Here is a 283,176-nt window from a genome sequence, read left to right on the forward strand (position 1 = left end):
CAGTACTTCGGACATAGATATCCTCTGGTATGCTGTACCTGCAACATAGTTGCAAGCAACATAGGTTCCGAAATGTTATATTAGATTTATTTCTTTGTTTCAAGTTTTCAAATCCTCACAGAACCGGGTCATCATGGAAAGATTAAACAAAGAAATAGAAAAAAAATACGGCTGGTTGTGCGAAGTCGCCCCAGAGGGAGTGGAGAGAGAGAAGGAGAGGGAATAAGACCGTGTTTTCACTTTGTAAGTTACTCAGCATTTTTTTGACTGAAAGAAATAACTACAAATCCCTATCTATACCTTTCTGATAGAGAATATAATCTTTGAGGATGAGTAACAGCTTGAATGTAGTGGTCTGTCTCCTCAGGCACCGAAGGTGGCTCGTCAAAGAAGACCAATTATTGACTCCAGTCCCACACCCCTCAGACTGACATTTCTGCATCGCTACTTTCCAGAAAATGAAGAAAGGGAGGGAGATGGGGACAGAGACAAAGAGAGGGAGAGGGATTGGGCGAGGGAGAGGGAGAGGAAGAAAGAGGAAAAAAGAAAGACTGCTTCGTAAGCACCCTCACCAGCCCTTGTGGCTGCTGTCAAAATGCCACCAACTTCATCACTTTGACAAGCTAATAATTAGCGTTGGTTTCTTTCCACCAAGTTTTTTCTTATGTGGGTCGGGAATCTCAAGCTAAGAGAAGTGATAGTTTGCAGGGTTTTTAAATTATTATTACTGAAGAGAGAGGAAGGACTTTCCAATGGAATATGGGTGCCAAAGGCATGTGTATATAGTCAACGTGACCAAGACTCAATGATGATTTGGGGGAGAAGTTCTTGGCAATTATTTTCTTTTCTTTTCTTTTCTTTTCTTTTATTTCATTTAATTTCATTTATTTTATTTTATTTTATTTTATTTATTTTATTTTATTTTATTTTATTTTATTTTATTTTATTGAGAGGGGGAGAGGGGCAAAGGGACAGGGAGAGAGAATCCCAAGCAGGCTCCACACTCAGCATGGAGCCCGATGCAGGGCTCAATCTCACAACCGTGAGATCGTGACCTGAACCAAAATCAGGAGTCAGACGTTTAACTGACTGAGCCACCCAGGTGCCCTGTGATTATTTCAAGATTACCAATATTCGTATCGGCAGAGCTTTAAACTTACATGTCACAGTCACATACCTTGTCCCATTTAGATTCCGTAAGTACCTTTGATTAAGTTTTCACTTGGGGTGACTTTAGCTGACATAACAGATGATCCAATTCAGAGTTAATAAAGAGAAGTTGGAAATTTCTTTAGCACGCGTGAAAAGGAATCTAGAGAAAGGCTTCTCTCTGCCATCCACGTTGTAAAATTGTTCCTAAGGCTGGTAGGATGGCCAATAGCGGCTAGTGGCCGCCAGTCAGCATCTTGTTTCTGACTAGGGTACAGAGCGGCTAGCTTTGTGCAGCAGAATTTTTCTATGTGCAAGGATGGTGATTTCCCTGAAGCTTCCAGTAATCTTCTCCTCATATCTCACTGGCACAGAATGGCTTCGGCATGCACCTGTCTGAACTAACATGGCCCAGGAGGTCAACACCTTAGATTAACATAGAAAACAATCAGCTGGGTTATAACAGACATTGAGACCTCAACTATAATGGTTTTGTATGGATCATTTTCTACATTGGGGGTTGGCAGACAATAGTCCTTGGAACAAATCTGGCTGAGTGCCTGTTTTTGTAAATAAAGTTTTATTGGAACACAGCCATGCTTCTTTGCTTGTATTTACAGCTGCTTTCATGCTACAAAAGTAGGGTTGAATAGTTGGGACAGAGACTGTGTGGGCTATGAAACCTAAAATATTTACTATCTGGCCCTTAATAGGACCTTTGTTGACCCTTGCTCTTGAAGAAGAAAGTGGAGTTAAAGTTAGAAGAACTGTCCGAGGTCAAGGAGCTAACAAGAGGCAGAGGCTAGCTTCTAACCCATATGCCCAATCTCTCACCACCACCAGCTCCTCGGAGAGAATTGCTTGGGATAGACTTGCATTTTTTGTGATGTGTGCTATGTGGCCTTTTATACACAGCAACACTGATGACATAGGCCCAATGAAATAAGTGTGTTTATGATGACTAATGCAATTCTCAGAGACAATGAATGAGTTCACAGGCTACTAGATAGAGGAATAGTTTGGAGCACAAGAAAATTGAAGGGATATTTCATAATCCCATCATACTCATCTTGACACCCCACTTAAAAATACAGAAACAGCAACTGAAATAGAATGCAAAATTTTCAGTGACCGTGGGTTAAAATGATCGATTTTCAAAAAATAACTTCACATGGATGAGATGTTGCTGTGTATTTTTGATGAGTTTTATTCAGAGGAAGTTTTAAAATGAAGGAAAAACAGTGAAATGACTGAACAGAGTATTCCTAAGACACACCTATGATGGCTATTTTCCCTTTATTATTCCTTCAATGTCCTCTCTTCACCTTCCTCTCTGATTTTCCATAGTAACCAATCTCCAAGATGGCTCCCAGTCAACTTCACCTTCGGGCATTTGTGCTTTTTGTGTAGTTTCCATCTATAGTATATAAGGTCTGGGCACTGTGACCAAGAGAATATGGCCAGAGTGGCAGTGTGCAGCTCTAAAGCCTTGTCACAGAGGGCACTGCAACATCTACCTTGCTTTCCTGCATTGCTTGTTCTGGGGGAGGACTCTGTCACTGTGCCGGGAGGATGCTCAAGCAGCCCGGTGGGGAGGCCCCCATGGAGGGGAACTGGAGCCCCCCACCAATAGTCACACTGACTAGCCAGCCATGTGAGCGAACACCTTGGAAGCAGACCCACCTCGGTCAGACCTTCAGATGATGGCAACCTTAGGAGATGCTCAGCCAGAACCTCCCTGCCCACCCACAGAAAGCATGGGAGATCATAAACGCATGTTGCTATTTTAAGTTGTGAAGTTTGGGGATAATTCGCAAAGCTGCAGAAGATAACTAATATACATTTCTTCCATATTAGGTCAAAAGAGTGGTGGTGGATTGGGTAAACAGGTCAGAATGAAGGAGTAATCATGAAACAAAGGACAAAGAAGGAGGCAAGTAAGAAATCAAATGAAATAAAAAGAAGTATGTCCAGATTTATTGTGTGACTTTCTTTTTCTTTTCTTTCTTTCTTTCTTTCTTTCTTTCTTTCTTTCTTTCTTTCTTTCTTTCTTTCGTAATCTCTACACCCATCATGGGGCTCAAACTCACAATCCTGAGATCAAGAGTTGCATGCTCTACCGACTGAGCCAGCCAGGTGCCCCCAGGAGAAGATATGTCCAGATTTATCAGACAGGTACAAGTTCACTATTAGGGTAACAACACTAGGTATTTTATGGAGCATTTAGTTGTGTCAAGCACTGTGGTGGAATCAGTAAGTATGCTTCCTCTAGGGGACCATGGGTTCTGATTCCTTGAGTTAGAAAATTTGCATCTTAGCATAAGGGAAGAGGAAAAGGGGTGGAATGGTACACAGGAGGGATAAAAAATCTGGAATATAGAGAACACTGAAAAGAAGGCTGCACAAAAATTATATTTATATGGAACTTGAAAAACTTGGTGGGGAAATGTCAAAAATGTCTATGTGTGTGTTATAGATATAAAACAGATACCCTTCCCCTTTCGCCTATTTCATTAGGCTCCCCACCCATTCAGTAATTACCTGTTCTGGGTACTGAGCTGTCACTGTTCTGGACACTAGGAGTCACACTGCATAAAACACAGCTGCGGAGCTTGTATTCTGGGAGGATTTCCTCTTTTTCAGCAGACGGCACCACCAAATACCCCGTCATCCTACAGAAACTGGGGAGTTGTCCTAACCCTCTCTTCCAACCTCCACAAGGAGCCCCCAAATCTGATGAGTACTTCCTGCTGCCCTCTGTCCCCACAGTGGCTGCCTCACCCGAATGGTCATTATTGTCTCCTGGTGGGTCAGTTTCCTAGGCCTCCACAGCAGACTACCACAAGGACTTGGGTGGCTTAGAGCAAATGAAGTTTTTTGTCTCCCAGTTCTGGGGGTTAGAAGTCCCAGATCAAGGTAGTGGCAGGGGTGTGCTCCCTCTGAAGGCTCTAGGCCTCTCTTCCATCCTCTGGCAGTCCCTTGGCCCATGACAGCATAACTCCAATCTTCACATGGCATTCTCCCTGTGTGCAGGTCTGCTTCCCTTTGATTCTTCCAGGTTGAGTTGGACTTAGAGGAAACTCTGTCTCCTTTTGTTTCCTGCAGGTAAGTACCTACCTACTTATTCCCGAGTAGGAAAATTGTTCACTTGTTCTGTTTCTTAAACCTGTGAGTCCCTTGATGCAGGAACTGTGCCTCCTTTGGTCCTCTAGTGCTGAGTATCATATCAATTATAAGTAGTCAATACAAAAATAAGTATCCAATACAAAAATACTTAAAACACAAGTATTAAGTATGTGTTTGTGGAATTCGCTTTACTGTCTTTTCTTACAATTATGCCTCTTGTAGAGAGTGAGAAGACAATGATGGTAGTCCAAAGGGTCCCCCATTCCTGCTTATAGTTTTGTGAGAGAATGCACTCATCTGGAGTCTTGCTAATATGGATCTAATGGTTTGTATATATTCATAAGCTCCTAACTCTCCTTGTAGGGGAACATTACAAACTAAAGGAATGACAGCCAGATAATGGTTTGTTTAAAAGGGCACTGTCTATTTTCCCATCTTTTCACTTCCATGAGGCTGTCTTGCTTCCTAGCAGGGGAACCTAAGGAATAGATATCTCTAATCTAAGGGCTTGACTCTTCAGCCACCAACCTAAAAGTGTCATCTTTGCGGGAGTTTCCCAGAACACAGCCACCACCATTCATTTTCATCTGAGCTTCTTGTAACTGAACTCCACACCTCTCTCAACTGGAATTTCACAGGAAATTTTCTTCCCTCTTGGTTCCTGTGAATCTCCTCTGTTCTCTTTCTACACCTCTGTTCCTTTTCTGGCATGTTCTCTCTTCCCCATAAATATGGTGCTCCCCAAGGATGGCAAGTAGCTCTTTCCAAAGATGCCCACTGCTTGATATTTATCTCATTCCGTTTTCCCTTCTTGTGTTGTGATTGATGCTCTCCCACTGAGAACTGGGGTCTAGGATCCCTCCCCTTGAAACTGCACAGGGGCTGGTGACTGCCCTGATCAATGGCACATGCCCAAACCACTTTTAAATGACTCCCAAGTGGAGTCCACCTCTCTCCCTCTTCTCTCCCTTTCTTTCTCTCTGCTTGACTTGGAGCCAAGCCACCATATTTGAAAGCACTCAGGCTACATGTGGAGGCCACACACAGGCATTCCAGCTAAAGTCTCCGTTGACAGCCAGCACCACCCCTCAGACATGGGGATGAATGAGTGTTCAGATGACTTCAGCCTGAACCCTTGAAGCTTCCAGTTGAGGGCCAGAAGTCCTGGAGCAGAAAGGAGCCATCCCTACTGGGCTTGGTCTGAATTCCTGACCCACAGAAAGTTGTGAGAATTAATAGTGATTGTTATTTTAAGTCACTACGTTGGAGGGTAATTTATCACATTTCAATAGATCTCTAATATGCCAAGAATCTCTTTTCTTTTTTGTTCTTTCCATGGGTGATTTCATTCACTTGGCTGATGTCCAGTTATCTCTCCTACCACCAATTCTCATGTCTTTGTAAGTGTCTCCCCCACCATGATTTCTTCCAGTTCCAGCTTCTTCTCCATGTTCAGTGTTGTACTTTCAGCTGCCTGCTGGGCACCTTTCTCTCTCTGGGTATTCCTCAGACTCGCTCTTTCACAGAAAGACACTTCGCATCTTTCTCCTCAAGTTCATGTCTCTTCTGTTCCCTCTTTCTGTTCTTGGAAGCACCAGCCTTCCCATCTAGAAACTTTAATCATCACTGATGTCTTCTTCCTTGTCTGTCCTACCCAACCAGTTGCTAAGTGTTGCATTGGGTCTGTTGGTATGTTTTGGCTACAAGTAATACAAAAGCCAACTGAACATGGTATAGCAATCTGGGCCCAACCAGAAGACAGAAACAGGCATGTTTAATATAGAAAATTATTAGCTATGACAAGAGAGCAACTACAAGGTATGAAGAAAGTCTATAGAGTACACTAGGGCTGAGGGAGAGGACCCAAGGAAGGGCAGCCTTGAGAGGGGTTCAGATCTCATCAGAGAGGGTAGGATTCAGGTCATTGAAGAGTAGAGAAGTTCTCTGGGTTGGCCAGGCTGGTGCTGATCTGCAGTTGCAATAGGTCCCCCTTTGAAATGTGGTGGGGAGGGTAGCACATGATCAGCAACCAGTGGCATGGATGTTCTGGAAAGGATGGGAGAAGCTTGTCCCCTCGCCCAGTGCCGCTCCAGAGTTCATTCTACTCAGAAACCTTAACATTGTGCTCGCTTTCTTTCTTTCTTTCTTTCTTTCTTTCTTTCTTTCTTTCTCCTTTTTTAATTTCCTTTTTTAATTTTTAAAATTTACATCCAAATTAGTTAGCATCTAGTGCAACAATGATTTCAGGAGTAGATTCCTTAGTGCCCCTACCCATTTAGCCCATCCCCCTCCCAGCAACCCTGTTTATTCTCCATATTTATGAGTCTCTTCTGTTTTGTCCCCCTCCCTGTTTTTATATTATTTTTGTTTCCCTTCCCTCATGTTCACCTGTTTTGTCTCTTAAAGTCCTCATATGAATGAAGTCATATGATTTTTGTCTTTCTCTAATTTCACTTAGCATAATACACTCCAGTTCCATCCATGTAGTTACAAATGGCAAGATTTCATTCTTTTTGATTGCTGAGTAATACTCCATTGTATATATATATATATACCACACCTTCTTTATCCATTCGTCCATCAATGGACCTTTGGGCTCTTTCCATACTTTGGCTGTTGTCCATAGAGCTGCTATAAACATGGGGGTGCATGTGCCCCTTCGAAACAGCACACCTGTATCCCTTGGATAAATGCCTAGTAGTGCAATTGCTGGGTCGTAGGGTAGTTCTATTTTTAGTTTTTTGAGGAACCCCTGGACTTTTCCAGAGTGGCTGCACCAGCTTGCATTTCCACATGCTCACTTTAAAAGGAACTTCTTTAAAAAAATTCTTTTATCACAGAACATATATTAGAGAGTGCATTTGGAGCTGAGAGGCAATAAATTATTAACTAACACACATGGCTTGAGCAAATTTATTTATTGTGTCACAAAGTAAATGATGAGATACTGGTCAGTTCCAGGGTTTCCTTGAAGTGGTCAATAATGTCATCAAAGCCCCTGATGTTTTCCATCTTTCTCCCGCTGTGTTGGCCATATATTCCCTCCAGGTAAAGCTACAGGTGCCTTATACAGAAAGTACTCCATCCAGCAAAAAAAGGGGGTGGTGAATTTCCTCCTTTGCTTCATTTTTTATTGGGGAGGAAAACATCTTGCAGAAGGTTCTAGGAGACTTATCACCAATCTCCATTGTCAGGATTGGATCTTAGGCTCTCCCTCTGGTGGCAAGAATGGCTGGGATGCATGGTATTTAGCCTCAGTGGAAGGTGGGCTTTGCCAGCAGGGAAGGGAATGCCTACAGGAAGACAGCAACTCTACCTGCCTCACACCTCCTCCCCCACTCTCCCTCCCCCTGGATAGTCTTAAGGAACCTAGGTGCCCTGATTAGTGACAAGTCCTGAGTTCTACTTTTGGCCAGGTGTTAACCAGTTCTTGCCAAAGGACAAAAGGGTTCCTGCTGTCCCTTTCGTCACCTTAATTTTGATGCTTTTATTGAAGTCAGTAAAACCAGATGGATTTCTTGAAGAGTTAAATGTGAACCTCTCTCTTTCAGGCTCCAAATATCTCACTGAGGAGGCAGTTTCTGAGTTAAAATCGTGGACTTTTGTACCAGATCATACAACTCACATTGAAGTTCTGTCTCTTACTAATTGCATGACCTTGGGCAAGGTATTTAATTTTTTATGCCTGAATTGCTCATATTTTTTTTTAGTTTTTTTTGATGTTTATTTTTGAGGCAGAGAGAGAGAGAGAGAGAGAGAGAATTTGAAGCAGGCTCCAGGCTCCGAGCTGTCAGCACAGAGCCCGACGCGGGGCTCAAACTCACGAACCACGAGATCATGACCTGAGCCGAAGTCGGACGCTCAACTGACTGAGGCACCCAGGCACCCCATTGGGAAGGATTATATTTTATAAGGCCAGGGTCTAGCACAATCCTTGGCCAAAGTAGTTTCTCTCTATTCCCATGTGGTTTTCGCTCAAGCAAAAGGTCTTGCTCATTATACAGCTTCTGTCTTTTTCCACCTGTGCCTTGTTCTTGTTCTCCTCCGTCTGCAATGCCCTTTCTCTATGTCCACTCTCCGGGCCGCCCGTACCACCTGCCGCCACCAGCTTCCTTCCAGGCTCATCTCAGAAGCAATCGCTTCCCTGATGGGACCTCTTTCCCAACTTATGCTTGAAAAATGTCAAGCTTCCAGAAAAACTGAAAAAATAGTACAGAGCACTGATACCCCCTTCATCTACGTGAAGCAACTGTTAATATGTTGGACATCTCGTCTCTATCTATATACATATATCTTTTCCTTTTGGAGCCATGTGAAAGTTGCTGACATCATGAGACTCTAGCATGTAGTTTAGCATGCATGATATGTTCAGCATGTGTCACGTAAGAACAAGGACATTCTTCTACAAAATGACAATATCATTATCTCACCCCCCAAAATTTAGCATTGATTCCTTAATACTATTTACCATACAATTTTTTTTTTCTAGGAAAACAGATTACTTTGTTTATTGTTGTAGGGATCAGGAAACACCCAATAGAAATGACAACATAACTTGAGGATCTCGTAGTACAATTTTGCCCTTTCCTGGGTATTCAGAAAAGTTTCTGGAATTTTGTTGCATGCTTCTGCCTGAGTTTCAGAGAGACCTCTGAGCACCATCAGTTTGATAACTTGTGGTTTATGTTCCAAAGGGGCCCCCACTGGCTTTACCTGCAGCTACTACTCTTTCAGACACCAAGCAGGGAAACCCACAGCAGTAGCATATGTTTTCCCATGGTCTGTCAGCTGAACTTGTGTTTCCAAAGCCAGGCCAAGTGTCAGGTGCAAGAAGATTGAGGCTTCATGATGGTGTCGTGTTTGGAACACCTGGATTCCAAGCCTGAATCTGTCCTGTTAGTTGCAAGGTGTATGTGTGTTCTAAGACTGCTGTGACAAACAAAACCTCAACGGAGTATATTTTTAAAGATGTCATTGGCTTTAGTCAATGATTCAGGAATTGCGTAGCATCTCTTCTAGCAGACAGAATGGAGTTCTGAGTACAAGATGGAAGACTTTTATAGACAGAAGGAAGGAGGGGGAGTTATACTAGCAAAGAGGGAGTTACCTAGAGGGAAGTCATACTGGCAACAAGTAGGTTGGTGGTGTCAGTCAAGGTCACTTTCCTTCGGGGGGAGACGGGAGACGGCAGGGGTCTCTCAAGCAGAGTACCTCACTCGTGTTGACCTGGTGATTCCTGACTGACTGGTTTAAGATTCCATTTCTGGGAGAGGCTCAGATTGTAATTAAGTCTCAGTTTGGTGGCATGGAGCTCAGCCCAAGTGATTCCATTTTGGGCCTGCTGTCTTGTTTTTAACACAAAGTACCACAAAATGAAACAACAGAAATGCGTTGTCTTATAGTTCTGCAGGCTAGAAGCCCAAAATCAAGGCGTCAGCAGGGCCGTGCTCTCTCTGAAGGTTCTAGGGGAGAATGTGTTCCTTGTCTTTCTCCCAGCTTCTGGTGGTGCCACCAATTCCTGGTGTCGTTTGTTGTAGATGCTTCACTCCTCCATTTTTATGTGGTCTTCTTCCCCTCTGCGTGTCTCCATGTCTCTACTCTGCTTCTTTTTCTTTCCTTTTCTTTCTTTCTTTCTTTCTTTCTTTCTTTCTTTCTTTCTTTCTTTCCTTTCTTTCGCTCTCCTTTTCTTTTCTTTCTTTCTTTCTTTCTTTCTTTCTTTCTTTCTTTCTTATTCTTAGATTTTTGGGAGAGTGCAAGTGGGGGAGGAGCAGAGAGAGGGGGACAGAGGTAGCGAACCAGGCTCTGCTGACAGGCTGGCAGCAGCGAGCCCGATGCGGGGCTTGAACTCAGGAACTGCGGTATCATGACCTGAGCTGAAGTTGGACCCTCAACTGACTGAGTCACCCTGGTGCCCCTCTACTCCACTTCTTATAAGGATGCCAGTCTTAATGGATTGAGCCCACCCTACTCCGTTCTGATCTAAGGTCAACTAACTACATCTGCAAGGACTCTATTTTTATTTTATTTTTTTATAAAAATTTTTTTTTCAACGTTTATTTATTTTTGGGACAGAGAGAGACAGAGTATGAACGGGGGAGGGGCAGAGAGAGAGGGAGACACAGAATCGGAAACAGGCTCCAGGCTCTGAGCCATCAGCCCAGAGCCCGACGCGGGGCTCGAACTCGCGGACCGCGAGATCGTGACCTGGCTGAAGTCGGACGCTTAACCGACTGCGCCACCCAGGCGCCCCAAGGACTCTATTTTTAAATAAGGTCACATTCTGGAGTAATGGGGCTTAGGACTTCAACATATTTTTTCAGGGGACATAATTCAACTCATAACATGGGGTCTTGAGCTAACACCTTGGAGTTTCCATTTCCTCAAAGGTTTGCTGCTTAAACGAAATACAGGAGAATTATGCTCTATCCATTTGACTTTAGAGTTTCTAATATAAAATTTACGTTCAAGCTTTGCCAATTATCCTCAAGTGTCCCTTATGCTTTCCTTTTTTGGGGTCCAGTCTCCAATTAAGGGTCATGTATTGCATTTTGTTGTCTTGCCTCTTTATTCTCCTTTAATTCAGCACAGTGGTTCTCAAACCTTCATGTGTATGAGAATCTCCTGGAGAGGAATTATATGGGGGCCCATCAGCAAAGATTTTGAGTCAGTAGGTCAGAGTGGGGCCCGTGAATTGGCATTTCTAACAAGCGGGAAGGTGATGTCCAAACTGCTGGTCCAAGGACCACACTTTTGTGAACCATTGATGTAGAATGGATATTGGAAAACTTTTCCATAGGGGGCCAGTTGGTAGAATAGGCTTTGTGGGCTCTGTTGCAACTGCTCGATGCTATTGTAGGCAAGAGCAGCCATAAACAGTATATAAACAAATGGGTATGGCTATATTCCAATAAAACTTTGTTTACGGAAGAGATCTCTGGACAGATTTGGCCCTCGGCTGTCATTCATAATCCTGATCTGGAATAGTAGTATGACTTTTTTGGAGGGGGTTGTCTTTCAGAGCTTTGACATTTTTTAATTGTCTAGTTCAGTTTTCTTACAGAATGTTCCACAATCTGGAGTCAATTGTTGCATTTTGATTAGATTTAAATTAAACATCTTAAGGGGCGCCTGGGTGGCTCAGTCGGTTAAGGGTCCAATTCTTGGTTTCGGCTCAGGTCATGATGTTGCGGTTTTGTGAGTTTGAGCCCTGTGTCAGGCTCTGTGCTGGCAGCACGGAGCCTGCTTGGGATTCTCTCTCTCTGCCCCTCCCCTACTCGCACTGTCTCTCTCTCTCTCAAAATAAATAAACAAACTTAAAACAAATTAAACACCTTGATAAGAATATCAAATAAGTGATATTGTTTACTATCAGGGAAAATTATGGAAGACCTTGAAATGGACCAAAAATAATATTGAGCAACTTCAGTGGAAGGCTAGGCATCATCTAAAGCACGCTGCTGGACTTATCTGATTCTATAAGGGGTTTTGTGCCTTTCATTGTCATTGAGCTATTTCACAACTTGGAAGATTGTAGAATACCGATGGTAATATCTATGATTCTTGTCTTTAGAAATGCACACTGTGTCCATTGAATGTGCAACTGGTTTTTGCCTTATGGACATTGAACAATCCTCCACCCATTGGGCAACTTAACTTCAGCATTTCTTTTTTTAATATTTTTTTTTCAACATTTATTTATTTTTGGGACAGAGAGAGACAGAGCATGAACGGGGGAGGGGCAGAGAGAGAGGGAGACACAGAATCTGAAACAGGCTCCAGGCTCCGAGCCATCAGCCCAGAGCCCGACGCGGGGCTCGAACCCGCGGACCGCGAGATCGTGACCTGGCTGAAGCCGGCCGCTTAACCGACTGCGCCACCCAGGCGCCCCTTCAGCATTTCTGACAGCCTATCTATGCGTTGGACTCTCTTTGGATTCTCCTTTGAGCCAGTTGTAACACGCTATGAGTTCTCATGTTAATTAATGATTTAAATAATATCTTTGACACATGTTCATTTTATATCTGCATCTGAGTGATAATTATACTGTCTTTTAAATATCACCCTTTAGCAGTATTTTTCATCGCATCACTTTAGGACACAGAAAATGTTAGTTTCTCCAAATGTTGGTGACACTCATTTCAATCACTCGATTAAGGTGGTTCTATCAGATCTTTCCACTGTAAAGATAAGCTTTCCTTTTATTAGGGAAATACACTTTGAGGGTGATATTTTGAGACAAAGTGAATATTCCAGTTGTAATAATTTTTCACCTGATGGTTTTAGTATCCCCTGAAGATCTTTGCCTATATTGATTATAACACTGGAGTTGCAAAATATGAGCCCTTTCTAGATGCCCACAGTTGGATATCTGAGCTCTCCCAGATATCCACTGGAGCGTTGAGCCACTGCGACACTTTCCTTTCTTGGGTTATGTTACTCTTCCAATAGTATGGTGACTAAATCACAGATTCTGGCACCCTCTGACCTGGCTCAAACCCAGGCCTTCTCTTACTAGCTGCATGACTGGCAGTTATTTAATCTCTCTGCCTCAGTCTCCTCATCTGTAAAATGGGTGCAATAAAAGTACCTTAGAAATAGGATTTCGTTGGGATTAATGAGCTAAGTCAAAACACCAAAATGCTACTTCACACACAGTTACCCGCTTAATAAATGTTAGCTGTTATCGGGTCATGATTATTTGTATGTGTTTGAATCCCAGCGTTGCCACTTACCCAAAAGTGTTTTTGGATAAGTTACTTAACATCTTTATGCGTCTATTCCTCATGTACAACAAGGTGCCAATGTCACAATTTCCAGATTCATGCTTAAGTGCTAGCTAGCAGTGTTTGGCATGGAGTAAGCATTAAAGGAAAGACGAACGTCACCACTGTGGTTAGTCTGTAGCTTTTATTTTAAAGCTTTAAGAGAAGGTCAGTTTTTTTAAGTTCAAATCTTCAGATTTCTTATTTTCACTGTGCACAGCTCAGAGCCATTCACAGTATGGGTTCAACAGATTACTTGAATAGAGGAATTAATAAAGTCTTGTTAAGTGGCACTCGCTTCAGTTACACTTTTGCGTCCTTCATATTCTTCGGGCCCATATTTGTGCTGCCTTCCTTAATGTAGGAAGCCCATGCTGGGGCAAAACATTGCCGGGGAAGGTCGTGTAACTCGCTCTGCCGGACAAACGCTGGAACCCCACGCAGGGTTCCGCGATCTGGCTCCGCAGAGCGGAAAAGTGCGTTTCCACTCAAGGATCCGAAGCAACGCTGCCGAGCTATGGCATTTACGGCTGGGCACGAAAAGTCTGAGCCCTCTTACTTTCCCCTCCCCGGCCGTCGGTGGAGGTTGGGGTGCGGTAACTCCAAGTTGGGGAGCCCGCACAACGCGACCCAGAGTGTGCGCAGGGAGTGAAGCGAGGCCCGGGTCACCGGCCCCCGCCGCCACCGGGACGCAGGCCCAAGCCACGCACCTGCGCCCCGCGCCCCGCCGCGCCGCTTCCTGCCCCGCGCGTGCCGCGCTCACGTGACCGGGCCTGGGCGGAGCCGGGGCGGGCGGGGATCACCTGAACAAGGGAGTCATGTGAGCGGGGCGGGGGAGGGGGCGGTGCCGGGCGCGGTCACGTGACGCGGTTCCGGGGCCGCCGCCGCCGCCGCCGAGCCCAGCCGAGCCGAGCCGTGCGCCCCTCGGGCTCCCGCTCCGCTCCCGCTCGTCTCGCGCGTCTCTCCGTCTCCACCTCAGTCTCCGCCCTGGCGGCGCGACCATGTCCCGGGCGCGGCCCCCGGCAGCCGCGCGCCGCTAGCCCCGCGCTCGCCGCGCAGCCAGGGCCGGGCGCGATGGGGGCCGCCGCCGGCCGGAGCGCCCACCTGGGGCCCGCGCCCGCCGGCTGCCCGCTGCTCTCCCTGCTCCTGCTGCAGCTGCTGCTGCTGCTGCTCGTCTTGGCCCCGGGAGCCGCGCGGGCCCAGGGCGCCGAGTTCCCCGAGCTGTGCAGGTGGGTGGCCCGCCCGGGCGCAGGCTTCGCTCGAGGTGCCCGGGGCGCGCAGCGGGGCTGGTGTGTGTGTGGGGGGGGGGGGGGGGAGGGCTGGGGCGCTCTGCGGACGGGCTGGGCTCCCCGAGTCTCCTTTAGCCCGGGTTTGGGTTCCCTCGTCCCCGAGGGAAAGTTGCCCGCATAGTGGCGAAGGATGAGAGACCGAGGGGTCGCGCGGGCGGGGGGCGCGGGGTACTCGCCGTCCTGGCACTGGCCCAGGGTGGGGGGGGGGGGCCGCTGTCTCGCCACTTGTGGCTGTCACTAAGTCCGGGCGGCTTTGTGTGCGAGCAGCCGGCCGCCCCGACTCAACCGGGTGACACGCTGCGGGCGCCCTCCGCCCAGCGCCTGCCCTCTCACAGCGGTGCGCCTGCGAAAGTTGGAGGACGCAGGAACTACAGCTTTGCTTTGTTCCCGCTGCACGTTTTTCTCAAAGTTCCACCAGCGGGACTTTGGAGAGGCCCCTTAGTGTGGAAGGACACCCACACGAATGGCCTTACTGGGGTGGGAGGGGTTGGTTTCATTTGCTGATTGATTTCCTGCTTGTAGGTTTTCCATGTTCTCTTTAAAGTAGCTTTTCTGCAGAAGGTGACTTTTTTTTTTTTTTTTGATCGAGGGAATGGAGGGTGGTCATCCTGTATTGGCTTTCAAGACTTTACCCTTCACTTCTCCGAGCCTAACTTCCTGTCTAGTTGCTCACATGATGTCATTGTCTCTAGGGTGGATTATTCTAGTGGAGTCTTTTGCTCTGGGAATCATGATTGTATAATCACTAGACCCGTCGAGGGCTGTTAGTGCCCTGTGCTGGTTAGGACAGGAGTCCTGGGGGTGGGGAGCTGCCCGTTAGGAGGATTTTCTGACCAACCTTTTCTGAGCTGTTTAGGATGACAGAAAATCCAACTTTTATTGATTTTTTAAACTTTGGTAAAAAGGGAGCAGGATGAAGAGCTCAGAAAGACCAGCAAACAGTCAAAGAGCTCCCACTGGCACTAGGAGGTTCCTTCTCAGAATGAGTTGAACCTGCTTTGAACTGAACTTTGAGTTTGTGGTGTGGTTTATGGGATTCTGGTTTTTCCCCTGTGTCAGAGACGGTCTCATTCGTACCTCTGAGGTTAGAGCTTGTTCTAAGGAGAGTGAGGCTGAGCTCACAACAGGAATTCTGTGCAAGGGCCATGTTCTTTATTTCTCTTCCCTTTTTTTTGTGGGGTGGGGGGACAGTCGGATGGAGGGTTCACTGCACATTCATTTTTAGGCAGGCTGCCTCCTCACATACATATTACACCGTAATGAGCATGGTGCATGGTACACACAAAAGGGGGGCAGCTTCTTCAAGGTCAGGCTGCAGCTTGCGTTTAAAGAAGGTTTTGGAATAATGGCTGCTGTGAGCAGCCCTCTCCATAGGAAATTAACTCAGCTGGGCTAGTGGTATTGAAGTCTTGGACTTGTTAGCAAATTGGAATTTATCTTGTAAGAGCTGAGGTTAAAGTTGGCTTCAAGCGCAGACCCATACATAGTGGCTGAGGCAAGGGGCCCTTAGTTTCGCATTACGTTAGTCCTCACAGCCTCATCTGCGAGTGGAACATGGCCTCTGGGTCCAGTAGGCAATGGCCTTTGTATCTTTAACTTAGCAAATGCTAGAGAGTGCTCTTGGGTGATGTGTGCTGTTAGTGTGATAAATGTGTCCTCTGCAGTCTCAGAATGCCTTTAAAGTTGGCGTGTTTACTTTTTCTGCCAGAGTTCTGTAGGACAGCAAATCTCCCAGTTAATTCAGGGGTGTGCTTGCACACATTTCTTTTCCCTGTTACCGCTCTGTGGTTTTGCGTTGAGACTTCTCCAGAGCCCTGCATAATCTCAGCTTTAAACTCCATATTCTGCCAAATGAAAATGTTCCTATTTGTTCCTGTTTTAAATGAATATCTTGGCTTAAATGCTTGTTACAACTTTTGGGTGTGTGTGTGTGTGTGTGTGTGTGTGTGTAAAATCTGTGTATTTTTATGAGATAACACTGGCTAAAAGTTCCTTGACTCTAGCGTATATTTGAAGAGTACGAATGGGAGCTGATAATTTGTTTTTAATGTCTTTATTTTTGAGAGGGAGAGTGCTAGCAGGGGAGGGGCAGAGAGAGGACAGAGGATCTGAAGCGGGCTCTGTGCTGGCAGCAGAGAGCCCAACGCGGGGCTCCAATCCACAAGCTTTGAGATCATGACCTGAGCTGAAGTCGGACGCTTAACCGACTGAGCCACCCGGGTGCCCCAGAGCTGATGATTTTTTTAATCCAGTATGAAAAGTTCTGCTAAGTATCACCAAAGCAGAGTGTGTTCAACTGCCTTTTTATTCCACCTCTGGGTGTCCATTGGCTGAAATGTGAATAACCCACCCAGATCTCCAGTAGGGAGTATGAAAACTAGACCGCTCCAAGTATTACTCTTTGCGTAGCTTGGTCAAGTGATAGCAGACCCTAGGTAGACGTCCCCAGTAGACTCAAGGATTACATTCCAAGTATTTGTAAATTGCTTGTTCGCAACACAGAACACAGTTTTCCATTGGAAATTGTCTTGTTCGCGGTGGCTTGGTGCCTAGGGCAGTCCCCAGACACCCGCCATCCACGCCACAGGTGGGGAGTGCCCAGACACTGTACAGCTTTAACTAGAGCCCTGCAGTAAATTCTCATCATCTCGAAATAATAGAGTCGGATCCTGGGAAGCAACTTCTGTGAAGCCCAGCTCTCTAGAACCAGAGAAGGCACTTTTCATCTGCAGTCCCTTAGAACCAACACGAGGGAGGTCGAGTCTGCTTCAGGGCTGCCTGCAGGTCACCTGGTGAGGCCCCCAGGGTGAGGGCAGAGCTTGGGGCCAGCCGCGGCCCTGCTCTCTCCTGGGGTAAGGCGGTGGCAGGGGTCCCGTCCCTGGTGCAGTTAGTTACCGGGAGGGATGCCGGCAACACAGAGAGCTATTTCAGCAGGGTCTTTAACTGCATCTGTGCACCTGGGGGACAGAACTGGTCTCTGTGAGTTGTGCACTGGAAAACAGGGACGAAAAAGGCGATGTTCCCGAAGTGTGTCTGGCTCTACGCAGTGCTCAATGTGCTTCTCGTTAGAGCAAGTCAGTCGTGTGTTTTCTAAGACTCGAGAGCATTGCCGTGCCGGGTGAGTCCTGTGCTGTGGAAGAAGTTGGTGATTTTTAGTCACTCAGCTGTTTTTTTGGGAGGCAGTGTGCTAGCAGAAAGAAGGCATTTCCCGAGGCCGGTGTGAGTGGCTGTGGGTCTGGCCATGTACAGAGGTCCTGAGGAAGGAGGAGTGTTAATGCCGGTGAGGAATGTTTGGAGGTCAGTAGGGCTGGAACAGTGAGAACAAGGGGGGGTAGGGCAGAAGCCAGGCCTCGCAGAGTCGCCAGAAGTCACCCAAAGTGACCAAAATGCTCTCTGCTCGTCAGTAGCTTTACTCATCGCTGTGGGATTTACACTTGGTAAAATGCCGTCTTGCATCGTAGGTAGTAGGTGAGTTTCCTGTTTGTTTAGGTGTTAACATCCTTAGTAAGTGAGGTCTTAATAGTTTGTACTAGTTATAAAATAATGCATTGGGCTGCATGATTTAAGTAAAATACTTTATAATTTATTCAGAACAAGTTTCCTCCCAGTTGTTTGGGTACAAACGCTGGAAAGTTTTTATTATATCAAGAACAAGAGAATAACGAGGCCAGCCGGGAGTTGGGGTTGGTTTGGTTGCTGTCTCTAAGGAGATTTTTTTTTTTTTCCCTGCGATTTTTCTGAAGGAACAATGCTTATATGCTTAATTTGGGCCACATGTTAAACCTGGACCGCATGCATTTGTGTGTGTACATTTCTTGCAACAATAAGTGTGGGGAGAAGCCCAAGATGGTTAAATTATGGGTGCATTAGACCTCATGCATTGATTCTTAGAGCAGCGTCCTGACAGATTCCCAGGAAATGAATTCCTGATTGGATTTCCCACCTTTTATCAGTGTTTCATAGAAAGAGTTTTAAAAGATGGGGCTGAGAAAAATGATTCAGATGTTCTCATCTGTATTTTGATCTTGGCATGTAAAACTGTATTGAGCTGGGCAGATGATTCAGTAGGGTATCAGAACTGGGACTTTGCGGCAGAAAGTACCTCATTACTTTGCTGGTTACTTCTTTTTTTGTTTTCTTCCTTTTTGTTGTCCTAGCCACAGAGGTCTGTCTCTTGGTAATGCCCCCACTGGCCAGTGATGGTGTATGCGAAGGTGGAATACCTGTGGCCCCTTTGTGCCTTCCTCATAGCTGACTCATGACCAGTGAGGGACAGAGGCCTGGACTTATGCTGATTGTGTCTCCTCATGTTTGATCCTTGCAAGGTGACGCAGGATTCAGTTATTTTCCAGTAATTTCTTAAGCAGAGGGAAAATTAGGAGGAGCCAGAGCCGGAATGGAGACATCACAAATGGAGCGGCGCATCGGAATCCTAGAAGTTTGTGCTGGCCGCGACTGCTCTCCCTAGGGAGGCAGCAACCATGCACACCCTTCTCTCCTTATTCTTGTTAATTTTAAATAGTGTAATCTTAGTTTTGATTTTTCTCTTTGGTTTAGGAAAAATCTAGGTGTTAACCAGTTTTTGGCTAGTATGAATACAGCTGTTGAGTATTTGCAAACGAGTCCTTGTGGACTTGTGCATTCATTTTTCTCTTGAGTAGATACACAGGCGTGGAATTGTTCAACGTATGGTGTTTCACTCTGAGAGCTGTCAAGCTGTATTCAGAAGTGAGTGTCCATTTTGCATTCCCACAAGCCACGCGTGAGAGTTCCAGTTCAGTGTCCTGGTCAACACTTGATCTTACCAGTTTTAGTTTTAGTCATTCTAGTGGGTTTGCAGTGTATCTCAGTGTGGTTTTAATTTCCGTGTCCCCGATTCATGGTGTCGGATATCTTTCCTCGTATTTATTGGAATGTCTAATGATGTTGAACATCTTCCTTGTGTTTATTGACCATTTGGACGGTCTTCAGCAATGTCTCTTTATTAAAACCAGTCTTTTGTCACCACCCTCCCCCCTGACAAAGTTTTGTGTGTGTGGGTGGGTGGGGGGGCAGTGGTCATCTTAATGAGTTTTAAGAGCTCTTTATGTATTCTGAGTACAAGTCCTTAGGTATGTGTACTGTGTACTATGAATATTTTTTCCAGTCTTTGGCTTACCTTTTCATTTTCTTAATGTACACTTTGTCAACAGATATTTTTTCATTTTGATGAACTTCAATTTATCTTTTTTGTTTGCTAATTTATTTTTATTTTTTAATTCTATTTTTTATTTTTTTAAATTTACACCCAAATTAGTTAGCATATAGTGCGACAATGATTTCAGGAGTAGATTCCTTAGTGCCTCTTACCCATTTAGCCCATCCCGCCTCTCACAACGCCTCCCGTAACCCTCAGTTTGTTCTCCATATTTATGAGTCTCTTCTGTTCTGTTCCCCTCCCTGTTTTTATATTATTTTTGTTTCCCTTCCCTTATGTTCATCTGTTTTGTCTCTTAAAGTCCTCATATGAGTGAAGTCATATGATATTTGTCTTTCTCTAATTGACTAATTTCACTTAGCATAATACCCTCCAGTTCCATCCATGTAGTTGCAAATGACAAGATTTCATTCTTTTTGATCGCTGAGTAATACTCCATTGTGTGTGTGTGTGTGTGTGTGTGTGTGTGTGTGTGTGTGTATGTATATATATACCACATCTTCTTTATCCATTCATCCATCGATGGACCTTTGGGCTCTTTCCGTACTTTGGCTGTTGTTGATAGTGCTGCTATAAGCATGGGGGTGCATGTGCCCCTTTGAAACAGCACCCCTGTATCCCTTGGATAAATGCCTAGTAGTGCAGTTGCTGGGTGGTAGGATAGTTCTATTTTTAGTTTTTTGAGGCACCTCCAGACTCGTTTCCAGAGCGGCTGCACCAGCTTGCATTCCCATTATCTTTTTTTTTTTTTTTTTAATGGTTTGTGTTTTTTGTTTTTTTTTTGCAGCTTAAGAAATCTTTACTTGCCCTAAAGTTTCGCAGCCTTAACTGTATTGATGTTTAGGCTGGGTAATTCTCTGTCATGGGGGTTCTTGTACATTATAGGATGTTACATAGCATCCCTGACCTCTACTCGCTAGATGCCAGGAGGGACCCCTCTCCCTCCCCCGCCCTCCCAGTTATGACAGACAACATATCTTCAGACATTTTAAATGGCTGCTGGTGGCCAAAATTACTTCCAGTTGAGAACCATTGGTCTACTCAAAGGTCAAACAGATTTTCTCTTATGGTTGTCTGGAAGTTTTATAGTTTTAACTTCTATGTTTAGCCCTAGGATCAGTTTTTTTTGGGGGGGGGTTAATTTTTATGTATGATGTGAGGAGAAGGTGAACGTTTATTTCTTCCATGAATACATCTAGTTCTGTTTGCTAGTATTTTATATAGGATGCTTATAGCTGTGTTTTAGTGAGATTGGACTGTAATTTTCTTTGCCATGCTGTTCTTGGCTGAGTTTAGCATCGAGAGCATGTTTGCTTTGTGGAAAGAGCTAGGAAGCTTTTAGTATTTTATATGTTGTGGAGCAGTTTTGTGTAAGATGGGCATGTTCTCTTACTTAAATTTTGGTAGAACTCACCAGTAAAGCTCTCTGGGTCTGGTGTCTTTGAGGAGGTAGAGTACAGTGGGGGAGGAGTTTTGATTATGGTTTCAGTTTTATCCTCTTTATTTAGCTAGTTAGATTTGCAACTTTTTCTTGAGCCAGTTGACCGAAACTCCATATTTTCTAGGAAGTTGTCATGTTAATTTCACATTCGTATATAAAAACGTAGCATGCTACCTCCTAGTTTTGACAATAACCCTTTGTATTTCTAGGTAAGTTAAAAAATATTCTGATTTTATTTAAAAAAATTTTTTTTTTCCAACATTTATTTATTTTGGGGACAGAGAGACAGAGCATGAACGGGGGAGGGGCAGAGAGAGAGGGAGACACAGAATCGGAAACAGGCTCCAGGCTCTGAGCCATCAGCCCAGAGCCTGACGCGGGGCTCGAACTCACGGACCGCGAGATCGTGACCTGGCTGAAGTCGGACGCTTAACCGACTGCGCCACCCAGGCGCCCCTATTCTGATTTTAATTGTGCACTTTTTTCTTCATACTTACTAAAGATTTGTTTACCCTTTTCAGTCTTTAAAAGAACTACTGTTTTACATTCACCGTCTCTCTCACCATTTATTTTCAATTTTATTAATTTCTGCTCTCTATTGGTAATTTCATTGAAAAGCTTAGATCTTTTATTTTAAATCATTTTACGTAACATGAGATGAATTTAAAGCTATATGTTTCTTTGTTCTGAGGACTGTACCACTCAGAGGTTTGTTACATAGTTTTTTTTTATCCTTAAATTTTAAATATTTTCTTTCAGGACGCAAAAGTTTAACTATTTCAACTTCCGGGACCCACTAATTTTTTAGAATCTTTTTTCCCCTAGGTAAATGGCTCCCTCCCCCTTCCCGCCCTGCCTCCCCCTTCCCCTCCCTGTCCCCCCCTCCCTTCCCCACTGTGGCCAGTAAACGTGGTGGAATTTAGTGACATTTCCCCTGTGGCCTAGCACCTAGTCAAGTTGGGAGTGTTCTGTGTGTTTGGAACAACTCTTCTCCCTTTGGGTCAAAGTGTCTTTTATTGTGCTGTTCAGCTTTTCTTTATTGTAACTTACTCTTTGTCTTGCTCCACTGGTCTTTTATACTTTGTATCTGGCTACTGCGATGAACAGAGTTCCAGAAGAATGTCTTGCTACCTGTCTCCCAGTTTAGCCAATCTGTTGCTCATAGGTTCTTCAACTTTTTAATTTTTTAATTCTTCGTTTTCACAAGGTCTCCAGTTGATATGTATCCAGAGCTGCCTGTGACCCCACCTGTCTTCACGGCCGTGCAGCTTTCATCATTTCTGGGAAGATGGGTTGGAAAGTTGTGCTCTCCTTGCTCTGTCACTTCTCCTTCCTTGGGCCCTGGGTCTTCTGCTGGAGTTTGCCCTCTCGTTTTCATGGCGGTGCCCTTCTGATGACTGGTGATTCTTGACTGTGGTCTTTGCAGTACGTCTCCTTTGGGACATTTGTTGCTTGTCCTAGTGCAGCTGTGCAGGGTAGGGCTGGCAGCAGTTGTTGGATCTTGGCTCTGAGTGGTTTGGGGGGAGCTTGGGGGATGGGCAGGGCGGGCCTCTGGCTGCTGTATCTCCCTGTCTGCTCTTCAAATCTCGGGAATTTCTGCCTTCCCAGGTATCCCCCCCCCCCCCCCCCCCCTTAGCCTGCCAGGAGATAGCTGATAAACCCTGTGTTCACTGCATTTGGCCAAGTGCAGTGTGTTCTCCTAGGAGCTGGATTACGGAGTTGGCTGTGGCAGATCTCTTTTCTCTGGATCTCAGTTTCCTTTGCAAGAGAGGGCCGTTCGTTCTGGAAGTGGCCATCCTGGTTTGGAAATTGGACTCCTCTCTTTACTAGTTATAAGGTCTCAGGCCAGTCACTGATCCTTACAGACCTTGATTTCCTTTTGTGCCAAATCAGGGTGCTGGACGAGTTTTCGGGGCTGGTTTGAGAATTAGAGAATTTCAGTGCCTGCCCCCTCCTCAGTGTTCAGAAACGGTGGCGGCGGTGATTACGTTTTGTCTGTTTAACGTTGCATTGTCTCCGTGATGTTTTTAGCCTCTTACTCTGCACCCCCCCCTCACCCCCCCACCCGCCCCGGGTTCTCCGTTAGTGCCGTGGGGTTTCTGCCTCAACCAGAGAGCGTCTCTTCTGTAGCCGATTTCCACAGTGGCGCTCCACTGAAGAGTCCTTTTGAGAAAGAAATGTTTCCATCCTTTGAAGAAGTTGAAAAATCATCAGACTGTGTGATTCTCGGGGTCCATTTTGCATCCAGAATTCTGTGGTTGTGAAGTATGCATCCTTCAGGATTCCTTCAGTTGTGAGTTGGGGAAAAGCCCAACTCAGATTCCCTCGGACAAGGAGAAGCTTGATGATAGGAGGTGTGGGCTTTGGGCCGATGCAGATGCCATATGGCCTGCGGGCCCGGGTCCTCCCCTGCCGTTTCCTTGGCTGGTCTGCCTTCCCTGGGGGTGGCCGCAGCCCTGCAGAACCGGCCTCCCCGGCCATCTCCTGGAGGGGTGAGAGGCCCAGCTGACTCCCGCCCGCCCGGGGGGTGGGGGGGGTTGGGGGGGTGTCAGCGGTCCGGAGCGGCTGGTCCTCACCCCTCCCCCGGCTCCCCCTGCAGGGGGAGTGGGCCCTGGGTCCCAGGCTGTGTGCTGTAGGTGGGGGCGGGGAGCCAGACGGCGGGCCGGGGTGGGGGAGGTGAGAGCACTTCCTGAAGTCCACTGTGCTGTACAGCTGGAAAAACGGCTGCTGCTGGCTGGGTCCTTGAGGTGCCCCGAGCCGTGTGTCATCTGCCTATTTTCGTCCTTGTGTTAGTGGGTGCGGGGGGCCACGGTGGCGGAAATGCCAGTCGCTCTCCTTCCTGCGAGCACAGAACCTACCCTTCAGATCAGCCAGAAATCTTTGGTGGGATTTTCCTGTTCACTTTTGTGTGCTTTTAGATCCCCTGGGGCAGCTGTGCCCTCGAGTAGACAGAGGGAGGGAGGGCGGCCTGCTTGGGCGGAGGGAGCAGATTCTTCTGAGTATTTCGGCTCACGGCGAGCGAGGGGACCTGTGGAAATTAGGCTGTGACCGTATCAACCTTAGTTTTGGTGCAGGGTATGGACGGAGAGATTACGAAATGTGGGAGGGGTGACAAGTGGCCTTTGAGATGTGGTTGCCGGTGGGCGGCCTGGGAGGAAGGTTGAGGAGGTGTCTTTTCAATCGGAGCCTTCGTGCTTGGGTGCCGTAAATACTCTCCGCACGCACGTGTGTGTGTGTGTGTGTGTGTGGTGCTAACCTGTGCGCGTGGAGAGCCCACTGAGGCGTAGACGGGCCCGGCGGATTTGGACCGGGTGTGAATTTCATTTGTTGGCGTCAGACGTCAGCTTCGCTCTGAAACCAGCTCCGCCTTGTACACCGATGCCTTGTCCTGGAAACAGTCTGCCCCCAAGACTTCCTGCTCTTCGCCCCCTGTCTGAAAACAGAAAACCAAACCACCAGAATGGAAGTCCTGAAGAAGTGAGTTCCTACGAGTGACAAGGGTGCGTCTCCACTGAGTCACCCTCGTGGTTCCTCCGACCCTCCTCCACCTGCCGCCTGCCCTGCCGCAGATGTTTACTCACCGCAGGCACAGTGGGAAGCCAGTGTGGCTTCTCTTTTCTGTCTTCTAGAGTTGGCCCTTTGGTTGACACTGGGGGAGGGATGAGCCACGGGTGGGGCCGTTTCCAAGAGGCTGTGCAAGCGGAGAGCACGGAGGAAGTGCCTTGAGCGGGGGACCCCGTGTCAGGTGCTCTGGAGGGGAGCACGGCTGACGTGGCTAGGGCGTGGCAGAGGGGCCGTTGGGGCCAGAGCAGCATGAGTGCCGGAGGGAGCAGGAGAGGACTGGAAGGAAGAAGTAGCTGGGGACCGGGTCCCATAGGCCCTTGTAGCGAGGGACGGGGTTGGGGGGGGCGGGCTGGGAGGATTTTGAGCCCGGGAGTGACGTAGGGGGTGGCCAAAAGGGGGAAGCTGGGATTTTTGATAGACCAGGTTAGAAGTTATAGCAGGTCGGATGGGGGTTGTAGCAAAGGGTGTAGTGAGAAGTGGTGGGAGTTGGATATTTTGAAGGTGGGGCTGATGATGGCTTCGGGATGCGAGGAGAGAGAGAGAGAGGTTCGGTCTGTGCAGTTGGAAGTTGTGTTGCGGTGGAGTTGTGGAGTTGTGTTGCGGGGAAGACGGGGTGTTCGGCTTGGCCGTGTCGCTGTGGGGATGCCCCCTGGCATCCAGGGTGGAGCTCAAGTGGACCCCCGAGCTGTGCCTTCGGGGTGAGGGCAGTCCCTCGGGCTGGGGCTGTCTGTTTGGGGGCCACTGCGTATCAGGAGCACTGTATCGGGAGCACTGGAGCGAGTACTTAGGCAGTGGTGGAGGCGGAGTCTGAGGTACAGATGCTGGGGGACCTGCCGGGGAGGCTGACGAAGAGATGCCAGGGGCCTGGGACGGGAACCAAGAGAGCGCGATGTCCCGGAAGGCCAGGGAAGACCGGGCTGGACGAAGGAAGTGGTCAGGCGTGTCAGGTGGGAGCACCGACTACCACAAAGGCGGAAAAGTGACCGTTGGCTTTGGCAGCACAGAGAGAGGTCTTTGGTGGTGACGATGGAGGTGTTGGTGAAAGCCCGATTGGCTTTGAGGGAATGTGAGAGCACAGGACACGGGGACAGTAGGTCTGGAGTTTGCTGTAAAGGGATCAGAGCGGTGGCTGGTGGCTGCTCTGGCTTGTGGGATCAAGGGAGAGTGTCGTAAAAAGTGGGGTGTAGCGGTGCCTGGGTGGCTCCGTCGGTCGAGTGTCTGACTTCTGCTCAGGTCATGATGTCACGGTGTGTGGGTTTGAGCCCCGCATCGGGCTCCCTGCTGTCAGCTCAGAGCCTGGAGCCTGCTTCGGATTCTGTGTCTCTCTTTCTCTCTCTCTGCCCCTCCCTGACTCATGCTCTGTCTCTCTCTGTCTCTCAAAAATAAATAAACATAAAAAATTTTTTTAAAAAAGTGGGGTGTAGCACGGTAGGTTTGTACGCTGAAGGGAGTGGTCCAGCATGGAGAGGAAGGTTGGTGACCCAGGGTGAAGGGAGAGAAGGAAGGAGAAGACAGAGGAAGCAAAACTCGGGGTGCTGTCCCCAAGTAGGGGACGAGTCTGGTGGCCAGGGTGCCGTGAAGCATGGGCCTTAGTGAGGTGAGGGAAGGCACAATGTGTGAGGACCATGCAGGTAAGCCATCAAGGTAGACTTGATGGAGACATGGGAGTTTCTATCTTAACTTCTACAGCGAACTAAGAAGCACGATCTCTGCCGAGGGTAGCAGTTAAGCAAACAGCGGCCTTTTCTCTTCAGGTCACATTCACGTTGGTGACGCTTTTACTGTGGCCCTGTGGCGGAGGTGGCCTGTGCTCCGAGGCTGGACAGGCCTCTTTGGAGGGCTGGCTCAGCCACTTCCTGAGCTGGTGACAGGAGGCAAGGTCATGGACCTCAAAGGGCCATCGTGCTGTGTCTGCAGGGGGCACAGCACGGACAGGGGGCCTGTACGGATTGGGTGAAGTTGGGTGATGGTGTTTGCAGACCGGTCAGCAGAAGTGTGGGCCACAGACTTGCCCTTGTTCTTCTAAGAGCTCGTAAGGCCGAGATGAGCTAGCGTTGACCTACTTAAGTGATCTCACGGAGGCGATGCCCACCCCGGCACTGACTGAGCGCCCTGTGTGTGTGTGGTTCCTTTTCCCGGTCGGGTGTTAGGTCCTGCTGAGCTGTGTGTGTCAGTCTGACGTTGGAGCCTGGCATCTTCAAAGCAGCGCCTTTTCTCCCGTGTGAACCTCGCCGGCCTAGTGAAGAATGCCCGACAGTGGCCTCACTGCCGTCCCGCAGCTGAGTTGACTGCCCGGCACCCAGGAGGGCAGATCGCCCCTGTGGTTGGGGCTCGGAAGAATGGCACGGGGTCTGGGAGGGTTTTCTGGGACACCGGTGACAGCTTACCAGGGGGCGGGACATTTGGGTTTGAATTCTATGCCGTGCGCTGGTGGGTTGACTTTAAAAGCAGTCAAATTCAGATATCTGTATAATGAGGGAGGTTTAGCCCATAATCCAAGCCTCCTTTATGCATAGGAGCAACAAAGTATTCGAGCATCCAGGTGATTACTCTGATTTTTAAAGAAGTCCTCACAGAGCAGGGTTGAGGGTTGAAATACAGGCCCGCATCCTGCTACCATATGGAGTGGACCTGAGCAAAAAGGCCACAGGCGCAGCAGAGGAAAGACCGGCCGTCCTTTCTGGTAGCTTCGTGTTGCGAAGGGGCCCCTGCCAGTTTATTGAGAATCCCACACCTTGCACTGCCCTGGAACCTCCTTAGGAAGACTGTGTCCCGTCCTGTCCTTTGCCCCTGCTGCTCTGCCAGAGTTTCAGATGCATCAGTCTTCTCTTCTGGTGGCAGCTGGTGGCTCCATGGCCTTAACGTGAGTAGGCCCATAGTGGCTGTCCTGTCCTGAGAGATCCTGGGAGGCAGCAGAGGGGTGTGTGTGTGTGTGTGTGTGTGTGTGCGCGCGCGCGCGCCTTAAGGCCCCCACCCCCACCCCCCAGTCTCTGTCTTCAGCTCTGCCAGCTCTGTGGAGATGGCCCAAGACCAGGGCCTGCCCCTCTCACTTCCTGGCCAGTGTTACGTGACATTCCTTTAGGAGGGCTCCAAGCCAAAGTACCTTTTTTTGTAAACTCCATTTTTAAAGCTGCCCGAAGCCTTCTATTGACCAGATGAAAGCCTTAAATCTTAGTCTCTCAAAAGTTGTACGTTCCTAGTCATGATTTTCCTCACGGTGACTTTGTGTGGCAGCTGAGTTTTGCAGATGAGGAAGTTGGGGCTTCAGAGATCAAGCATGTCCCACACAGCTGGGCAGGGTGGGGCGGGAGTCGGAGCCAGGTCTGTGGGCTCTCTCCACTCGCCCTGGCACCTTTCCAAGTGCAGCTCACCTCCCTCCCTATTTCACATGACCTCTGTTAGTCACTCGTGGCGCTGTTTTAAAGCTCTGCCCCCCCCCCCCCCCCAGCCCATCCCGTGGCGCCTTAGGCTCTGGTGCCGTCTCAGGGCCTTGCTTCCAGCCGGGTGCCTCTCTAGCCAGCTGGCTTCTCGCTCCCAGACCCTGCGGAACTACCTGGGAAAACCAAAAGCTGACGTCTGGCACTTTCTTGCCTTTTTTTTTTTTTTTTTTTTGGTGCAGGCCTCATATCTTTATCCACAGCTTTGTGGGTTTGTTAGAATAGGAAGTGAAGTACTTCCTATATAAGCTTTTGCCATGCTGTGTCAAACTCATGTGTCCCCTGGCCTTCAGACCGGGGTGCAGATTTATCGTGCCAAATCAGATTCTTCTCCCTTGGTGTCAGCCGCAGAGAGCTGTCGACAACAGTGGTTACAGCAAGCTCTTGTCCTTCTCCTGCAAATGTCCATTTTGGAAACCCTGCCTCCTTCCGCGCCCTCCTTTTTCCCTGCATCCTCCCCGCCCCCTTCTTAAATTTAGGAGACCGTTCCAGATTTTTGAAGGTTAGCGAGCTGGATATACGAGCTGAGAAACTATCTGGTAATGATAAGGGGCAGAAGTGAGCCAAACGATTTCCGGAATATTCTGCAAGAGGACTTGGATGCAGGCCAAAAGTAGGAAAATCTTTTTTTGATGTTCAGGTTGGAAAGACTTTCCCCCTCGTCCCCCAGATTTTAGATCTGCTGCTCACTCTAGATTCAGAGAAACATTCCTCAAGCCAGTTATTGTGTGCTGTGAATTTAGAACGTATATTACTGAGCTTTGTTGTTCTTTTTTAAAAAAGAAACCAAATTATAGATTTGCACATGCTTATTAATTTTATTACTGATTCCATCATACCTGTATACTGCTTTTTATACCAATAATTAATTGTAGACCAGTAATAAAAAGTTTAATGGCTACATGACCATTACCATAACCCTGACTCATCGAGCGTGAGGGAACGAAGGTATATTTCAGGAGTGTGGCTGTGTGGCACTACGTGTGAAGAGTTGGTGAGGGTTCATGGACCTGTTTTGTGTTGGAGGGAAGGAACTCAGTTTCCTGAGATTTTTTGTTTTCTTTAAGACATTGGGCATAGCCTACATTTTATTTATTTAATAAATTTTTTTTTTTAATGTTTGTTTATTTTTGAAAGAGAGGGAGACAGAGTGTGAACAGGGGAGGGGCAGAGAGAGAGGAAGACACAGAATCCGAAACAGGCTCCAGGCTCCGAGCTGTCAGCACAGAGCCCGACGCGGGGCTCGAACTCACGGACCGTGAGAGATTATGACCTGAGCCGAATTCGGACGGTTTACCGACTGAGCCACCCAGGCGCCACATATCCTACATTTCGTAACTGAATTTTATGTACTTGATTTTAAAATGTTAGTTGTTTTAAAAAACGTAAGGACCCCAAATTCCGTTTTGCAAGATACCACGGTTTTGCAGGTATTCAGTGATGACAGATGTGAAAACTTACTTGTCCCAGTAAGATGCCAAGTTCAAATAGTTTAAGCCTACTGTCCAGGTGTACCTCTGTGGCTTTTCCTTTTGAATTTTCTTTCTTCTGGACAGACCTCAGTCAGTGGAGATGGTTCTGCGTTTCTTCATGAAGCTTTCTGAGCTCCAGGCGATTGTGTTTGGCCAGCTGGATTTGCTTCTTCGTCGCTGCCCCTAGATTGGTTTATTCTTGACCAGGACGGGCCCTGCGTGTGGCATTTGCTGGAGTGTTATTGGGAAAGTGGAAATGCCTTCCTGCTTCTGGCTTGGTTGACAGTATGCTACTTGTGTGCCTCCTTCTCACTGGTAATCTGCCAACACCTTTCAGGATATTATGAAATTCAAACCAAATGAGATTAAAATGGAGCCTCTGTCCACCGAACAGACACGTGGCCTGACTGTGGTCGTCCAGGACACTTTCAGCAGGGGCGGTGGGATTGCAGTCAGGGGCAGCAGTTTTGAGCTTTCTTTAAGGGAAGGGCTTGGCCTGTGTGCTCGGTTTTTATGGTGAAATTGTCCATGTTCGCGGCACATTTCAGGAGCAGGATCCACTTTAAAATCAGAGCTGTCCAAAGTCATTTGCCTTGTGTGTGACTTCTGCCCCCTCCGCCATTCCCTGCTGGATATGAAGGAGTGATTGTAGGATATTGCCGAGTTCCTGGTGACACCTTGAGACTCTTGGTTGGGGTTTCAAAGGGCAGCTCTCCGCTGAGCCAAGTACATGTTTTAAAGGAGAGTGAGTGTGAGATGCGTCTCCTTCTCAGTGGCGTCCTCACCCAGCTTGGATACGCAGGGGGGCGAGGGCAGCTGTGGGTAGGGGGCTCAGGGATCGATGCCCTTTCCTCAGGAACCACCGGGTGAGTGAGGAAAGAGGTTTCAGAAGGCGCCTTTGGGGTTCGGCGGTTCAGACTGTGCAGAAGAGCAGCGGAAGCGGACGGGGGTCGAGAGCAGAAGTGCAAACCCTGGGGGGAGCTCGAGTTCGGCAAGCGCACGGTCTGTGGGCCACCGTGGCTGGGGCAGCCTGGGTCTTCCACGGGCTCACTGTGGCTTCGCTCAGTCTTGGAGCCCACGCAGTATGGACGGAATGTGTCGTTTCGGAGGCATTTATTGCGACAGGACTTCAACTAAAGTTTTGTGGAATATTTTGTCAGTTTCAGTGTTGTAATTGAAACTATTTTCTGCGAAGTTAAAAACGCTTTTGAAAATTGAAACGAAATGAAGCAGTTCGCTGGAGTGGTTAAGCACTTGCCCTCGGAGCTCAGGTAGACCAGGCACATTTCATGGCTCTGTGGCTCTGGGCGGGGGACTTGGTCCTCTGAGCCTTGGGATCTTTGGCTCCCAGGCCAGGGTGCTCGGGACCGTGGGAGGACGGTGGCTTTGCTGGGAGAGGCGTGCAGAGCCACCGCCCTGGTCCCCCATGGCTTTGTTCCCGGCGGCCCTGGGCCTGCTCATCATCGTTCTGGGAGGGGAGGCTGTGACCACCATGAGGAGCCATGCGGCTGGGGACACCTACCAAGAGCCAGCGTTGCATGGTGGGCACTGCCAGTCATGCTGGCGTCACAGCTGTGGATCGAGAGGACTTACTGTGCCTACGTGCGTATCTAGAGTCGTCAGGTTTGCATGGAAATGAATTTGGATTTTTGGAGAGTGGGAGGGGGACGTCGGCTGACTACGTTTCACGCTCTGGAAAGTGAGGTAGAACGGCAAGGGTCTTGCTTGCTTTTGCTAACTTTTCAAAGCCAAGGTTCTCGCACAGAAGACGTGTCCAGAAGAGCAGTTCTCACTGGGAATCGGCTGCGTCCTCTCCTCTGAGGATGTTGGCCGAGTGTCGCAAGGCTGGGACAGCGGGCAGGGCTGCTGGTGCTGTTTCCCATTGACCAACTGCTTCCTTGGGCCTTTGTGGTTCTCCCTTGTTACACCTCCTTGTGCCCCGTCCTTTCCCTCGGGGTGGGGGTGGGGGTGGGGGTGGTGGATAGGGTAGAAGCCACAGTGACCTGGAAGACTTGATGCAGATTGGGGTGTTAGAGATTCAAGGAGACGCCCACAGGCTTTCAGACCTGTCTCGTTGCGGGAGATGTTTGTATAGCAGACGTATTCAAGATGTGCGCGCAAGTGTATGTGTGTGTGTAGACTGCATTTCCGCTCAGCTTGCAAATATTTTCTTCCAGACGCTTGGTAGTGTAGATTAGAAACATGCCGTGGCCATTCCGTCATTTTTAAGTGGCGTGGCCAAGGAGTCTTCGAACCTGGGTGTTTCAGGTTGGGTTTGTGAGTGTCACTGAAGGTGCCAGCCTGGAGGGGCTGCCCTGTGGTAGGTGGCTCTGGCAACCCCCAGAAAGAAGCCAGCGCCCAAGAACTTTCATAGGGTCCTCATTGCCCCTCACTCCCACAGCCACTTACCATTTTGATAAATCTTGACAGAGCAAATAGGAAATGCAAATGGAGAAAAGAAATAAAATTGGACAGAGCAACCATTTTCTTGCTAGGGACACTGATTTCCAGAAAATGAAGACAATCTTCCCCATTTTGCTTCCCCCCCCCCATCTCTTTTCTGCTCCCTAAACACACACTTTTTACAACTACCTTATTTAAATATCACCTCTGCAAAACCAGCAGCGGAATTCTGTTTTTAAGAAAAGCGTAGCATTTTAGGCGCTGTGTGGATTGCTTTAGAGTTGATTCCTACTAGTTGATTCATTCTAAAATGATACCTTTATGTACCTTGCTCATATACTCAGGATTGTGAAACACTTTCATGATACCACTATTAAGGTGTTAGATTTGATGTGTTAGTATCCCAGAAAAACATGGCCGTTGCTCTTGAATAAGAGATTAACATTTTTTAAAAATCAACTGTAATTAATAGAAAAGTTTTGCTAATACTCTGCAAAATAAAAACACTAGCTTAAAATTTTAAGGAAAGATCCATAGTGTCTTTGAGTGGCCTTCCTTTGTTTCAAGTACTAGATCAAAACGACATTGTTTACTCTGCAAAGCAAAGCCCCGGTGTAGCCAGCCTCCCCATGTCCTTGACCTTACCTGCTGCTTGCTCTGCTTACCGGTCTCCCTCCAGCCTCTTTGCCCTCTTCCCTTTTCTGTCGGGGTGCTAAATTCATTCCCTCCTCGGGGCCTAGCAGTGGTCCATCTGCCGGATATTCTTCCCACCATATATCTTCCCCTGAGTTGCTCCTTTTTGTTGTTCGGGTCCCAGGAAAACACTATCTCAAGACTTTCCAGGCTCAAGTACGCCCTTGGTCATTTCCTATCCCACGCTGGTTTGTTTTGTCATTGCACTTGGCGTACCAGCGTGTGAAATGGCTTACCTGTTCATTTTATTTTTGTTTACTGTGTATTTGTTTACCCGTTTATGTTCTGTCCTCCCCTGGAGGGCAGGGGGCTTTTGGTCTCTGATCATCGCTGCACCCCTCAGTGCCTCTGCAGTGAGTACTTAAGAAATATTTGTGAAGCAAATGAATAAAGAAAGGCTAGTGAAGGTCAAAGGAAACAGGCCTTTATTGATGACGTTCTCATGCCTGGTCATACTTGGGTTATTTTCTCTTGTCTTTAGCCCTCATGACTTTAGGAGATAACTCTAAGGGGTTACTGATAAAGACGCTGAGTTCAAAATTGGTGGATGCCAGAGGGAAGGGGGTGCCTGGGGGCGTAGATAACTTGGGTGGAGGAGAGAGGGAGGAAAAGGTTTCCAGTTACGGAATGAACAAGGCACGGGGATAAAAGGCACAGCACAGGGAATAAAGTCCACGGTATTGTAACAGGTTGTATGGTGGCCGATGGTAACTTCACTTGTGAGCACAGCCTGAGGAAGAGAGAGAATGAATTACCATGTTGCACACTTGAAACTAATTAACATTGTGTGTCAACTAAGCTTGAAAACATAAAAATACAAAATAAAAACAAGAAGCTTAGTTCAATGGTAACTGCTTCTGAGCCTGGCCTTACCTCCCGCCCGCCCGGCCTGTTTTTCAGGTTTCCAGTAGCTGGCTGTCAGAACCTCTAGGGGAGCACTCTGGGGTGTTCCTGTCCCTTTGCTTCTTGGCACGGAAGTTCTGGTCAGTCCCCACACCTAGGTTCGGGAGAATGCTTGGTTCGTTGCCTGCCACCACCCCGCTCTTGGGGCTCGTCTGTTACTGGACAGGGCTGCTGGAGGGCGGGGGGGGGGGGGGGGAGGAGAGGGGGCCCACATCCCTGCAGGGGAGGGCCATGTTGCCTGCTGGGTTGTGGAGTCTTTGTCCTGAGGCCCGGCGGAAGGGGGCTCTGGGAAGTGCATCGCCACTTCTGTGAGCGAGTGCCTTCTGTCATCAAGGTGCTGCTTTGGGGAGATCAGCTCTGGCTACACCTCAGTGGTCTCAGGGTTCAGTGACCTCCAGGTGTCCCCCCTCCCCCACCCCAACAACTCCTAAGCCTTCTCTCCAGCGACTGTTGAATTAATACAGTATCTTTGCATTTTGCAAGGAACTTTTTCGTTGCTTTCCTCATTTCCTGTCTTTAGCCTTGCTGAGGAAATGACCCCTGTTTTACAAAAACGACAAAACATTCTCCCCAGGAAGAGTAGAGAATGGAGAATAATTGCTTTGACAGAACGGACAAGCCATCATTTTGTCCCACGTATGCAGATTGACTCCTTAACAAGTACTCGGTGTTTACTTGGCAGAGGTTTGAACGGAGAGTGTTTTAATGCCTGTGAAATGCTTGATGTAGTGGGTCCAGCTTAAGTAAAGTTTGTCTGATTTTGAAGCCAATAGTTGATTCATTGCACCACTTTGTCTTGTCCCTTTGGATGTGAACTGTAGCCGTAAAAGGTAAAACCCGAGACTGTCTTTCATGCCATCGCTAGTGTTTGTATAGAATAACCAAAGTTTAAACCAATTCTTTGGCTCTTCAGCATTCCAGTGCTGACTGGAAAGGTTGCGATCTTATATTCAACATGATTCTGGGGCAGTTACTTATGTGAGTTGATGCTGTTTAATGGTAGAGTTTTAAGTATTTTGATGATGGTCAGTCTTGTGGCAGCTTCAGGGCGGACTGAACCAGCGCGAGGTGGTATTTAGTGGTTTCTGCCCTGGCTTCTGTTCAACTTAACATAGTTTGACTTTAGTATTTTTTGGCTGACGAAAGTGTGTCTTTTAGGTTGTGGCAGTCTTAAGTAAATGTGGCTTGCATGTGAAGCCAGGGAGAAGCTTAATTATTGGCAGATCAGTGACAGTGACAAATTGTTTTTCTTCCTTTCTAGTTATACATGGGAAGCTGTTGATACCAAAAATAACATGCTTTATAAGATCAGCATCTGTGGAAATCTGGATATTGCCCAGTGTGGGCAAGCAAGTGCTGTTTGTATGTACGACTCCAAGACAAGCAGCTATCACTCTGTGGGTAAGTAGAAAGTTCTCCTTACTTTACTGGTTGTGTGGGATCCCAGTTTTGCAAAAATGACTATGTACATAGAGCTGTCTACACGTATGCTTATATTTTTATCTTTTATAATAAAGTGGTAACAATTTCAGATGTCCAGTGTGAGATCAGATTAGCTTACTTCCATCTAGTGGATACTGTTGGCCAATCACGGAGAATTGTGCACATTTGTATCTATTGATACAGAAGGATGTTTCTTACATGGCTCTGCCTTCTTACGTTTTTCTTAAACCCCATCTTTACTTTCTCCCTGCTTCACACTTACTTCTTCCAGCTGGTGCCCAGCCCCTGACCCGCTTCTACCCTTCCGGTTGTCCGTATTCACATGGGACAAGAGGTGGTCACCAGTTTTCAGCTTATATTAAAAATTAAATAGTCCTGAGAACCACCAATCCAGGAGAAAGGAGTGCAGACTTTTCTTTCCCAGGACTCATTTCATTTCCCCAAATGCCCTCCTCTGGGGTTAGGATCCCTTTCTTACTGGTGAGGATGAGGGGCCCAAGGTGGCCAACAGCAGCCGCCCTACCAAGGAACAGCATGGAACAGCAAAGGGTGGGGGGGAGGGGTAGGGGGGGTGGGGAGGGTTAAAGGAAGAGACGCAGGGCAGAGCTAAACATGGCAGCCCTTTCTCTTGGTTGGTCCACGGATGTCCGTAGTGACCTCCGACCAACACAGTTTGAACAGTGCAGTGTGACCGTGAAGGACCGTCATGAAACGAAGGCCTGCATGTGACTGGGGACAGGGTGGTCGCTGGGAGAGGGCACTCAGGTGTTTACAGTTGGGAGGGTCAGCTTGCCGTGGTAGCTCTGTCTGTCATTTTTAACGAAAACGCCTAAACACAGTTAAAAGGGCTTTTTAGAAAGTAATGGTTAGAGTGATAAGAGTAAGGTCTGTGAGGTCTGCTGGTGGAGGCAGCTTCTCTTAGTTTCCTTCTCTTCCGACGGGGCCACTGTCTAGATTGAAAACACTGGTAAGAGGGGGTTGAGGCTCAGGACGGAGGTCTGAGAAAGCGCCATGTTATTCTGAAGTCGTGGGTTGGACAAATTGTATTTTCTCATAGATTTAAAAACTGGCAAACGACATGGCCAACTTCCTGCTGTTCTGTTTTGATGCTTCATGAAGGAGGGCACTAGTGGGCCTGTTGGTCAGTGTTACTCAGGTTTCCAGAAAAAGGAAAGGTAGTTTTCCTCTTGACTTCACTATAATATTTGACTACAGTGTTTCCGACTGATGAAATACAGTGCAGCGGATGGATGTTGGATACAGACAAGTAAATCGCTAGAGGTATGATTTGTGAAGTTAGGTTGGCTGGACAGAATTTGACAATGACCAAGTTGAGTTGGCTTTGAAAACCAGGCGGGAGAGTCGATCTTTGCTGAGATGTTGGTAGTGGATCCATCATAGATTCTGTGTGACAGTAATGGGGGAGGTGATCTGATAAAATGCATTTTTAGGAAGCTGGGCCTAATGGAATAGGAGAGGTTGGTTAAAGGGGAGAAGCCAGAGGTAACTAGATGACTCGAAAGCCAAGTTACAGGTTGATTAAGATACAAACTAGCAGTTTCTGGTCTCATTTTACTCCCAGACACACACGACAGATACTTTCCCCTGAACTTCACACTCCCAGAAGGAGAGGACATACGCTGGATAATGGAGACTTTCAGCATCGCCCTGTCCTTCACCTCAAGAAAGCAAAGTAGTAAAAGCGGGTGCAAATGACTTTCACACTAGCACAGAGATAATCTTGAGTCAGATCTAGTTCTGCTAATTTGTATTATATAATAGAAATAACCGACTGTGTTATTATAAATTTGGTTTTGGGGCACCTGGGTGGCTCAGTCAGTTGAGTGTCCGACTTCTCAAGTCATGATCTCATGGTTCATGGGTTCAAGCCCCACGTTGTGCTCTTTGCTGACAGCTCAGAGCCTGGAGCCTGCTTCCGATTCTCTGTCTCCTTTTTTCTCTCTGGCCCTCCCCCACTCACACTCTGTCTCTCTCAAAAATAAATGTGAAAAAAACTTTTAAAAAATTTGGTTTCATAACTAAATAATAACTAAATTTGTTATGCGCTTATGTGCCAGGCATTATGTTTTTAAGTAAAATATCTTCTTTAGCTCTTTCAGCAACTTTTTGAAGTAGGTGGCTCCATTTCCCTGATTTTATAAATGAAGAAACTGAAGCACAAAATAGATACAGGAGCTTGTCAGAGGTGAATGCTGACAGGCAAGCTCCAGAGCCCGTGTCCTTATTTGAGGCCGTGTTGCTCTGTGAGTTATAGGGTCACATCGGACGGTTCGAGAGGTAATATGCGGAACCACGGTGGGAAGTCTGAACTCCCGGCTCTGAGAGGGCAGCTGAGAAACTAACTCCCCATGAACTTGTTAGAAAGGAAAAAAAAATGTGACTTCTGAAAACAGCTACAAAAACTGGAGCTCCCAATAGGTAGGAGAACAGAAAAGCTAGGAAAGCAATAGATCAAAATATATATGAGAAGTTAATGTATAACCAAAAGTTTGGGTGTAATTTAGCAATTTATCTGTTAGGAAACAGCTTTAGACCTCTCCTTCGTACCCTATAACGGAAATTACAGATCAGTTAAAATAAAATGATTAGAACATCGGGAAGAAATGTAGCAAAATAGATATATAATCTAGGGGTGGTAGGAGCTTCTCTTAGTAAATGATTAGAAAAACACACAGCCTGGGGCACCTGGGTGGCTCAGTCACCGAGGTGACTCTTGGTGTCCTGTCCGACTCTTGGTATTGGCTCAGGTCATGATTTCACAGTTTGTGAGATCAAGCCCCATGTCAGGCTCTGCACTGATAGTGCAGAGCCCGCTTGGGATTCTCTCTCTCCCTCTCTCTGCCCCTCCCTGCCTCAAAATAAGTAAATAAACTTAAAAAAAGGTCAGGGGCGGGGGCGGGGTGCAGGCGAAGGACCAAGAACCCAAGGAAAAATGGCAGTCTGAAGACTGGCGGTTTACAATAGAAGAAATCCAAGACGCTCAGTACAACTTCATTCGTAAGCCAGGTATAAATGCAAATCAAAGCAATAATGAAATCTCATTTTTCTTCTATCAAATGTGCAGAAGTTTAAACGGGAAGATGGTGGTTCTGTAACCCTTTGGGAAGGTAATCATCGATGTGCGTTAGTGCCCACAAAGGCCGTTTCTGTTCTTAGAAATGGATAGTAAGACCTCAACTTTGGTTTAAACAACACTACATCAGTTTTGATTTAAAAAATCTTGAATTAGTTCTTTCTTAGGCAAACGGTACTGCTACGTATATAAATCTAGCAGAGTTCAGCAGCCATTTTTAGGGGACCCATGAACAACATTTGGTTCTGTTTACGACCTAGTTGAACCACCTTCACCACAATTTAAAACGACGTATACGTTTCACCTATTTGATTTCCTTTTAAAGTACTTCAGATGTCTGATCTGAAAGTTAGAACTTAGTAACAATAATTATAAATTTAATAGTTGAAACTTCTCATAAGCCTGAAATTCTCTTAGAATTTCTAAGTTCTAGTACTGTGTCACCCGTCTCAATCAGTTGCGACTCAGTTGTAACCTGTGGGTTGGAGTCATAACATTGAACATTGCAAGTAGGTAGAAATACTATGCTCACATTCCTCCTGACATCCCAAATGTTAATTCTTTGGCCTTGATTGAGTTAATCTTTCTGAGGGCTAAAAAACTATGTATATCTACTTCAGGAAACCTGTTAGCACATGTAGCTGAAGTAACATACCCACCAGGGAAGGGTGGTAATTGTGGTTACTTACCGTCAAAGCCTCGGATTCTGACCGGCTTCTTGCTGGTGACCTGGGTAGGACACAGTGAATCCGGTTGTAGTTGCCGCATCAAGTGACTTCCTTTACTCTCAGGAGGCTGGCCCCTGACTTCAGATGCTAGTTGGATGGTTTGATTCTTGTGCGCACTGGGGGAAATCTATGACAGTCATTCAGGTTGATCGCTGCACTGAATTTTGCATCTCTGACTCCTAAGATGTGAAAATCTCTTTTCCTCTTAAGCCCTGTATTCTTTCCTTTTAAAAAAAAAAACATATGATTCTACTGGATATTTAAGATGATATCTGGGAGAGTTTTAGATAGAACTCCTGTTTCTGTCTTACGGCCTCTCCTGAGAGTCTGGCAATAATATCTGTTAGACTTCAAAACCCAGATTCCCATAACCTACTTTTGTAAATCTTAACCAGTAGAGGAATTAGTACTGTATACAGATTTTTTGTACAATTTTTTTTTTTTTTGTAGCATTGTTAACTGTGGCAAATGTGCTGGCCCACCCTAACTATATGGGGATAGTTGAACAAGTTGTATATTTTATTCTGATTTACTTGGTTAAGTCACATCTGAAAAGATATATGTATAAATTATATTTTGAAACAGCCAACACTTAATATTCATTTATTTATTTGTAACAAATACTTGAATGACTCAGTCACTAAAACAGACAAAAATCCCTTTTCTTGTGGAGCTTACATACTAGTAGTTGAGTGGGAGACAAACACAAACACTGGCTAGGTAGCGTATTAGAGTATGATGGATGTAAAAAAGAAAAGGAGGGACAGTCAGGAGTGCTGGAGGTCTCGGGAGTGTGTGTGTTCAAGAATATTAAACGGGGTAAGTGTCGCTGAGAAGGTGACATTTAAGCAAAGACTTGGAGCTGAGGGAGTCAGGTGGCTCTGGGGGAGCAGCCAGTGCAAGGGACGGAGGGGGGAGTATTAGAGAGGGGAGGGTAATTGGTGGTAGCAAGAATAGAAATCTCTTTTGAAGAGTGTTAATACAAAGAGGGGCAGAAAAATGAGGCAGCAGCTGGAGGGAAAAATTGGGCAGCTAGGAGGATTCTTCGTTTGGTGAAAGGACACGTGAATAGTACACGTTGAAGGACACGACACGATAAAGAAGGGAAAGTGGGTAACGGGGGAAGCCTTGCTGGAGCACATTGGTGACTAGCACGGGGAGGGCTGTCTGCCTGTCTGACAGGCCCTGATCGAGGTGTTGGGGAGGCCCGGTGGCCGTGCGGTGGGCCCTGAGGCTGCCTGCGAAGTTGGGACCGCTGGGGCTTGCGGCCTCAGCGAGGCCGAGTTGCGAGCTCGGCTGGGCTCGGCCGGGGGCGCCGAGGGTTGCAGGCGAGGCCTGGTAGGCCTGGAGCGCGGCCTGGTCTGGCGGGCTCTGGTGAGCGCGGCCTGGCGCGCAGGGTCTGCAGGACCCGGCGCGGCCTGGCCTGTAGAGCGTGGCCTGGTCTGGCGGGTACGGGCGAGCGTGGCCTGGCGGGCCTGGCGCGCAGGGTCTGCAGGACCCGGCGCGGCCTGGCCTGTAGAGCGTGGCCTGGTCTGGCGGGTACGGGCGAGCGTGGCCTGGCGGGCCCCCTGGTGCGCAGGGTCGGGAGGACCGGACGCGGCCTGGCCGGTAGAGCGTGGCCTGGTCTGGCGGGTCCGGGTGAGTGCGGCCTGGTCTGGCGGGCCCGGGCGAGCGCGGCCTGGAGGGCCCGGCCTGGAGAGCGCTGTCTGGCGGACCCAGCGCGTGGTCTGGCGGACCCGGCGCGGTCTGGGGGACCTGGCCTGGAGACCGAGGTCTGGCAGACTCGCCACGGCCTGGCGGGCCCGGCAAGCACGGTTTGGTCTGGCGGGCCCAGGCGAGCGCGGCCTGGTCTGGCGGGCCCGGCCTGGGGACCGCGGTCTGGCGGGCCTGGCGCGCGCAGCCTGGTCTGGAGGACCCGGCCTGGAGAGCGCGGCCTGGAGGACCCGGCGCGGTCTAGTCTGGTGGGGCCTCGCCAGCGCGGTCTGGTCTGGTGGGCCCGGGCGAGCTCGGCCTGGTCTGGCGGACCTGGCCTGGAGAGCGCGGTCTGGAGGACCCGGCGCGGTCTGGCGGGCCCTGGTGAGCGTGGCCTGGCGGGCCTGGTACGCAGGGTCTGTAGGACCCGGCGCGGCCTGGCCTGGAGAGCGCGGCCTGGTCTGGCGGACCCGGCTTGGAGAGCGCCGTCTGGTGGGCCTGGCGCGCGTGGCCTGGTTTGGAGGACCCGGCCTGGAGACCGTGGTCTGGAGGACCTGGCGCGCGCGGCCCGGCGCGGTCCGGAGGACCCGGCGCGATCTGGCGGGCCCGGCGAGCGCGGCCTGGTCTGGCGGGCCCAGCGAGCGCGGCCTGGTCTGGCGGACCCGGCTTGGAGAGCGCGGTCTGGAGGACCTGGCGCGCGCGGTCTGGCGGGCCTGGCGCGGTCCGGCGGGCCCAGCGCGCGGTCTGGAGGACCCAGCGCGCGGTCTGGCGGGCCCAGCGCGCGGTCTGGCGGACCCAGCGCGGTCTGGCGGACCCGGCCTGGAGAGCGCGGTCTGGAGGACCCGGCGCGGCCTGGCGGGCCCGGGCGAGCGCGGCCTGGTCTGGCGGGCCCGGCCTGGAGACCGCGGTCTGGCGGGCCTGGCGCGCGCAGCCTGGTCTGGAGGACCCGGCCTGGAGAGCGCGGCCTGGAGGACCCGGCGCGGTCTGGTCTGGTGGGGCCCCGCCAGTGCGGTCTGGTCTGGCGGACCCGGCCTGGAGAGCGTGGTCTGGCGGGCCCGGCGCGCGGTCTGGAGGACCCGGCGCGGTCTGGCGGGCCCGGCGAGCGCGGCCCAGCCCATTTGGCGCCGTCCTCGGGAGCTGGCCGTGGGCCTGGCGTGCTGGCCGCGGCCCCGCAGTCCTCACCCGGCTCTCGTCCGGGGAGGACGGCCAGGCTGGCCGGTTGCCGCGGTTGTCTGCCGCGGTTCGCTGCGGCCTCTCCCCGAGTGCCCCGGTTGGCAGCCGGTCCCGGCCACCGGGTGGAGTGGGCAGAGGAAGAAGGCGAGGTGGACAGGCGGGTGCGATGCTGATGGGGGCCTGGCGCTTAGGGATGCTGGTGCCCAGTGCCGCGGCGGCAGAGGTTGGCTGGATCCCTCCCAGCCCGAGGCCAGGGCCCTCCGCGTTTCCTTTTCAGGGCGGACCCAGCTGTTATGAAGAGCCCCCGGGAGCTCTGGGCACAGGGCCGGAAGGGGCCGCTGTGTGGGGGGACAGGAGGCGCGGGGGAGGGTCTTCAAGGTGGGGGGGGCTGCGGCCTGTGAGCGCCCCCTTCTGGCCACAGCGCTTGCCGCTTCCTGTGGTCCTTGCCCGCCCTCCGTGTCTCCTGGAGCGCAGCGCTGCAGGGGCGCGTCGAAGCCCCGCCCCGTCTCCCGGCCCTAGGCCCGCCTGCCGTAGGCGGGGCTTACGGGCGCTGTCCACGGGGCGCTGTCCTCGGTCCCGGAGACTCCTCTGGGCTTGTGTGCTCTTTTGGTCGAGGAAAAAGATTTTCGGACGGATCCCGGGAATTTTAGGGGAGAGAGCGATTCAGGTGGACCTTTGCACAAAGACAGGCGGGCAGGCAGTCAGGAGAAAGAACCAATGTACTGTGAGCCTGGTGCTCTGGGGGCAGCTCTGAAATCCATTATCCTCTCTCCACTGGCATCTTAATTTTGACCCCTCCCCCTCCTCTTCCTCCTTTATTTCTTTTCACAAAAAGATATCAGGTATTTGTATCGAAATGGACCAGTTATAATCCTGAGTTTATGATACGCAGTCATAACTAATCCGTGGGCTAACCTTTTTCTGTTTTTTAATTAATTAATTAATTAATTAATTTCTGTTTTGGATAATGTAATGAACCCCATCTCTAACAGAATCTAGGAACCTGAGAATAACCACTGTCTCTGTGTTTTCCTCACCACCCCTCCCCCCCGCCACCGTTTCCCTTCCCTGGGAGTAATAATTAGCCTATATTTAATTTTTTCTTCCTTTTCTTTGTCTCTGTGTCTCTGCCTCTCAAAAGTGTGTGTGTGTGTGTGTGTGTGTGTGTACGTGCCCAATATTTTTAACTCTATACAAAGCATAGATCATGCTATATGTAATTTGGGGGGCCTTAAAGTGGTAACAACAATATTATGTTTCTAAAGATGGAGCGTATTGCTATCTTTCACCATGGTTTGTTCCTACTAACACTTTTGTGATATTATGTGGCTCTCCCAAAGGTAAGTTATCCATGGTTCTATTGATGGGCATTTGGGTTGTTTCCACGGTTTTGCTAGTGTGAGGAACATGAGATGGTCTTTCATTTGTTTCTTGTTCTACGTATATGTGTATGGTTTTCTTCTGTGTATATACGTAAGAGTTGAATATGTAGGTCACAGGATACACGGATATTAGGACATAATGCCATGCGGAGGCAACAAAGGCATGCTAGGCCATCTCTTTTCCAACACTTGGTATTCAACTTTTGTCAATGGGATGGTTGTAATCAGTATGCCATGTGTTCTCAATATGTAATTCCTTGATCAGTAGGGGTGTTGTACATCTCTTCGTGTATTTACTGACATGGTTTTCTTCCCTTTGATCATATCTGGTTCATTTTATATTGGGTTATTTATTGCATGTGACCTATTCTACCTTTCTAGAAGCTTTAGAATTTTTACGTTTGATATTAAAATTTACCATGACATGACTAGGTGTCGGTCTTTCCTCATTGTCTTCTTTTTGTATGTTCTTTCAGTTAGAGGTTATTTTGTTTCATTTTCTAGGATTATAAAATTTTTTTCCTTTCCTTTTTTTTTTTTGGGGGGGGGTGTGTGTGAATGTATATATTTTTGATGCCAATTCTTTGCCAGTTTGCCAGTTCTGTGTATCTCCCAGTTTAAAACTTGTTTCTGTTTTCCTTAAGCTATTTTTTTTGGTGAATGTAAACTTTTAAATTTACTAAGTCAAATATATTGACATTTTAGAGTTAATGCTTTTGAGTCTTAAATATTTTTCCTACATTAAGATCTAAAAGGTAATTATGTTTTCTACCAAGAGTTCTATCTAAAGTTTGGTGTTTGATGTTATTTAATTCCTTTAGAGTTGATTTTCATGTACAGTGGTAGGTAGGGATCCAGTTTTTATCTTTTTTCCATTTTGTTTTCAGTTCCATTTATTGAAAGTCTCTTCTTTGCCCACTGATCTATTACTCTGTCACATATCAAGGTTTGATTCAACACATATCTGTCTGTGCTCTTTGTCCTAATCTGCTTATACCAATTATCAGTATTTGGTATGGAATAGACATTTTATTCTGGATTATTACAGTAATATACCAGGAAAACTGAAATGTAATCACTCCACTTTTTGGCCATTCTAAAGAATTTTGATTTTTGAGGCTGGCACTTGTGTTGAACACTGGGTGTTCTGTGTAAGTAATGAACCACTAAATTCTACTCCTGAACCCAATGTTACACTATACATTAACTAGCTAGAATTTAAATAAAAATTTGAAAGAAAAAAATTTTGTTTTGATAGTATATATGATGGGAATTTATTGAAGAACTTGAGCAGTTGAGTTATATGTATATTCTGACTTATGTTTTTGGAGATTGTATCTGTCGAGGTGGATGGGGAGGGAGGATGGTGAGGGTCAGGAGTGGAGCAAGGGGACCAGTTCTATGCTGCTGCCAGAGTGTAGGTGAGGGATGGTAGTGATTTTAGTAGCAGCAGTAGTAGAGGTGGAGAGTAGCGGATGGATTTGAGATGGAGGGAAAACCATTAGAGTTTTCCAACTTATTCAATGTGATAGATGAGAGAAAGTTGGGACTCATGTAATGTGTTTGGGTCTTGAACAGCTGGGTGGATGGAGATGCCATTCCTCAGCTGGAGAATTCTGGGGAAGGGACAGCCTGTAAGTTTATGAATTTTCAGATGAATTATGGTACCACTTTTAATTTGTCTATGCTCGGAAATGGCTTTATGGTCATGAATGTTTTATAGCTTGTTCATGCGCTTTCCTTTCCAAATAGGTGATTCTTCTTTGAAAACTGCAACCAGATCTCTTCTGGAATTCAATACAACAGAGACCTGTAAGCAAAACACAAATCACAAAATCCAGACTAGCATCACCTTCTTATGTGGGAAAACTTTGGTGAGTCCGCACAGTCACTTTATAATGTTCTTTCCTTTTGTTAAAAATGTTTGTCTGTTGGACATTCTTACTACAGTGTCATTCCGGGAAGAATAAGTGAGCAAAATTAAAAACACAAACTGAAAACCCCAACCAAAACGCCATCGCCATTAAGAACCAATACATAAACAAACCCTAGCCTGTAGTTACAACTTTTAAGTGAAACTTGACCTACATCCTGTATAAAACTACAATTCAAGGTGATTAGCATGTTTAAACTCGAAACACTGCTGAACATTTACATTGCAGGCATAATTTTTTTTCTAAAACTTATTTTCATAGCATTTTATTATGGTAGTTTTTAGGGCAATGCACTTTTTTTTTTTAAAAAAAGGTTTTTGTTTTCTCATTTACATTAAATTGGAGAGGCCAACATCTATCTAGGAGAAGCCTTGGCCAGCAGACAATGGCCACTAATATCACTTTTTCAAGTATTGCTAGTATCGAAAGGGGACATAAATAATTATTTAAAGCATGATGTTTGTTCTTATCCTCTGTATATTGCATGCGAGTTTTTGCTGTTAATCTCTAGTGTTCAGAAAGGGACTGTCAGTGAATAATTGCTAGCTTTTAGGAGAAGCAATTTATTTTTTATTTTTATTATTTATTTATTTTTTAAAATGAAAGTTATTGTCAAATTGGTTTCTATACAACACCCAGTACTCATCCTAGGAGAAGCAGTTTATATACAAGTCTTATGAATGTTCTCTGATCAGAGTAAGAATGCAAGTATTTAGAAAAATAAGGTTGAGTGAAACTCAATGTGGGTATCAGTTTGCTTTAAAGTATCATTTTAGAATTTGGTGCTGTGACTTCCTGCATCTTCAGACCTATAATGTCTCCTCTGAAGAACTTTAAAAATAGAACTTACATTGTTAATTTTGGACCAGCCTGTCAGTTGCACTGTTGTCTATGTTGAAACCTTGGAAAAAGATCTGTTTGCAGTGATATGAAATATGGAGGTCTGTGCTACAGAATAAGCTAGCTGCTGCTTTAATTTTAACTAACTTCCCTCAAGAATTCTGCGTTCACCGTACAAGAACCAGAATTGCGAAGAACTCCCTAGATTTGCATGTGGGCGTATGGAGGTAAATTCAGTATCGCGTATCACCCAGCAGCGCTGTGGTTGGCCATTTTGGAGTCCACCTTGGTTGCAGTCTGTTAGGAGGGGCTGCCCTTGAGTGTGGGGTGTCTGAAGCGAGGCTGGTGTGTGAACTCAGTCGGGTCCAGATGGGCGTCCGTCCTCAGCTTACAGGAAGTATGAGGTCACATTTTCTGGCTTTGATTTTGTTGGCATTTGGTTAAGAGAACATTTGGAGTTTGAGAGTGGAAGGGCTCTGAGGATTGCATCCCATGAGTTTACTGTGCTTTGCATAGTTGGGGCAGTAGAACAGTTTTGGACCGATTATACCAAAATTCCAGCATGATTTCATGAAGCTTTTGTCTCATAATTTTTGCGTTTGGGAACTTCTTGATGACCTTGATTAACTAAAACAGTTGTGTCCTCCCTCCTCCCCCTCTTCTTTCTGCTTTCAAATTTTCATTAGCCTTTACTGTTTCTAACTTTAAGAGAGAAAAAAAAAACCCTTACATCATGCAGTATCGTAACTTATTTTTAATTTTTTTAAAAATAGGGAACTCCTGAATTTGTAACTGCGACAGACTGTGTGCATTACTTCGAGTGGAGGACCACTGCAGCCTGCAAGAAAGACATATTTAAAGCTAATAAAGAGGTAACGAGGGGGCTCAAGGTCACGTGCTTGACATTCTGGGACCTTTAAGAGTTGAAATATTGGCGCAAACCTTTTGGGGTCAAAATCTTTTTTAGTTTTCAGATTCCATTTGAGCAAAGATAACCGTATGATTTAATTGTTAAAATGAGGCTGGGTGGTTCTTATTTTTAGAACAGGGCATTTAAAACATCACAGGATATGATTAGAAATGGACTGGCTCAGCATCTACTCAGTTGGTTAGTTAGTTCTTGGTTTCTGGTGCTGCGCAACTTGGTGACTAACGTGGTTGAGCTTGTGTTCAGCGGATTCCCTCTTCCTACCGGCCCCATCTCTCCCCCACCGTGGGGCGGCTTCTGGACGCTTTCCGAGTCCAGGCCAGGCGTTCCTAGCCCCTCAGTTCTCTGCCAGTTCACCTCAGAGACTTAGATGGCTCCTGTCGCTCCCTCCACTCTTTTCCTGGTGTTTGCTCAAGTCATTTTTGGTGATTAATGAAGCATCCTCTCCCTGAGCCCAGAGACTCTGAAGCTGGCTCCGCTGAGAGCAGACAGCACTCCCCTGCTGCTCCTCCCCTCTCACCATCCCGCGTCTGAAAGGTGGTGTCCTGTGCTCACCTAGACGACAGCCTTCGTGGGTTGTTACTCTCACGTGTCTCCGTTAGTTGTGTGTCCCAAAGGATTCGGTTCACAGACTCTCTCAGGTTCTAGGAACTGACAGATGGGGGGCCATCTGTTATTTTCCGTGATGGCCTAAGATAGTGCCGTTGAAGGAGGGTGAAAAGGGAGATGTTTGTTTTTTGAAAATAAAGCCAAATTAAGTTAAAGAGAATAAGTTATCAGTGGTCTTTCAAATATGGCAGTCTTTAAAAGAAAAGACAGTCTGATAGGAAAGTGGCAGAGGGAAAATGTTGCCTCCCAGAGAGGAGCGTAAGGAATACTCAACGAGAAAGCAGTTTCCATTGTGGAAAGAATGAATGCCTAAGAAAATGACACTGACATTGAGGAGACCGGGTCACATTTAAACCTCAAATTTTAACACTTAGGTTAAGCTCTTTGCCAGTATATATCGGTGAATGGCGGGAAAAACATCTCAGGGACACAGAGACACATGCCTCCTGCTCTTTTTGGGGCCTCAGACCTCTCTGGGCCCCACACATGTCCTCTGGGGCTCTGGTTTTCCAGCCTGAAAGTGCTGCCCATTTTTCCAGTGTTACCTGTGCATCCTGTTACCTCGCCTTGCTGAGCTGACAGTTGTGTCTCCCACCACCTGGGGAAAAATCGCTTCTCAAAATAAATACATAAATAGCAACCTATTTTCTGTTTTCTTCATGGTACAGGTCAGAAGTCACAGGCTGCAGACCCTGGACCAACTCCTGCCCCCTGGCCTGTGTTTGTGCAGCCCCAGAACTAAGAACAGGTTTTACATTTTTATAGGATTAAAAAAAAAAAAAAAAAAAAAGCAAAGAACAACAGAGACCTATGTGACTTACGGAGCTTAAAATAACGTGCTCTGTCGCCCTTTATGGGAAATTGAGTGGGCCCCTGTTCTAAATTAGATTTTGGTATGTTAAGGGAGAGGTATAGCCCTCTTTTTTTTCTCAAAATGGTGACATTTCATTTCTCTTGGAAGCTGACGTAAAGATCATGAGCACCATACAGTTTGTCCTCAGTGATACTCTCTTTAGGTCTGGTTGGTAGCTGGGGCTTTATTCGTTCAGTTTTCATTTATCGACGCCCTGTCATGGGCCAAGAAGTAGGAATTTCATTAAATTTTGAAAGGGTTCTTGCTTTCAGAGAACCCATAGACCTATGGTGCGGAGGGCATGTCTTCATTCACGACCCGGGTTCATCCTGCCTCAGGTACAGGTAAACTGAGGCAGGAAGCATGGAAGAGGACGGTGGCCGCCAAAAAACAGTGCCGTTGCTGTTAGTAAATCATAATCAAGTAGATTTCCTCTTCTCTGTTTTTGGTAAGATTTGATTACACCTTACGGGCTGTGGTATCACTTCAAAAACTAGTAGATGTTTCATGTAAACAAACCAACCAGATTTGGTTTTCACATTTCATTTCTGCTGTCAGTTTTGCTTTGTCAAGTTTAGAAGAATTTGGTGGGCAAATATCATGGAGTTCCAGACACTGGCTCTACAGGCTGGCGGAATAATGCTTGTCTAGTGGATCCTGGTTGGTTTTTTTTTTTTAAGATAATTTCTTTAAAATATCGCGGACGGACGTCCCCTTACCGTGGCACTCTTGGGAACACAGGAAATTCAGAACTGGCATGCCAGTGTTCTTACCAGAGTTACATAAATACAGCTAATATACGTATGGTGCTAACAAGGTTGATTCACTGTGTGGTGTTTGAAGCTGGCAAGCGACCTCCTTCCCGGCGGCTACATTCCTGCTCTTATGAATGTCTCCATTGCTCTGCTCAGTGGAGCAGGAAGTGGGGAGGACTTTCCCCAGGAGCCTTCACTGTTTTTCCGATGCACGCTCCAATTCTGTGGGGCGCTGTGTTAGGCGTGTCTTCTGTTCCTTCCTGGAGTAGCGAGCCGGCCAGAAGTTGCTAAAACTGCCTTGAGCTGGGTGTCTGTGGACCTCGCTTCCTGGAATCTCTCGAGTCTGTTGGTGAAACCAAGCTAGTTTGGAACTACGAGTTCTTTCACACATGGCCCCGGCTTTCCTTCCCGCCATGTTCCAGGCTGCTCCCTTCGTTCCCAGGCCTTCCTTTGGTCACTAGAGAGGTGCTCCCTGTCTCCCGTTCCCACCCACTCACCAGCCGGCTCGCTCCCTGCTCGAGTTCTGTTTCTGTGTTAACCTGCCGGAGGATGACGGGCTGTCGGTTTGTAGGATTCTGGACACCGTGGTCGCTCTTGCGGGAACCTAGTCACTGTCTGCAGCAGTACCTTTCTTTTTGGCCGCTTTTGTGCAGGATGCAGTGTTAGGCTTGGCATCTGGCCTGCCGACCCTGCTGCTGGCTTGGTGTGCCTGTGTCCCCGGAGCGGAGGCGCCGGCCCCCTCAGTCATCAGAGAGACCCCCGATCAATGCTGTGGGCGTTGGGGGAGTTCGTTTTCGGGGTCTGGCTGAAGGGAATTCTTGTGTCCCTTGAGGTTGTTTGATTTGATCCATTAGATCTCCCTGAATCTCTGAGAACAGGACTGGGAAAAAGGGTTAGTAGGTCAGAGTATTGCTGCGGGTTTGATAGCGTCTTTCTAAGAATAATTTTTTAGCTAAATAGTAAGCAGTTAGTTTTTGTTATATAGATCTGCCTGTGAATAGCTTCAGTCTTTTTTTCAGTCAATTTGAGGAAAACCATCCTTTGAGAGTGATGTAGCAGATGCGTTTGAAATGATCACCGAGGGGCACCTAGGTGGCTCAGTTGGTTGAGCATCCAACTTAGGCTTAGGTCATAATCTTGTGGTTCGTTGAGTTCTAGGCCTGCACTGGGCTCACTGCTTTCAGCTTGGAGCCTGCTTCAGATTCTGTGTTTCCCTCTCCCTCTGCCCCTCTCCCTCCCCGCCCCCTCCCAGAAATAAACGTTAGAAAAATGATTGCCAAGAATGTGAATTTTTGGGCATTCTTTGGCAGGGCGATTAAAGGGGTATTTCCGTAAAGACGACGTGGCGGTACATGATGTCAGTTAGATGACCAGGGCCTGTTTTATTCTTGGGCGCATCTCTGGGCTTGAATGCTCTGCCTTCAGAAATAGGTAGACCTTGTAAAGCGCAGGGTCTTCTAGTGGGTTCCTTGAAATTTTAAAAATAAGAGGCCATTAGTTCCTAGAGATGAGCGAGAGGGCCTAGGTTAGAATCCAGGAAGCGTTGGATTAGATGCGCAGAGGAGGAACGTGTCTTCATACATTCCTGAACAGGTGTTTCGGGAGGCCCCGTTAGGTTCCAGGAGTCATCCTAAGCCTCCCGCTTAGGACCACAGCAGTGACAGAGTCCCTGTCTTCAGGGAGCTTCCTCTCTCGTGGGAGAAAGCTGGCGAGTCAGCAGATGGCAGTGCCCGGAAATACACGTTAGCATTAGGAAGAAAAAGGAAGCGGAGGCTTCTGGCAGCATGCTGCTGGGATTGGGCAGTAGTGAGGGAAAGTCGGTGGTGCTAAATGTACAGCCGCTGAAGCTCTTGTCGACCTTTGCTCTGTTCCTCTTGTTGCCTGGGACCCCGACAGTGGAGACGAGACATTGGCCACAGGCCCCACCCAGCCAGTGGTGGAAGAAGCCGTGTGTCCAAGACCGCTTCTCTTCCTCTCTTCTAGGTGCCGTGCTATGTTTTTGATGGAGAGTTCAAGAAGCACGATTTAAATCCGCTGATCAAGATTAGCGGAGGTTACTTGGTGGATGACTCTGACCCGGACACTTCCCTGTTCATCAACGTTTGTAGAGACATAGGTAGGTTTGGGGGGGGGGGTGGCAAAGGATTTCTCAGAAGGCTTCGGTATCTTTGCGCTTCTGCCGTTCTTCCTAGTTGGAATATCCGTGTCACTGAGTAGGCCCCCTGAGGAACCTACCGGAAAGATGTTGTGCATAACCTCACCCCCGGGGCTCCCAGTCAGTTCTGATTCCGTTGCAGATCTTGTCCAGACTGTTGGTCCATCCCAGTGTGTTCTCTCTGCCAGACGTGTTGGTTCCAGGATTCTCCCATAGCTGACTTCCAGGGAGATGGTGGGGAGGGCGGATAGGGTGGGCGTGCCGGGCGCCCCGAGACCTGCTGGAGCAGGATGAGTCAGCCTTCCTGGGAGGGCTGTGGGGAGGAGGGTCTCTAGCCAGCTGTGTGTACCCCAGTCTGTCGGCTTTGTGTTGCAGGCTGGGCAAAAGGGACAGACGGACAGCCAAGTGACCTGGGGAACTTGCTCGTGACGCGTATCTTAGCCCAAGCCAGCTTCTTGCCCGGCTTTCTCTACAGGTGCCAGAAGCGCTGTGAGAAGCGTGGGTGTCTTTGCTCAGTTAACTGAAGGCTGTAAATGGCCTTTATCTAAATGGGGCCCTGAGAACTGTTACTAATAAACCTTTGTTCTGTCAGCAATTTCTAAACTCCAGCTCTGTGCGTTCTTCAGGGGCGAGGAGGTGTTAGTCCCGAAGGCCGAGACTTGTCTCCCTGCTATGCCAGCAGTAGTTGTGCCCCCGTAAATCTTGCTGGTAATTAGCTAATAAAATTAAGATCGTTTTTAGTGTTTTAAGTTCCTGTTTCTCACATAGTACGTGGGACTTTGGCCTTAGGAAAGCTCGGGACAAAATTTTTAGTTTGAGAGAGAGAGAGAGCACGTGCGTGTATGGTGGAGGGGCAGAGAGAGGAGGAGAGAGAGAACCCCAGGCAGGCTCCGCACTGTCAGCACGGAGCCCGGTGTGGGACCCGATCCCACAAACTGAGATCCTGACTTGAGTTGAAACCAATAGTCTTCTGCTTAACTTGACTGAGCCACCACTCAGGTGCTCCTACGTTCGGGAAAAAATTTAAAAATAAACTCCGAACATGAGGGTGTGGCTGGGTGGTCGGTACGTGAGTTTACAGTTATTCTTTGAATTGTACAAATACGTTATATACCATTTTGATTTTTTTTTAAGTTTATTTTGAAAGAGAGAGAGGGAGGGGGAGGAGGAGCAGAGAGAGAGGGAGAGAGAAAGAATTCAGCACTGTCAGCACAGAGCCGATGTGAGGGATCGAACTCACAAACCACAAGATCATGACCGGAGCCGAAATTAAAGAGTTGGACGCTTAACCAGCTGATCCTCCCAGGTGCCCCCCCATTTTGATTATTTTCAAACAGTTTTAAAAAGTGAGTATACCACATACGTGGTTCACTAGAAGTGACTAGTGATAATTTTAGATTTTTTTATGTCAGGCTCTTTACATCATTCTTTTGTTCTCTGAAGACAGCTTTTAATGTTCTTTTGGAATAAGCCAGATAGACAGAGTCTTTGTCTTAAATGGATCTGTAACTCAAATTTGATTATAAAGCTGACGAGCCTTGCAGATTATTGAATTCTGAAATAATATGCCATCTTAGTTTAGAAAACATTTAGATTCCTGGTCTTTTTATCATTTTAAGGATTCTCTGAATTCGGTAGAGGTATTCTTATGAAAGGGATTTTTTTTGTTTTTTTTTGTTTTTTTTTTTAAAGTTGGCTCCCCACTGGCGGTGGAGCCCAGTGTGGGTCTTGAGCTCATGACCCTGAGATCAAGATCTGAGCTGAGATCAAGAGTCGGACACTTACTGACTGAGCCACCCAGGTGCCCCAAAAGTTGGTTTTTCTTTTTGATTACTGGCAGTTTGAATTGGCCTTCAGTGACTTTGACTCACAGTAGTTTTTTGAATTAAAAATTTAAAAATGAAAAAAAAAAATTGATTTGCCAGTTATTGTCCAGACGCCCTCCATCCCCAGGAAGTTGCCCTGGGCCCCAAGCCTTGTTTGACAGTGACCCTGAAAAGCTCATGAGCAGCTGTAGCTTTGCTCCTGTGTGCCTGCCTGTGCACACTCAGGGTACCTGCGTCCCATCTTGCCTTCAGTAGACCAGCGGGTCTGCTGATGCGGGGTGGGCAGGGAGCCCGCCACACCACGGGGACTTGACGTGGACTAAAACCGTCCCCTCGCGAGGTTTCACGGTACAGCCTGACGATGCGCTTACCTTTTCCTCAGCCGCCGCCACCTCCCGTCACGCTGGAGAAGAAGGGGCAAGGGCCCCCCTCTGGTTGATCAGGCTTTAGTTAAAGACCAGGCTGGGCCTTACTTACTCCTTCACGGGGGAAATTTGAACCCCTGTCCTGTGCTAGGCACTGAGTCCTAGCCTTGGATGGAGCTTATGGTCAGGGGCACGTGTGAGGTAAGCATGTAAACCCGATGCCGTGTGAGATGCCCGTGGCGGTGAAGGAAAAGCTGTAGGATGGGAAAGGGTGGTGGCAGTAGCCGCTGAAGTCTGGGCGGTGTTCTAGGTACATCGGGGCGTTTTTTAATCCTCCCCAGACCTGTGGGAGATGCCCCAGCAGTTGGACAGTTGTGTGATGAGAGCAAAGTTACAGAGACAGCAAGTGGTGGATCTAAGAGTTGAACCAGAACTGTCTGTAGGTTCTTTCCACCAGTGTCCTCATCTTCCCACTGGTCCTTGGGGTGTCTGCATTTTCTGCATTGTTTGTAGCTTGGAGGAGGGGATGACGCTGCAGTCGGTGTGTCTTTAGGAAAGGGTGGGGGTGGGAGGGTGTTCCTTAAGTACAGATTACACAATAGTCCCCATTCCTCGGGCACCTCTTCCCTGCCAGGTGCAGCGTGAGCGCCTTCCCTGCACGTCCCGGCAGCCATGCCGGGCAGGCGATGCTGTTCTCACTCCACGTGTCCAGAGTGGTCAGTGGCGCGCCCACGGTCTCCGGACGGGGTTCGGTCCTAGCTCTTTTTTGTTTCCAGACCTCTACTACTTTATGTTACTTTGGGGATTTTCAAAAATTTGATAATTTTTTTTTTAAAGGGACCCTGTGCCTAAGGTTAAGCGTGATCGTCAGTCCTGACGCACAGCCTGATTCAGCGTCACGTGTGATGTTTTACAGACTCCCTACGGGACTCAAGTCCACAGTTGCGTGGCTGTCCCCGTGGCACTGCTGCCTGCCTGGTGAGGGGGGACCGGGCGTTTGATGTCGGCCAGCCCAAGGAGGGCCTGAAGCTCGTGAGCAAGGACAGGTGAGTGTGCTCTCGGTGCTCGTAACCCCCGCAGGTCCCTGTGAGATTGCTACTTCGTGTGTGCTCGTAGAGCCGTTGGTCATGGCTGTGCATCAACACAGGCTGGTCTGCTTGCCGATTTTCTGGTCATTTGTCTCTGTGGTCGTTCAAAACATGTATCACGATGCGGCACACATCCACACGTGTATTCAGTTCACGAAATAACCCCTACCTTAACGCATGTTCTGATGTTCCGGTATCCTCCATGTCACATCACTCGTGACGTTGCTTTTGCAACCACAGTCCTCTGTTCCCCAGAGAGGAGGTTTGCTGGTGTCCTTGTAGGGTGCGGAGCTTGCTTCCTGACCGGGGTGCGGCGAGCACCCTAGTTCCCGTGGGGGGTGGTTTGTTTCTCGTAAGAAGCCGTGCTTTCTGCACGTGGGCTTCTACTGCCCTCGAGCCTTGAATTAGCAGAGAGAGGCTTTTCTCCAGTGTGTCCCACATGACCACGGCTTAGATCACGTCTTGGCTTCCAGGGGCCTTTGGTAGATGGCTCATCGTGGCTGTTCTAGCATGGAACTGATGGTACGTCAGGGCGGGTGCTTCTGTCCACAGAAAATGTCGGAGCATCACCTAAGTTTAAGAACATTTGGGAGGTTTCTGTACATGTGTCTGTGTTAGTTTGCCAGGGCTGCCATGACAGCGTGCCGTAGGCTGGCTTCAACCACAGAAACCGGTTTCCTTTCAGTTCTGGAGGCTGGGAGATCCAAGGTACAGGGAAGCCGGGTTTCTTCTGAGACCTTTCTCCTTGACTCGTAGACGGCCGCCTTCTCCCTGTGTCCTCACCTGGTCGTTTCCTCTTTGTGTCCGTGTTCTGGTCTCTCCTTCTGATACTGACACCAGTCATGTCTGATTAGCTCCTCACATCCCCCCTGTGGCCTCGTTGTAACTTACTCACCCCGTCTTCAAATACAGTCACATGCCAAGGCACTGGGGGGTTAGGGCTTCAGCATATGAATTTTAGAGGGACACAGTTCAGCCCGTCCCGTTGTCCTGACAGGTGGGTGACTCCTCATGCAGGAGAGGGGACTTTGTAAAACGCGGGCATTGAATGAAAGCTGGAGCTTTTCAGAGAAGAGGAAGGTCATCTGTTTTCGGGTGTTCTGTGACCGTCAGCCCTGGAGCCGCGGGCACATCCCGCGGGGAGGCCAGCACACAGACCGGTGGCCCAGGCTCGCCTGGCCACGGGAGGGCAGGACGGCTGCGGCACTTGGCCGTCTTCAGGTTAGAGGAGAAGAGACCTTGGCCTGCACTGACAAGCCGCTGTGTAGAGAAGTGGTCGTGCAGCCTCGTGGACAGAGATGCACTCGGCCGCTCCGCTGTGTTTGTTTTGTTTTCTCAGATCGTTTATAGTCTCGTCTTGTTTGTCTTACTCAAGCGGCTTTTTTTAGTATTTAAATTTACACGTCAGTCGTTTTATTTATTTTTAAAAAGAGAACAGTATTCACTGAAGTTTACTTAAGTAAAACAGTTTTTTAGAATGGAGATTGGAGTTATTTTGCGCTGCGGTTTCCTTTATATTTCGGTGTTTCTTCTGTTCCCCCCCTCCCCCAAAGGAGTGTGCTGAATACTCAGGGAAGCAGATTAATGTGAATCTAATTCATACTTTCACAACCCTCTTTTCCAAACGTGTGTCGTCCAGGCTTGTCCTGAGTTACATGAAAGAAGAGGCCGGGGAGCTAGACTTCTGTGATGGTCACAGCCCGGCGGTGACGATCACGTTTGTCTGCCCGTCGGAGCGCAGAGAGGTGAGTGGCTTGCCTCGGAGGGCTTCCTGGCAGCGCGCGTCAGTGGGGACCGGCCGAGCGAGCACATCTCGGGGCGGGCCAGGGCGGCGGGTCCGGGGGCAGGAGACGGCCGGCCGGGAAAAGATGCATCAGTGGAGTATCCGGGAAGACGCGCCTGTGGGGACAGACCCTCGTCTGCACGTGCGAGGGTCTCAGGGGGACAGCGGCTTGGTGTTCGCTTTTTCTTGACAGCCTGGAGGGGCCTGTGCGTATGTCAACGTAGGATGGCGTGTTGATGTAGGGAGGCGTCTTGTTCTAGTTTGTGTGAGATGATTTTAAGCGGCTCGTGGAGAGATTTCTTAAGTTTATATAGCAGCGCTGATTGGAACGCGTATTTGAAAGGCCATATGTATAGTCTCAAACCTGTGACTCCCTGGCTATTATTTGTTAGGCTGAGACAAGGTGAAAGTAGCTAATTGGTTTGCAGAAACAGTCAAGGCATGAGAACAGATGCTCTGCAGACGTGGTGGAGGCCGTGCAGGCCAGAGGCTGGAGTTGCGGGGCTAAGGAGGTAGGAGACTCGTGGCCAGAAGGAAGGTTCTTATTCCTAGGGCCTCGCAGCGAAGCCTTCCGCCCCCTCCTCCCCCACTCTCGCGCGGCCGATGACCCCGTCATCCGGTCCTCAATTCTGGCACACTCGTAAACTCCTTGAGGGTAGGGCCCGCGTCTGCTTGTCCTTGGGCCCGTGCCCGGTGGCGTTGCACGCGTCCGTTGCTGTTCAAGTGTCCTAGCAGGTGCGGGGTGCTGATGGAGGGAGATAGCCCCCGGGGAGGAAGGGTAGGGCTTTCCTCTCATTTATTTCTGTCTCCTCATAATAGAATGAAGGGGGAGGAGCTGAATTCTTTCGCGAGGGGACCGTACTTCCCCCCTCCCCACAAACGAACGTGGAATTTGGTCTGGTTTCGGGCTGGCAGCCGGCCCGTTTTGTGTGTGTGGGATTTGGAGACAAAAGTGGAGTCCGGGCCAGCTTTCCATTTTGTGTCCCCAGACTTCCAGGGCCACGTGGTGTCAGCTTGGGAGAGCCCTGCCTGGCCGGCAGCGGACCTTGGTGCTGGAGGCGAACGCTGGGGAATAGTGTGTGCGCTTTCCACTGGCGCCTACGGGTGTGAAGTGGAGTCTAAGCTGGCAGGGGTCTTCGTGGTTCCCCTTCCTGCTGGGGCTTTCAGTGAGAAACGGTTCCCTCCACCATAGCGAAGGGAAGCGGGAGTGTCCCTCCTTTCTTCTCCGTGGATACGGATACGTGCCTCCGTGGATACGAGGCACTCCGTGGCCTTCGGAAAGGAGGCCAATTTGTTATTAGTGGAGGGAGAGTCCGTTCCCGGCCGCACCGTTCACCGCACAGAACCGGGTGACATTTGACACCTTTGCTCTTGAAGGTCTCTTTAAGTGTTTACGCGGGCTCATGGAATGTACCTAGGAGCTGGACTTTTAGTAAATGTTCACCCTGTCCTATGGATCTTTAAAAAAAAAAAAAAGGCTTTACTGAGTTTTGCTTAGCATAAAATTAACCTGTTTCAAGGACAGCGTAATGGCTATTAGCACATTAACAGAATTGTGCAGTCTCTGGCACAGTGGGACGTGAGGACATCTCCGTCATCCCAGAAGAAAGCCTGGGCCTGGCGGGTGTTCAGTCCCCATTCCTCCCCCAGCCCTGGCAGCCGCTAGTCGACTTTCTGCCTCCGTGATTGGCCCTTTCTGCGCCTGTCCGATGCGCGAACCTTGCACGCTGGGGCCTTTTGCGTCGTCTTCGTTCACTTAGCCCTTGGCACCCCGTCACGAGTGTCCGGCTTCCCCAGGCCAGGTGGTGGGAGCCTCGATTTTGAGTCGGACGGGCAGAGCTGGACTCACAGCTCTCTGCGTCTGATGGAGTTGCGACCCGCGTGTGTAGCCCCAGCCCTTCGCGCGGTGCCTGGCACGTGACAGGCGCTCGGGAAACGTTCGTGGGGTGGTGTTGCCTGGAAGGAGCATGGCAGCCTTCCGCGTCACTCCAGAGAGAGCGGCTGAGGTTACGCTTGTGAAAGCGGCTCTTGGGCTGCAAAGTGGCAGACTTCAGGCTTGTGGGGGTGATGCCCTGGCCTCCCCCCGGGGACGGGAGCCGACTCGTGTGCAGGTGAGGTGTGCCCAAGACCCCTTTGACAACCTGAGGGCAGGGGTCACGGATCGTCTGCCCAGACATGCGCATCCACGGCGGTTTCCGCTCAGCTCGGGGGTTCCTCTGGCCTGCTCCTTTCATCTCCGATCGAGAGGAGCGAACAGACCGCATGCCTTCGTAAGTCACGGCCGCCTGTGGAGGTTGTGGCTGTCAGGCGACCTTGAGTCCGGGGCGGTCGCAGTGGCCGAACCTTGAGCGTGCCTCTGAGAGGGACAAGAATGGTAGCAGGTAGACAGTTATCACTCGCCAAGTGATCGAACTGTTCGGAAACAGTAACAGAAGAGTGTAGAAACCCAACACCATAACATACGTTTGGGTTTTTGAGAAGCATAGAAAGTTGACATGTAAAAACGTTAATTTTGCTCTTTTCAAACCGTTCCTGATAGGGCACCATTCCCAAGCTCACAGCAAAATCCAATTGCCGCTACGAAGTCGAGTGGGTCACTGAGTACGCATGCCACAGAGATTATCTGGAAAGCAGAACGTGTTCCCTGAGCAGCGAGCAGCACGAGGTCACCGTCGACCTCCAGCCACTCAGACAGGACAGAGGTGAGGGTGCTCTGAAGAGAAGCCGGAGGGGCACGGTGAGCCGAGCGGCCGGGGTGGCCTCCGCCGCCGGGGTGGGTGTGTGAGGAAGGGATGAGGCCTGCCTCGGGTAGCGCCCCCGCTTTCTGGCACCTGCTCACGTAACAGCGTCTCTCCTCCTCTCGTCCCCTTTCCTTAGCTTCATCCTCCTCTTACTACGCTTCCGACGGCAAGGAATACATGTTTTACTTGAACGTCTGTGGAGAAGTTGAATTGTCTTTCTGTAGTAAGAAAGAAGCTGCCGTTTGCCAAGTGAAAAAGTCCGAATCCAGTCAAGTCAAAGTAGCAGGAAAATACCAGAATCAGACCCTCCGGTGTGTAAACAGCCTTCACGTCATTTTCGAGTGCATTGTGTCTATTCTTGTGAGACTGGGCTGACTCGCCTTATCTTCTTCCTCCTTCCATTTTCTGTAAAGTACACACAGGCCCGTTAAGCCAGCATTCCTTCCCGTTTGACTTAGGAGAGCTGCCATCTGTCAGCGATCCTGGCTTTCCAATACGGCCGTTTCTGTTAATGCTGTTCGATTTATCGTGTGTTGTTTGTAAGGGACCACCCTGTCGGAGAGGCACTGAATTTGGTTACCGTGGCTCTGGCCTTTGCATTTTACAACGCGTGTTTCTGAGGAGTTCTGATTTTTCTCTGGCAGCTCGAGAATCTGTAATGCCGTTAGCATTAGTAAAAGTTTGAAACCACTAAGAAAATGCATTCAGTACGATTCCCGTGGCCCTTAACTTGGTAGTTACCTTCACAAAAGCATTACGAAAATGTAGCTCTCTGCAAAGAAGTATGGTCAAGGGTCCCTCAGGTAAGACTGTGCCGTGGCAGTCGCTAGACAAACCGTGTGCTCCTTGGGCCTTACTTATTTTGTACAAAATCCGAAACAAGAGTGGAAGAGTTTTCATGCTCACAGCAAAACCTTCAGTGCTTTCTTCCAGCCAGCTATTACTTTGAAGTGAGAGGACAGGCCCATACATTTGGAACTCATTTCCTTTAGATGTTTTTTTTCCCAGCTGCCCGGAGAGCTGGCTGTTCTGTCAGGACTGATTTGTTGATGGTATGCAGAAGGCTGAACGTGGAAACGTGTAACAATTCAGGTTTCTTTCTTGGTTCTACCAAACCTGTGTGTGTTTCTCGCAAACCTCTAGATACTCCGATGGAGACCTCACCTTGATATATTTTGGAGGTGACGAATGCAGCTCAGGCTTCCAGCGGATGACTGTCATAAACTTTGAGTGCAATAAAACTGCAGGTGAGTGCCGGGGGCGGGGGCGGGGGCGGGGGGTCGTCCTTGCTCGTCGTAGTGCCTGGGACATATGTGTTCTTGGGAGCCGAATGCCGAACGGACCAGCCAGGCGTTCTCCTTCGGACGTGGCCACCGCTGGTCCCCGGACTGGGGTTTTCTGTTGTAGCGGGCAGGAGTACCCCTTCCATCCCATGCCGCCAGTGACACGCACATCCTGTTTCCATTTTCCTCTGCTCTCTGTTTGTTTTGGGAATGGGCCCAGCACGGGGCTTGCTGGGAAGGCGTTTCTGTCCTGACTTCTGGCTCGCACCGAAGCGTGTGCAGGTCTGGCAGGGGTGGGTCTGCTTACCACCCTCGGGGGGGTTGTCACAAAGGGCTCTTCCCTTGGGAAGTCAGATTCAAGACGACCCTTCCTGCAAATAGTGGCTCTGCGGTAGAGGCTGGATGTGGGGGTGGCGAAAGGTCCCAGGGCGAGTTTAAACAGAATGTCTGGTTTTCCTGAGAGGTTAGGATGAGCTTTCTTGAAGTCACAATGGCACTGGCATTTCAAAAAGTTGTGCTCCTGTCGGTTTTTTTTTTTTAAATTAAAAAAAATGTTATTTTCCATTTTTTAAAAATGTGTATTTTGGAGAGAGCGAGTGAGAGCAAGAGAGCGCGCCCACGCAAGTGGGTGAGGGACAGACAGGGGACAGAGGATCCGAAACGGACTCCGTGCTGACAGCAGCAAGCCCGATGTGGGGCTCGAACTCATGAACTGCGAGATCATGACTTGAGCTGAAGTCAGATGCTCAACCGACCGAACCACCCAGGCGCCCCCCAAAATGTGCCTATTTTTGAGAGAGAGGGTGCGCACAAGGGAGGGGCAGAGAGAGAAGGGAACAGGGGATCCAAAATGGGCTCTGCACTGACAGCAGAGAGCCTGATGTGGGGCTCAAACTCACAAACTGTGAGATCATGACACGAGCTGATGTCAGATGCTTAACTGACTGAGCCACTGAGGCGCCCCTCTGCTGTCTATATCTTGGAGATCTTGGACATGGTTTGCATCTGTAGGGAGTTGATGGGATGCCATCACCATCGAAGAGCCATCCTATCCATTGACCTCCGGGCTGTGACCCAGGTGCACGCAGGCAGACTGAGCCCCCGCACAGAGCTCTCATTCTGGACCTGGCCTGGTTCCAGTCGGCTTACAGCCTCAGAAGCTCTCGAGGCCGTTCCACCCCCAAGGGTCTTTCTGGCTCTTTGTTCTGTTTGTTTTGTGTGTTTCTATGGCAGAGTTGTGACCGTTGGTCACGAGGCAGGCTCCTGTGTGATTCAGCAAGGGCTCTGGGAGAGGCAGCTGTGCCCGACATAAATTGTGCTCCAGAAGCTTGTGTCTGCAATGGTGATGGAGGTCGGCGGGGAGACTGTGATCGGCACTAGGCTCTCGCAGGCCGCCGCGGGCGCAGCGGAGAGGGAGCCCGGGGTAGAGCAGATGGGAAGGCTTCAAATCAAAGTGCCACCCTGTCCCCTCGCCGCGAACTCTCTTGTCTTCCCGTGCCCCTCGGTCTCGCCCAGGAATCTCTTTGCTGTCCCTTTTGAGAACTTCCATATTCAAGTGGATTTGTTCAACACACGTTTCGTCCTTACATATGTCTAGACCCCGCGAGGCCTGCGGTGCCGTGATGGCCACACATTTGCCTGGCGTTGAGGCTGGAAATGCAGCGGGAGCGAGCACGGTGCCCATAGTACAGGTCGTGTAGGCTGGACCTGGGCCGCGTGCACGCACTGTGCCCGAGACCTCGTCAGAGCCGCCTGGGGTGCGGGCAGCTGTGAGGATCAGGGCGGCTAGGGAGAGAGGAGGCACTGCTTGGTGAGCCCCACAGGGTGCACAGGAGGAGTCAGCCGGGCGCAGCAGTAGGGTGGCCGTGGGGACCAGAGAGAGAGGGAGCAGCTCTGCTGAGGGCTGGATGTGGGTAGGTGTAAGCAGGTCAGAGCTGCCGCCTCAGAACACCGCTACAGATGACCCCAGAGAGGAGAGTGAGAAGCTCCTATGTCCTGCAGAGGAGTTGGGTTTTCTCCAGAAGTCAGCATGGAGTCCCAAGGACCGGAGGTGCGGGGTGGACGAGCCTGGTTTGGGTGTGGCCTGTGGGTACGTCTCCCGTGTGGTTTGAATGCCCCGCTGCTCTCGCCGGATTCCCGACTTCCTTCCATCGTCCTCACCTCTCCCCAGATTCTGGTCTTTCTTCCATCGTCTTTACCTCTTCCAAGCTCTTAGGACCTGTCTCTGAAGTCCAGCCCTCCTTACTCTGTGTCCCAGGGCCTGGAAACACATCCTGTTTCTTCCTCCGTGTCCCCAGGCCCGCAGGCCTCCAGGGCGCCCGCCCTCCCCGGCTGGCCGACTCCAGTAGTCCCAGCCTCCCTCCGACCTTGTTCTGTTCTGGGCTTTTTATAAACGACTTGGCTGAGATCTTTATGCGCGCACTGATGTCACTTGGGTGTGCTGGGAGGAGAGTCGTGATCTGAAAAGATCCCAGCAGGTGAGGAGGATATTGAGAAGGGCACGTAGTCTGGAGCTGCTGGGGAGGGACTCACGCCCGAGCGCCAGTGCCCCAACGAGTCGGGCTCGAAAAGAATACTAGTGGCCGTTTTCTCCTCTTCTGTCTTCTTCTCCTATTTTCTTCACTTCCAAATGTGAAAGTAGAAAGAATATTGCAGTGAGAACTCATACAGTCGCCACTTTTTGTAGAGCAGTTGCTAACATTTTGCCAAATTTGCTTTGTGCGCTGCTGATGGATCCTAGCATGCCACCCACCGCCCTCCCTTCGCGTGACCTCACGGCCTTTATCAGAGCCGACAGGGTCGACGGAGATGCCCTGATGCCCAAAACCCAGTGTCTTACGAGCCTGTGTTGGTTAGGCTGGTGGTGGAAAGACCAGAGGGGGAGATGCCAGATGTTTTGTGAGGGGTTTTGAGTCTGTTCTCGTGCTGGAGTTGGATTATAAAGTATTTCCGATTCCTTTCAGCTCTGTGATTCGGTGCTTCAAACTTCAGAGCAAACTGTGGACTGTATGGTTACTTCGTTATTGCTTCATTCAAATTTAAATGTAGAATTTTCAGAGAAAAATTCCTTTGTGGATTTTATTTGGATAAATGTCACATCATTTTTGCATGCGAATGGGTGTTAATGGGTTACGTCTTACAATGTGGTTTCTGGTTTAACTGGGATCTCCAAGAATCGTTTATGCTCATGACACATGGGTGCATAAATTTATTCTTTTACCCTCTATGTGTGTACGCTCACACACACGCATACGCACAACCATTTGTTTTAGTAACTTACATCTCGTTTGCTGCAGTGTGCTCCTTATTACCAGTGATCTTGTCAGGTAAGAACATTACATCTTTTTTTTCGAGGGGCAATATCTTGGAATAGCTACTCGCGAATTTAACTGACTCATTACAGTAAAGGTGTATTTTCTTCCGTTCAGAGCAGGTCATCGGAGGGGCTGGATGTGGGACTCTGCTCCACACGGTCGTCTTGTGTCTCCCATCCGGTTGTTGCTGTCTGTACACTTGGCCTTGAAGGACTCTGCAGAATGGGAGCAGCATTTGTTATGGGCGAGAACTAAGTGGCATGGCCCGACCTCAGAAGCAAGGGGGGGCTGGGAAATGTAGCTCAGTTGTGCACCTGGGAGGAAAACTAAGCCAGTTTGGTGAGCAGGTAGCTTTGTCTTTGCGATAGTGTGATGTGAAATGGTGCTGCAGGCAGAGCACAACTCGGCACCGCTGGAGAAATCCACTTTCCCTTGAGCTGGGGAGTCGCAGCTTCCTGTTCTTCTGAAATTCACTGAGTAATTAATAAGAATACAGGTACGATGCAGGCCGGTGGTCGTGTCAAACTGACTCTCCCTCGTTATTAGTAAGTTTCAGAGGCAGAACCAGCTCCAGAGTAGGGATGGATACCGGAACCATTCCTAGTATTATTTAACGATTTGTAAACTTACCTGGTAAAAGAGAAATGTGGGAAACACGAATCTTTTCCAGACAGTGAAATACAAATCCCGTAGGAGTAAGCTGTGCGGCAGTCTTGTGGGTGGGGTGAAGAGACAAAGGAGTTTCACTGCTGGGTGGGCCGCACAATGGAGGGAGGGAGGGAGGGCACCGTGGTGCTGACTAGAGGGGGTGGGCTCCTCGTCGAAAGGGAAGCTGGGAGCGCTGCTGCTTAAAAAGAATGGCTTAAAGTGTGTACGTTTCAAAGAGAAGGAAAAAAAAAAAACCCACAGGAGTGTGGGGAAGTATTGCCTTGTGGTTATGGTTATGAGCCTGGCTCTGGGGCCAGACTGTCTGGGTTTGAATCCTGGCTCCTCTGCTTTCTAGCTATGAAACCATAGGCAAATTATTTAGCCCCCCCTTAACCTGTAGAAACGGGGCTACAACCGTACCTGTGCCACAGGGTTTCAGGATTAAACATGCCGACGTATATAAAGTACTTAACCCGGAACTTGTTTTCTGCAGCCATCCCCCCGTAGCACTTAAACGCTCAGTGCCTGGCTCAGATTGTGCTCAGTACAGGTTAGCTGCTCCTGCTGGTATTATAATTATAATGTTTATAATAGTGAAGATTTAAGAGAAATTGCAATCAAAACATCATTTGCCCTTGGTACAAAATATTATTTCCCTTTCCTTTAGAACATTGTGCACTTCAGGGCACCCCAAACCTCAAGAAAGGCACATCATGTAGGAGGTCCAGAGGAAGATTATTAAACCATCAAGGGGTGGAAAACAGAGCTCTGTGCCAGCGGTTGACCAGCCTGGAAAGGCGAGGGGATAGTATTTCTAGTAAGGGAAAAATTACCAAAGTTCACCGAATCCCAGGCTACGTGGATCAGAGAAGTGGCCCACGGAGAGCTGGCTTTCAGACCGGAGCTGACCTGTCGGAGCTCCCTGGAGCTGTGGGGACCAGAGCACCGGTTAGGGTAGGGTGTTGGAGGCATACACATGTGATGGGGGCCTGAAGGCCGAGGATACTGGGGCCGTCTGGACGCGTGCCTCTGAGCCGTGAGGCTGCGTAGGCCTTGCACGCTTCCGTGGGGCGGCTGTCCGTTGTGACTCTTTCCTTTCGGTCTAGGGCTGGATCGCAGGGAACTCCCCCTGCCCGAAACCACATCAGAAAGCCAGTGGTGCTCGTAGAGCCCGCAGGATGTTCATGAGCCCGTTGGGGGCTGACCACAGCCCGTGCGCAGCAAGCCCTGCCTGGTGGCTTACATGGTCCTCATCAGCACCCCTTTCATGTCCTTGGTGAATGTGCTGTCAACAGCCTACCGGCCCGTTGAGGGGTTGATGATGGAAACTCCAGAGAAGCCTCTCGAATCTCCGGCGCCTCTGATGTCTGGGCTTGGGGACTGGAGTTTAACTGCCCAGCTGGTGCTGGTGTCCTTGTCGGCTGACATCCCTAGGTTTTGGTCACGTAATCGGGTGGCTTTTCTTCCTTCTCCAATGGCACAGGTAATGACGGGAAAGGAGCGCCCATCTTCACTGGGGAGGTAGACTGCACCTACTTCTTCACGTGGGACACCAAGTACGCCTGCATCAAGGAGAAGGAGGACCTCCTCTGCAGTGTGACCGAGGACAAGAAGCGCTATGACCTGTCTGCGCTGGCTCGGCACTCAGGTAGGGCTCCCGTGCGCCCTGGAGGCCAGTCCGCGCGCTGGCGGGGGCGTTCTCTCGACTCTTAACCGTGAACGCATTCCGAGAGGCTCCTACTGTTTTCTTCAATGGTCAACTAATCGTGTCCTGGCCTTTCTCCCCTTCTCGCGCAGCGGCACGAATTGTTAGACGTGACGCTGAACGAATGAGGAGGCAGACGGTCTCAGCTCGAGGTTGGCATTGCTCCTCCAGTTGGGAGAGTTGAGGCAGAACCGCCAAGGGCCAGGCCTTGTGCTTTGTGATTAGAACGTCTTTTATTTTAGATTTCTATTCTCGTTGCTAAGGAAGTAGATGTTGAAAGTTGCCATCTCACGTGCACGCGTCTGTGTCTGCGTGTGGTGCTGGACGTTAATGCAACGCAGTGATGCTCTCATAGCAGATGCACACTGTGTTCACGCAGAGCAAGTACAAGGTTGTGTGTCGATTATGTCTCTGGAAAAAAAATAAAAGCAGAATTTAGAGTCTTAAGGCAGCCTTCAAGTAGGTAGTGTTTCCGGCTCGCACCTGGACTGTCGGGCTTGCGGGCTTGAACACCACGTGTGAGGGCCGGTGGGGCCGGGGTCAGCTGTACTTTGACCATGCTTTCCTGTCTCTACAGTGGGGTCGGCAATCCCCATCCACCCTCAGATGCTCTTGTAAGGCTGAAGGGAGAAAGGGTGCGGGAGCCTGTGGATGCCATGTCTCTTGCTCCATCAGTGTGATGAGCTTTGTCACCGAGCCCTGGCTTCACCGTAAACACCGGCCAAGATGGGTGTTACGAGTCTGCACAGCAGGTGTTGTTGAGCGTTGGTTACGTGGCAGGTGCCAGACAGGGTCCTGGGGTCACAGGAGCAAACCTGGTGAGCATGCCCCAGGCCTGCCTCAGGCCTTGTAGCTTCCCATAACTTCCCAGAGGGCCGGGAGATTGAGGACTAAGAATGGGGGTTCCCATCAGGGAGACGGAATCCAGTGGGGACATTTTTAGTTTTACCCTTTTAGCAGCCCTGGAATTCAGTATCTGTAGAAGCGAACAGCATAGAGAGAATACCTAACGGAGAGAGAACGGCTTGCCTCAAGTCCCAGAATCGCCCATGCAGTAGGAGCGATGACTCATGTGTTCTGAGTCCCCATCTGGTTTGGGCAGTATAATATTAGAAAAAGGGATTCCTCTCTTGTGGAGTGCTGGAGAGCTTCTTTTTGAACACGAGATGTCTATAAATGTTCAGTGTCGGCGCGTTTGCCTCGGAAGCAAATGTCCTTTGTGCGTTAGTAGCTCGGCACCCGTTAAGCTGGGAAGGGTGCCATGGGGAAGTTCTGGTGCGTGTGTGTTCGGGAAGAGACAGGCTTTGTGCGGCGGAAGGAGAGCATCCAGCTGTGTGTACGTGAGCGGTTTGCCTGCCTCCTCGGGCCTCACTTGTGTTGCGGTAAACTGAGCGGTGCTGTTAGATCCCTCTGTTCAGCCTTGTTGTTGTGTGCGGGATGCACATGGGGCCAGGGGCCTGTGCGGGACGCAGAGATACGTGCAGTCTGTCCCCCAGCGTGGGCCGCCACGCGGGCTCTCCTGGGACACGGGTATTTCTGGGGGGGGGGGTTCGTGCAGACCGCTAAGGATTGCCTCGAGCAAGAGCCGAGCTCCTTCCTTGCCGGCTTCAAACTGTCCTCCCGTCTTCTGGCTTGTCAGCCCACTTCGCTCCCTGTGTCCTTGTCCTCATTTATGTTTGTGCAAGCATCTGTGGGTTCTTCTGGGTTGTCGACAGCGGCACATAGAGCTTCAGAGTGTGTTACTTCCGACGGGCGGTGGGCTTCCCCCTCTGAACCCCGGTGTCTGTACGCCCTTCACACGCAGCTCTCCTTCACCCCTTTGGTGGCTGTTCTGGGAACACCGTCGGTTTGTGGTCTTGCTCTCGGCACTCACGTGTGCTCCCTTGACCTTCCGTGGAGTCCTGATCCTGCTCATAAAGGAGCGCATCACGAGCTGTTTGAGCTCAGGGACCTCGGTGTCCTGTGATCTCCCAGAAGGCAAGCATGCCCCACGCTCGGTCCGCTGGTGTGGGAGACGTGGCAGCTTTCTTGAGCCTTCCTGGCGGTCGGAGGAGGGCACGTTACCAGTGGCATGGCGTTCTGCCTTCCAAGGCACGGTCTGCCGTCCTGATTTGCTTTTTTTTTTTTTTTTTTTGTGTTTGTTTATTTTTGAGAGAGAGAGAGAGAGGGAGACAGACCAGAATGTGAGTTGGGGAGGGACAGAGCGAGAGGGAGACACAGAATCTGAAACAGGCTCCAGGCTCTGAGCTATCACCGCAGAGCTTGATGCGGGGCTTGAACCCACAAACCCTGAGATCACGACCTGAGCCAAAGTCGGACGCCCAACCGACTGAGCCACCCAGGTGCCCCTGCTCTTCCGTTTCTGATTTCACACTCTCTGCCTACTTCTGTTGAGCCTGCTCTTCCGAGGAGGTTTGTTTCCGTCACATTAAGTGAGAAGCCTGAGAATCTCGGTGAGTCTCTGTGTCTCCGTCTGCCCGCGTCCAGAAACATGAGTTTCATGTCCGGTGAGCTTTGGGCCTTTTCCTTTGGCTTAATCACCATTTACGGTGTGACTTTTAGCCTTTGGCTAAAAGCAGATTCTTTTTTTTCTTTTTAAATTACAGAACTGGAACGGAATTGGGAAGCCGTGGATGGCAGCCAGAGAGAAACAGACAAGAAGCATTTCTTCATCAACATCTGCCACAAAGTGCTGCAGGAAGGCCAGGCCAGAGGCTGTCCCGAGGATGCGGCCGTGTGCTCTGTGGGTGAGTGTGCCCAGAGCAGGGGTCGCGGTGGCGGTTTCCCTGCAGGCGTGTGGAGCTCGGCGGCATCCAGTTAGGAAATCTTCCTGTGGTTTATGCGGATCTCCTCTGTCTCAGTTCAGCGTCCACAGGGTGATAAAAAGAGGTGATGATCCAAATGTAGGTAACTGCTCGTTGGGCTCTGGCAGCTACAGCACTTCCGTGTCCTGACGTCGGAAGGCCAGGGCCTCCTGATGTCGGCTAACAGAAGGAACCACGCCGGGAGTTACTGGATTATCTCTTCACTCTGCAGCTTGAAGAGTAACCTTGCCAGTACTTGTGTAAAACTGATTTTGAGGCTTTTTTTTTTATTTAACAGCTTGACTGCCTGTAATTGTTAATAAGTTAGGCCTTAAGGCAAGTGAGCTCTCATTGTTCTCTTCATATGAGCACTTGTATCCCCGAGGGTTCTTTTTGCAGTAGTTTTGTTGGTCCTCCGGCTTTCCCGAGGAGACTTCTCAGTGTGATACAGATCTTCAGCATGTTTGTTGTCCCTTAAGACTCGCCCCGAAGATGAGAGGCAGGGAGAGGGATCAAAATCTGTTACTAACCTTCGACAAGGAATTGTGAACTCGGGTCGGGTGTTCGGGATTGCCCCAGTTTCCAGAATTGGTGATGTGTCCTTGGGAGCAGGTCCGGGTGTGCCCCTGCTTAAGAAGGACGGGGGATGGGGCGCCTGGGTGGCTCAGTCGGTTAAGCGTCCGACTTCGGCTCAGGTCACGATCTCACGGTCTGTGAGTTCGAGCCCCGCGTCGGGCTCTGTGCTGACAGCTCAGAGCCTGGAGCCTGCTTCCGATTCTGTGTCTCCCTCTCTCTCTGCCCCTCCCCTGCTCATGCTCTGTCTCAAAAATAAATAAAAACATTAAAAAAAAAAAAAAAAAAAAGAAGGACGGGGGACAATTTCAGTGCTTCCTAGTCAAAGTCAACTGAACCAGGAACGAAATAGTCCCCTGCCTGGCTTGCTGAACGGGTTCAGTTAGTTTCCGCTTTGGTCATGGGACAGACTCTAGTCTCTTGGCTGTGCTTCCAAAAGGCCTTGTGTCTCGGGGGGAGCCGAGGCCCTGAAAATAGGGGAACGGTGTTGCTTCATTGGATGGTGTGACACGAGAGCTTGCTGTCCTCCTTGCCTGCCCCTGGAGGACGTTGTTTATCGATGCTGCACTTTTCCTACTCAGCCCGGAGGTGGCCTTGGCATCCCCCGTGTGGCTGCCATTGCCTGGCCAAACCTGTCACTCAAGAAAAACCCACCGACCATGGGGCCAGGTTATGCGGTTGGGGAATGGACCACGGCGCACCTGCTGGTGGTTCCTGGCTGATTTTTATATACCTCTTCATCACATGTCCTGTTTTTTTTTTTTTTTCCCGTTTCTCTTTTCCAGATAAGAGTGGATTTAAAAATCTAGGCAAATTTATTTCTTCTCCCACAAAAGAGAAAGGAAACATTCAACTCTCGTATTCAGACGGTGATGATTGTGGCCATAAGAAAATAACAACCAACATAACACTTGTGTGCAAGCCAGGTAAAGCATTTTAAAAAATGGGAAAAGGCGGGATGTTTTAGTGGCTTTTGCCACAGGTGTGCCTGCGTTCTTTGTTTCTCTTGGGCCGCTGCCAAGAGGGGAGGTAGAAAGGGGTTGTGCTGAGCGTTTCAGGTTCTAGAACCTCTAGTGGTGGTCTCTTGGATTTGATCCCCCACCCCCACCCCAAACCAGTCCAGAAATGGAGAAACCATACGGTGTCGAGAGAGTTGTGTTGCAGCGTTCCAAATGAGTTATGGGTCTCGGCTCAGCTTCCTCTTCCTGAGGACTGATACCGAGAGTCGCCATGTTGGCTGTTGACCTTCTTCCATAGGCGGGGGACCGTACGGGGTTTAAAAGTGTTGTCCAGGATCTCACATCTAAATACAATGCTCTCCTTCGCCCGCCTGTATTTATAGGTTTACATTGTTTTTACGGGGTCAAATCTATATGTAGTCATGCGTTTTTGGAAAATGTTCCTCAAAACATGTATTTTGTGAATGCTCTTCTGTGTCTCACGGTTTATATTACTAATTTTTAGGGACTCCCTCGTTGATAATGGTTTGGTCTTACTATTTTTAAGCATTTCCCCTATTGTTGGGTTAATTGCATGTTTCCAGTGTGGGTGATGGTGCTGTTGTGTATCCCTGTCTACCTCCTGCTGCAATATTTTCTTTGGATAAATGCCCAGCTGTGGGATAAGGTCAAGGGCTAGGACTATTTTTTGGTTTTGAGTGTTTTTTAAATTGTGGTAGAATATACATAATGTGAAATTTAGCATTTTTAAGAAACTATAGTAAAATACATGATGTGAAATTCAACTTTTTTAAAGTTAAAAAAATTTTTTTTAACGTTTATTTATTTTTTGAGAGAGAGAGAGAGAGAGAGAGTGCATGAGCGCGTGTGAGTGGGGGAGGGGCAGAGAGAGAGACACACACAGAATCTGAAGCAGGCTCCAGGCTCTAAGCTGTCAGCACAGAGCCTGACGTGGGGCTTGAACTCATGAGCTGTGAGAGCATGACCTGAGCTGAAGTTGGACGCTGAACCAATGGAGCCGCCCAGGCACCTGTTAACATTTATTAAAGTGTATATAGTCCAGTGGCATGGAGGACATTCAGTGTTGTGCAGCCATCACCATTGTCCGTCTCCAGAACGTTCTCATCTTCTTGAGTGAACTCTGCCCCCGCTGGACACTAATGCCCCCCCTCCTGCCCCAGCCCTTGGTAACCCCCCTTCTTTCTGCCTCTGTAGGTTTGACCGCTCTCAGGACCTCAAGGAAGCAGAATCACAGTGTTCGTGGGACTGTTTTTAGACTAGGAATGATTAGCGATATCATTCTTCTTCCTCGTTGACAGGTGATCTAGAAAGCGCTCCGGTGTTGACAACCTCTGGGGATGGCGGCTGCTTCTATGAGTTTGAGTGGCACACAGCTGCTGCCTGTGTACTGTCCAAGACAGAGGGCGAGAACTGCACGGTCTTTGATTCCCAGGCAGGTGCGTGTGCCCACGTAATACCTTTGGTGGTTTGGTGTCACCTGGAACCGCTTAGGTTTTGTTTGTTTGTTTTTTAACTTAAATATTTTCTTTTCTTTTTTTTTTAAAGTTTATTTTTGAGAGAGAGAGAGAGAGAGAGAGACAGAATGTGAGTGGAGGAGGGGCAGAGAGAGAGGAAGACGCAGAATCCGAAGCAGGCTCTGGGCTCTGAGCTGTCAGCACAGAGCCCGATGCGGGGCTCGAACCCACAGACCGTGAGATCATGACCTGAGCCAAAGTCAGACGCTCAACCGCCTGAGCCACCCAGGCGCCCCTTCCTTAAATATTTCCTAGGAAAGTTTTAGAGATAACCTGCTTCAGGATTACATTAATGCTGAAAATTTTGAAAATTAGACATTTGAGGTTGAGATCGTGAAAAACCTACCTCTTAAATCATGGTGCAGGTAGGTTTGCCGAATGCAAAACTTGAAGATCCCAAGAAAAGAACCGTGTTTGTGAAGGCTTTTTGCAGAAGTTTAGTGACCCAGAAACCTACCTTAGACTTTTCAAGAAGGTCACACTGTGTTGTGGTCATACAGCTTTGAACACACTGGTGGTTTATTCAGCCAACATTTGAGGCCAGCCAGGGGCTTCAAATTGGGTTTTTAGGTTAATGCAGTAAAAGGGGCTTGGTGGTGGTGAATCCCTGTGCAGGGGAAATGTCCGTAGGTGCAGCTCTGGTGGCCTGGAGGGGAAAGCATCTTTTCTGCCATTTTGCATCTCCCTGCCCTCATCAGATGGTTCCTGGGGAGACTTTCTTTGAAGCTGCGGGCTTGGGGCCCAACTTGGGGCTCCTGTGGTCCAACTGACCTTCTTTTTTTTTAAATTTTTTTTTTTTTTAACGTTTATTTATTTTTGAGACAGAGGGAGAGTGCGAGCAGGGGAGGGGCAGAGAGAGAGGGAGACACAGAATCTGAAACAGGCTCCAGGCTCTGAGCTGTCAGCACAGAGGGGCTCAAACCCATGAACCGTGAGATCGTGACTTGAGCCGAAGTCGGACGCTTAACCGACTGAGCCACCCAGGCGCCCCCCAGCTGACCTTCTTGACTGTGGTCCAACTGACCTTACATATTGGCATTGTTTTTACTCTTCCTTAGGGTTTTCTTTTGATTTATCACCTCTCACGAAGAAAAATGGTGCCTATAAAGTTGAGACCGAGAAGTACGACTTCTACATAAATGTTTGTGGTGCGGTGTCTGTGAGTTTCTGCCAGCCGGACTCCGGAGCCTGTCAAGTTTCAAAAAGGCAAGTGTAACTATTTTTAGTTACGGGTTTTCCTTAGGTATCTTGCGCTAACAAATATTCAGGGACAGGTGTGTTCTCTACTGACATCATTGCTCTGCAAGGAACAGTAAACACTGAGAAGCCCTGGCCTAAAAACCTAAACACCAGAGGATGCTAGGAGGTTGAGATCCTGGATAAGGAGGAGCAGGCCACACCCTTGGAATTTACATAATTCCTTCTGAGTCGCTTGCATTTCTGGGTTGTGAGATAGTTAGCACACGGTTCTCCGTTGGGCGTGGTATCGGTTCAGGTGAGGCGTCGTACGTTAAACCAAGCGTGCTGAGCGTGGCCCTGGGTCCTGGCGTGGGGGTGGGGCTGCCCTCTGCCCCACCGCAGACCCTGGTGATCTGCAGCCCTGGAGCATGGACATTGCCCCCACCACACTGCTCGGTGGCCGTTTCGCCCGTGTCCCAGCACTGCAGTGCTTCTGGCCTTGGTATCCTTTCTGAGAGACGTTTGTTTGCTTGTTTTAGTGATAACAAGGCTTGGAACTTGGGACTGAGTAATGCTAAACTTTCCTATTACAACGGGATGATCCAGTTGAACTACAGAGACGGCACACCCTATAACAACGAAAAGCATACACCAAGAGCCACGTTGATCACCTTCCTTTGTGACCGGGACGCGGGAGTCGGTCTCCCTGAATATCAGGTAGGAACTGTGCGGTGTGTGGGCGAGCCGAGAGGGAGAGAGTGGCAGTCCCGTCGAGGTGGGGGAAAGGAAGATGGTGGGTGGGACAGGGCTGCTGACTTTCCTGGAGTGGGATGAGGCTCTAACCACAGGTGAGGTGTGAGCTCTGGGCTTTCCTGGGGATAAACCATCACATCGTCTGGCTCCCTGATGCCTACACAGGAGCCTATCGTGGGCCCTTTATTTAGACGCAGAGCTATTATTAGTCTGGTGTCCTGGCCAAATCATCATCTCCTGTGATTTTAATTAATCCTTTTAGATTTGCCAGGGTACGTAGGCAGTATTCATTTTCTGAGCTGTTTATTCGTTCAGTGGGCTGTATACCTCAATGGTAACCCACCACCCGGTTGGCTTTGGGGACAAAACTCGTATCAAAAATCAGCCCTCAGTGCCACTTAGCAGAGGGTAGATTTCCATCTTAATTTATTCCTGGGAGATCTTCATGTCAGTAAGACAGACGTAGATGGACAAAGTAGACCGTCTTTCCTATAGTTCTTACCGACGGAAAATGCCTGTCATTTTGTAAATGCTGGCTTTAATAACATTCCCTTTTTTCTTTGCCATCCCATGTCTCTCCCTGTCATGTGACCAGGAGGAAGACAACTCTACCTACAACTTCCGGTGGTACACCAGTTACGCCTGCCCGGAGGAGCCCCTGGAGTGTGTGGTGACCGACCCCTCTACGCTGGAGCAGTATGATCTCTCCAGGTGAGGCCAGGGTCAGCCTGGCCTTGGCCTTGGCCCTGGCCCGGGTCCAGCGTAGTGCTAAGCTGGCTTAGGCTTTGCTGGTGAGCACGTAGCTGAGTTGGTAACGGGGAGTCAAGTAGGTTGTGGGGGTGCAGGACCAAGATGGAGAGTTTTAAACAGAAAGAATTCTAACAGTGGTGTGGTAGGCTTTGTGACATCCACTGCTCCTTGCCACAGCAAAGCCTCAGTCTTCAGCTGCATGGTTTGAAACAGGGATTGTCAGTACAGAGGTGCGGGGGAAGGGGGCAGTGCACGGTCTGCTGAATACTGACTTCAGTGAAAGTCGAGATACTCGTGGGTGTTATGAGTCACGGTGAGCTAAATTCCATAGTTTGAATGGCAGGGCATGTTTCATTCTGTGTGTCCTCAACCACTTAGAAATGAATCGTCAGGCTGAAATCCGTTAGCATTAAAAGCGTGCATTTTGCTTTGAAATTTTAGCCTGGCAAAATCCGAAGGTGGTCGTGGAGGAAACTGGTACGCCATGGACAACGCGGGCGAGCGCAGCACGTGGCGGAAATACTACATCAATGTGTGTCGACCCCTGAACCCGGTGCCGGGCTGTGATCGATATGCGTCGGCTTGCCAGATGAAATACAAGAACGATCAGGTGAGCCTGCCCTCCCCAGTAGTGTCGTTTTCCCCGCCGCCCCCAGCACATGACTCAGTGGGCGGAGGTGGTTATTTTGGGACTTCCAGATCAAAGTAGGCCTGGCTGCTGAAGTGAAGCCCTGTGAGCAGGAGTGGGGCCCCAGCATAAACTCATCCGCCCCCCCCCCCCCAACCGATGTGGTTGTGCTTGAGTCATTGTTCAGATTTAGAACTGCACGAAATGCCCAGTGCTGGTGACCTCTGATCTCCATACAGGGCAGAGGACGCTCCTAATGGTATGTCCAGCCTGACTTCAAAAGTGTCTTTGAGGCCAGTAGATGTCTGTAAAGAATAGTTTTGCTTCCAAAAGCTCACGAGGGGGAAGCCGGCTTGGGAGAGCTGCCGTGGCCGAACAGATCCACGCGTGAGCTCTCACTTGGGGCGCCAGGCTGTGCTGCATCATCGATTGAATGCAGTTACTGCCAGAGTTTCAGTACGTTTCCCTGTGCTCCTCGGACATGGCGAATCTTGAAATAAAGATGTACGTGTGCTTCCTTAAAAAGAGCACGTCGGGAATGGGCTTTTCCTGGCACATGTTACGTGGCCGCTTGGAGGGGTTTTCCAGGAAGCTGGTGAGCGCACTCTGGTGGTCGAGAGTGAAGTTCCCTGCTGTGTTCACACGTGTGCATACGTGTGTGCGCGCTTTGTTGGAGCAGTGACTTCAGGGGGTAGTCGGTCCTCCTCGTTCGCGGGTTCTGTATTTGAGATTCGCTCACTTGCCTGCACGGATTTGTGGCCCACACTCAAATCTGGCCGTGCTTCTGGTCATCCATGGACATGTCCACCGTCTCCTGTTGGCTCTCCTGCTGGGACAACAGTGGAGCGGAGACAGGAGGGGCGGGGGCCGGTGGGAAGGGCAGCGCCAGAAGCTCCTGGTTCTGGGCCAGGTGGACAAAGGTTGAGTCCTGCCTTGGATGCCTGTTAGCCGGGCAGCCTCAGACAAGTCACTCAGCACGTCTGAACCTCCTTTCCCTTTTTGTAAAATGAGGAAAATAGAACCTGCCAGCATGAGTTGTTTTCGGGATTTGAGACCGTCATCTCTGTGGGATGTGTGTACCTGAAGGCGCGTGATCCCTTTGGAGTGATGGTTCAGCGTCTGTGGTGACTTTACAGACACGAGAATCACATGTACCAGCAGTGAAGTCCTGTGTTCTCTTTGGAGGGGAAAGCCCAATAGACGCGTTTGTTTGCAGGGTTCCTTTTCTGAGACTGTCTCCATCGGCAACTTGGGGGTCGCAAAGACGGGCCCCATGGTGGAGGACAGCGGCAGCCTCCTTTTAGAGTACGTGAACGGCTCAGCGTGCACCACCAGCGACGGGAGGCTCACCACCTACACCACCAGGATCCATCTCGTCTGTTCCCGGGGCAGCCTGGTAAGGCGCTGTGTGTTGCCCACGGTCTTGGTTCTTTTGGGTCTTTTGTGACTGAGAACCAGCTGACGTGTCTCTTGTGGAGATGAGCGAGTCTCGAGTGGAGTTTTCTCTCTGGCTTGTGTGGACTCCATTCTGTCCCTTACTTCTTGTCAGCTGGTGATCTGAGAATCCTGGCGGCAGAAAGGGTCTTTGAGACAATTTCACCCAAACCCCAGCATTCATAGATGAGGAAGCTGGGGCACGATGCCGCTCTGATTCACAGATAAATGATGAAGATTATATGTGTGAAACGTGGGCAATCAAGGATAAAAAATTAAGGCTAGGAAGTAGAGAAAGTGATAGAGATTGCTTTTGGCCCTGAGTTCCTTAGCCAGGGTAGAATAGAAGAGAAACCCCAAATAAAGATGCTTATGTACCGTCCCAATTGTTTTTCTAAAAAAAAAAAGTTGGTAAAAAATGTATAACATAATTGGGGCGCCTGGGTGGCTCAGTCGGTGGAGCGTCCGACTTTGGCTCAGGTTCAAGAGTTCAAGCCCTGCATCAGGCTCCATGCTCACAGCTTGGAGCCTGCAGCCTGCTTTGGATTCTGTGTCTCCCTCTCTCTCTGCCTCTCCCCCACTCATGTTCTCTCTCTGTCTCAAAAATAAAGATAAACATTAAGAAAAAATTGAAAGCGTATAACATAAAAGGTACCATTTAAACCACCTTTAGGTATACAGTTCAGTGGCATTAGATACATGCACGATGTTATGCACCGTCCCTGGCACTCCTTTCCAGAACGTGGCTATCCCAAATCCAATTGCTTTTTTACCTGGAGTTTTACATTTATATCTGGGTCACGTGCTTTTTGAGTAATTATTCAAAGTCTTAGGTGAATGCACAGTGGAGGTAATAGAATTCATGTTTGTTATCAAATAACTTAAAGGGTCAGGTACACATTTGAAGGGTCTGTTCCAGCTTCCTGTAGTTTCTTTGGAACGAACGGCAAAATGTGTTCAGTCCTCAGCAGTCTGTTGGACTTTGTCACATACATTCCAGTTGCCTCGCAGACCCCAAGTTCTCAGTGTCATTTGCCAACACGTGATTTTTTTCCAAGAGACGATTTCTTCAGAGGTCAAGGAGGGGTCTCTGATAAGGGGATGAAATCCCTAGCTGGACGGGCATGGGCCCACGTCGTGCAAGGTGTTCCATGACTGAACTGTAAGCGTGCTCCTTGAGTAGCCCGGGGATGGGTTGGCTGTTTCCTTCCTCAGTCTCAGGAAGAACTCCTGGCTGCCCAGCCCAGCCCTCACCACCTCCTGGGCATGTCTGTGTCCCCTCCTTGGAGCCTTGCCCACCTCCCCTTCTCACTGCGGTTTCTTGTTCCCACGGAGATACTGGACTGTTCCAGAAGGTTCTCTGGGATCCTTAGTTTTTCAGCTTCCCTGTGACACCTCATGCGGGCAGCGTTCTGCAGTCTTCAGAGCAGCTTCGCGTCGTCACTGTATCTCTGAGTACTTGTGTGGGGCTTGGTACACACGGTGGGCCCCAGACACCATGAACAGAGGTCGTGTCGCAGAGTTCTGCAAGCCACAGAACTTTCAGAACTTTCACCGTTAAAGCAGCACCTTTTCACAACCACAGTGTAGGGCAGAAGGCACAGATTTTTTTTTTTTTTAAGGATTTTTAAAACTTCATTTATTTTGAGAGAGGGGGTGGGGCAGGGAGAGAATCCCAAGCAAGCTCCACACTGTCAGCACAGAGCCTGAGGCGGGGCTCGAACCCACCAACTGTGAGATCTAGAGTCAGACGCTTAATGCCTGAGCCACCCAGGCGCCCCAGGACAGATGTGTTTTTATCTTACTATTAGAGATGCTGAGGCTGAGGGGGGCGGGGAGGGGGGGCACTTCCAGGCCAGAGGGTGCTTGGTGGGTAAGGTGTGGGCTCGCCATCAGGTGCCCAATGTGTCCTCCTGTGAGCCTGGGCAGGTGTCCTGACTCTCTGTGCCTCTGTTTGCTCACCTGTGTATAGATGGTAGGTGATTACAGAACCTGGTTCCCAGGTCATTATGAGGCTCGGTTGAGAAATGCTAATAAAAACAGCACAGTGGTAAATGCTCTCTCAGCACAAGCTGCTGTTCCCTGTAACGAGGCAGAGCTCCCACAGGAGGCGGTGCGGCGCATGTTTGGGCAACATTTCACTGAAACACACCCAGGACAGTGCACACATTGTAAGTTACCGGCAGCCGGTGAACCCTCACGCGTTGAGCAGGACTTTGCAGCCAGACCCCACACGGTGGCAGTGCTCACAGCGCCCGCGAGGCTCCCTGTGACCCTTCCAGGCTCCTCTGTACCCTCGGTCCCCAGTTCTGAGCTTCTGTCAGTAAAATCTCCCACGCCGGGGTCTTTTGTGTCTTTCTTACGTTCCATACTCTTGGCGTGGAGTGTTTTTCAACAGCGTGGACTTAAACCCAGATCTGGACCCCAATTCTGCCATTCACTGCCACGTGACCTCGGGTAAACTTCTTGACATCTGAGCACGAGAGGTAGTATGTCCTTAGTGGGAATAATAGGACATTAAATTGTAATTAGGGAGTGCGCACTGAGCACCTAGTCTGTCGCTGACGCATAATTAAACTAAGTTCAGTAGACTTTAGCGCTTTGTATGTGCTAGGCTAGTAGTCCCTTGGTGAGATCGAGTTCCATCTCCTTATACTGACTGTTACTCTGCATTTAACCTTTCAGAATACCCACCCCATATTTTCTCTCAGTTGGGAGTGTGTGGTTAGTTTCCTGTGGAACACAGAAGCCGCCTGTCCCATCCAAATCATGACAGACACAAAACAGGTATGTGTGCTGTCCCGGGTTGTCTCGCTGCCCTGCTCCTGGATATGCGCCCCCCGGTGCCCCCGCTCTGCGCCCACCCCTTCCCTCGTGCTTCCAAACCTGTTCCTGGCTTCTCCATTTCCCGCGCCTTGGCATCAGGCATCTGGGCGTCCCCCCGCATTGCTCTCCCGGAGACCCCGGCTCGCAGATGCTGGGCTGAGAACCAGACCCTGGGCTTTACTCCCCTATTACTATAGATTCCTTCCTTTTTCTCCATTGCCCTGTCCTTTCTGTGTTGTGGTGGCACCCTAGCGGGCTCTGGGGGTTCTCCATCACCGTAGAGATGTGGGGGCTTGTCACTGCAGCACCTAAAACGTGCCAGTGCCCTGTCATCTGCGGGATCTGGCCTGTTTCAATGTGATGCTCACGGTTTTCAAGCTCCGATCCTGGCCCTGTTACTGCCGTTGCTTCTACGTGCCTGTTGCCGTCCTGGCTTATCCTGCTCTTTGGCCTTGGCCTGTGTTCTTGCCCTTGGGTGGGCCCCCCCCGCCCCGCAGAGCCGTGAGCTGGTGACCTGTTGTTTTCACGGCGCTGGCTGTGTTCCTTGTGCTCAGTCTTCCTCCTTTCCCTCTCCTTCTAAAAGCTCTGCTTTCACAGTAGAGCCCAGGCCCACCTAAACGAAGGTTCCCACAGGGTCCTGGGCCTGTGGTGCCGGGGAAGGGTAGGGATGGCGGGATGCTGCCCTGCATCCTCGGTCATGCTCTCTGGGGTTGGGACCCCTGATGCTTCCCCTGAACTGCCGGACTGTGCAGAAGAAAGATGTGGGGGGAGGGTAAGGTTTATGACGTCTCCTAGAGGAGAAGGGATGGTGAGGTACCTCATCATGCCTCCTGTTATCATGGTCTTTAAGTGAATGCCTGAAATAGAAAAAGGAACACTTAAACCAACTTTCTAAAGTTTTTCTTTTTCTTTTTTTAAATTATTTATGGGTTACGTATGGTTTCTAACTAACTTTTCCCTTGAGGGTCAGCGGTGGTCTCCTTATTTAGGTAAATATCGTAGCCTTGAGAGCTTTCAGGTAAGTTTAATATTTGTCAGCCTGGTATCACACCTGGGCAGACCGCAGGGGCCTTATCTGAAGGGGCTGGTGCGGATGGATGTATGGGGCCGCTTTTCTGACAGGGGTTTCAGGTCAGTGGAGAAGCACATGTTTTGTGAGGTCCATACACACAGGTTTGCGAGGGCACTCCATATTGGCCGTGTTCTTGTGGGATTGGTTTGAATGTATCTCTTCCCCTGTTGTTTCTGCAGGCCTGTTCTATAAGGGACCCGAACAGTGGGTTTGTGTTTGATCTTAACCCATTGAACAATACCCAAGGATACGTGCTCTTAGGCATTGGAAAGACTTTTGTGGTAAGAGTTACATGATGAATTTCTAGTTTGCTTTGAAACAAGGAGAACGTGCGTGTAAGTCATCTGCCGCTGGTGCATGCTGGTGGCAGGTGTCTTTAGGAATGGTCCAGGGCAGTGTGGTGGCAGCTGTTACCCAGGAAGAGGTGAAAGAATCCAGATTTGAGGGGAGAGGGAGGTAAAACTTCCACTCACTGCTGTAGTACAGACATGAGGGTGACATTTTTCAGAAAAGAAATTCTTAATCTGTTGCTGTGTGTCTAGAGCAGTGGTCCTGGGCCAGCAGCATTGGCGTCACCCCGGAATTTGTTAGAAATATAAATTCTTGTGGGGTGGGTTCATCAGTTTCTTTTGACCAGCTGCCAGGTGATTCTGATGCCCACTGGAGTCAGAACCACCAGTCAGGAGGAAATGGTACTTACATTACCCTATAAAAGGGAAACAACCTGGGGTGGCTGTGTTCTGGATTCTTCTGAGAGCACTTCCTTCAGTGATAGCCTGATATTCTGTCCGGAGCAGCAAGGTGGAAAACCCCCACGTAATGCTGTTCTGTTACGAACTAAGCATTGCTGGAAAGAAAGAACACACGCGTATGTGTATATATATATACACGCATATATGTATATGTATGTGTGTATATACGTGTGTATATATGTTAGCTTGTGTATATGTATATATGTACATAGATACATTTGTTTAAATTTTTGCAGCACAGCCACATGGGAAGGAGAGAATACCCTTTGAGAACAGGAAGTTGGGATAAGAATGTCTTACGTGAATTTGACACAGAGGGGAATTTGTCGGTGTAGAAGAGCATACAGCTTGTCCCACAGGCTGGGGGGGATACCCGAACAGGGTTTGTCCCTCAGCAGCACTTTGGCTGGTCATCTACCCACCCCCAGGCCCCAAACTGCTGCTATAGGGTTCGGTTAATAATAGGTTTATAATAGGTGCGAGTGTATATGGCCACCTGTAAGTGTGAGAAGCAGACAAGAACGTTGTCGACCCACATAGAGGACACGCTGGAAGATAGTAACCCTTATAAAGAACACACTAGAAGCAGCCCAGAGAGCCTCTGCCTTGTGTGCGCTAGCAGGGGCATTGGGTGGTGCCAGCTGTGTCTGGGCTCCTGGGTGCCACCAGGAGAACCATCTGCTTAGGCCAGCGCCACCCACCAGCCGCCTACCCGGCTTTGTCCCCTTGCCACCCGGTCCTCCCGGGCTCGGTGGCCCCCGGATATGCCCAGCGGCCTCCCCACGCTGCTGAAGCTGCCGACATCTCCGAGGGTGCCTGAACACCCCCGATCAGAGGGGCCTACAGATGCAGGCCCACAGGACAGCCGGTGCCCACAGCCTGGCAGAGCAAGCCCAAGCTTCTCTCAGCTCTGTGGTTCACTTGCAGGCAAGTCCACAGAAAGGAAAGGGAACCTACATCCAAATTTCGTTAACCACGGCCTCCCGCGCACGGCCCGCACGGCTGCTGAGCACCTGCGTTGGCTGTAGTCCCGATGGGCCGTTTCCCGAGTAGGAAGCTTTGGTCTTTTAAGAAAAGCTGACCTTGATTTTGTGCACGTTGTCCGTGAACACTTAACAGATGTAGAGAAGTCTTTCCTTTCTGCGTCTTCGTACCACAGAACATATTTAGCTTCATTTGCATGATAGAATGATACCGGTGTCTTTAGGAAGTACAGGGGATGTTTGCTCCTGGTTCCTTGTAACTGACATTTCAACTCTACACAGTTTCTCTACTATTGAAAATGGTGTCATAGTCTGCTCTACGTATATGTTCCCTCTTGTAGATGGGGCATTGTTCTATGTAATGCATCTTCGGCATTTAGAGATATGGGGCTGTGTAAATAAATATGTGTTTATTATTCCCTAGAAGCAGTTTATGTGTGTTGCCATTTGGATTTTGAATTTTGCATTGTGTACTAACTTCTGGATTTAAGTGCCCAAACGTGTAAATTGGTAACTTGAATACTAACTAGTTAGCCTCTCAGGGTTTGAGTTGCTAGGGCTCTTGTTTGTGCTGAGTTACATGGCCTGTGTTAACGCATGTGGCTCTTGCTGTCCGGCCTGCAGTTCAACGTGTGTGGCACAATGCCAGCCTGTGGCACCTTCGATGGAAAACCAGCCTCTGGCTGTGAGGCGGAAACCGAGACAAAAGACCTGAAGAATCTGAAGCCAGAAAGGCAGGTTGGACTCGAGAAAACCCTCCAGCTGTCTACCGAGGGCTTTATAACTCTGACCTACAAGGGGCCTATTTACCCTTCCACAGGTGAGCTCAGAACCAGGTTATTTTGCCACTAACGCGTGTCCTGGTGGCTCTGTGCGTGTCTGTGAACCTCCTGAGCGTGTAGGGTACGCGACCATGCAGCACTCCCCTGCCCTCCAGCCTCTGGGCCATGGCATCGCACACACGAGTCCTCTGTGCTCTGCCAGGCCCCTCGCGTGTGATCCTGTTAAGTGTCGGGACCACACTATTGACGGTCCCTGTGCCTGTCCTTCCCCCAGGCTCCTAACGTTAGGCCCCTTGGCGGTTCTGGGATGTAAAGCCGTGTGACCTCAGGCTTGTCGTGTAGCCTCTTTGGTTCGGTCTCCTCCTGTCTCAGATGGGGATGATGACATTACCTGCCACCTCTGTGGATGGCTGCAGGAGATGACGTGCTGGTGGCTGTGGGGTCTTCACCCATTGCGGCCGCTGAGCCTGCACGCTTCCTCGGTCCCCCTCGCTGCAGGAGCCCTTTGGTGGTCGTCCTGTTTTTTCCCTCGCCCACCCTCCACCCCCGAGCGCTCTGTGTTCGACAGAGTGATGGTTCAAGTGTTTAGATCGTGCCATTCCCAGCCACTTGCACCCGGACTAGAGGCCAGTGCTGTCACAGAGGCTGCGGGACGGGATTCCCCCTTCTTGCTCAGTCCTGCCGACCTCCTGCTTCTGAAACCATTGAGACTCCCTCTCACCCACCCTCCCCTCCTGAGCTTCTGTCTCTGCTCTTGCCCCTGCCCAAGGTGCTCCCCCCTTAAGATGGCCCTGGGGTCCCTTTCTTCACCTTCTTCGGGTATCAGCTCAGGTGTCCCTTTCCCAGTGAGGCCAGCCCCCTCCTTAAAACCCCCACCACCTGGGGGTCTCTCATGTCTGGGCCTGCTGCATTTTCCTTCCATCAACTTCCCGCCGTCTGGCGAGCCCTAGACTGCATTCCACGTGCTTCGTGTTGGGGCCGCCGGGCTGGAGTGTAAGCTCCTAGGAGGGCAGGGATCGCTTCTGGTTCTTTCACTCCTGCGTGTGGAAGGAACTTAGCGAGTGGTGTTGAATAAGCCGGTGATGTTAGCTAGCGTTGGGGTTGAGGAAAGGATGTTGCATGTGCATATTTTCTAGAATATGAGACCGCAGGACTGTCAGGCTCACCCTGTAAACCCATTGTCGTGTGGGTCACTGTGGCAGTGAACACGGCCACTCTGTAGTTGACATCAGCTCCCTTGAGACAGACCCAGTGCTGTGATGTCATCATTTTAGAGGGTGGCTGTGAGGTTTGTTCCCAGTGGGGGCATTGTCCTGTTGCTCTGTTTCTTAAAACCTGGCCTCCCTTGTTCCCCAGGGACTGCTGATGCTTTTATCATCCGCTTTGTTTGCAACGATGATGCCTACCCAGGAATCCCCAAGTTCCTGCATCAGGACATTGACTCTGGCCGGGGAATCCGAGATACTTTCTTTGAGTTTGAGACCGCACTGGCCTGTGTCCCTTCTCCAGTGGATTGCCAGGTCACGGGTAAGGCCGAGAGGACCAGGATCAAGGGTGTGTGTATGTGTGCGTAAGTGTAATCACGTGTGCGTGTGTGGTGTGTTTTATAGGCAGCATGTTTGTGTTCTGTGCTTCTTTGATACCCACACTTGCGGTGTTTCTCTGAAAGAGAATCTGGGTTATATAATTAAGAGTTTTAAGCTACGTTTTGTAATCAGAAGCTGCTCAAGAACAGAAAAAAACGCAGGGGAAGAAAGTAAAATACATTCAGAGCTTCTTACTTGAGGACCTAAAAGGCATTAAAGCTCTGTGAGCTGAGCAGTGTCCCCAGGACGCCTGGTGCTTGCGGGGTCCCTGCACCTCCACGTCAGTGGTACTTTGTTGTGAAGGGCAGTTCCGAGGGCCAGAGCCAGTGTATGTGTCTGTGGGAAAAGCCTTGTAGCTTCCTGGGCCCTTCTGATTCCTTAGTGACGACGTCAAGTTCGTGCATCATTGGTCTTCAGTGTGCCGGTGTGCTAACGCTGGCAAGAGAGCAGGGGTAGCTCGTGTGTTTCCGTGTATTTCAGACCTCGCTGGAAACGAGTACGATCTGAGCGGCTTAAGCCAAGTCAGGAAGCCCTGGGCGGCTGTAGACACCTCCGCGGATGGGAGAAAGAGAACTTTCTATTTGAGCGTTTGCACTCCCCTCCCTTATATTCCTGAATGTCATGGTGAGTAGTGAGCATTTGACTCGAGTCGCATCTGCCTTCCTGCTGTCCCCCGCCCCAGACGGACGAACTCCCGGCTCTTTCAGGCAGCGCAGTGGGGTCTTGCCTGGTATCAGAAGACAACAGCCAGAACCTGGGCGTGGTACAGATCAGCCCTCAGGCCGCAGCCAACGGGTCTCTGAGTATCGTCTACGTCAATGGCGACAGGTGTGGGAACCAGCGCTTCTCGACCAGGATAATGTTCGAGTGTGCTCAGACTTCGGTGCGTGAGCTCGTCAGTGAGGACTGGGCCTGCTTGTCAGTGGCTCCATTTCCTGTTTCCCTTCACCCTCTGAACCTTCTCTCTGATTTCACCCTTGGCTGTGTTTTCATGGGTTGTAGGCCTTCAGTAGCATTTGACTAGAACATACTGTTTTTTTCTGGGTCTTAACACGTTTAATAAGGCTCATGTATTTTTCTCACGGAGATTGAAGGTTGGGTATTGTGGCTATCTTTGGCTTAAAAAAAAGATAAAAACAGAAGTTGTTGGTTTCTGTTATAGGGATCACCAACATTTCAGCTTCTGGATGATTGTGAGTACGTGTTCGTCTGGAGAACGGTGGAAGCCTGTCCTGTCGTCAGAGTGGAAGGTAAGACCTGGGACCCGGCTCACTGATGCTGCAAAGGGATGAAGGGGCAGACATTCCAACCAGCATCTGGGTACAAAACTCCGTAGTGATGGCCACACGCACGGTCGTGAGATGCTTGTTAGTAGGTGGATAATTTCTTATCCTAGAGTTGTTTTTTACTCCACTGCCTTGCCACCTTCACCAGGGACATCTTCCCTCACCTACTCGGAGTGACGGCTTACTGGCTTCTCACCTGTGAGAACCGTAACTTGAGGTTTTGTGTGGTTAAGTGGACCTTCACCCTGTGACCCAGGCTTTTCTAGAACGCTGTTTGACAGGCAGTTTGTGTAATGTTACAAGCATGATGGGATGATGTGGAAATGGCATTTAATGCTTATTTTAAGACCGTATTCACGTGATTAAAAATTGTAAGACTTTTTGCCCGAGAGAGTGAGTGCGTGTGGAACTGCAGTGGTCCTTCGCTTCCCGTGTGTTCTTGAAGGAGACAACTGTGAGGTGAAGGACCCGAGACATGGCAACTTGTACGACCTGAAGCCTCTGGCCGTCAATGACACGGTCGTGAGTGCTGGGGAGTACACCTATTATTTCCGGGTCTGTGGAAAGCTGTCCTCAGACGTCTGCTCCACGGATGACAAGTCCAAGGTGATCTCATCGTGTCAGGAAAAGCGGGGAGCCCTGGGATTTCACAAAGTGGCAGGTACCGTGGGTTTTTCTTACGCTTTTGTGCAAGAATGGAATCGCATATTAAGGTTCATGCTGAAGGTTTCTTCTTTCCAGAGTAGGAAGAAAGCTGCCTTTGGGTGAAATATTCACGTTTCTGATTTCACTTGATTTTCTTTTTTTTTTTTTTAAATTTTTTTTTTTCAACGTTTATTTATTTTTGGGACAGAGAGAGGCAGAGCATGAACAGGGGAGGGGCAGAGAGAGAGGGAGACACAGAATCGGAAACAGGCTCCAGGCTCTGAGCCATCAGCCCAGAGCCTGACGCGGGGCTCGAACTCACGGACCGCGAGATCGTGACCTGGCTGAAGTTGGACGCTTAACCGACTGTGCCACCCAGGCGCCCCTCACTTGATTTTCTTAAGCAGAATGCATCGTGGCAGATGTCGCTAGAGCTTATTTTGTTCTTACTTAGCAATTCCAGCTATCGATTCTTTATTGCAACCCAGGGGCACGCTGAAGTAGCCAGTACTTTCTAGAATCAAGTTAGCGGAGATGCATTTAGTATAGGGTGTGGCTATAGCTTACAGGGTAGGCCGTTGGTCATGATGCCGTCTCAGCAGCTGGGCAAGTAATACTAGTTTGAGAACTTTTAAAAATTTTTTTCAACGTTTATTTATTTTTGGGACAGAGAGAGACACAGCATGAACGGGGGAGGGGCAGAGAGAGAGGGAGACACAGAATCGGAAACAGGCTCCAGGCTCTGAGCCATCAGCCCAGAGCCCGACGCGGGGCTCGAACTCCCGGACCGCGAGATCGTGACCTGGCTGAAGTCGGACGCTTAACCGACTGAGCCACCCAGGTGCTCGAGAACTTTTAAATAGGAGTAGCTGGGCGCCTGGGTGGCTCAGTCGGTTGAATGTCCGACTTCAGATCATGGTGTCACTTGTGAGTTCAAGCCCCACATAGGGCTCTGTTCTGTCAGCCTCTTCATATCCTCTGTCACCCCCTCTCTGCCTCTCCTCTGCTTACACGCCCGCTCTCTCTCAAATCATAAAAAAAAGAAGAAGTATGCGACGTGGTGGTGAGTGCGTGGGCAGCCCCTAGGGCCATCCTCTTAGTGATGAGAGCCTGTGCTGCTTGTGCCCACCATGAGACCAGAACACTGTAACCGTGGACAAGAGGAGGCCGGGTTTTATTCCTCCTGCGGGGCAGTGGGGCAGGGAGTAGGCTCCGGTGCTGGGAGGCCAGACACACGTGCTCTTGTGGCGATTTATTTGGGGGACGTGACGTGGCTGGGAGACTTTGGGCCCCGAACCTTGTTTTAATCTGGTCATTTCCGAACAGGCCTCCTCACTCAGAAGCTGACTTACGAGAATGGCTTGTTGAAAATGAACTACACCGGGGGGGACACTTGCCACAAGGTGTACCAGCGCTCCACAACCATCTTCTTCTACTGCGACCGTAGCACGCAGAGGGTGAGTGTGGTCACGGCCCACGGGCGTGGCTGCCCCGCTCTTTGAGAGATGCCTCCGCTCCGGCGTTTCAGAGGCCCCTGGTCAGCTGACCGCAAATGCAGTAGTTATGGAAGATGGGTCGAAACCTTGATCAGCGTGTATGGATTTTAACGGACATCACCTCCTTTACTATTTCCATTCTGAAGATTCAAAGTGCGATAAACTACGTGAAGTGTCCCACGTGACATATATGTCGCTCTTCCCTTTTCCAGCCGGTATTTCTCAGGGAGACCTCGGATTGCTCCTACGTGTTCGAGTGGCGAACGCAATATGCCTGCGCACCTTTTGACGTGACCGAGTGTTCATTCAAGTAAGTCCGTGTGTCTCTTGACTCCTTTGGACAGGCTGGTGAACTGCGCGCAGTTTTAACAGTTCATGGTCGGGACAGGGTGTTGGCTTAGGTGGTTTCTCCAAGCCTTCATTTCTTCATATTCAAACAAGTACTTGATCAGGTTAACTCCTGAACCCTTCACAGCTTTGGGTTTCAGTGATCATTTTGTGCTGAGATGCGTACAGGGAAGTGGTTGCGATTGGAACAGAAGAAAAACCTTGCGTGATTCACAGTGTGAGTGGAATAGAGTGAGCGGGACGTCACCTGGCCTGTGCTCCACCCTGGCACGCTGCTTGTGTGGCGGGGAGAAGGCGTGGAGAGGACAAGGGCGGAGGTGCAGAGGCCGGGGCGTCGGAGACAGTCAGGGGTGCCCAGACAGCAGGTTCTCAGGGGCTGTCAGTGGCTCTTTTGATCTCTGTCGCCTGTGGCTCCTGGGACTGGGTGACTGGCAGCTCCTGAGGTGAAGGAGAGGCCTCTACTGTGTGTGCATTTCAGCGGTTGCCCTTGGAGCTATTGCAAAATAGGCATCTTGTGTCCCGTCCCTGGAGGTTTCATCTGTGGTTCTCAACGGTTGGGGGACGTACTGTCACTTCTGCTCTGTGATGATCCACCTGAAAAGGGTCACAGACTTACAGCATCCAGCCCTAGGGGAAAGTGTAGTCATTTCCATGTTTTCCTTCCCTGTTTTGTTGTGTTCTCTCCTTTTATCTGGGTAAAGTGACAACTTTTTAAGTTTTAGTAATGTGGGAAAGCATACATTCAGTAATATGTGTTTAGCAACTTTGAATCAGAATTTGTTTTGTAATGTTACCTTTTCCAGCTAATGTTTCTTAAGCATTTTCACATGAAACAAATGCATTTCTCGTTTCTTTTTTTTTTTTTAATTTTTTTTTTTTTTTAATGCTTATTTATTTTTGAGACAGAGAGAGACAGAGCATGAACGGGGGAGGGGCAGAGAGAGAGGGAGACACAGAATCGGAAGCAGGCTCCAGGCTCCGAGCCATCAGCCCAGAGCCCGACGCGGGTCTTGAACTCACGGACCGCGAGATCGTGACCTGAGCTGAAGTCGGACGCCCAACCGACTGAGCCACCCAGGCGCCCCTGCATTTCTCATTTCTAATGGGCGTGAACTATCCTTCTGATAGGCCTAATTCATTCAGCTATTCTCTTTGTGCCACTGGAGACTGTTTGCTGCTTTCTGAGATTTGTGTACAAAGAGTCTTATTTTTGTGCATGAAACCTTTCCCACCAAATATATTTATGCTCAGTTTTTATTTTTATTATTTTTTTGTTTATTTCGAAAGAGCGAGAGTGCATGAGCGTGGGAGGGGCAGAGAGAGAGAATCCCAGGCAGGCTCTGTGTTGTTAGTGCAGAGCCCAACGCGGGGCTTGGTGCCACGCACCGTGAGATCGTGGCCTGAGCTGAAACCAAGAGCCAGACACTCAACCAGCTGAGCCACCCAGCTGCCCCAATGCACAGTTTTTAAGAGAATTAATGAAATCAAAGGGAAATGGAATCGCCGGTTAAAATGGAAGTTTATACGTGCATATTGTAATGCATTTATAGGAGCGCAAACGTGTGTAAAGGAGGTCACCTTGTCAATAAGGTTTTCTCTGACCGTGCCATCTAAAACCTCAGTCTTTCTCTGCCACCGGCCCCAAACCTCACATCGCCCTTCCCTGCCTCACTTTTCTCTTCGGCTTTAATTGCCATCTGATATATTGTGTACTTAAAAAAAATTTTTTTTTCATTCTGTTTATCGTGTTTTCCTTCTACTGGTCATTTCTGTGTCACAAGACAGGTGGTTTTCATCCATTTTGCTCAGTACAGTACCCTCAGTTTTAGCACCTGTCTTGTGAACGAATGAATGAATGCTTCCATTCTCTTATCTCCTGAGTCCTCGTCAAGTGCCATCTGTGACCGCGTCTCTGTCTTCACCCAGACCTGGTGTGTCCCAGGGACAGAGCGTGTGTCTTGCTCACCATTAACACCTCACCGGTGTGGGGCTGGCCCTCAGTAACGGTTCTATTTGGGATTTGTGTAGTAAGTAAACGTTCAGCCCGAGAAGCGTCGACACCAGTTCATTTTTATCTCAGTGGCCGTTGGTCTCCTCGGGGTCCAACAGCAGGCAGCTGGCCCCGAGGGAGCTCTGAGTGGCCGGCTCTTTGCTCTTGTCCTCTCACTGGCTTGAGCGTGGGGAGCACTTCTCAGGCTTGGTCTCTGCTCTTTTCTGGGTGAATACAGACTTTTGCTGAATGAGGTGGTGGGAGAGGTCCAGGGTGAAGTTCCGTCCCGGGGTGAGATCGGAGTCCTGGGACGTCAGCCATAGACTGCACCTTGGATCCTTGGTCCTTCCCAGACCGAGTGCTCAGTGCGCACCCTGAATACACGCGAGCCTAATGGCAGTGCTCTCTTCCCTCCAGAGACGCGGCTGGCAACACCTTCGACCTCTCGTCGCTGGCAAGGTACAGTGACAACTGGGAAGCCGTCACGAGGACAGGGGCCACTGAGCACTACCTCATCAACGTTTGCAAGTCTCTGTCTCCCCAGGCTGGCTCGGGTGAGAGAGGACTCTTGGTGGGCTGTTGGCCTGTGGTCAGTTTGGGGGAAGATCAAGTGGGAGCAGGAATCTTTGAAAGTGCATCCCCCCCTTGACATCACGCGAGTGCTTTGGCCATGGGGTGGCAGGAGGAATTATTTAAGGGCTAATGACTGATCCCTGGGATGGTCCAGGATAAATCAGCATTGGAGACTCTGCTGGGAACACTGTAATTTTGTTTGATCGTGAAGGGTTAGAGGTAGGTGGAGATGGTCATGGTGGCGGATATTTCCTAGTGGGGTAGGAGACACAGGGTGTGAAACAGAGATCGGGTGTGTGCTTTCTGTGTTTCTTGAGAGGAATGTGGGTGGGTGGTCCTTACATCTAAGGCCATGGGTCCCCTTCTCACTTTGTGTGGCTCCCAGTCCAGGAAGTGGGACTAGTTCTTTACCTGGGCAGATGGCACAGACGTTTTGGGGACCGGGAAATTGGCAGAGTTCTTGGTAACTCTTAAAGATGGTATATGAGTGCCGGCTGTCAAAAATGTTCTGTTGGCTTCATGTAGGTAGTTCAGCTGCATCGTATTTGGGGTTCAGAAATAATTTAGGCTGTTGAACCTTGGAATCTCCCTGCACCCCATGCCTCCGCCATTCCATCTATGGTAAAACAGCATTTAACTGAGAAGTCCTGTGATATCACTGTCGTGCCACTTACGTGAAAGAGAAAGAGCTATTCTGGACTCGCCGTTGGCATCAAATACGTGGCGTGTCTGACGTTACCTGCCTGATAAATTCTAGACGGGAGAATCACGGGAGGTAACTCTTACCTGTGTCTTGTCTCACAGAGCCATGCCCTCCGGAAGCGGCCGTGTGTCTCCTGGGCAGCTCCAAGCCCGTGAACCTCGGCCGGGTGAGGGACGGGCCACAGTGGAAAGACGGCAGCACCATCCTGAAGTACGTTGATGGGGACTCGTGTCCAGACCAGATTCGGAAGAAGTCGACCACCATCCGATTCACCTGCAGTGAGAGCCAAGTCGTAAGTGACACGGCTTTCTCAGTCCCTGGTGCTCTGCGGGCAGCGTGAATCCAAGGGCCAGTGAGACTGTCTTGTTGCCCTTGGGATGTGAGCAGAGGGCCCAGGCTGCCCCCGCACAACAGCCCTGCCCCAGCCCTGCGGCTCGTGGGGCACCTCTCTTCTCTGGCTTCTGGCATGCCTGACCTGGCATTTCTAGTTTCAGAGTTGGTTGGTTCTGTTTAAAATTTTTTTTTTTCAACGTTTATATTTATTTTTGGGACAGAGAGAGACAGAGCATGAACGGGGGAGGGGCAGAGAGAGAGGGAGACACAGAATCGGAAACAGGCTCCAGGCTCTGAGCCATCAGCCCAGAGCCTGACGCGGGGCTCGAACTCCCGGACCGCGAGATCGTGACCTGGCTGAAGTCGGACGCTTAACCGACTGCGCCACCCAGGCGCCCCTGTTGGTTCTGTTTAAAGTGTGGTTCCCCAAAGGTTCCCCAAAGGCTGTGGAGAAAACTAGTATTCGAGAGCCCGCCCTGTGTCTTCACGGACGTGGCTCGGGAGAAGCAGAAGGTTGGACAAACTCTGTTCAGGGCAGCTCGCCCGCTTCCTGCCTGTGCAACTTGCTTGATTACTTAACCATCCTAAGCTGGTTACCCATTAATAATGTGGGCTATTCCCATCTTGCCAAACCGAAGTGAGCTGGAGGAGGTAAGAGGGTGCCACGCGTCGTTGCCGGGGTGCGGTAGGGGCACGGCAGAGGGGGGCCGGCCTCGTTTCTGCCGACCGTGCCCGTCTCCGACGGGCTGCTGTGTGTAGGTAAGCAGATGTGGGCTGAATGAACGGTTTCTCGGGACTGTTTTTCGCCACGGGAACGTCTCCACTCGTGAGCTCAAGATGAAGCCCCGTGTGCTGTTGTGTGAGACTAGGGTTGTAGATAGTTTAGGAATACGGACAGGCGGGACCAGCACACTCCGTGTTAGGACAGGGCGCCCGCTCTCTTAGCTGTTTGGCCGGCAGCGATAGGAGGAGCCCAGGGAGCCCCAGGAGCCAGAGGTCGGCCCTCTTAAGGGAGCAGCAGCCGAGGCTTCCTCCTCAGGAAACTAGGCATGTGAGCCACTGGGGCTGGACCCCCGGGCCCCGATAGATACTCTCAGCTCCGTAACCGGGCAGAGGCTCAGGGCAGAGAAGAGAGCCGATGGACGCGGGGTGGGGACGCGGGGGTGGCCCGCGAGGGGCTGTGCGCGCGGTGGCCCAGGCCGTGCCCTGTGCTGCAGGTGGGCTGTGGCCAGGCGGCAGAAGCGTTGGGATGCGCGGAGGGTCGGTAGAATAAATGGCTCGTTCTTTGGCGGGCTTTTTTGCCTCCAGTAGCAGATTTTGAGGTCCTTTCTTTTTCACAACGTTATCAGCCATTTACTCTTCCCTGACGCACCGGAGCCCAGGCCTCCTCGCCCGCCGGGGCCTCCGCCCCTCCTTCCCAGCCCGAGCTGTGGGGAAGTGTCCGTGGGCGCCCTAGCAGATTTCCAGCCCTGGGTCCGTCTCACCTGTTCTGCACGTGTTAAGCCCCCGGTGAAACGCCAGGAACGGGTCTCCACCCTTGGCTTTCCGAAATGTGCCCTCACCCCACGCAGACGCTGCCGCGCGTCCTGCGTGGTGCTGCGGAGAAGCTGCTGCTTGGCGTAGGGTGACGTCCTGTAGAAAACCTGCCCTGTTGGCAACGCTCTGTCCTTTGCTCGCAGAACTCCAGGCCCATGTTCATCAGCGCGGTGGAGGACTGTGAGTACACCTTCTCCTGGCCCACAGCCGCCGCCTGTCCTGTGAGGAGCAATGTGCACGACAACTGCCAGGTCACCAACCCTGCCACAGGTGAGGGACGCCGCCCGTCGGCCACCCGCCCCCACAGGGAGGGACGCCGCCCGTCAGCCACCCGCCCCCACAGGGAGGGACGCCGCCCGTCGGTCACCCGCCCCCACAGGGAGGGACGCCGCCTGTCGGTCACCTACCTCCACAGGGAGGGACACCGCCAGTCACCAACCCCCCACAGGGAGGGACGCCGCCCGTCAGTCACTTGCCCCCACAGGGAGGGACGCCGCCTGTCAGTCACCTACCTCCACAGGGAGGGACACCGCCAGTCACCAACCCCCCACAGGGAGGGACGCTGCCCGTCAGTCACTTGCCCCCACAGGGAGAGACACCACCAGTCACCAACCCCCCCACAGGGAGGGACGCCACCTGTCAGTCACCTACCCCACAGGGAGGGACACCACCCGTCAGTCACCTACCCCACAGGGAGGGACACTGCCCGTCAGTCACCTACCCCCATAGGGAGGGACACCGCCAGTCACCAACCCCCCCACAGGGAGGGATGCCGCTTGTCACCTACCCCCATCGGGAGGGACACCACCCGTCAGTCACCTGCCCCCACAGGGAGGGATACCGCCCATCAGTCACCTGCCCCCACAGGGAGGGACGCCGCCCGTCGGCCACCCGCCCCCACAGGGAGGGACGCCGCCCGTCGGTCACCTGCCCACACAGGGAGGGATGCCACGCTGCCCGTCGGTCACCTACCCCCACAGGGAGGGACGCCACCCGTCGGTCACCTACCCCCACAGGGAGGGACGCTGCCCGTCAGTCACCTACCCCACAGGGAGGGACACCGCCCGTCAGTCACCTACCCCCACAGGGAGGGATGCCGCTTGTCACCTACCCCCATCGGGAGGGACACCACCCGTCAGTCACCTACCCCCACAGGGAGGGACACCACCCGTCAGTCACCTACCCCACAGGGAGGGATGCTGACAGTCACCCACCCCCACAATGAGGGACACTGCCAGTCACCAGTGCCCCATAGTGGGGGACCCAACCTGAAGCCGGGGAGCCAGACAGCCTTGGGCAGCCGCATTCTGTCGTGTGCGTACCCGTTGGCGTCTGGGCCCCCCCCCTGGGTCTACTCAGAGCTCTCCTTCGGTGAGGAGATCAGCCCCTCTCCCTGAGAGCCATGCTGCGGTCCGTGACTCCTGTTTCCCAGGGTGCCAGTCACACCAGCTGTAGGCTTGCGGATTTGTCAGAGTCAGTCTCCTTGTTAACCTTCCAGTGGCAACGTGGGGACAGCTAGGAGACCTCGACTGAATGTCCGTGCCTGGGCCCCAGAGAGGTGTGGGTTCATTGGCAGCGGGAGGGGTGCCATCAGGTCCCCCCGCATCCCACCACAACCCTACTGGCTGCTGTGGCCCAGCCCGGGGGGAGGAGGGGGAGGCTGTGGAGCCGCTATCTTCCGGGTCAAGAGGAGCCATCCCATAAACTTGGGGACTGCAGCCTCATGATCTAGCCTAGCTGGCCAGGGGCACTTTTAGGGCCACGTCTGTGATTGAGGAGGGGGGCGGAGGGGACTCCTGGAGAGACGTCAGAAGCCCTGATGGCCACCGTGATATGTGTGTGAGGATGCTGGCAGCGGGCCTCCTGAGTCCACGCGACCTGGCGTCACTGCGTCCGTCCCCTCTCTCCCTCGTAGGACATCTGTTTGACCTGAGCTCTTTAAGTGGCAAATCCGGGTACACGGCCGCATACAGCGAGAAGGGGCTCGTGTACATCAGCGTGTGCGGGGAGAACGAGAACTGCTCTCCTGGCGTGGGTAAGTGCCGCGGCCTCCCGCTGTGGCCCGGCTGTCCCTGCCCGGAGGTTGTCCCGACCTCCGCACTCCTGTGCCGGAAGAGAAGAGTAGATCCGAAGGTCGATCACCTTCTCTGCCGTAACAGTCCGCTCACGTGGGGGAAACGTGTGGCCACGTGACAACATGTGAGAGACGTGACACCTGTCGAAACCACATTGGACGCTCAGAATTCTGAGCGTTAGCTCCGATTTAAGCATCTGCATTTGCAGAAAGCGGTCCTCGGAAGGCCGGTCATCTGAATCCCTAATGGTGTGTTTTTCCTCCCCCTCTGCGTCCGGTGCAGGGGCCTGCTTTGGGCAGACCAGGATCAGCGTGGGCAAGGCGAACAAGAGGCTGACGTACGTGGACCAGGTCTTACAGCTGGTGTACGAGGACGGGTCGCCGTGTCCGTCCAAATCCGGCCTCACCTACAAGAGCGTCATCAGCTTCGTGTGCAGGCCTGAGGCCGGGCCCACCAACCGGCCCATGCTTATCTCTCTCGACAAGCAGACGTGCACGCTCTTCTTTTCCTGGCACACGCCTCTGGCCTGCGAGCAGGTGGTGAGTCTGGGGCTGGGCGCGTGTGGCCTCTGAGAAGTGCCTGCCTGACGCCTGGGGCTGCCCGCAGCCCGGGGGACCCCGGTTCTGTCACGAGTTCCACTGTAGCTCACCGACCCCCGGCCCCCCTCCCACCCGTGGGTACCCAGCATCTTTTATCCAGCCGTGGTCGTCGTGACAGTGAACGGTTGAAGGTGCCCAGTGTTCTATAACCGAGAATTCGGGGACATCGATCCATCTTCCATGCTTTTTTCTGTTCAGTTTTTAAATTCCTGTGGGTAACTGAGTGGAGATTAGGAGAATGCCACTGTAGACTCCAGCGAGGTCTTCCCTGTGTGACAGACGGAATGCTCCGTGAGGAACGGAAGCTCCATTATTGACCTGTCCCCACTCATCCACCGAACGGGGGGCTACGAGGCGTATGATGAGAGCGAGGACGACACCTCTGACACCGGCCCCGATTTCTACATCAACATCTGCCAGCCTCTGAACCCCATGCACGGGGTGCCTTGTCCTGCCGGGGCAGCTGTGTGCAAGGTTCCCGTTGACGGTGCCCCCATAGTGAGTATGGGAAACTCAAGGTGGAGACCAGCTTTGCGAGAGTTTTAACCGTAACTGCCGCGTCGTGTTTCTTGCGTTCAGTGGAGGGTTATGCACAAAGAATGGAGAGATGAGCTGGGGCTGTGTGTGTTCTGGGACCAGCAGGGGAAGGGTGATGTCAGGATTTGGGCACTGAGCTGGCAGCTGCTGACCGCGGCCAGAGAGTCTCTGAGCTGTGGAAGACAGCGTGAACATGGGGATACACGGGCTGCTCGTATCGTGTTCGGAGTCTCCGGGTTGACCCTGGTCCAGAAACTTTTATGTAAAGTGGCAAGAAAGAACATGGAGAAGGCGTGGCTTCTTTCTTTGAAGTGCACGTCTTCTGTGAAGAACATGCTTATGACCTGTGAGTGCTTTTTTTGGAAAATGAATTATTCAGGGCAAGAGCAGATTTGCTAATTTCTGGATACCACCCTGCCTTGAAAGTTTTGGTCTCAAACTAGCCCTTTTTAGTATTGCTTTGGCTTTTTAAAAATTACTTGCATGAATTATCTTCAGGTTTTATCAAATCCTTGCTACCTTTTTTGGTGCTTATTTTTGAGAGAGAGCAAGTGGGGGATGGGCAGAGAGACAGGGAGACAGAGAATCCCAAGCAGGCTCCGTGCTGTCAGCACAGAGCCCGACACGGGGCTCAAACTCACCAACTGTGAGATCATGACCTGAGCCAAAATCAAGAGTCGAACACTCAACTGACTGAGCCACCCAGGAGCCCTTATTGCTACATTTTTTTTTTTTTTTATTTGAGATGCATCTCAAAAGGGTCAATTTCTATTTTTTTTTTTTTTCAACGTTTATTTTTGGGACAGAGAGAGACAGAGCATGAACGGGGGAGGGGCAGAGAGAGAGGGAGACACAGAATCAGAAGCAGGCTCCAGGCTCTGAGCCATCAGCCCAGAGCCTGACGCGGGGCTCGAACTCACGGACCGCAACATGGTGACCTGGCTGAAGTCGGACGCTTAACCGACTGCGCCACCCAGGCGCCCCAAAAGGGTCAATTTCTATACTTTTATCTGTATGCTTTACGTAGTCTTGTTGTAAGATACATAAATGTCCTTTTAAAAATGGATGGTATCTGCAGCATTTGGGAAGAAATGTCGGGAGCGGGTGGGAGAAATTGGCCGTGATACGAATTTAACACAAAGTCCGTAGCTCTGTGAGAAACGTTGGGCCTGGTGAACCAAATCTTAGATCGGTACAGATCGGTACCCTTGTGTGAATCACTTTCTGAGAGGTCGGATCTGCTGTGTTTTCCTGCTTGGCTACCCTTTTTCAGATACTAAAAATTGTAGTAAGTTCTCTACGTGGAGCAGGAGTTGTGGCCTGAATGTGCTCCATGGTGGTGAACGAGAGCATCGCGGCTCGCTCACACATTCATCACGCACACACACACCGTTCCTGGCTGTTCAGCTTTCCTTCGTTCATGTGTTTATTTGCTCAGAACTATTTATTGAGCAGCCAGTGTGTGTCAGATGCTGTGCTAAGCAGTATCGTGTCATGAGGCACACTCCTGTGCCCTCCCTGAGGATGTACTGAGGGGCACTGCCGAGGAAACGGGCAATCCCAGTGCAGTGGTGGGCATGAGATGAGCCAGCTGGGGGCAGAGATGTGGGTTTCTGCCTTACACCATCAGGTGATAGAAGACGGTGCAGCATTCTTGATTTGACTGGAGAGAGAAATTCTTGTTGCCTGGAGTCTTTGAAAATTGACCGTGATTAGAAGTAGAATTGTTGTGGGGCACCTGCGTGGCTCCGTTGCTTGGGTGTCTGACTTCAGCTCAGGTCATGTCGTGATTCGTGGGTTCGAGCCCCACATCGGGCTGTGTGCGGACAGCTCGGAACTTGGAGCCTGCTTTGAAGTCTGTGTCTCCCTCTCTCTCCGTCCCTCCCCTGCTGGCACTGTCTTTCTCTTTCTCTCTCAAAAATAAAACATTAAAAAAAAAAAAAAAGAAGAAATAGAATCATGTTATAAACTATAGGATGGAAACTGATAACCGCTGGCCAACTGAAGTTTCTGCCAAGCAGCTTATTATCAAGACTTGTCAAGTGAGTTGCCGTTAACCGAGTTTCTTTAGATGCTACTCGGTTTCAAAACAGATGAGCTTGTATATTTGCAGTTCTGTATTAGCTCTTATTCCGCTAACACGGGGAACAATTTCCTGAAATGTTGTTTGCTTTTTTTTCTTTGCTTAGGATATTGGTCGAGTCACAGGACCTCCGATACTCAACCCCATAGCTAATGAAGTTTACTTGAATTTTGAAAGTAGTACTCCCTGCCTAGCAGACAAGCATTTCAACTACACCTCCCTGATCGCATTTCACTGTAAGAGAGGCGTGAGCATGGTAAGTGTGCACCTGTTCACAATTTGGGCGCTGAAGCTTGGACCAGTGCACCAGAGCTGTGAGTCCCGAAAGCGTGCTGCAGAGCTAAGGACGTCCCTACTGAAAATGGGTGCTGTCATAGGTTAGTCAGTGGTGCCTTGAATAATTTAAAACCGTTAATTTAACAGTGAGTAAGCCCATCCTGAATGAACGGGGCAGACTGCCCAGTGAGCTCACTGTGATGTAAAAACATGAAGTGCATGTGAGCCGAGGTGTGGCATTCAGCTTGGCCCACCAGCGTGTAAAAGTGTCAGCTTCTTTTTCCTTCTTAAAAACTGTAACATTAGTGATTTTGTTCTCATTGGGACGTCAGACTTTTAGTGGCTGTAATCATTCAGGACGCGACCCCAAATTTAGAAGTTAGCAAACATAAGATCTCCGGAATCACAACAGCTGTAACAGAGTTGTAGGTGTTACTTCTAAGGAGGTTATTGATTTGTTTTACATGCATTTAAAAATGAGACTGGCTTTCACCCCGAGTACCATTTTGTTGCACAGGGTTTTTGCATATATTTACCCTTGACTTCTACCTGCGAATAGGAGATAAATGGATGGATCATGGCTCCATCATAGTGACTCAGAGCTGCCTGACTCCCGCAGCCCTGCAGTGGCCGCTGGGACCCCCGCCTTCTGCTCAGGTGGAGAGCTCTTTGCTGTAGGCAGCCCGGCCTCACAGCCCCTTATCTGTGCTTCTGAAGTCTGTAGAGCTCAGAAAACTCCCAATCCTCTCACGTGAGGGGGGGAGGCTACTTGTGGTATTTGTCCACATAAGGAGAATATTCATACATTTTGCTGCAGAAATATTCATGTGCTTGATTCTAGTACTCTGTGTGTATGTGTGGGGGTAGGTAATAGAAACAAAGGTCTCAAATCACTTTTTAACGTCTTGAACCCCATGAATTATAAAGCTCATCTGCCCCGAGGAGCTCAGGTAATGGATTATGGTTCTGGAATGCGTCTTGTAAATTCAGTAGGATACCTTTCTGATTTCTCAGCCTGTCGCAGGTTTGTAAGGGAAAGAGAGCTTTGGCTGCCACATAGGTATTTTGACAGCGGTAGGAAGTGACGTGGCCGGGGCCTGATGCCTGATGAGGAGGGACAGTGTGGTAACTGAGAGGGAAGAAGCAAACCTTGCCGCCTGGGCCGTCTCCATGTGGTGCCGCAAAGCACTGCGGGGCCCTGGGACACGTCACTGTTCACAGATTGTCCCTCGACTGTCAGGGTAATCTGAGTTCTCAAGGCAGGGCGGAGCTCTGATCAACAAAGTCTTCTTATCTCTTCATACTGTGTGCGTTACGAGGGCGTGTGGGCGTGTCTCAACAGGCACCCGCCGCGAAGGCAGTGTGGCTTACTCTGTAGGAAGGCTTCCAGTTTTGGTATTTCATTCTTCCGAGGGGATTGGTCTTTTGAAGATCCACCTCTCCTGAGGAGCCCTGGTTATCTCACACGCCACGTAGAGAATGTGTGACGGCTAAGTGCTGAAGCTGAATGCACGTGGTCCAGCGCACACACGGGGGTCTCTCCGATTCTCAGAGCAGCAGCGGGTTGAAAGTGAGCAGTGTTTACTGGGTTTTAGAAACAAGGCATCTCACACGAAATGTGCATTCGATTTTGGAAAGATCTTTAAGAGATTTTCTTCCCCTGTGGTTTTTATCTTTCACGGGAATATTTTCTCCACTTATGTTCATAGAAAAACAGATGCTCGGCAGCAACTAAAACCGAGATTCCTGACCAGCTGCCCCATCTGTGTTTTTGTGGCTGTTGCTGAGTGAGGGAAGGCATAGACACGTCAGTTCAGGACATTTGGCCTGTGGAAAGTCGGGCCGAGTTGCGTGTGGCCCTCATGATGAAAACTGTCAGTTGCTACACACGGAGCAGAGACCCTGCTCGTGAGCGAACTGGAGCGCCTCCCGGCCTCCTCTGCGCAGGCAGGGTCTGTTTCACACCCTCCTCTGCCGTGACATCGGAAGAACTGCTAGTGGGGACACGGAGACTGTCTCCAAGTGTGGGGCGACTGGAGGTCGCGAGGGGGCCTGGGTGTGTGGGCACGGCTGCCCGGTGGTGCTGTGAGGGCAGAGTCGTGGTCCCTTGCAGCTGGTGGTGGCGACTGTCCCTCCCCCCGGAGCGAAGCCCCTGTGGGCCACCGAGAGCACCCAGTGGCCTCACAGCCGCGTCTGCGGCTGGGGTGGGGGGCAGGGGTGGCGCCTGCAGCCCCCGGAAGCAGGAGTCTCTCTCTGGCGTTGGCTGGGGCACAGAGCCGTGTGGGGGATGCTGTACTTAACTCTCGTGGCTTTCCTTTTGAACAGGGAGTTCCCATGCTGCTGAGGACCAGTGACTGTGACTTTGTGTTTGGGTGGGAGACCCCACTGGTCTGTCCCGACGAAGTGCGGGTGGACGGCTGCTCCCTGACGGACGAGCAGCTGCATTATAGCTTCAACCTGTCCAGCCTTTCCAAGGTCCCCTTCAAGGTGAGGCGGCTCAGCCAGAGCCCGGCGGCCCTGGGGACACGGCGGCCGGGGTTCTTTCTGACAGCCACTTGTGTTTTAAGTAACAGGACACCTGTGACCACCGAGGCACAGTGTGTTGGGGGACGGGGGTGGGTAGTGGGCTCAGCGCCACTCGTGGATGCACAGGATTAGCCTGTCGGGGATTCCGGATCGTGTAGCGAACCAGTCATGGCTAACGCTTGAGTTGTGCTCCATGGTTCAGAGTTTCATTCCTTACGGCTTTGTCAAGATGAAAGGACACAACGGAGATCAGGAGGCTGCTTGGGGATGGGCGTGTGACCACGTGCCCCATAAGGGCCAGGGCCGGTGCCAGGTGTAGCGTACCTGGCAGAGGCCACGTGGAATTTCCCTCGTGTCTCCCTGCAACCTGGCTTCAAGATAAAGAGGCAGCTATTTCACTGATTGCAGAGGTAATGGACGGAGGGAGCTAGGTTTTAGATGGATTTGTGTGGGTGGGGGAGGGGTTGGCTTATCTTACTCTTGGCCTGTGTGTCGTGGGCCTGATGTTGACGAGGCCATGGGCATCTTGGATCACTGGTGTTTGGAGGACCGTGCATCTCTAGGCCTGTGATCTAGATGTTACCGAGTCATACACTGCCGACCATGCCGACCAAATCCCAGCGCCTCCTAGGCGATGGATGGTCGCTGGTGAGCAGTGAGCCCAGGGCCCTGGCTCCTGTGATGGAGACCTTGCGCAGGTGTGACAGGTGTGCAGGTGGGGGCCAGGCAGGGAAGGCAAGATACATATTTAATTATGCCGTGTCCACTTAGTGACCATCAACTCAGTCCTCACCATTCCCGCGTTGCGGGCAGGGAGCTGGGGCTTCGGGAAGGGGATGAACAGCCCCGCAGTCTTGCGGATGGCTCCCTGCCAGAGGCCCGGCTGCGGAGCACAGCCAGCCGTGTGTGGGAGGAGGAGGAAGGCTGGGCCTGGGAGTGGAGGGAGATGTGGGTCCTTCCAGTGGCTGGAGGGAAACATCCAGACAGCGGGTAAGGCATCGCCCTGTGCGGGGAGGTCAGGATTGGAGAGAAGGAAGGTTAGCACTGAGGCACCCATGCAGAGCCCACAGGCAGCCCCTGCTTTCCTGCACGAGTGCACCTCCCCGCAGCGATGGCTCCTCTCTGTCTTGAGAGCCACTGACAGCCACACGTGGTGTTGTCTGTCCAGGTGACTCGGGACTCACGCACCTACAGCGTGGGGGTATGCACTGCGGCGGCGGGCCCGGAGCAAGGAGGCTGTAAGGACGGAGGTGTCTGCCTGCTCTCTGGGACCAAGGGGGCATCTTTTGGACGGCTGGCGTCGATGAGACTGGATTATAGGCACCAGGACGAAGCTGTCATTTTAAGTTACGCCAATGGAGATAATTGTCCTCCAGGTAAATCTTCGTAGCGGGATGCATTTGACGGTCCTGGGAGATGTGGTGTTAGACCTGGCAGCAGGAGGAAACTGAGGCACGAAGCTCCAGATGCTGTGAATGCTGACCCCTGGCCCGGACCACGCAGTGTTCCACGCGGGCAGCCCTGGGTGTGAACGCTTGGGCTCTGAACACACTCTGGCCTGCGAGCCGCTTGTCACCTTGTGGTCCTCATGTTGGTTTAGGGTGACTGCTCCCGTCAGAGATCCTTTTGAGCGTCCCCAGGTGATCGCGCCCAGCGAGGAGAGCGGAGCCGAGGTCGTGCCGGTCATCAGGGTCTCACAGGTATTCTTTGTTCCAGAAACCGAGGAAGGTGACCCCTGTGTGTTCCCCTTCATATTCAACGGGAAGAGCTACGACGAGTGTGTTCTGGAGGGCAGGGCGAGGCTCTGGTGCTCCACCACCGCGGACTACGACAGAGACCACGAGTGGGGCTTCTGCAGACACTGTACGTAGCGGAGCACGCGTCTGGGCCCAGGCTGCCCTGTAGCCAGTGTCCTTCCCAGGCTCGCGTCGTGCCTGCGCCTTTGTGGGTGTCCAAGTTAATGCAGAAATTTTGTTGCGTGTAGTTTTTCCACATCGGGCCTATTTCCCATAGAAAAAGGACATGTCTCGTTGCTCCGGGGGCGTGTTACATGACCGTGCATGTGGACCTCAGTAGAGCACAGTTGACGTGCAGGTGTCAGGGGGCCAGCGAGGCCTGCTCTCTCCAGGGATCTGTGTCCGTGGACCGGGTCTCAGCACTGATGATGCACATTCGTGCTTATTAGAATCCCACTTGTCACAAGTCTGCAGGGTGGCAGTAATCAGAAAGGGTGGGGGCGGGGGGCAGAGATCCTCCACTGGCTGTCTGCTGGGGGTGGGGGCAGGCTCAGGACAGGGGCGGGGGGTTCAGCATGAGCCGGACATCACGGCCTTGCTCTGGCGACGCTTGGAGACAAGGGATGTGGGAACCCTGCTCACGTGTGTGGCACAGATGTGAGCTCTCAAAGGAAGTGATGAGAAAATGCATAAAAAATCAGTTGTGAGTGATCAGGGACAAGATGCTACAAAGAGAGCGTTAAGTGTTAAATTCACAAGGGGACTGATACAGTTTTGTTTGGAGGCTTGTTGCGACAGGATCTTTCTCCTGGTCTGTTGGATGACACATTTTTAGGTGATTAGAGGTATCTTGTTGCTGTTTTAATTTGTTGTTCTCACCCATGTGTGATCGAATGTGGAGCGTCCGTCTACGGGGAATTGAGCTCGGGCCGCGGGGTCACGAAGCCCAGGAAGGGACCCTGTGCCCTGAGGGGTCTTGGTCTGTTTCAGGTTAGGATCTGGGTGAACGGAACAGGACGGGCTCTGCCCCTGGCGTGTGGGCAGCGGCCGGCCAACGCAGCTGAGGGGGAGGGAGGGGAGGAGCCCGTGCGGGACCAGGCCACGGTCTGATTTTTCCCGCATGCTGCGCCCCCAGCAAACAGCCACCGGACGTCCGCGATCATCTTCAAGTGTGACGAGGACGCTGATATCGGGAGGCCACAAGTCTTCAGTGAAGTTCGTGGCTGTGAGGTGACATTTGAATGGAAGACGAAAGTTGTGTGCCCCCCAAAGAAGATGGAGTGCAAGTTCATCCAGAAGCACAAAACCTATGACTTAAGGCTGCTGTCCTCGCTCACCGGCTCCTGGTTCTTTGTCCACGAAGGAGTCTCGTGAGTACCCGCCACCTCTTGTCAGCCGTGACCTTCTCTCAGGCCTGATGGCGATGGGCACATGGCAGTCCACCTTTGTGTCCCCCCAGAGCTGGGGCTGTCATGGAAATCCGGTGCTTGTGGTGGCTTGAATGCCCCTGGGCTCTAGGGAGCAGCCCACTGGTGTCTGGCCTAGTGGGCGTGGCTGCTTTGGAAGGCAGAGGAGGACAGAAAGGGAGCCTTTGGAACCAGAAGCTGGCGATCAGCAGTTGGCCGGACACAGGGTCTCGATTGGCATCATGTTTGGAAGGGGCTTCTGTCTGCTGCTGGGTGTGTGTGTGTTGGGGGGGGGGGGGGCGGGGGTGCATTGATTTTCTCAACTCCTTGGCACGAACCCCTTGGGCTGTGTGGTTCGGGGTTCGTGCGCTGTGGTGGCTGCTCTGTGCACGGCTCCCACTCTGCCCGGCACCCCCAGATCAGGAAGTCCTCAGCCTGGGGCGGGGGCGTGGACTTGGGCCACAGCTGGTCCCCACCCAAAAGCCCTTCTAAACCGCACCGTCTCAGGGTCCACCCCCACTGGCCTGGTTGACGCGCTCCCATTTTCAGTAACCGGATAGTCTCTGTCTCAGTGCCGTCTTCAGAGGTGCTCTGGCATACCTGGTTGTCACAACGATTACCGTTTCTGAAAGTGACGGACGGAGCTGCACCCCAGTGTGCCAGGGCAGACTAACCTTGCACCCCTCCCCCATCCCTTTGTGTTGTTCTACAGGTACTATATAAATCTGTGCCAGAAAATCTATAAAGGGCCCCTCGACTGCTCGGACCGAGCCAGCATCTGCAAAAAGAGTGCGTCTGGTGTCGTCCAGGTCTTGGGGCTCGTTCACACGCAGAAGCTGGACGTCATAGGTAAGGCCCTGGGTCCTTGTGCATGGTTACAGGTGTCTCATCAGAATTGGGAAGGAAAAGGCATCCTCATAGGCCAGGAGGCTCAGCACGGGCTTCAGTTGAAACTGCCAGATAGAATTCCCAATGGTTGTCCAGCGTTCCAGTAACTCCTGGAACATAAGAGTAAGCACCGCTTCGCATTCTCTGAGGTGGCACGTCCTGGCGGGTGTGTTCAAGAGGGTTCGGCTCTCTTGCGAACGTCCTTCCCCACCCAAGAGGGTCACAGTGGTTAAGGTTCTGCTGAATCCCTGCTCCAGCTCTGGGCTGAGCACAGAGTCTGCATAAACACGTGCAAGCATTTATTCGGGAGAGCTGAATGGTTACACAAGAACTTGGCAAAGATAATTCAGGGGTACGTTTTTGTAATATCTTAACAGTTTAGAAAAATAGTAACAAATAATAATAATGAACCTTTTTTTAATAGCGTTTTTAGAAAATTCATCTTGCAACTGGTTGTTTAGTGAAAGATTCTATCTTTCGTTATTTAAAAGAGGAAGGTAGCTGGGGTGCCTGGGTGGCTCAGTGGGTTAAGCGTCCGACTTCGGCTCAGGTCGCCAACTTCGGCTCAGGTCATGATCTTGTGGTTTGTGAATTCGAGCCCTGCTTTGGGCTCTGACAGCTCAGAGCCTGGAGACTGCTTCGGATTCTGTGTCTCCCTCTCCCTCCGTCCCTCCCCTGCTCACGCTCTGACTCTCTCATTGACTTTCAATAATAAATAAACATTAAAAAAAAAAATTTAAAAGAGGAAGGTAGGGCCATCTGGGTGGCTCAGTTGGTCAAGCATCCGACTCTTGATTTCAGCTCAGGTATGACCTCACAGTTGTGGGTTTGTGGGGATTGGGCCCCACGTGGGGGGCCCTGTGCTGAAAATGCAGAGTCTCCTTGGGACTCTCTCTCTCTCTCTCTCTCTCTCTCTCTGCTCCTCCCCCACGGGTGCACGTGTGTGTTCTCTAAATAAATCAATATTTAAATAAAAATAAAAGGAGAAGGTAGATTTTTCTTAGGTAGATACAGTTGGGGTCAGTTGGGGTGTATTAGGGGGACCAGTGAAGAAAAATACCTTTATCTTGTTGGACTAGAGAGGGGTCCCCGGGTTGTCCTGATTAAATCACAGGGTGACCCGAGTTTGTGTGAGCTGTTGAAAAAGAGGCAGGGAATTCTGCGGGAGCCACTGTGAGTCTTAGAAGCAAACCAGATTCTGCAGGTTGGTGGAGTCCCCCGGAGTGGCCAGCCGTCCCATGACTCACTGCTGTTTCCCCATGGCTCCCTAAGGGGGCTGAGGGTGGCTCATTGCTCTGCGGTCTCGCGGTTGTATGCAGATATCAGAGCAGCCTTCGCCTGAGTTTCCCGCAGCTGGCTGACAGGTTTGAATAGTTAAGCCCTCACTGAAGGTTCAGCTAGTAGATGTGTCCTGGTCCCCAGCCCGCCAGGTAAGACCTTCCCTTTTGGTCCCAACAGGATAGCTGTCGAAGGGCAGACACAGTGATTGCCACCCTCATTTAGGGGCTGCACCCATCTGGGGCGGGGAGATGGGCCATCTGTCCCAGGAGCTAACAGTTACCTACAACTGTGCTGTCTGCAGGTGTAGTTCTCAGCAGCTTTGTGGGGTTGGGGTTAGAGTTCGTGTCATCAGTCGGGCAATGAGGTGTGGGAGGTCTAGTGTACCGCCCAGTAGTGTGGGGTGTCTATAGTAAGATGTGCATTTGTTTGGCCTCATGCTCAGCAGTTTAAGAATGTCTCTTCAAGGGGCGCCTGGGCAGCTCAGTCGTCTAAGCATCTGACTCTTGATTTCAGCTCAGGTCAAGATCCCAGGGTTGTAGGATCGAGCCCTGTGTTGATCTCTGTGCTGAGCGTGGAACCTGCTTAGGGCTCGGTCACTCGCTCTCTCCACCGCCCCCACCCCCACCCCGCTTGCGTGTGTGTGTGTGTGTACTCTCACGTTTTTTTTTTCCCTCTCTCTCTCAAATAAAAAAATTAAGAAAGAAAAAAAGAATTTCTCTTTAAAGAAAGAATTTCTCTTTCTTCCAAAATTTTACACAGGAGCCCACTATTTAGCACAGAAGCTCAGTGTTTAATACAAGTCCATCCAGTAACAGCTCTGAATCGGGCAGGGCTGAGGGCCCTGGGCTTTCGGCCGAGCGGTTGGGCCGCTGCGTGTGGAAGAGCGGCGGGGGGGGGAAGCTGGTGCCGAGGCCCACGTTTCCTCCGTGTCCCCTGCCTCGCGTGGGTGAGGGTCCGGGGCTACAGCGTGTGTGGTGCCCCTGTGAGGGCCCCGCCCTGTGTCCCTGAGCCACAGTCTGCCTGCCGAGCCAGGCTGGGCTCGGGCGCCACCCCGAGCTGCACTGGGCAGCCACACGTGGTAGCTGGCAGCAGCATGGGACTTGAACTGGCGGCCACGCTGGCTTCTGTGTGACTGGCAGCTGAATGCAAGCGCTCGCTTTCCTCTTAGACCCTGCTCGTCAAGGTCTCGTCACTTTCTTTATCCGCGATCCTTTCAGCAGTTGAAAGATTGGACACAGAGCCGGAAGACCCGAGAAGAACAGAGTTGTTCTGGGTCTGGTTTTCCTCGTTGTGCTTGTCGGTCCGGCACCTGCCCCGTTACCACTGGGGTGTTGAGACGGGGGGATGTGTCGGGAGGGCACCTAGAACAACCCTGCAGTGGTACAGAACTGGAGCAGTGGCGAACACTGCCCCTGGGGTCCTGCTCTGTGAGCACGTGGCGCCGGGCACTCGGCTGCTCGTTGGAAGGTGTTCCCGTGGCGCAGGTGAGGAGACAGGCTCAGAGGCTCAGCAGCCCGGAGTCAGGCAGCCAGTGAGCAGGAAGGCTAGGGTTTGGACCCAGGTCTTCTGTAGCCACACAAGGTGTGTTGTGAGCCGGGAGGCGGTCACCGAGCCTAGCAGAGCTGGGAACCCGGGGTGGAGGACTCAGGAGTCTTCAGAGAGCCGGACGTTTGTTCTTTATAACCAGGAACGACGTCACTTTCGTTATTTGTGTGTTTCAGGTGACAAAGTCATCGTAACTTATTCAAAAGGTTATCAGTGTGGGGAGAATAAGACCGCCTCTGCCGTCATCGAGTTGACCTGTGCAAAGACAGTGGGCAGACCTTCGTTCAAGAGGTGAGAGAGAGGGTCGGGGCCTCACGGGGGAGCTGTGCAGAGAGTGCACTGGGGGCCCATCAGCATCTTTCCCCATGGTTTTCACTTGCAGGCGTGCAAACGTGCGTGCAGGGAGAGGGTGTTCGGGTGGCCACGGTGGGGAGGGGGCTGTTCGATGTCCTGTAGCGTGCAGGGCTGTTCTGCACCAGGAGGGATTTCCCGGAAAGGGGGCTGGGGCACACGGTCACTTGACTAAAGCCACAAGGTAAGGTGGCATCCGGCCTCCACCCTGAGCATCATCATAGGACCAGAGGGGCAGCTATTGGCGCCACCTTAAGTCCAGCTGTCTGGGTGGCCTGTCTGAGATCCCCAGGCAGGTGGGGCTGGCATAGGGGATTCTCTTGGATGACACTAGAATTTTCCAGGCAACTCTGCAACTAGCATTAGGAGGAGTTGGCCAACAGAGGGAGCGTATGAGCTGCTGTTTGTGAACAAATGATTCTTCCGGAAGCTGGGCTTGAAAAAGGCAGGACCTAGGAATCGTACGAGGATTGAATCAACGTAGGAGTTGAAAAAGCTTGCAAAGTAAAGTTCAGAAATTTACGAGCAAATTTTTCCAGTTTTTGGATGTTGCACAGTTTCTGAATTTAACAACACCAAAAAAACGTGCTGAACGGTGCCCAACATTATCACGTTGCCAAAGGGCCACACAACATCTTCCTCACTAGGCTGGTGTTCCCGGATCTTTCCTGTGAGGCTGCTGAGAAAAGTCCTGCGAGCCTCGCTAGCCCAGAGCTGCCTGCGCCCATCGTGGGGGCGGCGAGGGCTCGGTGGCGGGGTGCTTCTGCAGGGACCCAGGGCTCAGGACTGACCGGAGCCCTGAAAGCCAGTGAGCCTCTTCCCGGCACGAGAGGCCTGGTGTCGCAGCCGCCCCCGCGTGTGGCTGGGCGTGACCGCAGCCCGTGCTCCCTCCTTCCAGGTTCGACTTGGACAGTTGCACTTACTACTTCAGCTGGGACTCTCGGGCTGCCTGTGCCGTGAAGCCCCAGGAGGTGCGGATGGTGAACGGGACCATCACCAACCCTAGAAATGGCAAGAGCTTCAGCCTCGGAGATATTTATTTTAAGTAAGTGAAACATTTTCCTTTTGAGCACTGAACTGTATTCAAAATTAAACCAATTTAGATCTTTCCCGGTGCGGGTTGGGGGGGGAGTGGAGGAGGGGAGCCGCAAGATAAATGGGCCTGTGTGTGTTAGTTACTGTTTCTAGGTAGATGTCCTATTTTGCTTAAAACTGGGGGACAGCATTACTCAACTATGAAGTTTTAACACCAAAGATGGTGAATTCTGTTGAGTGTAAAAGTAAAGTCACCCCTTCTCCTTCACTTCATGATAAGCCCAGGGGCAAAGCGGAAACCCGAAAGAGTTTTTGATCAGGAATCCCTGGGCTTACTGGTTTGTGAAAATAGAGTGTCCCAGCAGTGTCCCCGGAGCCGTTCCTGAGGTCAGGTGGCCGTATGTGCTGGCTGCACCCGCGGCAAGCGAAGCAGGTGTGCTGTGGGAACAGCGCATTTTGAGGAGGGCGCACCGGTGCTCAGAGCTCGGGGCGGGAGGCAAGTTGGTGCCCTCGGGGGTCTCCGTGGGCTCCCAGGCTGGCCAGGGTGGAGAAGGGCAGTGTCCTGCGGCCCTGTGCTTGTTCACAGGTGTCTGGGTCTCTAGTAAATGGGTTCCTTGAAGGACCGGAGCCATTGCTGTCTTTTCCATTTCTTCAGGCTGTTCAGTGCCTCTGGGGACATGAGGACAAATGGGGACAAGTACCTGTATGAAATCCAGCTTTCCTCCATCACGAGCTCCAAAAACCCAGCGTGCTCTGGGGCCAACATCTGCCAGGTTAAACCAAATGACCGACACTTCAGCAGGAAAGTTGGAACTTCTGATAAAACCAAATACTACGTTCAAGGTAATTGCTTTCCATTAACGTTCCGTGTCCCGCTTCCTTGGAAGGGCCTTACGCTTTCCCCGAACTAACGCCCTTCCGTTGAAATGCCACATTCTAAAGCAGAAGCCCCGGTCTGATTCTGTGTCTTGATACGTGTTCATCAAGGTGGATCGAACAGGTGTAAGATGAACGTTTCGCTGTAGGTAAAATTCACCTTAGACTTGGTCTGCGCCAGGGGGTGTGAGGTGGGGGTGTGGAAGGTGAAGTGTGCGCATCCAGAACTGCCTTTGATGCGGTTTTAGTCGTGTTCTTTACTTCACAATTTCAGATGCTATTACACAAGGATGAGAAATTTTACATTTGTCAGAAGGATGAAAAGAAAGGATAAACACTCTTTAAAAGGTCAAGTGCATGTTTCCGCGCTCGGACGCTGAGCGCACGCGTCACCGCACCTGGCCGTGCCCGACGGGCAAGGCAGAGGTACCCGTCACGTCAGCCTGATTTGCTTTCGTGATTCCACACCAAGGAGCAGTAACCCCCGCGGTTCTCTTTTCTAGCAATTCTGGGTTGGATTTACTCGTACCTGTGCGCGTCGTGCGCATTTACTTATTCGGGGTTAATTAAACCCCTTTTAGACCTTGTCGCTTTCTGCATTCACCAGCCCTAGAAAGTAAGTTTAGTTTTAAGACCGCTTGTTGCGTTGCATGAAGAAGTGCAGATTGAATCTCTTCCCGAGTCTTCATTCATTTGAGACGGCAAGAGTAGGAAGCTGCCACGGGCTCCCCCATCAGCTCGTGGACATGGGCCCGCGTGCCGGCCTCATGGGACGGTCCGTTCAGGCCTTGCCTCAGCCAGTTATGCGTGAGAACACGTGGGGCCTCCCGAGCCCAGCCCGCATCGGCCGGGGCTCAGGGCTCCCTGTGTGTGGACGTGACCGCCTCGCACACGGAACTCGGTGGCTCTCCAGCGGTGGCTCGCTGTGAAGTTTGAGCCACCTGCAAAGTTTGGGGAGGGCAGCGTCCGCACAAGGCTCCCTCACCTCTGACACCAAGTGGGAGTTTTGGGGGGCTTCCCCGCCACCCTCAGGTCCGGTCCTTCGCTGGGACTCAGAACTCACTGAGAGCTGTTACTGCCACCGTTAAGGATGACAATTGGCGGAGGGGAGAAGCATGTAGGGTGACATCCAGGAGGGAGCCAGATGCTTCCGTCGTCCTCTCCCTGTAGAATCGGGCTGTGACCGTACGCACGGAGTGTCGCCAACCGGGGAAGCTCGCGTCTCCGTGTCCAGGGGTTTTATTGCGGTTCCGTCACAGAGGCTTGTTTGGTTGGCCCGCCGGTTGCTCGGTTCCCCATCTGGTCCATTTCGGTCTCCGGATGAGCGGGTACCATGTGGCCAGTCGCCATTCTGAATCCGACTGTGAACTGAGGACAAAGGCCGCACCTCTCCTGGGGTCAAGGTTCAAGTCTTTCCTGCTCCCGGACTTCAGGCGGGGGGCCCTGTAAGGAGTGTGAGGTGGCCTGTGAGAACGCGCACATGTGAGACCTTTGAAGAAGGCCCTTTACGTGAGATCCTAAGTCCGTGCGGGAGTTTTACAGACCACGAGGACATTATTGAAACGTCGATGGTAACGTGTGGTTGTGTCGTACTTCCTTTTTGACAGACGGGGATCTAGATGTGGTGTTTGCCTCGTCCTCTAAGTGCGGAAAAGACAAGACGAAGTCTGTGTCTTCCACCATCTTCTTCCACTGCGACCCTCTGGTGAAGGACGGGATCCCCGAGTTCAGCCACGAGACCGCCGACTGCCAGTATCTCTTCTCTTGGTACACCTCTGCTGTGTGTCCCCTAGGGTGAGTGCGCGGGCCGGGCCACTTTCCCCTTTCTGCGCACGCTCACCAGCCGCACGCCGACCCGCTCTCCCCTGACTCAGCTCGAGCACGTATTTGTGTGTGTTCTGCCCCACCTGGTGTGGGGATATTCAAGCGTGCACAAACACCGGAGAGGCAAGCCCCACGCGGCCAGCACGCGGCCTCACTGGCTGTCCAAGGGTCACCCCTCGTCTGCTCCCCTACCGCCACCGCCCACCATTCCCAGGGCACCCCCATCTGCCGGCAGGCACGCACGAGGCCTGAGTGCGCCCGCTTTCTTGCCGGCCTCCCCCATGCTGCCTCACGGCAGGCCGATGCTGAGCCTCGTCTTTATGTTCCTAGCGCATTTTTCCTTGGGTTCCAGTGCAGATTATTATATGGTAAAGGTCGCTTTACCTTGAGCGAGGTAGTGTTTATGTTTGGACGAAGGAAAACTTGTTCTACAGAGTTTGAAGATCAGGCATAGGCCAGGTTTTGCGTGCGCATATGGGAATGTGCATTTCTGTGCCGAGGGAAGGGTGATCTTGGCCTCTGTGTGGCCTCAGGAACTCTCTCTTCTTGTGTCCCAGGGCCTTTGCTCCTCTGCCCAGTTCACTGTCAGGTTTAGAGACCTTCATCTAGAACAAAGTGCTACAGCTTGCTCTCCTCTTTGGACTTGTTTTCTTCCCATTTCATCCAGGTCCTTTTCTTACAGAAGCGTTTTCAGTCTCTGTCTGAGACTACAATCAAGAGAAAAAGGAGTTCTTGCCATGCACTGGTTTCCTTTGTGTCCTGAAGGAATGTTTCTCTGCAGTCCCTAGAAACCGTGGTAGGAACAGTGGGAGGAGTCCCAGATCACATCTGTTACAGCTTAAATGAGTTTTCATTTTTAAAAAGAGTCAGCTATGTCTGAAGTTTTCCAGGAAACGTGAACGCAAGGCAAGTCTTAAATTTCTAGACGTTGGTGCCGTATAAACAACACACACAAAGTTGTGTTGTTAAGCATCTGACTTCGGCTCAGGTCGTGATCTTGAGATTCTTGAGTTCAAGCCCTGCATCTGGCTCTGTGCTGACAGCTCAGAGCCTGGAGCCTGCTTCAGATTCTGTGCCTCCCTCTCTGTCTCTGCCCCTCCCCCACTCATGCTCTGTCTCTTTCTCTCTCTCTCTCTCTCTCAAAAATAAACATTAAAAAATTAAAACGCGAAACACACAGTGAAGTTAAGAACCAGTAATGAGAAATTACCTGAAAAATAGAAATACATTTGCAAACTAAAACACACTTGAAAATGATTCCTGGCTCCCAGGAGAACCCAAAAGTAGCAGTGAGGACAGGCCTAGAAGTGAGTGACAATGCGCCTCTCCCATTGGGACGCGGAGGTGCGTCCCAGGTGCTCCTGAACGAACTCCTGTCCCTTGGGGTCCACAGAGCACGTGTGGGGGTGTCCCCGCTCGAGCACACAGCGACCAGTGCCTCCACGCTGGAACAGAACACTGAGGTCGTCGTCCGGTTTGGTACCGGATTATTTGGCTCAGGCTGAATGCTGATGGGCGCAGTTATCCTCACGTAGTTGAGCCGTCGGTTGCCCTCCGACCCAGTCTGAATCAAGAAGTTTTCTGAACCAGTATCTGCACCTGTAGCCTCCAGTTCGTCACGGGTGTGGCCCATCAGTTGTCTTCTCTCCTCCCGAGCAGCCCATACAGTCCCTGTAGCCTGCCTCTCTGCCTTCCCAGGGCGGGAAGAACTTTGTTAGCGGATTCTGTTACTGAAGGTGCCCTGAGTGCAGGCACGAAGGGTCGGAAGTGTCCAGTCACTACACGGACATCTGGTTCTCTGAGCAGAAGGTCCGTCGTGGTTTTTCTAGCTTTGTGTTCGTTAATTTGTACTACTTTCCTTGAGCGTTTAAGGTCATAGAAATACGCTGCTCTTTCCCACACGTGGGCGGGACTCCTGCCGTCCTAGCTGCTCGAGGGGCGGTCGTGTTGGTCCAGGGACGTGCCTCCCGGACGCGGCAGCCCGGATGGAGCGTCTGTGCCGTGTCCAGCCGTGTCCCGTGCGTGTTCCCTCAGCCCTCATGAGGCACCGACGGTGTGTCCTGAGACGAGGTGGAGGGGACAGAAGTCTGCCCCCGGCGGTGACTGCTTGTCCCCAGGGAGGGGAGCTGTGGTCCTGGGAAGATGAGTGTTGCCGGCTTATCCCTGCTGTGGCCTCCCAGGTGCCTCTGTGCCCTGCAGCCATCCGGGGGGGGCTGGCCGCCACGGAGTAGGCCACGCTCCTCCTCCGTAAGAGCTGCCCGCGCGGCTCCAGGCGGTGCCTTCCACCTGTTCTCCTGTCCCGCCGCCGTGTCATTGAGGACCCCGTCCTGCTGTTCTCCACACCCTGGGCTGGGAACTGCTCCGGCTGTGGCTGCCGTGGCAGGCCACCAAAGGACGTGGTTCCTTTCAGGGTGGGCCTTGATGGTGACGGTGCGGGCGAGGACACGCAGGAGCACAAGGGGCTGTCGGAGAGAAGCCAGGCGGTCGGGGCTGTGCTGAGCCTGCTGCTCGTGGCGCTCACTGGCTGTCTGCTGACCCTGCTGCTTTACAAGAAGGAAAGGAGGTAAGGAGAGGGGAGCAGGTGTGCCCCGAGGCCAGTGCTTCAAGGTTGCGTCCTGGGATGTGTGTGTGTGTGTGTGTGTGTGTGTGTGTGTGTGTGTGTGTTGCAGCCACGGAAACGGTCTCTGAAGTCGCGTAAACGTCCGCGTTTCTGGGACGAGGTGACCATCTGACTCCCAGGCATGCAAGTCAGGCCCTGGTGGTCGTGTCGTGTAGGAGATGCCGCACAGGCACTAAGCCTGGCCTGTTTCTAGGATGTTGGTCTCTGAATGTGTCCAAAGAGACAGCAAATGAGCACCTTTTATGAGCAGGCTTCCTTCTGATCAGCTGACCCCTCTACATGGTCCTCCCCTCGCCCCTTCCTCCCGTTTACTAGATGCCTACCATGTGCCAGGCATGACACTGTCTTCTTGGCTCACGGTTTCTGGGTAAAAGGGCTTGTCACCACATTTCCGTGTGGTGTGTGAATGAGGCACAGGGCCCATGAGCCCTGTGCGTGGTCCTCCCTGGCAGGTGGGAGAGGGCGTCCAGAAGTCCTGGGTGCGGCCGTCCCGGCCCGGAGAGGCAGGTACTGGAACAAAGAATCCGGGCCGAGGGTCTGGGCATGAGTTTTGGCACACGTCTCTGTGCAGCCCTGGGGTGGGAGGAATATGTGCTCTTGTCATAGTCACATGGGACAAAGCAGAAGCCCACAGTGGGTAACTTGCACTTGCCTTTGCTAGACCACTGAGAGAGGAAGCAGGTTTCGAATCCACATTCGTCTGGTTCCAAAGTGTTCTTTTCATTGAACTCGTGTATAACCCAGCTGCTGTGGGTTTAGCGTGCCCATGCCATGGAGGGATGTGCCTGTGGGGGCTGCAGGCTTCTCTATGAGCAGATGAGCAAGGTGCCAGGACTGTGGAAGGGCGGGTGGGCGAGGGGCCGGGGCCAGGGAGGGCCGGGAGGACTGGCACGTGAGACGCCAGGACTGTGGAGGGGCGGGTGTGCGAGGGGCCGGGGCCGAGAGGACTGGCACGCGAGATGCCAGGGCTGCGGAGGGGCGGGTGGGCGAGGGGCCGGGGCCAGGGAGGGCCGGGAGGACTGGCACGTGAGACGCCAGGACTGTGGAGGGGCGGGTGTGCGAGGGGCCGGGGCCGAGAGGACTGGCACGCGAGATGCCAGGGCTGCGGAGGGGCGGGTGGGCGAGGGGCCGGGGCCAGGGAGGGCCGGGAGGACTGGCACGTGAGACGCCAGGGCTGCGGAGGGGCGGGTGGGCGAGGGGCTGGGGCCGGGAGGACTGGCACGCGAGATGCCAGGACCACGGAGGGGTGGGTGGGCGAGGGGCCGGGGCCAGGGAGGGCCGGGAGGACTGGCACGTGAGACGCCAGGACTGTGGAGGGGCGGGTGGGCGAGGGGCTGGGGCCGGGAGGACTGGCACGCGAGATGCCAGGGCTGCGGAGGGGCGGGTGGGCGAGGGGCCGGGGCCGAGAGGACTGGCATGCGAGATGCCAGGGCTGCGGAGGGGCGGGTGGGCGAGGGGCCGGGGCCAGGGAGGCCGGGAGGACTGGCACGTGAGACGCCAGGACTGTGGAGGGGCGGGTTTGGGAGGGGCTGGGGCCGGGAGGACTGGCACGCGAGATGCCAGGGCTGCGGAGGGGCGGGTGGGCGAGGGGCCGGGGCCAGGGAGGGCCGGGAGGACTGGCATGCGAGATGCCAGGGCTGCGGAGGGGGCGGGGAGGGCCGGCCGGGCGGTTCTCCTGCCCGGCTGGTCCCGCCCGCAGTGACCGCTCGCCCCGCAGGGAGACGGTGGTTAGCAGGCTGAGCAGCTGCTGCAGGAGGAGTGCCAGCGTGTCCTACAAATACTCGAAGGTAACGTCCCATCACCCCTGTCGCCCCCGCCCCACTGTTGAGCTGTGTGTGCCCTGATGGTGTCAGCCTGTGACGAGGAAGACGCCACCACAGGCCTTTTGAAGGAGAGAAGGGAAAGGTCAGCCGTCGCTCTGAACCCGAGCGCACTCCGTGTCCTTTCTGCCTTCAGGTTTTATCATCGCGGCTGCGGCTGGTTTTCTCAGAACGTTTAATATTTCAGTTGCTTCTACTTTGGGGGCTATTCTGAAAACTAAATAAATAACGAACGTGTCTGTGCATCTGGCACCTGGATGAGTCCCTTCAGATAAACTTCCCCCGGACAGGCGTTCGGGTAATGGGCACACGCGTGCTCGTGGCTCTCGGTCCTCCAGCCAGATTGCGTCCTCAAAGGTTTCGCTCAGACACAGTCACGTCCAGCCCCTGCGGCTTCTCGTACTGCACGGCCCCTCCCGTCCCCCCGGTGCCGCTGACTTGCCAGCCTGACACCAGCTGCCTCGTGGGGTCCAAGCGGGAGCCGACGGTCGCCAGCCTTCCCTTCCTCTCTGGGTGGGGGACCCGGGAAGCAGGGAAGGGGTTCCCCAACTCAGGCAGGTCACGGAAGGGAGGGTCACAGAGGAGCGGCGTGGTCTGGGGCCTCAGAGGGGCTCCAGGGTGTGGCCTCGTCCCTGGCAGGTGAACAAGGAGGAGGAGGCGGATGAGAATGAAACCGAGTGGTTGATGGAAGAGATCCAGGTGCCGACCCCAAGGCCCGGGAAGGAAGGGCAGGAAAACGGCCACATTACCACGAAGTCCGTGAAGGCCGAAGCCCTCACCTCCCTGCACGGGGACGACCAGGACAGCGAAGACGAGGTCCTGACCATCCCGGAGGTGAAAGTGCAGGCGGGCAGGGGGACCGGGGCAGCAAGCGTGCAGCACGGGAGGAACGCGCAGAGGAAGGGGCTTCGGGAGAGCGCGGATGGCGCGGGGGTGCTGGTGAGAGGGGACAGGGCCCGCAGAGGGAGGCCCAGGCCCGCACAGCAGAAGCCCGCACAGCCCGGCAGCCTGGCGTCCTTCCACGACGACAGCGACGAGGACCTCTTACACATCTAGTCTCCTGGCGCCTACAGGGGACGCGGGTCCGTGGCGTCGCCGAGCACCTCCAACCAAATAAGACTTCAGTTCGATGATGCTTCTATCATTTTTGCCTTTAACAAGAACGGTCTCAAAAGGGAAGAGTTTTTGTGATGGGGGAGAGGGTGAGGAGGTCAGGTTTACGGTCCTCGGAACGTGGCTCTGCCCCTGTCGTGGGGGCGGTGCAGGGCCCCGGGTTTTGTCCCCAGTCCTCAGAAGCATGGCTGCCGTGCGCTTCGTAACGTGCGCCCGGGCCAGACGCATCTTGGAACAGAGGGCTGTGTATTCGAGGAAAACCCTTGCTGCTTTAGGCCCTGTGGGGTATTTGACCATTATATTTTAGCATTTAATTCTCTCCTCCTATTTATTGACTTTGACAATTACTCAGGTTTGCAAAAAAGGAAAAACGAAAAAAAAAAACCACAAAAAACAAAAAACAAAACAAAAAAAACAAACAAGCCAACAGTTTCTTCGTGACAGCGGGGGTGATCGTGGTTCATCCCCGGTCGGAAGGGGAAGCTGTCGGTGTGCTAGGAAAGTCCATATGAGATTTTGAACTGGTCAATAATGTAGCCTGTAAGTTAGAATGCTCCAATCTGTCCCTTCCTTTTTGCTTCCTGTTTCTTAAGGGAACACGCACGTGCGCGCGCACACACACGTGCACGCGCACACGCATGTGCAGGGTCCCCGAGTGCCTAGGCTTTGGAGGGTTCGCCTGCTCTCTGCCCTTAGTCAGTAACGGCTGCAGCGTTTTGCATGACATCTTCAATCCTAGGTGCACAGAGCACACTTATCAGTATTTCTTTCACCGGCTGGTGAATTCAAACAACCCACCCAAAGATTATTTTTGTGTGTGTGTGAGGATGGAGTTGAGATGTCAGAGAAAATAACTTTCCTCCAGATTTGGGGGATAGGTCTCACCTCTTCAGGTTCTCATGATACCACCTTTACTGTGCTTATTTTTTTAAGAAAAAAAAAAAAAAGTGTTTATCAACCATCCGACCTATAAGAAGCCTTAATTTGCACAGTGCGTGACTTACAGAAATTGCATGAAAGCCGATGGGCCAGCATCTCGCCCTAGCGTTGCACTTGGGGATCCCGCTCTGGGGGTGCTGGGTCGGCCTCTCGGTGCTGCGGGACTGGAGGGCGGGGCCGCTGTCCTTCCCTCGCTGTTGGCACCTTTCTCGAAGTGTTTAATGAATGACTTTTCTCGAATTCTAGAATTGTACATAGACTCAGTGGTATTCATGTACTGAGAAAACCACCCTATGGTGGTTCCTTGGTTTGTACTCCGTTTGGCTGGCTAATTTGATTTCAACATGAGTGTATTTTTTAAAATTGATTTCTTTCCTCATTTTTTTTCAATCAAATTTACTGTAAGATAAAGTATTCAACAATTTCAATAAAAGATAAATTATTAGTCGGGTGTTGCTGCTTTCTCCTTACGCGCTGCCGAGCCTGGCCGCCCGTCTGTTCTTCTGTGCTGTTGGGGAAGATGCCCGCGTTTGGGCTCCTGCCGCGGGGCCCCCTGGCCCTTCGTGTGCAGCACCACCGTGCGCTCGCTGGCGTCCTTCCGGTGGGCAGGTCTCATTTCCTCCTTCCTTGCGAGAAAGCGCACCTCCGGCTAGTCCCAGGTTCCCGGAGCGAGCACGTGGGAGTGCAGGTTCCGGCACTGCAGGCAGGCACGGGGGGGCGGGGGGCGCCCTGTGTGTCGTGGAGGGGGGGGGGTGGCTTCTCTTTGGTCAGTCGTCACCCCGACTAGTGACGAGAGCTTCCTAGACGCTAGTGGGAAAGCGGACAAAGCAGAAAGTTGCAGCGGCAAGCGGACGTCTCGGAGTCAACGTCTGTCGCTCCCTCCCTTCCCCTCATTTGTTCATCGACGTCGTTTCTTCTGCCACCGACACTTGGGTCTTACAAAAGTGTGCGTTACCACCCAGGAGTCACGGGTGCTCGGGGACTGTGTCCGGAGGGCTGTTCTCCCAGCACCCCCTCCCTCTAAGTCACAGGAAGCCCACTTCGGGCAGGGGGCAGGAGGTCGGGAAGGCCACTTGCAGTCATGCGCTGGCCCTGTTGGTGAACTTGACCGCAGGGGTCTTTGTGCCCCTGGCTGCCTGCCGAGCACGCGGCTTGTGGCCGGCAGGTGGAGGGTGACAGGTGGGCCCGTGTGTGTGAGGGCATTCGCTCTGACCCTTAGGAACCTGGACTAGAGCTAGCCCTGGGCTCGGAAGACAGTCCCCGTCCTCGCCGTGGCACGTAGTTGCGGGAAAACGCGCCCTGATGGCAGATAGGAACTGTGATGTCTTCAGAAGTGACTTTATTGATAAGAGTACAGCCCTGATACTCAGTGTCCTTTCAGCCAACTTTTCTGTGCCCTTTGGAGACTGTCCAAGGATGGCAGAGAAGTGGAGTAAGTGGGGGATGAGCACGATGTAGGCAAACCTTGTGTCGAGGAAAATCCGTGGTCTAGAAGTCTGTTCTTACTCGGAACGTTTAAAAACAGTTGACACCAGCTCTCCTCCGCCAACCACTGAGATCACACAGCACACGCGATGACCCTGCAGGAAGGCTGACTCCACCTGGACGTTTAAAACAGTACTCTGGTGGGGGGCGGGCAGGGGGGCACCTGGGTGACTCGTTCAGTTGAGTGTCAGACTCTAAATTTCGGCTCAGGTTGAGATCTCACAGTTCTGAGTTCAAGCCCCGTGTCGGGCTCAGTGCCGACAGCTCGGGGTCTGCTTGGGATTCTCCCTCTGCCCGTCTGTCTGTCTGTCTGTCTGTCTGTCTCTCTCTCTCAAAATAAATAAACTTAAAAAAATGTTTCAAATTCCTAATTGGCACATAAGAATTGTTTTTTTTAACATTTATTTTTGAGAGATAGAGCACGAGCAGGGGAGGGGTAGAGAGAGAGGGAGACCTGGAATCTGAAGCAGGCTCCAGGCTCCGAGCTGTCAGCGCAGAGCCTGATGTGGGGCTCGGACCCACGAACCGAGAGATCATGACCTGAGCCATAGTCGGACGCTTAACTGACTGAGCCGCCCAGGTCCCCGGCACACAAGATTTTTAATATAAATGCAAAATTCCACCTAAAGGTAAGACTGTTTCTGCTGTTGGTAAAAATACTGAAATAAAATAAAGTGAAACAGAATAAGAAAATAACAAAACCGTACTTTGGGGAACCTGATCCTTTGTGGGAGTCACAGAACCGATGGTCGTGCAGGTCCTACAGTCACAAGGGGGGAGGGAGCGTGTCGGGGGCGCGTGTTATGGATGAGGTTCGATTTAAATAAATCCCCTTCCCCCACGACTCAGGTGCCTTCACACACCTTATTTCTCCAAGTGCGCGTCACTGAGTTGGGGTGAGCCTCGCCCTCCGGCTAGCCTTGCCGTATGGCCTGGGAGAGCGGGCTGAGCGCATGATCCCCTCCCCACAGGAAGCGTCGCGGGGGCCACTGTGGGTGCCGGGCTGGCCGCCGTGTCCGGGTCACGCAGGCCGAGGGACGGCGATCGGGCGGATGGCAGAGGCAAGGCTGAAGCAGGCCTGTGACTCAAGGTGTCAAGTGGGCGACACAGTAAGGAGCCGTGTGCTGTGGAAGGGCCCGCGTCGGTGGGAGAAAGGAAGAAGACGCGCTGAGGCTCAGGAGGCGGGTGTGCAGACCCTGGAAGGCCTCAGGCTGCCAGCCCGGAAGGAGGGGGTCCTGGGGGAAACACCCTGTGTTCTTAAAGAGAGGGGGACGGACCAAAGTTAGGCTTGGGAACGGCCACTCCCATTTCTTCACCTCTTGTTCCGCTTTGTGTTTTGGCCAGGTTGCAAATCAAATTCGGTAAAAGATTACCTCTAATGTTACTTTGATACAGCGTCAGAGGAAAACGAGATTGCACAAATGGCCGTCCGTCATTCCCCCTGGACGGGGCGAGCCCACGGAGCCCACGGATGGGCTCGCGGCCAAGTTGGGGAGACCTGACGGCCGCTCTCGGCACTGTCCTGGAAGACAGAGTGGGGAGCTGGAGACCCACACGACGGGGCGCAGCGCCCAGAAGGCACCCTGGAAGGAGCAGAGGGCCAGGTCCCACACCAACCTTGTGACCTTCGGCTTCAGGCTTCTGTTTGTTTTTTTTTTAATTTTGAGATCATCAGAACATACGGAGATGTTGAACCAACAGGACGAGGAACTTTCTTGAACCGCTTGAGAGTGAGCTGCCTCCCTGACGCCTCACCTTCTCTGGACACTTCAGGTTGTCATCCCGCGGGAGCGCGATGCATCCACCGAGAGCACGGTGGTGGGCCCATTCCTACCAGCTAAGCCTCAGATCCTGCTCGGGTGTCCCCGCTGGTCACAGCAATGCCCTTTTTAGGAAAAGGACCCCATTCTGAATCCTGTGTTGTACTTCACTGTCTTTCAGTTTCACTTCAGCCCAGAAAGTTCCTCAATCTTTGCGCTTTCGTGGCCTTGACACGTGAGGTTGCCCTCCTCGCCTCGGGGTCTGACACCCTGAGGCCCCTCGGCGCCCCCTCCCCCCCCACTGGAGGATCCCTGTTCTGCTCTGCCCCGTGTCGTGGTTTTAGGACTCCTTTTCGGGAAAGCATGGGGGACGGACCTCAGGTTGAACAGAATCATACTTAAACTAGAAAGTCTTGCCGTAGAGTGGCGTTTCCCAAAGGATGCCCCGTGGAACACTTGTCCCGTCTGATTTGGTCGATGTGCTACGGAAACTGGAAAGGGTCTGTGCTCAAGTAGGTCAGGAGGATGCCGAGAAGACAGGCTTCCTTGCCGTGAGACACCTCTGAGATCCGGCTCAGATCACAATAAAAAAATGTGGCTGGTGGGTCTCCCAAGAAGGTACAGTATGAAGTGCTTTCCACATGTTGGCCTGTGTCCCCTTGGGGAGCCTGGTGGCCGGTGGCCCGCCCCCTGGGAAATGCTGTCACCGTGGCACACGGTTGTCCTGAGGGTCGCACGGAACGGGTGTGGTGTTCTCTGTACAAGAATGGTGAGGGCCCAAGAGACGGGTGCACACTACTTCAGAACCTGCCCTCCCCAGGGAAGCCCCCCGCGCCCTCCCCATGGCCCCGCCCCAGCCATTTGCGCCCCCCAACACTGCTCCCCACATCGGGTCCAATTCCCCAGGAAGCTGACAGTGACCAGGTTCTGCGGCCATTGGCGTGGCGCTTCTGACCCGTTGCCTGTTACTCTCCACGTGTGAGCGCTGGCGTGTTGAGATGATCAGGGGTCGAATTGTGTCCCCCAAAACCCCTGTGTTGGAGCGCTCACCCCTAGCACTCCCGAATGTGACCTTATTCAGAGACTGGATCTTTATAGACGTGATCAAGTTCAAGCGAGGTCGGGGGGTGGGCCCTAGTCCACTGTGACTGGTGTCCTTATGAACAGGGGAAATTCATGATGTGAAGACACAGGGAGGAGACGGACGTCTGCAAGCTGAGGAGAGAGGCCTTCCCTCCCTGCCCACCCCTTGGTTTTGGAGTTCCAGCTTCCAGAACCACGAGACAATAAATGTCTGCGACTTCAGCCTCCCAGACCGTCCGTGCTACTTTGTTCCGGCAGCCCTGAGACACGAGTCCGGGGAGCAGAGGCCCAGTCGCTCTCCTAGAGGGGCCAGGCAGTCATCAGACACAGCGAGAGTGACCCATGGCTGTGTGCGGAGGCTGAGGAGCCTCGTCTAGGCTGCCCCACTGTGACCTGTCGTTGCCTCCATGCCCATCGAGGGATGACTGAGTGGCCGATGGTTTTGAATGAACCACAGGTGGTTTCGTGGGTTCCTTTGTGGGGACGGGGTGGGTGGGTCATTGAGAGCTGAGCCGGCTTTGACAATGATACCTCGAGGACGTGGAAGCAGGCTGCCTGAGACTTGGCTCTGGCGTCCAGAACTGAGAATAGGGGCCAGGTGATGCCCTCGGCTCCTGGCCACTGTCCCGTGTGCCTGACCAGCCCCTGCTCCCGGGGACCTCTAGCCCCGGTGGTGATGTCTGTGCGCGCTCGGCCTTCTGAGCTCTGGAGGCCGGGAGGGTAGGGAGGAATTTAATGCGTAGCTTCCATGTCATGTGTCTGCTGGAACGGATGGGGACAAGAAGATTGTCCTGGGCAAGCTGGGCAGACAGGGTCACTGGGTCCGGTTGGTCCCAGTGCCGGGGGGGTTGGAGACAGAAGGCCCCTGTCTTGTCCTCTGGCCGGGCTCTGGGGGAAGAGGCCTGCCCAGCGGCCTTCCTTGTCAGGGGCTTTGGTGTAGGGCAAACAGAGTCATCAGAGAGGCCCCGACATCGGGGAGGGGACCGTGGTGTGGAGAACAGCCTGGGTCCTCAAGGAAGGCAGCACCTTTGATGACCGAGTGGAGCCTCGCTGTGGCTCCCACGCTGGGGCCTCTTTTCTGGTGGTGTCCACGCTCCTCAGCGCAATTTAAAACCGCTCCTTAAGGACCTTAAAAGAAGGTGCCGTTTTGGAGGCGGTGCTGGGGGTTGAGGTCTGTGAGGAGAGGTCTGCCTCCACCACGGTGGTCTCCTGACGGCACACAGAGGGCGACAGCAACCCCAGGGCTGGTGAGGAGGCCTGAGTGCAGCTGGAGGAGGGGCGCCCATGGCGGCGGGGATGGGCGGGGGGCAGTTGGCCACAATACTCTGTCGCTTCTCCCCTTTGCAATTCTGATGACCCGAGGTGTCCGGTCCTTGCACCTGAAGCAGGGATTGGGCGATGGGAACAGAGTGGCCTGTCTGAGCAAAAGAAAGAGTGAGCGCCAGCCCGCTGGGGAGTGGGGAGGGAAGCCTTTGCCCAGAGCCAGGGAGATTGCTTTCTCCAGCAAGAAAAGAGCAGGGGCGGGAGGCCTGGCTGGCTGCCTTCCCACCCCCAGCCCCTGCACCGCCCTGGGGGAATTGGGGGCAGAGAGGGGCCTTGCTTTCTCCCCAGGATGTGTCGAAAGCAGGACATTTGCTCCCTGGCTGCTTCCCAGGTAGAGGTAGAGGGCACCCAGGACGTTTGGGGCCAGCACGCTTGTGTTAGAAAAAGCCACTTGTTTTCCTCCCGTGTGGTGGGGAACACCCAGCTCTCCCTTCTGTGTATCTCCCTTGCTGCTCACCCAGAACATTTCACTTCTGGTCACCAGATGTGGGGGCTTTGCCCCACGCCAAGCAATTCGTTGGAGCACCAGTCGGGGAGTCCTATAATTGAACTCAATTCTGACGTGGTCCACCTGTAGGTAGCATCAGAACCACCCCCCCCCCAACCCCAGCTAGGGGCTCAGTCCCGTAAGACTGCCCCCCACCTCAGATGCCAACGGCAAGTAGTAGGTCCCCAGGTTACCCATAGTTCTGTCCGACTTGGCTACAAAGTCGGGGGACTTCCATGACCTCTTCCCCTTTGGATCCAATTGATTTGCTCGAGCAGCTCACAGCACTCCGGGAAACACTCCTATTTTTACCAGTTTACCAAAGGACACAGACGAGCAGCCAGATGAAGACGTACTTGGGGCGAGGTCTGGGAGGGTCCCAGGCATAGGGAGCTTCTGTCCCCCTGGAGCTGGGCTGTGTGATCCCCCCTGAGGTGGGAGTGTTCACCAGCCAGGAAGCTCTCCAAACCCCATTCCTTTGGGATCGTCACAGGGGCTCGATGGATCATGAACTCCATTTTCAGCCCTTCTCCCTTCTCGAGAGAATGCGGGTTGGGCCCAAAGTGCCAAGCTTCTGATCAGGGCTTGGCCTTTCCCGTGACCGGGAGCCCTCCAGAGTCCCCTCATCAGAACAAAGGCTATTCCTACCACCCAGGAAACCACAAGGGTTTCAGGAGCTCCGTGCCAGGAACCGGGGGCAGAGCCCCAGACACATGTCCTACGATCTCACGCCGCCAGAAAGGACTGCTTTCAGCTTGGAGTGTGTGACTGTCCTGCCTTTGGGGGACGTTTGCCTCCGGCCTTCTTCCTTCCTGCCCTTCCAGCGAGCACTCAGCCCTCTGGCAGCAGCCCGGGGTGGGGCGGGGGGCCGGGGGTTCAAGAGCTACAACCCCCGGGAGGGGGACTGTATTTTACCAAACCAGCCAGCGCCCAGTGCCCGCGGAGCAGAGAGAGGAGTCCCAGAAACAAAAGGGCCTCTCCCGTGTGCAAATGCAAGGACCCGCCCTGGATGTCTGTGCCCTCCCAAGGCTGACGTGGGGGGGGGGGGGGGGGGGGAGGGGAGGCGTTTCCTGTCTGGTAGCATTTCGCTGCTGTCCTCCGTCAGCAGTTCTGGCCGGGACTCCCGGGGTCCCGCTCTGCGCCCAGACAGCCCCCTTGACCCCGTTCCCTGCATGTCAGGTTGTTTTACAACCGAGCAGCTGGGAGCCCGCCCTGGGCAGGTGATGGTGCCGGGTGGAGTCCCATGGGGTGCTGGGAAACTGCCTGTGTTGGGGCGGGGAGACGGGGAAGTGGGTTTGGGGAGCTTGGCTCTCCCACCACCCTGGTCGGTCCGTGTGCCCCAGGCTTTTAAAGGTCTGGTTGGCCTGTTCCCCCGAGGAGGGCGAGGGGGCCAGGATGAGGGCCTGGGGGGGCCCGGCCACCACAGGCTGCCCCCCTCCCCGCCCCTGCCCCCAGAGCAGCCCTGGGGCTGGCACGCAGGCCAGGTGGACGGGCTGAGGGAGCTGCTGCTTGAGCCTGGCCTCAGAGGTCAGCCTGGCACGCAGGGCCCCAGAGGGGCGAGTGTGGAGCGCGGTTAGCCAGCCCCAGGCCGCGTGAGCAGCACTGCACGTGGGCTCGCAGGCCTTTCGAGGCCCTGCTGCTCCCAGGAACATTCCCTCCTTGTCTCCCAGGAGCCATTTCTCCTTGTCTGTTCCTGTGGAGCCACACGACCACAACCCTAGCTGGATAAGGCCGCACACTCGTCTCCCGGCTTCTGGGGGGGACCCTCTGCGGGTCTGGGGCAAGATGGGCCTCAGCCCACGAGGTTCCTGCAGCTGCGGGCCTGAGGGTCCCCGTCAGCCGGTGGCGTCTCCTCTCCTTGCCTTGTGGACTCCCCCGCAGGGCCACCTGCTTCATCAAAGCCAGCAGTGGGATGAGGGACGCCGGGCCAGGCAGCTGTGAACCTGCGCTCGATGGAGTCCTGGGAGTGGCATCGCCACATTTGCTGTGTTCCGTGGGGACAGGCCAGTCTCAGGTCCCGTGCCTACTCCAGGGTGCGCGTGCCAGGAGGCAGGGTCTTCGGGGGTCACCTTCCCATCCCTGCCTGCCACACCCTTTCTGCCTTTCATCACTTCCTGCTCCCCCCCACCCACCATCGTATCAACCTACTGGCCATAAGGTTCACGGCTGGCTGAGAAGCCGGTTTTGGGGGCTCCCCTAGTGCCCTCTGCTTGAGCTGACCCTTTGTGAGTCTATCCCCCCGAACGATATGCTGTTTGGAGTTAGAAGCTGCCCCATCTCTGTGTCCCAGAGCCTGGCACCGACTGAGACGTATAAGGGCTTGGTGAATATTTCTTGAATGCAAAAAGCAAACTGACAGGAGTTGGTGAACTAAGGGCAGGCTAATAAATTCGGGATGTTGCTCTGGAGCGGAAGAAGACTCAAGTTCAAGGACAGTGGGAACTTGGGAGGTTGCCTTTGGCCCCCCAAACCTCTGTTTTCCTAGCTGTGCCGTGAGGAGAGTCGTAGCGTTGACCTTGAAGGCTGTCACGACCTGGTAACAATTCAGAGCCCCGAATTGAAGGCCGATGCTTTTGTCATTGCTGAGTCTGAAGCTCGTTCATGGCTCCCTTTTCCACGAGATGCCGGCCTGCAGGGCCCTTGGGGACAAATAGGACGCAGTGCTCAGCCGAGCCACGCTTGGGGCCAGGCCAGCTAGGTGAAAGGAGTGTGAGTGCTGGATCACACAGCACCTGAAGCTGTGCTACCTTTGATTTATCTGAATTATAAAAAGAAGTTTTAAAGTAATCTCTCTGGAAGAGCCCTAAAGAGACCACTCCGGGGTGGGGAGGGGGGTTACCTGGCAGGCTCTAGTTTTTCCCTCTAATGCCAAGAGAATTAGAACCCCAGCCTCGTGGCCTTGCTTCCTGGCCAAGCCATTTGGACACTCACCCTCCTGCCTTTCACCCTTGCCGGACACCCGCACCACGGGGTGAAAGATTATTTCCAGTTGGTTGGCTTCCAGGTGGAGCATGCTTGGACAGCAACTTGATTTCAAACCAGCCCATTGCAGAGAAGCCCACACGAAACATTGACCTTGGCCACCTCGGCCGAGGCAGTTTGGCCAAAGTGATGAGGTTGCCGGTCCAGTCATGCCCACTGTGGATGACATTCTGGAGCAGGTTGGGGAGTTCGGCTGGTTCCAGAAGCAAGTCTTCCTGACCCTATGCCTGCTGTCAGCTGCCTTTGCCCCCCTCTACGTGGGCATCGTCTTCCTGGCCTTCACCCCGGATCACCGCTGCCTGAGCCCCGGGGTGGCCGAGCTGAGCCGGAGATGCGGCTGGAGCCTGGCAGAGGAGCTGAACTACACAGCGCCGGGCCCGGGGGCCGCGGGCGAGGCGTCCCCTCACCAGTGCCGCCGCTACGAGGTGGACTGGAACCAGAGCGCCCTCAGCTGCGCGGACCCCCTGGCCGGCCTGGCGGCCAACAGGAGCCACCTGCCGCTGGGCCCCTGTCGGCACGGCTGGGTGTACGAAACGCCCGGCTCGTCCATCGTGACCGAGGTGAGAGCTGGCCCTGTGTTTTGGGGGGCAGCCGGGAGGAGAGTTCGATTCACTGAACACTTAAAACGTGTCCAGTTCCATCCTGGGCACTTTGCACGCTTCCCTTGCGTAGCCCTCCGCAGACCCTGGGTGATGGTGAAGGAGGCTGAAGGTCAGAGCAAGCCGGGCTGAGCCAGATCGTTTGAACACGGGTCTACGGGGAGAGACGGGTTTCTCTTCTTTCCGCCCCACCGGCCTCTTCCTCCAAGAGCCTGCCGAATTCGCTTGGGGTGCGGCTTCCCTACCGTTAGAATTAGTGGGCTCCCCCTTCCTCCACTCAGGAGGCACGCGCCTGTGGGGGCTGAACGTGGCTGGGGAGCTGGGGAGGCCTCCCTGGCTTTGGAGTCAGACTGTTGCAATCCCGGCCATGTTCCAGATGAGCTGGGCGTCACTGCGTGGGTTACTCGGCATCTCTGAGCCTCAGCTTCCTCATCAGTAAGCCGGGGACGGCCGTGACCCACAGGGGCCGGACGTTCAGCTGAGGCTGGCGTAACCGCTGACAGACCTGAGCTGAGCTGCACGAGGTGGCCTCACAGGATGCGGTGGTGGTGTCGAAGCGCCCTGCTCGCCTAGTTCGGGGGGTTCTTTCTGTGTTGTGCCTTGAGGATATTTTAGTAAAAAGCTACCAGGTTTTTTCCCTTCATGCATCCTTTTGAAAGCGATGGGTTTCCAAGGGTTCCAAGGCACCCTTCAATGACAGACGACCAGCGAGGCACCTCCCCTCCCAGGGACACCGAACTGCCCAGCGCTCTGGCTGGGAGTCTAGAAGCATACCAAGACAGAGAAGTGTTTGTTCTCCGTGACTGAGAGCCACTCCACTAGTAAACGGGCAGAAGCAGTCGGTCCTCCATCTATTTACTCCCCCATCTGTTCACGCAGTAAACGTGGCTGAGCCTTTGCTCTGCTCCAGCACTGCCGCGGTGCTGGGATGGAGACGGGGAGAAAACTGGGCGCTTCTCTCCAGGAGCCTGGCATCTCCAGGGCAGTGATGGAGGCGGGGAGAACAAGGCCTGTGCCCGGGCCCACGTGTGGGCAGGCACACAGGGGGCAGCGGGCTCCAAGGAGGCGTCCCCGAGCCACCGAACTTATCACGGGTGCCTTCTGGAGGGAGGTGGCATTTGAATGGAGCCTCGGGTGTATCCTGAGCGGCAAGGAGAGGAAACAGGACAGGGAGGGGGAGCTCGGGCCACGCTGGGGACAATGAACCGTTACACTGTCCTCCCGAAAGGAAAGGTCGCCAGATAAAACACAGGACACCGAATTAAACGTGAATTTCAGATAAATGACCAATGCTTTTTAAAAGATGATCATGTCTCAGATGTTGTGCAATATTTGATACTGAAGCAGGGAATACAAATATTGCGTGGGCAGTGCCCATATTAAAAAATATACATATATGTGTGTTGTTTATCTGAAATCCGAATTCGACCGGGCACCCTGTGTTGTCGTCATTGTTGTTTTCTTCCTAAACGTGGCAACAAATGAGGAAATTTGGTCTTGTTTAGGCAGAGGAGCAAGGCGGTTTAGTTCTAGCTGGACCTTGGGAATGGCCTGGAGGCGTCCCCAGAGGTCAGGAGGGCTCAGGTGGCCCAGAAATGAGCCCCGGTGGAAGGGTCAGCCAACGTGGTTGTTGCAGGAACAAAAGTTACAGTGGCCCTGAAGAGACACAGGCCTGGCCTGGGCTGGGGAGGAGGGACCCCAGCTCGCCTGAAGGTTCTTGGGGGGTGGGCGAGGGGGGCTACTGAATCTGAGCCTGGACCATGGGAGAAGGAGCGGTTTGGGAGGTGGGGGTGGCAGACACAGAGGGGAGGAGGGGATAAGGGAGGACTCCAACGCAGGAGGACTCAGAACGCTCCAGAGCCGGGTGGGGGGGCTCCCTGTGCGTGGCAGTAGGGGTCCGCTTCCACAGGACCCTAGATATAAGCCCTGGCAGGAATTGAGGGGCTCCTGGAACCCTTGTGCTCAGGGGGAGCGGGGAGGAGGTGGCTGTCGGGTACAGAGTGCATTTGGGGAGGATCCGGCCCCTGGAAGCGATGCCCTCTCCTCTCACCCTCCCCCCCATGATTGCTTCAAAGCCCTTTGCCTCCACTCCTCATCCTAAACTGAAGCTTGTTCTTGGGGGATTCACCTCGGGGATTTATTTCTGCAAAAATAATCTTTAACTCAGCCTTGCCTTGGACATTGGAACTTGCTCGAGGGAGGTGCTGAGCCAGTTTGTTTGAACACCCAGCCTCCCTTCCCCTCCAAGCCAGAGACAGCGGCTGGGGTCCGCCTGGGGAAGGAATGTGCTGTTTCCTGACTTTTTTGCCTCCCCTGTGTGTGTGTTGAGGGGGGGGAGGGCTGGCCCTGTCGGCTGCAGCCCCACACTGGGCTGGGGGGCCCCGCTCCAGGCTGGGAAGCCCTGCCTGTCCTCCCCTGCCTATGGGCAGGAGCGAGAGAAAGGCCTCAGCCCGAGGTCATGGGACCTAAAGTTACATCATAGTTTCCAAACTCGCCTGGTCCCCGAGATCTCCTGGCTTCTGGTCTGTGATCTGCCCAGACAGGACCCACAGCAGTCTGTACTCGGACAAGGACCCTGGGGGACTCCTGTGATCAGACGAGCTTGGACAGCACTGCCCACTGGTTTCTAGGCCGCCCAACACACCAGGCCCAGCAGGAGCCGTGACTGGACTCAGAGGCGCATCCGGCGCCCCCCTGGGGCTCAACACAGCCCCGGGCATCTCCGAGGGCTGGGCCTGCCCTCCTGGTGTGCACACATGTACTAGAGGGCAGTGGTTGGGTGTGAGTTCGGGGGGCACGGGGCATGGCAGGGGACTCTAGCATAGTGGGAGGGGCGGTGGCGGGGCAGAGATCTCAGCAGGAGGCAGTGGTAGCAGGTAAAGCGGGGGTCCCTCCCACTGGCCCTGAGAGCCCCCAGCTTGTGCACAGTCCAAGGGCAAGATGTCATCCAGGGCATTTCAGGAAGCATGGCAGGGACATGTTACAGACTCGCTCATGGCGAAGATTAGAACAAAAGACAAAAAACAGGGCCCTGTGGCTTCGGTGCGGTCTCGTAGACACCGAATGTGGTCTTGGACAGCGTGGGGGGGAGGCTACAAAAAGACAGTTGGACAATTGGAGACACAGAGCCTGGGGCAGCCAGATAACACTCCAGAGCCGTCCGTCCCTCTGCCTTCTGACGGCGGGGCCCGGGGCAGCCAGGGAAAACCAAAGAACCGCAGGGTGAGCTGGGTGAGGAGGGTGTGCAGCTGAGGGGAACGAACACCCCGGTCGGGACGGGGAACTTCAGAGGTGCCGGGAGGTATCTCGTCCTCCCAGGGCTGAGCCACCACGGGAGCGGACCGACGGGTCTGGGCATAAATAGCAGGTGACAGGACAGGCTCATTATGAGTTTCTGAAAGTCAGGTGGTATGTTGGGACGCCGGGGTGGCTCAGTCGGTTAAGCGTCCGACTCTCGGTTTCGGCTCAGGCCGTGGTCTCACGGTTTGTGAGTTCAAGCCCCACATCGGGCTCCGTGCTGTTGGCACGGAGCCTGCTTGGGATTCTCTCTCTCCCTCTCTCTCTGCCCCTCTCCCTGCTTGCACACTGTCTCTCTCAATCTCAAAATGAAAAACATGGAAGAAAACCTTCTAAGAGTTAAAGGGTTTGTTATTTACCAAAACCATTTTCACGTTTCCCCCTCAGTGCTTGCGTAGCTCTGTGAGTGGGACAGGATCAGCTCAACGCATCCGTTTCAGACTGGGAAACTGACGCCCAAAGTGGCTAAGTGCCTTTCCTGCTGTCACATCCCACAACGTTGTCTGGTAGGGTGGGGCCGTGAATCCAAAGTAGCTAGAGCGGCACAGAGATTGGGAGAAAGGAGGGATGCGCCCCTAGACGCCGCCTAGTTAGGGCTGCACCAGGACCGGGGAGGGCACCAGGGCCCGGCTGCAGAGCTCCATACTTACATCCACCTTCTCTGAGCCCCAAAGAGGGAGTGGCGATGTCTCCTCATCACGCCCGTCCAGTGCCCAGGCGTGTGCTCTCTACGGTGGGACGTCCCCTATAACACAATAAGGCCCTTCATCAGACAGTTCTGTCCCGCCTTTGCCTCTGCCTCCCTCCTGCTCAGTCCCTGCCCTCTCTGGTTCTTGGCATGTCGGTCCTTTCCGGTCCCTCCGAGTCTCCAGCTCCCCTGCCCGCCCCCCCCCCCCAGGACACTAATACCCAGGCTGCTCCCACTAAGCCCGCCTTCCTGCGATCGTGTCCTCGCTCAGCCCTTCCTGTTCACACGGCAACATCAGTCACAACGGAATCTATAGAATTATTGGTGGACTTGACATAACGAAATGTATAATTAACAGGCACTTAATTGAGGGCTTTTGACCAATTTTGGAAAACACGTTCTGTTTATTTTGCTACACTTCCATCTTGAGGAAATTACTTTGCTGTACTTCTTTCTAGAAAACTTACCTGTTGGCCATGTTGTCTTTTGATAATCGACTATCAGTGTCAAAGCACTGGACGGTAGCTTCTTTAACTAATATATAGTGAGGGTAAAGCAAAGATATGAGGTCCATAATGATATTAACCGAGATTTGCCAGAAACCTTGAATTTGCCTTACGAACACGCGGTAAGAGAAGATGACATGAGACGCCTTCGGATGTCACACGTTGTGTTAAACGTTTACTTTGTCCGGAGGGAAGGCGGAAGGTGTAGTTCGACTCACAAGCGGTCTTGTGTTTTCGGCCCCTCCGACTGCGGTGTGGACCTGCTGCAGTTCAACCTGGTGTGTGATGACTCTTGGAAGGTGGACCTCTTTCAGTCCTGCGTGAACGTGGGCTTCTTCCTGGGCTCTCTGGGTGTCGGCTACATTGCAGACAGGTACGTGAAGGCCAATCCACCTGTACGGAGCGGCAAGGCCGCGTGGAGGGTGGATCAGAGGGGTCAGTGATGGGAGAATCTGGCCAGTTGAAATCTACCACGGAACTTGACGGGGAAAAGACGTGGTAGCTAGTGCTTTGGACGAGGTGGGGCAGCAGGCTGGAGTAAGGTTGGGGTTTAGGATGGATTTCAGGGGTCGACGCTCCACGCAGATTGTGTAGTTGGGGTGGCGGCCCGAGAGAAGGTGGGGACGAAGCCAAGGTTTAGGTGTCAGGCAGGTGGATGAGGTGAGGGCGGGGCTGTTTTTTGAGGCGGGCCTGAGTCGGGTAGAGGCCGACTTCACTGTAGCTCTCTGTGGGGGGGAGGGGGTGGGAAGCCGCCCGAGTTGTGTCCCCGCAGCGCTAACATCACAGCTGTGCTAACAGTGGCCCGGGAGGCACCGAAGAGATGTCAAGGAGGCAAGTGGATACACGAGTTGCGCTCAGAAGAGAGTTTCGCGCTCGAGATAAATCTTTGGGCTTTGTCAGCAGGAACTGGTATTTAACGCCGTAAACTGTGTTTGAGATCAGCTAGCAGAGTGTGTAGAGAGGTGAACAGGTTGATAGGGAAGGAGTGGTGGCAAAGGAGATTTGGAAGAAATGACAGGCGGCAGGGCTGGTGCAAAGCCGGAGAACACAAGGCAAGGCTCGCTCCACGAGGAAGAGCACTCAACACCTGTGCACGTGGCCCCACGAGTGCCAGCGACAGGGACGGTGTCGGGAAGGCTAAAGAAGAGCGAGAGAGGAGAAAGCGGAGTCTGTGTGTGGGGGCAGCTCTTTGAGGCCAGTGGGCTGCGAAGGACAGGGGGGAAATGAGGGGTCCAGGATGGGGACGACTGCATCACAGAGTGCAGGGGTGGGGGGTGGGGGGACCGGAGGGGTAGTGGGGGGGGCTGGGCTCCAGTGACAGGGACACAGCTTTTGGTCAGAGGCACAGGAGAAAAGATGGGGAGGTGGACACAGATGCCATTCGGTCTGGTTATTCTGAGGTGAGAAGGGGTGAGTATTGGACGGGAAGTTTCTATCTCAGTAAAGGACAAGGGCATTTATGGGCTGGTGTGGAGGTGCGCTGGGCGGGGGCAGGAGTTTGAGGCCAGGAGGCAAGGAGAAGCAGGATGAAGGGCCGTGTGGGTGTCTAGGACGCAGGGGGCAGGGTGGGGCCCTCTGGGGGTGGGGACCAGGTGGCTGTGACCGCACCGAGGTTGGTCCCTTACTTCCTTGCATGTGGGACAAGGTCTGAGAGACGAGTCAGTAAAGCCCCCTACCGGGATGAAGCGTTAGCAAATAATTTGCCCATTTCGTTCGTGAAAAAAGGAAAGGGAAATAATCCTCAATAGTTACACCACGAGAACTGTTTTCCCGAAATGTTGACACAGCTGATAAGACTTGCATGGGGGTGCGCCCCACTAAACCCTGTATAACACAGTCTGCCAGACACAAAGGCAATGAGAGGGGACCCGTGTGGGACCCGCAGAGCCGCTGGGGGAGCCCCCCTTTAGGCTGAGATGCCAGATGGCTGAGAGCGTCAGGATTCTGGATTCCTCGCTACAGTGTGACTTAACGAACCTCGGAGGGGCCGCTGTTCCCAGAGGATGACAAGGTCGGGCCCTGAGGGGGACAGCCCCTCCGGAGAGCAGTGACGTGTGCCTCCCGACTGGGACCCTTGCTGCCCCGTGGTGCCCACCTGACCCCAAATACTCAACAGCCCCACCTCAGGTCCCTGTCTCCCTGCCTCTGAAGGTTTGGCCGCAAGTTATGTCTCCTGGCCACCACCCTCACCAGTGCCGTCTCGGGCGTCCTCACGGCCGTGGCGCCAGACTACACGTCCCTGCTGCTGTTCCGCCTGCTACAGGGGCTGGTCAGCAAGGGCAGCTGGACGTCCGGTTACATCCTGAGTAAGTATCCGCGGGGCTGACTTTCCACAGAGGTCGGGTGGGCGAGAGGAAGGGGGTGGGGCCAAACATGGAGGTGGGTCTGGGGGGAGAAGGCAGGTTTGCAGGGTCTGGAGACATTGTGGTCACTCTAGTTGTATGTGATTGTGTGACTGGGGCAGGGGCATTACGTGGGGATGGCCTCCTTCCTTCCTTCCTTCCTTCCTTCCTTCCTTCCCTCCTTCCCTCCTCCCTTCCTTTGTCTGAGAGACACTTAAATAACCACTTAAATAGATCAATCTTTCCATATCAACTCATCTATTTGGAAAAAGATCACAGTTGACGTGTCTACAGCAGGGGGAGGGGCAGGAAGGGGGGGTCAGGTAAGAGAGTATTTTTAACATTTTAAAGAAGAAAGAACCAGCACCTCCTGAAAAGAAATACAACTCAACTGGTTTGAACCACTTGAAAATTAGGAGAGAAAACAAAGAGGAGATAAGAGAAGAGAGACACATTTTTTTTTTTTAATTGAGCTGTAAACCACTGTAATTCTACATTTTTTTCTTTCAAGTTTTTCTCGGAAGGGTGAGAAGAGAGAATGAAAATTACTTTCTTGGAAGGAGGTAGTATAAAAGAGCCATCTATGCTTTCCTCAGCCCATAGGTGGGCACTTCAGACAGCAGTGAGGATAATCCACAGTTGTGCTCATTTGTAGAGAACAGAAAAGAAACAGTGAATGCCCTTCCGCCTCTGGAGACGCTATCCTGTGTCTTGGCATTCTGGGAAATGGTTCATTAACCAAGAGAAAGCATGTTTCTCCCCCTAGAAACTGTGTGCAGATGGTTTTGTTTAATCGGTTCGGGTCATATGTATTGGCCACGTGTATGTTCAATATGTGCTATTTGGCACATGGTTAAGAAGATGAACTTGGGGTCACACGTCGGCTGCCCAACACTGACCGGTCGTGTAATCTTGGGCGAGTTCCATAATCTCCGGCCTCGATGCCCTCATGGCGGGGGGCGGGGGGGGGTGGCGGTGCCCTGAGCGGATGAGCCACACAGGTGGCGCTCAGAGCGATGCCTGCCCCGTGCCCGGCCCTGCCTGGTTCTGTTGCTGCAGGGTGGTCACTAGGGTGGGGCTGGGGCACTAGGGTAGAGGAGGCATCCTTCCTCCCTGCAAGGAGCTCACACGCTGGAGAGAACGACAGATGCCCGAGCGGGTATCTGGGTGGGGTGAGGGCCCTGCCTCCTCCGAAGGCTTTCCCCACTCACTTATGGGTCACACCCCCCACCCCTGTCCCCCCCGACTTCGCCACCCCGTCCTCCACCCATGGCTCATTGGCCTCCTTTGTTGGCTCCTCTTCTTCTCCCTGATCCTCCCATCCCTCAACAGGGCGGGACCCAGGATGTTGTCCTCTCCAACCCCACACCTGTTACACCTGCCGACCCCCACCCCAGCCCCCAGTCTGTAAAGTGCCGTCGGTCCAGCCGCTCAGACCTGCCCTCTTGCGGTCGGTCACGGCCTCCTCTTCCCCACTCCTGTGTCTGCCTCCTTGGGGTCCTGCTGTTACTGTCACAGCACACCCGGACCCACCGTCTCTTCCTCCGCCGCGGCCACTGGGCCCGGGCCAACACTGTCCCTTCGCCTCCACGTCGGTCTCAAGTCTCAGCTCAGCAGCAGACGTGGGAGTGCGTTTGCCCCTCAAGGGACCGGCTTTGTGTTTCATGCCATGCAAGCCAGCCTTCTCTGAGCCCCCCATGGCCTCGCCCGGCCCCCTGCCCTGGAGATCCCCGTCCTTAGCTCCTCTGCCTGGAACTTCACCCTTGAGGTCCACCCCACGGCACCGCCCTCTGGCAAGCTGCGTCCCCTGACCCTCGACTGTCCCGATCCCCTCCCAGCAGTTACCATTTCGCTCCCCCGTGGCATACGGTTTACTCATTTGCCGCGTGAGCCCTCGGCCCTCTCCCTCGAGGAGGAGGGGTGCGTGGGCTGCCACTGCCCACGTGGCTGCCACAGACCCCAGGAACGCAGACTGGTGCCAGGTCCCTCACTAAGTCCGTGAGCACTCCTGGGGCCGAGGGAAATGTCATAGCTCAGCCCGGAGCTCGTGGGGCCAAGCTCTGGGGAGGAGAGGCGGAAGGTGTCAGGCAGACTGGATCCTGAGTGCGTGACGGGCGGTACGGATGGCAAATGGGGGAGTTTGAAAAAGGACCAGCTCGAGAGAGGCTGGGACGAAGGGCGGGGTGTCTCCGGGAGCCTCGATCAGCAGGACTTGGGAAGGAGCCTGGAGTCAGGCAGGCGGGGGGGCGGGGGGGGGCACGGGTGGGGGGCGGGGCACGGGTGGGGGGTGGGCACAGGGGCTCACCGGGGAGGGAAGGAGCCAGAATAGTGACTCATCTCGTGTCTCAGTCACAGAATTCATGGGCTTGGGCCACAGGCGAACCGTGGCGATCCTCTACCAGGCGGCCTTCACGGTGGGGCTCGTGCTGCTCTCGGGAGTGGCCTACGCCATCCCTCACTGGCGGTGGCTGCAGCTGGCCATCTCTCTGCCCATCTTCCTCTTCCTGTTCTACTACTGGTACGTGGGTCCCCCGAGGCGGCCCCGGCTCCTCTGTCCAGCCCCGGACCCCTGCGCGGTGACCCCGGCTGCCACACGGGCCGTCCTCCACATGGCCGCGGTGGCCACGGGCACGGGCATAGGGCTGCTACCACTCTCTGTGCCACTCGGGGTGGTCCGTGTTCTGACAGCGGCCCTCACTCCACGGGGAGCTAGCCTCAAACGGGGCCTCTTTAAATTCGCAGCCCCTTAGATAGAGAGGCAATGTTTCAAGTCCCACAAAACCCCACCTAGCCACTTGGTAGGCATTTGCTGTTGGTTGAATGAATGAATGAATGAACGAGCGAATGGGGAATGTGCACGTTAGGCCACTGTGAAACAAACCGGCCCAAATGAGCTGTCGATCTCACTAGCTGTCGGCGCTTGGCAGGGTCCCCAGGGAGAAGCATCCGGACAGATGAGTTCTGATGGTGGGGCAGGGAAGCGGTGCAGAGAGGGCTGCGGACAGAAGTACCTCAGCCCTGCCCCTGTGGTCACCGTTCTGCTGAGGGCAAACCTCATCTGTGAGCGGCACCGCAGTAGACCCAGCCTCTCTCAACAAGGGCTGACTGGGGGCCGCACACTTGTGCTCAGGACCAGCCTGCTCTCTCCTCACCAGGCTGCAACCAGGGGCTCTCTGGGGGGGGGGGGGGGGGAAGGAGGGTCAGGTGGGGTGGGGCCACACCAGAGTGTGTTCAGAAGACCTTCAGCCAGAGATGCTCAGTCTTCGAATTGTAACATCCTTACCTGGTTTGAAATGGACAGCCTGCTATCTCCCCGGTGTTAAAGGAAAGTGAGTATGGTTTATTTAGTTTGGGAGGTATTTCGAGCCTTGTTCGACCGCCCTCGAATTACACGGAGACACCTGCTGTAGCCCAAGGGGTGGGGGGGCACACGGAACGTCCATTCTGGGTGAGGAACAGGGCTCCCAGCTTCCAGCAAAGAACGGGGCCCCTGCTCCATGAAATGCAGGCCACATAGGAAAGCGGTGGTTCCCTTTTTGCCCCTAAATCTTAGCAGGTGGCACTGGGAGTGTGAGGGGCCCGCAGAGCTCCTTCGTGCGCCCCCTGAGCCAACACAGGGTGAGCCCAGATCCTCGTCCGCTAGCTGCTTGAGGACTGACAGTCCCCACGTGAGGCGGGTGGGTTGCTCAGAGCCACATCGCTCTGACCAGGGCTTAAAATGGGACGCGCTCTGGGGAAGGTGCCACGGAGTGACGATCTGTGTCTGCAGGTGTGTGCCCGAGTCTCCCCGCTGGCTGCTGTCGCAGAAGAGAAACGCTCAAGTGATGAAGATAATGGGCCACATCGCCCGCAAGAATGGGAAGCTGCCACTTGTTGATCTGAAGGTGATGTGCTAGCAAGGGCTTCCTCACATCCCTGAATTTGGGGGTCGGGTTTATGATTTAGAAAGTGCTTCTGGGGCTGCCTTGAGAAGCCGGAAGGCACAGGAGGCAATGGGGGTGATGAGTGCCGAGCACAGGAAGGGCAGTGGCTGACGGCGGGGCGGGGTGGCTCTGAGGGCTTCTTTGGCTCCCCCCCGCAGTTAGGATGTGGCTGACGCTCTCCGTCTCCCTCCTAGATGCTCTCGCTCGAAGAGGACGTCACCGAGAAGCTGAGCCCCTCCTTTGCAGACCTGTTCCGCACGCCACAGCTGAGGAAACACACCTTTATTCTGATGTACCTGTGGTAAGGAGCCCTCCCTGTGCCTTCCCTGCCAGACTCGGTGAGCCTGCCCGGACGCCGGGGTACAAGTTAAAGACAGCAGAGCAGGGCGCCTGGGTAGCTCGGTGGGTTGAGCGGCCAGCTCTTGACCTCAGCTCAGGTCGTGGTCTCACGGTCAGTCATGAGATCGCACCGAGCGTGGAGCCTGCTTGGGATTCTCTGTCTCCCTCTCTCTCTGCCCCTCCCCCCCCCCCCCAAAATAAATGAATAAACATTACAAAAAAGACAGTGAAGCAATGCCGGTGGAAAAAGAGAAGCATGAAAAGGAATTTTTAGATGAATTTCAAGCAAAGAGCTCTTAGCGAGACGTCTTTTTTTCTCCCTTGAGAACTGATTAATGGGGAAAGACATCCTTTTAGTAAGAAGAGCATGTTATGTCGGCGAGGTTAGCAGTAAGGTGAGTGAGACATGACGAAGGGTTCCCAAGGTTGCCTCAAACCCCACGTGTCCATCTTCTGGGAACAGAAGAGTCTTGATTTCACTTCGGAAGGTGATTTCAGTGGCTCCTGGTGCTTCCAAAGGGGACGATCCCTTCCTCACACCTTAGAACTTCAGAGACCCTGCCCTGAGCGTTTCTGTGTCTTTATGATCCACTGATTACGGAACTCTTGGACACCGATGGACTCACCCATGTACCCCCTGCCCACCCCCAGGGTCTGTACCCCCCTCCGGGTTGCCATCTTACAGTTTCCCTTCCCTCAAAGGACATCGGGTCGGCTCCCCACTACCGGGCCTTTGTCGTTGACCTGCTTCTCTAACACCTGGGGCTGAACAGCGGGACTGTGGGCTTCCCCTGCTGCTGGTTAACTCATTTCCGCTTCCACATAAGGTTTTACTAGAACTAAGGGTTCAAACTAATAGGGTGGTGCCTGGCACATGGTAGCCCCACAAATATTTGCTGAAGGTTGAATGAACAACCACTGTTCCACGGAATCCCTCCTAAATGCATTAGACACCAGCCAGGCTCATTCCCGTTGCCCCATCAGTCACCTGCCACACCTCCGCGTTGGTCCCCGAGTTCGGCAGCCAGCCCCACGATGGGTCCCGGGAGCCTTTGCAAACACCCCTGCTGCCTGTGCCCTCCTGTCTCCCTCCTTCCTTCTTCCCCTTACCACTCGCTGCCCCCGTTTCCATCCCCTAGCGCACTCCTCTTAACGGGGGGCGCTTCGGCTCCTCTGCTCTCACACCCCTGCACCCAAGCCCTCAGCAAATTCTGCTCTATTTTGAAAATGTGTTCAGAATCTGCCGTTTCGCATCACCTGCCTTCTCAGTTCCCCTCCCGACGGTCGTGATCTCTTGCCTGTGCTGTTGTGGTACCTCCTAGCTGTCCTGTGTGCTCCCACCGCCGTCCCCCGCCAGGCGCTGCTCACAAAACAGGCAAAGGCCAGGTCGCTCCCCTGTCCACGCCTCCCTAGTCCACTGAGGATAAAACCAGATCCCTTCCGTGGCCTCCAAGGCACTGACCCCGGACACCTTCCCTCCACCTGCTCCTTCGGTGCAGAAACTCCGGCTGTGTGACTCCAGAAGGCCTCACTATCCGTGACTCAGCCTCCTCATCAGCACGTGGGGCCAGGATAGGACCCACCTCACAGGCGCGTTGGCAGATTCACGAGACGACATGTGTGAACAGCTTAGAACGGTGTCCGATGTAGACGCGGGACCCGCTCAGTACCAGGACGTGCCATTCTAACACGCACATGCAGTTCATGGGTTCTGCCAAAAGATGGCAGCCCTGCACATTTGTGAACCCTTTGGGGACCGGAAAGTCCAGGCTCTCCGTTCCTTTCTCTTAAATCAACGTCTTTGTCAGTAATATGTGACTGTTCCTGTTTAACTGGCTAGCTGGCACGGAGGGGGCCCCTGGGCTTATCTGGACTCACCAAGCTACAGGCGAGCGCCTTCCTTCACGTTGCCTTCACCCTTTTCTCCAATCAGGAGTGAAGCAGGGCTGGAAATAAGAGCGTCCCAGTGGTTCTCTGCGTGCAGCTTTAGAAAACGAGGGGGTATGTTAATGGGACACATCAGTCGTGATCTCGGTTTTGGAGCTGATGGGCAATCCAGATGCTGGGATAAGAGCAGTTTATCGTCAACCGAGGTCTCTTCTCACAGTGTCATAAAATGTGTCCAGCCTCCGAAATCATACAATGTCACCTAAAAGGACACGTGGAACTCTCTGAAGTCTCTCTGAGCCACTTAGCTGGTCCCCATCGGTCTAGGTGCCTTGTTCTGTGACACTGCTATTCTCCCCTGGACGACGCATGGATGGGTCGTGGGGTGGGCTACAGGGTGGAAGACAGGGGGACAACGCCACTGTGCAGCTGGAGAGACTTGGCCAGTATCTGCTCTGCTCTCTCTGCGTACTTGACCTTGGGGAGATGCCGATGCCAATTACTGCTCATCTTTGCCGAGTGCTCTTCCGGTGCCAGGAAGCCCACCAGGTACTTCCTGTGGGGCAGGGAAGGGGTGCAGAGAGGGCTGTGGAGAGAGGTATCTCATCCCTGCCCCTTTGGTCACCGTCCTGCTGAGGGCAAACCTTACCTGTGGGTGGCACTGAAGTACACCCAGTCTCCCTAAACGAAGGCTGGCCTCTACGCCTGTACGTCCGTGGTCAGGACGGCTGTCCCTTCATCAGGGTGGAACAAGGGAGAGGTCGCTTTGCCCGAGTCTCCATGTTTGGGCGGGATGGGACTTGCCTGAGTGTTCCCGGAAGACCTTATTCCATTTGCTGATGAGGGAATTGAGGCACAGAGGGCTTAGCTAAGTTACTTCGGGTCACACGGCTCATACAGCAGGCCTGATTACTGAACCTTCTCACCCACCTTCTCCCACCCGCCTCCTTGTAGCTGCCGGAGGATTAGACGAAGTAAGGCCCTGCAGGGCTCCTCGCGGGGCCAGGCCGCTAGGTCGCAGGAAACAGTCAGGGTCTCTGGGACACGTGTTTATGTCCTGGAAGTCATTGCCTCACGTAAATCTGAGAGGAGCTGCTCCCCGAGGGCCCCTCTGGGACGTCCTTCCTGACGATTATCCCCTCTTCTCGGATTGCTCTCGGACGTTCTAAATCAAGGGACCCACGCTCCTCTCCAGCTCGTAGGGACCTTTGTCCTCGCTGCCAGAATCCTCCCTCCCTGCTGTCCCACAGACACTCTGCCTTACACTCTGCCTCCCCTCCGTGCCCAGGTTCACCAGCTCTGTGCTCTACCAGGGCCTCATCATGCACGTGGGCGCCACGGGTGCGAACCTCTACCTGGATTTCTTGTACTCGGCTCTGGTTGAATTCCCGGCGGCCTTCATCATCCTCGTCACCGTTGACCGCTGTGGCCTCATCCGCCCGTTGGCCCTGTCAAACCTGGTGGCGGGGGCAGCCTGCTTCGCCATGGTTTTTATCTCACACGGTGAGCTGTCCATCATCATCTTCTAGGGAACTGAATTATCCAACTGTGGGAATAGTGTTTTCGCTGCTCGATGAGCCCCTGGGATAAGAACAAAGACAAAGATGGGTGTCACCTTCATCTACAAGGGTTTTTTTTCGTTTTTTGTTTTTGTTTTTTAAATTGAGGTATAACATACACTCAATGAGCAAATTATAAGTGTAAAAGCTGATGAGTTTGTCCATAGGTATATATCTGGGTACATGACCCAGATTACGTGGCACATTTCCAGCACCTTAGGAGGTTCCCCCATGGTCCCCGACAATCCATATTCAACCCCCCCTGTTCAGATCACCGCTGCTCTGACCTCTGTCCCTGAGTATTAATTCCAACGGTTCTTGAACTTCACACGAAAGGAACCATACGAGATGTGCCCTGTGTATTTGTCTTGCTTTGTTCACTCATTTCATCTGTGAGATTTTCCATGCCATCACACCGGAGCATAGTTTATGTGCTTTTTCATCATTGTGCAGCATTCCACCGTATGAATCCCATGCCACTTACCTGTCCCACTGCTGACCGACCCCTGTGTGGTTTCCAGCATCTGCCTCTTGGGATCTAAGCTGCAGTGAACATTCTAGCACATTGTCTTGTCGTGGTGCGGGCACCGATTTCCCTTGGGTACAGATCTGTGAGTGCGTTTTCTGGGTCGGGGCGGCATATATGTACCTCTAAGTAGATGCAAACAGGTTTCCAAAATGGTTGGACCAATTTACACTCCCCCCGATGATGCCCGCGTGTCTCATTGTGACACATCATCACCAGCACGGGGTGTGGCTAGTCTTTTTCACACCAGCCATTTCGGTGGGTGGGTGCTTTCATCCTTGATTCTTACAATCCAGGATAATCCAAAACAGAAGCATTTTCGTCAGTTTTAGTTTCCAATGCACAAACTGCCTTTCCTCTTTGTTCCTTTGGGAAGATTGTTAAACCAGACTTGCTATTCTCTCTGGTTTCATTGCTTGCGCTCTGGCCTTGTTGGTTAAATGAGTTGTTTTGGTAAGCTTTTATGGAGGGTATTGTGGGAAGCGTTTCCTGAACTCTGTCTTCTCAAGGAACAGGCTGGATATAGATCAGGCTGAAAATAAAAAATAATAAATACAAAAAATAAATAAAAAGAGGTGGAAAAAAGCAGCTCAGTTTTCTCCCCCCTCCTTGCTTGGCGAGAGGACAAAGAAGACAGGGAAAGGGGCAGAGGCCATCTGAAATAGATTTTACCCACCTTCTTCTGCATTTTCTTGTTTCTAGGATCCTGGAAAGATAAATGAGAAGTTTTGTTGTTGTTGTTGTTGTTGTTGTTTAAGTAACAGCACTGGGTACAGAGAGGGAGCTTGAGGTCTGAGACTGTTCAATTATCAGGCAGGCAGAGCCCAGGCATCATGTTCTCTGGTTCCATCCTCCCAGGCCCCCCTCACAGCCCCACCCTCTCCACTTGGGCTCGATTTAGTCCTTGTCACATTAGATGGTAAACACTCACTCCCTCATCCAGGAAGCATTTCGAGTACCTTCTCTGTGGCCAGTGTGCATCTAGGCCCTGGGATCTCAGCAGCGAGCAAAGCAGAGAAAGTTCTTGCTTTGCAGAATTTGCATGCTAGAGGGAAAAAGAGAAGGCGAAGCGTGGCGGGCTTAGTCCTTGGTGTGGTGGTCAGGGGTGGCCTCGGGAGACCTGAATGAGGGGAACGAGCCGTGTTGCCATCTAGGGAATGTGCTTCCCAGGCGGGGGACAGGAGTGGGAGTCTCCCCGAGGAGGGCAGAGCTGAGCATTCAAGGAACAGCTGGAATCCTTGCACCCAAAGTCAGGAGAGCAGGGGCAGGAGCGATGGACGGAGGCCCAGTTAGCAGGAGGTGGCCTTGGACTGTACCCCAGTGTGGAAGAGAGGCACTGGGGGTTTGGGCAGGGATGGCCCCACAGTGCCAAGGGGAGCCGGGGCAGTTGAACAGCTCAACAGATTAAAGACCCCAGAGTTGTGTGCAAGGCCCTCCCTCTATGTACGGAGTAAACTTCATCTTTTCTCTTTAGGAAGCTGGGGCGCGTCCTTGATTAGCACAAGGTGGGGAGCTGCCGGAGGCTGGGAGACTGGGCGGGACCTTGTGGCCAGCTCATTCCTAAGGCCACCGTGTCCTCTCTCCTGGGAGCCTCACGCTGGTGGAGTGAAACAGAGCAGGCTTCCGTGAGCAGCCAATATCTGGGGCGAGGGGTTGAGATGGCATAGTGGCTGTGAGCCAAGAGGCTTTCTAAGTGACCTGGCATGTCACAGAAGCCACTTGTGTGTGTCAGTGTTTGGGACGATCCAGGTGGAGCAGGTGAAGGTGCCCAATTCTTGGATCAGTCCTCAACAGGGGACGGGCTTCCTGGACCGTCATGTAATCAAGAGCCCACAGCAGTCGGCTGAGCGGAGACAAGGTTTGCTTCCCTCATGCTCACATCTGGGACTATCTGGAGAAGGGTTTTGGTCTTAAAAATGTGTTTGGAAATGAACCCTAGATGGAAGATTAGAAATCTGGTCTGTCGGCTCCAGGATAGTACCTAAAGGGCTGCATTTTTCGTGGACCTACTGTGTTTCCGGAAACCAAGAGACAAAGAAGGAAGTCACGTGGCTGACCGGAGGCAGAGCTGAGACTCCAAATGCATGTTCTTTCCCCTGCACAGAGGAGCCCCCCTTCATGTGTCACGGTCAAGTTCTGAGACCTCTCAGGACTGTTTACTTATCCCAGAAGGAAAGAGTTAGATAAGACAGTCCTTCAGGCCCTTCCAGCTCTAAAGGCCAAGCTTCTTAACCTGACTCCTCGAGGGAGGGAACTCTGTGACCACAGTCCTCATGTGAGATCCCCACCTCTGTGTTTCCTGTCCAGATCTGCACTGGCTAAACATCACAGTAGCTTGCGTCGGCCGAATGGGAATCACCATCGCGTTCCAAATCGTGTGCCTGGTGAACGCCGAGCTGTATCCCACGTTTGTCAGGTGGGCGCACAAAGCGGGGTGGGGTGGGGGTGGGGCGGAGGTCGGGTAGCCCCTGAAATAGTTGTGCACCAGCCAGGCTCAGCGAGGACCGGCACTTCTAAGACAATTCCTCAAGGCTCCCCCGTTTGGACATTGAGGCAGGGGTTGGGCATCAAAGAGCGCGTCAACACCCGATTGTAGGAGAGAACGTGAGGTGGAAAGGTTGGAGGAGACTGTGCAGAGGGCAGGCATGGGAGAAAAAGCATCTGCACAGAGACGGGAGAGAGTGGGAGACTGAGTTTCAGCCCAGCCCACGGCTAGTGGCGCGAACTCCCGTAGCTCCATCCGTGCCTGTAGACACACGTTGCGTAGGCAGAGTTCCGACTGGCCCAGTGACACGGGAAGCATTTCTAGAGCTGTGCCATTTCGCCCTGAATGTCATTATTTCCACTGTACAGATGAGGAAGTTGAGGTTCAGAGAGGGACACAGAACTCGCAAGAGGCACACAGCTGGAAAGTGGCAGGGCGTCTGCCCTGATGCCACCAGAAGCCCGTGCCTTTCCCGTGATGACACGATGCTTGTCCGTAAACGTAGCAACAGGCCTGGAGGACTTAGCGTTCCAAGTCAGGTTCAGACCAGAGTTCACTCTAACACGCACAGTTTGCTGAATTTTCATTATATGTGTGCTCATTTCCCTGCCGCGACGATCAGTATGGAGACGCCTCCATCATCTCCAAATGCTTCCTCGTGTCCCTTCCCCACCTCCAGACCCTGGCAACCACTCATCTGATTTCTGCCCCTTTGGTTCTCCCTTTTCCAGAATGTCATGTCAATGAAGTCACAAGGCAGACAGACTCGGTGTTTGTCTCCTTTCACTTAGCAGGGGGGGGGACATCACATAGTTGCCCGCCTGCGCCCGTGCTCTGCCCCTTCTGAGTGCGCGCTGAGTGCTTTTCCGGCGTGTGAATGATGTGCCACGATTTGTTTATCCATTTCCCAGTGTATTGGCATTGACTGTCTCCAGGTTGGAGTACAGTGTAGCTGCTCATAAACATTCAGGTACGGGTCTTGGAGGGGATACATGTTGTCGTATCTCGTGGCCACAAACTCAGGAGTGGCTCATATGGTAAGTGTGTGTTTAAATTTATAAGAAACCGTCAGCACGTTTGCCAAAGAGGCTGCGCCATTTTGTGTTCCGCCAACCACGTGAGACACCCTATCGTCCCGCATCCTCATCAGCACTTGGTATTGTGACTTGTTTTTTCTTTATTCTTTATTTATTTTATTTTTTTGAAGTCATTCTGAGAAGTAGTGGTATTATTGTGACTTTAAATTACATTTTCTTAGTTACTAAAAATGTTGAGCATCTTTGTATGGACTTACTGCCATCTGTGTTTTAGGAGGCTTAGTTTTAAATGAAGATTATTTTTAGGGTAAAAGAAACTAACCACTCTACGTCGAGGTTGAATTCGGACCCTCGTTAGAATTTGGTCTATTTCCTCAAACTGTCTCTTCGGTCTGTGTAACTCTTTCTCGTGTGCTATTCCTCATGCCATCATGCCAGTAGTTTCTAAGAAATATTCCAGCTCCCCGATCGCTCAGCTGCACAGCAATCTGAGCCCGTCAGCCAGAAGGTGCAACAGTGGCCCTGATTTACTGTCCTCTTCCCCACCTGCCCTTCATTAAAAGGCTCTGTCTCACACTCTCATCTATAAAAGGTTGCTTGGACTGAGTACAAAGGGATGAAGGCACATTAAAGAGAAAATCTTCCACATTTGGCAGTCCTGAGCCCGGAGTCTAAAATAGCCGGGCCAAACAATTCCATTGTCATGGCCACCGGACCCAGGGGACTGGCTGAAAATGTTAACTGTCAAAGGGCCTGAGTCCCTGCTCCTACGGGGAAGAAAGCCAAGCAACCCATCTCAAGGAGCCATTTGTGCAGAGAGCCTGTTGATAAGGACTCTCAATAACTAGAAACGGAAGCCAGAAGTCCAGAAATAACTTTAGGGGCGCCCGGGTGGCTCAGTCGGTTAAGCATCCATCTGACTCTTGGTTTCGGCTCAGGTCGTGATCTCACGCTTTGTGATTTCAAGCCCCACGTTGGCTCTGAGCAGAGAGCGCGGAGCCTGCTTGGGATCCTCTCTCGCCCCTCTCTCTCTGTCCTTCCCCTGCTCACACACACACACACACACACACTCAAAATAGATAAATAAACTTTATTAAAAAAAATTTAAATGTGATCCATACACACACAAGAATAAGAGTCATGAAAGTTCTGATATTTTCAATTGATAGAATCCAATCGAAACTGTTTTTTTTTTAAACGGGTTATTCCAGTTACTTTATGACTTTACAAGAGCTCCAAATTTAGAAATTACTATGAACATTCTTTTGGCTTCAGTGGGCTCTGCCTTGTGTTGGAAATCGTCTCTCCTTTTTGTCTCCCCACTACGGCATGGGCTGCCTGAAAACGGGAACGGCCTATCGTACTTCTCTGTACCTGTAATAGAGCTGTCCTGAGCGGTCCCCAAGGGCCCGTAGAACGGCCGCGTGCAGAAAACACCACACCATGTGACTTTCCCATAAGGAACTTAGCTCCCTCTCCCTACTGCTTCTAGCTTCTGTGTGCTTATTACATTTTTTTACTTCTCTAAAACGTAACTGCTTAAAATAACGGCGTCTTTTCTTTCTTCTCTTGGAAATGGCACTGAAGCTATTCGAAAAATGAGAATAAACAAAGCTGCAAATGCCAACTTTAAAACTAGGATGACCCTGGGGGCGCCGGGGTGGCTCAGCCGGTTGAGCGTCCAACTTCGGCTCAGGTCATGATCTCGCGGTTCGTGAGTTCGAGCCCCGAGTCGGGCCCTGTGCTCACAGCTCAGAGCCTGGAGCCTGCTTCAGATTCTGTGTCTCCCTCTCTCTCTGCCCTTCCCCTGCTCGTGCTCTCTCTCTTTCTCTCTCAAAAATAAATAAACACAAACAAACAAACAAACCTAGGATGACCCTGAAAGACAAGTGTGAGAAGAAGGGCTGCTGAATGCAGTGAGGTTTCAGAGGTTCTGGAAGATTCCAGGGATGCACATGGTGACAGTAACCCTTGGACAAGGCCAACAGTTTTCCAAAGCAGGAAGCATACCGGGGAGGGTACAACCCACAGTCCCTTGTTTGCAGTAACAGGATGGCTTCAGGGGCTGGACCCGTAAGCTCCATCCTCCCGACCTTGTGAGGCTGAAGGTGGTGCAGGGAGAGCGAGGCCACGAAAGAACATTCAGGGACCTTGGAGATGGCAGTGTGCGCGAGGCAGGGTGGAGGAGAAAGACCCAACACGGTGAGCAATTCTGTCCTGTCGACCCCTGTCGATTGGGAGAGATGTTAAGCATCTGATTGCATTCGACCCAGGTCAAAAAGAGAATCTGTCCTGACCCGGCACGTGGCCTGGCTCCCTCCACAAATTCTTCAACATGGCTGATACAGGAAGAGATCCCAGTAGTAAAGAAGGGTAATAAAAAAGCAATCCACCCAGTTACACAAATAGACCATGAGAGAAAAGGAGAAAGGGAACAAAGGGCAAAGGACAAATGAAGAATACTCACTAGCAAAATAGTGTCACAAAGCAGATGAAAATGGTGACCCAAAATACCACAACCAAATGCAAACTCTGCCTCAGTCATCTCTATCAAATGTAAGCCTAAAGCCAAGATAAAAGGTCTTGGGTCAGAATATGGACCGGATGATAGAAATGGAAACCTGTTTGAAAGCAGTGCAAAGGAGAACCGAGACAGTGAGGGAAAGGCAAGGTAGATCTGAGAATTGCAAAATAAAACGGAAATAAGCAAAGAGTTTAAAAGTCTTGGAGATCACACACACACGCATGCACACGCACACGTGCACGTACACACATCCCAGAAAAGATAACAGAAAGAGTGAAACAAACAAAAAAAAACCTCCAAGAAATTAAAAAAAAAAAACCTTCAAGGAAACTTCTAGAAATAAAAGAATGGTTGACTCTATGATTTGAAGTGGCACATGGTGTCACAGGAAAAACAGACTCAGAAGGAAGCAACAAGGAATATTCTATTAAGTTACTGGGCTGAAGGTTTGAGTCACAGATCTAGGGGGAGTATCTACTTGATATCAGATTGATAATCATTAAATGGGGGATTAAAGGGTATGTGGTTTTGAGTACAAACAGCAGAAAATGTCAGAAATCTGACCATAAAGAAATGCTAGAACTAACGGAGACAGGGACAGGAAAGGAGAGGGAATGTCAGATGTGGTGTGATATGCTGATTTCCTTTGTGTACTTTCTCCAGCTGGGGGAAAAATGTATTATTAAAAGCTGATAAATTGCATAGTGTTTTAGGTATATTTTTTAAAAATTTTTTTTCAACGTTTTTTTATTTATTTTTGGGACAGAGAGAGACAGAGTACGAACGGGGGAGGGGCAGAGAGAGAGGGAGACACAGAATTGGAAACAGGCTCCAGGCTCTGAGCCATCAGCCCAGAGCCTGATGCGGGGCTCGAACTCACGGACCGCGAGATTGTGACCTGGCTGAAGTCGGACGCTTAACTGACTGCGCCACCCAGGCGCCCCTTAGGTATATTTTAAGATGTAAGGAGAAACACGAAAACAATGATACTATTAACTAAAGTCAGTGCAGGCAGGGATGGTTTGAGGAGGAAGTGGAAATACACGAATTTTATAATTGTTTATAATAGGAAGTGAATGAATACTGTCTAAAGAAATAGAGTATTACATGTATTAAATAAGATTATAAAGGTAACATTTTGAATAAAAATACAAACCTCCCAGGGCACCTGGCTAGCTCAGTGGGAAGAGTATGGGATTCTTGATCTGGGGGCCGTGAGTTCAAGTCCCACACTGAGTGCAGAGATTTCTAAAAAAAAAAAAAAACTTAAAAAAATACAAACCTTCCAAATTATCAGAAAAAAATACTGATAACTAACACGTATTGAAAATAAGACACTAGAAGTAGTAAAAACCATGACATAAAAGCTAATGACAGAATTAAGACCAAGCGTTTCTGACATTTAAATAAACACACAGAGACTCAAGTCCTCTATTTAAAAAAAGAGACTCCTTGAGTTGATTACAAAGCAAAACTGAACCATTTGCTTATAGTTGAAGCACAACTTCTCGGAAAGGTTGAAAAGAAAAGAATGCATGAAAACATATCAGTAAATGCAGACAAAAATATAGCAAGAGCCATAATCTTATCAGACAAAATTGAATGTATGCCAAAAATGTATTTAATAAGATAAGGAAGTCCCTAAACAATGATAAAGAGGAAATCCACAATGGTCTCACAGGGAGATTTTACAAAACATGTAATTAATAGAAAACTCCAACGATACTCAAACTCTTCTAGACGATTGAAAAAGGAGAAAGATTTTTAAAAAATTTTAATAAAGCTAGCATAATACTGGTATCAAAGAACAACAAAGATAAAGAAGACAAGGACACTATAGGTAAATATTATTTGTAGAATTTTGATTAAAGCCCTAAACCATATATTATCAAACAGAATAGTGGAGACATTAAAGTAATAATATATCATGTCTAAGATGAGCTACTCAGGAACACAAAGTCCAGTATTAAAAAATCTAATAGTATAAATCATGCTAATAAATTGAAAGAGTTTTATAGAGCTAATAAATTAAAGCTGACAAATTAAAAAACTGTTCTGTATTATTTCCATTGGCAGTGAAAGGCATTTAATAAATTCAACATCTACTCTTGCTATTATAATCTTTCCATAAAACATGGATAGATAATTTTTACATATAATTCCCTCAATATACTTTTTACAGCTAAGAAGAAATATCCTGTTGAAAACTGATCAAATAAATCATAAATATGTTTAAAGGTATAGTGGCAAACACTGAGAGATGATATAACCAACCAAGATGCAAATAGGTATCACCGAAGAAGCTTAAAGGTCATATCCTAGAGGATAAAACGTTTCCCAGTTTATTGTTCCTAGCTTAACCATGTTTTAAAACAAAGTTCAAGACTATTTATAGGAATACAAAAATACCCAGCACTGAACAAGCAAGATTTATCAACAGTCAAAAGAAGTATGAATGTTCTAAACACCCCAATTAAAAGTCAAAGATCATCAGATTGGACAAAAAAGTGATACCCAACTGTATACTGGCTACAAGAAACTCACTTTAAATATAGGGACAGAGATAGTTTAAGAGTAGAATGATGATGGGGCGCCTGGGTGGCTCAGTCGGTTCAGCATCTGACTTGGGGTCAGGTCATGATCTCATGATCTGTGGGTTTGAGCCCTGCACTGGGCTGTCTGCTGTCAGCGCGGTGCCTGTTTTGATTCTCTGTCCCTCTCTCTCTTTCTGCCGCTCGCACGCGGTCTGTCTCTCAAAACAAATACATAAACTTAAAAAAAAAAAGTAAAAGAATGGAAAAAGATATTCCATACAAACACTAGTCAAAAGTGGCCGTATTCATGTAAGACAGAGTAGATGTCAGAGCAAAGACTATCACCAGGGATGAAGAGAATCCTTTCAGGTAGGATCATTTCTCTGATTCTCTGCTAGGCTTCTTCATCCTCCCATCCTTAATACCTTCTCTCTGCCCTTCCCTATGTCTTCATGGGAAGAAGAAAGAAAAGAAAAAGAAAAGAAAAGAAGAGAAAAGAGAGAGAAAGGGAGGGAAGGAAGGAAGGAAGGAAGAGCTCAGCTTGCACCAACCAGTTCTCCAACTTTCCAGATACCCCCTGGGTATCCTGTTCCATTCTGATGGTAACCTCATGGAGTTAGTGCAGATCCCACGGGGTAAGGGCTCAGTCCCACAAGACTGGCCCCACCTCAGATGCCAGGCACGAGCCCCAGGTTGTCACCTGGACTTCTGACTCACTGGGTCTAAATCAGGACTCCCATATCCCCTTCCTCAAGTTCAATAATTTGCTCTATCTCACGGAACTCAGAGAAACACTTATTTGCAGTTACCGGTTGATGATAAAGGACATAATAAAGGATATAAATGAACAGCCACATGAAGAGGTACCTAGGGTGAGGCCTGGAAGGGTCCCAAGCACGGGAGCTTTTGTCCCCGTGGAGTTGGGGTGGGCCACCGTTGCAGTGCATGGATATGTTCACCAACCTGGAAGCTGTGAACCTCACAGGTCAGGGTTTCCATGGAGGCTCTGTTATGTAGCATGATTGACTGAAAATCATTGGCCATTGGTGATTAACTCTCTGCCAGCCTCTCTCCCCTCCCTGTGCTTGCTCTAGGATAAGGTTAACCTTTGGAAAGTTGGATCACAGAAGTAGCATCTTTTTTGTTCTCTGTTTTGTCAGGAACCTTGGAGTGATGGTGTGCTCCTCCCTGTGTGATCTGGGCGGGATCATCACCCCCTTCCTGGTCTTCAGGCTGATGGAGGTTTGGCGAGGCTCGCCCCTCATTTTGTTTGGTAAGACTTCCTGGGATGTTTATTATTCCTTCTTCCCAGCCCAGCACGATTACTCAACAACTATTTGATGAGCGGATGATGTCCTCCAGTGAGTTTACAGATGACAAGGATGGCGCCTTCCCTGTCGCTGTCTCCTGGCTCGCTCTGTCTTGCTCCATGGGAAGATAGGAGGCCATTCCTGGAAGGCAGGCCAGAGGTTTACATTCTATGGCTCCGGAGTCCAATAATTGTCTTATAGGACAGAATTTGAGAGGCCTCTGTTGACATAGCCTCCTCCTTTCTTACGAATTTGACTCCTAATTTTTGTGCATTTAACATGTAATTGCTGGAGGCTTAAAGATGCTGAATTATCACTCTGCTGCTTAACAGCGGAAATAGAGACAAATGGGAATCGAAGTTTAGTATCAGCTGTGATAGTGATGAAGTTGGATTAGAGAAGGAGGAGGGGACTCTAATTTCTCTCCCCAAACTGAGACCTCGGGACCTCCGAGACCCTGCTAACCCACTTGGTGGAAGGCAGAACGGCCATCTACGTGCAGAGAGGTGCTGTGCCGGGGCCCGGGCATAGCACGAGGGAGAGGGCGGGGGACAGAGGAAGGGAGAAATTAGGAGAGGGGAGGAGGGATGGGGAAGGAGAAACGAGAGAGGCCCACGCTGCCCACAAATATATTATCTATGCTTCATATCAAATATGTAGTAGTATAATATTAATATATAGTAACTACAGTATATATTATAGCTTATATATGGTAACTATTATATATATTCTATATAAAACAATACATTATAATGCAATTATCTAATGTGTATAGTTTTATATATAACTATAGTATATAGAATGTACATTATATATAATCAATCTGCTAACACTTAAACATCAGTTACTGTCCAAGTTATTCTTATGTAGAAGTAAAACAAAGGCACTATTCCCATTTTCTTAAATGTTTATTTATTTTGAGAGAGTGGGAGGGGTAGAGAGAGAGGGAGAGAGGGAATTTCAAGTAGGGTCCATGCTGTCAGTGCAGAGTCCAACTCAGGGCTGGAACTCGTGGACCGTGAGATCATGACCTGAGCCAAAACCAAGAGTCAGACACTTAACGGACTGAGCCACCCAGGCACCCCACTATTCCCCTTTCTCACTCTGACATTTCCCCAGTGATCCTATTGCTTTAACTTTTGTTTCCTAGATGTTCCCGACTTCTAAACACCCAGTGTGTCTCACAGGTGCATTACCTAGCCATCCCTTTAGCTAGCGGTCGGCATCCCTACATGGTGTTGGCTGTGCTCTAACGGCTCCGTGTGAACTCTGTTTCGTTTGAAGCGATATTGGGCCTGGTTGCCGGGGGGGTGACGCTGCTTCTTCCTGAGACCAAAGGGGTCACTTTGCCAGAGACCATCGAGGATGCAGAGAACCTTGGGAGGTGAGCCTGTGGTGCTTGGGGACTCGGGGTTCACGTGAGTGACACTTGCCTCCTGGTATCTCCATTTCCTCTATCTTAGTGGTTTAGGAGAGCTTCACAGATATCTGTGCATCTTTTTATTTATTTATTTATTTATTTATTTATTTTAACCAGAGCCGCTGTAGAGAGAAACACGACACAAATAGCCACTGGCTTTGGGTGAGGAAAGATGGGAGAGCACGAATATGTGGTTTTGGTTGGCAGTTAGCTGTTCCGAACTGTGGGACTGAGAACGTGTGTCTGAGATGCTGACTGAACAAGGGCCAAGTCCCTAGCTCACCAGGAGCTAACTGCCCTGAGTTGGGAGCTATTTTTAAATCAGTCTTCTGTCCTTTTAGCAATTGTTGGTTCTGATTATTTTTAAAAAAAATTTTTTTTATGTTTATTTATTTATTTTGAGAGAGAGAGTGAGAGCAGGGGAGGGGCAGAGAGAGAGGGAGAATCTCAAGCAGGCTCTGCGCTGTGAGCACAGAGCCTGATGCGGGGCTTGAACTCAAGAAACTGTGAGATCATGACCTGAGCCAAAATCAAGAGTTGGACACTCAGCTGAGCCACCAAGGCGCCCCTGTTGATTCCGACTCTTTAATGACTTTCTTTACAAAGGAAGAGGGACTTAAAACTTTCATTCTTGTGACAGGGACGAGGACTTCAATGGAGTCTCAGATTCTTCTCTTACAGCAATAAAACAAGGAAAGGAATAAGCAATGCTGAGGAGGTAGCCTCTCGGGTCCCCCTCCAGGCTCGCTCTATGGATTCCATAGGAAAGAGCATGAGTCCCTGTGACATAGAGAGAATGATCTAGGGAGTCAAAGAGATCTGGGCTCAAATCCAGGCATCTACTCGGCCACATGACTTTGGGGATGTCGTTGAACCTTACAGGAAGTTTACCTCCTTGCCTGACAAATAGCCACACTAATACCTTGGAGGATTGCTGGGAACATTCAATGAGATAAGGTGGGGGGACAGTGACTGATCATGTGCCTTACACATAGTAGGTGTTCGATAAACCTTAGATTTTCTCCATTCTTCTTGCATATTGTGTAAACTCCTCAGTGATTCTCAAAACTTAATATGCAGAAGGATCACAAAAGAAGAAGCTTACTGAAATGCAGATTCCCGAGCCTTCTAGGTTTGTTGATTTAGTACATGAAGGGTGGGACCCAGGAATCTGTGCTGTTAATAAGCTCTGCCAATGAAGCTCATAAGTGCTTCATAAACCTCACTTTGACAAATTCTGGATGTCTCCGTACTGATAAGGGACAAAACTTTTTTTTTTAAAGCGTATTTATTTTGAGAGAGATTGAGAGAGAACACAAGTGGTGGGGGGTAGGGGCAGAAAAAGAAGGAGAGAGAGAATCCCAAGCACATTCCTTGTGGTCAGCTTAGAGCCCGACTTGGGTTCAGTCTCATGACCGTGAGATCATGACCTGAGCTGAAATTAAAGGTCGGACATTTAACCGACCGCACCAGCCAGGTGCCCTGGGACACTCTATTTTAACTGTAAATGCATTTTCTAGTTGATGACAATATGCCTTTTTGGGTCCCAAATAGGTAGCTAATATTGATTATCAGATTAAAAAAAAATTTTTTTTAATGTTTTCATTTATTTTTGAAGGAGACAGAGACAGAGCATGAGCGGGGGAGGAGCAGAGAGAGAGGGACATAGACATAGAACCTGAAGCAGGCTCCAGGCTCTGAGCTGTCAGCACCGAGCCCGATGCAGGGCTCGAACTCACGAAACTATGAGATCATGACCTGAGCCGAAGTCGAACACTTAACCGACTGAGCCACCCAGGCGCCCCTGATTATCAGATTTTAAACGATGTCACTACAATTCATTGATAAGCATCGGGTCATCTCTTGAGATATCATCCCTTTGCTGGTCCTTTTTGCGTTCCTTGCTACCCTCCTTTTCTCCTTTCGTTTTGAGACATATTCCTGTGGACAATTTTGCAATAGTTTCTTTTCTCTTCTCTCTCTCTTTTGCAATAGTTTCTTAGTCAAAACACTGTTTATTTTAACGCTCATTTTTGTTTTTGGTGGCTACAGGATAGCAAAGCCCAAAGAAAACACGATTTACCTTCAGATCCAAACAACAGAACGTGCGGGCACATGAGAGAGATGCTTCGCTGAGATCGAAGATGGGGTTTGCACCTGAAGAAACGCTTAGAAACCCTTACTTTTCTGTGCTCTTCCTCACTTACCTGCCCCTAAACCAATATTCTGAACAATACCAAATGTGCCTCGTGTTACTTTATTTTCTTTCTTTTAAACAATCTCCCAAAGCCCTGGCCTCTTTTATCTACTATCCTAGCAGGAGCTGTTGGTGGTTACCAGTTACTTAATTATCTAAAGTATTTCGAAGATCCGATCGAGTTTAAATATGGCTATAAAAGAGGCCTCTGTAACTGGTTTCCTAGAATCTGTGTTGTTTCATTCCCTCCAAAAGAAAATGTCTTTGTATTGGGAGTATTTATCTTGGCAAAAATATTTCAAGGTGTAGCTTTCTTGAAGGGCACTTGGTTTTCAAACATGGCGACTCTCCCGGCAGACCATACCCGAATCACGTTTACATACGACTCATGGAATAAAGCATGATCCTCATCCGCAGGCCAGAAGTACTGTAACTTTTTTAGGAAGCGGTTTCTGCCACCTTTGCTCGAGGAATGTTGTATTGAGTTTCACTCTTGGTTTTCATTCTTGTTGGTGATTCTAGAAGGTAGACTCCTATGCCAACTATAAACTATTGTAGTAAATATATCAAAGAGTTCAGTTTACCACCAGTTATGTAGTAACTGGTTTAAGTTCTGGTGGAAGAGGTGATTTCGTTCCTAAAATACACAAAAACCTTTGTTTTAAAATTTCTTTCCCTGTGAAAGAAACCAAAGACAATGTAATACCCTTGCTTTGGAGCACCTTGGGGAAAAAATATTTCTAATGTGAATCGGAAGCCTGGGGAAAGGCATGGGGCTATGTTGTCAGCACTTCTGGCCTGCTCGGCTAAGTGATGGTCTCAGGGACGTGAGGCCATGGGTTTGGGCCTGAGCAGTCTTGGATCTTCCTTTGAGAATGGATATTGGCAACTTGGAACAAGCAAACAAAAGAATGTTCTCGTCCGCCAAATTCTATTTTAAAGAATTTAAAAGTTGGGGATAGGTGCCTGGGTGGCTCAGCCAGTTGAGCATCTGACTTTGGCTCAAGTCATGACCTCATGGTTCATGGGTTTGAGCCCCGTGTCAGGCTCTGTGCTGACAGTTCAGGGCCTGGAACCCACTTCACACGGGGGTAGGGGGTGGTGACAGCAGGGCAGGAAGCACTCCCTTTCAGCCTTGTGCCTAGAACACGGTGCGTTCTTAGAGAGGCAGCATGAAGTCACGGGAAGAGCCTGGACTCTGCTCTGACCCGGAAGTAGTTCCCACATCTCCATCTATTGATTTTATGGCTCCTTAACCATCTGAGCACCCGTGACCTCCTGGCACCCACCTCTAGGTGGGTTCTGGGGACACAGAAAGCTGCAGATCACCCAGGAATGTCACACCAGCCTCCATGCCACGTGGTCCCCACATCTGTAGTGCACGTGCGTGTCAACCATCTCCACCCCACCAGCTCACTCCCTGCATCTGCTTGTGAAGGGCAGCAAGTCCTATTGTCTGTCCTACCTCTGCCTCCTCTGTGCAGCTAAAGGTTGAATGACTGATGTTTCAAGATGTCACTGGAGCAAATCAGAGACCTATTAGGCTTACTAAACAAAGACACTTTTCAAAAGGCCATTTTGAGACACATTCGTAGATAGGAACTCCCTCAGTCACGGCGACATCTTAAAGCCGATATTATCATCTCCATTTCAAAGCTTCGAGAAAGGTAAATTCAGAGACGGTAAGTGGCTCGTGCTGCCGAAGCAAGGAACTGGGCCTTGTATTTAGATCTTCTGGACCAGATCGTAGGAGAGATTACGAGCTTCCATTCTAAACATAAAAATGAAGAAGAGGGGGGACTATTCTAAGAGGCGTAGTCTCTTACGAATGAGTTTCTTGGTCTTAGAGACTTCCATTCCTGGCTTTTCTGATGATCCATTTGTCCCCTGCCACAGGCCTATGGGTTGAATGGAAGGACAGAGGGAAGTCCTGAATGTGCTCTGGGCAGTGGTCTTAAGGTCCCGTTCCCAGGGCCGTGACACATCTTCACAGTCCCCGCTCGCTCACTGACTTCTTCAGCCTTGTGGGTGGCATTAACCTTGTTCTGGGTTCCTGTCCGAGTGAAGTGTGTTACCTTTTTCCCCCACTTGTGAGAAAGATGTGCACATTTAAACTGCATGCGTGTCACGGTTGGTTTTTGGAGCTGTTGGGTCGGACTAATCCCAAATCTCTCCCTGCAGCACCTGCTGCTTTCTTGGGCAAATCTGATTTGGGGGTGAAAGAACTATGAAAATCTGGTTGCTTGGGAGTTCGGAGAAACAAGACTATTAAAAACTATAGTTCAGATTTGTCCAGAACTTGCTCTGTACCAGGTACCATCCCAAGCATTTTTAAAATTTTTATTTGAGAGAGAGAGAGCAAGTGCATGAGTAGGGGAGGGGCAGAGAGAGAGAGAATCCCAAACAGGCTCCATTCTGTCAGCACAGAGCGCAGTGCGGGTCTTGAACACACAAACCATGAGATTATGAGCTGAGCCAAGATCAAGAGTCAGATGCTTAAACGACTGAGCCACCCGGGCGCCTCCCATCCCAAGCATTTTATATTATCTCATGAAACCCTCACAGCACCTCCATGACACTGGGTAATATTCCCTAAGTGCAGAGAAGGGGAAATGGAGACAAAGGTTAACCAGCATGTCCAAGGTCAGTAGGTAGTATGTGGAGGACCTCAGGTCTCTCCCCCAAATCCACATTTAAAAAAACTTTTTAAAAATGTTTATTTATTTTTGAGAGAGAGAGAGAGTGCAAGCAGGGGAGGGGCAGAGAGAGAGGGAGACACAGAATCCGAGGCAGGCTCCAGGCCCCGAGCTGTCAGCACAGAGCCTGATGCGGGGCTCAAACCCACGAACTGCGAGATCATGATCTGAGCCGAAGTCAGACGCTTAACCGCTTAACCGACTGAGCCACCCAGGCGCCCCTCCCAAATCCACATTTTTAACCAGATGCTGTACTTCCTCCCGAGGTCCAGGCAATAGTAGGCTCATTCATTATTTACAGAAAACCCAGAAACAGTAAAGCCATTCTTCTGTGGGGAAGACTGAGGCCTCTCCTGGTTGGTCTGAGCTGGAAGTTCTCAGGCGCTGCTCTGGGGCCACCCCGAGAGGGGCACTGTCCTTAGAACGGCAACATTGGGCACCTCTCAGCAGCTGGGGAGCGCGTTCTCCGCGGTTCTCAGACTGCACCTTCCTGACTCCGGCCTCTTGATGTTTGAAGTTTAAAACCACCAAGAAACACACAAAATGAAAATCACGTCAAAACCCACCGCGTGACGGAATCCCGTAGAGGGAGGGTCAGCTGGTCACCCCCCACCGGGTCTCGCCCCCGGGGGCGCGTCTCCATCCTTCCTCTGAACCCGGGGCCGCGGTGAATATGGGGCAGGCTGAGTTCTGGAGCACCGAGAACGTGCACGTCCCCCCGCTCTCCTTCCGAACCCCAACTCTGGCCGCCACGCGAACAGCAGCTGTTGTCCCACGCTGAGCGGTCACAGTAAAGCCAGAAAGCGGACGATGCACATCTTGGCACCGGGCGGCCCACTAGCGAGGGAGGAGATTCAGGACAGGAGAAAGGCCGTCTTCCACCCGCCGACGGGAGAGACACACGTGCCCTGGGCCGGGCAGAGACCATGAGAAAAGCCGAGGACTCAGGTGCCGGTCTTTGAGAACACGTCCTGGGCCCCGACCGCCCTCCTCTGCCCTGGCTCCCGAGGGGGTGAAGTCTGGGCGAAGTTGGCCTGTGAGTTACCAGAGTCTCCCAAATATCAGGGGCTCGGATAAGACAAAAGTTTCTTTTTGTCTCATCTTCAAGAATTTCAAGGGCACCCTGCCCCAGAGCTGGGGGGGGGTGGCACAGGGCGGGGCCCAGGTGCCCCCCCCCCCCTACGGCTGTGCTGGGCAGGACTTCCCTCTGCGGCCGGGACCCCCTGGTCGCATCCGTCCCCACCGCACGCGCCCTCACCACGGGAGACGGGGCACAGATGAGAAGGACGGTCTTCCTTTAGGGGCACTTTCTGGACGTGGCACGCAGCTCTGTGTCCCACTGGCCAGCACATCGAGAAAGAACGGGACACGGGGGGCTGTGGCCCTCAAATAACACTGGGGTTCCATCACTGAGGCAGTGATGGACTGGATATTGGAGGACAACCAGCTGTCCGTGCTGTAGCTGGCAGGCGGCCCGACCCTTCAACACAAATCTGAGGATCTGGGATGAGGGCCCTGCCCCAGCGCCCCAGGGGCCACAACACCCATAGGGCACTGTCCACACCACCGTGGCGTGGAGGGCAGATTCCTCGTGCGGCCGTGTGAGGAGCCCCCGACGGCTTCCCGTTTGGTGAAAGGAGTGTGATGTGACTCACGTGCGGCCATCGTGTCCCGGGGCTGGGTGTGCACCGTCAGCTGGCCCCGCGAGGGGAGAGAGACCCCGGGAACGCCAGCAGGGACACAGGCTGACCAGTGACCGGCTCCGTCCGCGTCACGACACGAAGGAGGCCTCCGGAGCCCAACGTGCCGCCCTCTAGGGAGACTGGGCAAGGGGAAAGCTTAACTCCCCCGCTTTACCTGAATTCTCCGAGAGAAACCGGAAGGGCTCGAGTCTCCCTCGACTTGGCAAGATGGAGTTTTCCACTGCCTGCCGGAGTGGGGGCTGAGGAAGGCTCAGTCACAGAAAAACAAGGCCCCGCGTCTCGCACATTTACATTTTGCGGCCCCCGGGAACTCATGGGGACAGGCCATCCCCTTCGGTCGGCAATTCGCTTTATTGAGTTAACATTTCGTCCATTTCTGGGAACACGGATCTGACTTTTCGTTACTGGCTTCATGGCAATGAGCTGAGCCACGCACGTTATTCAAGGAGCAAACACCACCTTGGGGCCTTCTGTCTCGTGTTTGTCACAGTGTCGAGACCGTGCAGGACCCACTGCTGTGCCTCCAAGCATTTTGTGTAGAAGACGTATATTCTACTCGCCGAACCAAATCCTATTTGTCTTATGAATTTATTTCATTCTGTTTCTCTACACACACACACACACACACACACTACACATATATTTCACATTAGACACTACATTACATACAAAATCATCCCAAACGTGCATGACTGCATTTGAAATCTCTCAATAGGTACATTTGCCAAGCATAGGAGTTAAAAATTGTGCTCCATTTTAATTCAAGAACTCCCCTCTCCACTAGGGACTGTACTTAACCCTCAAATGCAAGAGAAAGCGTTCTTACCTTCTGCCCCTTCGGAAGCTTGAGTGGAGGGGAATGGTCTGTGTCTCCAACGCTGCTGTCCCCCTGGGGAGTGACATAATTGATTCCAGGGACCGGATGGCCTTTTGTTTAGCTGATGCGCCCCACCAGGACCTTTCGGGAAGGCAGAGGTGGGAAGGGGACAAGGAAACAAAGAGCCAGTTGGCTGCCCCGATTTATGTAAAGCTCGAAGCTTCTTTCTAGATGAAGATGGGGGGACAACGGGAGCTAGAAGGAGGATGTGGGAATAAGGCGCCCGTTTGGTCAGGTGAGCCCTCACAGGTCAGGTTCCCACGCCTGAGCCGCTGTGTCCTTCAGTCGCCAAGAAAGAAGTGAGGACGTGGAAGATGGACAGGTGTCCTGCGGCTGGCACAGCTCACCTGTGGCAATGGCGGGTGCGGTTGGGTGGGGTCTAGAACATCCTCTCAACGCACTGACAAAGTCCTTCACTGTGTGTCCTCCCCACACCTGAAAACAAAAGGGATCACAAGAGCCACGCGGCCCCAAAGAAATTTACTGCGTTGTGTGGGTGGCTCGCTCTCACACAGACCCTGGCTGGTGACATCAGATGAAGTCTTTGCTGGCCCCAGGAGGGTCATGACGGGGTCTTTGAAGAGCCAGAGGGCAGCTGGGAAGAGAAGTTAGCAAGGCATGGTCCTGTCCCGCACCCTTCACGTCAGACTCTAGTTGTGTTTCTCGTCGTGAGGCCCGGAGGGAGGGTCGGGACTATTTAGAGGACCATGCTCGGTCACCCCGTTACCCTAGTTTTGAGAAAGCCTGTCAGCTTGCGCCTATGCCTCGGGCACCCTCCAATCATGATGAAAAGGTTACCTCTGCCTGGTCCATATATCAGTCAGCTCTGTGTCTCCCCGTCTCCCAGCGCCGTGACTTCCTTCCCCGGCGCTGATGTCACTTCTTCTGATTCTGAATGCCGGTGCTCACAGACACCCTCTGTGACTTACCCTCCGGCTCAAAGCTCCAGGTTGGTTGGTTTCCATCTGCTCTGGTATCCCACCCAGCCATTAATATCGTTAAGACAACGTGGATCAGTCTCCTTTAAACGGTTGGTAGTCGACCTGTGGAAAGTAAGGCTTTTGTGGTCTGATTTTCGTGTCACTTCCAATTCATATTTTCAGTCAAGTGTCTGGAAACTGCTCGTAATTTCGCTCTGTGGCTGAGGCTCCCTCTGGTACCGCTCTGCCTGCTGCAAGGGCCCGTGGAGCCATGTCGTCCTGCTGCAGAAGTCCAGATTTTAGTCCCTCCCTTGTAATTTGCTTAAATAAGTTAATTTCATTAAATTTAGTTTTCAAAATCCAGATTCTGCCAAGGGTTGCCACGCGAGGCTTAGGAACAAGAAAAATTCAAAATTCAAGAAAAGAAAGGACACTTTTTTTGGCCAAAGGCCCTCAGAGTGGCTAAGGTAAGTGTTAAAAAGACAGATGGCTGGGAGCGCCTGGGTGGCCCCATCAGTTTAAGCGTCTGGTTCTTGACTTCAGCTCAGGTCATGATCTCACGGCTCGTGGGTTTGAGCCTCGTGTCGGGCTCCCAGCTGACAGTGCAGAGCCTACTTGGGATTCTCTTTCTCCCCCCGCCCCCCCAAATAAATAAATAAACTTAAAAAAGAAAACACGACTAAATACAGAGGATTCACAATGGCCAAACAGGGACAATTTTAACATCATGCGAACAGTAATTATGGTTGAATGGAATAGTTTGAGCCTATGAAGAGTCAGAAGTCCATAATTATAATCGAATGAAACAAATAATAGGAATTGTGCCAAGAAAAAGCACACGTGAGTTTCTAATAGAGTTTACAAGACCCTCTGTTAATTGCTGGAAACAACTAATGGGAGTTCCCTGCTCGAGGTTAGATGAACACCAGGGTTAACAGTCCTAGAAAAGAGGCAGATGGAGACCAGGGATGAAACATGCTTAAAGTATCTAATGTCCATGGTTTGACCATTTTACGTTAAAATATGTTGGCCATGCAGAATTACGGGACCTGGAAAGCAAGGTCACATCTTTTAGGTGCCAGACTGCAGACTAGAAGGTTAGGGATAGGAAACATTGACCTGCTTGGTGCACGCGGGGGACGACGACTTGTGTGGCGTGGAGGGCAGGCAGGGGGGCCGTGGGGCCCATGGGGTGCTGCCCCCACCGTGACCCACACTGGCGAGGAGCTGTGGCTCTGGGCCCGGCTGCCCGCCGTGCCACCACATCGTGCCCTGGGCAGAAATCATCACAGAACTGTTTATTGCCTTGAAACATTTTTCAGAATGATATTTCAAAATGATACACTTTCTTAATTTAAACTGAAGAATCAGAAATTAGGAGAGTTCCTTCCTACCTTATCTATTCCATGCTCCACAGTAATTATATGCAAACCTTCAAATGGCACGATGAACCCAGGCCAGAACCGTCGAAAATGGAGGGATTTTTTGCAAGCGCAGGTGCTCCCCCCTTCCTCCTGCTGTTTCGGACGGGCTCTGGGGGGTGAGGATGGGTGATGGTCAGACAGCGAAGGGGCCAAGGCCCAGAGAGACCTGGAGAAGCCCTCCATGGAGGGACCACATGGCACACCACTGAGGAAGAAGGCAAAACACTTGCCTTGATTGTTGAATTAGAAGGTCACAGCCAGATGTAAGCACTTAACACAATATGAATTCTTTTTTTCTAATTTGAGGGAATCAAGTGATGATCATCTACTGATTACAGTGAGCCAGAAGCCTAGTGAAAAGATAAAAACCCTCTAACCCTTGGTTGCTGGTGGGGGAAAAGGCAAAATAAGGTGAAATACCCACGAACCGAACTAAGGACACAGAAATATTGTCTGGGATTTGGGAGATAAAACTTACGATCCACCGTTATTTGCAATTGGGAACTTCCAGAATATTCTTCCGTGTTCAGTGTGGTTCCTATGGACCAGCTGCTCCTAACATGATTGTTGCTGTTCAGAGTTGGAGACATAGCCCACAGTGTCTAGCCGCTGGTATTCCAGGGCCCATACCAAAGGCTGCTTGCTCTCTTGAGACAAGGAAAATAGATTTCCAGGAAAAATGAGACTATCCCACCCCAAAGACTCATATGAAACATACAAAGGGCCCTTGCAATCTTGCTCTATGCTGGCTTTGTTCTAAAGAACAGTTGTGCAATATCGGACCACTCCTATTCATGGGAAAAGGGTGGGTATTTTGAATATTTGATGCAAGAATCCTGGTTAATTTAGTTAAAGTAGCATATTTTCTGCCAGTGCCTCTGTGGGAGCCACTGGACAGAAAGATGCAGAGACCCTAATTGATGGCAAGTTACAGGAAAATGCCATACTTGATAATGACAAAAAATCAACACCAAGGCAATACAGTGAATGAATTAATGACTAATGGATGGTGGCATCCTGATGGAGACAGTAAAAAATACTCTTGTCCGGATATTGTTGTTGAATTATTACAGGATTCATCATCATTGTTGGGTTACACAAGCAGACACCTCTCCCTCCCACCTCCTATACTTTTATTTTATCCTTGGGTAGAAGCCAAAATCAAGGGATACTTTGCCTCCATCCACTGATAGATCCATTAACACAGCTCCCCACCATTAACTCATTTAGCGAGTATTAATTGACCATCTATTACATGCCAGCACAGGCTTAGGTACTGGGGACTCAGAGAGGAAGATAGGCAAGATCTCTTGCTCTTACAGAGCTAACATTCTAGTTGGGGGAGACAGGCGAAAACCAAACAGATGATTAAAGTAATTTCAGTAGGATATACATTCACACAGGATGATGGGATACAAAAAGACTTGAGTGGATCCTACCCTCAGGGCTAATTTAGTTTAAGTAATTGTGTACTAATATTTCCTTTCTTCTCAAATAGAGAATACAAATAAATTTATACATGGTTCCTGAATGAATGTATACTCCCCTTTTCCTACTGAGGAAGAATTAATAACATATGGAAATTCTTTTCTGTGATGCTCTTTTCTTAGAGGTCTTTCTGGCTTTTGGTTACAACATCAAAACCATTTAGGGAGAGGTGTGTGTCTTACTTTAAGGCTGTGTTCTTGATCAGTAAGATTTATGGACGTTAAACCGCAGGGATGCTACGAGTGAATTTCTTTATCCAACTTCAATTTCTACCTTCTTAACTTTCAATTGTTGGAGAAGAATGGCCCTTGAAGTCCCAAATTTCAACCCCAGGCACATTTTCCCATTTGTCTGCCTCTGACGAGAACAACCGCTCAGGGTCCATACCTGCTCAGAGTCTTGTGGTTTTCCAGTCCCCACACAGAAGGCTGGGAGCAGTAGTCGTGAGTAGTACTGAGTAGTACTGAGATATTGTTTGGGCATTGTGTTTAATCAGGAAAAGTGAGTGGGTGGAATCCTTTACCCAACCTCAGACTCTCGATGCCAGGACATCCCATTATAAGCAAAAGAATCAAAGAGAAATCTGGCCAGAGATGGGGGTACAAATCCAGTCTGCAGCAAGTCTCAAACTAGATGGCAAAGGAAAACTGCAGCGAGTCTAAACTATGCTAATACCCACTTGTCCGAATCCAAAAGCTTTGAAGTGTGACCCACACATTCTGTGTGTGTGTGTGTGTGTGTGTGTGTTCATGGGTGACTGTGATAATTACCCTTCCATGTAATAGCCCCTAGGCCTTGTACAGAATCCTCATGATTCATCAAGAAACACGTTCCAGGAAAGCATCTCATCTACCAATTCTGGTGGGGGGTGGGGAGCGAATGTAGATTTCACCTGAGAAAAAGGAATGAGTAGAGAAAGCAGAGCCAAACATTAAGAAGATTCGGGAATTCAAGACAAAATGACAAACTTGAGATATCCTAGCAAATATTTCCTTTTAGAAGAGCTTGCCCCCCACCACCAAAAAGGAGAAAACATAAGGAAAATCTCCAATCCATGTTCTTTCCAAGTTTGTAGAAGATGATGAGGTCATGGAAAGGGAAAACATTTGTTAATGGATATATTACTTGTAATATTGTCATTTATTTATTTGTTTATTTATTTATTTATTTATTTTAAAGTTTATTTTATTTATTTTGAGAGAGAGCAAGCACACGTGCAGGTGGGGGAGAGGCAGAGAGAGAGAGAGAGAGAGAGAATCCCAAGAAGGCTCTGAGCTGTCAGCACAGAGCCTGATGCACGGCTCTATCCCATGAACACGTGAGATCATGACCTGAGCCGAAATCAAGAGTCGGTTGGTTGACTGACTGAACCACCCAGGTGCCCCATTAGTGGATATATTACTTAGAGGAAGAACACATCTGGAGAAGCAACAGGGGCGACAAAGAACAGGCTGGAATTGACAGGAAATCGCATTAGTGAGCCAGAGGGGGAGCTTGAGGAATTGTGCGAGAACACGGAGGAGAAGGCAACGTGGACGTGCTGAGCAAAAAGCCGCAAGACACGGAACGTAGACGCAGTGGGCGCACCGGGCATAGGAAAGGGTGCGGCGGATGATACTCGACTTCCCCTTGCGTCACCCCAGGCTTCAGGCTGCGTCCAGTCCACAGGGCGGTGCGGAGCGCGGTGCCTGGGGACAGAACCGGAAAGTCGCAGCACTGGAGGAGGGAGTGAGGCCGGGGAGGAGCAGAGCCGCTGAAGAAGCACCATTTCACCCATCGGCCCAGACAGACCATGAAGACCCAAGATCTTGTCATCTAATCATGGCAACTTACCCCTGGCGCCTGGGGACAGCTGTGAGCGCTCATGGAGGCGGGAGAACCCAGTTTACATCAAGTACCTTCTGGTTGAATTATTTCAATGTGGAAAATAGAACCGTTTGACCTACGAGAAGCTGATAATAAATAGGTCAGCATTTGGACCTTCCGAACCCAATAGCAGTTAAGAAACCGTAAAGGGAACGCATACAGATTTGTTCGTTTAGGTTTAAACAAAAAAATTCTCTATGGGAAAAAGACCCGATAAAAAACTAAAAGGCCAATGACCCACAGGAAAACCATTTGAGGATTACGTGTCAGTCAAACGGTTAATATTCTTAATGCATCAAAGGCTCTTACCCATGAATAAGGGAAAGTGGAACATCCCCAAAGGGAAATGGGCAAAAGACAAAAGCAGTCCTTTGATAATAAAAAGAAAATTGCCAGCAAACAAGAAGCACGTTCAACCGCTCTCCTCACAGAAATGCCGACAAAACAGCCATGAGATACTATCTTGTGCTGACTGGTTTTGCGAAGCTGTGCGTGTGGGCAGAACAGGTGTGTGTGTGGGGGGGGGGCTGTGGGGGGGGTCTGGGTGTGACAAGGACACAGAAAACGACACTCTAGCAGTGGGTTGTGGCATTAATTTGTAACACATTCCGAAGGACCATTTGAAGTATATAGCAGAAGTCTTAAAAGGTGCCAGTTATGGAAAAAACTCGAACCTCCTCGCTGTGTCTGCTCTTAACCCCTTCTCTCTGCCATCTCGGAAGCTGACCGTACCTGCAGACACAAGGTAACAGCATTAAAGACGCTTCGTCTCTCTCAGGCCTTCCTGGCATCCCTCTGGCACTTTTTTTATACGTATAATTTTTAAAGTTTTTATTTATTTTGGGAGAGAGGGAGAGAGTGGGGGTTGGGCAGAGAGAGAATTCAAAGCAGGCTTTGTGCCATCAGCACAGGGCCCCGTGCAGGACTCGAACCCCCGAACCGTGACGTCGTGACCTGAGTGGAAGTCAAGAGGTAGACCCTCGACAGACTGAGCTGCCCGGGCCCCCCTCTCTGGCCCTCTCTCTTACCTCTTTGCCTACTCTCTCGTTCACCACCGCACAGTGATTTAGCTACTTTGTTCCGTTGAAGAACCCGTTTAATTGGCTTAATGGGCTTTCACTTCATTAGGGACACTTGGCCTTTATTAATCCCTCCTTCTCCGGGATGCTTTAGGAAGAATCATTGCCAGAGCCAAATTTTAAGGAAGGGAGGGGGAATTTCTTAAGAGTTTCCCTCCAAGTTTCATTAAGAAGTTTCAGTAAGAGTTTCATTAAGTTAATTACTAATCCCCGTGGCTCTTCACATTGAACAGCATCCTCCTGTCCCTAGAACAGAGAACACCTTTATTTGAAAATGTGTTTCAGTTGGGATAATGATGTGTCAGGGTCTGGCCTTGAGCAGTCATTTCCTGCTTAGGGAAATTAGAGGCGGCCGGGCTTGCTCTTGGAGGAGTCCCCTGAAAACAGCAGTGGCTGATTTCCCCGGAAGACCCGGCACGGACGTGTTCCTGGCCTCCCAACCCGCTATGGCTAAAAGAAAAAAATGACCTGCGTTGTCAGCTGCGAGAATACATTTTTGTGCATTTTATGCCACCCCATGTTGATTAGGGCCCTAAACAGAGGGCCCGTGGGGCTGGATGGAGCATTAGGACTGTCTCTCATTAAGCTCTGAGTATGAGGAGCAGCTAGGGGACATGGGGACATGGGGACACAGCGACACGGGGATGTGGGGACATGAGGACACAGGGACAGGGGACACAGGGACACGGGGACACAAGGACACAGGGGCATGGGGACACAGGGACACAAGGACATGGGGACACGGGGACGTGGGGACATGGAGACATGGGGATGTGGGGACACAGGGACACGGGGACACGGGGACACAAGGACACAGGGGCATGGGGACACAGGGACACAAGGACATGGGGACACAGGGACATGGGGACACGGAGACATGGGGACACAGGGACACGGGGATGTGGGGACATGGGGACACAGGGGCATGGGGACACAGGGACATGGGGACACAGGGGATGTGGGGACACAGGGACACGGGGATGTGGGGACCCGGGGACATAAGGACAGGGGACACAGGGACATGGGGACACAAGGACACAGGGGCATGGGGACACAGGGACACAAGGACATGGGGACACAGGGAACAGGGACAGGGGGACATGGGGCACGTTTCCCAGGGCGGGAGCAGCTTCCCAGACAAGAGTCAGCCAACATCATGGTGCTTAGAGTCAAAATGGTTTTTGCCCAAAGATCATTGCAAAACACATATAGACAAATACTGTAAAATAAAATAAAGAGCATGTTTGTGGCTTCTATGAGTATGAACAGAAAACCAAAGAAAAATATGATTTATTAAAAACAAATTTTAAGCAAAAGCCTCTGCCTTTTCTGGAGTGTGTTTCTTGATGACACAAAGTGATTATGAGGTAGGTGAGCTATCAAATAAAGAGGCTATCGCCTCAGTCACACACATGAAAACGCGCCCATCTAAGAAAGCAGAAATCTCGTGGACCGTTGGTGGGAATGTAAAATAGTGCAGCCACCGTGGAAAAAAAAATATGTGGGTCCTCAAAAGATTGAACATAGAATTAAATTGTTTTTGATGTTTTATTTTATTTTTGAGAGATGGAGAGAGGCAGAGCATGAGCAGGGGAGGAGCAGAGAGAAGGGGAAACACAGGATCTGAAGCCCCGACGGGGGCTCAAACCCACGAACCGCTAGATCATGACCTGAGCTGAAGTCAGACATTTAACCAACTGAGCCACCCAGGCGCCCCTGACATTTATTTATTTTTAAGAGAGGGAGAGAGAGAGCGCCAGCGAGGGAGGGGTAGAGAGAGAGGGAGACAGAATCTGAAGCAGGCTCCGGGGTCCGAGCTATCAACACAGAGCCTGACGCGGGGCTTGAACCCACTAGCGGTGAGATCATGACCTGAGCTGAAGTCGATGCTTAACTGACTGAGCCACCCAGGCACCCCAAACATAGAATTATTGTAAGATCTAGCAATGAGCTTCTGGGTATACACCCCAAAGAACTGAAAGCAGTGTCTTGAAGAGACATTTGCACCCTCACACCCAGAGCAGCATTGTTTACACTAGCCCAAAGTGGGGCGACTCAAGTGTCCATTGATGGATGAATGGATGAACAAAATGTGGTATAGACATGCCACGGAATATTATTCAGCCTTAAAAAGGAAGGACATTCTGATGCCTGCTACAATATGGATGAACCAGAGGACATCATGCTAAGTAAAATAAACCAGGCACAAAAAGACAAATACGCTTTGATTCCACTTACACGAGGTGCTAGGGTGGTCAACTTCACAGAGATGGAAAGTCGAAGAGTGGGTGCCGGGGACGGGGGGGCAGGAAGGAAAACAGGGAGAGTTTGGTGGGTACCGAGTTTGAGTTTGGGAAGATGTAAAGTGTTCTGGAGACGGAGGGCTGTGGTGGTGACACAGCATTGGGAACGTACTCGATGACTTTGAACTTACAAATGGCGAAGACGGTAAGCGTTTTGTGTGTCTTACCACAATTTAAAACAAAAATGTGGGGGCGCCTGGGTGGCGCAGTCGGTTAAGCGTCCAACTTCAGCCAGGTCACGATCTCGCGGTCCGTGAGTTCGAGCCCCGCGTCAGGCTCTGGGCTGATGGCTCAGAGCCTGGAGCCTGTTTCCGATTCTGTGTCTCCCTCTCTCTCTGCCCCTCCCCCGTTCATGCTCTGTCTCTCTCTGTCCCAAAAATAAATAAATGTTGAAAAAAAAATAAAAAACAAAACAAAAATGTGTCCTGGAAATACACCACACTCAGCGACTTTTCCCCACATATGGCAAAACAGTCCCAAGTGAGGGATGGAGTTAGGTTGCCTCCCACACCTTTGACTCCCGTCAGGGCATTTCTCGGTCACCCTCAGATCACCACGGAAGCCCCTCTTGGCTCCCAGACTAGATCAGGCCCCCCTGTGACGCTTGCTCCTCCTTCTGGGCTGCCGTTGGCCAAGCACATTCTCTCTACAAGTCACTGAGCTGGATGAGTGTGTTCAGTCACCAAGTCAACCCCAACCGTAACTCCCTGTTTAATGTTGTCTCTTCTCCTACAAGAACCCACGACCTAAGAGTAACATCTCCCATTCCATGTGGAATCTCCATGCCCAGTGTAGAGCATGCACACAGTAGACACTTAATAAGTGCTGGTCGAATAAACACCACTGTGAATGTCCGTACAATGTCTATTACTGCTTTTAGCTTGTAGATTTTAATTTTTTTTTTCTCGTGCATTGTGATTGGCAGATGCTCTTCAAAAATTCCTACAGACAACATCGAAAATAGCAGGCCCCAACCCAGAAGCTCTTAAATTATTCACAGCAAATCCCAAGGAGCCACTCTTGGTATTACCAGAATCCCCAACTGCACATCCTTAGCAGGCCCTGCTGTGTTTCTTCTAGGCTTCCCAGGAGCTAAATAAATAGCAAATGACCACTGATGTCCTTCCAGATGTTTTGTTACGATATCCTTCTCCAAGGAGAGCGAAGGCTCAAACCTTGGACTGCATGATAGCCAAAGGTAGGTTGTGTTCATTTAGACTGATCTCTAGAGGGGGGCCACGAAGTCTCTGTTCCCCAGAGTTAGGCAGCACTGATGTTTCTCCCAGCGCATTTCTTTTACTTCCCTCTTGTAGCTGCTGTACCAGAGAGCCCATCTGGATGACAGCTAAGTCTCCACCCACAGGGAACCCTGCAAGACATCAAATAGTTAAGGGATGCTTATCTTCGTGGGGCTTTCACCCCCACAGTCAGCTGTCACAATATTTATTAGTTTCATTCATCAAAGCTGGCCCTTTAAAACTTCGTTGGCTAACGCTTGCTTTTTTTTTTAAACAGTATCTGAGGTTGGGGAGAAACATTCTTAACCCTCTTGTTTAATCTCACTGGCTGGTGAGATTGCAACATATGTGCCGCATACTTCCTTTCCATTCTAAATACTAGAACGGTTGGGTTTTCGAAGGGTGTCAGAGAAATAAGATATTATTCTAAGTCACATCTTCAAGTAATTATTACCAGATTTTTTACTGTCATCATCTGGTGTGAAAGAATAAAAAAAAATCGTCCATTTAATCTGATTGCTTTTGAATTTTTAAAGAGTATTGGGTCAAATGATTTAACATTGTTTCCTAGCACATCAAAAGAGCTTGAATCTTCAATAACCAAAGAAACCTCAAATATACCCATGTGTTTCTTTTTTCCAGATAAACACTAAGTTACCACTGTTTATTTGTTTTTTTAGAACAGGAACTTGCAACATCTTTCCTTGGCTACTACCTGGCTGGATTGGTAATTAAATCATATTTTATCCTGGTTAGAAAAGTACATTTTTTTCTTTAACAACATGGAATGGTAACTACTTGCCACAGTTACTGGATCAAACATGGCCAAGAAAGACTCACAATTATGTATAAGTGCAATTATGAAACGCCATAAAGCGTGTAACCTGAGAAATAGTGCTTTAGGGGGTTAAGACTCCAAGTGATGAATTGTGATGGAAAGATAAACTTTGTAAATGATAGAGACACTGAACTACAAATGAAATCGTATTCTTTTGTGTGTTCTATTTTTCTGAGCACAAATACTTGATACACGGGGAAGACTTTGGCTTTGAGACATTTGGAATAGAGAATTAGAAAGGGAATCACAGAACAAACCCAAGTGAGAAAAATGGAGATAAACATAAGAACAGAAAATATAAATATAAAACAGAAATGAAAACAAGGTAGAGGTGCACACAGACATACGTGACTCTGTGTGTGTGTGTGTGTGTGTGTGTGTGTGTGTGTGTTAAACGTAAAAGCCAGGAAATGAGATAGACAAAATCCAGAATAGTTGTGGACAAAAGGCAAGCTGCATGCACTGTTGGTGGGGGCGTAAACTGGTGCGGCCACTGTGCAAAATAGTGTGGAGGTTTTCTTTAACAATTAAAACTAGACCTACCATACCATCCAGTGATTCCACTTGTGGATATTTACTTGAAGAAAATGAAAACACCGATTCAAAGAGATATGTGCACCACTGTGTTCCCTGTATCTATTGCTGGATGAGTGGACACAGAAGCTGTGGTACACACACACACACACACACACACACACGCACACGCACACGCACACACTGGAATATTACTCAGCCACACACACAAAAAACAAGGAAACCCTGCCATTTGTGACAACATGAGTGGACCTGGGGGGCATTATTGGAAGTGAAATCAATCAGAAAGACAAATGATTACACTTCAACGTGGAATATGAAAACCAAAACAAACGAACGAAACAAAATAGAAACAGACTCACAGACACAGAAAACAAAATGTTGGTTACCAGAGTGGGGAAGGGCTGCCGGAGGGCAGAACTGGTGGAGATTAAAAGGTACAAACATCCGGTTATAAAATAAATGTCATGGGCTATCATGTACAGCATAGGAAACACAGTCCGTAATACTGAAATAACTTTGTGTAGTACACAAACTTATTTGATAATGTATAAAAATATTGAAACATTGTTATGTGCTCCTGAAACGAATTGGATATTGTTTGTCACTTATAGTTCAATTTTGAAAACAAGAAAAATCATCTCACACACAAAACAAACCTGGAAGAGTTGTTACTTTTGGTGGGATAGCGGTGGACCAGGGAATAATTAAGGAAGGAAGGCTTAGAGACAACTCACGCAATGCATCTGTGCTCTCGTGTGCATCACGTATCGCCTAACAAATATATTTTATAAAATACAGTCATCACAGGGGCGCCCGGGTGGCTCAGTCAGGTAAGCGTCCGACTGTTGATTTCAGTTCAGGTCATGATCTCAACGGTTCCTGAGTTCGAGCCCCGCGTTGGGCTCTCGGCTGTCAGCACAGAGCCTGCTTCAGATCCTCTGTCCCTCTCTTTCTCTCTCTGCCCCTCCCCCGCTCGTGCTCTGCCTTTTTGAGAGAGAGACAGAGACACAGCACGAGCGGGGGAGGGGCAGAGAGAGAGGGGGAGACAACAGAATCAGAAGCAGGCTCCAGGCTCCGAGCTGTCAGCACGGAACCTGATGAGGGGCTCAAACCCGTGAACTGTGAGATCATGACCCGTGAACTGTGAACTGTGAGATCATGACCTGAGCCGAAGTCGGACGCTTAACCAACTGAGCCACCCAGGTTTCAAGCTTCTCTTGAAAATAAATATTACAAAATAGAATATTAACCATCTATTTCTCTTAACCATTTTGGGTGAAACCATTTCTGAAATCTTTTTTTTTTCCCCCTTCTGAAAGTACTTCGAATGTACTCAAAGCTGTTTGTATGAATTCGGGTTATTTTGTGTACAAAACTTACTGTATCGTGCTCGAAGTCACCGGTGGTCTCGGGACTGACAGAGCTGTCCCCGGGTGTTTGTCCCTGTGTGAAATGTCACTGCTGAGGATTTAATGAGCTTCCAGTTTGCTTGTTTTCTGTTAGACTGTTACGGGACAGTTCTTGCTATACTCACTCAGATTCCTCGCTTAACCTCTGGCCCCACGCTGCATCAACCTCTTTGTTGGTTCCCTCCCGGAACCCCCTGTCAGCCACCCCTTCTCATGCCCTTTGAGGCTCAGCCCTGGGCTGCGCCTGACCTCCTGCTGCCTGTCCCTCTCTTCCCAGCCCTCCTCCGACAAGGTCAAGGGTCCGTATACCCTCCTGCTCTTCCGGACTTTCCCCTCCTGTATGTGCAGTACCTCAACCACACAGTACCTTCCAAACCTGCTACTATCTCCGCAGAAGACACCCTCCCTCCTCCGTCTGGCAAATCCTGCGAGCCAGGCCATTAATTAATTACAACGGATTCTACAATTAGCTAGAACTGTGGCTAAGCGTCAGGGAAACTTGTCCCCACCCAGTGAGCAGGAAGCAGTGACTGCGAGGCCAGCTGCTTCCTTCCTGTTTGTTCCCAGGCTCACTTTCCACACTGGGCTGCCCTTGCCTCCTCTGTCGCCCCCTGACAACAAAACCCACATCCGTCTCGTTCACCTTGTCCCGATGCCTAGCGAGATGCTGGCGTTATTTACTCCAGAGCCAGCACTGACTGAGTGGAGCAGGTGCCCCCACTTGGCTCTGTGGTTAGTGGTCTGGGAGTCTTTGCACACACAGCCCGGGCCTAGTGACAGCACCTCATGGTGGCTTGTTGTGACCCATCTGTGGCCCCCGCTAGGTCGTGAGCTCCAGGGGCTCAGGGACTGGGCTTTCCTCTTCCTGGTGGCCTGACCTTAGTAGTTCTGCCTGACATGGAAATAGTTGCTGAACATCTGCTTTTTGGGTAGATACGTGGTGACATTCCCCAAGTAGTCCCGGGGGTGAGAGAGGGCTTAGGAAATGTACATGCAAGATACAAATACGGGCTTTTCCAGAATTCTTCTTTTCAAGATCTAAAGATAATACCATTTCAGTACTGGCAGTAAAATCTCAGGGAGAATCGCTGTCTACAAGAAACCCTCCGGACGGGTAAGTGGCGATGTCTGGAGCTGGAAGAGAGTTCTGGGCTAGAGCCGCTGACGTGGGAGCCCTAGCTGGTGCCTGGTGGTGGGAGCCGTGCTCTTTTGGAGCCTCTGGGAACACAAGCACTTACGGGATTGAAGGCCCAGGGACAGGGATAGAGACCAGCAGTGACCAGAGTGCAGCCGGACTGGTTTCCAGGACCAAGGTCCCCTGCCCTCACACATGGTTCAGTGCCAGAGTCCTAAGATTCTGGGTCATAGAGCCTGTTTCTTCAGATGAGGGGCTGGAGGGGAGACTGTCTGGCTTCAAGGGACCCTGGATGAGGCAGTGGGGCTGGGCGAGGGGAGAAGGAGAGGCGAGGGCACCAGAGGATCTGGAAGGTGGGACCTCAGTTTTGCCAGGACTCGTCCTGACAGAAGCCGCATCCCGTGTGCTCCACACTTGAGGAGAAGCGTTCGTGGTGTAGGATTTGTTATATTCTAGGCCAGGCAGGGAGGACAGGGAGTGAGGGCACGTGGGTGTCACACAACCACATCTCACACTCACATCCTACATTGATGCCCTGTTCCACATCTTCCTGCCTTGAAGGAATTGTTGCTAGCGACGTCTGAATGTGAACTTGAGCCCAAGACTCATTTGTCTGATGACACAGAGTAGAGCAGTTGCCAGGAAGAAGTCTTTGCCAAGTCACTTTTGATTCCAGGACTTAATGGGGGTCACTGAGGCTCACATTTTCAGAGTCCTTGTTAATCATAGATGGTATGCTAAGATTGACCAAACAAGGAAAAGGGAAAAGAGTTTTATTCTTGACGTTTGCTCGGGCTGGTTATTATACACGTTGTCCTACTCATGGAGGCTTGCATGAGAAAAATAAAGAAAATTCTATGTTTTGTTTGAAATGTCAGCATTGGGCTTAGGAGAAGCCTGAAACCAGCCTCTGCTGAACCAGCTCACAGGATCTCCCCTCCGTGATGATGGTTAATTTTGTGTCGCACCGATTGGGCCCTGGGCGGCCCAGATTCAACGTGATTTCTGAGTGTGTCCTCGAGGGTGTTTGTGGGTGACATTAGCATGTGGAGCAGTGAACTCGGTAGACTGCCTCCTCCCCAATCTGTCAAGGCCCTGAATGGAACAAAAAGTGGAGGAAGGGAGGACCATTCCGTTCCTGCCGTCCTTGCCCTGGGAGTGACATCCTCAGCTCCCCTGGTTCTCGGGCCTGCAGACTTGGACTGAATGAATGACACTGGCTTTTCTGGGCCTCTTGTTTGCAGACAGCAGATGTGGGACTTCTCAGACCCCATAATGCTGTGAGCCCATATTTCCTTTTATGTACGTATATAAAATACATGATCTCTTTGGTTTATCCTGCATACACACATCCTATTAGTTCTGTTTCTCTGCAGAACCCTGACTGACACGTTTCCCTCTGTACAACCAGCTGACGAACCCTCAGCTCTGGCCGGGTGGCACATTCTAGAATGTTCACCCGTCTGCATCTACCAGTTGAGTTACAAGCTGACCAAGAGTCAGTTACGTTCCTCTCTACATCTCTTTTTTCGCATTGAACTTGGTGTTGCAATGACCTAACTTGATGACATTATGTAACCTGATGAAATAGGGGTATAAGAAATGAATTATGTTTTTCTTATAATGTGATTAAAGTAAACCAATGCCTTCTTGATATTCGATAAAAATGAGTCACCAAAAACATCTAAATGTGGGTGAGTCAAATATAAAAGAAAGAGTATGGTAAGAATCTGGGACTTTGGATTCAGATTGTTTCCAAGTGTTTTGAGTACAGGCTCAACTTTAAAGAAATCAGAATTGCAAATTATAAACAATGCATTACAAATGTGGTCTTTGCAACGAAGAGCATGGAGAAGTCCTATCAGGAGACGTCTGTTTAAAGAAAAGATCTTCACTCTTCATGAGAAGATATAAGTACATTCTTTTTGTTTTAGGTTAATTTTTTTTTAAATAAATGGGATATTAAGTGATGGAGATTCTACTAAGCATGTCTTAAACAATATGGATAGAGTGGTCTGCCAGCCCTCCATTCACAAGCCTCTCAGCCTGCATGGACGCCCCATTCCTTTTCTTGAGTATGGGGGCCTGCTGGGGTCACCTCGCTCTCAACACACCCTGAGGTCACTGATCCTGGGAGGGGGCAGCCCTGCCCACCTCAGGGTCGTAGGGAGGAATCCACGCAAGAGGCCTCATCCCCAAGAGCGCTGAGCACAGCCCACGCACAAAGGTGCTCCATAAATGTTAGCTGTTCTTTCCTTTTGTAAAACAAAATTTTAATGTTTATTTATTTTTGAGAGAGAGAGAAACAGAGTGGGGGGAGGGCAGAGAGAGAGAGAGGGAGTCACAGAACCCGAAGCAGGCTCCAGGGTCTGAGCTGTCAGCACAGAGCCCGACGTGGGGCTCGAACCCATGGGGCATCACGACCTGAGCCCAAGTCGGACGCTTAACCGACTGAGCCACCCAGGCACCCCTGTTCTTCTTTTTTAATTGCCGCCTTTTTATCTGACTACCTGAATGCTTACCTGCCTACAGAAAATGGTGTTTAATTCCAGGCACACAGAAAAAGACGTGCAAAGTTTGGAGTGTTAATAGTCTTGCCTTCTCTGTGCTCTTATTATTAATTTTTTATTTCGGTGTTCTTTCCGGCTCCCAGAGGTGGAATTCCACCCAGAGGTTGGCAAACTTTCCGCATAAAGGGCCAGGTAGTAAATGTGTTAAGATTCACGGGCCAGAGAATATAGCGACTATTCATTCTGCTGCAGTGGTTATGAAGCAGCCATAGACAGTATAGAAATGGATGGACGTGCTTTTGTGTCAATGAAACTCTGCTTAAAAAACAGGCAGCAGTTTGGATTTGGCCTATGGGCCATAGTTTGCTGAGCCTTGTGTCTATCACAAGAGTTTTTAACTGAATGAGAGATCAGTAAACCTGGAGAAGTGTATGCAGATCTGGGGTATGTGTTTTTCTGGACAGAGGAGTCATGATTTTCTTCAGATTTCAAAAGCACCTTGATTAATAACTTTAAGAAACATTGCTTTAAAGAAACGGCCTCTTCTGAGCTCCCATGGCATTTCATTTTTTTTATTTAAAAAAAAATTTTTTTTTCAACGTTTATTTATTTTTGGGACAGAGACAGAGCATGAATGGGGGAGGGGCAGAGAGAGAGGGAGACAGAGAATCGGAAACAGGCTCCAGGCTCTGAGCCATCAGCCCAGAGCCTGACGCGGGGCTCGAACTCACGGACCGTGAGATCGTGACCTGGCTGAAGTCGGACGCTTAACCGACTGCGCCACCCAGGCACCCCTCATTTTTTTTAATATTGTAATTTTTTTGGAGGTATGTCTGTTCATGTCTTCTGCCCATTTCTTCACTGGATTATTTATTTTTGGGGTGTTAACTTTGATAAGTTCTTTATAGATTTTGGATACTAAGCATTTATCTGAAATGTCATTTGCAAATATCTTCTCCCACTTCATTGGTTGCCCTTTAGTTTTGTTGGTTGTTTCCTCCACTGTGCAGAAGCTTTTTATCTTGATGAGGTCCCAATAGTTCATGTTTGCTTTTGTTTTCCTTGCCTCCTGTCAGAGCGGCTAAAATTAACAACTGAGGAAACAACAGATGTTGGTGAGGATGTGGAGAAAGGGGAACCATCTTACACTGTTGGTGGGAAGGCAAACTAGTACAGCCACTCTGGAAAACAGGAAAACTCAAAACGTTAAACATAGAGCTACCTTATGACCCAGCAATTGCACTGCTAGGTTTTTATCCAAAGGATACAAAAATGCTGATTCAAGGGAGCACACACACCCCAATGTTTACAGCAGCACTATCAATAATAGCCAAATTATGGAAAGAGCCTAAATGTTCATGGACTGATGAATGGATAAAGAAGATGTGCGCGCGCACACACACACACACACACACACACACAGGAATATTACTCAGCCATCAAAAAGAATGAAATCTTGCCATTTGCAAAGACATGGATGGAGCTGGAAGGTATTGTGTTAAGCGAAATAAGTCAGTCAGAGAAAGACAAATACCATAGGATTTCACTCATATGTGGAATTTAAGATACAAACCAGATGAACATAGGGGAAGGGAAGAAAAAATCAAATAAGGTAAAAACAGAGAGGGAGGCAAACCATAAAAGAATCTTAACTGTTGAGAACAAACTGAGGGCTGATGGAGGGAGGAGGGTGGGGGTGGGCTAAATGAGTGATGGGGATTAAGGAGGGCACCTGCTGTGATGAGCACTGGGTATTATAGGTGAGTGGTGAATCATTAAATTCTACTCCTGAAACCAAAAAATAAATATGTAAACATAAAAAAATAAATAAATTGCAAATTATAAGATAAAAAATACTGTGATTTTAAAGATTTATTTTTAAAACTTTATGCTGAAATAGCTATAGAGTCACAAAACGTAGTACAGAAAAGCCCTGGGTCCCCTTCACTAGTTTCTCCCCATCATTACATTTTACATAATTATAGTATGATATTAAAACCATGGCACTGGTACGATATGTAAGTATAGTTCTCCGACATTTTATAACATGTAGATTTATGTAACCACTACTGTAATCAACCACTAATCTATCTTCCATCTGTACAGATATTTTTCCTTTCATGAATGGCCTTGTGAGATTTGACTTTTATAACTCTGCATGATACCCTTGAGATCCATTCAAGTTGTGTAGCATTAATTTGTTCCTTTTTCTTGCTGAGTAGTATTCCTTGGCGTGGATATACCCCTGCTTATTTAACCATTCACTCCTTGAGGAACATTTTGGTTATTTCCAGATTTTTGGCTGTTACATCTAAAGCTGCCATGAACAATCGTGTGTAAGATTTTGCGTGGACATATATTTTCCTCCCTCTGGGATAAATGCCAGGAGTACAATGCTGAGTCATATGGTAATTGCATACTTAACTTTTTAAGAAAGTGCCAAACCGTTTGCCAGAGTTAATCATTTATTTTAAAAAATAGCATGAATATATGCCATGCACATGCATGGGAAAACATAAAAATGCAAGAATTACTGAAAAATCTAAAATCTTGTGCACTGCCCAGTCCCAGACTTCCTCCTTCTAGATCTTTAGTCAGGTGTACATCCCATTATTCCTACATTATTATTCCAAAACTCACCTTTGTCCTTTGTCGTGGGCATCTTCCTATGGAGCAGCTATAAATTTTTGTCACTCCTTTTTAACTGATGAGTAGATATACCGTAGTTTATGTAAGCATTCCTCATATTTAAAGACTGGTTATTTCCAATTTTCACCAGCATTGAGAAATGATGAAACAAGTCTCTCTGAGATGCTTCTGTGTTTACATTTGTGTGTCTCAAAAACAGCTAGGGGTGAAATTGTGACACATTTCTGATATTTATGGACACTTCCAAATTGCCTTCCTACAGAATATACCAATCAATACTCCTGCCAACAATGTATGTTTCTTCACACCCACATCCACACTGGATATCAACTTTATTAATTTTTATTAATTTTATTGATTTCTCAGAGTGCAGAATATTTTATTGTTACTTGCATTTCCCTGATTAACAATGAGGCTGGGGCGCCTGGGTGGCTCAGCTGGATAAGCATCCAACTCTTCATTTCAGCTCAGGTCATGATCTCATGACTCATGAGTTCAAGCCCCACATCAGGCTCTGCTCTGACAGTGCGGAGCCTGCTTGAGATATTCTCTCTCCCACTCTCTCTGTTCCTCCTCTGCTCACTCTCTCTCTCAGCAAAACAAAACAAAACAATGAGGTTGCACATTTCCTCTTCATGATTTAACCATTTTATTTAGTTATTTTTATTTTTAATATTTATTTATATATTTTTAAATTTATATCCAAGTTAGTTAGCATAGTGTGCAACAATAATTTACCCAATAGCCCATCCCGCTCCCACAACCCCTCCAGTAACCCTCTGTTTGTCCTCCATATTTAAGAGTCTCTTATGTTTTGTCCCCCTCCCTGTTTTTATATCATTTTTGCTTCCCTTCCCTTGTGTTCATCTGTTCTGTGTCTTAAAGTCCTCATATGAGTGAAGTCATATGATATTTGTCTTTCTCTGACTAATTTCACTTAGCGTAATATCCTCTAGTTCCATCCATGTAGTTGCAAATGGCAAGATTTCATTCTTTTTGATTACCGAGTAATACTCCATTGTGTGTGTGTGTGTGTATATATATATATATATATATATATACCACATCTTCTTTATCCATTCATCCATCGATGGACCTTTGGGCTCTTTCCATACTTTGGCTATTGTTGATAGTTCTGCTATAAACATTGGGGTGCATGTGCCCCTTTGAAACAGGGCACCTGTATCCCGTGGATAAATACCTAGTAGTGCAATTGCTGGGTCATAGGGTAGTTCTATTTTTAGTTTTTGAGGAACCTCCATACTGTTTTCCAGAGTGGCTGCACCCGTTTGCATTCCCACCAACAATGCAAAAGAGATCCTCTTTCTCCGCATCCTTGCCAACATCTGTTGTTGCCTGAGTTGTTAATGTTGCCATTCTGATAGGTATGAGGTGGTATCTTATTGTGGTTTTGATTTGTATTTCCCTGGTGATGAGTGATATAGAGCATTTTTTCATGTGTCAGTTGGCGATCTGGATGTCTTCTTTGGAGAAGTGTCTATTCATGGTTTTTGCCCACTTCTTCACTGGATTATTTTTTTTTGGATGTTGAGTTTGATAAGTTCTTTATACATTTTGGATACTACCCCTTTATCTGATATGTCGTTTGCAAATATCTTCTCCCATTCCATCAGTTGCCTTTTAGTTTTGCTGATTGTTTCCTTCTCTGTGCAGAAGATTTTTATTTTGATGAGGTCCCAACAGTTCACTTTTATTTTTGTTTCCTTTGCCTCGAGACATGTTGAATAAGAAGTTGCTGTGGGCAAGATCAAAGAGGTTTTTGCCTGATTTCTCCTCGAGGATTTTGATGGCTTCCTGTCTTACATCTAGGTCTTCCATCCATTTTGAGTCTATTTTTGTATATGGTGTAAGGTAGTGGTTCAGGTTCATTCTTCTGCATGTCGCTGTCCAGTTTTCCCAGCACCATTTTCTGAAGAGACGGTTTTTATTCCATTGGATATTCTTTCCTGCTTTGTCAAAGATTCGTTGGCCATACGTTTGTCCATTTCTGGGTTCTCTATTCTGTTCTGTTGATCTGAGTGTCTGCTTTTGTGCCATAATTAACCTTTTTTTTTTTAAATTTTTTTTTCAATGTTTATTTATTTTTGGGACAGAGAGAGACAGAGCATGAACGGGCGAGTGGCAGAGAGAGAGGGAGACACAGAAACGGAAACAGGCTCCAGGCTCTGAGCCATCAGCCCAGAGCCCGACGCGGGGCTCGAACTCACGGACCACGAGATCATGACCTGGCTAAAGTCGGACGCTTAACCGACTGCGCCACCCAGGCGCCCCAATTAACCATTTTAATGTTACTTGTGTGAATAACTATTTGTATTCTTAGACCATTATTTTTTCTCTTTTACTGTCTTTTCCATATTGGACTTTTAAAAAGTAGGCTTCACATCCAGTGTGGAGCCCAACGTGGGGCTTGAACTCACAACCCTGAGATCAAGACCTGAGTTGAGATCAAGACTCAGACGTTTAACTGACTAAGCCACTGAGGTCCCCCTCTTATCAATTTTTAGTAGCTTTTTGTTTCTTTTGGATATTAGCCCTTTGGAAATTTTATATACATTGCAAATATTTCCCCAGATCTGTCACTCAGATGTGTGTGTGTGTGTGTGTGTGTGCGCACATATGCATGTGCATGTGTGTGTATGTGTATTACACAGCTAGCCTCAACTAGTTTAGTCTTGTTTTGCATAGTCACATTGATTAATCTTTCATTTTATGTCTCTTAGATTTTATTCTTGCCTAAGTAGCCCTCCTTATTTCAAATTATGGAAAAACTCCTTTATATCTTCTCTAATGTTTCTGGTCTGCAAACTACTGGAAAGAATACCAAGTTTTTCAGCTGGCACATTATATCTGGAATTTTGGATTAGAGCACCCGTCTCCACAAATTGGACCTGATCCAACACTGTTTCATCTTCTTGGGCCTAGCATCATTACAATTCATTCCTAAAATAATCCCTAGATTTCTGCTGATATGTTACAAAATCTTGAAATTCTTTTCATGTGTAAGCTCTTTCCCAGACAAATTTCTTACTTTTCCCCTTGAGACATGCTGTAATCTCCTCTAGGCATATCTGGGTACAACATGAGGAAGTAGGGGGTGTTGTCTTAGGAGTCCTATCATCCCCTTTTAAGGTAAGATGAGGTCATGAAAAGTCTTCAAGCAAGGGAAAGTATGTTGTTTTTGTTTTTGTTTTCCAAAAAGGGAGAAAGGGGATGCTTCTTTTGGCCAAAGAGGTTCAGAGGTTTTGGGGGTTACAGGTATTCAGATTCATTTGAATCTATAACTATAAGTGGTTGTAGTTTCCATCTTATTTCTCAGGAGTCAACTCTTTCCCACCCATTCTGTAATTTATATTTAAGAGGCATGGCTAGGCTGTGAATTCAATCTAGGATGTAACTCTTAACCCACAGGCTCAAATTTTGAGTTTGCTTGTCCGTGGTATCAGCCTTGCCTCTACAAAACTCAAGAATGTCTTTTAGGGCCATTATAAGGAGCTCCCAATTTCTCTGACAATGCCTCAACTTGATATTTGAAAGCCTAAGGTTCTTATTTTCTTTTTGTAATTTCTCCAGTGGAGTCAGAATCAATCAACTCTACTCCAGAAACTGTGGTTATAGCTTCCACTGCAGTGATCAAATTCAACAGTCCCTTGACCTCCCAAAGTCTTGTTTTAAATAGGTACTTCATTTCAGGTAGTTGCAGCTTAAGTTTAAGGAACTGTTTTGCAACTGTCATAAGTAGATACTGTCAGTATCCCACTTTTTTCTGACAACAGTGCCATCGATGCATTTAATCCCAAACATATCATTTAACAAATTGCAGATTTTCCTATCTGGGCATCTATGTCCTGGGTGTGGTCTACTCATGGTCCCAAGTAGAATATTAATTTGTGTTTAATCAGCAAAACAGAAACCGCTGCACGTATTTCAAAGAGAAGGAATTTAATACAGGCACTCGTTTACAAAATTGTTGAACAAACGGGAGAAAGGTATGCTAGAGAGAAAAGGGTGTTGACGTAAGACCAGCAAACAATGATTGCTTCTGGATGGGGCCTGAGATCCTGTTCTTGCTGGAAGTCAGTGAGGCACTTCTGCTGCTGCTGCTCCTGCTGCTGCTGCTGCTGTTGCCATTAAAACTGCACCTGTGCCATCGAGAAGTGACCAGGAGCCTCATTCCTTTGGTTGAGGTCGCCAGCAGCTCTTACTGCAGCTGCCCAAGATTCCTTCATGGTACAGGGGAAAATGGCTTCTCTCTTGCTCTTATCTTCCTATCTGGCCAATGCTACCCATTGGGAGAGGCTTATAAGAAGCCAGGTGGCACAGGGCCAGGAGCATGTCATGTGTTAGTGTCAACTCTTGATGTGACAGAGAAGAATTTAGAAGGACACGTGTGTGCTCTTTCTCAGGACAATACTGGGAGATGTGCTTCTTCAAAACGAGGGAGAAAACCAAGGATGAGGAAGACTTTGGATCTAGCAGACAGAGGTACACAAAACAGAGGCACTGGACATGCTCAGGAGGTGGGGAAAGGAGAGCCCAGGGCAACAGCTGTGCAGTAGGGCTCACTGGCAGCCAGGCTCACTGGACCAGGAGAACTGCAGGCTCCAGGTGGGAAGGCTCTCTGGAAAAAGGAGCTGTGTTTGAAAGCACTGAGATATTTATAGTTTTATCAAAGAGTTGGGGGGGGGGAATTAATGGTGAATATATAGAAAACAGCAACAAAAACCAAGGCTCAACAGGAACAAAATGCTGTGAAAAGAGTGGAAGAGTGATCATAGTACCCTATGTGGCTCAGCTGTTAGTAATAGTTACACAGCCCAAATTAGGCAAATGTTAACTATTTATTGAATAAAAATGTGATAACACAGAGTTTGAAGAGAAAAACTGTGTGTTGGATTGAGGACAGAGATGAAGAGAGCTAAATCTTCATATTTTATACCAGAAAGTCAATAGGTAATGTAATATTTATTTAAAAAATTTTTTTGTTTTTATTTTATTTTTGAGAGAGTGAGAGAGTGAGAGAGAGCAGGGGAGGGGCAGAGAGAGAAAGGAAGACACAGAATCCGAAGCAGATTCCAGGTTCTGAGCTGTTAGCACAGAGCCCAATGCAGGACTCAAACTCATGAACCATGAGATCATGACCTGAGCAGAAGTCAGATGCTTAACTGACTGAGCCACCCAGGCACCCCAGTAATGTAATATTTAAAGTTAAAAAGGCAAGACATATCAATATAAAGCAGGTTATTTAGATATATATATATAAATCACAAGAGAAAGAAACAGCTGAAATAGTTGAAAATTATTCTGGAGGCATTGGTAGAGGTGGAATGGGGCAAGGAACTTTTGTTTTCATTATAGGTCTTGAAGTATTTAGCTTCTAAATATTAATTTACTATATTACCGTGGTAAAATATTAATATAATTTTTTTAAACCACAAATTTAGAGAAATTTTTATCAGGGTGAGACATTACCACATCGGTTTAATAGGCCAAATTCAACACTGCTCCCTATCAAACTCTTCTCCAGATTTTTTTGTGGAAAGCACACGTTTGTATTCAACTCGTCTAAATGGAGCAGACTTACTGATTACTCATGTTGTATTTCTGATTCTTTATTTTAGTTTCCTTTAAAAATCTAACCCAGATAATAATGTATTTTAAAATTTTGTCACCCATGTCACTTGAAAGGCCAATTTAAATTTCTTGGCATACATTCTGGACAACTTGATATTACTTTACATGTATCATTTCTTTAAGAAAACAGGCTCTCTGCTCTACTTAATAGTTTCTCAGATCTTCTCTGTTCTGTTTCCCTGGCCCACGATTCTCCTGTGTGTTTTGGTTTGATATCATTGTGGAGAAAAGAATAAAATACAATAAGATAAAGACAATTCCCAGCACACCAATAGCATTGTCCTAGGAATGCTGGGAATGGAGTAAGCTGGTGGGGCTTGGTAGGGTTTTGTCCCCTGGGTAGATTTTAATAAGTTGGACAACAAACTCTATTTGGCTATAGATTTAGGTTCGTAGGGTTCGAAAGGAGGTAAGGTTGAATTATATGGACGTTGTGGTGGATGGAGAAATCTCTGGTCTGGACTTGTATCATCACAGCAAGGCCATAGCAAGAGTGGTCTCTCTTCTTAGTTTAGCGGATTGTCTACTTTCTTGACTTGGAGGTAAATCATCTTTTCTTTATTTTTTCTTGGTCTGCAGTAATAAAGAAAATGGAGAGGAGATAAAGACATAATAAGGAAACTATAAACCAAAATAAAGTGGGTAGTAAATGAATGGGACAAAAAATTGATGTAAGTTTTGTCCAGGATTAGTTTTGCAGTGTGTTCTGAGTGGTGATTCCTGAAAAGAAAACTGACAGGGCTTGGTGAACAACTAATGTGGTGGGGTGGTTCCAAAAATGCTCTTCTGGGACTGGCCTATGTTCCTTATTTTAGGTGTTCACTTTTCTATGTAATGGAGGATGTGGGTGATGACTTATTTAATCTTATATTGGTAAAAAATGATTACTGCAAAATCTAGACAGCTATCATTTCTTGCAAATACAATTTTAGAAACTTTTTACCAAAGCTCATTTATTTTTCAACAGTTGCACAAGTGAAAAATCAACTAGAAATTTGTTCGAATTGCACATTTTCTCAGTCATCTTATCTTCATGAATACCAGGATGTTGCTGACACTCATTGTAGAGATGCTGGTTTCTTCGTTCTGCTGCTCCCAGACATGCCCTTTGATAGTAAGGCTGAAATCTGCAGTGGGGCGACCCCTGGGTCCCCCAGCTCCTTGCGGAATTTGCCCTGCTCGGGGATGCCTAGTCTTGCCTCAGCTTCTGGGCCAGTCTGAGACAGGGAGGGTAGCAGAAGCTCACCCGAATCCCCTGGCAGTGCTGGAGTTCTCTCAGACCCCAGGCGTTGGGGCCCAAGGAAGTCAGCTGCACTCCCGGGGTCTCTGTGCCAACAACAGTAATGGCAAAAGCAGCGGCAGCAACAACAGAAACAACAGTACCATCGGGAGCGGGAACACCGGCAACAACAACAGCAACACTAGCAACAGTGGCAACAACAGCAGCGACAACAGTGACAACGGCAACAACAGGAACAACAGCAACAGCAAAAGCAACAGCAGCAACAATAGCAACAGCAGCAATAGGAACCACCACGGTAGCAATAGTAACCACAGCAGCAATAATAGCAACAACAGCAACAACAGGAAGCACAGCAGCAACAACAGCAGCCGTGACAGCAGCATCAGTAGCAGCCGTGGCAACGACAGGAACGACAGCGGCAACAATGGCAGCAATGATAGTAACAATGGCAGCAACGGCAACAGTAGGAACAACAACAATAATAAGAGCCACAGCAGCAACAATAGTAACAACAGCAACAACAGCAGCAAGAGTAACTATGGCAACAGCAGTAATAATAATAATGGCAAGAACAGCAGGAACAGCAGCAACGATAGTAACAATGGCAACAACAGGAACCACAGCAGCAACAATTGTAACAACAACAAGAACAAGAACCACAGCAGCAACAACAGTAACAGTAGCAACAATGGCAACAACAGCAGCCGTGACAGCAGCATCAGTAGTAGCAGTGGCAACAACAGGAACCACAGCAGCAATAATAGTAACAACAGCAACAACCACAGCGGCAACAATGGTGGCCACAACAATAATAGGAACCACAGCGACAACGATAGTAGCCGCAGGAACCGCTGCAGCAACAGTAATAATGGCAACAGCAGCAGCGATGATAGTAACAATGGCAACAACAGGAACCACAGGAGCAACAATATTAACAGCAACGGCAACAACAACAATCGTAGTAACAATGGCAACAACAGCAGCAGCAACAGTAGTAACAACAACAATAACAGGAACCACAGCAGCAACAACAGCAACAGTAGTAACAATGGCAACGACAGCCGTGACAGCAGCATCAGTAGTAGCAGTGGCAACGACAGGAACAAAGGCAGCAACAATATTAACAGCAACAGCAACAACAAGAGCAATAATGGTAACAACAGCAACAACAGCAGCAGCAAGAGTAACTATGGCAACAGCAGTAGTAATAATGGCAAGAACAGCAAGAACGGCAGCAACGATAGTAACAATGGCAACGACCACAGAAGCAACAATAGTAGCAACAACAATAGGAACCACAGTGACAACAGCAGCAACAGGAACCACAGCAGCACCAACAGCAACAGTGGTAATAATGGCAACAAGAGCAGCATTGACAGCAGCATCAATACTAACAGCCACAACAACAGGAACCACAGCAGCAACAATATTAACAATGGCAGCAATAACAGTAACAATGACAGCAACCGCAGCAGCAGCAGTAGTAACAACAAGAACAAGAACCGCAGCAGCAACAAGAGCAACAACAATGAAAACCACAACATCAGCAATAGTAACAACGGCAACAACAGCAGCAGCAAGAGTAACGATGGCAACAGCAGTAGTAATAATGGCAAGAACAGCAACAACAGCAGCAATGATAGTAACAACGGCGACAATCACAGCAGCAACAATAGTAGCAACAACAATAATAGGAACCACAGCAACAACAATAGTAACCGCAGGAACCACTGCAGCAACAGTAATAATGGCAACAGCCGCAACAATGATAGTAACAATGGCAACAACAGCAGCAGCAACAGTAGTAACAACAACAATAACAGGAACCACAGCAGCACCAACAGCAACAGTGGTAATAATGGCAACAATAGCAGCATTGACAGCAGCATCAATAGTAACAGCGGCAACAACAGGAACCACAGCAGCAACAATATTAACAACAATGGCAGCAATAACAGTAACAATGACAGCAACCGCAGCAGCAGCAGTAGTAACAACAACAATAACAGGAACCACAGCAGCAACAATAGTAACAATGAAAACCTCAGCATCAGCAATATAAACAACAGCAACAACAGCAGCAAGAGTAACCACGGCAACAGCAACAGCAACAACGGCAAGAACAGCAACAACAGCAGCAATGACAGTAACAGTGGCAACGACAGGAACCACAGCAGCAACAGCGGCAGCAACAATACTAACAACAACAATAGGAACCACAGCAGCAACAATCGTAACGAGAACAGCAACCATAGCGGCAGCAATAGTAACCACAGCAACAAGAGCCACAACAGTAACCATAGCAACAACAGCAACAGCAGTAACAACGGCAACAAAGACAACAACAGCAGCAGCAACAGCAGCCACAAGAGTAACCATGGCAACAACAACAGCAACAACAGTGACCACGGCAACAGCAGCAGGTACAGCAGCAGCTATGCCGACTGACTGGTGAGGAGCCCCAGCCCGCTCTGGACCCTCACTGCATTCTTCCGCTTGTGAGCCCGGCCGTCTGGGACCTGGGTGCCAGGACTAGCCTGGCTTTGTCACTTACTGGCCTCATGGACGAATCCTTCCATCTGTCTTGCCTTCATTTTTTTCAGTTGTCCAATGGGGCTAATAATAATAATAATACCTGTTCCATAGGGTTGGTGCCAGGATTAAATGAGGCAACACACGGGAAGGGCTTGGAAAGTACCAGCTAAAGCTCTGAGTAAACGTTAGCCACTGTTACCCAATTTTACAGGAAAGGAAACAAGGGTCAGGGATGAAATAAGGTGTACGTTAGGAAATCCCTAGGGCCGTCTTTGTAACCAGGATGGGCTCAGGGCCCCCGGGAGCCCAGTGACTCGACGGGGGTGGAGGGAGTCCCGCCCTACCCTGTTTGTGCGCCTCTCCCGAAGGGTCTGGGACACCGGACCTGGGTCAGCTCTCCTGACGGAGGCAGCCTGCCTGCCCCCCAGGGCCAGCGTGGGGTGCCCCTACTCCCGGCCATCTACGCGTCCTGTGGGCTGCCCCTGCTTGTCTTTCCCCACAGGGGGGCCCTTTGTCCAGCCCTGCCTCGGCGTCCACGTCCTCACTCCCTTGTGCAGCCCTCAAGCCTCACACAGGTCTGCCTTCCTTCTTCGAAAGGTGAGCCGGAGGATGTAATACAGACAGCAGAAAAGCGCAAACCTTCGCAGACGTATTTGTGGGTCACGGGAAGAGAAGGCGCGTAAAGCCACAGCAGGAATGATCTCCGCGATCCCCCTTTAGCCTGACGAACCAGCCTGACGAAAACGAAAGCCTCCTGCGAGGGGATGGGGATGTGTACGTCCCTGGGCTGAACTTCCCTGTCTCAACACCGTTCCGAATAGATTTTAAAATTTGATCCCCAGTCAGTGATCTAGGTACATATTTACCTATTTTATAGAAGAGCCATGAAAACTTCTGTGAACAATATCGGTGGTTATTGGGCATCCACAAAGGGCCCGCCTCTTTACAAGCATGTACCTCGTCACAAAAATCCAATGAGTAGAAACTGCTGTCCCCATTTACAGACGAAGACACTGAGGCTTAGAAGAGTTAAGGCCACACGGTAGGAAATGTCAAGACCTCGCCTATCAGACTCCACAGCCCCTGTCCTCCCCCACCACATATCCTTCCCACCTCTGGAGCTGGCTGGGAGAGCCTGGAGAAACCACAGTCGGAGATGCTCTAGAAGGAACTCAGCATGGGTCCCACAGCTATTTGGCGGGGAACCCGCTCTGTGTGTGTGCCAGGCACCGTGCTAAGCTCTAGGGCTGTGGCAGTCAATGGGGCACGATCTGTCTTCAAGACGACAGATGTCTTCAAGGGGACAGTCGTGTGCATGGGAAGCTTCCCTGAGACGGGGGTACAGAGGGGACAGTTGGTCTAGATCAGGGACCTCGACTCAAATGTCTGCAGGTACCGGGCAGAAGATACACATGTAGCGGGCACAAGACAGTCGGGCCTGGTGGCACCGCGGCCTACACCAGCGGGCGTGCCCTTCAAAATGCCGAGCTGCCTCTCAGCTCCGACGAATCATCGACAAGAGGAAACGCCTGCTCCGTGTTACCAAATCCTCTGAATTTGTTTGCTTTAACAGATCCTGGGAATCCACTTTATGTGGACTTTCCCACTTAAAAAATACCCACGTGGGCCAAGCAAAGCGCTCGAGACCCTAGTGTCCTGTTGGCTGCCAGTGTGTGACGTCTGCTGAATTCAAGGGCCTCTTCTAATGCTGGCCTTCAAGCTCGAGGGAGAGCCTCCGACCACGGTGATTTCTTCTGCAGCAACATCTGCGTAAGTACTGAACGTGTTAAAAGGGAACATCCTGGAGAATGGGTAAAATTCTGTTCAGTCCTCGGCATCAGCGGGCCAAAACTGTACTACAAATAAAATGCGTAAGAACATCTAAGCACACTGCACAAACAAACCTGTGGGGAGTGTGTCCTATGTTTATCTTTATTAGATTTGCTTTTTTTTTAAGTTTATTTATTTTTCTTGAGAGAGATAGAGAGCGAGTAGGGGAGGGGCAGAGAGAGAGAGAGGGAGGCAGAAGCCCAAGCAGGCTCCGTGCTGTCGGCACAGAACCCGATGTGGGGCTTGAACTCACGAACCGTGAGATCGTGACCTGAGCCAAAATCAAGAGTCAGATGCTTAACCAACGGAGCCACCCAGGCACCCGTCTTTATTAGATTTTCTTAAGTTTACTTTTTGAGTAGGTTCATATGGTTCAAAATTCAGAATGTACAAAAAGGTATGCGTTGAAAATCCCTCCCGGGGCTCCTGGGTGGCTCAGTTGGTTAAGTGCTCAATTCTTGATTTCAGCTCAGGTCATCATCTCGTGGTTCGTGAGTTCGAGCCCCGTGTCAGGCTGTGTTGACCGTGTGGAGCCTGCTTGGGATTCTCTCTCTCCCCTCTCTGTTCCTACCCTCTGCTCACTCTCTCTCTCTCTCTCTCTCAGAATGGGTACATAAAAACTTAAAAAAAAAAAAAGAAAATCTCTCCCACCTATGTTCTCCACCCACCAATTCCACAGATGGCCAATGTTACAGCTTTTCCATCTTCTTTCAGAGATACAGTAAATACACATATATATGTATATGTATATAGATATTTAACACGGGTATGTATTTATTCATTCTTTTTTTAAAATGTGTATTTATTTTTGAAAGAGAGAGAGAGAGAGACAGAGCATGAGAGGGGGAGAGGCAGAGAGAGAGGGAGACACAGAATCCGAAGCAGGCTCCAGGCTCCGAGGTGTCAGCACAGAGCCTGACGCGGGGCTTGAACTCATGAGCTGTGAGTTCATGACCTGAGCCGAAGTCAGACACCTTAACGACTGAGCCATCCAGGTGCCCCTGCCTCGTTCTTTTTAATGGCTGCAGAGTATTTTATCGAATGACCTACCATAATTTATATAATCAGTGGGCATTTAGGCTGTCTCCAAAATTTTCTTACATAAAACACGGTCTTAAATAGTAATCCTGTGCCCCCCTAATCTTGTACATATATGCTCCTAGAAGGGTGGAAATTTCCGGGTAAAAAGAAATGCACATTTTTGATACTATTGCCATCACAGAGAGTTCAGGTTTCTACTCCCACTGACAACACAGGGCGCCGTTTCCCCACGGTCCTTCCCAACATGATAGTTAACGAGCAGTTTAATCTTCGACAACCTCAGCTGTGAGTCGTGTGGGGTTCCTTTATACCTGTCTTACTATGGGAGATCTGAGCATATTTTCATACCTTTAAGAGCTGTTTTTCTTTTCTTTTCCATGAACTACCTATTCAAGTCCTTAGCCCATTTTTTCCTTTTGGGTGGTTCCTCTAATGGATTTGTCAGAGCCCTTTATATAGTGGGAAAACCAGCCCCTTGTCGAGGAGTAAATATTTTCTCCACATTTGTTATTATTATTTTTTAGATGATGTTGGTTTTTCAATTCAGAGAGGCACACTTACTGATCTTCTTTTCAAAGGGATCTGGATTTTTTGCCCTACTTACAGAGACCTTCCCCATTCTGAAAGTATCAGGGTATCTCCTGGTGTGTGTTCGTTATTGTACCGTTTCTTTGTGTTTTGTTTTGTTTTGCTTTGCTTTGTTTTGTTTTTACTCTTCAGTCTTTGATTTCGTGTGACTCGATCTCAACGTACGGCATGAGCTACAAATTCAACCTCCTCTTTTTTTTCCACCTGGCCTCAGAACTGGCCCAGACACGCACGCACAGAGGAATTTCAGCTCCTTCCTTACCTCTGCATGTTCTCGGCTTCATCTATAGTCTCAGGCAAAGCCTTCCCTTTGGTCTCCGGAAGCAGCAACACCAGTACCCCAGCAACCAAGCCAATCACAGCTGAAGGTCAAACAGATGCAAATCACATTAAGAACTAAAATGCGCAGGTTGGTTGTTTTTGCTGTTGGCCCGGAGCCTGACGTGGGGCTCGATCCCACGAACCGTGAGATCATGACCTGAGCTGAAATCAAGAGTCAGATGTTCAACCAACTAAACTCCTCAGGGGCCCCAAACATTCAAGTTTTATAATTAGAACTCCACTAATTTCTTCAAAAAAACGTTTGTGTGTGATTTTCTATAGTTACGGGTTTCTTTGCTCTCTCTGACTGTCCTATAAATATTTTGCTGATTCCAAACTCCGTTGGATTGCAATTCCTTATAGGGAGATGAAATACTTAACATTTTGAGTCAAGGTTATTCTAGGCTAGAGAACATTGCCACGATATTAAGATACATGGGAGTTAGAAAATAACTCTGAAAAAAAAAATCAACTCCGAGGAAAGGAAGAACATAACCCTGCCAACATAAAGCACTTAGCAATGAAAATGAGTCAGAAACTTGGACCACTGTGAGCAAACAGAGGTAATGAACCATGTATTACTGCATCGCAGTATGAAAAAGTATAGCCAGGCCTATGCTTTTAGTTTTAATTCGGGGGTTGATAGAGTCTTTTTCTTGTTCCTTTTTCCCTTGTCTCCAGCTCTAATTTTTTGCACACGCTAGGGGGTAATCGTAAACATTAGGGTGTTTATGCTTCCTTAAATCCCCGCTAACATTTTGGGATTCTAAGGTCACATTTTATGCTTTGCTATGGTAGAATACAGGAAGTAGGTGGGGGTTCTTCGCTGGTTTGGAGTTTCAAAAGAAGGGCACACTGGACTCCGTTTTGACATCTTTGCAAAATGGCAAGAGTAGAGGCCACCACAGTTCAGGACGCCGGCCGAAGCTCCGGGTCCCTGGGCTCCACTTCGGAGCCTCCACTCACTGGTCTCAGAGCCCTGGGAAATTCTGTTCTAAACCTCAGCCATGAAGTGGGGTGACATCTCCACATCACATGCTTGTTGTGTGACTCAAGTGGCTTCCTGCCTGTTAAGTGGCCGTGCCCGCCACAGCGCATGAACGAGGTAGCTCTCCCCTCAGAGTCTCACCAAACCACCAACGATTCACTTGGTTGTAACTCGTGCAAACAATAAACATATTCCGTGGGCTTTGATCCTCTGAAGTAAGTGAATTATGTAGAGAATATAATAGATGGCTCAAATTGTCATCCCTTTAGCATTTTATATTTGCAAAGATAGGCTTAATGAACCAGATTGTTGCTTTTTAAAAAAAATTTTTTTTTAATTTATTTTTGAGAGGGGGGAATGAGAGAGAGAGGGAGTGAGAGAAAATCTCAAGCAGGCTCTAAACTGCCAGCACAGAGCCCGGTGTGGGGATCGAACTCACAAACCATGAGCTCATGACCTGAGCTGAAATCAAGAGTTGTGTGCTTAACCGACTGAGCCACCCAGGCGCCCTGAACCGAGTTATTTCTTAAGTCAGTTTTTTTTCAGTCCTCTTCCAATTGGGGTTTTCTCAGCATTGGATGTGTTGATTTTCAGGCTTCTGGAGAACCGCTTCCGGCGATTTCAAGACCACAGTTGGCACACCATTAATGTGGGCAAAAGAAACGCAAAGGAATAAAAATGTCAAAGTGTTAGTTTCGCTTCCCAATAAAAATGGGAGTTGTCTTCGAATTTATTTGAAACGGTGAAATGCAGCTAAGATCCTTTATCTTTTCAAGGGGAAGGTGAATCCTGAGGGAGGGTTAACAGAGGCTCCTCTAGGTCTGGACCTTACGTTGCTCTGGTAAATGAAGTCTCTGTTCTTGACCCACAAATGTCTCGCTGACCCATGATCACTCACTGCCCAACTAAGGGAGGGGCCGAGATTGAGGCGGTTCCACCTTCCTCCCTGGAAGGAAGGAGTCCACAGGGGCTTGTGGGACTCCTCCAAGTTGGAAAGTAGGCTCCGTGCGGATCCCTCAACTGGTGTGGGGAGAGGAAGGCGCCTGGGGCATGTAGGCCCCATAGGTAAGTGGTACCAGCCACTCTGTGGCCAAATCATGCTTATCTCAGGGTAAAGAGCTCGTGTTCTCGCAACTTTGGCCATCTTGCTGTTATTACGTTGCAACATAGAAGACTTCTTTGGGTCTATTCCGAGGGGGAGTTCTATTGGCGGCGTGGAGCATTTGCTGGCAGATGCACAGCAGTGGAAAACCCCCCCTCCCCTTCCCGAATCCCTTGAGAAGAGGAAGGAGCGGAGATGTTTGTGTGCAACAATGCGCAGCATTAGGGGAAAAGCCATTTGGGTGTTCGTCCAATGTGCAGAGGGTCTTGTCCTCCCTCCCTCCAGTTAAGTGAGTGTTGGAGGCCCATGGGGGAAAATGTTACGTTTTTTGTCCGATTAAAAGTGGTTCCCAATGGATCTAAAAGAAGATGAAAATGAGTGCCTTGAGGCCTCCTGGCTAACGTGAGAAGGTGAATGCTGTGTGCGTGAATCTGGACACCTCTCTGCGTGGTGCCCAGGACAGGGTCGGTCTCACAGTCCCCAGCTGCGGGGAAGGGCAATGGCCATGAGTGAACGGAAGTGCCCAGGATTCCCAGAGCCCTTTGATAGCCTGCAGACCTTCAACACTGGCCTCTGTGTGCGAATTGCTGATAATTAGATTTGTCTCTGTCACTTTCCAGGCTGCAGGCTGGTCGGGGAGGGGAGGGCTCAGCACTGGTGCATTCCTTCAGTGTTGGAAGGAAGCACTGAGCCAATCCTCCTTAACTCTAACTGCCCAAGGAATCCGAGGAAGGGGTGCCCGACACCAGCACACGTGTACTGTTAAGCCAACGCATTTCCTTAATGGTGGTCTTTGTTTCCCCTGGATTTTGAAAACGCTCTTTGCAAAACCATAACTGCCTTTCTTTGAAGTAATGTAGCGAAGAGTTGTGTATCTTCTCACGTCTGGCCATAGAGGAGGCAGAGTGAGCTCTTTGACAAAGAGACCCAAGGAGGGGTGGAAATCGGTGAGGAGAGTTAGGGGTTTTCTTCAGGCAAATGTCTTTCCATCTTACTCCCTCTTGAACTTTGTACCACAAAGGCCGTGAGTCCCAGTGGGCTCCCATTCCTGGGTCTTAGTAGCTACTAATAGTATTACCAATACTAGTCTTACTAACGCTAAGAGTAGTTCTAATTACTAGCTGTATTTAGTAGTTGCTGGTAGGCATGATACCTGTTTTGAGATAGAAAAATGGCGGATGCTAGGAAAATAGGGTTTCATTCAAAGACGTGTCTGAGGATCTCTTACCGAAAACCAGCAGTGGGAGCTCATGCCAGACGTTGGTGAGCCGGTAGACCAGGAACGGTGTGATAATGCCACCGATGTCGCACATGGAGGAGCAGACAAGGACACCGAGATTCCTGAAATGCAGGAAACGGATTGAACTTTTAGCTTCTCGCCGGATGGTAGTTATCCCCCACCGCCTCCACATAAATACTTCCCTACATCACTAAAATGTCTGTGAACTGGAAAAAAACCAGAAGGTTCACATTATTTTCAACACACACAAATGGTGTGATACACAGTTCCATCCCTATTCTGTTGTGCTTATTTCATGTTAGCTTTTTTGAAGATTTTTAATGGGGTGGGGGGTGATTTTACTCTTATCACCTGTCTTCTCTACGCTGTTCTGTGGTCCTGTGTGTGCTGTTTCTGACCACGCTCTCCCAGGGCCATTTGGTCATTGCTCTCTTGCAGTCAATACGCTGTATTTCACCCTAGCCGTAAGTGTGAGATGTGGCCTCGTTACTGCCTTCACATGTTCTAATCTTCTCTTACCCGTGTTTTGGAAAGGAAGGCGTCCTCTGAAAAGGTGTCCTCCACTGGCACTTGTGGTAGTTCTAGCCAACAACCAAATGTCCCGACCACCCTCTTCACGTTGAGGAAAGCGTGCTAACCTGATGAATGTGGGGTACAGTTCCGCGTTGACCAGGCAAACCATTTCGTAAGCCATCGTAACCCCCATCCTACCCAAGCACGCGACTGTAACTCTTAGCCACTGCAGATCTGAGGGGAGAACACACACCAGTTACACACACAGCACTGGGTAATGGTCTCCAAACCCTGGTCTGCAAACAGTGCTCCAGAGACATGCAAAGGGAAAGTCCACATTCCAGAATGGATTGAGAACGCAAAATGCTTCTTCTATAGACTCCCAAGTCTTGAGCAAGGTTCCCCACATCTGTTAGTTTTAACTTGGACACAGTTCTAACAGTCTCTTTAGACCCCAGTCATTAATGATGACAGAATTATACCAGTTTTCAAAGCTGGGCCAACTCTAGTCTATAGAGGTCGCCCACAAGGAACAGTAACATATGGAACTATTTTAAGTAATTGCTAATAACTGAAGGATGCAAACAAAGCTCCTAGTTGCTAAGAGGATTCTATCGTATAGGTTCTAACTCTCCTTCGTTGAGAACGCATTTTAAAAAGAAGGAAAGGAACTGAATAAGTGTTCATTTGTTGCATTTACCTAAACTTCCTTATTTGTTCTGCAGAATGATGCAGGGAGGCCAAGGGAGTTGTCTGGATAGTGTCTGGGAAACACTAAAATAAGACTTTAACCCTGGGCCTGCTCTACCCCTGCAAAGCCCATGCTTTCTTTTCTGGGCCAGGCCAATGGTCTGTAGCATGAGTCCCCTTAGCCTTTCTTGTTCTAGTACATTAGAGAACAATCAAGTGTGATTGTATTATGTCAGGCAACCTTTGGGTACAATTGTTCTTAAAGACAGGGTGGCTATAGGGTTTGCTCAGGGAGGTCCCAGATACTGTGTTCACTCTTTCCAAATTGATTTGGATGACAAATTACATAGTCCTACTCTCAGAGGCCTATGACCTCCCTCTTCTCAGGGCCTTAGAAGACAAGACCCCAGCTTGGCCTGACACTTACCATCAGGGATAAAAACCGAGGCTAGGCAGGCTACCCCTGCCACCATATTTGATGCAGCCCATGGATAGCGGCGACCTAAACGGTCAATGGTGAGGATGATGAGGAGGGCAGCTGGAAACTCCACCAGGGCAGAGTAGAAGAAATCCAAGTAGAAATTGCTCCCTGCAAGGCCCATGTGCATGATGAGGCCCTGGTAGAGAACAGAGCTCGTGAACCTGAGCAGAGAGGAGAGCTCAGGTCAAGCCAAGCACCAAAAGCAAATCATCAAGAAGGAGCAGCTTCTGGAAATGAGAGTGGATTGTGGGTCACCTTTCTGGGTCATCTTAGTGCTATTCCCTCTCTTCCACTGCTTTTGCATCATCTGACCCACTGTGGTGGCTGGTTGTGAGCCCAGAACCAGGAAAGCAGAAGAAATTAAGATAACATTCCCTGGCCAAACTGAAAGGCAAGAAGAAATTTCTTTCTAGAGTGATTTATTTGGTAAAACTGTATCCGTTTATTAGTGGCTGTTAATTATTATCTCTTTGTGGTTTTCTGATGGAATCGGGATCAAAAGGCTTGGCTACTTAATTCAAATTTTAGGAGACCAGAGACCCGAATGGGTACCAAATTCCCAAATGGGTACGGCCTCACTTCTTGAGGATTTCTCTTCTGACACCATCCAGATAGCGTTGTGACGATGGTTTTTTTTTTGCTTTGTTTTGTCGACTGGAAGTGTTTGTTATCTGTAATGGAAACTAGAAGACCCCTGGCAAGAGCCACAATTATTCGGAAAAGGCAAGAAGGCTAACGAAGCCACATTTCACTGCTTCGTGTTACGCGCAGTACTGCAAAGGGTGGCAGATTAATTCCTGGTGAGCCTTGCCTCTGCCAGTGGTTACAAATCTCCGTTTGGCCGGTGTCAGTCCAATGCACACTGAAAGGAAAGTTCACTGGACCAAGGAAGGCTCCAAGAGGACCAAGGCTCAGGGCTCCAAGAGAAGCCTGCAGACAGTGAAAACAATCACGCTTCAGCCACGGATTGTGGAGTTAGTGGATTGCTCTTTGTGGCTTGTTCTCATTCGTAAGTTTATTTTTTTCTCCAATAGACAAGAAAAGGAAAAGACCCTTCCCTTGCTAGCCCTGTACAATAAGGAGAGATCTACACTCATCATAAATATAGGACCAGGAGTTGTCCATTTTGGCTAAATACCGGAATCATCTGGAGAATGTTAAAATATCGGTGCCTTGGACCTTCCCTCAACCAGTTAAATCAGTATTTTCAGGGGGGCAGTGTGGGGAGTCTCGGCTTGGTATTTTATAACCTCCTTTGCCAATGCCAAAGTCGAGAATGTGCTTATCTATGCTTTGGGACTGTAAGCCGATTTCAACATCTGCCCCCCCCCCCCCAAAATGATATCAGGAAAACCTGCAATAAGTGAGTCCCCTCACCATCCACGGTCAATACCGATACTGGAACTAGGCTATGGAACGGTGCTCTTGGTCCCTCCCTTAATGTGGATGATGGGGATTTAAAAAAAATGTGGAGAGGGGCGCCTGGGTGGCGCAGTCGGTTAAGCGTCCGACTTCAGCCAGGTCACGATCTCGCGGTCCGTGAGTTCGAGCCCCGCGTCGGGCTCTGGGCTGACGGCTCGGAGCCTGGAGCCTGTTTCCAATTCTGTGTCTCCCTCTCTCTCTGCCCCTCCCCCGTTCATGCTCTGTCTCTCTCTGTCCCAAAAGTAAATAAAAACGTTGAAAAAAAATTAAAAAAAAATGTGGAGAGGTTTTGAAGTGAAAAACATTCCTTACCAGTTGTACATCAGGATCAAAGTGTGTTTCCTGATCTGAGGGTTCTGACCAAATCAAGAAATGAAGGATTCAGCTTCTCGTCAGCTTCCTCATCAGGTCTGAGGCTCTAGGAATAGAAGTCGTAGGAACAGCTTTGTGTGGTTAAAGCACAGGGGGGCAGGAGGAGGCCTGGCTCAGAGGCCCTGTGGGCTGAGGGCACGGGGCGCCCTCTCTGCAGGACCGGCTGGGACCCCGCAGTCAGGAAGCTCTGCTCTGGGACCCTTGCACTGGGAGCAGCTCTTTATCGCCTAGAGCTTGTTAGAATGAAAGACCTGGGCCCCCATCCAGACAGACTGAATCGGAATCTGCATTTCCACAGGGTCCCAGGTGCACCCTGTGCACAAGTATTAACGCTCCAGAAGCTCTGCTCTAGAAGAAAATAGTAGGTGGTGGAGTTGAGACCCAATCTCCAGGGCTCAGGAAGCAGAATGTTCTCAAAAACCACTCCTTCCCGAAGCAACACTGGACGGCTGCTAAAAGCCCGAGGACAAGAGGAAGAACTTCCAGCGGACTTACTGCTCTTTCCATTCTTTCTGAACTTTGGCCAGAGTGACTCATGTGCTTTAATCCCTGACCAATTTCTGAAATGGCCTAAAACTTAATCAGTGCTTGGCTGGTCATCAGTAGAAAAGACTGTCTACCCAACCACCAGAAACCAGAGAAGAAGTGAAAAAAAAAAGGGCTCTCAGGGGCGCCCAGGTGACTCAATCAGTTAAGCATCTGACTCTTGATTTTGGCTGAGGTCACGGTCTCATGGTTCATGAGTTTGAGCCCCATGACAGGTTCTGTGAGACAGCACGGAACCTGCTTGTGATTCTCTCTCTCCCTCTCTCTCTGCCCCTCCCTCACACACTCTCAAAATAATACATAAAGAAACTTAAAAAAAAAAAAAGCCTCTGAGTCCCCAAATGCTCAAGTCTAAAGTCATATAAATCGCAAATGCTTACAGGGAACCTATCTTAGATCCTCACACAGAGATGAATTACTCTTATTTTGACAGAGTTTTCCAATCAGCTTGATTTTCTCTGTTCTGTCCCACCAGGTAGAAAGGCTTAAGTTAAAGGTGATGAGGTCTCCTAGAGGCAAAACACAAAATGCAGAGAAAATGCGCACCCCAGCCACTTGTTTTGTTTTGTTTTGTTTTTTTCCACAAGGCAGGAGAGAGCTCACGATGTTTTGGGACATTTTCTATCCAAAATGTTTAAAATTCTAAGAAATTATTTGTGTTTGAAGACTCTTGCCTCTGTGAGCCCCTCCCCCCTCCCCGATCTGGTAAGGAAGACATTGGGTAGTTGGGTACAAGTGGCCCACACAGCCTTGGGTGGCACATGATAGAAACTCCTCATTTGCCTTTCAGTGATTTTCAGTTTCCTTTTCCTTTTATGCTTTGGATCTATTTAGAATCCAATATATTACTGGGGACCATGAATCCGAGTACAACGGAAACATCCTGTTGCACATGGTGGGCCTCTTCTATGACTCCCCATTGAGAACACACGGCTTTACCAGATTCTCCTTCGTCACCGTTCCATCATTTGATAGTTCAGCCGCTGGCTCACCTGAAGGGAGGTTGGCAGAGGTTTTCCATTTTTCTTTGCGATGTGCTTAATGATGCTCATGGCTTTAGCATTTTTGTTCTGGGAGATCAGCCACCTTGGAGACTCAGGGATGCACCTAGGAAATAGCATAAGTGTTATCAGAGCTGTTCAGTGGGGGATGGGTGGAGGTCTTACTGAACCTTCTTCCCGCAGTGGTCATAGTCAAGTGTCTGCAAGTGAGGTTGGGGTGGATCTACAAAGGAAATAAAACTGTGCAGGGGCGGCACAGCAAAGGAAATCGACAAAAACAGAAAGCAGCCTACTGAATGGGAGAAAGCATTTGCAAATCATGTGCCAGGTTACGAGGTTCATACCCCAAATATATAAAGAACTCATACAACTCAGTAGCAAAAAACCAAAAAATCTGATTTGGAAAATGGGCAGAGGATCCTAATAGACATTTTTTTCCAGAGAAGACATACAAATGGCCAACAGGTACATGAAAAGATGCTCAACGTCACTAATCACCAGGGAAATAGAAATCAAAACCACGAGGGGATATCACTTCACATCTGTTAGGATGGCTAGTCTCAAAAAGACAAGCAATAAACTCTGACAAGGGTGTGGAGAAAGGGAAACCCTTATGCACTGTTGGTAGGAGCATAAACTGGAGCAGCCACTATGGAAAAGAGTGTGGAGTTCCTCAAAAAATTAAAAATAGAAAGCACAACATGGTCTAGCCATTCCACTGCTGGGTATTTATTAGAAGGAAACAAAAATACCAATTCAAAAAGGTATATGCACTCCTGTGTTTACTTCAGCAAGTCATGGAAACACCCTAAGTGCCCGGGGATGGATGAATGAATGGCTGAAGAAGATGTGGTGTATATTACACAATGAAATAGTTTTCAGCCATAAATAAGAATGAAGTCTTGCCATCTGACAACATGGGTGGGCCTAGAGGGTATTACGCTAAGTGAAATAAGTCAGAGAAAGACAAACACCACATGATCTCACTTATGTGTAGACTCCAAAACAAACAAACAGACCGAGCTCATAGATACAGAGCACAGATGGGTGGTTGCTGGCGGAGGAAGTGGATAACATGGGGGCAGGGGGTCAGAAGGCACAAACTTCCAGTTACAAAAGAATTAGAAGCCCTGAGAATGCGACATATGGCGCGGTGACTACAGTTAATAGAACTGTATTGCATGTTTGAAAGTTGCTGAGACAAGCCGTCTTCAAAGTTCTCTCCCAAGAAAAGAATTTTTTTAAATTTTGCAGAGGCTACGTGGGTTTTTCCTCCCTCACACGCTGACTTGTGTTCAGCCTTGTGCAGGAGACTTTTGGGGCATCCTCTTCAGAGTCCCCGGTGGTCAACCGGATGCCCAGGCAGCCCTGTGCTAGAGGGAGGAGAGGCAGGTCAGCTGGGCTTTGCGAGTGCTGAGATCTGCCGGGTATGGGGACAGCAGAATGCAGTTCCCTCACGGGGGAAACCAAGTATTTTACGTACATTGTTCTGAGAGCTGATTTCTCAAAGGAAGGAGGTAAGAGTTCGAGATAAGACGGTAGCAGAGGTTAAAAGCCAGATTGCTGGATCTGGCAGGACAAGGGGTGGGCGACCCTGTACCTCCTGCAGCAGGACTGTAGCCACCTGGATCTGTGTTTGGAGAGTATTCTTGGAGTAGCTGGTTCAGGGTCGATGGGAGGAAGAGGGACTGGCAGGAAGGAGGTTGAAGGACCGCCCTGGTGGGAGTTCTGGCACAGAGTCCGGAAGGCCCCATGTCGGGGCCTCACCCTGGGGGAGAAAGTTGCTCTGAGAGGGCCCAAAAGGAACTCGGGATGGATGTTTGTGGGAGTGCCATGGAGAGAGGAATCAAGTCCAATTCCTCAGTTAAGGCTCGACATCAGGAACAGAAATGTGGTGCTCGGCGGCGGCCAATCCACAGCTCACGGTGAGCATCCTTTCTGCCGTGATGCCGTAGCATGATTTTCCTAGACCACATTTGACGCACAGGTTCAGCCCAGTCGCTCACACCCCCAGAAGCAGAGTCGGCCGAGCCAGGTGTCAAGCGAGCTGAAGGGTCAAGGAGGACCTGGGAGCCACGTCGGAGAAGACAGGAACCAGAAATGGCTAGCCTCCCAGTGGAACGTCTGGATGGATCCTCGGAGGCATATCCAGATAGGTACAGAGCTGCCCGGTAGAATAGAAATTAATTTTTTGAAGCTCTCAGTGCAGAATTAGGAACCCTGGGTAAACATGCCAGGAAGGTAAATTCCGGGTCAATGAGAAGTCTCTTGAAGACGAGCTTTGGGTTCTGCAGTGAAGTCGCTTGCTTGATGACAGAGTAAGAGCGAGAACAGTTTTCAAGCAGAGGCTGAATAAGGATCCTCTGGGGGCATTGCTCTGGGGCTCCAGCCCTGGGCAGGAAGCTGTGTCAGAGGGCTTCTAATGTCACCTCACCTCTAAGAGCTGACAGCTACTGGGACACACATGCCAGTCCCACAGTGTCAGGTGAACAGCTGATCCCAACAAGCAGTGAAACGTGAAGGTTACAGAGACATGAGAGAAATGCCACTGGGCAGGGGACAGGGCCCCCCACTGGCCTTGGTCAGCCTGCATGGAGTCCCCCCTTTGGTGACCATCTCATCCCCTCCTCCCCTGTAGCCCACCCCCTACTCCTTCTAGCCATGGCACCACCTCTGTCTTCTGTCCTGGCTCCTTGTCCTCAGCTAGGCTTTCAGAATTTAGTATATATTTTTTTTAATTTTTTTTTAACGTTTATTTATTTTGGGGACAGAGAGAGACAGAGCATGAACGGGGGAGGGGCAGAGAAAGAGGGAGACACAGAATCGGAAGCAGGCTCCAGGCTCTGAGCCATCAGCCCAGAGCCTGACGAGGGGCTCGAACTCACGGACCGTGAGATTGTGACCTGAGCCGAAGTCGGACGCTCAACCGACTGAGCCACCCAGGCGCCCCATAGTATATTTCTTTTGTGTTCTGCCCCATTCACTTCCTCTCCGGGCTCTGCTCCTTTCCTCTGAGGGACTGCCTCTATCCCCTACCCACCAACAGGGGGATTTTTCTTGAATTCCTGATCCTCAGGTTCAACCGCCTCTGGCCGCGTACACATTGATGTCCTTTCCAGATGGATCTCAGATTCGGCGTGTCCATGCTCGCCCTCATCATCCCTCCTTTCAAACCCACCCCTCCTCCTGTGCTCCTTATCTCAGCACGTGCAGACACAGAAGCCTCCACTCCACCCACGAGGCACCTCCTCTCCCTAAACCTTCCCATTTGGTCTCCACCAGGCTCTGTCCCTGCTCGCTGATGAAACTTCTTTCCAGTTTTCTCCTCTTCATAGGCCACCACTTGTCTTAACTCAGGCTCTGTCTCTCTTGCAAGGATTATGGCGATAGTCCCTTACCTAACCTCTTTGCCTCCACTCTTCCCCCTAAACACCTGTTTTCTACTCTGTATCTCCACTGATTTTCGATGATGTAGGCCCATCACGGAGGTCGTAGAATTGGAAGTAAATTAAATTTGATTCTATTGAGTAAAAATGGCAAGAAGCAACACATCAGAGGTGACCAGAACTTGGATGAGAGGTGCACCTTTTCTGTGATGCTAAAGCATCAGAAAAACAAAACCGTTGAAAGATTTTTAGGCAGGAAGGGAACACGGTGGAACTAATTTTAGAAATGGAGTGTGAAACATGCATTGGAGGATATGGAAGAGCGAATGTCAAAGAAACCAGGGTGAGTCTATCGTGGGGGTGGCTTCAGAGATGCAAAGGAGATAGAATGGATATGGGAGGGAGGTAAGGGTCCCTCTCAGAGTTTGACCGGATTTTGGAGGAGAGCCAGGCTTTCTGGAAAGGGTTGAGATGCTTAATTCTTAGACAGGATGACTCTGGGAGGAACAGGTGACTACGTCCAGAAAGTGGTTTGTTGCTTGAGAGAGGGATTTGCACGATAACCTAGCATCCCTCTTGTTTTATTTCAGGTAAACTCGCATTAGGAATTTCTGATAGTTTCTGCTGTTTCCACGGTTTCCCCGGCAGGTGTGACAAACAAGTTTCACATGTCCTGGTGACTCTGACTGACATGGTCTGCCTGATCTGGGATAAAGACTGCTGGATTGATTGGAGATGTGTGCCTTGGGCAGGGATGTGGGAAGTGGTAACACTTGCACGCTAAAGTCTCCTCTGAGCAGGGATGGAATGAGAATAGTAATATTGTCAACCTCTGCCAAGGGCATTACAGCCACTAAAAGTTAATTTAAACACCACATTAATAATGTAAAAAGATGTGAGTTATAAAACTCTTAAGCCCAAAGCAAAAGGACATTTGATTTCCAGAGGGCAAGACACGTTGAAGTTCATGGGTTTTTTTTTGTTGTTGTTTTTGTTTTGTTTTGTTTTGTTTTTATCCCTGAAACACTGACCTGGGCTTTCCATGAAGGGAAAGAGTGAAGGACACCTTGCAATACAGAAGGATGGTGTGCATTAAGGAGAGGTAGCCTTTTCAGGAAAACAAAATAGCTCAAGTTATTTCCTTTTTTGTTCCAAATGGACTTACCAGTAATAGAGCAAGAAGAAGACGTTGGGCAGGGAAACAGTGAGCTGGAGCCACCTCCAGTGAGGAAGCACGTATGCCACCCCCACCAGCGCCAGGAGCCCAACGGTGAAGGCCATTTGGTAAACGATGCCCACTGTTCTCCGATAGCTCAGCCCGACAAACTCTGTAACTGCAGAGAGAATCCAAACGGTCAACGCAAGTCAGTAGGACAGGGAGTTGGCCATCCAACTTCGGGGAAACTAGAGTGCCAGCCTCAAAAAAGAGTCCAAGTTCTAGAATGTTGTATACAACTTTCTGAATAATTTTAAGTGTTCTTTGAGACTGATTTTGTTATAATTTTGCTGTTGTAGTAATATAAGATCTTGTAATTCCACATTGGGTGGCGGGGGGAAAGGCCTGCCAGTGTGAGCAAAATGTTTGATCGATAGAATAATTTCCAGGGAAAATGTGACTGGATTTCAGATACATGCAAAAAAAATGTTTTTTTGAAGCAATCCAAAGTTTTTATTTTTTTAAGTTGTGTTTGCTTTTTTTTTAAACATTTTTTTAAGTTTATTTATTTTTAAGAGAGAGACAGAACATGAGCTGGGGAGGGGCAGAGAGAGAGAGGGAGACAGAATCCGATGCAGGCTCCAGGCTCTGAGCCATCAGCACAGAGCCTGATGCGGGGCTGGAACTCACAAACCCCGAGATCATGACCTGAGCCGAAGTCAGATGCTTAACTGACTGAGCCACCCAGGTGCCCCATGTGATTGCTTTTTTTTTTTTTTTTTTTTTTTTTTTTACGTAACCCAGTTGTTTCTAATTGCAAAAGTTTGATCTAGAGTAGTAAGGCAGGGGTAATTTACGACGTGAATAAATGGATCAAGCACTGAATTGAGATTGTAAAGGATTCTTAGGTAAATGAACATCTCTTATATGAGTTAAGTATTTTCTTGCCAATCCTAATAATGCATGTAAATGTCTTGGAAACCTAGCAGTGGGTTTCCCAACTGATTGGAGTCTGCTAGCATTGGCTTGCACGAACCACTTTATAAATTTTCAGGGATTTTGCAACTTGGTCATTAAACCCATTAACCTCAGTCATGGTGGGAGTATTTATAACTTAGGTATCAGACAACTCCACAAATCATGGCTCTTTATTTTCCAAGAGCCAGGTTGGCAGCATAGCTCTGCATGTGGCATACGAATCAGCTTTACCCCATTCCATGGCTCCACCCTGACAGATGTATGAAGTCTGCAGGACATGGATTTAGGGGACAGTCATTTCGTTATCGCAAACACTCTAGAACTTCAATTCCAGATATTCCACGAGCCACAGACCTTTTGCTTTAAATGTTTAGGAATCGTGTTCAAGACGTCAACTATTTATAAACCAAATATAAATGCGCCCCCAAAATATTTCTAGAAATTACTGCCAATTATCAAAAAGTATTTAAAACAGAGTTAAACAAAAGTCTGTAAGTGCTCAATAAATAGAAATATCTGCCTTTCAAAGTGGTTGCGGCCACGGAGAGGTCTGAGGGTGGTGGGGAAGGAAGAGGTCAAGCAGCAGGGTGTACCTCAAGGACATTCAGAGGGACTGGAGAAGAGATTAATGGGCAGAAGGCTGAAATTTAAATGTATACAATGAAATTACACATATTTCTACATATCATGTGTTCTAAAAACCAATTACTGGTTGAATAACTGTACATTAATTAATTCCTTTGTTGCCTGGGAATACGTTAGGGAGGTGCCTACCAAGACAGTAGCCTTCTGCATCTCACAGAGTTCCCCAAATTAACTTTACCAGGTGAAATTTTAAGCACACATATTCCAGCTCTTCATATTCTAGTTCTCATGGGTAATGAGAGTTTTATGATGGTGATGGTTTGGATTTCAAAGCGCCCATTTCCCTTTGTATGGATGCTCTTTGAATGTAGCCAGGGGCAAGTAATGATGGCGTTAATCCCCCAGATCTAATTATGGTGCTAATTTTTCTCACTATGGCTTTAAAGGCGCTTTGCTATTTTATTGGGATTCAAGTATTCTCCCAGACTCCGTGGAGTTTAAGCATAACTGGCTACCAGTGTGTGGGATGAAATGATATTCCTGGTCAGACAAATGGCTGTCGAATCTAGATTGCCTACGGGGCTTATATTCTCCGTTTTCTCGTATATAAATTGAGGAGAACAGTGGTTTGCAAGAATCCATTCATGCAAAGCAGTGAAGTCCCTCATAAAGCTGACGTATGTCTCACCATTGAATTTTCTTTATGTATAGACCTGGAGGGCTAGATTTTTCTCTGCATGTAACACCCCCGGGTATAGAAAGCTTTTTCCTAAAAAGTTATATTAGAATCTGGATGGTATGTTTACCCTCATTTCTGCCTTCATTGTTTTCTTTATAGAAAGAATGTAGACTGAGTTGCTGAAAAGATTTTAGAAATACTTTTGATAGAGAAAAAAAAATCTCTCAACATTTTCTTGAAGCTGGGTCCGTTTCGGGGCCCAGCCCTTCCCTTCTCCTATGGATTTTGGCAAAATGTCACTTAATTCTCCAAGCAGCAGCCACAAACATTCTTACTCAGGATGTAGCCTATAAGCCAGCCTGCCTTGCTGACCAGCCCCTGGATCAAACGGAAAATTAACACCCAGGTATAGTTTGGGGAAACGGCCAGCAGGAGTCCTGATGCAGCATTTATGAGGATCGTAACCAGTAGGCAGAGCTTACGGCCAAACCTGCAAGGAGAGAAAATAGAATTAGATTAGATTCATGAAGGCTGTAGAAAACGCACAGAAGTTATGGAAGTCTCAAGAGGAGGTTGGCTCTGAATTAGGCAAACTCAGGAGACGCGGTTTGATGCCCACCTAGGGAGGATCCCTGACTTTAGGTCAGTTCACTTTAGTACTTTTCCCCAGGGCACTCTGTGAAAATTCTATGCCTCATTCACCCCAGGGCCCCAGAACCTTCTCAGTCTCACACTGTGGAGGGTCTTCAGGCAGGGGGTGACTCTTCCAGGCCACCCAGGGGCCCATCTGGGTCTTCCATCATCCTATAAGCTGGGGCCTCTGCACCAACAGTCTCCACCAACTGCCCACCCCAGAGAGTTTTTCTTTTGGAAAAACAAAAATTTCAATACTGCCTTTGGACTTTCGGGTATTTGCATGTCTCCCCGGAAATGGTCTCTGGTGTCAGCTGCGGGGGCGGAGGGCCTTTGTCATGGAGTACCCCAGGTTAGCTTCTTCACATTCTATCTGAGAGACTTGGGTTTTCATCAGCTTAGGGACCTGGAGAGGGTCCCAGGACACAGAGGAGGGGAAAACTTTGAAACCTGGTTGAATCTTGGCCTTACCAATTACTCCGATGTCTGTGTTAGTCAATCTTTCTGTTTCCTCAGCTGGAAAAGACCTGTCCTACCCAGTCGACAAGAGGGTTAAGTGAGATATTACACGGAAAGAGCTAGAGACACTGGCTTCCTTTCCCCCCATGTCTTTCCTTCTGTGTGTCAAGCAGGCTGTCTGAGAGTTGACTTGGGGCAGAGCACTGCTAATTCATGTTGTCATCGCGTCCGCCTTGTTTTGTTCTAAGAATCGTCCTAGTTGGCCGTTAATGGGTATTTTAAAGATTCTTCATAGAAGGCAATGTTTTAGTCAGTCTTTGCTTATCCACTGCAAACTCAAGTCACGGACTGTTTTATGTCATTCCTTTGCACATTTGATGGTGGCTGAATATTTTTTAATAGTTACTCTGCTCCTAGGCTACTACGTCCTAGCGACCATTTCAATACCAACTGACCGTTTGAAAATAATCCACGACATCCTTAACAATTATCGGGGAATGTTAATGTTTTAAATTGGAAATTGAAAGATCAAGCATTCTCATGAGTAATAAATGTAAACCATTGAACTTCTTTCTTTTTTTTTTTATGGCTACTTATTTATTTTGAGAGTGACAGAGCACGATCATGCATGAGCTGGGGATGGGCAGAGAGGGAGAGAGGGTGAGAGAAAATCCCAAGCAGGCTCCATGCTGCCAGCGCAGAGCCCGACGTGGGGCTCAGTGTCACAAACGGTGAGATCATGACCTGAGCTGAAATCAAGAGTTGGACGCTTAACCGAATGAGCCACCCACGTGCCCCTAAACTGCTAAACTTCTTAAGACACTGTTTGGACCATTGATTTCTTAATTCTCAGTCAATGGTTCCCCACTGTAAATATCTGCCTCTTTGGCCTTTTATTCAAAGTCTTCCAAAATCCCATCTTGACAAAATGTTTTAGCCTTTCATCTCCTGTGTTCTCCTACCCACACCCCTTCCTTTACCCTGAAAGAGTCTTTAAACATTTGTTCAGGTGATAGCTCTTTAGCTTCCAAAGTTGACCTGGGCCTCCCATACTAGTCACGCTCCTGTAGATGGACAAAATCCTGTGGCTGATAAGAGGGAATATTTACCATTGGAAACTGAGAGCATGAAAACCTTCAGAAAATCAAATCTGTGATGCAGAAAAACTTCAGCGGGGGACACGTGCCAAATAAAGTCACGACGCCATTACAAAACTGTGGCATGGTTGGGAGAAGTTTTGGAGATCTGGGATAGTGGTTTGGGACTTTTTCTGCCTGCAACACAACCACGTAAGTGGTTAAATGAAAAACAAAGAGCTGAAACAGGAGAGGGGGGTGGATTCCAGTATTTCTGGCTTCATACGTATTTGACTACTTGTCACTCAGAATGTGGGCAGGGTCATCCGCATCGTGTAGGAGGGGTTAGAAATGCAGGCTCAGGGCTCACTCTAGGCCTGCTGGATCCGAATCAGAGTTTTAACAAGATTCCCAGCTGGTTTACATGCACATTAATGTCTGGGGGGCACTGCTTTCATTTCACCGAGCGTCAGGTTCCTCATCTGCAAACTGGGAATAACAAAATCGTGTTTAAAAGGCTGTGATGAGTCTAAATGATCTATAACACATCAGTGTGCCCAGTACAGTGCCTGGCACGTGGTCGGTAGTGGAGAACTTGTTTTGGAAGATTTCACATAGCTGGGTAAGTTTGACCATGACCCGTTGAGACTCCGATTCTGCTCTGATCTAGTTCCATCACAAAATACAGAGGAATGGGGGCTGGCTCTTGTTAGCTGGTCATTAGGATCGCAGAAAATTTGCAAGCTAATTGTTAAACACAGCCACTGTTAGAAATTAAATCCTACACTTAAAAATAAGGAAATTAGATTAAAAACAAGTGTAATAAATATGCAAAACATTGCTTCCTAATTACTCTACTGTGTTCGGCCATTATCTATGCTCATGAGATTATTTACCTCTGTCTGCTGTATCCATACAGTGGAAATACCATACAATGGTGCCTATTTCTGGTCAACCCTGTGTCCAGTGACCTCACTTTGGTAGCTTGAAATGGACCACTGTGGGAGTACTTACACCAGGGAAATCAGCAAATTCTACACACCAGGCCTTTATCCCTCAGAAAGCCGGTCATTAAACATTTACAGGCATGCCACTAAATACAGAACTTACAACTACCCATCAGTAGAGTAAAAAACCGGGAATTGGTGAGAGATTACCCTTTTTTTTTTTTGCATCAGGTGATACTAAAAAATATTCTTTAGGAGGTTTGAATGATGACATAAGTTAGACATATTATTAAGGGCTTGTTTTCAAATTCTCTAACACATGCCCTTCCTTCAGCCCTCCCTTCCATCAGCAAAGCTGACTTCCAGAAAGTTGACATGGTGTAAAACTCAGTATTCTTATTTGCAACCTTTTCATAATATCCTCCTGGTTTTCTTCTAAAAGATAGCCTAATCAGCTGTTGGTTCATATCTTTAAAAAGCATCACAGAAGGCAATCGATTTTAGTAATGTTAGTTTAATCTGTAGCACGAAATGATTTTCCGTGAGATTTTGTACCATTGTATAGAATCTGAATATTGTTCAGAAAAAAGCATTAATTATGCAAAAGATAACTTGCTTTTTCTTTTTAATCCAATGGCTGTTGTGCTATTGCAGACTCTCACCCGCATATGCAAGTAGAACAGAAGAAGGGGCAATAAACAACAGAAATTCAGACAATTTAAGAAACATAAATGGGGGCGCCCAGCGGCTCAGTCGATTGGGTATCTGACTCTTGATTTCAGCTCAGGTCATGATCTCAGGGTCATGAGACTGAGCCCCGCGTCGTTGGGTTCTTCACGGAGCACGGAGCCTACTTCAGATCCTCTCCCTCTCTCTCCCTCTTGCCCTCCCCAGCTTGTACTCTCTCTCTCTCTCTCTCTTTCAAGAAAAAAAAGGAAAAGAAATGGAGATTTGTATATAGCTTTTTGGGGAAGAATAGTGAGTAATCAACTTTACATAGAAGATTTCAACAATAGGAGCAAAATAATGAGATGAGGTCATCCAAGAAGGTGGATAATTGACTCAGGGTTATAAATCAGGAATGCACTGTCAGTGGGGAATTATAACCTGTCTCCTTCTCTGTGAGTGGGGTGAGAATAATTAACTCATTTATTTAACCAACCGAGACGTTCAGTCACCTATTTGCTCACTTCCATCCTGGCAGCTGAGTGTTAGTATCCCCACCTTATGGGAAGGAGGGAGTGGAGAGGGGGCAAGGAGGCAGGGGGCCGGACAGCCACACACTCTAGACAGTCCCTTGCCTGCAGCTCTCTTGACTTAAGGGCTCATCTCCAAACCATCGACCTATTGGTTGTGAGGCAATGAAAATAAAAGCAAATGACCTTCCTTTTTACCTCACAAGCCTCCCACACAAAGTTCCAGGAAGAACCTTTGAAGGAGGACGGAGCAGACAGTTACTGAAGTGGAGCGATGGATGGACTGCCCTGTGGCTCAGCGGCCTCAACTGCCATCCCCTCTCCCTCCCGCCGCCACAGTGGGCCCGGGCTGTGAACACACAGATACCCCTGGGAGGGGATGGATTAACTATTGTTACCGATCTTTAACTCATTTGCAAGTTTCCATCCAGCCTGACCATATAGCATCATCAAAGAAAATATTCTGTTTACATTTAATATAATACAGGTTTGGGTTTATCTCTACCACAGATCTAGTTGGGGAAAGCAGTGAGCATAAAGCGTGTTTACCTAGATTATATGTATTTATTATATAGTTACATAGCACTAGCTCTGGTTATTCACGAGAATGATACTGTTCAAACACTGGAGCACAGTGCCTGGCACATGGAGAACACCCAATAAACAGTTGGTATTTCGAGTGCTCAAGTATCAACTATAAAGCAAATTTTTCTGTTCCTTTCTCTTTTGAGGACTCCGAAAAATATCTAATTGGCCATCAACCGAGTAAAAATGCATGTCAAAAGCCACTTTCAGCACAGTAAATCTGGGAGTGCAAAGTGATGGACATACAAAAGATACAGGCAGAGCTGGATTAGTACGACTCACTGAAAACTAGCTCCCTGAACCGGACCTCCTCAGAGGACCATCTGCTCTATGCTCCACACACACAGGTCTTTCCTCGTCTCTCTCCGGAAACACTGACATTGTGATAGTGGATATTTACCTCTGTCAGGGTAGATGGTCCCTGTGTCCCTTTTACCAGATTATAACCTAGGTTCCGTACCCACAATTACATCTGTCCCCAGGATCTCTATCAGGAATTCTGTGACCCAATGGGCTAGGCAAGGACAGCTGCAGGGCAGGTCTACACTGGCTTTGGGTCTATGAGAGGCAGGCAGAGGAGGGAGAGCTTAGGAGCCCTGATGGTTCATGAATGGGGACCTAGTGACGAGGCCAATGAACTGGGAGTCACAAAAGGGGTCACATCATTTATTACTCTCCCTTCTAACCCTAGGCTTCTGGATAGTCCACGCGGAAAAACTGCTGCCCAATATAGAACATTCCTCTGTGACCCCAGGGACTTAGAAAACAGACACGTCGGCCATGGTTATCAAAGCAGCGGAAGACATCTCAAATTGTCAAGATGGCTGCCATGAGGCCAGGAAACTGTGGTCTGTGTGCTTTGGGAAAGGATGCTATTCAAGCAGGGGCAGGTGAATCCAAGTGTTTTCCGGACCTGCGGGACTATTTAAATTCCACCACATTTGTGTGACACCCACCTGTCTGCTATGTAGCCGATACCCACAGAACCGATAAAAAATCCTACATTCACAGCCGACTGAAACAGGTCCAGCATCCAGGAACTGGCACACACTAGGTTAAACTGCCGAGGGGCGAGAGGTTTCCCGGGTCAGGAGAGAAAACAAAATCCTGTTAGACACAGCTCAGCCCAGGGAACTCCTCGAATATTCCTTGCCTTGAGCTGATGTGGATGAATGGCAATAAACCAACTGTTTTTTGTTTTTTGTTTTTTTTTTTGCTTATGTGAATTTTCCTTATACAACCAAGAGATTTGTCCCACAATCTATTTAGCCTTCCACCTAGAAGCATGTCATTAAGCCAAAATCTGTTGTTGGCGAAACTAGCTGAAATCAGGTAAGTACTCCATGTTGCTCCATTTTCCCTTTCTAATGTTGATACGAAAAAGCAAATGGGTGTGTAAGCTGGATGCCAACGCTGGCCCGAGGGCGCTGGGGTATTCAGCGTCTCTTTGCTGTCTCTTTAACAGTAGGGGAATCGGGGTCGGGGGGTGTCTGAGTCACTTAAGCTTCCGACTCTTGATTTCAGCTCAGGTCATGATCTCGCAGCTCGTGAGATCAAGCCCCGCATCGGGCTCCTTCTGACAGTATGGAGCCTGCTTGGGATTCTCTCTCCCCTGCCCCTGCTCATGCTCTCTCCCTCTCTCTCACAAAAATAGATAAATACACATTTTAAAAAATAGTAAGGGAATCTGGAATGTTTTCACAGCCTGCTACATTTGCTCTCATTTGGAACAAGAAGCAATGTTGAAGGAACAGGTGGAAATTTGGTTTCTAGAGTGAACTGTTAACTCTGTGGCCTTGGGCAAAATTTTTCTCTGTTCTGGGCCTCAGTTTTCTCATCTCTGTATGAAGGGATGAGATTAGCAACGTTGTAAAGCCTCTTGAAATTGTATGATGTTATATCTGTGATCTCTATCTATGGTTTCATGTAAGCAACGGACCATTTAAGAAAAGCTCGTGTACCAGGGAGCCTGGGTGCCTCAGTCGGTTGAGCATCCAACTTCGGCTCAGGTCATGATCTCTTGGTCTGTGAGTTCGAGCCCCGCGTCAGGCTCTGTGCTGACAGCTCAGAGCCTGGAGCCTGCTTCGGATTCTGTGTCTCCCTCTCTCTCTCTCTGCCCCTCCCCTGGGTATGCCTCTGTCTCTGTCTCTCTCTCTCTCTCTCCCAAAAGCAAATAGACATTAAAGAAATTTTTTTAATAAAAAAAAAAAAAGAAAAGCTCCAGTACCTAAATGTCTGTTTATACAGAATGTCTTCACGTTACCCAAGCAGTCATTTTAAATTAAGCCAGGCAGCTGGCTTTCTCTGTATTTTCAGAATAAATGCACCCTCCCATTTTGGTTTGCCTCCAATAAAAGCAGGTCCCCATTTTTTTTTGTTTTCTCTGTACTTATTAAAAGGAGGCTTCACAATTAGCTATTAATGTTGACTGTAGTTTTTAATAAAACAATAGCGCCATAGCAGAAACTTCAACCCCAGATGGTTTTTATGCAAACATTTTGAGCAAATCCAAGAGAAAAAAGTAGCTATCAAGAGAAAAATGTATCGTATCATGGTAAGGCACCGTTCAGGTGAGTTCCATGAACTTTCAGGCTCCAGAAAAAAGAGGCTTAAAAATTTTCCTTTTCCTGGAATTATGTCCAAGAATTCGGCTATGCTTTCCCTTGTTTCTTACCCCTGAAACTTACATAAACTGGAATCATTATTGCCAGAATTTGACGAAGTTTTCACTAATTCACTCATCCTCCAGAGAAATAAGAGGCTCCATGTTCTTGTCGGAAATGAGGATTTTATAAGATCCTTTGAGCCCCCAAATCACGTCCAGACAGCGTAAGAACCAGGCCTTACCGGCTTCTCCCTTAAGAAAAGCCAGTGTATTGGCTCTCGCCTGCCCTGAGTCCTGCAGTCACTCACCTCGGTCACGATGGACGAGCCGGGCGTTTCGTACACCCAGCCGTGCCGACAGGGGCCCAGCGGCAGGTGGCTCCTGTTGGCCGCCAGGCCGGCCAGGGGGTCCGCGCAGCTGAGGGCGCTCTGGTTCCAGTCCACCTCGTAGCGGCGGCACTGGTGAGGGGACGCCTCGCCCGCGGCCCCCGGGCCCGGCGCTGTGTAGTTCAGCTCCTCTGCCAGGCTCCAGCCGCATCTCCGGCTCAGCTCGGCCACCCCGGGGCTCAGGCAGCGGTGATCCGGGGTGAAGGCCAGGAAGACGATGCCCACGTAGATGGGGGTGAACGCGGCCGAGAGCAGAGCTAAGAGAAAGAACGTCTGCTTCTGGAAGAAGTTAAATTCCCCTATGTGCTCTAGGATGTCATCCACACTTGGCATTATTATCGGAGGCAGGAGTCCTGATGCTCTTCCCCGGGCTGGTGCGAGTGGCCCCGAGTGAGGCCGTGGCCGGCTCAGTTCAGCTCTTATCCAAAAGTCAGAGGGTTGGAGGGAGTTTACTTTAGAATGAGACCAACCTTTGATCCAGACTTTTACTTGGTCAGGCTAATTTCCAACTGTGCCCTCCTCCAGCGGACATGTGTCCTGCCGCTCTCCCGGGGTGCCCTGAGCAAGAAACAGGGCCAGATGTTGTGTGTGTGGTAAGATCACTCCCCAAGAGCTTGCCTTACCTCACCCCAACCCCACAAACAAGCCCTCCTCTGTATCACCCAGGGAGAAATCGGAGAGCGTTCACGTATCACGGGCCTGTTAATCTTTGCCTGGTAGGCTAAGCGTCCGGGAAATTAATATATTCGTATCTCACCCACGCAGCCAACCTCCTCTCTGAGGTGCTGCAGAGAACGCACACGCATCTGGCTTTGCTCGCCAGTGGGATGTGAATCATGGTCTTGGGTCATTCAGAGCGGTTTGCAGTTTCTACCACCGGCCTCAGTCTACAAACAACAGCGAGCGCACTGGGGACACACGCTTGTTTTGATTCCCCCCCTTCCCCCCCCAGATTTTATAATTCTGCTTTTCAAAGAATGCCAACCTGGCATTCTTGTGTTCCAACCCTGAAGTGTCCTTCCCTTGACCCGTTTGTGGGGAAAGAATAAAATGTTCACCACACATACAGGTCACGTGTAAATGCAGGCAGGCATTCCTATGTTTTTATTTTTCTTCTTTCGTCCGAGAGATTTCTGCCCGCGGTCAAGGATGCCTCTTTAGGTTGGTGTTGGGCGCATCCAAACACCAGACAAACAGTCCGTCTTTCCTGGCGTGCAAAAGGATCCTACCTACAGCGGGAAGCTGCCCCATGGAGAAGGTGGCCTGTTGATATATCTGCATATGAAAACACCAGAAATTTAATCTCGCTTTCTTTCTTCCTTTTCTTCTGTTGACTAGTCAGTGGGTATGATAATGGTCCTAAAAGTAGTGGCTCATGAGGATCCTCCTCTCTCCTGCAGTTTTGAGGTTCTTGTTTTCTTGAACAAGCAAGAAGCAGGTGCCTGTTGGGACCCTATCCGCCTCTGCTGCACCTGTGTTGGCTCACAGGGGTGCTCTGCTTGGTGCAGGGGTGCATCAGGCCGGGCGGGTCCCTACCGCTGTCCTCCTCAGTTTGCCATTGGCCGCGTGAGTGGGTTGAGACCAAGGCCAAGAGTTTGGGGGAGAATTTCTGGCACTAAAGTTATAATGACAAAGCCCATCGCAATTATCCCCACTGACTAGTCAATAGAAAACAAAACAAAACAAAAAAAACCCAACGAGAAATGGATTACATTTGTGGTTGCATCGTGACTATCCGAGGCCAGAGGTAGGCGGTGGCGAACGGGGATCTCACCTCCTGGAAAGCTGTGGCTCATTCTGCAGCCACCGTGGGTGCCAGGAAGCATTTATGAGAGACGAGGCTGTGTGCCCACGAATCTGAGACAAGTTCCGGTTCATGCCTCAGAAGCTCCTGAGATGGAGAGAGTTTTCAAATACAAATGAAAGTCGTTCATAAAATCAAGGTCAGATAAGTAATGCCAACCAGCCAAAAGATGAGACAGTGTCGAACAAGAAAAATATACTTTCAACTTTTGCTTCCAGGAAATATGGAGTAGAGGTACTTTACTTTTTTCTTCCCACTCAGTACAACTAAGGCCCCTGGATACTATTTATAAAACAATTCTAAGAGACCGAACAGTGGAAATAAAGTCAGACTGCTTGGGACATCCGGGCCCAGAGACACGGTGGGTGAGTTTTCTTCCGGGTTTTCTTTCCGCTTCACGTAAACCAGACTGGGTGCTGGAGAAGCCCGCCAGCCAAAAATACCAATAGAGGCAGGCACCCTGAGCCCCAGCAAAAGCCTGCTCTCTCTAGATTCCCAGGAATAAGTCAAAACTTTTTTTTATGAGCCCTGTGGACATCTCGTTCCTCTTTCATGTGTTTTGGTCGGTATCTTACTGACTTCAAATCATTTTTGTCTCTCCAAATGGTCTTGGAAGAATGTCCGAACGCCACGTGATGTAGCCTTCCTTTCAGAGTTGCTGTCTGCAATTCTGCAGGGTGATTTAGTCATCTGAACAAGTGTGCTGAGCACCCTGGACATTATTCCGTAGCTGGGAACAACTGGCAGGGACCAGCTGTCACCTAGACCAGCCTCGGACAAATGTGTGGATCCCTCAACAAGATCCTCAACCTCGGAGGCTGCCAGCTTCGCTGCCCGAAATTTCTAGGTTCGGAAAAGTGCCATCTTAGTAATTCTGGTGCCTGTCCCTGTCCAACCTCTACCTACTGGACCTCGTTCTCCTCTCCGGATGACCAGAATGAGGACTTCTTCCTCTTTGAGGGGACACTCGTCACACGGTAGAGACCTGCACCACCGCTGAGGCCGATGTGAAGAGACTCAGGTGGTCTGTGGTTTCTCCTCAGAGTCAAACATGGCCAGCTGTGGCTTTGGTCTCAGCACCGCGCCCTCCCCCTCCAGCCTCTTCTCCCAGGTGCCGATGACAGAAACCGGAGGTGGACTTACAGGGCGCCGCAGCCTGGGACCGAGAGCATGGCACAGAGTGGAGGAAGGAATGGAAGGGACGTGGTCTGCACGGGATCTGCTCCAGGTAGCCCTCGAGGGGCTGTGTTCGTGCGACTTCTCTCCTGTCATCTGAACAACACCCCTGTGTGGTGGATGTGAATGCTTCTTTTTCACAGACGGGGATGCCGAGGATCAGAGCAGTTCAGGGACTTTCTCAGGGTCAGCTAGCCAGTAAGGATGGGTCAGAACCGGAGGCGAGGGTGTCCCTCGCTTCCCCTGCCTCCCGTCATTCACCAGAAATGCTGTGAGAGTGGGCTCCTTAAAAAGTGACCGAGGTCGTGAATCTTGACTCCAGTCCCAAGAACCCAGAGGTGGTCCTGACTGCCTCTTACTAGGACACCAGATCTTCATACCGGGAACAAGAGGGCACCAGGTGAGAAGCAAGATGAGTGTCGTTTGCCAAGGAGAAATGATGTTGAAATGCACCATGAATTACTTACAGTAAACAATCAGATAAAGAGAAGGTAAGACCTCAGATCACTTACAGCAACTGGTTGCCTGTCGTCCACACTTTCCCATGGGCTAGGAGCACAGGCACAAAGCCCACAGCATGGCTGCCGTAACACCCACCCTTGGCAGGTGACAGACCAGACTCCACAGCAAAGCCACAGGCAGCTGAGCCACCGGACGAGAGAAACCACAGAGGGATATGCGGGACCCAAGATAGAGCGAACTCAGAATTTACAATTTGAATCTGGCCTCTTGTGCACTTATCACTTCCTGTGGTGTTGGGGGGTTGCTTATACACTCACAAGTATGATAAGGGGCTAATCTGATCCTATGGTGAATGATCATTTAATCCACATAATCTGATGATTATTATAATTAATATCAGCACTATTTCTCAATCTGTTATCAGGTTCTTTTGCAATGTAAATAATTATTGTCCCCAGGCTGCTAACTTCTGGAGGCACGGAGGAAGGCTGGTTGTGTCTACACTAACTTTCCCAGCTCTCCCCATGGGAGGACAGGGACTGGTTCAGGTGGGCAGTTAGACTCCTACTCGGCAACAAGCCAGGCATTGGGTCCTTGAAGGACGACAGGGCAGAGCCAGGTGACCCATCAGCAAGGGAGAGGAGGGTCTCTGGTCTTGTGTCGTGCAGGATGGCTTTAACACTAGATGTCTGATACAGTGAAAAAGCAAGATGTGGCCCTGGGTCAGTGCTGCCCCTCGGGTAAGTTGAAGCCTACTCGAGACAAGGATGACTGAAGACAGATTATCTCACGGTGAGGCATGTTTTGTTTTCTCTCCGTGACTCACAGGGATAACGGCGGGAGGCCAGGTGGGGCCAGGAGGGGCGGGGCCACGTAGATCATGGTCCGGCCTTGCCCCAGGGCATCTGTGTCATCCAGGAAGGCTCCCAACTCGTGAACTGGCTACTGTACCCAAGTCGGAGAGCTGATGTGCAGGAACACACGGGACGACCTTGGGTGGTTCACACTGGTCCATGTTGATTCAAGAGACCTTCCTCACTCCGTCCCTCGCTTCTCCCTGTTCCCCTCCTCCTTGTCCCCCCACCTTATCTTGCACTTGCCGGGGTCTTCTGCAATTCCCTGCTGCCCATGTGCATCGCTGCCAGCTGGTTAGGCATTGGGTCCTGTGGCAGCCATGGTGGCAAGAGATCCGCTTGACCCAGAACATCGGATGGAAAGGACCTCAGGCGACATCAGAATAGCACCGCGCTTAAATTCCCCGCAGACATCTGTCCCAGATAGTCACACACAAATGCTTCCTAGGTCAGATGAGCACAGTCTGTTGTTGGATATCACAGATTGCTGGAAAGATCTCCCGCCTATTGTATCAGAACTTGTCTTCCAAAATCTCCCACACACTTGGACGTTGTTCTCCTTTTTTGGGGTCAGGTAGGTTAAGTTAAAACTTTCCTACACAGAACGTTAGATGTTGGAAGATGACTTTCTTTGACCTTGGCCTCTCTTCAGGAGTAGACCTTCCCATTCTGCCGGGACAGGAGTTCAGTTGTCCCCACCCCCGGGGACAGCCCTGACGTGCAAGATGGCTTCTTTCTTCCCTTAACGGGCTGCATCCAGGACCCCACACAGCACGCGGGTGGGGTGGTATGTGTGTGCCACACAGCCAGCTGGTTGCTTTCCAAGCACGGTTGGGGCCACGGCAGAGGAGGCCACTGCTTAATCAGCCCACTGTATTTACCTTCCTGCTGAGGCTGGAGGCCCAAGGGCTCGTGGCAGCTCTCTTGGAGCTCCCTTCAATAACGACATCTTTTCCTCTGTTTACTGGTTCTCTTTTCCCTACGAAAGGATGGCTCTGTGCTTATTCCTTTTAAGCATGGAAGTCAGAGTCAGATGGGTGTGAGATCAGGAGGTCTTTGCCAGGAGGGGGAGGCTTGAGCGTCACGTTGCTGGTTCTAAGTCCCCTCCCTCCGGTACCACCTTCTCTCTCCCATAATGTGTCCGCCTCCACACCCAGGCTGGTAGCTGTCGGCCTGGCCTCTGCACTTTAAAATACAAGACACCCCGGGGGGCCTGGGTGGCTCAGTCGGTTAAGAGTCCGACTCTTCATTTCAGTTCAGGTCATGATCTCACGGTTCATGAGTTCAAGCCCCAGGTGGGGCTCTGGACAGTGCAGATCCTGCTTGGGATTCTCTCCCTCCCCTCTCTCTCTGCCCCTAGTCTACTTGCTCTCTCTCTCTCAAAGTAAATAAACTTAAAAAAATAAAAATAACATACCATTTTATTTCTTATGTAAAATTAACTGCAGAGTATTGGGGCTTCATTATCCAGAGCTCCTCGATTTAGCAGCTCAGCACGTCCAGTTCTGTTGGCCAAAGCAAACACCTGGTTGATATCCAAACACCATTTAAACTGTCGTGGGTGGTTAACCTCTCCAAGAGCCAGGAAAGAGTGAACTTGGCTGGACTGCTTTCTTCGGAGAGATAGTGAATCCAGGTGGCATAGAAGGAACACCCTTTAAGTGTTACCTGGAGAACTATTGGAGACTGAGAAGAGAAGAATCGTTGAGATTTTAATTTCTATGGGGCGCTTGGGTGGCTCAGTTGTGAAGCGTCTGACTTCGCCTCAGGTTTGTGAGTTCGAGCCCCGCGTCGGGCTCTGTGCTGACAGGTGGGAGCCTGGAGCCTGCTTCGGATTCTGTGTCTCCCTCTCTCTGCCCCTCCCTCTCTCTCTCTTTCAAAAATGAATAAACGTTGAGAAAAAATTTTTAAAGATTTTCATTTCCATAATTCTCAGCTTTTATTATTTTTTAAAATTTAGGATTAGTGACCAGTTTCTTCCTTGACCAAGTTATTGTTGCTTAAAACCATTTATCCAAAGCACAGAGGATAACAGTGTTTCCAACCTCTCATCTGCTTATGATGTGGCGCAGATGCACGAGGAAGGAGGGAAGGAGGGAAGGAAGGACAGAAGGAGGGAAGGAAGGAAGGAGGGAGGGAAGGAAGGAGAAAAGGAGGGAGGGAAGGAAGGAGGAAAGGAGAGAAGAAAAGAGGGAGGGAAGGAGGGAGAAAAGGAGGGAGGGATGGAGGGAGAAGACGACTGACAACTGGTACACGTCTTTTCTGCTTCTTTGTCCTTTCTTGCTTCCTCTGCCTGCAGCATCCTGATGCTCTTGCCTCCACCGTGGACCATGAAATTGAAGGTGAGGATGCCTGACCCCAAACCAAAGGGGACAAATTCCATGGTGGCTTTGTGGCATAGAGCCTCCCTGCAGGTACTATGATGATTTCTTTTGGCTTTTTCATGAGAAAGTAACAAATGTCTATTTAAATCATTGTTAGTTTGGATCTATGTTACCTTGCAGTGGAACCTAATATTTTTAAAAAACATTTATTTATTTTGAGAGAGAGAGAGAGGGGGACAGCACATGAGCAGGGGAGGGAGAGAGAGAGGAAGAGAGAGAATCCCAAGCAAGTTCCATGCTGTAAACCCTGAGCTCAACACGGGGCTCTATCCCATAAACCATGAGATCATGACCCGAGCCAAAATCAAGAGTTGAACGCCTAACTGACGAGCCACCCAAGTGCCCTAGGAACCTAATCTTAACAGAAACTCCTATCACTTAGAAATTCCAGATGACTTGGCTACTCATTTATCATATAAATACCAATTTGGCAGCCCACAGTACAAACGGCCATTTGAGAAAAAATTCTAAGCAGATATCAGAAGAATTCATTATACAGTTGGGGCAATAAAATCAAATTCCACTGGATTTTGAAGTTATAGAAGTGATTTGCTGACCCCTAAATTAGAGATATAAAAGTCAGTGCTCAGCTTGGGGGCCAAAAGGAACCCAGTGATCATTGTGTGGTATAATGAAACATGTACTAGACTAGAAAAGAATCTGTACTTTGTCTTAGATGGGCTATCTCACCCAGTTACTTTAAGCTAGTCAGTTAATGAGTCTCAGTTTCCTCTTCCATAAATAGAAGAGAATGACCCAGATTCTCTAGGGTTCCTTTCACATGCCATAATTTAAGGACTTTGAGATTTGCTGGTGGAAAATCCAGTCTGTTATGTCATGCACAGATAGACTCATAAAACTTATTATGCTGGAGATCTATCATCACAGCATAAATAGATGTAAACATTTCCCTCTTTCTCTCAGACTTCCACTTTAGCATAGGCAGAGCCAAGTTGGTTCGTGCGAGGCGTATGGTTTCTGAATCAACGGCCACCCACGTCCTCTTGGTTTCCTTGGATTATCGGCCCGTCTAATTAAGAGAAAAACTATCCAGCATATCACTGATATAACCACTTCCTCTAGAAATTCTTCATTTTTTTTTTTTAAAGAAAGACAAATTCAACTGGAAGTCTAGGAAAGACCTGTGGACTTCCTGCTGAAACGAGCGACCATGGGAAGTTACCGAAGTGTTGTGTTTGTATCTGAGATTCCCTCAAGATCAGCTCTCAGAGTTTTAGTTTCTTTGATTCAGGAACAGTGAGAACAGAGAGCCTAAAGTCATAGTTTTCATAGGATTGGAAGTCAATTAAGGGACCAGCAAGCTGTATTTCATTTACCCAGAGCAAGCAAGAAAGGAATACGATGCGAAGCGTATAACTGAGATTTAAAGTTTTTAAAAATTTTACCTCTTTTCTTCATATTAATGGGTGACATAATTCATTCTTTAGGGAAAAGAATGAATTTGTTCTAAAAGCTAAAATGAACAAGGGTGGAAATGAACAAAAACCACCCAAATGAGAAGAAGCAAATGCTGTTTATTTGGCGCTTGATGGAACAAGGGAGTCAGGCACCATCACTTGTGTTTCGGCAGAGACTCAAAGGCAGGCAGGGTGGGAAGCTTCTCAGGGAAGAAAAGAATGGCTTTGGGTGTGTGGTGACGGAGGCTGTGGGCATGGGGCTGCTGGGGGCAGCCGACGAGGAGGGGGGCATCCATGGGATTGCTTAGGGGCGCAGAGTTGGCTTTTCTTGGCTGCTTATAAATGGGAAACAGGGACAAAAATGAGGAAAAGCTGTCAATTATTAATCAGGTCCTGGCCATTTTAGTTTGATTGCTACAAGTGGTTATCTGGCTTTCTGGACTGATTGCTGCAGTCAGTCTGCGTGTTTACATCTTCTGTCTCTCACAAACTAGTCATTTGTTAGAATAAGCTTTAGCTGCTCTGTGCAAAGAAACCAAACTGGCATTGGCTGGGGAGACAGAACAATGTGATGGGTTGTAGTCACAGAAAATGATATGTGATATCATGTTTGGGGGTGTGATTCTCAGCCCTCATCAGAAAAAATCACCAGGAAAAATACAGATCTCAGAGCGGAGCAACTTTCTTCTAGACTCTCCTAGGCTCTACGGCTCTGAGATTGTAATGGTGCAATCAACAATCCAATTTTCCTATTTCATGGAAGAAAAACAGCTCTATCAAAGTGAGGGGAGAAGTCTGGTAGGGATCCTTATTCTAGAAGATTCTCTAACCTTTTTTCCTTCAAATATTATTTCGTTTTTCTCCCCTTCAAACATTATTTCTGTTCCATTCTCCCAACTGGAGTCTTTTCATAAATAATTTGGAGTTTTTCATTCTTTATTCATTTAAAAAAAAACTTTTGGTCTATTTTTTCCGTCTCCTTATTTCTCTGTATTAAATTCTGCTTTGTTCGGGGCACCTGGGTGGCGCAGTCGGTTAAGCGTCCGACTTCAGCCAGGTCACGATCTCGCGGTCCGTGAGTTCAAGCCCCGCGTCGGGCTCTGGGCTGATGGCTCGGAGCCTGGAGCCTGTTTCCAATTCTGTGTCTCCCTCTCTCTCTGCCCCTCCCCCATTCATGCTCTGTCTCTCTGTGTCCCAAAAATAAATAAACGTTGAAAAAAAAATTAAAAAAAAAATTCTGCTTTGTTCTCCGAGATATTTTCAACTGATTAGTTTCCTCTTCTGCTGTTTTAGCCTACAGTTCAACTTGGGTACAGAATTTGATTTTAATGGCTGTTTGGTACCTTTTCAATCTCTTTGTTGTTTTTAAGGTAATTCTGCATTCTTGCGTTACATATTCAACGATCCATATATTTACATATTCAAACTTTTAAAACCTACTCATTTGAAAATATTTTTCAGATTCCCTTATTTTTGTGTTTTTGGGAGTGAGTTATCTCCCATCTTTAGCTTTATTTTGGGAACTCAGTTTCAGCTGCTCATCACAAGTAGGGCTTAAGTCCCTGACTTCTGTTTTTCCTTAGGCAGTAATCTCCAGTGACAAGGGGTGGATGGCACCCCATGGGCTCAACTCATGTTGAAACTCAAGAGCCATTGCTCTGACTTAGAATTCCTTCTGCGGACTCAAGCCTCTAGGGATATCCTTCTCTTGCTTTTGAGCTTGGCTTTCTATCTAACAATGCTTCTATCCAGCATTTCTCTGAGCAAGGAGCAGTGAGATCTGCTACCTCTGCCATATTGACCAGTGGCAACCGATACTTATGATGTATCTGCTGTATATCTACTGTAGCTAGGTGCAGAGAATGAGAAATAAAGCATGGGCTTCTTCCTCAGGGCAAGTAGAGTCCAGAGAGCCAGACAGACCAATGAAACATTTATAATAAATACAAGAAGTCTAGTGGTGCAAGGGTCCTGACGTATACCAGGGTGGGGGGCATCTGACTCAGGCTTTAGGGGAAGGGTGCAGGTCAGCAAAGAAAACGCGTATTCTTCTAAACAAAGTCTCCATTGGCAAAGATGAACGTGAAAGGGAATTTGGTGGGGAAAACGCTTTTGGCTTTACTTTATTTTAGAATCTATGTGTGGGCCCAACACCCACAATCACACACGGAAGGTCTTGCCTCCCTAGATCCACAGCCTAGATTTTCACAAGCTTCCTGTTTCTTTCAGCACCAAAGATGTTATTTGATGAATCATTTATTTGGCAGACATCGTCCCAACAACTATTAAGGTAACTTACCCAAAGATTAGTTTTACTGCTGGGATATAGATTATATCCTGGAAGACTTTGAATCATTGTCAGCAGTCATTGTAAATGTTTTTATTGGGAAGATATTCCCAATGACTAAGAAGCTTTATTCTGTTGTTGTTGTTAAACATTAAAAAAGTGCTTATTAAGCACTTATTTTTGGTAATATGTGAAGTTTATTACTTACATTGAAGATAATAATTTGGGACAATTTAAAAATAAGGGATGGGGCGCCTGGGTGGCACAGTTGGTTAAGCATCCGACTTCAGCCAGGTCACGATCTCACGGTCCGTGAGTTCGAGCCCCGCGTCGGGCTCTGGGCTGATGGCTCAGAGCCTGGAGCCTGTTTCCGATTCTGTGTCTCCCTCTCTCTCTGCCCCTCCCCCATTCATGCTCTGTCTCTCTCTGTCCCAAAAATAAATAAACGTTGAAAAAAAAAATAAAAATAAAAATAAAAATAAGGGATCTGGAATGGAAGAAATACATTGAACTATCTGCTGAACCACAGGATGTTTGCCCTGGATATTACGTTGTTGAAAATTCAGTCCAAAATAGTTGTTATCAGGGTTTCTTAATCTAGCAGCATCCCTGGCGTCTTACCCACTGGATGCTCTTAGCATCACCCCGACTGTAAGTCATGACAAAATGTTTCAGACAGTGCTGTATGTCTCCAGAATCCCAATTCTTTTTTTTTTTTAAATGTTTTATTATTTTTGAGAGAGAGAGAGAGACATGGAATCTGAAGTAGGCTCCAGGCTCTGAGCTGTCAGCACAGAGTCCGACACGGGGCTCGAACCCACAAACCGTGAGATCATAACCTGAGCCAGAGTCGGATGCTTAGCCAACTGAGCCACCCAGGCACCCCGAATCCCAATTCTTTATTTTGAGATAAGAAATGGAGACCAAGAGAGGGTAAGTGATGAGCCTTAAATTACACAGCCAGTTGGAAACAGACTGGGGGATAGCCACCCTGGTTTTCCTTTGTCTGTCCTCCAGCGGTTTCCACAGAAATCACAAGAGCTGTTGGCCAGTATTAGTGAATCAAGCATCCTATTTGTATCAGAGCTCTGGTTCAGACCCTCAAAATAGTGTCGCTTCTACTGAAAAACTCAGGCTTGGCGAGCCATTTGAGTTGTCTACAATTCACTAAAGAACCAAGATTTTTGTGAAATTTCAATGATGCTCATTGATGTGATTCTACGTAACCAAGACGTTCCTTTTAAGGTCACGTTTTCTTTTTGAGAAAATATCTGTTCCCGCCTCCTTTACTTGTGAAAAAAAACAAAGGCCTTGAGCCAGTCTCCGAGGCTTTCTGTATAATCTGATCATTCTCTGGGGTACCGGTGCCTGGGTGACCAAGATGGTTGCCAAACAGCAAATAAATCCTTACACAGCCTTTGTCCGTTTGATGATTCGTTGTAATATATGCAAAGTTAGAGTTTGCTTCATGAAAGCACCTAGTTTTATTGGAGGTCATTTCTTCTCGTCAGTACATTCAGATGCCCAGGGGAAAAAGAAACCTAAATTCGTATTTTGAAGCCCTACGGTCCTGTCATTCGCCTCTTACTACCATATTGACAAATCAGTAAAGGAGACAGCAAAGGGTGAATGAAAGCAGGCTCCAGAATGTTCTGCTTTATCCTTGGAGATTTGGATCTCTGTGAACCAGCCCTCCCAGGTGCGTGAGAAGCCCCCTCACTAATAGGTTGCTCAGGGTCACTCGGCAGGCCTAGCTTGGACTCTGACACTGCAGCCCGTTGGCATCGACTCTAGAGGCCGGCGGCTGGAAACGACCACCAGCGATATTCTAGCTCCACTCCAATCTATGTCAGTGTGCCAGTGACAAAATTCACAACTTTTCCTCGGCGCTGCTGGGGATCTGTCTGGCAGGGCACATCCTCGCCGACAGCCAGTGCCAGTGGCCTCCGCAGCTGTTCCTTGCCCTTCGCTGAGATGGCCGGCAGCTCCGGGAGACAGCTCAGGAATGCCGCTGGCGTCATCAGGGGCTCAGCACCCTTACCTGCTTACGCTGCAATCTGCCAGCCGGTAAGAGGAACCGTGTCTCCAGACTGTGGGATGGACGCACCGCACCCGGCGATGAATTCCGCGCTGGCTTTGCAGAACCCGGGAACACTCGCAGTGCACCTGAAGTCTGGGGGTGGAAACAAAATCAGGCCGATGCTGCGTAGTCAGGACATCCATCTGGAGGCCCCACAGAGCCCTCACTCCTTTGCCCTGAATTACTACCTCTTCTGCGCTGTTGTGTCTCAGTCCAGGTAGACAAGGCCTATCTCCTGGTCTCTTTTCGCGCACAGCACATGTCCGACGTGGCAGCGTGGGAGAGCAGGAAGATCACCAGTTGAGTCTAAATGTCTGGATTCCATTCACGCTCTGACAGTGTTTACGAGCTGGCGTAAAAAGCTCGGTTGCTGGGGGCCGTGTTTCCTCTCAACTGGCTGCAGCTGTGGTTTCCCACTGCTTCGGAGAGTCGAGGGTGCTAGTTCACGGAGCTGTGCACGTCCCCCTGAGAATCTGGCCACAGGTAAAGTCACTGACTAGGCTTCTGAAAATGTGGTTAGCTCAGACACTCCGGTTCCTGAGATTGTACTTTAGCTGCTTTCTTTGATGCCTGTTCGGGGTCACATCGCAAATTTCACGAAGAGCCCACACGGTTGTTCCACAGAGCCTTTCTGTTTGAACACGATATACGTATACGTATGTATATGTGTGTGTATATTGGTAGTGTAGAAACGTGAAAAATACGTTGTCATAACAACTTCACTGTGAACCAAGATGCAGAACACGCAAACGTCTGTGGCACAATGATGTATTTTCTGGGCACTCATGAGCAGGACCCCTTCCCTGATTTCTGGGAAGGCACGGTGAGGACAATGAGGCCCGACTGGTGACCTCTTTGAGACTCTGGAATTCTCCCTGCACGTCCATTGTGATGACGTGTCTTGGCTTGAACAGCACCTGATCAGATATCACTGAGGTCACTTAAAACTATTTGGAATCGGGCAGCCGGTCTCTGCCCCAGGAGAGAGGACAGCAGAGATCCAGAGACGTGCTGTGCGATGGCAATTTTCCCAAGGACTGAAGTGTTCTGTGCGTGTACCGTTCAGTCTGACAGCAAGTGGCCACGGGTAGCTCTTGAGCTTTGGGATGTGGCAAATGCAAGCGAGGTACCACACTTTAAATCTTACTTAAGTTTAGTTAATTTAAATTTAAAGTTACACAGACATGCGTGGTTAGCCACGAGCGTATTGGACATCAGTTTGAAGAACCTCTCCCGTGGGCTTCCCCAGGGGCTGTGGTGGCCAGCTGGGGCAAGCCTGGAGCTCTTTTCTTCCCCCTCTCTTTTTTAAGTTTATTTATTTTGAGAGAGAGAGAGAGAGAGAATCCGAGCTGTCAGCCCGGAGCCAGATGCAGGGCTCCGACTCACAACCCTGAGATCATGACCTGAGTCAAAACCAAGAGCTGGCTGCTTAACTGACTGAGCCACCCGGGCACCCCAAGCCTGGAGCTCTTAACTGAACACCCCAAGCCCTGGTCCTGCACTGAAGATGGCCGGCCGCTCCCGTGGATTGTGCGGGCTTCAGTCCGGGTGTCTGCTCACCCATCTGGGCTCCAATGTCTCACTCGCTCGGTCCCCCAGCGTCCATGCGCACACGCACACACACCATCCCGGTTACCGTGTGTGACCCCATGCATGTTGCGGGGTTGGTGGACCGCCGGCCTCACCACCGACTTTACTTTGACAGGAAGAGAATTTGCCTCGGCTCCCCTCTCCCCTCCATCCCCTGAAGAGAGCCCTTCAGTCTCCTCGAGGATCCGCAGCTCCACAGCACCTGCCAAGCAGCCTGAGTCTTCCAGCCCTTCCCCCTCGAAGGCAGCTGCTCTTACCCCCATGCTCCCTCTCTCAGCTGCTCCCATCCGGCCCCAGAGATGGTCTAGCTTATCTTTCTTTGCGGCTCCGCTTATTGGTTTTACGTGGCGGAAGCCACGCGCGAATGAAGATTAAATTATACAATGCAGGGCCTCTCCAAATATATTCCTGCAAAGTACTGTGTTGGCCCAAACTGGATTCAGTTCAGCTGCAGCTAAAACCGGATTCAGTCTCTCACCAGAAAAGAGCTTCTCAATGTCAGACTTTTTCTCTAGCACATTTTTTCCCCCCTTGGGCTCATTTGGCTGCTACCAATTTTCAAGCAGGTAGCTAATCGAGTAGCAGATGAATTCGTTTTATTTTTAAGCTACAAATATTCCTATTAACAGCCTTTAAACAAAAAACCAAGTTCATATTTTCAACTTTTGGGGGAAAAAAATTGAAGCAGCCAAGCTTTGTAAGACGAGACACCTGAACCGTGGATTAATAGCAATTCCGTTCTTCCGGTGACTCAGGACAAAGACCTTGATTTCCAACCCAGCACACAAAGGGATCCCGTTTCTCCTCTGAGGCTCTCCTCACTGACTCTAGAGTAAGACCTCCACAATCTCCCCCGCTCCCTGACTCTGGCACACTGGCCTCTTGCCTAAGGTACAGCCTCTCCTGCAGGACCCGCCTCCTCATAACCCCTCCTCACCTCCTTCAGGACTCAGCAGTGCTCACCTCATCAGAGCAGACACCCCAGCGCAGGGTGCAGACACACAGCTCTTGCTTTAGTTTTCCTTTCCAGCATTTTGCTCTTGAAAGCATATTTTACATAGTTCCTGTGTTTCGTCTCTATCTCCCCCATCACAGTGCAGGTTCCCCAGGTTGGGGATTTATATCTCTCGTTCCCTGCTCTGTCACCTGCCCAGAGGAGCCTCCAGCACTGGCCCACACTCATGAATGAGTCTTCTCCAGTGTAGTACCCACATTCTGTACTTTGGTGTCGAAATTGGCATGCTTTGAAATGACTGTCCCTAACATAGATACACAATTCAAACCTTGGTTCCAGCCCCCCTCCCGACCCTACAACCATGGAAGGAGTTTCTCAAACTTAACATTGTAGCATCTTCTTTCCTCTCTTTTCTTTTCTTTTCTTTTCTTTTCTTTTCTTTTCTTTTCTTTTCTTTTCTTTTCCCTTTCCTTTTTCTTTTCTTTCTTTTCTTTCTTTCTTTCTTTCTTTCTTTCTTTCTTTCTTTCTTTCTTATTGGTGAACCATAAACTGCACATATCTCAAGTGTAAAATTTGATGTGTGCACCCATGAAACTATTACTACAGTCAAGATAATGAAAGCATCTCTCATCTCCCCAGATTTCCTCATGCCCTTTGTAATCGTCCCTAGTGGTCCAGCCCCAACCCACTCCACACAGCCCCCTATCTGCTGTCACTAGAGGCAGTCTACATTTTCTAGAGCTTTATGTAAATGAAATCACACATTCTGTTCTTTTTTTCCAGCTTTGTTCACCCAGCATATTATTTTGAGAACCGTCTATGTTGTGTAGATCAGTACTTCTTTCCTTTCTCCTGCTGTTGATGGACAGCAGTCTTGGGTGATTTCCAGTCTGGGGTTATGACTAAGAAAGCTGTCATAAACAGTCATGCATGAGTCTTTGTGTGAACATGTGGCTTCATTTCTTCTGGGTAAATACGTAGGAAGGAGGTGGCTGGGTCATATATGCTTAACTTTTTAGGCAATTGCCAAACTGTGTTTCAAAGTAGTCATGGATCATTTGACATTCTCTCCGACAGTGAATGAGAGCTCCAGTTCCTCCACATCCTCACCCACACTTGGTGTGGTCAGGCTTCCTAATTTTAGTCATCTATGAGGATGTGTAGCAGTATCTTAATGTGCTGTAAATTTGTATTTCTCTAATGATTTGAGGCTCTCTGAGTTACAATTGAGATATAATAAATTGTACATTATTAAAGTGTACAGCTTAATCTTTTTGTTTATTTGCCACCTGTCGTCTCTTGTGAAGCATCTGTTCACGTGTTTTGCCCATCTCTTATTTGTTGTTTTCTTATTATTAAGTTTTCAGAGTACTAGATGCGAGTCCTTCATCAGCTGTGATTCACAAATACTTTCTCCCAGGATGTGATCCATCTTCTCATTCTCTTAATAAAGTCTTTCAAAGAGCAGACATTTTTTTATAAAGTCCAATTTATTAATGTATTCTTTTAGAGATGGTGATTTTGATGTCTTACCTAAGAAATATTTGCCCGACCCTAGATCATAAAGATTTTCTCTTATGATTTCCTTTATGAGCCTTATAGTTTTAGGTTTCGGTCATGCATATATCTATATACCATATGATAATGTATACGTTGGATCTGTGATTCATTTTGAGCCAATTTTTATAGCAGGCATGAGATATGTATCAGAGTTAATTTTTTGGCATATGGATCTATCCTGTTGTTCCAACATCATTTGTTGAAAGGCTGTGCTTTCTCCCTTTAAATGCCTTTATACCTTTTCAAAATTCCTTGTTCATATATGTATGGGTCTATTTCTGTATTCTCCCATTGATCTATTTGTCTATTTTCATTCTGGTACCACACTGCCTTGATTACTGTAGCTTTATAATACATATTGAAATCAATATGTATTATATTATATTATAATTATATTATAATTATATTAATAATATCAATATTAATTATATTATATTATGTAGTGTTAACTCTCCAACTTTGTTCTTTCTCAAAGTTGCTTTGCTTAATTCTAGGTCCTTTGAATTTTAGAATTATTTGCTTGTGGAATTCTACAGAAAAGACTTCTGGGATTTTGAATCTGTAGATCAGTTTAGCAAGAGTTAAATAACAGTATTGAATCTTCCGATATATGGAAATGGCATACCTCTTTTTTTATCTGGGTTTTCCTTAGTTTCTCTCAATCTTTTAATTTTTCAATATAAAGAGTTTGCATATCTTTTGTAAAAAATTTTCTAAGTGTTTTTCTTTCTAGTGTTATTTTTTTGGTGTTATTTTAAATGGTGTTTAACTTCAATTGTTGATTATTGCTAGTATATAAACACTTTTTGCATATTTAGCCTGTATCCTGCAACAGTGATAAACTCACATTAATTTTAGTCGCTTTTTGATTTTTGTAAACTCCTTCAGATATTCTACATAGATAATCAATTCTGCTGCGAATGAAAACAGTTTACTTTTTCCTTTTCAGCTTGAATGCCTTTTCTTTTTCTTGCTCAACTGAACTAGATAAAATCTACAGTACAATTTTGAATAGAAGTGGAGAGAGGGAATATCTTGTTACTAATCTTAGGGTTAAAGCAAGTAGTATTTCACCATTATTATTTTAACCATGGGTAACTCATAGATCCTCATTATTAGATTGAGGATGTTCGCTCTATTCCTAGTTCGCTGAGAGTTTTTATTTTTAATCACAAATGGGTGCTGGATTTTGTTAAATGATTTTCTGCTTCTATTGAGATGATAATACGGTTTTCCAATTTGAATTTGTGAAGATGGTAAATTACATTGAAAGCAAAATTAAACTTTCAGGACTACACCAAAATAAAAAGCTTTTGCACAGTGAAGGGAACCACCAACAAAACAAAAAGGCGATCTACTGAATGGGAGAAGATACGTGCAAATGATACAACAAATAAAGAGTTAATATTCAATTTATGAAGAATATATACAACTCAACACCAAAAAAACAATCTGATTTTAAAATGTACAGAGGACCTGAATAGATACTTTTTTTTCCCCAAAGGAATCATACAGATGGCCAACAGGCACTTGAAAGGATGCTCAACATCACTAATTATCAGAGAAAGGCAAATTAAAGCCACAACAAGATATCATTTTACACTTGTCAGAGTGCCTAAAATAAAACACCCATGATTTTTGAATATTAAACCAACCAAGCATTCCTTGAGTAAGTCCTTCTTGGTCATGACGTATTATCTTTTGGCTATACAGTTGAATTTGGATTATTAAAATTTTGTTTAGAATTTTTGCATCTATGTTTTTGAAGTATATTAATCTGTAGTTTTCTTTTCTCGTGATATCATTGTATGTGTTTAGTATTGGGGTAAAGCTGGTCCCATAGAATAGACTAGGAAGTACTGTTTTCCTTTCTCTTCAAAGTTCCGGAAAAATTTGTATAGAACTGATATTATTTCTTTCTTAAATATTCGGTAGAACTTTTCAATGAAGCCATCTGGATCTGGAATTTTCTTATTGAGAAGGTTTTAACTACAAGTTCAATTTTCTTAATAGATGTAAGGCTATTCGATTATCTACATCTTCTTAAATGAGTTTCGGTTTTATGTCTTTCAAGGAATTTATCCATGTCATCTAAGTTGTAGGATTCATAGGCAGGAATTTGTTCATAATATTTTCTTATTATTTTTTTAATGTCTGTGGATTCTATAGTGGTGCCACCTCTCTCATTGCTGATATTGGTAATTTGTGAATTTTCTTTCTTTTCTAGGTTACTGATCAGTCTGGTTAGAGGTTTATCAATTTTATTGATTTTTTTTTTTTAAGAACCGGCTTTGGTTTCATTAATTTTCTCTATTCTTTTTACTGTTTTCTATTTCATTGCTTTTTTGTTCTTATTAACGGTATTTTCTTTCCTTGGCTTATTTTGGGTTTAGTTTGCTCTCCTTTTTCTACTCTCTTAAGATGATATCTGAGATTTTTGACTTGGGACCTTTTGTCCTTTCAAATAATAGGAACCCAGTGTTATAAATTTCCTTCTAAGTACAGCTTTGGTGTTATTCCACAGAATTTGGTTTGTGATGTTTTAATTTTTATTCAATTCAAAGTTGTTTCTAATTTTCCTTTCAAGTTCCTGGCTGATCCATGGATTATTCAAAAATATTTGAATAATATTTAATTTATATAAATTTTAATATTATATTTTTATTTTAATATTTTAATTGAAAACATTTTAGTATTTTAATTGAAAACATTTTAATATTTTAATTTTAAATTTATTTAATTTAAAATACTACTTAATTTTCAAATATCTGAGGATTTTTCAGTGATGCCTCTGTTATTGATTTCCAATTTAATTTCACTGTGGTCAAAGAATATACTCTGTGTGACTTGACCCTTTTTAAATGTATTGAGACATATTTTATGGACTAGAATATGACTGTCTTGGTAAATGTTGTGTATACACTTGACAGGCATGTGTATTTTGCTGTTGTTGGGTAGAGTGTTCAATAAATGGCAATTTGGTCAACTTGGCTGGTCGTGTTTTCACGTCTCATATAGCCTTTCTTTCCTGACTGCTTGTTTAATTGATTGTCGAGAGAGTGATATTTAAATCTCTGACTATAATTATCAATTCATCCATTTCTCCTTCTATAGCTGTCAGGTTTTTATTCATGTTTTTCAAAGTTCTGATGTCAGTTATATGAACTTTTAGGATTATTCTACCCTCTTGATAAATTAATCCTTTATCTCACTGAAATAACCTTTAATCTCTGGCAATATTATTTGCTCTATAGTTTACTTTGTTTGATATTAGTATCTACTCTAGCTTTCTTTTCACTAGGATTAGCAAGTCATATCATTTTCCATCCTTTGGTTTCACCTTCTTGTTTCTTTACATATAAAGTGGGTTTCTTGTAAGCAGAATTTAGTTGGATGTTGCTTCATTTATGCATTCTGACAACTTGTGCCTTTTAAAACTCTTAACTAAGATCTTTAGATCATTTATGTTTAATGTGATGATTTACATGGTTAGATTTAAGTCTATCATCTTGCTATTTACCTTTTTGTTCTTGTTTCCTATGTTCTTTCTTCTTTTGGATTGTTTATTATTGTTCCATTTAATCTCTTTTGTTGACTTCTTAGCTAAAACTTTGTTTTGCTATGTTAGTGGTTGCTTTAGAGTTTACAGTAAACATACTTCAAGAGATATTATGTGACTTCCATATAAGCATTTATATACAGTAGTAGAACTCTATTTTCCTCTTCTTGCTTTCATGGTATTGCTGACATACATTTTTACTAACCCCTTCCAAACATAAAATAACATAAAATAAAAACGTAAAATTAAAAAAAGTCTTTTTGGTTATTGTTAAAAAGCTTTAAAAGTTAAAAAGATTTTTTTTTGTTTTAAAAATTGAAAACTTAAGATTTAAAACATTTTTGCCTAAAAACTTAACTATTTTTTAGAATTTTTTTTTTTCATTTTAAGTAATCTCTATGCCCAATGTCAGACTGAAACTCACACTCCAAGATCAAGAGTCACGTCCTCTTCCAACAGAGCCAGGCAGGTACCCCCAAAAGTGAGCTATTTTTTATTTTTTACTTTGTAAAATATTTATTTATTTTGAGAAAGAGTGTGTGTATGCACAAGTAGGGAAGGGGCAGAGAGAAAGAGGGAGAGAGATAGAATCTCAAGAAGATTCTGCACTGTCAGCAGAGAGCCCGGTGGGGGGCTCGAACTCACAAAGTGTGAGATCATAACCTGAGCTGAAATCAAGTGTTGGGAAAAAAAAAATTAATCAAGTGTTGGATGCTCAACCGACTGAGCCACCTGGGTGCCCCAGCTATCTTTTAAACAGATTTAAGTGATAAAAAAAAAAATCTGACATATTTACCAATGTAATAGCATTCCGGGTGCCTTTATTTCTTTCTGTAAATCAGTGGTTCTGGGCTGGATGTGATTCTCAACTGGGTGTGATTTTGCCCACTAGAGACATTTGGCAATCTCTGGATAAAGAATTGTCCAGTCCCAAACGTCACCAGTGCCAGGCTTGAAAAAATGCTGGTGTGAACCCCTATTTTCATTTGGTTTCACTTCCTTTAGCCTGAAGGGCTGCCTTTAACGTTTTTTATAATGGGGCTCTGCTGGCCTGGAATTCTTTCAACCTGGTTAGAATTTGGTTTTTATTTTGCCTTCAGTTGTGAAAAGTACTGGGTGTAGAATTTTAGATTAAGGTTTTTGTTTTTTTGTTTTGTTTTGCTTTTGTTTTTTTAGTACTTTAAAGATATATTCCACTATCTTATGTACATTGTTTCCAAAAAAAAAAAAAAAAATCTGCCTGTCATCCTTATCTTTGCTCCTGTGTACTTAATGTGTCCTTTGGCTGCTCTTCAGATTTTATCAGTGGTTTGTGCGATTTGAATATGAAGTGCCTCTGTATGATTTTTAAATATTTCTCATTCTCGGGGCACCTTTTGCTGTGGGGACAGGCACCTTTTCTGGTCCTGTGTGAGTGCTTGACCCTCTTCTCTCCAGCTCTCTCAGACAGTTCTTTCTCCTGCCTCAGAGTTTCCTCGTGTGCGTGTGCCCTACCTGCATTCTGCTGGATTCTTGAGGGGTTCCCTCCACAGCTCTCAGAAATTCTCCCTCCATGCAGCTCTCTCCTCTCTGGTGCTTTATTCTGCAGACTTGAGGTACCTTGATCTCTTACACTTTCAGCTCTGTGTTTTCAGTAGAGCTCTGTTTACCCAGGGAGTCCACTGGGCACTACCTCGATTCCCCATCCCTGTACCATGGTCTGGAGACTCTCACGACTATGAGCTGGGGTGATCAGAGGACTCACCTTGTCTATTTCCCAACTCCCTGGATGGCTGTCTTTCATTGTCTGGTGTCCACTGCCTTGAAAACTGCTGATTGATACATTTCATTTGGTGTTTCTTATTGTTTCAGGAGGCAGTCTGGTCTCTGTTACTCCTTGTTTGTCAGAAGCAGAAGACGCAAATGAACCAGTTTTTACTTTCTTCTTACAAACATGTATGCATGTGGCTATGATTTTACACTGTACGGTGTTTAATAGCTATCTTCTTAAGCAAAATCGATCCTAGTTTTATACTGGAACTGAACAGGAACTGAATAAATCATGGGTTTGTTTGCTAGGTAAATCACGCCTTGCAGGTACTGAATACCTTGGAGTCTTCCTGCCCTGGTAGATCCGCCTGTCACTGATATGCATTCAGAACCCTCTTATCGCTTGAAGGGAATTATTCCCTTCTCAGTGAAGGTCTTTGTTCCTATTAACTACCCACTTGAAGTCGGGTCAAGTTCACTCTTTTCAAATCTGTTTTTTTTTTTTAACGTTTATTTATTTTTGAGATAGAGAGACAGAGCATGAATGGGGGAGGGTCAGAGAGAGGGAGGCACAGAATCTGAAACAGGCTCCAGGCTCTGAGCTGTCAGCACAGAGCCTGACGCGGGGCTCAAACTCACGGACCACGAGATCACGACCTGAGCCGAAGTCGGCCGCCCAACCGACTGAGCCACCCAGGCGCCCCTCAAATCTCAGTTTTTGCTCCCTTGAGCATGTTACAAATTGACTTCTCCTAAAGGGATCAGAGCACATTTCTAGTTTTAAAAATCTAAGCCTAAAGTAATACAAGTTCTAAAAATGTATTTACTGTGATAAAATCCTCAGGCATGGAAGTGCCTAGATATTATACATAAATGTTCCATAAGTAAATAGTTGGTAAGTAAATGGTAGGATCTCCACGCGTGGTGCTTCCGTGTCTCCAGAGGGTACATGGGCACAGAGATCTTAAAAGCAGAAATAAGAGCAGGACAGTCTATCCCAACACAGAAATAGCCTGTTCTCCGCAGAAATGACGAGCAAGGCAGAGTCAGTACATTTTAGGAAGCTGCAAATTTGTGCCAATGATTTTTTTCCCCAGCTTATTTTTGGTCTTCTTATCTTAAGGAGTTTCAACTTACAAAGGCGATTAAAATTTAAGTAGATGTTTTCCTTTTATTTCTTCCATTGCTTTTATGTCTTATTGTTCTTTTGTTAGGGGTGTGCGATAAGAAAACCATATGATATTTTCCAAAATGTCAAGGAAGTTTCCCAGCACCATCGCTTTAGAGACTCGTCCTCACTGATTTCTGATGCCATTTTTGTACAATATAGACGTCTTATATATACTATGATCTGTTCATGGACTCTCAGCTCTATTTCTTTTTCTGTCTTCTACGTCTATAATGCTACTCTAAATTCTAGAAAAGGTCTTCTGTAGAAAAGACCTGTACTATTCCTATTCACTGATTATTCTTACTCCTTCAATCTGTCTTCCACATACAATTTATGTTAGCTTTTTCAGGTTCAGGGCGGAGGAAGAAACATTAGCGACTTCCTTGTAACGAGCATCCAACACATCCTAGCGATGTTCCACTTTTAACGTTACCTGTATTTTTCTCAGCAAGTGATTTCATCATAACCCCCTTTTGTCTCAAAATGATGCGCTTTATTTCAAGGCAGAAGTGGAAAGGAAGGTTCCACTAGCTCCGCCAAGCTGCTCTTCTAGGCTGTTTTCTAAGTGAGCAGCCTATTGCACTGGCCACATCTCAGGGAGTGTCTGTAACGGCCAATACAAACAAACTGTGAACCTTCAAGGAGAAACTCACTGCTCTGGAGTCGCGTTTGTCTGGGGGTTTGAGGGGGGTGCTTGGAACTCAGGGCAGCTCCATAGGAATAGATACCCCGATGGACTCGTATCCTTAAAACCACTAAACATGCTTGAAACTAAACATGTCTGCAATCACATACCCTGGAAGACCTGGCTATTCAGATCCCCTGGAGGGAGCCAGCTATGCAAAGTGGTTTGCAAATCTCTCGTCCTGTTGTGGTTTCAAAGCCCTCTGAAAAAATTCCCTGGGGGAAGAAATGAGCTTGACCCCAAGGGTCAGGTGCAGCCAGGTTCCCCAGAGGCTGAGGACACTCAAGTTTTTGCAGCATAACCTCCAAAGTTCACAAAAAAGGGGCATGGGAACTGGATCTCTAGTTTCACAGAAAATATTCGTTAACTTCTTCAACAGATCCGGAGTGAGCTGCTATGTGCCCAAGACTTTGAGTTACCGAGAATGCAGAAGATCTGGTCCCAGGCATCAGGGAAATCAGTACCCAAGTGTGGGCAGGAAGTCGGGAGGGACCTCCACATTCAACTGCAGGGGCTTGTTACTTTCACCTGTAAGTGTCCGGGACCGAGCCAGATGCCCAACGTACAGAATAGTTAGAACGGAGTAGGTCGTCGGTGAGCACAGAGGCTCTTGTACATGCATGTCACATGGGGAAGTTATGACGGGTGAAAAACAGTGAGCTATTTCAGAACACCAGGGCTCGAATCTGTGCCCTTATCACCTCTGTGGTCTGGAACACCCCCAACGTCTCTTTCCCCACCTGAAAAATGGAAACAGTTGTATCTACGTCATAATGCTATGGAGACATTTATGGAGAAAATGTGTGTGTAAGATTTTTGTAAACAGAAAGTCCTCCACAAATATAGCTCTGGGTGGTAGGTCCTGGTAAGAAAGTTCACTTCAAATTCACCAACATTTGCTGTCACCGTGCTAATCCCAGAGCGCAGCTAATGGAACTCTACAACGAGCAATTGGTATCATGAACATGTGTGACAATTTGTTTTTCTAACCACAGGATAAGATTATGATTAAATACATGTTTATTTCACAAGCCTACAGGGCATGTATATATAACCTCTATTCTGCAGGCTAAATAAAAATCCCCCCCAAAGAGCCCACATCGGGGGGGGGGTAAACCTTTGATTTGGGGGTTCAGAGGGAAAAGTGATTATGTTGGTGGTTGGTGGGTGTCTGTAAAACCATATACAAACCACACGCATACGTGCCAAGAGGCTTCAAAGTGGGTTATGTAAAGCAGGATGACTCAGGAAGACGTGCCCGGAGAGGTGGTTTTCTGGCATCGCTGAAAGGGGACAGAGCCAGGAGAGGAGGAAGCCTGAGACACACACGCTCCCGCTAGGAGCTTTTCTACTTTTTTCTTGGGGTAACAGAGCAAGCCCTGGGTACCGTAAGAAGGAGTCAGTGCCCTGGTGATGGATTCCTTCCATGGACATTCGAAAAACAGATTCTCCTTAAAGACACAGGTACGCAGCAATCCGGGCCGTCATTGTCCTCATTTAGGAAGCTGGAAAAAAAAGTGTTTCTGATGAAAACAAAGACCCCGCAGCGTGATTATGAGCCACCACTGGCACAGAGCCCTCCCTACTTGCAAATCTGAAAACTTCACTAACGCGTTTCGTGGATTACCAGAGACCTGGGCTTCAGGGTTCAAAATCAAGAATTGCCTCCTCATCTGGGGCCATTAGATCAGATTGTTCCACGGCCTGTACCTCAAAATATTTTTGATGAGCGTGTTAATATTCCACATCAATGCGCAGGAGCATCTAAAGTGTGGGCACTGATTTTATACTTGTACGCCCGTCAAGTGTTTGTCGAATGCCCACGCCTCCTGTCTGCTCACCTTTCCCTGGATCGTGAACCGCGCAGGGATGATGACATTCACGCGCGCGCGTGCTCTGTCGCTAATACTGTGCCCGGAATACGGTAGGTTTCCATAAAGGGATGAATGAGTGAACGGGCCCCGAGCGTGAGAAGGATGGAGAAGAAACACAGGGCAAGTTCCCTGTCCGTCGTGAGCTGGTGAGGCCTGGGCGGGGTCTGCTAGGATAGCTTTGCGAGTGTGGTCCGGGCTGCTGGGTGAGCGGGGTGGGGCTCCCCAACTCCCCACTCCCCGCGGCGTGCTTGAGTGAGATGGTCACACTTGGCAGGGAGACTGCGCTCTGATCTGAAGCAGAGCTCCGAAGCTGTCCTCGTTCTGAGGGAGGCTGAGCCGTGGACTCCACCTTGTGGTGTTTGCAGAGTCCTCAGGAACGTGACAGGAAGCAAGCAGAGGACAGCTGCTGAGCCGGCCGCGCGGCACCAGGCCACTCAGGGACGCACTTCCCAGGGCCGGGGGGGCTGAGGATCCGTTGCTCCCAGGAGCTGTGGGCTCTCCTCCACCCATCTCCTGCTCACAGAGCGGTGTCCTTGGGGAGACGGTCAAACTCACAGAGCGGTGTCCTTGGGGAGACGGTCAAACAGGACAGTGGCGCCTCCTGGGAAAATGCTGTCTGATGTCCTGGATGGTCCAGCTGTGGACCTGACAGCCGGGAGGGTGGCTCTTGTGTCCTTGCTTTCCCCGTGAGTAATCGGAGGTTCAGAGGAAAGTGCCCAGGGAGAAACCCGCCCCCGGACCCCGGACCCCCAGCCCGCCCCCCCACCCCCGCCACACTAACACCGCCTCTCGCCTCCCGTTGGCATGGGGCTCTGCCATCGGCGGGCACGTTCGTGTGTGATCCACAACCTAGCTGGCCGTCCAGTGGAGACATAAGCAGGAGTGTCCTTGTCCGCGACACCGGGGAGGGGCTGGTCAGGTGAGGTCATCCAGCTAGTGAACCGCAGAGCTCTCTAGACCCGGCCAGGGCTCTCCCACGTTTGGTTTGAAGAATGATACAACAGGTAAGGGCGCCTGGGTGGCGCAGTCGGTTAAGCGTCCGACTTCAGCCAGGTCACGATCTCGCGGTCCGTGAGTTCAAGCCCCGCGTCAGGCTCTGGGCTGATGGCTCGGAGCCTGGAGCCTGTTTCCGATTCTGTGTCTCCCTCTCTCTCTGCCCCTCCCCCGTTCATGCTCTGTCTCTCTCTGTCCCAAAAATAAATAAACGTTGAAAAAAAAATTTTTTTTTAAAAAGAATGATACAACAGGTAAATGGTACAGCTCGGTCCACTTAGCCGAGCTCTGCGGGGGAGTTCACTTCCGTCCACCTCAGGGTCTGCACATCCCATCAGAGTCTGGAAGAAGGAAAAGGGAAGATGTGCAGGTTTATTGGAGGCACTTCTTCTCCCCAAACGAAGTGCTACGTTCACCCACGCTGAATGAACAGTCCAACGCAACCCAAACAATGAAACTACACGTTTCCAAAGCCTGGTTTATTCAAAACCAAAACCAAAACCAAAACCAAAAACCCACGTCTGTGTTTTCTTTGGGATGCTCCTTGCGGATGCAGTGTTACAGCATCTCAACTCCCTGTCGCGTCATGCTCACAGAGCTGTGGGAAGTGTTTGGCTTGCTGTGGAAATGCCTCCAATACTCAGATATCACCTCACGCCAGTCAGAGTGGCTCAAATGAACAAATCAGGAGACTGTAGATGCTGGAGAGGATGGAAGCGAATTAGATGGGACCAAAAAGTGCAGGGGAAAGAAATCTCAGTTGGCGGAGGGGAGGGAGGATGAAGCTGTCTTGAAGAGACCACAGAGCGATGTACCGGACGAAAACACGGTAAGAGCAAAGGTATAAACTTCAGGACGGGTGGAACCAGAATTGATGGCTGGATTGTGCTCTCCGGCCATTCCACCCCAAAGAGAAGGGGACTCTCTGTGCCATTTCACAAACACCCTGTTAGGAGAGAGGACTGCCCTGCCCCTCATCATTTACCAAGTCCGGGTTTACCTAGAATGAAGCAAGAGTTACTGTGGCTTTCAGCTTGAATTAAGAAAACTCAGGAAACACTCAACCCCATAAAAACATTTGTTTCAGAAGAGCAAAAGTCACCAAATCTTTCTTCAGGAAGAAGTGCAGAACAAGTCATAATGGATGTTTGCTTGGACCGGGAACACATGGGATGATCAGGGGGAAGGCTTTTGTGTGTGCATGTGCACACACACACACGCACACTCACACATAGTCATACTGATTTGGGCGGGATCCTGTCCTTCTCAAATTTGTATGCGGAAGGTCCTCACTCTTAGTACCTCGGAAGGATTGTATTTGGAAGTACAGCTTTCATGTTATGTTATGTTATGTTATGTTATTTATTTTATGTTACTTTATTTATTCTATTTTATTTTTTTATGTTTATTTATTTTTGAGAGAGAGAGAGAGAGAGCACAAGCAGGGAGGGGCAGAGAGAGAGGGAGACACAGAATCCAAAGCAGGCTCCAGGCTCCGAGCTGTCGGCTCAGAGCCTGACACGGGGCTCGAACCCACAAACTATGAGATCGTGACCTGAACCAAAGTTGGGTGCTTCACCAACTGAGCCAGCCACCCAGGAGCCCTGGAAGCAGAGCCTTTAAAGAAGTAATTATGTTAGAATGAGTTCGTTAGGGCGGACCCTCATCCAATATGATCAGTTTTTTTTATAAGGAGGAAGTTTGGACACATACAGAGACGCTACGGATGCACACGTGTGTGAGGAGAGACCACGTGAGGGAGGACACGAAGGTGGCCACCTGCAAGTCCAGGAGAGCCCTCCGAGTGAAACCGACCCTCCCGACACCTTGATCCCGGACTTCTGACTTCCAGAGCTGTGAGAAAATAAGTCCACTGTTTAAGCCACCCAGCCTACGGGGTTTGGCAGCCCTTGGTGACTAATACACGCATTGTTTCACACCAAGTACAAGATAATGATGGCTTACAGTGCACATTAAAGTTTATTTATTTATTTTGAGAGAAAGGAAGAGAGAGGGAGGGAGGGAGGGGCACTGTCAGTGCAGAGTCCGACACGGGGCTGGAACCCACGATCCATGAGATCGCGACCTGCGCTGAAATCAAGAGTCAGACGCTCAACCGACTGAGCCGCCCAGGCGCCCCGCACATTTAAAATTTTTAATGCAGTGGGGTACCTGGGTGGCTCAGTCGGTTGAGCGTCTGACTTCAGCTCAGGTCATGATCTCACGGTTTGCAGTTTCGAGCCCCCCATCAGGCTCTGTGCTGACAGCTCGGAGCCCGGAGTCGGCTTCGGATTCTGTGTCTCCCTCTCTCTCTGCCCCTCCCCCCCTAGCGCTCTGTCTCTCTCAAAAATAAACATTAAAAATTTTTAAAAAAATTTTTAATGTAGCCTTTCTCTTATTTTTATGCTTGACTCGTTCTTCTGCCTCTGCCCAAGGTCACCTGTGTACAACTCATCAGGTTGGAGTCCACATTTCTCTATATCATCATGTAATCAAAGAGGCATTTACCCCCCGCCAACATGTATATATTATGTGAGGGCAGGTCATTGTTTCACACGAGTAGGATCATATATCACACAGCTTTCAACATCTTGCTTTGCGTTACTCATTACGTATTTTACATTTTGAAACAATTTCAAACTTACAGAAAAGTTGCAAGTATAATACAAAGTACCTGTTTTTGTCGTTGTTTTTAAGCCCTGATGCACGTGGACCAAGGTGTAGACCTGATGCCTCATTACGTCTGATTACTTTGGTCTGTATTTCCTACACACAGGTTGGCATCCTTAGCAGGAATATTACAGAAATGATGCTGGCTTTTCACGTGGAACCCCATAGGTGGTGCGCAGTTTCATTTACCAATACTCGCGACGTTCACCTTGACAGCTTGATCAAGATGGTGTCTGCCCGTTTTTTTTTTGTTTTTGTTTTTTTTTTTTTTTTACCATACGGTTACTCTTTTTCCCTTTGTAATCAACGGTTTGTGGGAAGGCATCGTGACTCTCTGCAAATATCTTGTTCCTTGGCCGAATTTTTGTTTACGCATTTATGCATATCACATGGAATTATACTTGGTTTTTGTATTTATAGGTAATAATCTATTAACTATCGTTACGCATTTTGATGCCCGTGTCCGTATCCTTTTGGTAAGTCCTATCACTATTCGAACACCTTCCTGCTCACTGACGCAAGAAGTTTCAGGCCCGTCTTGCATTTTCCCTGCCCCAGCATGGAATCTGCCATTTCTTCTTTTTTTTTTTTAATATGAAATTTATTGTCAAATTGGTTTCCATACAACACCCAGCGCTCATCCCAACAGGTGCCCTCCTCAATGCCCATCAGCCACTTTCCCCTCCCTCCCACCCATCAACCCTCAGTTTATTCTCAGTTTTTAAGAGTCTCCCTTCCTCTCTAACTTCCTACCCCCCTTCCCCTCCACCATGGTCTTGTGTTAAGTTTCTCAGGATCCACATAAGAGTGAAAACATATGGTATCTGTCTTTCTCTGTATGACTTATTTCACTTAGCATAACACTCTCCGGTTCCATCCATGTGGCTGCAAAAGGCCACATTTCCTCTTTCTCATCGCCACGTAGTATTCCATTGTGTATATAAACCACATCTTCTTTATCCATTTGTCAGTTGATGTGCATTTAGGCTCTTTCCATAGTTTGGCTATTGTTGAAAGTGCTGCTATAAACATTGGGGTACAAGTGCCCCTATGCATCAGCACTCCTGGATCCCTTGGGTAAATTCCTAGCAGTGCTATTTCTGGGTCACAGGGTAGATCTGTTTTTCATTTTTTTGAGGAACCTCCACACTGTTTTCCAGAGAAGCTGCACCAGTTTGCATTCCCACCAACCGTGCAAGAGGGTTCCCTTTTCTCCACATCCTCTCCAGCATCTATAGTCTCCTGACTTGTTCATCTTAGCCACTCTGACTGGCATAAGGTGATATCTCAGTGTGGTTTTGATTTGTATTTCCCTGATGAGGAGTGACGTTGAGCATCTTTTCATGTGCCTGTTGGCCATCCGGATGTCTTCTTTAGAGAAGTGTCTATTCATGTTCTCTGCCCATTTCTTCACTGGATTATTTGTTTTTCGGGTGTGGAGTTTGGTGAGTTCTTTATAGATTTTGGATACTAGCCCTTTGTCCAATACGTCATTTGCAAATATCTTTTCCCATTCCGTTGGTTGCCTTTTAGTTTTGTTGATTGTTTCCTTTGCAGTGCAGACACATTTTATCCTCATGAAGTCCCAATAGTTCATTTTTGCTTTTAATTCCCTTGCCTTTGGAGATGTGTCAAGTAAGAAATTGCTGTGGCTGAAGTCAGAGAGGTTTTTTTCCTGCTTTCTCCTCTAGGGTTTTGATGGTTTCCTGTCTCACATTCAGGTCCTTCATCCATTTTGAGTTGATTTTTGTGAATGGTGTAAGAAAGTGGTCTAGTTTCATTCTTCTGCATGTTGCTGTCCAGTTTTCCCAGCATCATTTGTTAAAGAGACTGTCTTTTTCCATTGGATATTCTTTCCTGCTTTGTCAAAGGTTAGTTGGCCATACTTTTGCGGGTCCAATTCTGGAGTCTCTATTCTGTTCCATTGGTCTGTGTGTCTGTTTTTGTGCCAATACCGTGCTGTCTTGACGATTACAGCTTTGTAGTAGAGGCTAAAGCCTGGGATTGTGATGCCTCCCGCTTTGGTCTTCTTCTTCAAAATTAGTTTGGCTATTCGGGATCTTTTGTGGTTCCATACAAATTTTAGGATTGCTTGTTCTAGCTTCGAGAAGAATGCTGGTGCAGAATCTGCCACTTCTTAAGGACCCTCTCCCCTAGTCAGCAGAGTTAGAGATTTTATATGCATGTTCACACACACACGTATATTCACACATATGTGCACACACCCATATGTACCTACGCATACACACGTTAGAATATGTATATCCGTTCTTATATATTATGTATTATATACATACGATAATTGTGTATATTGGCAACCATGAACTCACATTGGTACCCCTGCTTCCAATTTAAAACTGCTGGGTTTATCCCAATTTTGGAGTGTTCTTATCTGTCAATCCCATCTCTCACAGGGAGGAATATGGCTCTATCATTCTTAACATGTCATGTGATGGATCCCCTAGCATACAAACAGCCTTCCATTGTGCCTTACATCCTCTCCCATGTGGATGCTCTCCTCACCTGCTGCCTGCACCCCACGTTATGCCCCTGCTCCCCCTCCCCCCTGCTGGGGCTCCAGCACCCACACGCTGGGCTGTTCCCCCAGGCAGAGTCCCTCTTAGCCCTCCTGGACCAGTCACCCCACGCTGGGACACCCTCCCCCCCCCACCCCCCCGTGAGCACCTTCTCGCCCTTCTGGGGCTCTGAGACCCCAGGCCAGGCTCCCACACTGCAGGACCTGTCTTCTCCGCTGAGCCTCTGACATCTTGCCAGGGTACCCCCTGGAAATGGACGCTCTTCTCACTCCCTCAGGCTCTGACACCTCCATTGGGCCACCCCCTTATGTTACGTTCTCACCCTCCTCTCTCTGCTCCAGGTCCCCTGTGCACGGACACTCTCCATGCTCTGTTCAGAATCTGACTTGTCCTACAAGGATGCCGTCCTCCCCTGACCAGGCCCCAACATCCCATGTGTGACTGCCCACCCTGCTTAGCCCCGCCAAAGACGTTAGGGCTGAGCTGTTCTGGAAAGGATGGGAAAGGCAAGGGAAGGGAGAGCCCCATCTTGCTACTCTCACTCAGCAAGACCTCTGGCAAATCATTCCCAGTCACCTCGCAGAGGTGGGCAGTCCCCCTTCCCAATAGCACACGCGTTCCACGGTGTGGGTACGTCACAACAGCTGCGTGTGTGCCCCTCGATGGCATTCTCGTCGTCTTCAGTGTGTTACCACCGTGAACAAAGCTGCAACAAACATCCTTGTATATGACTTAAGCGTTGGAATGTGCTTTTATTTCTATAGGACGAGATTTCTGGATCAAAGGTAAAGATTTTAATAATGTCTGGCGACCCTGTGACGGTGTCTGAGAAACTGAGATTTGGTTCTTCACGTGGGGAAATGGCAGTGCTGAGAGGCGTCTCAGATCCTTAGCAGCCATTGAGCCTTGGCAGGTGCATAAGCCTGGAGATGTTGAATCTTCTCCAGTAGCCATGCCAGCCAAGGAAGGCTCCCTCTAATCTTTGTAGGTCCCCATTAGGGGGCAGAGTGCACCCCCTGCCCCCCAACGCTCAGCAGACTGTGATTTGAATGCTGACTGAATGCTGGGCTTGGAGCCAGGTACTGGGTGCTCACCGCCTACTGGGGAGGTCGACCAGCAAGCCAGTCCTTGTCCCCACATGTGCTAAGGCTATGGGGACACAGGACAGTGGTGGCTGGGATACAGTGCCAGCAGGGAGGCCCGCAAGGGCTTCCGAGAAGAGTGACGCGTGACCCTGGTCCTGAAGGTCGGGGAGCTACCAACTGGACAAAGGAGGGGCAGGGCGTGTCCCTCAGAGGAAACAGTGACAGGGAGTGGTGTCCCACTCGGGGAACAGGTGCACACCCTCCGCTGAGGTTCCAGGGCCTCTGCCTCCTTCATATCTCGCTCCGCTTGGCCCCGCTCCTCACCGACACTCAAATGGGTTCGGCCCAGCCTCACGTCCCCGCCGCCGCACCCTCCCAGCCTTTCTTCCCAAACAACACCACTTCCCAAAGACTCGGTTCCCGGCTCACAGGTGAAGCCTTTCCTGGCTGCCGCAGGTCACGCTCTGGACCCCGGAACAGCGAACCCCGTGCCAGGCACTTTATCAAATCCTTGCGGGACTTATTGACGGGAACACTCCTGTGCTGCGAGGGGGGGTTGGGGTTCCTGCTCCCCAACTAGACAGCTCGGTGAGAGGCCAGCCCTCACCCCGCACAGATGGGGCTCAGCTGGCTGGGTGCTGACGAGGAGCAGCCCGGGTCGGTAGTCCGTAGAGGCTTCACCCGCTGAGAGCCCTCCACACCGGTGGGAGGCTGGGCTGGGAGGCAGGTGCACAGTCCAGACCCTCCTCCGGCCTTTGCGGTTTGCAAAGCGGTCCAGTGTCCACCTTTCCATCCGAGGGCTGGGGGAGGGGGGCAATGGTGCAACCATGGAAAGAGGACATCAGTTTTCCTTCACGGTTTCTCTTCCCACCAAGGCCCTGGCGAGCCGAGTAACCCGGGTCTCTCGTGAGCTAGGAGTTTAGCCTAAGGATTTGGCTCGGGGAACTTTCAGGTAGATCAGGAGCACGTTGTAAATACAGCTGGAGAGACGGCATGGCTCCGAACGGCCGAGTGGGGGAGGCCAGGCTCCTCCGGGTTCCGGAACCTTCCCTGTGCGGTGCAGGCAGCCGCTGTGCTTCCAACATCTCACGGTCATCTGACCAGTCGATGACCACCACTCACGCTGCTGAGACAGAGTCTATCCGGCAGTTTTGAGGTCTCCCCTTTGAAAGAGTTACTAAACTTGTCAGTAGAGCTGATCGTTCGAGGCCACTTTCTATGGTCAGTATTTTATAGTCTAAACACAAGTTGCTCTTTGTCTCAAATTGAAATAACTAAAATAAAGTCCAGTTTGGTGGAAAAAGTCACAGTATATTAAGGAAGAAGCTGTTTATGCTAAGAAGTATGTGCACCAGGGGTCCTGTGGTTTGAAATAAGTGTGTTGGCCTGCTCCAGGGATTAATAGATGAGCTTCCTGAAATTATTAGACATCAAAGGCCTGTTCTGTCTAGAAGGCAGACCATTTGCAGATGCAAAGTGTGTGTGTGTGTGTGTGTGTGTGTGTGTGTGTGTTATGGAAGGGGCTGTGAGTTCAAGGATCCTGTCGAGGCCTTGCCTTTGAAATGGCAAGCTCAGAGAAGTTGGATCCATTCTGGGAAGAGGCAATTTGTAGGAAACTATTATGCCTGGTAGTCAATCTCTACAAGGACTACTAAACTTTATTTTTTTTAATGGGGGGGGAGGGGCGGAGGAGAGAGAGAGAGAGAGAGAGAGAATCTTAAGCAGGTTCCATGCTCAGTGCAGAGCCTGATGCAGGGTTTGATTCCACAACCCTGGGATCATGACCTGAGCTGAAATCAAGACTCAGAGGCTCGACCAACTGAGCCACCCAGGTGTCAGCCCCCTCCCCCCTTTTTTTCCCGTGAGGACTCTATCGAAGAGGTATCACCTAGTTAGCTTCTGAAAACACCCAGTAGGGGTTAGGTTGGTGCATTGAAACCACTGATATTTCTCCCGGGAATCTGGACTCGTGATGGGAGAGTGGCGTGCCCGATGTTACCAACACTGGCAGTAAGAGACAGGCGGCTGGGTCCAGTCCCTGCTCTTTCCTGAACCAGCTTGGTGACCTTGGGCGTGTCACTTAGCCGCCAAGACTTTTTTCAGTCCTAAATGTTCTGATGTATTCACCGTTTGGAGGTAGATAAGATGTACTGGGTAGAGAAAGACATTGCTGACGAGAACCAGAGAAATACATATTCATACAATTGTTGCTTTCCATCATGAGCTGGTCCCATTTCTCCGCATTAATGTCATCAGGCTGCACTTAGATGACAGTGACTGGAACAGAGGGAAGCAATGCCGGAAGGGTTTGCGATAAAAGGCAAGTCTTCACTTGAATTTAGAAGGAAGGGAGGAGCCTCGCCTGGGATGGGTGGGATGTTCCAGGCGGGGATTAGCTTGTCTGGTGGCTTGGAGGGGCAGCGTCTGGAAGGAAGAGTGGGTGCTAGGGTGTGAGTGACAAGAGGAAGATTGAGGGACCGAGATCGTGGTAAAAAGGCTTTAATTAATTTGCCGACATAGATACCACACAGACTTTTCGGCCACAAGAACAGTAGACTCAAAGGAGAAATCCACACTCTAACAGTTCCAATTGGTTGCGCTTTATGGACCAGGACGGTGCATTTAAAACCTGCGATGACTGACCCGGAGCTGCTGGCAAGACCCTCAAAAGCAGAGCACAAACCGAAGCAATGACAGCAACAAATTTTCTCCTCTTGCCCTGACTTCAAGCAAAAAGGACACGCGGAGACTAGACACTGCAGGAATCGCAGAATGTAGAAATGGAATAAATGTAGCTTTAAAAAATTTGAATGACATTATACTTTCGTATCTTACCCCCATTTTGACAGAAGTCAGCAAACGCCGTGGGAGGCCAGCACCGCGATGTAACTGACCCATTTTACAGACAAACCGAGCCTGGGAGAGAGAATCACGCACGATGTACCTTCGCTTTCATGGCCTCTCCGACTTGCAAAGCACTTGAGCAAGATCCCCGAAAAGAGACGAAGGTTGTGTCTTGCTTTTAATCGCAGGGGGATCGTGGAGAGGGACTTAGCGACAGACCTGGATTGTTTACTGCCTCGTTAGCTCTAAACCCTGAAGTATAGGATAAACTCAGAACCTTTAGCATCAGGACTGTATAATTATGGAAATGCGCGAGACCCACAGGTCCGGTTTGTCTCCCGCTCAGCAGATGAGCCCACGGGGGCTGTGGATAGACGCTTGTGACTGGTTCAGCTTGGTGCCGGACGTGGAGCTCGGCGCAGGGAAAGCCGGGGGCCGTGTATTGGCCACCCAGGTACATTCCAGTGATCATGATTAGCGAGAGTGGGGAGGGAACTTTTCTATGTGAACCAGATGGGAACTTTTCTATGTGAACGTTTGTTGCAGGAACATGTTAAATAGGAGCTAATTTAAAACTGGTCCAGCGGCACACGGCTGTCTACCGAAGAACTCGAAAGGAAACCCCCGCACTGTCAGTGTGCTCCCCTCCCTTTCCGATGGAGTTGGCTGAGGACTACCCTGAGCGGCACAAGGGAGCCTGGGCACCCTCTGGCTCACCTGCCATGGGCCCCCCGGGGAGGGGAGAAGGACCCTGGACAGTGGGGGCAGGCAGGTGGCTCCACCGGGGTGCCAGGCTGGATCGATGCCGGCTCAGCCAGCCGGACAACACAGTGGGGCTTTTGAGCTTTCACGAGCACAGAACCAGGACGATCATTCTAGGGCTCCCCCCACGGACTGGCCATTGTTACTCACACCACATGCCGCTAAAGGAGGCCCTGCCTTTAAAATAGGACTGCTTTAAAAATAGCAATCATACCCCGTGCCTGGAAAGTATCTCTGCTCTACCAGACACCATCACATCGCCTTCTTATTTGATCCCCACAATGACCCAACAGAGGTGACAGGGTGCAGACGCTGTCCAGGAGAGAGACTCACTCATTTCTGGGCCAGGTATCTGGCAGGAGTTCAGCTAATGCTTGAATAAAGGAAGAAAGGATGGAAGGAAGGGAGGGAAGAGTAGAGGGTGCGAGTGGTGTCTTGAATTTACCGGGGAGGAAACAGCTCAGGGAGAAAGGGACTTACCCAATGTGACACCACTGATTGGCTGGGTGGGGGGTGCTGTGGACCCCTGGGCTAGAGCTCTTCCTTCCCGGGACCCCTCCAGTGTCTCTCAGCTCTTTGTTGACAGGTGCAGTTGGGGTGATCTTTTCAAAGTGAATCAGCCCACGGGGTTCTAGGTCTTGGACTGATGGCTGTAAAGGGGGTCAGGCTATGCCTCTGTAAAGTGCTCAGGGGCTCAGCCGCCCCAGGAAGTGTCTGAGAGAGAGCAGCAGGGTGGCTCTGTGATGTGACCAGAGGATCTCGGGTTACGTCCACTCTATAACACAAGCTTGGTGCCTCTTGCCAACAGCTGCCCCTCTCCAGGCCACAGTTCTCTCAGGGATATAATCAGGGTCTTCCTGACCACTGGACTTTTTCCGTCTCCATCTTCTGCCTCTAAAGTCCATCCTGGGTGCCTTCCAGAAGTTTTCCACCTTGCTGATGCCTGAGACTCACTCTGCCCAGCCTCAGCCTCAGGGGAACATGGTGGGATGGGGGAGGTGCTGGGGAGAGAAGGCTGCAGGAGCCCTGGGGTGCATAGTGCCACCACCCCAGAAGTGCCCTGCTGTCCTCTCCTCCCCTGTGGCCTTGTTGGCACAGAAGAAGAGATTCTGCAGCCAGCAATCAAATCAATGATCCCTTGATAAGAGTGTTTAGTGTTTTGCTTTGTCCTTTTGAGTAGAAAAATGTGATCCCTTATGACCTTATTCTTCAGTTTTATTTTAAATACTATCCTCTCAGAAATAATTCCACAGTACAGAATTTTCTCCTGGGACTCAAGATATGTGAGGAAAGAGGGAAAGGAGGGACGAAGGAAGGTAAATATCTAAAGCAAATGGAGAAGATACGTGCCGATAGTAACTGGGTCAGCCCTGAGTGTCTAATCGATGTAAATGAAATGTATTCATTGAATAAACCTCTCCTGGATGCAGGGCTCTGGATGGCATGTGGCAACCTTCACCCCTACGGAGCCATGAAGTCTTTAGCCAAACAATAACTTGCTTGTGAACAGAGCAGAATCTACGAGCCTGGCTGAGCAGTTGTTGGGGACGATGGAAGATGGTAGAAGGTGTCCAGTGACCAGAGTCAGGGGCATCCAGCCGGCCAGAGGAGAGAGACCCACTGAACACCCCAGCTTTCAGCTCACATACGGGAAAGGCCACACTTACAAGCACAGCTACTCTGGTTAGGGTAAGGGCTGCTCTAGACTCATCTGATGAAGCTTAAAATCAAGCCTCGTTAGAAGAGCCTGATGTGCCAATAAATCAACTGCCTGTTGGCACAAAAATAGATGATTGCTGGATGAAGACATTACAGTGTGGACTCTTAACAATGCAGCATTCATAATTCCAGCCTAAAATTGAAAATCGATGAGCGTGTGACAAGGAGAAAAATGTGACCCATAATCAAGATAAGAAAAATCAATAGAAAATTACCTTGAAATAACCCAAATGTGATAACGAGAAGGAGACAAGGAATTTTAAAGAGCCTTATAAAGATATTAAGGAATTAAAGGCAGCAATGCCTACAATAAAAGGACAGTTATAATATTTCAGTACAGTAGTGGAAACCGTAAAAAGAACGAAATGGACATTGTACAACTAAAAAGTAAAATAACCAAAACAAAAATTGGATGGGCCTAACAGCAGGCTATGTATGACAAAATAAATGGTCAATAACCTTGCAGATTGATTAATGAAAACAATCAATTCTGAAAAACAAGAAGAAACGGTTTGAGAAGATATTGATCTGTGAGATGAGATCAAGCAATTTAAAGTATGTAACTGAAGTCCCAGAAGGAGAAAAGTGGGGCAAAAAATATTACTTGAAAAACAAATGATTTAAATTTTTCCAAGTTTGATGAAAACCCATAACCTTATAGATCCAAACAGTTCACTGAACCTAAGATGAATATATACAAAGAAGCCCACACCTCGGCATGTCATAGTCACACTGCTGAAAATCAAAGAGAACAAGAAAATCTTGGAAATGGTAAAACAAACACAAAAACCAAGCAAGCTCACAATAACTATAAGGAAGCAAAAATATGAATAATGGCTGACTTCACGGCAGAAAACTTGGAGATGAGAATATGATGGAGCGGTGTCCGTAAAGTACAAAAAAGTACCTGTCAACCTAGTAGGAGTGAATGAGTTAAGACCCTTCAAAAATGGAGGAGACCTTTGCAGATGTCTGACAATTGACAGAATCTGTGGCCAGCAGATTCACATTATAAGAAATAAAACAAGTTCTTCAGTCTGAAGAGAATTGACCCCAAATGGGTATTTAGATCTACAGGGGAAGAAGAGAGAGACAGGAAGAGAGAAAGCACCAGGAATAGTAAATATGTGGGCAAGTATAGAAGAGTACATAGTTTTTTATTCTCTTAACTTTTAAAAAAAGACTTAATATGTGTAACACTGTGTGTGTTGACAGAAGACCATGGGGGAAGGGAAGGGAAAAAATAGTTTCAAACACAGAGGGAGGCAGACCATAAGAGACTCTTAAATACAGAGAACAAATTGAGGGTTTATGGTGGGGCAGGGGGAGGGGGAAATGGGTGATGGGCATTGAGGAGGGCACTTGTTGGGATGGGCACTGGGGGTTGTATGGAAGCGATGAACCATGGGAATCTACCCCCAAAACCAAGAGCACACTGTATACACTGTATGTTAGCTAACTTGACAATAAATTATATTTAAAAATAAATAAATACAAATAAAGTAAAAAAAAGACTTAATATGTGTAACTCTGTGCGTGAAGTACGTAGATATAATACATGTGGCAGCAGTAGAATCAAGAACAGTGGTAAATGGAACCATATTGCTGCAAGGTTCTTAAACGTTCTGAGAAGTGGAGGGATATGAACTCTGAGTGGGTTGTGAGGAGTTTAGGATTTGTACGGGAATCCGTACAGGAATAGCAGAAGCATGAAATCCAACGTGGGACCTGACGGATGCTGAGCTGCGCTTCCTACGATGCCCCTTTGATGAGCTGTTGGCAACGGTGAGCTATAAAGAGCCATTTTGCCCTCCCCTGCCTTGGGCAGCATGCCGGATATGACTGATCGATTGAAAAGTATAAAGGTCTGGCTCTTTTGGCCCAATCAGGACTACTCTGAAGAACCAGTGTATTTCTAGAAGTTTCTGTGGGGTCTTTCTGAGGCTAATGTTGGACCTGCGGGCAGGTCAACCTATCCCTCTGCCCCATTCTCCTTTCTCTTCTGTTCCCCTGGCATGGCCCTCCAGGGCACTCCCGAACAAGCACTTCACATGCTAACCTCCATCTCAGAGACTTTTGCTGGGACCCAGTCTGCAACAATTGGCAGCAGGAATGTGCTGAGACAGCAGGCCAAAAGAAATGGAGTTTGGAGTGGGCACACTCACGAGTCAGGGTGGTAATGAGGACCCCGTCATAGCCCCTGGTAGAAGGCAATCGTCTAATGATTTCAACCTTCTCTGGTGGAGGACTGGGGTGGCAAAACAGGGGAAGAGATTGCTACAATATGGCTGGTGTGATCTATCGGGGTTTAGGCGAAGAATACCGCCTGAGGTCGCTTAACAAACAACGGAAAGCTACCTTGGTCACATACCAACACGCTTTCCCCCGGTTCTCCTGCAGCAGGGGGGACACAAAGCTGAGGATGAGACCCAAACTGAATTGCCAGAGTAGCCAAGGCCCAGAGAAGGATAAATGGAAACCAAGGTAGGATGTAATGCCAGACTTGGGGACCTTATGGGAAAGAATACGACCGGGGCTCAGGGAACAGGGACAAGAAGTTAGTGTTCCTTCAAATTCTTTAAAAACATTTTTGAGATAAAATTCACCATCATATGATTTTAAGTCTGTAATTCAGTGGTTTTTCATCTACTCAAAATGTGCAGCCATCATCACTACCTGATTCCAGAACATAGCCATCATGCCCAAAAGAAAGCGTGGGCTCCCCTATTTCCTCTTCCTCCCACACCCTGGACACCACCGATTTACCTCTTCTGGGTATTTCATATAAAGGGAGTCTTACAAAATGTAGCATTTTGTATCCAGCTTCTGTCCTGTAGCATAATGTTTTATAGGTTCATTCCTGTTGAGACACGTGTCACGTGACTAAAAATTACACGTATGTTTCCAAGAAGTTTACAGTTTTAGTCTCTGGTTCATTTTTTTAAAAAATTTTTAATGTTTATTCACATTTGAAAGACAGAGAGACACAGAGCATGAGCGGGAGAGGGGCAGAGAGAGGGAGACACAGAATCCGAAGCAGGCTCCAGGCTCTGAGCTGTCAGCACAGAGCTGGATGTGGGGCTCGAACCCACAAACCGTGAGTTCATGACCTGAGCCAAAACCAGTGGCTTAGCCAACTGAGCCACCAGGCACCCCAGGTCTCTGATTCATTTTGAGTTCGTTTTGAGTTCGTTGTTCGATTGAGTTCGTGAAATGAGGACCCAAATTCACTCTTTTGCATGTGGATGTCCAGTTATTCTAGCACTGTTTATTGAAAGATTATTCTTTTCTCTTTTGAATGGTCTTGGCACCCTTGACAAAAGTCGGTTTACCAGATGTATGGGCTACTTTCTGGACTTGTAACTCTATTCCATTGGTTTATGCATTGATTCAAAGCCAGAACCACATTGTTGTTGTTTTTTTAAATTTTTTTCAATGTTTATTTCTTTTTGAGAGAGAGAGTGAGAGAGAGAGAGAGAATGAATGAGTGGGGGAAGGGCAGAGAAGACAGAGACACAGAATCTGAAATAGGCTCCAGGCTCTAAGCTGTTAGCACAGAGCTCGATGCGGGGCTTGAACTCATGAACCGCAAGATCATGAACTGAGTTGAAGTTGGTGGCTTAACGGACTGAGCCACCCGGGCGCCCCAGTAACACATTGTTTTAAAAACTGTAACTTTTTAATATATTTTGAAACTGGGAAGTGTGAGTCTACTACTGTGTGCCTCTTTTTTAAAGGTTCTTTTGGCTATTTGAGGTCACTTGCATTTCCACGTGAATTTTAGGATCATCCAGTCCATTTCTGCAAAAAACATATTGGACTTTTGATAAGGATTCAGTGGAATCTGTAGATCAATTTGGGGAATGTTGCCTTTCTAACAATATTAAGTCTTTCAATTCACAACAAGGGATGTGTTTCAATTGATTTAGTCCTCCTTTAATATCTTAATGTTTTATTGTCCCTGGTGTACAAGTTTTGGACTTTCTTGATTAAATTTATTGCTAAATGTTTTATTCTTTTTGCAGCTATTGTAAACACAATTTTGTAAACTTGAAATCTGGGCTGTTGATTGTTAGTGTATGGGAATACCACTGATAGTTGCATATTGTTCTTGTATCCTGCAACTTTTCTCAACTCATTTATTAGCTCTTAATTTATTTTTTTTACACGTGCCTGTAAATGTTTTTGACACTTACAGATAACGGCTTTAGCTCTAGGTGGGTTCCAAGTTAGGCACTATAAAGGCAAGCATTTTGAGCTGGCCTTCCAGGAATCCACCAGACTGACCAAAACAAATAATACAATTCTTTGTGAATGTTTGTCCTGCTCCTTCTGGACTGGTGGCAGGGATACAGGATGGGGTTTTCAAGGCTATCGCTGAGCTGGGGCATGGTGGATGGGATTAGGCTGAATCAAAAAGACACAAAGTTTGCTTTTCTTACAGAGATTCAACTGTTTTTCTTGTATATGTGTTCCCTCGGTTACTGCAAGCTTTTGGTTAGTTTCCAGAGTTCTGAAAAGCTGATTCTGTTAGTTTTTGCCAGTCTTTTTTCATTGCTTTTATGAGGGGATGGGCTTTTGGAGGTTTTTGCTCCACCATTTTTGCAGACTTCAAGCTCCCCACCTCCCCACCCCCATCTTGAATCTGGATTCCTGTGGATTCCTCCGAATTCCTCTGAGTCTAGGAAGTGGCTTATCCCTCCCTCTTATTTGCATACAGTGCAGAGGTCACTGCCTCACAAGACACCATGTGGCCCCTCAGCTCCACAGCCATGCCTAACCCCCCCACCCCTCCCCCCACCCCCGTCACCTCCTAACACCAGGTCTACAGCTAAGGTTACATTACAGGGATCCAGCCAAGGATGCACTGATCCTGACAAGGGAGGAAAGGAATTACCCCCAAGAAGAGTGATAATAAGCACTGTCCATGTGGGAGCTGGAAGGGGACACATAAGACTGGATTCTGTGGGTGCTGATTCGAACAAAGAGACCAAAACATAAGGTCAGATAAGGGAGAGTTCATTGATTTGAGAGCAGTTTTCCAGGTTATGAGATTTAAGACTCTGGCGAGGACCTCAGAACGTAGTGTGAACTCACTATTAGGGTGGCTCTCAGAAGCCCGGAAATAGTGCTGGCCCATGCCAGGTGAGGAAGAAATGCCAGAATTACCATGGTTGACAGTGGAGAAGATGAAAAGGCTCAGAGAAGTGGGCAGACTGGGCTGGAGAGACTCTGTAAGACCGGAAAACCCACTAACTGCAAATGTTCCATGGAAAGGCTTTGAGAATTCACCCAGGCCACGAGGAGTGCACTGGTGAGGGGCACCAGCATCACTGAGAACTTTGTGATGGATCTCTTCTGTAAGCCAGGGCCGATCAGGGAGAGGCTATGACAGAATTTGGCTCACTGATAGCAATGGGGTAGGACCCAAAACTTGAAAGCCGGTGGGGTAGTTACTCACCCAAAGCCAGATGGATGCAATTACCACAATAAATTGCAACATTGGAGGCTTGGTCAGGGGACCTGACTGCCCAAGAGTTACAGAGATGATTTATACGCTACAGCATTCTTGGGAGAAAACCAAACATGCTGCCAACAAGGGTACCACTCAATCTGTGCCAAGAAAAAAAATCACGAATGAATGATCAGGAGGTTGAGGGCAGTTGCTCTAATAAAGCATGATTCTTTAAGGAGCTGCTGAAGCTGAACCAACTTTTTGACCTGAAATTCATCTATTAAAAAATGATTGGGTATCCAGGAGGAGGGATTCTGTTATCTCACAGCAAGCATACGTGATAATGATTACCCCAGTCTTTCCCCAAAAGGACTTATGGCCATTTACTCAGGAAACCGTGCACTGGAAAAGAATACCCAATATTGCAAGGATTGTTGAACCTGGGGTCAAAGCTGACATAGATATGCAGGAATTCAAAACATTATCATGGCCCCTATGTTAGAGAGTGGACCTATTGGGGGTGGGAAATAAATCGAGTCGTGGCCAAGATTAGGTTAACAGAGTCCAATGACCATTTCCCTGGTCCTCAAATAATTATATTTGGAATTGGACTGGACATTATAATTGGAATAGACATCCTCGATGGTTGGCTTGACCTCCACGTTAGGTCCTTGGACTATGGGGTAAGAGCCCAAGTAAAAGCCTCTGAAGTGCTCTCCTCCCCATCTTGTCTCCATGAAGACAATAAATAAAAAAACAATATTGTATCCTTGGGGGAGTGATGGAAATTAGTGTGCCCCTTAAAGATCTACAGGGTGTAGTGACAGTGTTTTCCAACATATCTTTATTTAATTGACCACTCTGGGCCCTGAAAAACCCACGTGAAGAAGAACAATAGACTACCACTAACTTAACTGAATGGTAGCCCGACTTACAGCTGCCATGCAAAATGTGCTATGTTTGTTAAAATTTGCTGGAACAAATTTACACAGCCGCAGGTGCATGGTGTATGGCCATTCATTTGGCAAATATGTTCTTTTATGTCCTTTGCAGAAAAGAGGGTCGGGAAGATTTCGCATTCACATGAAATGGTCCATAGTCTTAATTTGCAGTTTGTCTCAGATCTATGCTAATTCTCTCACTCTCTGTCATAATCTACTCCCAGGAAATCTGGATGGTTTGAACATCCTGCACATTGATCTACTATGTCAATGGCATTGTGCTAATGTGGCTGGATGACAAAACCTCCCAAGCACTTTGGAAGTTTGGTAAGGCACATGTCTTCCAGAGGGCATCACATAAACCCCATGAAGATTCAGGGACTGGCCATATCAGTAAAATTTTTAGGGATCCAGTGGCCAGGGATATGCTGTAACATCCATCCCATCCAAAGAACAGGACAAATTACTGCATCTTACATCTCTCACCATAAAGGAAGAAGCATAATGTCAACCCCTATACTGGGTGGCACAAAATTGTCACGTTGCAGTGGTATCTTAAGCAGGAGAAGGCTTGGGAGGAGGTCCAGGCTTTGTCACGTGGGCCATACAACCTGGCTGATATTGTGGTATTACAGCTGTCAGTGGTGGGAAAAAGTGCCGTGTAGAATTTAAAACACACATCTTAATGGGATATCATAACACTGACCCCTAAGTTTCTGGGACTCAGTCATGCCATTTGCAATAAGAACTGGGTGAATTCTGGAAGACAACTGGCATGTTCTGAGCCCTGGACAAGGAGCCCTGACTGTGAGGTACGAAATGCTGGCATGACAACAATTGCCCACCACAAGCTTGGTTCCATCAGACCAACCAAGTCATGAGATCAGGTGGCGGGCCCTTGTGTGATGGAATTAATTCACTTGGGGTTGAACAGGAGCTGAGTCAGAAGGCATAAGCGAGCTCACAAGCGTGTGGCCATGTGACCCACCAATGTTGCACAGTGGCTGTCACTTGCCTTACATTTATGGCTCTAGGGAGCATCGTCAGTGGCCAGCCAGAAGTGGGAAAAGGCCCCAGTTTGATTTACAGGTAGGCTGGCCTGATGTGTGGATGAGTTGACAGGAACAGCCTCACCACCCCTCCCAGTGGTAGCTTGGAAGGCCATGGTGAGAACTTTAGGTAGTATACCTGGTCACCCAATTTTTATAGGACGGTAAGTGGCCTGAGTTAGAATACAAGCAGACACATGGGCAGTGGCAGATGACTTGGCTGACAGGTCAGTGAACAACTGGAAGACTGGGGACAGAGAGATCTGAAGCAGATGCGTGTGGATGCAGCTACAGGAGTGTGAATGTCTTCATATTGTATGTTTTATGCTCACTAGAAAGTATCCATCATGGAAGAGGGACCAGCAACCATAGAGAGGGAATGGCTAGGCCAAATGATACTAGCCAGCCTCTGTCAATGGCCGCTTCAGGGCCAGCTTACTTCCCTGTCCTATTTTTAGAGGACAAAGGGGAAAAAAATGACCCTTTCTTCATTTTTTTTTTTTATCAAAACATACTTTTCCAGGTGCAGCGTGGTGGGCTGAATGGTAGCCCCCCCCCCCAAAAAAAGATGCGTCCATATTCTACCCCTAGAAGCTGTCAATGCAACCTTATTTGGAAAGGGGGTCTTGGCAGAGATAATTAAGCTAAATATCTCAAGATGAGATCTTCCTGGATTATCTGGATGGGCCCGACATCCACAAAGTGTCCTTCTAAGAGACACACAGAGGAGAGTCGCACAGGGAGAAGGGGTGAAGGCTACGTTAAGATAGAGGCCGAGAATGGAAGGGGGCAGCCACGGCCAAGCAATGCCCGCAGCCACCAGAATATGGATATAGTAGGACTGGGTTCTTCCCTAATGCCTCAGGAGGGAGCATGGCTCGGCCATGCTTGATTTGGGACTTCCGGTCTCCAAAGCCATGAGAATACATTTCCGTTGTTTTGAGCCACACATTTTGTGGTAATTTGTTACAGCGGACATGAGAAACTGATACACGCCACTATAGGAACCGGGTCCTCTTTCCATTTAGCCTATACTCTTCACTTCTTTCCACCTCTGACTTTCAGCTCTGTCCAGGAGAGGTTAAAAGTCTTCTCGGGTCTTCCTTTGTGAGTGTACCTCAAAGCAGACTAATACAAACGTGAAATACCAATTCCTGGAGGTGGAATAAGAGAGTCCTCCTCATTTTCAAGTGCTAGCAGCCCACGGAAAGATTCCGTTGACAATGGACTTGCGAGGAGCTCACAGGAGAGTCGGCGAGATTTATTACCCACTTAGGAGTTGTTCATTTCATCGTCCACACTGGAGGTCTTCTCACTCTTGACAGAGGGTAGTGAAAAAGGTGGAACATTAGGGATGGAGGGATGCCAGTGCTTCTGTGGTGGAGCCGGGAGATGCTGTCCAGGATTCTAGGACAAGAAATAGAGATGCATTTTATTTAAATAGGGAAAACTATAAATTATTCTGTAGTCATAAAATACGTAGAGGATTACAGGAAAGGAATACTTTATCTTTTGCAGAAGAGGGTCCATGGATACTGTAAAGACTGGCTAAACAAGAAATAGAAGCAGAGGCTTAGAGTTCTACGTGACAGTGGTCGTGTCCAGTAGGATTGAAAATGGAAATCATTAAAAAATGGTCAGCTTGGGGCGCCTGGGTGGCTCAGTCGGTTAAGCGTCCGACTTCACCTCAGGTCACGATCTCGCGGTCCGCGAGTTCGAGCCCCGTGTCGGGCTCTGGGCGGATGGCTCAGAGCCTGGAGCCTGCTTCCGATTCTGTGTTTCCCTCTCTCTCTGCCCCTACCCTGTTCATGCTGTCTCTCTGTCTTAAAAATAAATAAACATTAAAAAAAATTAAAAAAAAAATGGTCAGCTCTGGGGGACGTGGAAGGGTCATGGGATGAGAGATTGTTGTTTCCTCATAGTCCCTTCGGTATCATTCAATTTTTTTCATGTGCTTGTATTATTTTAACTGAATTTTTTGAAATAAGCTATCCCCAAAGTAAAGTGTATGCTCAAGGTAGAAGTTGGGGAAGAGTGAAGAAGGTCAGACAGGGGAGGCAGTACAGTCATGAATCAGGCCCCCTGGCCCTCCCTCCCAGTCCTGGGTATCAGCTGCCCGCCCCCAGAAAGGACAACTTGTAATGGGCTCAAGAATTCTTGGAAGGTCTCCAGTGTCATAGAGCCCTGGTTGTACTTATTCCTGAGAACCCACATCTCATAAAGCCACCTTTCGCAGCACCAGGGCACATCTGTGAGAAGCCCAGGCTTGGATCACAAATCTGTGAAGACAGGAACGACGGGAAAATTCACCGATTGACGAAAGCAGCACTTGAATCATCTGGCATGCTTTTATAAAGGCATAGCTACGCTGCTCCTGAGTTCATTCGAGAAGGTACCACTAACATTAGTATCCGTAGCGAGGGGCATAGCATGTTGTCAGCGTTCAAGGGCTTGCAAGACACCAGAGTCCCGTGGATATTGTTGGCTTTGCGAGGGCTTTTAAATTTGCTCAGAAAAGAACAATTTCCATCTGGTCCCACCCAATTTTCTCTCTCCCCACTCCATTGAGAGTTGGTTTCAAAGATGGATTTGGGGACATAATTTTAATTCTTTGGGGGGCTATGTAACTGTACCTATCGAACACTCAAATGGATGGTCCTTTCCAGCAGAGCTGGAGAAGCCCATGCCTGGAAGTGCAAGGAGCTATCTGTTGTGCAACAGTTTTTGGGGTGGAGATTCTATTTTCTATATTCTTGGCCAGGTTAACCTGAGAGTTCAGGCAGTGGCCATTTACCAGGAGGGCCTTTTCTAAGACAGACTTGGGAGCCAACAGAGTGTGGATGACATCAGCAGTGATCCGTGAGCTTTTCTTGGGGCTCTACCCAAGCACCTAGTGGTCAAATGTCAATTATTTTGCAAATGTAGAGGCAGGAACTTGGGAAATCCATCGTGAGGTTGATAAAGATATAGAATAGACTAAGGTAAAAAGGACTTAGAACCCTGATTGCAGGCTTAGGAACCTGAGTCTGAATCCCAACTCTGTCTCCTACTGATGGATAATTTGTTCTTGTTTGAACTTCACTCTTTCTGAAAGAGAAAAAGGCAGCATGACCAGGTGGGAAAACCATCAGGTTTAGAATTTGACAGGCTTGGGTTTTAATTCTGTCCTTGTTATGTTTTGGGTGAATTCACTCTCTCCAATCTCGGTTTTTCTCTGTGAAAAAATAGCATAACAGTTTAAATGAGACGAAGTGTGTGAAAAACGTCTGCAACATTCTAGTTTCTATTTCGCCAAAAGAGGTAAGAGCCTAGGAAGTATAAACAAACAAACAAACAAATAAAAATTCTGCCTCCCGAAATGAGGTAGGAGAAGGAGAAAGAACGGGTAAGAGTAAGAGAGGGACATATTTGGGGACATGAGGTGACGAGGCTCTGCGTTTCTCCTGGACTGAGCAAAACTAAGCACCCATTAACTTTGAGGCATTGTATATTTGGGGAACATTTGCTACTGCAGCTACAACTACTTTAATATGAATAACTGAAGTTATGGGGTGGTTACGATTGCCCAAGGAGAGTTTGTAGAAAGGGAGGAGTGCAATTTGTGGGGAACCCTGTGGTATGCCCACGTGGAGGGAGTGGACAGGAAGAAAGAACCCACCAGCCCAGAGGTCTGAGGAGTGGGCTTTGGGTCTCTCAGAACCCAAGGGAAGGAAGGGCTTCGGGAAAAAGGAAGAATTCAGTAACATTGAAGGTGACCAGGAAGTCTAAGAGGAACAGATTTCTTATCAATTGGGTTTAGCCCAAAAAAATTTTTTTTTAATTCCAGTGTAGTTAACATAGGGTGTTATCTCAGTTTCAGGTGTACAATACAGTGATTCAACACTTCCATATGTTAAGTGTTCTCTTAATCCCTGTCACCGATTTCTCCCATCCCCCTACCTACCTCCCCTCTGGTAATCATCTGTTTGTTCTCTATAGTTAAGACTCTGTCTTTTTTTTTTTTAAGTTTTAATTTTATTATTAAAAAAAAACTTTTTTAATGTTTATTTTTGAAAGAGAGAGATAGAGCATGAGCGGAAGAGGGGCAGAGAGAGAGGGAGACACAGAATCTGAAGCAGGTTCCAGGCTCTGAGCTGTCAGCCCAGAGCCTGATGCAGGGTTCAAAATCCACGAACCATGAGATCATGACCCGAGCTGAAGTCAGTTGCTTAACTGACTGAGCCACCCAGGCGCCCCAAGACTCTCTTTCTTGATTTGTCTCCCCTCCTCCAATGTGTTCATTTGTTTCATTTCTTTTTTTTCAACGTTTTTTTATTTTTTTATTTTTTTTATTTTTGGGACAGAGAGAGACAGAGCATGAACGGGGGAGGGGCAGAGAGAGAGGGAGACACAGAATCGGAAACAGGCTCCAGGCTCTGAGTCATCAGCCCAGAGCCTGACGCGGGGCTCGAACTCACAGACCGCGAGATCGTGACCTGGCTGAAGTCGGACGCTTAACCAACTGCGCCACCCAGGCGCCCCTCATTTGTTTCATTTCTTAAATTCCACTTATGAGTGAACGCATAGGGTATTTGCCTTTCTCTGACTGGCTTATTTCGCTTAACGTTATACTTTCTAGATCTAGACATTAAGGTCCTTAATGATCTTGCCACGATGGTCTTAGTGGAGTAGTGAGTACAAGGGAAATTATAGCAGGGGAGGAGATGCTGTAACCAGAGAAGGGGTGGGCGGCACCCTGGACGGCTGTAGAAAGCTGGGTTTCTTCCTTCTTCCTCCTTTCTTTTCTTTCTTCTTCTTCTCCTTCCCTTTGTTCCTTCCCCTCTCCCTCCCTTCTTTTCCTTCTTTGAGTAGAGAGACGTAAGCATGCTTAAATAATAATGGAAAAAGAAATGGAAGACATAGGCGAACAATTTCCAAAACCCTTCTCTCCTGCCCGGATGACTTTCTCATATGACCGGCAAGTTGCCAATCAAACAGCTCCATGTGGATATTCTCTGGGTACCTGAAGTTCAACAAGCCCAAACTGATTTCCCCCTCTCCTCCTAGCTTTCTGCTTTTTGTAGGCTCCTGACTGACCCCACCAGCTATTCCCTGAGCTGCCACGTCAGGTACCTGTCGTCACCCTGGATTCCCAGTGGCATCCTACGATCCCCTCAACATCCCTCCCATCCATCGGTCTCCTTTGTCCCCACTGTCACTCCTAAGGGCAGCTAGTTGCCACTTCCTCTCCCTCCAGCCAAATGGCCACCTCGCCTCACGTCTCATACCTCAAATCCTCAAAGGGATTTTCCTCGATTTAGCAACGTCACCTTTGGAAGGAATTTCTTCATTCTGAAACCCAGCTGTAGGAAGTTTTGCAGCTTTCCAATGTGACGTGTGGCTTCCTCGTCATTGACTCTGTCCCTTCATCCTCCTCAGTCTGGCACGCCCTTTGCCCCCCGGTATCAGACCCAGCTCGAGGGGTTGTCTGACTCCGAGGAAGAACGGGCCACCTCTGTTCCAGCCTCTGATCTGATGTCACATGCCCCTCACCCTTTCTACTGTAGAGAGTAAGCTCTTTAAAGAAAGGGATACTGCTTTATTAATCTCTGTACCTCCAGCACCTGGCCCGATAGCAGAACCCAGTGAATGAATGAATGAATGAATGAATGAATGAATGAAAATGACGACAGGGCTAATTGTGATTTTGTGGAACTGAGTCCTCGTCACTTTTTGGGCTCAGTTCTCTAACTGAGTCATAGCGCCGAGTCATATCATCACCATCCAGCCACGCTTCTCTCAGCCACAGGAGACCATCACAGACATCAGAAGGCCATTTGTTGCATCGCATATGTTTCCCAAAACGTGCTGCCAGGACCCCTCAGTCCTTTAAGATGATCTGTGATGGAAGGATTCCACGGTGAACATACGTTTCAAAAACAGCGTGTAGCACATTGGGAATACACGACGCACTTCGAGGGCTCTGAGAAGTTTTACAGTAAAAAAGCAAAATTTGTTTCCAAAGTCTACCCAAACTTATTTGAATCCTTTCTTCCTTCAAATCACACCTTGGAGTTTTAATATATTTTAACGCTTGCCTAAGATAGTCTTACAACTTACTGACACATTGGGGTTATTCTAGTAACATCACACTTGAGCCCTATATGACTCCTATGCAATGATTTTTAGTGCCGTCTTCTGAAAACAAAATGGCACATGACAGTTTTTGCAACTGTTCTCCACTGATAATGTATTTTGAGTTTATGGCATGTTTTAGAAATTAATGCTTATTCCTCAATTAAGGAAATTCTAAAAAAAGAAGAACAGGAAAGAGAAAAATCTATGCTTATCTGAAAGATTCCACTTATCTTACGAGGTATGCGTTTGTTTTGTACAAGACTTTTTGTTCTTCCTAATGCCTTGGGGGATTAAATGAAATAAGATATATAAAGTTACTATTTTGATTTCTGATTGGAAATGTAAGTGGATTAAAGTCAGGTCCTGCTTCCTCTGGGGCTTCACTCCAGGCTCCGTAAAGAAAAGCAAGAACTATTTTGAACATGCTCTGGATGGTGAGTTTTAACCTAAATATTTCTCGTTTTTAAATTTGAGATTTCAGAAACTTATGGTCTATCTCCACATGTCTCCTAGACTGAAATCCATACTTCTTTCTGTTTAAAAGTTAAAAGGTACCTTGGGGCACCTGGGTGGCTCAGTCAGTTAAGCAGCCGACTCTTGATTTCAGCTCAAGTCAAGACCTCATGGTTCGTGATTTCAAGCCCTGCCTTGGGCTCTGGGGTGACAGCACGGAGCCTGCTTGGGATTCTGTCTCTCTCCCTCTTCCTCTGCCCCTCCCTCGCTAATGCGCACGCTCTCTCTCAAAATAAATAAATAAACTTAAAACAAAAAAGTTAAAAGTTTCATCATCATTTAAAATATGCACCTGTCTAGTTGATTTCTACAGGTGAGTTTGTACTGTGTTCAATGACCTTTCTTTAATGTCACAACACTTCAGACTGTCTGCCTGCTATGTGATGTTTAGGGAACTGCGTTGTGAGCAGGAAGCACTCATGCAGTTCGTTCACGCAACATCTGGAACATTCACCACCACTCCCATTCATGAGTATTCTTTTCCTGAAAGGATAGCACGAATCTCAAATCTTATCGCAGAGCTGGTATTGAAAAGCTCAATTTCTCGTTCTTTTCCAAGCCAAATCTCCTAAATATTTGGATGAACTAATACCATGAAGAAGGGACTTGCCATCTGAGAAACAGCACTTAGAATTATGATTCCCAGGCTATCTGCGTCATTTCTCATCTGAGTGAGGATTATGCTAATCACTTCAGGCAAACATCTGCAGAAAGCTGTTTGATGTTCTCTAATGGAGATTTCACAGTCATAAAATATCCAAGTGGGAAGATTTCTTTCAAAATCAGTCAGTTTGTCTATCACTCTTTCTGGTGCATAAAATGCATTCCTTTCAACAAAGGTCTGCCGACCGCGCAAACTGAACATCTTTTAGATTTTGTCTAACACCTGCAAGGGCGATAAATCACCCAGTGCCCTGCCAAGTTTCCTCTGTAACTGGTGTTTTGGTGTTACCAGCTCATGACAGGCAGATCAGAAGCACATCAGAAAAACGTCAGTGGAACAATAATTAGCAACTGCGTCAGGCATCTGGGCCCATTTTGATAATGTGAGATCATGGCGTTCTTGCTCTTGGATGAACAGTGAAGAACGGGTTTCTGGACACCACAGAGGACTTAATTTATTTTTCTCACTTGTATAGAGGGGAAAGTGTTCTTAGACCCTGGCATTAAAAAAAAAAAAGCGTTTCAGAAAAATGAATATTCTGAACTACTAACCTTATGAGTCATTAAGTTCCCCTTAAAGTGACACAGAGATCCGATGGGTTGACTGTGGACTGTCTTGTGAAATGTCCAGCATTACATTGGGAAAGACATGCATGAGAAATACATAATGCAATCCTGGTTGTTAGGAAGACCAGGAAGACACTAATGACTCATACGGCACAATTGGAAAACATACTTCTTGCTAAGTGGTTTGTACTGGGGGTGAGTGGTGTGACATGGGCATAAATACCCAAGAGTTAAGAGAGACAAACGTAGGGAAGAGGCACAGGGGAGATGGGATTAAGTGCAACCTGGAAGTGGAGAGCAGTTCGGAAGAATAGTTAACATTGAACCCTTCTTTGTGTCAGATACTATGGTAAACAGTCAACCTAACAGTGTTTCATTTACTGCTCCCTTCGGTTCTCTGGGCTTAATACTGCTCTTTAGCCTCATTTCGCTGAAGAAGAAACTGAGATTCGCTGGGGATCTGTGATGTGTCTGAGACGCCCGGCAAGTAAGTGATGGAGGAGGAAACCCAGATCCGTTTCCAGAAGTTCGCCACCTTGCTCCAGTAGCTGGCAGTGTTGTTGTAAGAGATGTGGGTCTAGCTATGAATACAGATATAAACATCTATATATGGATAGAAATGGATATGATGTCTATAAACAGCGCACCTTGCATATAAATACTGGATGTGTGTGTATATATATATGTATATATATATAGGATGTGACTTAGGCAGCAGACAACAATAGGAGGGTATTGCAGATGCTAGAGAAGAATGACGCGTAACTGTAGTCGTAGTTGGCATGAGTTTGAGAGGGGTCAACGAGGATACTTCCCTGAATAGCTGAAAGGAGGGCTTACCTTGGGAAGGGTTAGATGAAAAGGGGTTGGCTTATGGAAGACCCAGTGGGCAGACCGGTGGGATAGCATGTGACAGGGAGTTAGGGCTGGTCTGGAGCTGAGATTCAGGGGTGTACTGGCTGCCCGAATAAATAACCACCCTAATTTGTGTGCTTTGACAGAGTGTTTAGGGACACATGCCCGGGCAAGTCCCCTGATCTGAGCCCAGGAGACCCGTGGCAAAGAGCTAGAACCCTGACTGTTTGGGGAGGGGGGTGAAATATACGCAGACCTGAGGGATAAACCAGAGGTGGGGAGCAGTGGGAACGTAGGGGCTGAGGCTCAAAGAGGTCCCGTCCAGTCCCCCCAACCCCCACTCAGGGTCCCCTAGGGAATCTGAATGAGTGCGGTGGATCTGTTCTTCCCTGGCATTGGCCAGCCTCCCAGGGGCACACGTCACCATTCTCCTTCTGTAGTTTCAAGCAAGGTGATCCCCCAGTGCATGCCAGTCACCCCACCTGGTCCCTGACCAGAGAAACATGATCTGATCTTGTTCTGGGGTACTGAGAAGACTTTCAAGCCAGATTTTTGACCACACACTCTTTTCTCCGTGTGCTCTGCCTTGAGAACCAAACACGTGTGAAAGATGCACTTTCTCCGTGCACAGGAGAAGCCCCACCCACACTATTGTGGGCTTAGAGATTCCTGGGAGGTACCAGAATGGGAAAGTTCCAAAACTGCCAATAAGGCCTGTGGGATACACATAAAGACAAGCCCCAGGGATTCCCAGGAATGCTTGGGTATGCGACCTTCTGCAGCAAGGGGGGCAGTTAAAGCTGCAGGGATTCACACAGCCATCCTGAAGTGCTGCATTGGTGAGCACAGGCTGAAGATACCCAGGAGAGCCAGCTTGTCAAATACACGCTGTTCTGGTGTGCTTCAGGTGTGTTACCGGATGTGCACACGAAACCCTATGCACCACGTGTGTAAGCAAGACCACAGGATCGCAAACACCAATGGCTGAAACGGTAAAAGAGTAGAAGAAACACACATACCTTTTTTTTTTTTTTTTTTTTTTTTTTTTTTGGTTGTAGCCTTCTTATAAGACTTTGGCTTTGGAAAAACATAACTGATCACTGATCACCTAATGGTAAAACTTCTTTCTTTGTCCATCCAAAGATGAAAGCTTATTTCCAAGCAGAAGAAATCTATAGCTCCGTGTGTTCAGTTTCGCTTGTACTCTGTGCTAAACTCAAGGTCACGCTCAAGACAGCACACACACAAAACAATCCTCAATTTACAGATGGGCGGGGCCCCAAGAGAACGCTTGTAAATTGGTTCCTGGAACACTGGGGCATTTCCCCAAGGACACAATGGTAGGAAGGAGTGCTTCACCCTCGGGACAGTCTGGAAAACTCTAGTTAACCCCTTGAGAGCTGAGGCTGGTTCCAAGACTCACCAGGCACCTGGGAGAGAGAGGATGGAGCCAGGGAGGTGGCGCTGGGTTTGGAGTTCAGGGACCGTCCTGTCCTTGAAAGGAAGAACTCAATGCCACAGTCATTTTGGCCACAAAATGTTCAGGACTGGTTGTCATGGCGATATATCAATACTTTTCTAAAAATAACTTTTTATTTTGAAATAGTTTAGGACTCACAAGAAGTTGTAAAAATAGTACAGAGAGTTTCTGTGCACCCTTCTCCCACTTTGTCCCATGATCATATCTTACATAACCCTGGTGTATTGTCAAAACCAGGAGCCTGATACAGTCACGATACTTTTTACCCAGTTAGGGAGCTTACTCAGACTTGCGCAGTTATCTTTTTCCCCCCGCCCCACACACAAATATAATGCTTTAGGATTATTAGATCATTTTATTTCTCCAGTGTTACAGATGCTAAAAATCTTCACTTTGGCAACAAAATCTCCCATTCTTTACTATAAAAATTTTTAACTATCTTATTTGAATGAAGATTGAGTAGGCTTTCTATTCATGCAAATTACTTTAATTCTGACATCAAAAGGCAAAGATTTTTAAAGTTTCTGAAATATGCTATATTTGTAGTCAAAGGAACAACTTATGAAATGACAACTTTACAAGATAATGAGTCGACACTTGATAATAGTGTGGGCCGGCCTCCTGCTCCCACTGTGCCACGAACTAAGTGAAGTCCTTTTAGCTGAGTTACTTGATCTCTTTGGCCCTTAATTACTTGATTGTGAAATAAGGAAATCAGACTACATGACTTCTAAAATGTCTTTTCGTTAAAAAAGAAGTCCTACAATAGCTTTTGTCAGAAGTATCGTACAGAGATCATTATAGAAAGCGTAAGATGCTTTTACTTAAAACAAACAAACCAAAAAATGATCCCAGGTCTAAAGCAAAAGCAAAAAATGTCTTGTACTTTCATGAAGGCCATGGGAAAAGTACAAAAGAGAATGCAAAGGCAGCATCGGTGGCCCTGCGGAGACCCACCCGCAGGTGGCTGGGAAGGCACAAATGGTCTGCACTCCCCAGAAGCCACTGAAACTCCTGTGACATTCGGACGGATGATGTTAGCCTTTCTGAGCCTGTGTTTCTTCTACTGTGCAAAAAGACCATATTCCCGGGGAGTGTGATTCTGAGGACCAGAAGGGAGGGAGTGAGTAAAGCACACAGGCGTCCCAAGCAGGGTCCATGAAGGTTACCGGACAGCCCGAGTGTCAGGGGTGAAGGGAATGTGCGAGACAGGCTGGGAGGAGGTTTTCATTTAGGGCATATGACTGAAAGGAGCAGTCGGCTTGTCTTTTAGCTCAGTTACCTTCAGTGGAAGCCTCTGTTCTCTGAGGACACTTCAGGAGGAGAACCTGTTATGGGGCTCAGACGGATTTGTCGCCCCGGCCACTTCCCGAAGCATCGAGCTGAGCTGAGGAAGGTAACGCAGCTTCCCCCCATGATGCACAAGAGAGACTCATGGTCTCAGCATCCCTGAACTGGCAGAGAGGCAGAAATGAGCAACACGGAGAGCTCTAATCTGTTTTTAGGACAAGTAAACACGTCCCACGTACTTTTTATCTCACTGTACGTTTGGGGTTAGGATCTAGACTCTGGGTTCCAGAGTCTAAGATGTCTTACTATGAAAATGAAGCAAAGATTTATTATTCTCTCCCCATCTTGCTGCTCATTCTCGTTTCCTGTCGTAAACATCTTCTCCGCTGCCTGGCCTTTTCTCCTAATATTTACAGTGGTGCCTCAAACATAAGCCTTCCAATGGCTGCACTCGAGATAAATGGTAAAATCATCCAGACCACGATTGATTCGATAAACTATAGAAAAAAATAAGACAGAAATATTTGTTTTGGCTGTCCCCGCAGCCATGTGTCACTGCTATTTACATCAAAATTGCATAATGGGCATTCTTTTGGGTTTTTTTTTATTTTTTTTAATGTTTTTATTTATTTTTGAAAGAGAGAGACAGAGCATGAGTGGGGGAGGAGCAGAGAGAGAGGGAGACACAGAACTCGAAGCAGGCTCCAGGCTCTGAGCCGTCAGCAGAGAGCCCGATGTGGGGCTCGAACCCACAAACTGTGAGATCATGACCTGAGCCAAAGCCGGAGGCTCAACCGACTGAGCCAGCCAGGCGCCCCTCATAATGGACGTTCTTATACTCCTGATTCGATTACTTCAGCTCACATTTTAATTTTTTTAATTTTTCATTTCATTCTATTTTTTTTCCAGGCCACATTTTTAAAAGGTTTCCTTTGGGGTTTTTCAGATTCTTTCCCATTCTTATGTTAAGACACAGCTTTAAAAAATCTCGCAAAATTGAATATTCCATCTGTCAACCTGGTACCGCCTGCATTTGAAAGCCTGTGTTCATACATAGTCAAAAATCAACTCTGGAATATTTCATCATGTTTTCCACTTGGCTACACCTTCTCCAAAGATGGCTTTAAGTCTAAGTTCCTTGATATCTCAAGTACAGAGTGAGCATTGATTTCAAAAGGATAATGGTATCTATAATGTTCATACCTCTGCTTGTGTCCTGGTTACAATAAAGAATTTGCATGGAAATATATATATGTTATTATACAAAAAATTAGATTTCGCATAGGATGCACTGTTACAACTGATCTGTGAATTGCTTCCCCCTGTTTGCAATCAGGTAAGTGCAGAAATTGGGAGTAAGCCTTTAGAAACGTTTCTACAACCTGACATCACCATGAAGTGTGTGCCTTGTAGACGGGTCTCCTTGAATAGGATGTAGACCGGTTCTGATGCTGTTGAATTCACCTTGCTGTTGTATGTATTGTGAACCTCAGGCTTTTTTCATGCCCAGTGAAACCAGGAATTGGTCTGCAATTGATAGAAAACAGGCAAACAAACACGTCTCTTTTACCACAGATTGGTTGGGAATCATTGATATCGAACGCAGTCTAACAGGTAGTGAGCATCATTCGATTTCAGTGACTATGTGTCTGTAACATAATTTTCTTTTCTTTTTTAGAGAGAGAGGGAGCATGAGAGAGCATGCAAGCCGGGGAGGGGCAGAGAGAGACTGAGAACGCCAAGCAGACTCCATGCTCACTGTGAGCCCGTCACAAGACTCGATCTCACGACTGCGAGATCGTGACCTGAGCCAAAATCGAGAGTCGACACTTAACAGGCTGAGCCACCCAGGTGCCCCTATAACATAATTTTCAGTGAATGTGTTATTCTTCAGTCTTTATATGCAATTAGTTGAGAGGTGACTCAAGTTTTAATTGATGCCTGCCTCTTTCCCAAGACTGCCTGCTCCCTTTCGAAGATTGCATTAATGGGACTTTGGCACGCTGGCACTGAGATTCAGAAAGAGTGCATCTCTGTTGAATGCTCTGCCCAGGGTAACTACTCCCAAACTATTGAAGGCACCTCACTAAAAGACAATTTCATCTACAATTGGGATCCGATAGCAGAAACCTCTGGGCAATATTTTAGCAATTAATAGCACAGTGGCCTTTCACCAAGACCTTTATAAATCCCCAAAGTCATAGATGCTCTGAGTGTTGGAGACCCAGAGGACAAATCATAGCAATTTGGCACTGATTGGGCTGCGTGGACCAATAGAAGCATGAAAACTCTCTTACACTCATCCTGCCCCCCCCCTTCTCCTCTATCTGACTTTACTAATCAATCGTGGCCTGCTTTGGACTCAACCTCAAAGTTACCCTCGATAAAGTTATCCTCCAGAGAGCTTCTGCCAAATCACAGGGTGGGACATAAGAAGGAATCCACTGGTCTAAACCATTTGCCATGAAAAGGCAAGAGTTGCAACACACTTCACCTTGCACTTGTTAGAAGAGCACAAACCCCACAAATATTGAAAGGGAAGTGGTGAAGGGCTTGCTACCGTAAACATTAGCAGAGTAAATAGAATTCCACAAGGCTCTTAAAAGCGTCACTAAGTTTTCCTACCTTGTCAAAAATCAACACTGGAATATTTCATCATGTTTTCTGCTTGGCTACACCTTCTCCAAAGATTACTTTAAGTCTTAGTTCCTTGATATTTCAAGTATAGAGTGAGCATTGATTTCAAAAGGATAATGGTATCTATAATGTTTCCCCCTCAAACCAGAAAGTTTCTTATAGGAAAGTCCAAATCGTAATCAACCAGCAAGAGAATGGGTCAGAAAAAGATAATGATGAATACTGGCCAATCTAAATCAATGTTAGCGTCCAGTGTTAGACCATGTAATAATGGAAGTGCCCTGTAGCATTTACTACATTCATATGCTAAACTAAAAAATAGTTACTCTGTGTCAGATATGGTAAGAATGAGAATGCTTGAAATATTCTTACCCATTAATTAAAAAACAAAAAAGGAAATATAATTCCTAATTTTTTCCTTAGGCTTGAATACATGCACCAGTCCACTTGCCCAATTTTTTTTTTCCAGTGGACCTTTTTGAGACATTTTGTTTCAAGATTTATTATTTATTCCCAAGCAAACTAATGTCTCTTGGTGCCTTACAAACAGCATAAATGTCATTAAGACATCTTTTGGTAACTCAGTATGTGGTGAATATACCCTAATACTTGGTATGTCAATTCCTAAATGCAATAAAAAATACCAGCTATAAAATTTTAGATGAATAAATCTGAAAAATTACCTTTTCAGAAAGAATAAAGTCAGTATGTTTTACAAAGGCCGAAGGTTGTGGGCCAATTGATTCTTGTTATTTCTATTCAGTTAATGATCATGGTATCTGCATCAGCACTGCCCAAGAGAACTTCATGTGGAGAATGGAAATGTTCTGTATCTGCTTAGTCAATATCTTAGCCATTAGCCACATTGACTAGTGTGCAACTTGAAACGTGGCTCATGAGGAACAGGATTCTTTATTTTACTAAATTTTAATTAAATTAAATTTAAACAGCCACATGTGCAGATATAAAATAGACATCAGTGTGTTGGGATAGAAACATGAATTGATATGGTTTTTCTCTCGAAGACCTACAAAGTAATGGGAGAAATAAAATGTGTACAGGATTTTACATCACAGTCCCAACTGAATTTTTATGGACCTTAATAAATATAAATTTTATATGGAAGAAAAAAGCCCCCAAATCACCAAGATAATTCTGAAGAGGAATAAGGTTAGGGAGTGGAGGTGGGATTTAATATCTCCCAGATATTAAGACTTTGTACAGAGCTATTGTAATTAACAAGGAAATATTGGTATGGAGCTAGTGCAGTAAAACAGAATGAAGAACCCAGAAACACATTCGTGAAGGATTTCTTTTCTTTTCTTTTTTCTTTTTTTGCAAAAGACAAAAAGCAGAAGCTCTCAAGAAAATTGATAAACTTTACTACAGCTGAACTTAAACTTTTTATAGTCAGCAAGACACTATAAACAAAGTTAACAGACTGAGAGGACAGAACCCATACCACTGATAAAGGAGTAGAATACACAAATATACAAATAACTTCCTAAAAATTCAATAAGAAAACACAAGTAACAAAGAGAACGCAGGTAGAGGATATGAAAAGAGGCCTCTCCTGGAAGATAAAACCCGAGTAATGAATAAGCATGAAGAATGTGTTCTGTTTGACCACATACAAATCAGAACAGTAAGACTGCATTTTATACCCAGAGTATCCGTTAGCGGGCTTGAGTTTAACAAAGCTGAGCCATAGCATGGACATGGATAACTTCATACATCATTTGCAGGATGCAAGGTGGGACCACCCCCCTAAGAGCTACCTGGCAATGTCTGGCAAACTCCAAATCCGTACACTCTGCAGTCCTGCTAATCTACTTCTAGGTACTTACTTTCCATCAATTCTTGTACAAAGTGCACAAGGAAGCATGCATAGCACATTCACTGCAACGTTACTTGTAATTGTGGAAAATTAAGAATGAGCTAAATGTCTCTCAGTAAGGGAATGGATAAATCATAGTATGGTCATTCAAAAGAATGATCCGTAGCAGCTGGAGTAAATGAGCTAGATCCATGTTTATCAAGGCTAATGGGTCTCAAAAATATAATGTGCAGTGAAAAAGAGAAGTGACAGAAAAATATGTGGAGTGTGGTACCACTTATGTAAATATCAAAGCACCCCACGTACTAGATATTGTTTGTACGTGATACTTGTGTATTAAAAGGATGAAAACTGGACGAGATGAAAATTAACAATTTCACAATAGCTACACCTGGGCACGACAGGTCTGTGCCTTCGGGGGAGTCTGGCCTTCCTCTGTCTGCTCCAGCCCCAGGGCCGAGGGGTAGTACCCACCGGAGGCCTATCACCACTTTGTCTCTCCAGTTCCCCCCTGCTCTGGGAGCCAGGAACCCAAGATTCTCTGCTCAAGGGTCCTGAGCCCGCTTCTTGGGTCTGGGTGGGCCTTCTCCCTTGGCCCACCTTCTGAAGAAATGGCCTGGTGGCTGCCTTGGGGAGGGAGGGAGGTGACAGGGAACAGGATCTGAAGGCTTATGAAGGAGACTTCAACTCTGTGTATGAATGTTAGTTCTTTATAATGATATACCTAAAACAAACATAACAACATGACATTTGCTAATTCTTGGGGTGGGTGGTATTTTTTTTCATTGCTCTTTTTTTAAAAAAACTTTTTTTTTGAGTTTATTTATTTATTTTGAGAGAGAGAGAGTATGTGAGCGGGGTTAGAGGCAGAGAGAGAGGGAGAGAGAGAAGCCCAAGCTGGCTCTGCACTGTCAGCACGGAGCCTGATGTGGGGCTTGATCCCATGAACTGTGAGATCATGACCTGAGCCAAAATCAAGAGTCAGATGCTTAATTGACCGTGACACCCAGGCACCCCACTCATTGCTTTTTTAAATAGCTGACTCACATACAGCACTTGTCATGTTTCAATTATTATTCTAAATGATTTGCATTAAAAACGAGAAGGTTCAGGGGCGCCTGGGTGGCGCAGTCGGTTAAGCGTCCGACTTCAGCCAGGTCACGATCTCGCAGTCCGTGAGTCCGAGCCCCGCGTCGGGCTCTGGGCTGATGGCTCAGAGCCTGGAGCCTGTTTCCGATTCTGTGTCTCCCTCTCTCTCTGCCCCTCCCCCATTCATGCTCTGTCTCTCTCTGTCCCAAAAATAAATAAACGTTGAAAAAAAATTAAAAAAAAAAAAAAGACAAGGTTCATTATTACTCAGTTTTATGGAAGACAACCAAATAACTTGCCCAAGGTCACTCATTGCAAAAAATAGAAGGGGATCTGAACCCAGTAGGGGTTCTGTGATCTTAGCAATATACTAGGTCTACTTAACTGTATACTTCATTAAAAACATTAAAATTAAAATACCAAGTATATACAAAGAAAAAGGTAGTGAAATTCCATGAGAAGTTTCTTGGATGTGTTAGGAGCACAAACCAAGAGGGCATTACTTGGGAAGGAAGGCAGTTGCTATGGTGGGAAAGGCTTCATGAACCTGGTGCCACCTTTTAGGCCAGGCCTTCCTGGGCAGTGGGCAGGGAGGGGCAGGAGAGTGAACCACCAGGAAGAGGGAACTTCGTGTATACCCGGCTGCAGGTGAGGAACCCCAGGGGCACTGCGGGCAGAACAAAGATGGCGGCGGAGAGGAAAGGAGACAATACCTGTGTGTGTATAGGGGGCTGTGTCAAGAAGCACCCAGTTACCAGCACCTACTATGAAGCAGGCACAGTTGTGGGTGGTGGCAACCTAGAGTGAACAAAACAGAAATTTCTGCTTTCATGGAACTTGCAGTCTAGCAGAGGATCACAAGTAAGATAAATGAACAGATGAGACACATGGTAAACAAAGGAAAACGGATACGCATCGCAGGTGGATAAAGCAGGGAAGGGAGCCGCCAGGATGGATCGCCCGTGCGTGTGTCTGCGTGTGTGTTGGGTGGTGAGGGGAAGGCTGACCGGTGGGGGCGGAGTGAGCGGAGGTGACTTTTGAAGAAAGGCCTGCAAAAGGGAGAGGTGTTGAGATGATCCAGAGATTCATTCTGGGGTTGGGCCTTGGTTACACCAAAAGGGAGGTCAGGAGGAAGAGCTGGGGTGGGGGTAGGGGGTGACAGATTGAGTCTGGAGTCCAGGGAGCCAGTTAAAAATATGGGCTAGGGGGATGCCGGGGTGGCTCGGTCAGTTAAGCATCCGACTTTGGCTCAGGTCACGATCTCCCAGTTCCTGAGTTCCAGCCCCGTGTTGGGCGCTGTGCTGACAGCTCAGAGCCTGGAGCCTGCTTTGGATTCTGTGTCTCCCTCTCTCTCTTCCCCTCCCCTGCTCACACTCTGTCTGTCTGTCTGTCTCTCTCTCTCTCTCAAAAATAAATAAATGTTAAAAAAGGGCTTTTTGTTTGTTTGTTTTTGTTTTTTTAATATGGGCTACAGCCTGGAGCAGGAGACACGTGGACATAGAAATCATTGCTAACTCGGTGGTAGATCTGCTTTATTTAGTAGCCGAGGGCAAGGAAGGTGAGGACAATAAAAACCGCCCATCGGCGAGCCCCTGCTGTGTGGCCTGCACACTACCAGGTGCTCTATCCTACACAGTATCTGTCACCCTAAGGACATCCCTGCACCCTCCATAGCATTAACTCGACACAAATAACAGTAATAGCAGCCAACACATGAAAGGGTATGCTCTGTGCATCAGGTGCTTTTCTGGCACTTTATAGACCCCAGGAGGGTGTTAGCCTCGCTTGACAGATGAGAATACTGGGCAGGTCAATGAGTTGCCGAAGGTCAAGAGCTGGTGAGGGGATGAAGCGGGCTGCATAGAGGCAACCTGGCTTCCCGAGTCTTTGATCCGGAAGGAGAAAACGTGTCTGTGCTCTACCCGCTTCTGGGAGCTTCCAGAAGAGCAACACGAGGATACAAAGATTTTCTGAGGATGGGGTGGGGTCTGGGGAGAAGAGCTAGAGAAATTCTGAGAAAACACATGGCCAGATAGGCTAGGCCAGGGCTGGGTGAGCGCCGTGGGCAGTGTGGACCGGTGCGGCGTGGTCAGCACCGCCCCAGGCTGCGACCCCGCGCGGGAAGACCCAGGAGGCACGGGACACGGCAGCCCAGGGCCCAGGACGCCAGGGGCCAGTGCGGACACAGTCCTGCGGACCTCCGGGCGCGAGTCAAGAAGGTAAAAACAACGCTCAAAGCAACCAACACCCTCTCCGGGCGCTTTCGGGCCAAGAGTAGGTCGCAAAGGCCCGGGCTTAAGGAGCCCCAAATGCAGCCCGAGGTCCTCTCCCACTTTGAACTTGCGGAACGCGAACGAGGCGCTTGGACTCCGTAGACCGCCCAGCTGCCTTTTTGAAAAAGTTGGACCATCTCCGAGATGTCGCCGAACTCGA

The 283,176-nt window shown here is 48.9% G+C and overlaps 3 protein-coding genes across 4 annotated transcripts; 2 read left to right on the top strand and 1 right to left on the bottom strand.

The window, feature by feature from the left end:
- The first annotated feature begins 13,874 nt into the window (after positions 1–13,874).
- Positions 13,875–119,276, top strand: IGF2R (insulin like growth factor 2 receptor). The gene is made up of 48 exons (XM_043592694.1): positions 13,875–14,266; positions 34,698–34,837; positions 44,701–44,822; positions 46,496–46,594; positions 50,851–50,983; positions 54,130–54,259; positions 55,941–56,046; positions 58,624–58,786; positions 58,962–59,136; positions 59,969–60,072; positions 65,554–65,718; positions 68,382–68,522; positions 69,938–70,078; positions 71,431–71,568; positions 72,705–72,852; positions 73,365–73,542; positions 74,174–74,289; positions 74,770–74,938; positions 76,173–76,352; positions 79,076–79,177; positions 80,468–80,569; positions 82,648–82,843; positions 84,162–84,332; positions 84,872–85,015; positions 85,099–85,274; positions 85,554–85,641; positions 86,123–86,338; positions 87,649–87,779; positions 88,031–88,128; positions 90,574–90,710; positions 91,534–91,724; positions 93,445–93,571; positions 95,217–95,336; positions 95,659–95,915; positions 96,255–96,473; positions 98,702–98,851; positions 101,197–101,358; positions 102,566–102,773; positions 103,114–103,260; positions 104,269–104,503; positions 105,252–105,388; positions 108,430–108,544; positions 109,503–109,649; positions 110,295–110,482; positions 112,123–112,309; positions 114,750–114,902; positions 116,677–116,746; positions 117,419–119,276. The coding sequence occupies exons 1-48, from the start codon at positions 14,112–14,114 to the stop codon at positions 117,833–117,835; spliced, it is 7,494 nt and encodes a 2,497-aa protein (XP_043448629.1). The 5' UTR covers positions 13,875–14,111; the 3' UTR covers positions 117,836–119,276.
- An 8,619-nt stretch (positions 119,277–127,895) lies between these two features.
- Positions 127,896–157,540, top strand: SLC22A1 (solute carrier family 22 member 1). 2 transcript variants are annotated; one of them, XM_043592695.1, is made up of 11 exons: positions 127,903–128,511; positions 133,311–133,414; positions 135,193–135,347; positions 137,733–137,901; positions 139,153–139,267; positions 139,501–139,607; positions 142,821–143,035; positions 145,925–146,033; positions 153,358–153,470; positions 154,792–154,891; positions 156,980–157,540. In XM_043592695.1, exons 1-11 carry the CDS (start codon positions 128,101–128,103, stop codon positions 157,044–157,046), a joined length of 1,665 nt encoding a protein of 554 aa, XP_043448630.1. In that variant the 5' UTR covers positions 127,903–128,100; the 3' UTR covers positions 157,047–157,540. The 2 variants fall into 2 exon arrangements, with proteins under 2 accessions (XP_043448631.1, XP_043448630.1); XM_043592696.1 differs by lacking the exons at positions 142,821–143,035; positions 145,925–146,033 and having other exon boundaries at positions 127,896–128,511.
- A 29,500-nt stretch (positions 157,541–187,040) lies between these two features.
- LOC122490154 (solute carrier family 22 member 2-like) lies at positions 187,041–218,684 on the bottom strand. Its single transcript, XM_043592697.1, is given in 12 exon segments — positions 187,041–188,021; positions 194,948–195,047; positions 198,325–198,437; positions 198,975–199,083; positions 199,967–200,181; positions 201,755–201,797; positions 201,800–201,860; positions 203,353–203,467; positions 207,913–208,081; positions 210,481–210,635; positions 215,998–216,101; positions 217,955–218,684. Coding segments are annotated over 12 exon segments (1,662 nt in total). The 5' UTR covers positions 218,366–218,684; the 3' UTR covers positions 187,041–187,954.
- Between the last annotated feature and the right edge of the window lie 64,492 nt (positions 218,685–283,176).

Source organism: Prionailurus bengalensis, chromosome B2 (genome assembly GCF_016509475.1).
Source record: "Prionailurus bengalensis isolate Pbe53 chromosome B2, Fcat_Pben_1.1_paternal_pri, whole genome shotgun sequence".
Classification (NCBI taxonomy): Eukaryota; Metazoa; Chordata; class Mammalia; order Carnivora; family Felidae; genus Prionailurus; species Prionailurus bengalensis.

Coding starts and splice junctions, on each gene's coding strand:
- IGF2R (XM_043592694.1), top strand. CDS start 14,112: ATGGGGGCCGCCGCCGGCCGGAGCGCCCACCTGGGGCCCGCGCCCGCC. Junction 56,047..58,623: donor GCCCGTCGGAGCGCAGAGAG/GTGAGTGGCTTG, acceptor CGTTCCTGATAG/GGCACCATTCCCAAGCTCAC. Junction 58,787..58,961: donor GCCACTCAGACAGGACAGAG/GTGAGGGTGCTC, acceptor CCCTTTCCTTAG/CTTCATCCTCCTCTTACTAC.
- SLC22A1 (XM_043592695.1), top strand. CDS start 128,101: ATGCCCACTGTGGATGACATTCTGGAGCAGGTTGGGGAGTTCGGCTGG. Junction 137,902..139,152: donor CTCTTCCTGTTCTACTACTG/GTACGTGGGTCC, acceptor CTGTGTCTGCAG/GTGTGTGCCCGAGTCTCCCC. Junction 146,034..153,357: donor CTGTATCCCACGTTTGTCAG/GTGGGCGCACAA, acceptor CTGTTTTGTCAG/GAACCTTGGAGTGATGGTGT.